The following is a 263569-nucleotide window of genomic DNA, read 5'->3' on the forward strand; positions in this document are numbered from 1 at the left end:
ATACTAACAAATTGAAGGGGAAAACCCATATGATCCTCTCAATAGACGCACAAAAAGCTTTTGACAAAATTCAACACCCATTTATAATAAAAACCCTCCAGAAAGTAGGCATAGAGGGAACTTACCTCAACATAATAAAGGCCATATATGACAAACCCACAGCCAACGTCATTCTCAATGGTGAAATACTGAAACCATTTCCTTTAAGATCAGGAACAAGACATGCTTGCCCACTCTCACCACTATTATTCAGCATACTTTTGGAAGTTTTAGCCACAGCAATCAGAGAAGAAAAAGAATTAAAAGGAATCCAAATCAGAAAAGAAGAAGTACAACTGTCACTGTTTGGTGATGACATGATACTATACATAGAGAATCCTAAAGATGCTACCAGGAAACTACTAGAGCTAATCAATGAATTTGGTAAAGTAGCAGGATACAAAATTAATGCACAGAAATCTCTTGCATTCCTATACACTAATCTTGAAAAATCTGAAAGAGAAATTATGGAAACACTCCCATTTATTATTGCAACAAAAAGAATAAAATACCTAGGAATAAACCTACCTAAGGAAACAAAAGACTTGTATGCAGAAAACTACAAGACACTGATGAAAGAAATTATAGATGATACAAACAGATGGAGGGATATACCATGATCTTGGATTGGAAGAATCAATATTGTGAAAATGACTATACTACCCAAAGCAATTTACAGATTCAATGCAATCCTTATCAAGCTACCAATGGCATTTTTCACAGAACTAGAACAAAAAAATTCACAACTTGTATGGAAACACAAAAGACCCCAAATAGCCAAAGCAATCTTGAGACAAAAAAATGCAGCTGGAGGAATCAGCTTCCCTGACTTCAGACTATACTTCAAAGTTACAGTAATCAAGACAGTATGGTACTGGCACAAAAACAGAAATATAGATCAATGGAACAGGATAGAAATCCTAGAGAAAAACCCACGCACATATGGTCACCTTATCTTTGATAAAGTAGGCAATAATATACAATGGATAAAAGGCAGCCTCTTCAATAAGTGATGCTGGGAAAACTGGACAACTACATGTAAAAGAATGAAATTAGAACACTCCTTAACACCATACACAAAAATAAACTCAAAATGGATTAAAGACCTATATGTAAAGCCAGACCCTATAAAACTCTTAGAGGGAAACATAGACAGAACACTCCATGACATAAATCACAGCAAGATCCTTTTTGGCTCACCTCCTAGAGAAATGGAAAAAAAATAAAAATAAACAGATGGGACCTAATGAAACTTAAAAGCTTCTGCACAGCAAAGGAAACTATAAACGAGATGAAAAGACAACACTCAGAATGGGAGAAAATATTTGCAAATGAAGCAACTGACAAAGGGTTAATCTCCAAAACTTACAAGCAGCTCATGCAGCTCAATATCAAAAAAACAACCCAATCAAAAAATGGGCAGAAGACCTAAATAGACATTTCTCCAAAGAGGATATACAGATTGCCAACAAACACATTAAAGAATGCTCAATTTCACTAATCATTAGAGAAATGCAAATCAAAAGTACAATGAAGTATCACCTTTCAGTGGTCAGAATGGCCATCATCAAAAAATCTACAAACAATAAGTGCTGGAGAGGGTGTGGAGAAAAGGAAACCCTCTTGCACTGTTGGTAGGAATGTAAGTTGATACAGCCACTATGGAGAAAAGTATCATGTTCCTTAAAAAACTAAAAATAAAACTACCATACGACCAAGCAATCACACTACTGGGCATATACCCTGAGAAAACCGTAATTCAAAAAGTACATGTACAACAATGTTCATTGCAGCACTATTTACAATAGCCAGGACATGGAAGGAACATAAGTGTCCATTAACAGATGAATGGATAAAGAAGATGTGGCACATATATACAATGGAATATTACTCAGCCATAAAAAGAAATGAAACTGAGTTATTTGTAGTGAGGTGAATGGACCTAGAGACTGTCATACAGAGTGAAGTAAGTCAGGAAGAGAAAAACAAATATTGTATGCTAACACATATATTTGGAATCTAAAAATAAATAAATAAATGGTTCTGAAGAACCTAGGTGCAGGACAGGAATAGAGACACAGATGTAGAGAATGGACTTGAGGAAACGGGGAGGGCGAAGTGTAAGCTGGGATGAAGTGAAAGAGTGGCATGGACATATATACACTTCCAAATGTAAAATAGATAGCTAGTGGGAAGCAGCTGCATAGCACAGGGAGATCAGCTCGGTGCTTTTTGTCGACCTAGAGGGGTGGGATAGTGAGGATGGGAGGGAGATGCAACATGGAGGAGCTATGGGGATATATGTATATGTATAGCTGATTCACTTTGTTATAAAGCAGAAACTAACACACCATTGTAAAGCAATTTTACTCCAATAAAGATGTTAAAAAATATATTTTAAAAAAAAGCAGTTGAGAAGAAAAGGGCAAAACTAACCAAAATGAGACTAATACAAAACTGTGTGTACATGAACATGCTTGTACCTATGTTACACATTTATAGAACCTGTGTATTTCCTTGTATCTGTGTGTGCAAAATGGCATCCTCAGGTCATTCATCACTGTGAATGATGTTGTTTGTTGTGGAAAAAAAAAGATTCCATAAACTTTAAATATACTTTTTTTCTGCCACTCAATGAAAAAGATCATGGACATAAATACATATTAGCTATTTGTTGTTTTATACCTTCCTCTCTCTCTCCTTCTGTAGTTCCACTTTCAGTAAATGACATCACTACTCACCATGTCACCAAAGCCAAAACCAAAGAGATATTCTATATGTCTTCCTTCCCGTCCCCAGTGAATTTTGTTCAGTGTAAATGTTTATGGTTCTAGCTCCTGTGTGTACATTTCTGAGTCATTGCAGCTTTCCATTCCCAGTGCCAAAGTTTCATTCATATACTCATCATCTCTTCCCCCGACTAGTAAAAGCTTTTTAACTGAACCTTTTCCTATGGCTACAGCCCTCCAATCCATTCTCCGCATTAGGTTAGATCTATCCTTCTAAATTATACATATGGTCATGTCACTCCACAGCTTAGAAGCCAGCAATGTCCCTCCAAAATCTACAATATAAAATGTGTCTTGAACTTATTTGGGCTTTGCTACCTGACATGTATATCCTTTTTCTGGTATTCATACCCAATTTCCTCCTGAAGGACCACCATCCTTTACATGATAAGTCTTTAAGCTTCTAAGTAGAATTAACTCATGCAGTTTGTAAATCTCAGGCCTGATCAATCAGACATAGCATTATGCTCACCAAAATAATTCATTCAGGTGACTCAAACAGAACCATGAGACTTTGCCGGTACGTCTGTAAAAGAGAATCTCATTCTTTCCCAGTGGACTTGAGCCTGTAAAACTCTAACACATCTTATGATAACAAAGCATAATACCATATGAGAATAGAACCACACACAGATGAAGTCGAAAAACAGATAAAGGGAGAAAAATAGCACTTGGAGTCATCACCTGGATCCTGATCTAGACATATCTATAATAGCCAGCTCTTCCTTTGGACTTTTCAGTTATGGCTGCCATTAAATGCCATTTTCACTTAAGCCCTTTTGAGGTGGGTATTCAGTCACTTGCAAAAGATGTTATCCTACCTAATATTAATGCAAGCAGCCTTTAGCTAGGCACATTAGACCCTTTGGGATCTAGCCTCTGCTGACTTTTATAGTCACATTTCCAAAAGTCACCCACATGTAACCTATAATTGAAGAAAATGCAGATAAATGAAGTCCCAGGATGCCTTGCTCTTACATGCCTCAGGACCTTTACACACAGTTTCATTTGCTCATAATGTCATTGCTGTCCTTCTCTGCCTGGCCAGGTCACCTTTCAAAGCTCAGCTCAACAGTTACTTCCTTTTCTCTAATCTTCCTCTTCCTCTTCCCCTGTGCACAAGGGGAATCACAGGTGACCTCATGTGTCTTCCTTACCATCTGGGAATTAGTGCATAGTCACAGTAGCAATAGTGGACACTTACTGAGCACTATTTCAAGTGTTTCACGTGTATCAACTCAGTCTTCACAACAATTATTCTCACCATTTTACAGATGAGAAAACAGAGATACAGAGAGGTTAAGAAATGTATAAGTGGCACAAGAAATAGTAAGTGGTACAGTAGGCCTAGGCAGTCTGGCTCCAGAGTCTACATTTTTAATCATCATGCTAGGTCCTTGTCCTATTTCACACTCATTTCACAGCAGTGCCATCACCATATAGCTGATCCTATATGATGTCTATTTCTACATCTGTCTATCTGATGGAGGTTTTGTCCTATCATCTTTACATTCCAGGACTGGACACAATGCCTGCCATAATATGTACTCAATAAAAAAATGGGATGAATTAATCAGTGACAAATTCTTTTCAAATACAATTTTTCATGTGGAGAGAAAGAGATCGCAACAGAAAAGCCTTATGATAGTCCTGTGCGTTAATCAAGACTCTTGTGATTACAACTGACAGAATCCAACTCAAACTGGCTCAAGAAGAGGGAATTCACTGAAGTCACTTAAAATTCTAGAGCCATATCTGGGTTCTCATTCATTATCACCAGGATTTCATCTCTCCCCATCTCACAGATCACCTCTCCCCAGTGCAGATTTCACTTTCAGGCAGGCACCTGCCATTGTGGCAAAGACAGCCACCAACAGCTCCAGGTTTGCATTTTGCAGCCTCAGCAGGGAAAATACATATATTTCTCTTTCTCAATAGTCCTAGCAAAAGACCTGGGGATGACAGCCCTTTAGTTCTGCTTGGTCCTGCTTGAGTCATGAGTATGCCCCATAATCAATGATCAGCTAAGGGGATGTGAAGTTTCCATTGGCCGGGCCATGTCATATGTCCATCCCCAGAGCTAACAACAGAATCAGTCCCACCTAAATCGTATGGAAAATAAAGGTGCAGATCTAGGAAAAGGGAGACTGTTGATGGTCAGTCAAAAGCAACAGGTGACCCCTGTAGGTTTATTTCATATAAAATCAAAATCACATTTATTTTGTCTGCATGATGCAAAATAAATCTGTTGCCAGAATGATTTCTCTCTGAGATAATCTAATTTTTTATAATATTTTGTCAGACTTGACTAAATATTGTATATTCTATGAACCTGGCATCTGTGATGATCTCTTGCTACAGGCTGTCTTAATGCTAGCTCCAAGTCAACACTTTTAATGAAAGAATGTATTATTCTCAATTGAAATCTTCTTCTCCCCCTCCAACCTTCAGATTTTTGACATCAACACCCTAAAATGTACAATAATCTATGAAGTTATCTTTGATAACTATAAAGAGGGGAGAAAGCATCCTTAGAGATTAGTCTCTTTGTAGAATTAAAAAATGGCCAGTAACTCCAATTCATTTCTTGGCCAACAAAATAACAGCACTGAAATGGGGGATTGAAATGTTATCCTAGCTTATCGACTGACTGTATCACTGTCCTCGTGTTTTCCTTCTTGTTTCTTGAAAGATCATCAATCGATGCCTAATGATACCAGCAGCTGTCATTTACTCTGTGTCTTCTTAGTAACCAGTACCATGCTGGGTCCTTTTAGCTTTGTACCTTATTTCATTCTCAGGAAAAACAGTGCCTCTCCCACCTCTCTCTCCCACTAGAAGGAGGAGTGTAGTGTGAACATGTCAGGACCCCCAATCCTGGGATGTTGCCTAAGAATGACAAAGGATGAGGTCAAAGTTGAGGCCACATACCACAGTCTCTATGGGTTCTTCTCTCCTGGGAACATGTCACTCAGCGTCCAAGAAGGGAGCAGCAGGACACACTCAAAAGGATTTCCCTATGGAGAGTTCAGTGGAATAACTGGATTCAGAAGTCAGAAGTGATTCAGCAGTCAGAAGTGCAGTCAAGGTTTAAAGAACCAAGTAGAGGTGTTGAGGTATTCAAGCACTAGCAACGGCAAGAACTATCACGACCCCGAGGTCTGAAGGGCAGAGGAGGCAAGACTCGTTGCTGAGTGCAGCAGAGAGCAGAAGACTCGGAAGAAGGCCCTCCTCCAGGAAGCACACCTGGAGAAGAGCCTGGCCACTGCTAGAACCAGGCAAAAGTGGAGAGGAAGCCAAGGCAGTAGATCTCTGACCATGCTCTCCTCTACCCTCCAGTCTCCTATCTGTCCTCCCCCGGCCAAACCCAACAGCTCCAGGAAGCAAGGGAGACTGGGTGATGCCACGCACAGAAAGGGGACTCTAACATAAAGAGCAGTACAAGGAAGGATAGAAAATTGATGGGGAGTCAAGAATTAGAGTGGGAGCAAGTGGAAATTAAACAGCACAGGGATCCTCTCTTTAATATCTTCCCTCTCTAAGGTGCACAGAAAAGGAAACCCTCCTCACTGCTGGTGGGAATGGAAATTTGTACAACCACTATGGAGAATAGTATGGATGTTCCTTAAAAAACTAAAAATAGAGTTACCAGGTGATCCATCAATCCCACTCCTGGGCTTATATCCAGAGAAAAACATAATTCAAAAAGATACATACACCCCAATGTTCATTGCAGCACTGTTTACAATAACCAGGACATGGAAACAACCTAAGTGTCCATCAACAGAGGGATGGGTAAGGAAGATATGCTGCATGTATGCAATGGAATATTACTCAGCCATAAAAAAGAACAAAATAATGCCATTTGCAGCAACATGGATGGAGCTAGAGACTGTCATACTAAGTGAAGTAAGTCAGACAAAGACAAATATCATATGATATAGCTTATATGTGGAATCTAAAAAAAAACAGTTCAAATGAACTTATCTACAAAACAGAAATAGAATTACAGATGTAGAAAACAAACATGGTTACCAGGGGGTAAGGGTGGGGAGGGATAAATTGGGAGATTGGAATTGACATATACACACTACTATATTAAAATAGATAACTAATAATAACCTGCTGTATAGCACAAGGAACTCTACTCAGTACTCTTTAATAGCCTATATGGGAAAAGAATCTAAAAAAGAGTGGATATATGTATATGTATAACTGATTCATTTTGCTATACATCTGAAACTAACACAACATTGTAAGTCAAATACACTCCAATAAAAAAAATTTTTTTAATCCCTTCCCTCTCTAGATTCTTTCCAAAACTCCATAGAGGGGGTGCAATAGAACTGGTGCCTCATCTTGTTAAGGGCAGAAGGGAAACCTTCTAGTGCTGCTTAGGGCTGCCTGTTAATTCATGCACAAGGAGCCCTCCAGTCTCAGAGTGGTCCAGCTCGACTTACAAGAAAATTACATTGGAGTTTGGGGCCAAAATTTGGCAGTTCTGAAGAGATGTTGATGAAGTGTCCCCTCCATAAATCCCTCTCCTAAACTTGCAAAGGCCACAGGCAGCTGGTTGTGCATTTAAGGGTTCAAGATTCTACCAAATAGCTTTCCAGCTAATCATGAGTTAACTGCTCCCCCTTCCCCATTAGAGATGAGAAAAGCAAGGCTCAGAGCCATTGAACAAGGAGACCAGAGTCAAGCCTTAATACACATGCGGTTCGAAGTCCTACCTACTCAGCTCCAACTCCCATGCTCTGTCATTGGCACACACACCTCACTCCCCACCTCTCAACTCTTCTTCTTTGAGACACTGTTTCATAGATAGATCATTGCACTATGAGGGAAAAGCTTCCTTCCTCAATCCTCTTCATTTGATGCTGGTAAATATCCTTTCCCTCCTACTTCAGCCGGGAACTAAGCTCGTTACTATCAGGACATGCTCAAGCACGACCAAGATATTCAGTGTGGCTAGATGAGGCAAATTTTAAGAAGCCAAAACTGCACCAACTTCCCTTGCTCTGCAAAAGGGACAAAGACTGGCCCTAAGAGATTGGTGCTGGGTCCGTGGGTCTGGTTTAGTTCTGCCAAGGAGAGCCCAGGCAATCTTTTAGCATCATCATTATATAACATGTTTAGAAAAATCAGGCAGCCTGAAAGCCTCAGTTTTCTTTGCAAGACAGTCTCTATAGTAAACACACACACACACACACACACACACACACGTTCTTGTCAAGATTAATCCAAAGAGAAGCCAGGAGCAAGCAAGACAACCCTTTTCACAGGCCTCATGTGTCCCTCAGTGTGGTTGTAGATCAAGTTTAAGATGTGCCAAATACACTGGGTAACTGGAGAATCCTTTGGAGAAGACAATTTTAAAAAAAATTGCCATGAGGATTGCTTAAATGCTGTGTCATGGTTTCCAAGAGACACAGTGACATTGACACCCCTTTTCTTTCTGTTCTACATCAGGGTTTCCCAACCTCAGTCATATTGACACTTGGGGACAGATGATACTTTGTTCTGTGGGTCTGTCCTGAGCATTCTAAGATGTGTAGCAGCATCCCTGGCCTCTATGCTGGAGGTGCCAAGAGCAACCCCCTCCAGTGGTGACAATCAACAATATCTCCAGACATTGCCAAATGTCCCCTGAGGTCAAAACTGTCCCCAGCTGAGAACCTCTGTTCAACATGTACATGGTGGCAGAATCTACTCAGTCCCCACAATCTATCTGTTTGCCAGCAATCATTTTCCAAATGACTTTTTTTTTTTTTTTTTTTACAGACATAACCACATGGCTGTTCACCATTTCAGGTAAGATATTTGCTCCCTTCTGAGAACCCCTAGTTGAACTGTACACTGTCCTGAAAGCACACAAGAAGCAGTCAGAAACTCTACCCTCACCCAAATCCCTCTCACTATAGTCAACATATTTCTTTTTTGTTTTGTCTAGGATAAAAAAATCACAAAGTCTCCAACTTCTAAGAATGTATTCCAAGAAAATAATTAACAATGTGTGCAAAGGTTTAATTACAAGAAAATCTTTGCAGCAAAGTTCATAATATAGAAAACTGGGAAATAGCCTAAGTGTCTGTTAAGAGAATAATGTTTAAATGAGCTGTGATACATTCATCCAATAGAATATATACAGTGGCATTAAAAGTGATGAAGATGGAAATGTATTGGCACAGTAAGATATTTATGAAATATTAACAAAACAAAGTAGATTACTAAAAACATTCTCAGTGATTATCTCATTTTAAAAATATCTTTTCATGTGTGTATAGAAAAAGTCTGGATAAAAATTAGTTATTGATAGAGGCTTTTAAATTTCTACATCTTGAATTTCAACTTTTATAATAAACATATTTTACATAAAACTTTTTTATATAAGCTCTTGGATATTCAGGGTAGTTGTACATTATTACACTCCCAAAGAATTATAGGAAAAAAAAAAGTCTAAGAGAAGAAAACAACCATAACACTGTAGGCTGAAGTATGCACCAAAATCATTCTTGAAGTTTTCTGGTGACATTTGCGAGTATATTCCAGAGGATTCTTCAAAGCAAGAATAAAACAAAATAACTCTAGTTTATATATATTTTAAATTATCCCACCCTAACATGAACAGGGAAGGAAATGAGACTTGAATTGACATCATTTTATTGAGTTTTTATTGAGTCAGGAACCATAAACTCAATGGGTTAAATACAGTATGAAGTCATTTAGAACCGATGCATTTCTTGGATAGCAAAGACGTTTATGAGCAGCCATATGAAGAAGACTGAATCGTGGCTTTGCTCCAGTGCCATCATGGAGGTGACAGGATTTATTGAAGTGAAGCCTCGCTCAACGTGGTCAGAATTCCAAGAAATGATCTGAAAACACTGAAAGTAGAAAAATCATAAATTCTAAGAGGTTGCAGAGATGCTCTTAAATTACAGTGCTATCTTTTACAAGATTGCTTGTGAGATGCTGCCTTGGCTGAAATAATAGGAAAAAGCTTTCTCTATAATCTCTCCTTACCACAACTTCAGATAACATTCTTTGCACTGCAGTGTGTCCCTGTTATTATTGAAATTACTCTGAAACAATGACAGGGAGTTGCAGGGATTTTCTACAGAAAACACTCAGGGCTTACTGTGCAGTCATCCCTCGGTATCCCCATTCTGCTTCTGAGGATACTGCAAGCTGACTGGAAGGGACTGGAGCATCCAGGGATTTTGGTATCCACGGGGAACCTGGAAACAACCCCATGTGGATACTGCAAACCAACTGTATTCAGAACTAAAATTAAAGTACAGCTGCCTGAAGTGTTCCAGTGGTCAGATTATTGGCAAAAAAAATAATCAGATAGTTGGTAGGCAAGACCGTCAGAACCCAGGATAGATATACATCGATATATAAAGATAGGCACACACACAAAAAGTTCTTATCCACGTGACTCCTCCTAGGCACAAAATTCAGATTAAATTCAGGATGTCAAATCAAATTGAATTTCACATAGCACAACAAATAATTATTTAGTATAAGGATGTCCCAAACATTTAACCAGGTGTCTTGTATTTTTAAGTGTTAAATCTGATAACTCTACACCCCCTAGAATTCTCCTGCAAAGGCATGATATGATTCCATGTGAACTTCAGAAGAACTATGCATTAATTTCTCCTATAAGAAGCAGCTTTTCTTATGAGAAGGGATCCTTAGCTTCCCAAAACAATGTCAAAGAGCCAAATTTAACTGAATCAGAAATCAGAAAGAGAGGATTGGTTCAAGATGGCAGAGTAGAAGGACGTGTGCTCACTCCCTCTTATGAGACCACTGAAATCACAGCTAACTGCTGAACAATCATCAACAGGAAGACACTGGAACTCACCAAAAAAAAAAAAAAATCCCCACATCCAAAGACCAAGGAGAAGCCACAAGGAGAAGATAGGAGGGGCACAAGCAAAATAAAGACAAATCCAATAACTGCTGGGTGGGTGACTCACAAAGTGGAGCACAATTATACCACAGAAGTCCACCCACTGGAGTGAAGGTTCTGAGCCCCACCTCAGGCTTCCCAACCTGGCGGTCTGGCAAGAGGAGGAGGAATTCCCAGAGAATCAGACTTTGAAGGCTAGAAGGATTTGATTGCAGGACTTCAACAGGACTGGTGGAAACAGAGACTCTACTCTTGGAGGGCACACACAAAGTAGTGTGCACATCAGGACCCAGGGGGGAGAAGCAGTGACACCATTGGAGACTGAAACAGTCATACTTGCTAATGTTGGAGGGTCTCCTGCAGAGGCAGAGGGTGGCTGTGGCTCACCACGGGGACAAAGACACTGTCAGTAGATGTTCTGGAAAGTACTCCTTGGCGTGAGCCCTCCCAGAGTCCACCATTAGCCCCACCAAAGAGCTGGGAAGGTTCCAGTGCCGAGTCACCACAGGCCAACCAACCAACAGGCAGGGAACCCAGCCCCACCCATCAGCAGACAAGCAGATCAAAGTTTTAAAGAGCTCTGCCCACCAGAGCAACACCAAGCTCTACCCACCACCAGTCCCTCCCATCAGGAAGCTTGCACAAGCTTCTTAGATAGCTTCATCCACCAGAGGTCAGATAGCAGAAGCAATAAGAACTACAATCCTGCAGCCTGTGGAACAAAAACAACATTCACAGAAAGATAGACAAAATGAAAAGGCAGAGGGCTATGTACCAGATGAAAGGACAAGATAAAACCCCAGAACAACAACTAAATGAAGTGGAGATAGGCAACATTCCAGAAAAAGAATTCAGAATAATGATAGTGAAGATGATCCAGGACCTCAAAAAAAGAATGGAGGCAAAGATCAAGAAGATGCAAGAAATGTTTAACAAAGGCCAAGAAGAATTGAAGAAAAATCACTGAGAATAATTAAAGAACAAAAAAATAGAGATGAACAATACAGTAACTGAAATGAAAAATACACTAGAAGGAATCAATAGCAGAATATCTGAGGCAGAAGAACAGAGAAATGACCAGAAGACAGAAGGGTGGAATTCACTGCCATGGAACAGAATAAAGAAAAAGAATGAAAAGAAATGAAGACAGAGTAAGAGACCTCTGGGACAACATTAAATGCACCAACATTCACATTATAGGGGTTTCAGAAGGAGGAGAGCAAGAAAGGACCTGAGAAAATATTTGAAGAGATTATAGTCAAAAACTTCCCTGACATGGGAAAGGAAATAGCCACCCAAATCCAGGAAGTGCCGAGAGCCCAAGGCAGGATAAACCCAAGGAGAAACACACCAAGACACATAGTAATCAAACTGACAAAAATTAAATACAGAGAAAAATTATTAAAAGTAACAAAGGAAAAATGACAAATAACATAAAAGGGAACTCTCATAAGGTTAAAAACTGATTTATCAGCAGAAACTCTACAAACCAGAAGGGAGTAACATGACATATTTAAAGTGATGAAAGGGAAGAACCTACAACCAAGATTACTCTACCCAACAAGGATCTCACTCAGATTCGACAGAAAAATCAAAAGCTTTACAGACGAGCAAAAGCTAAGAGAATTCAGCACCACCAAACCAGCTCTACAACAAATGTTAAAGGAAGTCCTCTAGGCAGGAAACACAAGAGAAGAAAAGGACCTTCAAAAACAAACCCAAAACAATTCAGAAAATGGTAATAGGAATGTACATATCAATAATTACCTTAAATGTGAATGGGTTAAATGCTCCAACCAAAAGACACAGGCTCGCTGAATGGATACAAAGACAAGACCCATATACATGCTGTCTACAAGAGACCCACTTCAGACCTAGGGACACATACAGACTGAAAGTGAAGGGATGGAAAAAGATATTCCATGCAAATGGAAATCAAAAGAAAGCTGGAGTACCTATACTCATATCAGATAAAATAGACTTTAAAATAAAGAATGTTACAAGGGAGAAGGAAAGACACTACATAATGATCAAGGGATCAATCCAAGGAGAATATATAACAATTCTAATTATATATGCACCCAACATAGGAGCACCTCAATACTTAAGGCAAATGCTAACATTTAAAAGAGGAAATCGACAGCAACACAATACTAGTGAGGGAGTTTAACACCTCACTTGCACCAATAGACAGATCATCCAGGCAGAAAATTAATAAGGAAACACAAACTTATTAAAAAATTTAATTAGTTTATTTTTTATACAGCAGGTTCTTATTAGTTACCTATTTTATACATATTAGTGTATATATGTCAATCCCAATCTTGCAAGGAAACACAAGCTTTAAATGACATAATAGATCAGATAGATTTAATTGATATTTATAGGACATTCCATCCAAAACCAGCAGATTACACTTTCTTCTCAAGTGCACATGGAACATTCTCCAGGATAGGGCACATCTTGGATCAAAATCAAGTCTCGGTAAATTTAAGAAAATTGAAATCATATCAAGCATCTTTTCCGACCACAGAGCTATGAGATTAGAAATAAATTACAGGGAAAAAAACATAAAAAAACACAAACACATGGAGGCTAAACAATACATTACTAAATAACCAAGAGTTCACTGAAGAACTCAAAGAGGAAATCAAAGAATACCTAGAGACAAATGACAATGAAAACACAACAATGCAAAACCTATGGTATGCAGCAAAAGCAGTTCTAAGAGGGAAGTGTATAGTAATACAATCCTACCTCAAGAAACAAGAAAAATCTCAAATAAACAATGTAAACTTACACCTAAAGGAACTAGGGAAAGAAAAACAAACAAAACCCAAAGTTAGCAAAAGGAAAGAAGTCATAAAGATCAGAGAAGAAATAAATGAAAAAGAAACAAAGAAAACAATAGCAAAGATCAATAAAACTAAAAACTGGTTCTTTGAGAAGATTAAAAAAAATTGATAAACCTTTAGCCAGACTCATCAAGCAAAAGAGGGAGAGGACTCAAATCAATAAAATTAGAAATGAAAAAGGATAACTTACAACAGAAACTGCAGAAATACAAAATATCCTAAGAGACTACTACAAGCAACTCTATGCTAATAAAATGGACAACCTGGATGAAATGGAAAAATTCTTAGAAAGGTATAACCTTCCAACACTGAACCAGGAAGAAATAGAAACTATGAACTGACCAATCACAAGTAATGAAATTGAAACTGTGATTTAAAATATTCCAACAGGGCATCCCTGGTGGCGAAGTAGTTGAGAGTTCGCCTGTCAAGGCAGGGGACACAGGTTCGTGCCCCAGTCTGGGAAGATCCCACATGTCATGGAGTGGCTGGGCCCGTGAGCCATAGCCACTGAGCCTGCATGTCTGGAGCCTGTACTCTGCAGTGGGAGAGGCCACAACAGTGAGAGGCCCGTGTACTGCAAACAAACAAACAAAAAATCTTCCAACAAACAAAAGTCCAGGACCAGATGGCTTCACAGGTGAATTCTATCAAACATTTAAAGAAGAGCTAACACCCATCCTTCTCAAGCTCTTCCAAAAAATTGCAGAGGAAGGAACACTCTCGAACTCATTCTATGAGGCCACCATCACCCTGATACCAAAACCAGACAATGATGCCACAGAAAAAGAAAACTACAGGCCAATATCACTGATGAACATAGATGCAAAAATCCTCATCAAAATACTAGCAAACAGAATCCAACAACACATGAAAAGGATCATATACCATGATCAAGTGGGGTTTATCCCAGGGATGCAATGATTCTTCAATATACACAAATCAATGTGATACACCATATTAACAAACTGAAGAATAAAAACCATATGATCATCTCAATAAATGCAGAAAAAGCTTTTGACAAAATTCACACCCATTTATGATAAAAACTCTCCAGAAGGTGGGTATAGAGGGAACATACCTCAACATAATAAAGGCCATATATGAGAAACCCATGGCAAATCAGGAACAAGACAAGGATGTCCACTCTAACCAATATTATTCAACATAGTTTTGGAAATCGTAGCCACGACAGTCAGAGAAGAAAAAGAAATAAAAGGAATCCAAATTGGAAAAGAAGCAGTAAAATTGTCACAGTTTGCAGATGACATGATACTATACATAGAGAATCCTAAAGATGCCACCAGAAAACTACTAGAGCTAATCAATGAATTTGGTAAAGTTGTAGGATACAAAATTAATGCACAGAAATCTCTTGCATTCCTATAAAGTAATGATGAAAAATCACAAAGAGAAATTAAGGAAACAATCCCATTCACCACTGCAACAAAAAGAATAAAATATCTAGATATACCTACCTAAGGAGGTAAAAGACCTATAGTCAGAAAACTATAAGACACTGATGAAAGAAACCAAAGATGACACAAACAGATGGAGAGATATAACATGCTCTTGGATTGGAAGAATCAACATTGTGAAAATGACTGTACTACCCAAAGCAATCTACAGATTCAACACAATCCCTATCAAATTACCAATGGCATTTTTTATAGAACTAGAACAAAAATTCTTAAAATTTGTATGGAGACACAAAAGACCCCAAATAGCCAAAGCAATCTTGAGGGAAAATACTGTACTGGAAGAATCAGACTCCCTGACTTCAGACTATACTATGAAGCTACAGTAATCAAGACAATACAGTATTGACCCAAAAACAGAAATATAGATCAATGGAACAGGATAGAAAGCCCAGAGATAAACCCACGCACCTATGGTCAACTAATCTATGACAAAGGAGGCAAAGATATACAGTGGAGAAAAGACAGCCTCTTCAATAAGTGGTGCTGGGAAAACTGGACAGCTACATGTAAAAGAATGAAATTAGAACACTCACTAACACCATACACAAAAATAAACCCCAAATGGATTAAAGACTGAAATGTAACACCAGACCCTATAAAACTCTTAGAGAAAAACATAGGAAGAACACTCTTTGACATAAATCACAGCAAGATTTTTTTTTTTTTAAAGAAAATGTTGGGGGTAGGACTTTATTAATTTATTTATTTATTTTTGCTGTGTTGGGTCTTTGTTTCTGTGCGAGGGCTTTCTCTAGTTGTGGCAAGGGGGGGCCACTCTTCATCGCGGTGTGCGGGCCTCTCACTATCACGGCCTCTCTTGTTGCGGAGCACAGGCTCCAGACGCGCAGGCTCAGTACTTGTGGCTCACGGGCCTAGTTGCTCTGTGGCATGTGGGATCCTCCCAGACCAGGGCTCAAACCCATGTTCCCTGCATTAGCAGGCAGATTCTCAACCACTGTGCCACCAGGGAAGCCCAGAAAGATGTTTTTTGACCCACCTCCTAGAGTAATGGAAATAAAAACAAAAATAAACAAATGGGACCTACTGAAACTTAAAAGCTTTTGCATAGCAAAGGAAACTACAAATAAGATGAAAAGACAACCCTCAGAATGGAGAAAATATTAGCAAATGAATCAACAGACAAAGGATTAATCTCCAAAATATATAGACAGCTCATGCAGCTCAATATTAAAAAACAAGTAACCCAATCAAAAAATGGGTAAAAGACTTAAATAGACATTTCTCCAAAGAAGACATACAGATGGCCAAGGGGCACATGAAAAGCTGCTCAACATCACTAATTAGTAGAGAAATTCAAATCAAAACTACAATGAGTTATCACCTCACACCTGTTAGAATGGGCATCATCAGAAAATCTACAAACAACAAATGATGGAGAGGGTGTGGAGAAAAGGGAACCCTCTTGCACTGTTGGTGGGAATATAAATTGATACAGCCACTATGGAGAACAGTATGAAGGTGCCTCAAAAAACTAAAAATAGAACTACCATATGACCCAGCAATCCCACTCCTGGGCATATACCCTGAGAAAACCATCAAAAAGACACATGCACCCCAATGTTCATTGCAGCACTATTTACAATAGCCAGGTCATGGAAGCAAACTAAATGTCCATTGACAGATGAATGGATAAAGAAGTGGTGTACATATATACAATGGAATATTCCTCAGCCATAAAAAGGATCATTGGGTCATTTGTAGAGACGTGGATGGACCTAGAGACTGTCATACAGAGTGAAATAAGTCAGAAAGAGAAAAACAAATATTGTATATTAACGCATATATGTAGAATCTAGAAAAATGGTACAGATCAACCAGTTTGCAAGGCAGAAATAGAGACACAGATGTAGAGAACCAATATATGGACACCATGGAGGGAAAGCTGGGGCAGGAGGGTGGGGGAATGAATTGGGAGATTGGGCTTGACATATATACACTAATAGGTATAAAATAGATAACTAATAAGAACCTGCTGTGTAAAAAATTAAATTTTAAAAATTGAGAAATCAGAAAAACATAAGAAAAGCTGGATGGAAAGTCAGAAGACAGAAGATCTAATCCTGGCAATTCTAGTAACCAGCTTTGTGTGACTTTTGGACAAGTCACCTAAATCCTGTAATTGTTTCTATATTACATCTGTAGTGGAAAATAAGCAGCTGCCTTCCTTTCTCTGAATTCACAGCAGACATTGCCAATTGATCACAGCATTCCTCCCCACTGTGCCCAGGTGCAGCCTCAGAATTCTCAGCAAAGTCTCCAGGGGGCCACCATCCATTGACAAGACTACACCATTGAGAAGAAATCTACTTATCTTCCTTGAATTAAATGAGCCAGCTCCAATGAAAGTTTTGAATACTTTGTGTTCCAAATTCAACCCTAAAAGGCAAGATCATACCTAGTTTCACACCTCAGTTAAAAGCAGAACATGACTGCCTTCTGAAGTAGATTTTTTTTTTAATTCAGAGCAGGAGAAATGGTCATGGAGTCCTGCTTTGACCAGACATTGTAGGAACTGTCCTCAAGGACCTCAGTGGAGGATGAGGCAGGTCCTGATTCCTGCCCTCAACATTTACCTTGATTCCACTCCTCTGCATGTCTGTTTCCTTCTGCACCCGTGGGCTTCTCATACTACCCCCTGGCTTCCTCACCTCTGTGTATCTCTTCTACTTCATGGATTCTGCTTTCTCATCATTTCCACCTCTCCTAGCCTCTCATGGTCCAGCGCAAGGTCATGATATATTTTTTGCTTCAGCTCCATTCGCCCAATCTCTGCCTGATTCTCTTCCCATTTCCCAGTTCAGATGCCCCAGAGGGAAGGTCTCACGTCTTAGCTGGCCCCTGTTTGCCAAGGGGCCAGTCTAAAGACTGGCTGCATGCTGAGTCAGAGCCCTCCATTGGTCCAATCAGCTAGGACTCTAAGTACCTGTATAAAACATGGTTGCCTGGGCAAAGCCCATTAGCAGAAGAAGTTAGTGGGTTGTTGTTTTGTTTGTTTGTTTGTTTTCTCTCTTTCTTTTCAAAAGGGTCTGAAGGGCAGGCACCATGATGTTCATAACTTCATAGGGTCTTTTCAAGGACCAAATGTGACCATGTATGTCAAAAGTGATGTTTTAGCTGGTTTCTTCCAAAAGCAGACCCTGAGACAGGGACCTGAGTGTAAGTAGTTTATTTGGGAGGTGCTGGAAACACCAAAAAAGTAGTGAGGAAGCGATCGAAGGAAAGGAAGACAACTCATAAGCATCTGTTACTAAGCAACTACCACAGTAGCTGACTGAAGCCTAACCCAGAGGGAAGTTAAGGGAAGTGGGAGAAAACATACCCCTCAGAATGAGCTCACTCCAAAAGTGTGGAAGCTGAACTATTTAAAGACCAACTCTTAATGGTCCTTGGTGGAGGACTACTCCTGGGGATGTTATTTCCCCAGTACTTTGGGCATACACTGGTGTTCCAGCACAGTGGCTTTCCAAGGTTCTGGGAAAAGGCCTCAGGCACAGAGAGGAAGATAAGACAGTTGGATATCTTCCAGTGCACCCTGAACTTGTTAATGTCTAAGAAGTAGAGGAGAGGCACTGACATCACCTACTGTAACACTCTGTCAACTCTCAAATCAATGTCAGCTTTATGAGGGAGGGGAAACAGTGCCTGGCACATAGCAGATGCTCAAGACATATTTAAGGGATAAATGAGCAAATGAATGAATTATAGAAAGTTCTATATAAATGAATGTAATGGTTATTATTGGGGTCATTGTTGTGGATCCTTATTTGTTTGCCTCCTTATGCCAATGAAAGAGTTAATATGATTGGAGAAGGGTAAAACGGAGCATTAAACAGGACAAAGGACCACCAGCTGGTACCAGATAAGGCCTGGCTTTTTTTTTTTTTTTTTTTGGCTGCACTGGGTCTTCGCTGCTGCACGTGGGCTTTTCTCTAGTTGTGGTGAGTGGGGGTTACTCTTTGTTTTGGTGCACAGGTTTCTCATTGCAGTGGAATGAGAGCATGGGCTCTAGGCACGTGGGCTTCAGTACTTGTGGCTTGTGGACTCTAGAGCACAGGCTCAGTAGTTGTAGCACACGGACTTAGTTGCTCCACAGCATGTGGTATCTTCCCGGACCAGAGCTCAAACCTGTGTCCCCTGCATTGGCAGGCAGATTCTTAACCACTGCACCTCCACGGAAGCCCAAGGCCTGGCTTTTAATACCAACTCTTTTTGCACCACTACCATGACTTGGATGAAGCCTAAGAAATATCTTCCCCCTACATACTCTTCAAGTTGTATTTTAATAACTTCTTTTCTACAATTTGTCCTTTATATTCATTTCAGTTTGATTTCAGCTTTATACAGTGATGATCAGTGGAGGAGGGCCATATTTGTCTTCTTTCCCCAGTCCTGTGTCCCCAAAGACAACCCTGAGCCCTACTCTTGCTTAAACCCCACCCTAATCAGGTCACAAAAAAGATTGCAATAATAAGCGTGAGGGGACAATATGAACCCACTTCCATTGATAGGATTTGAGAGATGCTTCCATGTTATCCAGCTTCCCTCCTCAGACAGCACTAAGCCAATTAAGAAATATACTCGTAAGTCAAAAATGGAACCAAACACTGGCTTTCCTACCTGTAGCACAAAATCAGAGAATGCAACTTGGATATGTGGCTGAAAAAACTTCCCAATGGTTTGTCTCTAGGTCCAGACCTTGGGGAGCATTTGCCCTGCAGATCAGAAACTTCTCTGGTCCTAAGAAAGGACCAAGGTCTGCCTCACCCTAAGTCAATTTCATAGAACCCCAGATTGGCCAGACCTGCAAGTGGCCCTTTAAACACAGCCCACTCCCAAGAGTGACATAAAGACCAGTGGTTTCTAGACTCTTGCCATCTCACCAGACAGAGAGATTACTCCTCCTCCCTCCCACCATTGGAAAGGGTCATTGAAAGATAGACATTGGCAATTTCAAGCCAGTAAGAGACTCAAAGTTCCTATTTTTCAAGGTGGCAGGAACTCAGGGAGAGGGAGAAAAATGATGCCTTCCCCATGCTTCTATGAGCTGAAAACCTATTTCCTATCAGGAGAGCTGATCTGAAAACCTATTTCCCCTTTAATTCTCAGTGAATGGATAAGAGCAAGGCCGCCAGTGGATATGCAGAGGGAATTGCTCTACAGAAGAGTCATTTTCCATTTCTCTTTCATCCTGTTACACATCACTGCATTTAGGTCTGTACAGAAACCATAAATGTTTCAATAAGTAGGGCTCTATATTCTGCTCATTCCATCTCTCACACTAGGATTGTTAGTAAACTCTGCAGTCAGCATTTAGCACAGGAGTTTAAAGATGTCAAGACCGAGGCTCTAATATGTCAAAAGTAAAACTGTTCTTTGGGAATGTTTCTTCCTTCCCAAAACAAGGGGAAAAAAATAGTAATTTTGCCTTTGATTCAGGGCTGACTTTGATGGCAGGAGGATGGAATGTAGTCACCTTACTTTTAAGGGACTGACCTCCAGTGGTCAGCAATGGTAATTCCTCTGCTAGAGAACAGATTTTCTGAGAAAATCCAAGAGTGAGCTTGGAGAGGCTTTAGAGTTCATCTTTCTCTGCCCACTTCATGATACAGAAGAGGAAACAAAGATCCATAAAAGATGAAAATTTGTCAGTGGTCACTAAGACAGGACTGGAGCCAAGATCTTCTGTCTTTCATTCGGTTCATCTCCTCCCATTGCCCAGCATGTACATAAAAGCTATCCTTCCATATATACTACAATTAATAAGCAGAGTTCCTAAAAAACTAAAAATAGAGTTACCATATGATCCAGCAATCCCACTCCTGGGCATATATCCAGAAAAGATGAAAACTCTAGTTCAAAAAGATAAATGCACTCAAATGTTTATAGCAGCATTATTCACAATAGCCAAGACTTGGAAGCAACCTAAGTGTCCATCAACAGATTAATGATAAAGAAGATGCTGTATATAAATATATATATATATATATATATATATATATTAGACTATTACTCAGCCATTAAAAAAGAATTAAATAATGCCATTTGCAGCAACATGGATGGACTTAGAGATTATCATACTAAGTGAAGTAAGTCAGACAGAGAAAGACAAATACCATATGATATCTCTTATATGTGGAATCTAAAAACATGATACAAATGAACTTATTTACAAAACAGGAATAGACTCACCGACATAGAAAACAAACTTATGGTTACCAAAGAGAAAGGGTGGGGGAGAGATAAATTAGGAATTTGGGATTAAAAGATATACACTACTATATATAAATTAGATTAACAACAAGGACCTATTGGATAGCACAGGGAACTATATTCAACATCTTGTAATAACCTGTAATGGAAAATAATCTGAAAAAGAATATATATATATATATATATATATATATATATATATATATATATATATACACACACATATATATATAAGTAAATCATTTTGCTGTACACCTGACACATTGTAAATCAACTGTACTTCAATAAAAAATAAATAAAATAGACAAATAGAATAACAACAACAAATTCCAATTTCAGACAACCCTTCTGTGACTTGCCACAAACTTGATTGGATAAGTGTGGATAGATATTTCAACCTCCCACTAGATGGTAAACAGTTAAAAGGTAAGAATTTGTTCTTAATTATCTTTACTCTCTGGTACTTTTCACCATACTTGCCACATGGCACATATTTAATAAATGTCAGATGGATGGGTAGATAGTTGGACAGATAAATTTGAACTTGAAATTAGACATCAACTAAAACTAAAAGCCTCTTGCTTCATTTTCCAATTAGCAAATGGCAGAACTAAGATTTGAGAGCAGCAGTTCAGTCTTACACTAAAAGCTACCATCTCAACCACTTGCCCTAGGGACCCCTGCTACTGAGGGTGGCCGTCCTAAATTTCACAGAAGCAGCCTTTCTGACTCTCTGAATTAGCACAACTGATTCAAGAGGAGACTGTGTTTTTCAGATGCTCAGGCAAAAGTTTTTGCCCTCAAATAATGGCCCAATAAAAACTTTCCTTCATGTGTTGATTTGTTTCTTCAATCATTCAACACATATTTATTGAGTGTTTACAATGTGCCATGAATTTCCCTTAGTAATGAGAACCCAGTGAGAAAGACAAAATGATGTCCCAACCACTATGCTAGTGATAAGTACTGGGAGGATAAAGAAAGAAGGAAGTCTCGATATTGGTGATAGATACTTCCCCAGTGTTAGCAGAGATGTGAATTAGGACATAGCCCTGAAGGTTTCAAGCATAGATCGAAATCTTGAAGAGTTCATGAGTAAACCTCAGCATCCCTTGGTAAAGTAAGCCAGTTTGGTAGTGAAGGGAGAGAACCTTCATATGGTAAGGGGCAAAACTCATGTCTCCTTTCCCCCAACTATTATTTCCAGAATTCACTTGGCTTTTGAGGATTTAGCATCTCTACTGATACCATCATACTGGCTCCAGAAATTATTCTTCTTCTCCTTACCCTTCCATCCCAAGCATGGATATAAGCCCTTTCTGTAATTCCCCACAGCACAGATGAGACCATGTTGGAACAATTACAAGATTTTACTGAAGGTTCAGAGAAAAGGGGGAGGAATTATAAGTTATTAAAAGATAGCAACTAGACATGATGACACTTAAGACCTACAGGCCACCCTCATGAGGTTGGCCAGATTCCTATAGGATTGCTTCCCTGTCTAGCTCTGGATAGACAGCATAAGACAGTGTCCAAATTTCCCTACTACCCCAGGAAACTCCGCAAGTGTGTCAAAGCCCCTCAGAGTCCAAGCCCAAGAGAGTAGAAAGGTGTGTGATGACAAGGGTCCCTTTTCCCTCTGCTCCAAATTCCATCTCTCACATTGTGAAAACACAAGCTGCTACCAATTTACAGATGGCTTTTACTCCAGAAATCTATTTACTAGACAGTGTTTTGGAACCTCCCATGCATTTCCAAAATATCAACAGTAATTTAAAACAGAGTCAAGTCCCAGAAAGATCTATGTATACCCTGGTCCATCTAAGGATGTAAGAAATACAGCTTCCCAATTTGGCAGAAATCAGGAAGCGAGTATAGATGCTCCTAGGCACTCTATACCCAAATATCATCTGACCAATATAAGGACCCAAATCCCTTACCAGATTCCTTACAATTCTGCTTCAGGAGACAAAGCATAATTGCCTCTATAGGGACCTGTGGCTGCAGAGACAAGATAATTGTGACCTGGAATCAGTAGAGAGATCATTCCTTAATTGAGTCTAGCAAACTGCCTGTTTCCCAAGTATCTTTATCATTTGGTGCATTTGAAGGAAATGCAGTACAATTTGTGGCATCACAGGACATGAGAAAATAACAGGTGGATCAGTGCAGACTGAAGCCAAATATAATATTTTTTTATCAAGATCTACTGTCAGTTGCTCCTCTATCTAGTGAGCCCAGCAAGTCTCCTTGGATAAGATCTTGTTTCAGTGAAGTGTCACTTGAGCACCTCTTCTTGATCATGCAAACGTAAGACAAGGGGACACCCACTACCCTGGGAAAGGGAGATATCACAGGATCTTCTGTGACATGACAGATGCTGCCCTTTCCAAGTGCCCCTTGCAGTCCTTGACATCAGCAAATAAATCTACAAAATGTCCTGGGGACAAAAGAGATTTATTTTTTATTTTATTTTTTTAACATCTTTATTGGAGTATAATTGCTTTACAATGGTGTGTTAGTTTCTGCTTTATAACAAAGTGAATCAGCTATACATATACATATATCCCTACATCTCCTCCCTCTTCCGTCTCCCTCCCACCCTCCCTACCCCACCCCTCTAGGTGGTCACAAAGCACCGAGCTGATCTCCCAGTGCTATGCGGATGCTTCCCACTAGCTATCTATTTTACATTTGTTAGTATATATAAGTCCATGCCACTCTCTCACTTCATCTCATTTTACCCTTCCCCCACCCTGTGTCCTCAAGTCCATTCTCTACATCTGCATCTTTATTCCTGTCCTGCCCCGAGGTTCTTCAGAGCTTTTTTTTTTTTGATTCCATATATCTTCATTCTTTTTTTTTCATATATCTTCACTCGTATGACAGTCTCTAGGTCCATCCACCTCACTACAAATAACTCAATTTCGTTTCTTTTTATGGCTGAGTAATATTTCATTGTACCTAAATAGATATTTCTCCAAAGAAGATCTACATATTGCCAACAAACACATGAAAGGATGCTCAACATCATTAATCATTAGAGAAATTCAAATCAAAACTACAATGAGGTATCACCTCACACCAGTCAGAATGGCCATCATCAAAAAATCTACAAACAATAAATGCTGGAGAAGGTGTGGAGAAAAAACAAGAGATTTAGATGCTGACCTCTTTCCTGCTGAATTTCAACAGCATTAAAACCTCTCTGATAAACTTGATGGTCCTAATTGAGTTGATTAGCCTGAAGGGATACTTAGCACCATGGGGCAGAATGCAACAGGAGTAGAGGGGGGTGTTGACTGGATTGGTGATAGTGGTTCCAATCAGAGCTCAGAAGGCCAAGAGTGGTGGGAGGAGAGGGGGAAGGATGAGGAAGGGGTGTTTGCTGATTTAGGCATAGCTGTGATTGAGGGCTAAAACCTCTCCAGAGTCTAGATAATATTGGTGTAAATCATATTGGAGAAACCAGTGTTCCTCAGCCTTAGTACTATTAAGATTTTGTGCCAGATCATTTTTCCACTGGGGAGGTGGGGGAGAGGGCTGTCCTGTGCATCGTAGGATATTTAGCAGCATCCCTGGCCTCTACTCACTAGATGCCAGTAACATCTTCCCCCAAGTTGTGACAACCAAAAATACCCCCAAACTTTGCCAAATGTTCCCTGGAATGGCAAAGTCAACACTGATTAAGAAGCACTGTTATGAACAGAAGAAGGTAACCTTGAAAAATCAAATGTGAGGAATCTGGGTAGGGTGTTCGGACCATCAGACACATCAATGCAGCTGAGGGCAAAAATGCTCAGACTTCCTGGGAGCCATTTCCCATGGTAACCAGCTAGCTAGATGCCTCTGTTCTCCCTCCTCTGGCATCTGGACATAGGACTACCATTTGAATCGAGTAAGCCCCTCAAGATTTATGAACAACTCCAAGTGAAAATGGGGCTTCAAGGATGTCCTGTTAATAAAAGCAGGAATTTTCAAGCAACAAATTAGAAAATGAGAGTGTCATGAAGATAATTGTTACCTTAAGCTGCTGACGCAGGTCATACCAGTGAGATGCACTTAAAGGAAATAGCTAGAGAGAATAGAATGTAAAAATTCTAGGAAAGTAACTTTTCAATGAGAGAAATATGAGAATTCGCTACTCATACTAGAGCAGCAGTTTTCTCTATGTAAGAGCTTCTCCAGTCATTTCAAATTATGACATGAGTCTCTAAATAAAATGAATCCTGGGCTTCCCTGGTGGCGCAGTGGTTGAGAGTCCGCCTGCCGATGCAGGGGACGTGGGTTTGTGCCCTGGTCCGGGAGGATCCCACATGCCGTGGAGCAGCTGGGCCCGTGAGCCATGGCTACTGAGCCTGCATGTCCGGAGCCTGTGCTCCACAACGGGAGAGGCCATAACAGTGAGAGGCCCGCGTACCACAAAAAAAAAAAAAAAAAAAAAAAAAAAATGAATCCTACATCATTTTATTCTCAGTAGCTCATACAGCTCTTTTAGGAGGTGAAAATGGTGTGAACTGAAGCAAACGAGAAGAAAGTGTTAAATTCAAAACAAGTTGAAAACCATAGCTCTGAAGGAAGAAAATTAAATGCTTTAATATCTATAAAATAAAAATAGGCTACACAACCGATACATCTGAGTCAATAAGTGTTTCTCTCAATTTACTATAGAAACAGGAGGTTCAAATTTACTGGAGTTCAAGTTTTATTTCAGGAGGAGATGTATATAATTCAATAAATTGGAAAATATAAATCAAATGAAGAACACGGTTTTATAAAATTTATGATTCAAAGGTGATTCTTCAGCTTCCAAGTTGAGCCTTATTTTAGTGATGCGTTTTCCCTTGTGAAACATTTTTCTTTCATGGAGAATAAATCAGCTACAATCAAAAATATTGTAAAATTCCAAGAGCCGAGTAAGAATGACACATTCATCTAAAGCTGAAATTGTGTTCCTCGTGTCCAGGTGTAAAAAGCATATTTTAGCCATTTATTGATGTAATAATGCACCAGAGCTGCCCTGGTGGCACAGTGATTGAGAGTCTGCCTGCCAATGCAGGGGACACGAGTTTGAGCCCTGGTCTGGGAGGATCCCACATGCCACAGAGCCACTAGGCCCATGAGCCACAACTACTGAGCCTGCAATCTAGAGCCTGTGAGCCACAACTACTGAGCCCGCGTGCTGCAACTGCTGAAGCCCGCATGCCTGGAGCCTGTGCTCTGCAATGGGAGGGCCACCACGGTGAGAAGCCCGCACACCACAGCAAAGGGTGGCCCCTGCTTGTCACAGCTGGAGAGAGCCCACGCACAGCAGTGAAGACCCAAAGCAGCCAAAAATAAACAAACAAACAAACAAACGAATAAATAAATAAATAATGCACCATTGCAGCTTTTCTCTATGTGCTTTCCTATACAGCATAATACTTTCATCTCAGGTGCTTTAATTTTTCCATGTTTATTCTAGTGTTCTAACCTCCCAAAGAGGCTTCAAATGCATCATGTTTAGTGACATTACCCTTGAAGTCATTGAATGCATTTGTCCATTTTTTTAGGTATACATTGTAAAAATTATGTGCCTTGGAGTCCCACGTAAAAAAATAATGACTTTATTTCATTTATCAATTCATTCATTCCTTCATCTATTTATTTACTTATTTAAAGATGTGACTGCTACAGTTATTATTGCTGTGTAACAAATGACCCCCAAAACACAGTGACTTAAAAGAATAATTTTATTATGTGCATGGATTTTGTGAGTCAGGAATTTAAACAGAGTAGAGCTGGTCAGTTAATCTCTACTCCATAAAGTCTGGGGTCTCAGCTAAGCAAACTTGAACTATGGGAAGTGACTCAGTGTTTAGGGGCTGGGATCATCCAAAGCCTTGTTCAGGTGCACATCTGGAACCTTGGCTATGATAACTCAGTCTAAGCCTGCCAAACAGAGTGTGTACACATGATCTTTACAGGTGGCCTGGGTCCCTCACAGCATGGTAGCCTCAGAGTAATCAAACTTCTTCAAGATTCTAAGCACAAAAGTTCTAGCAAACAACATAGAGACCACATCATTTTTTATGACTCAGCCTCAGAAGTCAGCCAGCAAGCCAGAAGCACTTCCACTATATTCTACTGGTCCATGCAGTTGTAAGGGGAGGGAAAATAGACACCACTTCTTGATGGAAGGAATATCAATGAATTTGGAGGTTTCATTTTAAAACCACTACAGGGCATGTCACAATAGGCCACAGGATGTTTATTTTGAGGAATAATAAAAGGAATATAACTATTTGTATATTAGAGTTTAAAATTAATAAGGAATATTTTGAAAAACCTTATGCCAATTAATTTAAAAACAAAGAACAAGGACAAGTTCATAAAATATATAATATACTAAGACAAGAAGAAATGTAAAACTTGAACAGGATTGTAAGCATTAAAGAAATTAAGTCAGTGGTCAAAAATCTAACTACAACCATCCCCCCACCAATACACACACACATACTTCTTCAAATAAGATGTACAAATGGCCAATAAATACAATGAATTATGGTACTCAACATCACTACTCATAGGGAAATACTAATTACACTAAGTCCCCTATGTACAAACCTTCAAGTTGCGAACTTTCAAAGATGTGAATGTGCATCTGGTTCCAGCAAGGAACCAGAACCTGTACCATCAACATCAGTCAGGCGTGAATGAAATTGCAACTTGCCCTCTGTCTCCTGTTGCTGAAGATCCCTCAGCTCTACCATCTCCCACCTTCTCTCCCTCGTCCAGTCAGTAACTCTTCTTGCCTGTTTACTCAATGCCAGCCCCTGTATGCCAGCTGTTGGACTGTACTACTGTACTTTTCAAGGTACTGTACTGTAAGATTAAAAATGCTTTCTTTATTTTTTGTGTTTGTTTTTTATGTATTCTTTGTGTGAAAAGTATTATAAACTTATTACAGTACAGTACTATACAGCCGACTGTGTTAGTTGGGTACCTAGGCTAACTTTGTTGGACTTGTGAACAAATTGGACTTACGAACGTACTCTCAGAATGGAAATTGTTTGTATATATGGGACTTACTGTAAAACCACATTTAGATACCACTTTACACCTACTAAGATAGCTATCATCAAAAAATGGAAAATAACAAGTGGTGGTGAGGATATCCAATAATTAGAACCCTTGTCCATGACTAATGGGAATGTAAAATGGTTCAGCTTCTTTGGAAAAGAGTTTGGCATCTCCTCAAAAAGTTAAACATAGGATTACTATGTGAACCGACAATCCACTCCTAGGTGTGAATAGATAGATAGATAGATAGATAGATAGATATAGATATAGATATATAGATATGCCCAAAAGAATTGAAAATGGGGACTCAAACAGATACATGTATGTGACTTTCATTGCAACATTATTCATACCAGCCAAAAGGTTGAAACAACCAAGTGTCTGTCTGCAGATTAATGGATAAGAAAAATGTAGTATATGTATACAATGGATTATTATTCATCCTTAAAAAGGAATGATGTATTGATACATGCTACAACACGGATGAACCTTGAAAATGTTATGCTAAATGAAAAGCCAAACACAAAAGGACAACTATTGTATGATTCCACTTAGCTGAAATATTTAGAATAGGCAAATGCATAGAGACAGAAAGTAGATTAGAGGCTACCAGGGGCTAGTGGAAGGGAGAAATGGAGATTTACTGTTTAAAGAGTAAAGAGTTTCTATTTGGGGTAATGAAGAAGTTTTTTAAATAGTGATGATAGTTGTACAACATTGTGAATGTAATTGATGACACTGAATTGTACACTTAAAAGTGGTTAAAATGGAAAACTTAATGTCATTTGTGTGTGTGTGTGTGTGTATAATAAAAACATCTCACCAGACCCAAAGTTTTATGGACAAGTTCATAAAACAAATACTGTGTGTGTGTGTGTGTGTGTGTGTGTGTTAAAGAGGTAGAAAGAGAGAAACAGAAACAGAGAGACAGAGGAAGACAGGGAGAGAGAGAAAGAAAAAGATTAGTCTTCTTTTTAGATATTAGAATATGCTTTATTCTCAAGAACAATACAGGAAAGGAAAAACAATAAGTCAAACACAGCAATGAACATTAAGGCAAAAATAATCTAAATATTAGTAACTAAATCCAACAATTAATTTCTAAAACATCTTTACCAAGTTTAGTGTATCCTAGGAATGCAAAAAAAGTTTGACATTGTCACTGAGATCCACAACATTAAGAGATGAAAAAAGAAAAGTCATATTTGATTACCTCAAAAGATGCAGGAAAAACAAACAAAGCTGTGATACAACACTCATTCATGATTAAAAACTCTTCAGCCACATAGGAACACTTAACCTAAAAGAATGAGATTTTTGCATTTTGATTTAAAACAAGTCTGCTAGATTCATTTATTTTGCTTGCATAAGAAATTTTGTAAGAAATGCCATATTTGAATGAGGCATTTTAATAATTTTAGAACGTAATGAGGAGATATATAATTCTTATGAACTGCTTTAGTTTAGTTAAATATTAAAAGAAAAGGAGAGGGGACCTTCAAGATGGCAAGGAGTAAAACGTGGAGATCACCTTCCTCCCCACAAATACATCAAAAATACATCTATATGTGGAACAACTCCTACAGAACACCTACTGAATGCTGGCAGAAGACCTCAGACTTCCCAAAAGGCAAGAAAGTAGGGCAAAAGAAAAAAGAAAAAACAGAGACAAAAGAATAGGGATGGGACCTCCACAAGTGGGAGGGAGCTGTGAAGGAGGAAAAGTTTCCACACACTAGGAAGCCCCTTCACTGGTAGAGATGGGGGGTGATGGGGGGGAAGCTTCAGAGCCACGGAGGAGAACACAGCAACAGGGAAGCAGAGAGCAGAGTGGAGAGATTCCCGCACAGAGGATAGGTGCCGACCAGCACTCACCAGCCTGAGAGGCTTTTCTGCTCACCCACTGGGTCGGGTGGGGGCTGGGAGAGGAGGCTCAGGCTATGGAGGTCAGATCCCAGGGAGAGGACTGGGGTTGGCTGCGTGAACACAGTCTGAAGGGGGCTAGTGTACCACAACTAGCTGGGAGGGAGTCAGGAAAAAGTCTGCAACTACCTAGGAGGCAAGAGACCATTCTTTTGGGGTGTGCAGGAGAGGGGGTTCAGAGCACTGCCTAAACAAGCTCCAGAGACAGGCGTGAGCCTCGGCTATCAGCAAGGACATCAGAGACCAGCATGAGATGCTAAGGCTGCTCCTGCAGCCACCAAGAATCCTGTGGGCAAGCACAGGTCACTATCCACACCTCTCCTCCTGGGAGCCTGTGCAGCCCACCACTGCCAGGGTCATGTGATCCAGGGACAACTTCCTCAGGAGAACACACAGCACACTACAGGCTGTTGCAACATCATACCGGCCTCTGCCGCCATAGGATCACCCTGCATTCCATACTCCTCCCTCCCACCAGCCTGAGTGACACAGAGCTTCCAAATCAGCCACTCCTTTAACCCTCTTCTGTTTGGGCAGGGAACAGACGCCCTTAGGCAAACTACAAACAGAGGCCAAAATTTAAATTTGGGGACAAATGCAAAGCTGAACCCCAGGAACTGTGTGAACAAAGAAGAGAAAAGGAAATTTCTCCCAACAGCCTCTGAAGCAGTGGATTAAATCTCCACAGTCAATTTGATGTACCCTGCATCTCTGGAATACCTGAATATATAACGAATCATCAAAAAATTGAGGCGGTGGATTTTGGGAGTGACTGTACACTTGGGGTTTGCTTTCTGCATCTAATTTGGTTCTGGTTTTAAGTTTATTTTAGTTTAGTATTTAGAGCTTATTATCTTTGGTAGATTTGTTTACTGATTTGGTTGCTCTCTTCCTTTATTTTTTCTTTATAAATTTATTTATTTATTTTTGGCTGTGTTGGGTCTTCATTTCTGTGTGAGGGCTTTCTCTAGTTGCTGCGAGCAGGAGCCACTCCTCATTGCGGTGCGTGGGCCTCTCACTATCGTGACCTCTCTTGTTGTGGAGCACAGGCTCCAGATGCACAGGCTCAGCAGTTGAAGTTCACAGGCCCAGTTGCTCCGCGGCACGTGGGATCTTCCCAAAACAGGGCTAGAACTCGTGTCCCCTGCATTGGCAGGCAGATTCTCAACCATTGTGCCACCAGGGAAGCCCCTCCTTTTTTTTTAATATATATTTTTTCCTTTTTCTCTTTTTGTGAGTGTGCATGTGTATGCTTCTTAGTGTGATATTGTCTGTACAGGTTTGTTTTTAACATTTGTCCTAGGGTTCTGTCTGTCCAATTTTTTGTTTTCTTGTATAGTTTTTAGCACATCTTATATTGGTGGATTTGTTTTTTGGTTTGGTTGTTCTTTCTTTCTTTTTTTTAGGACTTTTTAATATTTTTTATTTTTAATAATATTTTTTAATTTTGATTTTAAGCACTTTATTTTATTTTATTTTTTCTTTCTTTCTTTTGTTTTTTTCTTTTCTCTCTTTTCTTCTGAGCCAAGTGGCAGACAGGGTCTTGGTGCTCCAGCCAGTGTCAGCGCTGAGCCTCTGAGCAGGGAGAGCCAAGATCAGGACATTGGTCCACCAGAGACCTCCCAGCCCCATGTAATATCAAATGGTGAAAGATCTCACAGTGATCTCCATGTCAACGCTAAGACCCAGCTTCACTCAACAACCAGCAAGCTACAGTGCTGATAACCCTATGCCAAACAACTAGGAAGAAAGGAACACAACCCCACCCATTAACAGAGAGGCTGCCTAAAATCATAATAAGGTTATAGACACTGCTAAACGCACCACCAGAAGTGTTCCTGCCCACCAGAAAGACACAATCCAGCCTCATCCACCAGAACACAGGCACCAGTCCCCTACAACAGGAAGCCTACACAACCCACCGAACCAAATTTACCCACTGGAAGCACACACCAAAAACAATGGGAACTACAAACCTGCAGCTTGCAAAATGCAGACCCTAAACACAGTAAGTAAAGCAAAATGGGAAGACAGAGAAACACATAGCAGATGAAGGAGCAAGGTAAAAACCCACCAGCCCAAACAAATGAAGAGGAAATAGGCAGCCTACCTGAAAGAGAATTCAGACTAATGAATGAAGTAAATATGATCCAAAATCTTGGAAATAGAATGGAGAAAATACAAGAAATGTTTAACAAGGACCTAGAAGAACTAAAGAGCAAACAAACAATGATGAACAACACAATAAATGAAATTAAAACTTCTCTAGAAGGAATCAATAGCAGAATAACTGAGGCAGAAGAATGGATAAGCGACCTGGAAGATAAAATAGTGGAAATAACTACTGCACAGCAGACTAAAGAAAAAAGAATGAAAAGAACTGAGGACAGTCTCAGACCACTGGGACAACTTTAAACAAACCAAAAATCAAATAATAGGGGTCCCAGAAGAAGAAGAGAAAAAGAAAGAGACTGAGAAAATTTTTGAAGAGATTATAGCTGAAAACTTCCCTAATGTGGGTAAGGAAAGAGTCAATCAAGCCCAGGAAGTGCAGAGTCCCATACAGGATAAATCCAAGGAGAAAAACACCAAGACACATATTAATCAAACTATCAAAAATTAAATACAAAGAAAAAATATTAAAAGCAGCAAGGGAAAAACAACAAATAATATACAAGGGAATCCCCTAAGGGTAACAGCTGATCTTTCACCAGAAATGCTGGAAGCCAGAAGGGAGTGGCAGAAATATTGAAAGTGACAAAAGGGAAAAATCTACAACCAAGATTACTCTACCAGGCAAGGATCTCATTCAGATTTGACAGAGAAATTAAAAAATTTAAAGACAAACAAAAGCTAAGAGAATTCAGCACCACCAAACCAGCTTTACAACAAGTGCTAAAGGAACTTCTCTAGGCAGGAAACACAAGAGAAGGAAAAGATCTACAGTAAGAAATGCAAAACAATTAAGAAAATGATAACAGGAACATACATATCGATATCTACCTTAAATGTAGATGGATTAAATGCTCCGACCAAAATATATAGACTGCCTGAATGGCTACAAAAGCAAGAACCATACATACACTGTCTACAAGAGACCCACTTCAGACCTAGGGACACATACAGACTGAAAATAAGGAGAGGGAAAAAGATATTCCATGCAAATGGAAATCAAAAGAAAGCTGGAGTAGCAATACTCACGTCAAATAAAATAGACCTTAAAATAAAGAATGTTACAAGAGACAAGGAAGGACACTACATAATTATCAAGGGACCAATCCAAGAAGAAGATATAACAATTGTAAATATTTATGCACCCAACAGGGGAGCACCTCAATACATAAGGCAAATGCTAAACAGCCATAAAAGGAGAAATCAACAGTAACACAATAATAGTAGGGGACTTTAACACCCCACTTTCACCAATGGACAGATCATCCAAAATGAAAATAAATAAGGAAACACAAGCTTTAAATGATACATTAAACAAGGTGGACTTAATGACATTTATAGGACATTCCACCCCAAATCAGCAGATTACACTTTCTTCTCAAGCGCTCATGGAACATTCTCCAGGATAGATCATATCTTGGGTCACAAATAAAGCCTTTGTAAATTTAAGAAAACTGAAATCATATCAAGTATCTTTTCCGACCACAACACTATGAGACTAGCTATCAATTACAGAAAAAAAAATCTATAAAAAATACAAACACACAAGGCTAAACAATAAACTATGAAACAACCAAGAGATCACTGAAGAAATCAAAGAGGAAATCAAAAAATACCTAGAAACAGGGCTTCCCTGGTGGCGCAGTGGTTAAGAATCAGCCTGCCAGTGCAGGGGACACGGGTTCGAGCCCTGGTCTGGGAAGATCCCACATGCCGCGGAGCAACAAAGCCCACGTGCCACAATTACTGAGCCTGTGCTCTAGAGCCCACGAGCCATAACTACTGAAGCCTGCATGCCTGGAGCCCATGCTCCGCAACAAGAGAAGCCACCACAGTGAGAAACCTGTGCACCACAACAAAGAGTGGCCCCCACTTGCCGCAACTAGAGAAGGCCCGTGTGCAGCATCGGAGACCCAGTGCAGCCAAAAATAAATAAATTAAATAAATAAATTTTAAAAAATACCTAGAAACAAATGACAATGAAAACTCGATGACCCAAAACCTATGGGATGCTGCAAAAGTGGTTTTAAGATGGAAGTTTATAGCAATACAATCCTAAATCAAGAAACAAGAAATATCTCAAATAAACAACCTAACCTTACATTAAAGCAATAAAAAAGGAAGAACAAAAAAACCAAATTTAGCAGAAGGAAAGAAATCATAAAGATCAGATCAGAATTAAATGAAAAAGAAATGAAGGAAAAGTTAGCAAAGATCAATAAAACTAAAAGCTTGTTCTTTGAAAAGATAAACAAAATTGATAAGCCATTAGCCAGACTCATCAAGAAAAAAAGGGAGAAGACTCAAATCAATAGAATTAGAAATGAAAAAGGAGAAATAACAACTGACACTGCAGAAATACAAAGGATCATGAGAGATTACTACAAGCAACTATATACCAATAAAATGGACAACCTGGAAGAAATGGTCAAATTCTTAGAAAAGCACAAACTTCCAAGACTGAACCAGGAAGAAATAGAAAATATAAACAGACCCATCACAAGCACTGAAATTGAAACTGTGATTTAAAATCTTCCAACAAACAAAAGCCCAGGATCAGATGACATCACAGGTGAATTCTATCAAACATTTAGAGAAGAGCTAAAACCTATCCTTCTCAAACTCTTCCAAAATATAGCAGAGGAGGAACACTCTCAAACTTATTCTACAAAGCCACCATCACCCTGATACCAAAATCAGAAAAAGATGTCACAAAGAGGGCTTCCCTGGTGGCGCAGTGGTTGAGAGTCCACCTGCCGAGGCAGGGGACATGGGTTCATGCCCCAGTCCAGGAAGATCCCACATGCCATGGAGCAGATAGGCCCATGAGCCATGGCCGCTGAGCCTGCGCGTCTGGAGCCTGTACTCTGCAACAAGAGAGGCCACAGAGTGAGAGGCCCGTGTAACGCAAAAAAAAAATAAAAAGATGTCACAAAGAAAAAAACTACAGGCCAATATCACTAATGAACCTAGATGCAAAAATCCTCAACAAATACTAGCAAACAGAATCCAACAGCACATTAAAAGGATCGTACACCATGATCAAGTGAGGTTTATCCCAGGAATGCAAAAATTCTTCTATATATGCAAATCAATCAATGTGATATACCATATTAACAAATGAAGGGGATAAACTATATGTTCATATCAATAGATGCACAAGAATCTTTTGACAAAATTCAACACCCATTTGTGATAAAAACCCTCCAGAATGAAGGCAAAGAGGGAAATTACCTCAACAGAATAAATGCCATATATGACAAACCCACAAACATCATCATTCTCACCATTGTTCTCAATGGTGTAAAACTGAAAACATGTCCACTAAGATCAGGAACAAGACAAGGTTGTCCACACTCACCACTATTATTCAACATTGTTTTGGAAATTGTAGCCACAACAGTCAGAGAAGAAAAAGAAATAAATGAAATCCAAATCAGAAAAGAAGAAGTAAAGCTGTCACTGTTTGCAGATGACATGATAACTATACATAGAGTATCCTAAAGACACTACAAGAAAAGTACTAGAGCTAATCAGTGAATTTGGTAAAGTAGCAGGATACAAAATTAATGCACAGAAATCCCTTGCATTCCTATACACTAATCTTGAAAAATCTGAAAGAGAAATTATGGAAACACTCCCATTTATTATTGCAACAAAAAGAAAAAAAAATACCTAGGAATAAACCTACCTAAGGAGACAAAAGACCTGTATGCAGAAAACTATAAGACACAGATGAAAGAAATTATAGATGTTACAAACAGATTGAGAGATATACCATGTTCTTGGATTGGAAGAATCAACATTGTGAAAATGACTATACTACCCAAAACAATCTACAGATTCAATGCAATCCCTATCAAGCTACCAATGGCATTTTTCACAGCACTAGAACAAAAAAGTTTACAATTTGTATGGAAACACAAAAGACCCTGAATAGCCAAAGCAATCTTGAGAAAGAAAAATGCAGCTGGAGGAATCAGGCTCCTGGACTTCAGACTATACTACAAAACTAGAGTAATCAAGACAGTATGGTGCTGGCACCAAAACAGAAATATAGATCAATGGAACAGTATAGAAAGCACAGAGAAAAAACCACATACCTATGGTCAACTAATCTATGACAAAGGAGGCAAGGATATACAATGGAGAAAAGACACTCTCATCAATAAGTGGTGCTGGGAAAACTGGACAGCGACATGTAAAAGAATGAAATTAGAACACTCCCTAACACTATGCACAAAAATAAAGTCAAAATGGATTAAAGACCAAAATGTAAGACCAGACCCTATAAAACTCTTACAGGAAAACATAGGCAGAACACACTATGACATAAATCACAGCAATATCTTTTTTGACCCACCTCCTAGAGAAATGGAAGTAAAAACAAAAATAAACAAATGGGACCTAGTGAAACTTAAAAGCTTTTGCACAGCAAAGGAAACTATAAACAAGACAAAAAGGCAACCTTCAAAATGGGAGAAAATATTTACAAACAAATCAATGGACAAAGGATTAATCTCCAAAATATATAGAAAGCTCATGCAGCTAAATATTAAAAAAAAAAAACCCAATCAAAAAATGGGGGCTTCCCTGGTGGCGCAGTGTTTGAGAGTCTGCCTGCCGATGCAGGGGACACGGGTTTGTGCCCCAGTCCTGGAAGATCCCACATGTCATGGAGCGGCTGGGCCCGCGAGCCATGGTCGCTGAGCCTGTGCGTCCAGAGCCTGTGCTCTGCAACAGGAGAGGCCACAACAGTGAGAGGCCCGCGTACAGCAAAAAAAAAAAAAGGGCAGAAGACTTAAATAGACATTTCTCCAAAGAAGACATGCAGATGGCCATGAGACACATTAAAAGCTGCTCAACATCAATAATTAATAGAGAAATGCAAATCAAAACTACAATGAGGTATCACCTCATAGTAGTCAGAGTGGCCAGCATCAAAAAGTCTACAAACAATAAATGCTGGAGAGGGTGTGGAGAAAAGGGAACCCTCTTGCACTGTTGGTGGGAATATAAATTGATACAGCCACTATAGAGAACAGTATGGAGGTTCCTTAAAAAACCAAAAATAGAATTACCATACAACCCAGCAATCCAACTACTGGGCATATACCCCCAGAGAAAACCACAATTCAAAAAGACACATGCACCCCAGTGTTCATTGAAGCACTATTTACAATAACCAGGTCATGGAATCAACCTAAATGCCCATTGATACATGAATGGATAAAGAAGATGTGGCACATATATACAATGGAATATCACTCAGCCATAAAAAGAAACAAAATTGAGTTATTTGTAGTTAGGTGGATGGACATAGAGACTGTCATACCGAGTGAAGTAAGTCAGAAAGAGAAAAACAAATATCATATATTAATGCATATTTGTGGAACCTAGAAAAATGGTACAGATGAACCGGTTTGCAGAGCAGAAATTGAGACAAAGATGTAGAGAACAAACTTATGGACACCAAGGGGGGAAAGTGGCGGGGGTGGTGGTGGTGGTGGTGTGATGAATTGGGAGATTGGGACTGACATATATACACTAATATGTATATGATGGATAACTAATAAGAACCTGCTGTTAAAAAAAAGTAAATAAAAAAATCAAAAATTCAAAAAACAAGAAGAGTCATGTACCACAGTGTTCATTATAGCTTTGTTTACAATAGCCAGGTCAGGGAATCAACCTAAATGTCCACTGAAAGATGAATGGGTAAAGAAGACGTGGTACATATATACTCAGCCATAAAAAGAAACGAAATTGAGTTATTTGTAATAAGTTGGATGGATCTAGAGACTGTCATACAGAGTGAAGTAAGTCAGAAAGAGAAAAATGAATACTGTTTGCTAACATATATATATATGGAATCTAAGGGGGAAAAATGGTTCTGAAGAACCTACGGGCAGAACAGGAATAAAGATGCAGACATAGAGAATGGACTTGAGGACACAGCAAAGGGGAAGTGTAAGCTGGAATGAAGTGAGAGAGTGGTATGGACATATATACACTACCAAATGTAAAATAGATAGCTAGTGGGAAGCCCCTGCATAGCACAGGGAGATCAGCTCAGTGCTTTGTGTCCATCTAGATTGGTGGGAAAGGGAGGGTGGGAGGGAGATGCAAGAGGGAGGGGATATGGGGATATATGTATATGTATAGCTGATTCACTTTGTTATACAGCAGAAATAACACACCATTGTAAAGTAATTATACTCCAATAAAGATGTTAAAAATAAAAGATAAAAAAATTAAATTAATAAAAAGAAATCTCAAGACGGGAGAATATTGTCACAGAATCCATTTAACTTCACCCCAACTCTGATCCTAACTATTTTGTTTAGTCATATTTGGCTCTACTTAATAAAAGAATTTAACAAGTTTCCTCAAAAAAAAAAAGATAAGGGAGGTCATAATCAGAAGGTTAGCTCACAGACCGCCAACAAACACATGAAAGAATGCTCAACATCATTAATCATTAGAGAAATGCAAATCAAAACTACAATGAGATATCATCTAACACCAGTCAGAATGGCCATCATCAAGAAATCTAGAAACAATAAATGCTGGAGAGGCTGTGGAGAAAAGGGAACACTCTTGCACTGCTGGTGGGAATGCAAATTGGTACAGCCGCTATGGAGAACAGTATGGAGGTTCCTTAAAAAACTAAAAATAGAACTACCATATGACCCAGCAATCCCACTACTAGGCATATACCCTGAGAAAACCATAATTCAAAAAGAGACATGTATCAAAATGTTCATTGCAGCTCTCTTCACAATAGCCCGGAGATGGAAACAACCTAAGTGTCCATCATTGGATGAATGGATAAAGAAGATGTGGCACATATATACAATGGAATATTACTCAGCCATAAAAAGAAACAAAACTGAGCTATTTGTAATGAGGTGGATAGAACTAGAGTCTGTCATACAGAGTGAAGTAAGTCAGAAAGAGAGAGACAAATACCGTATGCTAACACATATATATGGAATTTAAGAAAAAAAATGTCATGAAGAACTTAGGGGTAAAACAGGAATAGAGACACAGACCTACTGTGGGTGGGCTTGGGGATATGGGGGGTGGGCTGTGACGGGGTGGGGGAGAGGCATGGACGTGTATACACTGCCGGGCGTGGGGTGGATGGACGGTGGGGGGTGGCCGCGTGGCACGGGGGGATCGGCTCGGTGCTTTGTGGCCGCCTGGAGGGGTGGGATGGGGAGGGTGGGAGGGAGGGAGACGCAGGAGGGAGGGGATGTGGGAACAGATGTATATGTATGACTGATTCACTTTGTTGTAAAGCAGAGACTAATAAAAAAAAGTCTTTAATATAAAAAAAAAGGTTAGCTCAAGCATAGCTAACAAATCCTACCTCTTATAAGAGTTGACCACTTGAAGTAGATGATCTCTCACTATAAACATCTACTACATTCCCCCAAAACTCATATGTTGACAGCTAACCCTCAATGTGATTGTGTTTGGAGATAGGGATTTTAGGAGGTAATTGAGGCTAAATGAGGTCTTAAGGGTGGGGCCCTAATTTGATAGGATTGGTGGCTTTATATGAAAAAGAAGAGGGAGTTCTCTCTCTCTAATCCGCAGACACCAAGGAAAGGCCATGTAAGGACACAGCAAGTATGCGGCCATCTACAAGCCAGGAAAAGAGCCCTTACCAAAAACTGAATCAACTGCCAAATTGATCTTGGAATTCCATCTTCCAGGCCTGTGAGAAAATAAATCTCTATGGTTTAAGCCACCCAGTCTATGGTATTTTGTTAAAGCAGCCAGAGCTAAGACAACATCCACATTTATTTTTCCATTAAACTTTACAGCATTTACTGAGTGCCAGGACTTGACAAATACTAACTTAATAAGCCTCGTCATGACCCTCTGGAGTAAGTACTATTATGAACTCATTTTACAAATGAGGACACTGAAACCTTGAGAAGTTAAGGAAGTTGACTAAGATCCCTCAACTCTAAGATCCAGTGTCCAATGTATCTCTCTTCTCTGCTCCTGGACTCCACTGGACATGGCAGACATGGTGGACCTTGTCAATCTCTCCTCCATGTCTTTCATCCACACTTTCCTATTTTCCATCTCTCTGTGCCACATTTGAATTTTTTAAATCTATCTTTTACATCACTCATTCTCTTTCCAGCTCTCTCATCCATCCTTTGCTTTAAAATAAAAAAATTCATGGATATATATATATATATATATATATACACACATACACATATATCTGATTCACTTTGCTGTACACCTGAAACTAACACAACATTGTAAATCAACTATGCTCCAATCAAAACTTTTTTAAGAATTCATGACTTTATTATTCATTTCTAAAAGCTCAAGCTGATTCTTTTTAACGTTTGCCTGACCTTTTTGACAATATCTCACTCTTCTTCCATATTTTCAAAGCCTCTTTTAAAGTTCTTTTACAGTCATTGTTTTTTTCTGATTCTCCATATGATCACTGCATTATCAGAAGTTCTTGGGTATCTAACTACACCCTCTAATTGCAGACTCTTGACTATTTCCTCCTGTGTGTCTAATTTTGTATTGTAAATTCATCTTCAGCAACATTTATCTGTAGCAATTCTGAATGGACTACTTGAAGGTGTGTACCTCCAGAAAAGTTTTGTATCTGCTCTTGCCCAGCACCCCACAGGGATACAGTAGCCTGAGACCACTAGTTAAAATGTGTCACTTAGGGAGTTCCTAAATGATGTAGGTAGCATGAATAAGGGAATTCAGCATCATGGTGCAAGTGGTGCAAGCCAATGGTTATGAATTCTCAGGAGATATTCTTCCTGCTACATGCAGATTTGGTGAACAGAGACAGACAAGTTTTCTCATGGTCCCCCTGCACCAGCACTAGGTAATAGTGCCTTTCAATCGAAAGACTTCTTTCAATTCTGAAAGTCTTCTTTGTATTACTTTTTTGATACATTCTACCTTTTCATTTTCTTGATTCTCTCTTTCTATATAACTACAAGTGTTGAATTTCTGTGATCCTCTCATTTCCTCTGTATTGCCTTTCTGTAAAGGCAATATGCTACTTCTTTCATTGGAAGAGCCAGAAATACCCATATCTGGGACCTGTTCTTTGTGACCACTCAGTTTTTCCAGAAAACAATATTCCATGTTTTCCGATTTGGTTCCAGCGAAGGTGGACAGAGGACCCAGGTATATGTGTGGGTGTCTCAGCTCTGTGAGAAAGGTGTGTCCTGCCCACCTCTCCATTTCAGACCCAGTTTTCAGCCCTGAGACACACACACCTTCTGCTGTACCTGAACTTGAGACCAGTGGCTCTGGTACAATTTCCCTGGAGAAGAAACACCCAGTTTCCTCAAGGTGGCGGAAGAAGAGGGGGCTGGGAAAGAAGGGTATTATTCCTCAGGCTTCCAGGGGTCGGGGAGGGTCCTGAGGACCTATCCCCTCTATACATAGATTTTCACATTTTCTTGCATTCTCAGCCCCAGAGCCTCCCCACTTTCCTTGGTACCTGACTGTATTCATTTCCTGGGGCTGTCATACAAAGTACCACAGGCAGGCTGGGTGGCTCAAAACAACAGAACTTTATTGCCTTGCCATTGAGGAGACTAGGATAAGAAATCAAGGTTTTGGAGGGTTGGTTTCCTCTGAGGGCTGTGAGGGAGAGTCAGTTCCAGGCCTCACTCCCAGCTTCTGGTGGCCTCACATTCCTCAGCTGATAGACTGTGTTCTCCCTGTGCCTTCACAGGTCTTCCCTCTGTGCATGACTGCCTGTGCCCAAATCCCCCCTTTTTAAAAGGACACGGTCCTATTGGATCAGGGCCCACCCTAATGACCTCATCTTAAATTGACTACCTCTTTAAAGACCTTATCTCCAAATAAGGTCACATTCTGAAGTACTAGGGGTTAGGACTTGAACATATCTTTCTGGGAGACACAACTCAGCCCATCACACTGCTGAGCCAAATCTGGAGCCCTCTCTGAAGTTCTGCAGAGCGGATCAGCTCATTTCCTCGTTTCCATGCCTACCTGACCACCCCACCCCACCCCAGACACACACAGGTACACACAGAGGCACACACACACATACACACACAGACAGAAATGCAAAGACACACACACACACACACACACATACACATACAGACAGAAATGCAAAGACACACACACAGACACACACAGATACATACACACAGACACACACAGGTACATACACACGTACATACACCAACTTAGATACACACACAGACACAGATTCACAGGCACACACACATGAGACACATACCCACACAGACAGACACACAGACAGACACACAAGCAGATATACAGATACACAGACACAAACACACACACAGGCACACACAGATCCACACAGATGCACACACAGGCACACATGCTAGTATACTTGGAGGGTGGCTTTTTTGGTCTGTTCATTCCATTACTCTGTCATCTTCTTTGCCTCTTTTCCCATTTCCTTTGCTTTCTGGGCCATAACAGTGATGTCCTCGTTCAGTAAGTTCAGTGGGATTCAGAGAATAAGCAGAGATTCCTCGGGTACATTCAATTTTCCACGTTTAACCAGAAAACGCTCCAGAGCAACCTCCAGGGAGCCTGTGCAGCAGATAAGTTAGACATCCTTGCCCTATAATGACGACCTTCGCTGACTCTAAGCCACCCACCTCTGAGCGTTGCCTGTCGTTGACCAGAAATGCCCAGCAAACAGATGCTATAAGGGAAGGGACAGCTCCGAAAGCTTGACCTCATTGCTGCCCAGCTCCCCCATGCTGATTCCCTTTGTGCTTCTCCTGTAAGCTGTGCACCTCAGCTCACCCCGTGCGTGTGTGTTCCTCTGCTAGAGTAACCTGTCACTTTAAAAGAAAAAAAAAAGCCACCTAGTGACCTTCCTTAGGAACTGGTTGCTAAGCGGGTGTTTTTGCTGAGACGTGGCTGCAGCTTCCCAGGGAGCAGCCCAGGGGCCACCCCAACGTTCAGCCTTTCCCTCTGGACTTTCTAGAAGATTCACCAGTGAGACACATTCCACGTTCCCTTCATTCCAGGAAGGAGAATCTGCAAAGTGCCTTGTAAAGTTCCTTAAGGTAAATCACTTCTTCCCGGGAGCTGGGTTGCAGCAGTGCAGTCCTGCTTTCAGCTACCAGGCTTGTAGTTCAGCCTCTCCCCTGGACACCCTGAGCCTAATGAATTGTAAATGTAGGGGTCCTCATCATTATTATTTACGTTTCACTTTCTGGAATGGAAAGGTACAGTATGACTTGGGCTGCTTTGATTTGAGCCACTGCCTGGTGTCTGGTTTGCAGGAAATTAAGTCTGGCTCATGACAGCCCCTGGGTGGAATTTCTCCCGAAGCTGTCTCTGCTTCCTTCCTAGGACGTCCATGCCATCCTGTTGCATTCTGGTCTCCCGGAAACACTGGCTGCCGGTTGCATTTCTGGGACTTTTAGTTCAAATTGGTTTGAGGGGCGAAATACTAGTTATTGCATGCTTCACTTTCCTTGGCATTAGACAGAGGAAGATCTGTTACAGACAGAGCCTGGCTGCTCTCGCCAAAAGACCACAAGGAAATCTACCGGCTGTGTTTAAACTGATTGTTTCCCTTTGTTGCAAAGAAGGGCTCTGAAAGGCTGATAAAGTCTAATGGGAATACATGTATGTTATTGGATTTTCATATAAGCAAGTAAATTCAGGACCAGAATGAAATCCTCTTTCGAAAGGATCTCCTAGAGCTCTTTTAAAGAGTCATTCATTCAAACATGTATTGATCATCAACAATGCACCAGGCTTCAGTAAGGTGCTGAAGTTTCGAGTGTGCAAAAATGAACAAGAGCAGGTCGGAAGCTCAGAGTTTACTGGGAAGACAGACCTATAAACAGATAATAACAGTACAATGAGCTAAGCACCATAAGAGATTTATGAAAGGGTTTGAGTGCTTAAAGCACAGCAGGATGACTCCCAGGGAGGATCTGGGAGCACTCAGTTCATCAGATAAATGCACTGGGTATATGTCACATCACACAGCTCAAATGTGGTATTTGTACTCTTTGAAGACACTATACATTATATGGAGCTGATGAAATGATTCTATAAAGCTATTTGTCCCTCACCTTTTACTACAGGAAGCTGTGGCTAGAATAACTTGGAGAATTAGGAAAGGAAATCAAACAGGGTGTGCATGGCACCTGCCCAGTGTTCCAGGATCTAACAGGATCAGACAGAAAATGCTAAATGTTGTGCACAGGGAGAAAATGCTCATAGGTGTGAGGACAGGGGATGGTTTCAGAAACACCATAAAAGGAAACAGAAAAAAAAACTGCCCTGGGTGCAGCTGCGGCATGGGAGAGAGGGCATATTGGTTATTGGTGCCACAAATTCAAAGTTGAGAACCAAAGAGGGTAATGGGGAATTTGACGTCACCTAAGGTCTTTCTTACTACTCTCATTCCTGTCCCCTAACTGCTTTTTCCCTCCTCATTCTTTTCTTCTACATTCCACCTCTACTGTCACCTTTTCTTAATAATAACACTTACTTCCCAGTATTGAGAGCCTGGTCCATGCTACGCATTTTACTACACATATTCTGTCATTTAACCCTGATAAAATAATTACTCATTGAGGTAGGAATTATGATCACAAGTTTACAGGTACAGAAATGTATCTCAGAGGGGTGAAGGTATTGCTCCAAGATCACACAGCTGATAAACAGAGCTGGAATTTGAATCCAGATTCACATAATTTTTTACAAAGGTCTCATTCTTTCTATAAACCCATGTCTTCACTGTTCTGGGGTAGGACGCATATACTGTATTATCTTCTAAGCAGCCAAGGTTGAAAAGCATTGCATACAATGCCTCCCTTTTCATATACTTTCATTTCTTTTTCTCTGCTTCTTTAGAATTTACCACAAGACCCTCTGGACAGGACTCTGATCCTCTGATGACCCTCAGAGATAATCCAGTTGTTTGGATGAAGGCGTCAGTACTTTCCTTGAAAAATATTTTTGGTTTTCTGCATTGAGTTAAACTAAATACATCATTGACCTAAAGTAGCCAAAGCCCTTTCCCACAGGGGCAATGCTCTGTGCTTTTCAACTGTAAATATTTCGAGAATAGTGGACTAACATAGAAGAGTTACTGATATTGCAAAACCAGAATAAAGGTTGAGACAGAGAGGTAGGGGGACATGGAGGAGGACTCTGGAATCACAGATTCTCCGGGCCAAGTTCTGATTGTGACATTTAATAACCATAATGGCAAAACATGGAACTTGTCAGAGGCTAACCTCAGGGGAAACCTCCATTTCCACATGCGCAAATTGAGGCATATGCTACTAAGCTGGAAGTGTTTTTGTGAGCCAGAGTGATAACGTATATCTAGAGAGAGAACAAAATTAATCTGCAGTAAATCACGGCTCTTATTTTGATGTTGCCAATAGGAATATATTAACAAACACTCAATGTACATGATGATGACAAGCTGCATATTAAAGTTGCAGAGTATTGATTTGTTTTCTTAGCAACAGTGCTCATAAAAAGATAAATTTTGATGTCATTTGATTTCCTTAGAAACTCATTCAAAGGTAATGATCAGGAAAAAATGAGGAGAAAAAAATCAACCCCATTACATTTTTCACTTTCTGCTTCTGTTTCTTTCCATGTAACATTTTTTAACTTGTTGAGAATCTTTTTTTTTTTTTAGTTATTAAAATATTTCACAGTTCTTTTTTTTTCCACTTCATAATTACCACTGTTTCAGGGAGCTCCCTTGCCCTGTAGAATTTTATTTTTATTATCTGCCCCCTGATTCTCTCTAGATTACCTCCTCACCCTTTTAATATCTTAGCTGCTTTCACCATTTCCTTTCCTCCATATTTTACAGCCTGGGAGGAGTTCTGGACTGGAGACAATAGAATTTCAGATGCTTTATTTCCCTTTAAGGTGCTAATTCTCCGTTAGGGTAAATGAAACCTTGAAGGCTTCAGATGAGCTGCTTACATGACGAAGTCCCAGTTAAGATTCAGATTCCATAGCTATTAGAAGGGCTTATGATTTGTCAGCTCTGCTGTTGCTCCCCATGTCTCTCATTTAATCTTCACAGCAGCCCAAGGAGGACGATGAAGCTTTGAAGGTCTTCAGAATGTGGCCAAGGAAGACACAGCCAATAAAGAGTAATTTAGTCATTCATTCAACAAAATTTATTGTGTCTACTGGGAGCCATAGTCCTAGGCTCTGGGGCTAAACAATGAGCAAATGTTCCTGCCCTCTTGTAGCTTATATTTTAATGAGAATGGGCAGACAGTAACAAATAAATATGTATGTTAACTGGTGATAAGTACTATGGAAAAAGAAATTGCTGTAAGGTGGTTATGGAGCTCCAGGAAGGTGAGGGTGCGAGATTATCATTGTACTGTGAGTGTTCAGGGAAGATCTCTCTGATAAAATGAAATCCGAGCAGTCCTGAAGGAAACGAAAAGAGAGAGAACAGGGTAGATGTCTTGGGAAAGAGAGTTCTAGGCAGAGCAACTGCAAAGGCCCTGAGGCAAGAAGATTCAAGGGCAGATCATGGAGGGGCTTGTAGGCCATTGAAGGATTTCGGATTTAACTCTGTTAAGAGGAGGAAGTCACTGGAGAATTTTGAGCAGAGGAAGGACATGATCTCACTTATATGTTAAACAATTCACTCTGGCTTCAATACAGAGAATGGATTGTAGGTAAGTGCGGTGGGAAGCAAAGACGTCAGAAGACTCTTACAAAAAACCCTGAGAGACAATGATACTGGACCAGGGTGGTAACAGTGAGCTGCTTAAAGGTGGTGGGATTGTCAATGTAATGTGAAGGTGAAGACGGCAGGGTTTCTGATGGATTGGATGTGGTGTGTCATGTGAGAGCCAGAGAGGATTCAAGAATGACTCCCAGGTTTCTGGCCTGGGAAAAACATAGAGTTCTGTGTATTGCAACAAGGAAGGTTGCAGGACAAGCAGATTCAGGGGTGATGACAAGGAGCTTCATTTGGGGCATGTTAAGCCAAGGGAAGGTGTCCATCAAGCGCTTGGATATTTGAGTCTGGAGTTCTGGGGAGACGTTTGGGCCCTGGGTGTAAATTAAGGGAGCATCAGTAGATTGACAGTATTTAAAGCCAAGAGACAGGACGATCTCACCAAGGGAATGAGGCAAGGCTGAGCCCCAGGCACTGTCACATGTGGTGCTCGGAAGATGAGAAGAAACCAGCCGAGGAATCTGAGGAGGAGAAGCAGTGGGTAGGGGGAGAACCAGGAGAGAGCATGTCTGAGAAGCCAAGTGAAGAAGATATTTCAAGAAAAAGAAAGCAACTGGTCACTTTCATTACTAAACGCCTCTGACAGGGCAACTAAGGTGAGGGCTGAGGACTGATCATAAGATGTGGTGATGCGGGGGTCCTTGGAGATGCTGGCAAGAGCAGTTCCAGGGAGCGCTAGGTTCAAAAAACTGATTTGGAAAGAGAGAGTTTGAGGATTTTTCTTTCAGAAGGTTGAACAACTGAGCAACAGCTAGAAAGAGATGTGAAGCCCAGAGAGAGTTTTTTAAGGAAGGGGCCTTTGTACATGGATAGGAATAAACCAAAAGAGCAGGAAGAAATGACTATGCAGGTGAAAGGGGGAAACTGTCCAGATCAAGGCCCTGGAGGGGGTGGGAGAAGTGCCCAGGCAGAAACCCTGGTCTAGATGGAAGCAGGGACAGACCACAGGAGCAAGTGGAAGCAGAGGGGGTGACATGACTCAGTGGGGTGAGACAGGGGGATGGGGATGGGGGAGGGTCCATCTCTGGCTTTATCTCTTTGCTCTTGAGATGAGAACAAAGGCCAAGGGTAGAGAATGAAGGGGGTTGGGAAGGTGAAGGTTTGAGTGGAGAGGAGAGGCTGTGAAATAGTCCTTCAGGAGTTGGATTCCTACCAGGGTCATCTGACACCAAGGGCAGAACCTTCTCCTGGCTTCCACCTCCTACACAGGAAAGCCAAGCTCTTTGACAGGCTCATGGGGACAGAGGGTCCAGCCTCCTTCCTTCCCCTCTGGGGCTCATGTCCACCAATCCTGGGGCCTAAGAATGCATTCCTTGTGGATGCAACATCTACTCAGTTCAAACACTTCACTAACCATCAAGGTCAGCTTCAGCTTTATCAGTAATAAGAAGAAAGACGTTTCACTGTGTTCAAAGGGTCTGACTTCTTCTTTGGTCTTTGCCTGTCAGGGAGGAGCCATCACAGCTAGAATGAAGCCCAAGGAGGAAAAAGTGAAAATAATTACAGAGGTGAGTGATGGCTCAGATGTCTCCAAGGGATGTATCTTTGTGTGTGCATGCTCATGTCACACGTGTTGGTGAGTGAGGAAGTTAGGCCAGCAATGAGCATTTATTGCACACCTACTGCATGCAGAAGGTGCTACCTTGGGCACACAGAGGAGAAGAGGGGTGCATGCAGCCCTGCAGGTGCTCCAGGATTGAGGGCTCTGAAGCTGCTTTGTCACCATTTCATGAATTCCAACAGACAGCAGTTCTGAGTTACCACCTAAAGGCTCCAGTTCTACTGAACCACATTGATGTCTTTTTTTTTTTTTTTTTGGATTATAGTTGATTTACAATGTTGTGTTAGTTTCAGGTATACAGCAAAGTGATTCACTTATACATATACATAGATTCATTCTTTTTCAGTAAAGCACATTGATTTCTAAAGAAATTCAAAATGAGGACAATAACTGTAGATTATAACCACTTATAAAATTCTCATGGAGTCCTGCAATTTCTAACTTATTTTGTGCAAAACATCATTAAACACTGCCTGGACCAGAGGAGCAAAGGCTTCTCCAGTTTGGAGACCAGAGACCTCCGAACAGAAGAGAAAGTATTCCTCTCAATCCTTGCTTCTCTCTTGGCTCTAGGGCTCAGTAACTTGAGACCCTAGAGGCAGAAATGGGGACAATATGCTATTTCCAATAGGAACTTCAAAAAGCCTGAAGGAACCCAGATGAAACCACACAGATTAACTTTAAGCAAGATATCAAGTACTGACAACTTACCTACATCTACCTGTGCTCATTCATTCACACAACAAATATTTATTGTGCCTCTGGTCCCTGGGAATAAAGAAGTGAAGAAAACTCTGAGCTCTCCTGGAGTTCACATTCAGTCTAATTTGAGGTCCTACTGGAGAGTTTTCCATTGACAGAGAATCAAAACATTATTGGAAAGCCAAAAAAAAAAAAAAAAGCTTGATGTATATTTCTCACAAGTCCATTCTAAGCCAATAAGAATTTAGACTTGAATTAAGAGCCACAGTTGCACACCTCAATATCATCATCTTATCTAAATCCTGATAGGCTCTGAAGAAGGAGGCCTGAGTGAGGGTGGGGCTTGCACCCAGAGGATGATTCAGAGTGATCAGGTCCCTTAGACAAAGAAAAAGCCCAAGCCACGCCCACACCCTGGTTGGGACCTCAGTTCCCTCCTCTGCAGCTGAAACTCAGGTCTTCCCTAAACAGATGGCCAAGGGCACTGATGAGTGGTTGAAGCCTAGCCCAGCAACCTGCATGCCATTTTTTTGAAATCTTATATGATGAAAACCCATGCTTTGTGTTCCAAGTTTGTTTCAGCATAAAAACAAAAATTTCCCAATTTTAGAAAAAAAAAAGTCTAATAAATCCGGTACACCAGAAGAGGTTCTGGATTTATCTTGCAACTTCTTTTATACCCCGAGGTACTTGTGCCCTGGTTTGTAAAACTCAAACTAGAAAACTTTAAAGCTTCAAACTTAAGAGGCTTCAGCTCTAACATTTTATGACTAAAACTTTAGAAAGCATAATATGGGAAAAGAAACGAAGTTGGCACTGTTAAAGGATTTCTTCCTTTTCAGGAACACTCCCACATTGTTGGTGGGAATGTAAATTGGTACAGCCACTATGGAAAACAGTATGGAGGTTCCTTAAAAAACTAAAAATAGTAATACCATATGACCCAGCAATCCCACTCCTAGGCATATACTCAGAAAAAATCTTAATTTGAAAAGATACATACACCCCAATGTTCATTGCAGGACTATTTACAATAGCCAGGACATGGAAGCAAACTAAATGTCCATCAACAGAGGAATGAATAAAGAAGATGTGGTAATATATACAATGAAATATTACTCAGCCATAAAAAAGAACAAAATAATGCCATTTGCAGCAACATGGATGGACCTAAAGATAGTCATACTGAGTGAAGTAAGTCAGACACAGAAAGACAAATCATATGATACTGCTTATATGTGGAATCTAAAAAAAAGGATACAAATGAACTTATTTACAAAACAGAAGTAGAGTTACCTATGTAGAAAACAAACTTATGGTTACCCGGGGATAAGGGAGGGGGAGAGGAATAAATTGGGAGACTGGGATAGACATACACATACTACTATATATAAAATAGATAACTAATAAGAACTTACCGTATAGCGCAGGGAGCTCTACTGAATACTCTGTAATGACCCATATGGGAAAAGAATCTGAAAAAAGAGTAGACATATGCATAACTGATTCACTTTCTGTACACCTGAAACTAACAAAACATTGTAAATCAACTATACTCCAAGAAAAATTTAAAACAGAACAAAACACAAAAAGGATTTCTCCCTTTTCAAAAAGACCTGAAAAAATTTGCATTAAATACAAACTTCCACAGTGATTTAACACGTATCCTCATTATTCTCTACCTGATAGTAAGGCTGGAGGGCAGAGAAGTCCAACCCTGGAAGCCCCTAGTGTGATTCTGATATCGTCCTGGGCCAGAGGCCTCCATCCGGGTCAGTACATCAGTCCTGGCAGATTCACTTGTTCGTGGCCTTCATTAGATTATGACTTTTGAGGGAAGTCACCTCCGGTACCTCTGTGTGCCCAAGGCCTGGAACACAGTCAGCAGTCCATAAATGCCCTAGGCATGAATGAGCACCTGGGTCGATGGAAGCTCCAACACCATATCATTGACCATCTTTCCATTTGGATACAACTTTTGAGAAGAGTAGATGGTGATGTCTGTCCACTGTCCCTTCGCTCACACTCAGCTTTAGTGGGTGGAGGCTCCAGGACAAGACAGTCATTTTAACACCTAGAAATCCCACTCCTCTTCCTCACTTATCATTTTTTCCCAATTTACACACACACACTAAGAGATAACTCTTCCTTTTGCATCTTAACAAAGGAGTTCATTGAAGACAGTGAGGATGCAGATGAGGGAAGACAGAAGAAGACCGCGAAGGTTCCAAGGCAAAAAGGAAAGAAGCAGGTAGGGAGTGACAGAAGCATTTGTCTGTCTACTGGGCTGTCAGTTAACAGCTCACTGCACCCCAAGAGGCCATACAGCCTCCTATGGGTACAAGCACTTGGCCTTCTCTAGGAGAGGCAGGGATGCCGGTGGATGGTCCAGGTGAAGGACCCTATGTGGGGCCTCACGGATGACCCTCACCATGAAGCCATGGGCAGTATTTGGAGCATGTTTCCTCCAAGGTTTTTCCCATCCCCTGAGAGAGAAGTTTAGAAATGCTGAAATGAGCCCCTTTAGTGCTGTCATCAGGCCATAAACTAAGACCAGCGGTAGATGGCAGTGCAGGATTACAAATCTCAGGGAACTTCCACTTTCCCAGCTCCAAGCCCAAATTCTGCCTCAGTCTGAACCGAGGCCAATCCCCATCTTCCGGGCCTGCTGGCAGTCCCTCCCCCGGCTCTGCCCTCTGCCGAAGTTGCCCTCCTTGGCCGTGAGCATCTCTATGCAAGGTCCACCTTCTCCAGGTAAATAGACGACCTGGGAAAGGAGGCCGGGAAGATTTTGCGGAGGGGCGATCGGCTTGGAATAATCCAGATGCCAGCAGGGGAGGGAGGAGGAAGGAGCGCCATTTTGAGCCGGCAGCCACGTGATGGGGCCGCCTGGAGAGGGGGGGCCGGGGCGGTGGGGAGGGCACCAGGGGAGCCGAAGTCAGGGGAGAAACCCCTTTTCAGCTCTCCCCTCGCCCAGCACAATCCCGTTGGGACAAGCTGGGCCAAGGAAACTCCTTCTCTGTAGCTGGGATGGAGTGGCCCAGGGGAGGGCCCAGGGCGGCTGGAGGTGCTACCTGGCATTGTGGCTGGGCCCTCCGGCCACTCAGGGACTTTAACCCCTTCCTGCAGGGTCAGCGGGGGGCTCTGCAGCCGGGGCCACGGGGCCCAACGAGGCGTCAGATGAGCCAGTACAAATGGAAAGAGCTCAAGTCCTTAGCTCCAAGGCCACAGGCACAGTAAGCAATGGTGACCAGTGCCAGGGGCGTGGAGCTTGGACTAACCGGGAGAAAGGAGCAGGGATGGAAAGGAGAAGGCACTTTCTGTGTCCTAGGTGTGGCGCTTTCCTGAGACATCATCTCATTCCTTGAACTGCACAAAGAGCCCTGATCAGAAAACGAGCATGCAGTCTTTGGAGCTTTGTGAGAAATCTGGATAGTGTTTCTTAACCCCTGCGGCACTTCAGAATCACTTGGGGATTTTTTTTTTTTAAGTCAAATGCCTCAGGTCCACTCCAGGCCATTTATTTAAGTCAGACTGTCTGTGCTTTACAAAGTGACTATACATAGCAGCATCTCAGTGAATGGGCTATTTTTATTTCCCTTCTTTTACGGGTGAGGAAGGAAGTTAGGAAGTTCAATAACTCGCTCGAGTCCCATGGTAAATCTGAGTTTGGAGGCAAGCCTTTGTCTGGCCCAAAGGCCATCACTCACCTGGGGCCTCCACTTCCACTTCTGCTCACCAGTCTGCCCTCCTCTGAGAGTTTGGGGAAGGAACCAGAGGCTGTTCTTTGCCCTGGATTAACCAGTGACACTTTGACAGCTATTTCCAAATGAGTTGGAGCTGGGATCAAATAGTTTGGTTGTGATTTTCCTGTTTCTCTTTTCCTCCAAACTTCTACAGAGCTCTACACATTAAACCTAGAAAAAGTGAAAATATTCATTTTTTTAAATTTATTTTTAAATTCATTTCTTTATTTTATTTTTTGGCTGCGTTGGGTCTTCGCTGCTGCTCACGGGCTTTCTCTAGTTGTGGTGAGTGGGGGGCCACTCCTTATTGCAGTGCGTGGGCTTCTCATTGCGGTGGCCTCTCTTGTTGTGGAGCATGGGTTCTAGGTGCACAGGCTCAGTAGTTGTGGCACATGGGCTTAGTTGCTCTGTGGCATGTGGGATCTTCCCAGACCAGGGCACGAACCTGCATCCCCTGCATTGGCAGGCGGACTCCTAACCACTGCGCCACCAGGGAAGTCACTGCGCCACCTGGGTCATCTCCCCAAGAAACCTCTTAGAGAAAATCAGGATCAACACTGCTTCCTGTGGGGATAGGTGATCATGACCGCAGTGACTCAGGTGACACAGACCACAGTTATCTAGATCTGAAGAGGATTAAGGCCTGTCCCCTTGCTAAGTGACCCACCTCATCCTGAGATAGCATCTGAGTCAACCGAAGCCCTGAGATTCACAACCTCTGACCATCTGCCCACAGCTATCGGTTGCTGGCCCCAAGGAAATGGTGTCTAAAAAATCCCATCCAGACGACCAGCAGGAGCCCGTGCAGGAGGGTTCTGACACTCACCTCCTGGGCATGACGAGCCGACGAGGCCCACGGAGTAAGTTCTGTCAACCATTATTAATTGCCTCCTGGGATCAGCACAGAGAATCGTGGGGATTTTGCATGGGTATTATTTTTTGTACACGTCCACCGCCCTCCACAGCATTTTACCCCAATTCTAGGCAATTTCTAAGTTCACCTCTCTCTGGGAGACAGGACACAACCCCAGGACATATTTACATAACCACAGAATTTTGAAGCATTCATTGAAATAGAAATGGTGCAAATAATCAAATAGGTAGACATTCCAGGGTGGGTGAAATAGGAAGGCATATTTATCAATGAAATAGTACTAGAATCAGATGTTGGAAAACCTGAGGATGTTTCTGAGGCTCTCGGAGATCCTGCCCCTCAAGGACCCCTTCTCTTATCCATCCCTCAGCCCACCCCCCAACACACACACACACACACACACACACACACACACACACACTCCCTTCCCCCTCCAGGAACTGTGGCCTGTATTTTACAGCATTACTTTTCCCCATCACAGTGACCATCATTCATTCTCTGCTCATTGTAGGGAAAATTATTACCCCTCACTTGTTGCTTCTCTTGAACAGTGGATTAGATCAGAGAAGAAGGCGTGTTACACTTTTCAATTGTTACATAATTATTACATAATTATTACTCTATTTTTCTGCAGCTGAGCTGGGGAATAAAGTAACTATTGGAAATTAGAGGGCTTTGGAAGCAAGTTCATCTGAAGTCCAACCCTAAGAAAAATGTGGTTCCCATCCAAGAGCAATAACACAGTAGAACTGTTACAAATTAGTAAAGTAGAACCAAACTTTATCCCATATAGTTGCTTCATTTTCTAAATGGGTAAAATTATTCATTATTGAAGATTACAGTTTGTCTTAGTGTGCTCAGGCTGCCGTAACAAAATATACCATAGACTGGGTGGCTCCAACAACAGACATTTATTTTCTCACAATTCTGGAGGCTGGAAGTCTAAGATCAGGGTGCCCGTGTGGTCACTTTCCAGTGAGTCCTCTCTTCCTGGCTTGTAGGCAGCTGGCATCTCCCTGTGTGCTCACTTTGGTGTCTCTTCCTATAAGAATGCTAATCCTATTATAATAGGGCCCCACCATATAACCTCGTTTAACCTTCATTACCTCCTTAGAGGCCCTGTCTCCAAATATAGTCACATTGAGGGTTAGGGCTTCAGTGTATGAATTTTGTGGAGACACAATTCCGTCCATAGCACAACTATTGAATATTTAAGTAGTTGTTTTAAAATCAAGAGAAAAAAAAATGTCAGAGAGCATGGCCAGTAATAAAGGCTCTGTAGCATAATGAAAAGTGAATTCTTTCCTTCTTCCTAAAATGGGGGAAATACTCTTCACTGTCACCATGGGGGTGATTGTAAAGATCAAATCAAGAAAAGGATGTGGAAATATTTTAAATAGTGTGCACAATTTTAAATATGTAAATAGTATGCACTAGTATTTTAAATAAATACACAGTAACTAAGGTGTGTTAGAGTGAGATAATAGACAATCTATGCATTAGCCCAAAAGGAAAAAATAAAAAACACAATTTATGATTTGAAGAAGGAAAGAACAGTACAAGGCTAAGATGTGCCTGCCTGAGCAAGGTCATGACCAGCCGGTCGCTGGGCAGCTCAGGGCAGAGCTGGAGGCTGTTGCTGATTTGGCAGCACTGGTGGACCAAGATGTAGAGAAAATCCCTGGGAGTGAGGTGGGGGCACCTGATGGATTAGAAGCCTGGGTAGACAGGCATCAGTTAGAAACGAGAGGTCAAGACCAGCAGAAAGTCAGCCATATGGTCAAGAGAGCAGAATAGGTCTCATTCAGTATGTCAGCACACGTTAGAGCGAGAGTGCAAGGAATGAGCAACACGAGGAGTCTCGACCTGAGACAGGAAGGGCCAGGTACAGAGCAGAAGTAATAGAGGATGTGCAGGTGTCTCCGTGGTAGAGTGTTGATGGGAGAGGACTCCAAACACAGGGCTCTAAAACACCCAAGTGTGTGCAGAAAATAGTGCGTCCAGGAGCAGCCGTGTCTTATAGGACCTTGCCTAGGAAATCACCCACCCACTTAGCAGGAAACTAAGTCCAGCCCATCTTCAGGGAGAGGGAAATTTGGCTCCACCTTTAAAGAGAGGTGTGTCAAAGAAATTTATGGGCATATATTTAAACCACCACATTCATCTTTCTTTAAAACTATACTCAGAAATCTGTAATGAGCATCACATAAAATCCACACTCTTATTTGTTCTGAGTTCTGAGACCCTATGTGATCTGGCCCTTTCCAATTCTACTCCCACTCTTCTCCAATATGCCTCCACCCTGGTTGACTGCTACTGGCCTCTGAATGCCTTGTGGCCACCTGGGCATTCCCAGGCTTTGGTGCCCACTCAGAAAGCTCTCCACCCATCTCTTTATTAAGCTTGTGACATAAAAGCAGTACAGTTGTATCCGTTAAGGCCTCGGTCTTTGGCGTCAGACGAGTGTGTGTACCAGTCTATACCTGTTACTTTCTTACTTGCTTGGGCAAGTTTCCCCACCTCCTTAAACTTCAGTTTCTTTATCTGCAAAGTAGGGACAAGAATAAAAGGCCTTAATACCCCCCACAGAGTTTATATTCCAGCTGGGGGGTTAGAGGGAAAAAGAGAAAGCAAATCAAAAAAAATATGATAAATATACAGTATGGCCAGAGGTGAGAAGTGCTACAGAGAAACATAAAGAATTGGCTGGACGGGACTACAGTGGAGGCGAGAGGAGTGTTGCTGTTTTATGAAAGGTCATCAGGGGAAGCCCTCTCCAGTGAGAAGATGTTTGTGCAGAGGCCTGAAGGAAATGTGAGACCCCTGAGGAAAGTGGCCTTAAAGCAAGAGTGTGCTTGGTGTGTTTAAGGAACAAGGATACCAGAGTGGTTGATAGACAGTGAGAAAGAGGAAGAAGAAGGAAATTAGATCCGAAGGGAACTGCAAATATTTTCTCCCATTCCACAGTTGGTCTTTGTATTCTATTGGTTGTGTCCTTTGGTGTGAAGAAGTTTTTAAGTCTGAGGTGGTCCCATTTGTCTGTGTTTGCCTTTGTTGCCTGTGCTTTTGGTGTCACATCCAAGAAGTCATTAACAAACTCAATGTCATGAAGATTTCCTCTGTGTTTTCTTCTAGGAGTTTTATAACTTTAGGTCTCACATTTAGGTCTTTAATCCTTTCTGAGTTTATTGTGTAAGGTAAGGGTCAACTTCATTCTTTTGCACATGGATAGCCAGTTTCTCAACACCATTTATTGAAGGTACTGTATTTTCCCCATTGAGTGGTCTTGGCATCCTTGTTGAAGATTATTTGACCACATACACATGGTTTTACTTCTGGGTTCTCTATTCTATCCCATTGGTCTATATGTCTGTCTTTATGCCAGTACCACACTGCTTTAATGGATGTAGCTTTATAATATGCTTTGAAATCAGGACACCTGAGCCTCCAATTCTGTTGTTTTTCAAAACTGGTTTGGCTATTTCAGGGAAACTTAATATTCTATGTGAGTTTTAGGATGAACTTTTCTTTTCATAAGAAAAATGCCATTAAGATTGTGATAGGGATTGCATTAAATCTGTTAATTGCCTTGGGTAGTATTGACATTTTAACAATATTAAGTTTTCCAATCTATGAACATGGAGTGACTTTCCATTTGTTTGTGTCTTCTTTAAATTTTTTCAACAGTTTTTTATAGTTTACAGCATACAAGTCTTTTGCCTCTTTGGTTAAGTTAATTCTTAAGTGTTTTACTCTTTTCATGCTATTGTAAATGGAATTGTTTTCTTAGCTTCCTTTTTAGATGTTTCACTGTTAGTGGATAGAAACACACCTGATTTTACATATTGATTTTCTGTGCTGGAACTTTGCTGAATTTGCTTATTCGTTTTAACATTTTTTGTGTGTGGGAGGGGACTCTTTAAGGTTTTCTCTACATAAGACAATGTCTTCTGCAAACAGAGATAATTTTACTTCTTCCTTCCCAATCTGGATACCTTTTGTAACTTTTTCTTACTGTCTTAGTCTGTTTGCTCTGTTAATATAAAACACTATAGACTGGGTGGCTTATAAGCAGCAGAAATTTTGTTTCTCATAGTTCTGGAGCCTGAAAAGTCAAAGATAAAGGCACCAGCAGATCTGGTGTCTGGTAAGGAGGGCCTGCTTTTCGGTTCATAAGTGGCTATCTTCTTGCTGTGTTCTCACATGGTAGAAGGGGCAGCGTAGAAGCTCTCTAGGGTCTTTTTTTTTTTTTTTTTTTTTTGTGGTACGTGGGCCTCTCACTGTTGTGGCCTCTCCCGTTGCGGAGCACAGGCTCCGGACACGCAGGCTCAGCGGCCATGGCTCACGGGCCCAGCCGCTCCGCGGCATGTGGGATCCTCCCGGTCCGGGGCACGAACCCGTGTCCCCTGCATCGGCAGGCGGACTCTCAACCACTGCGCCACCAGGGAAGCCCTAGGGTCTTTTTCATAAGGGAACTAGTCCCATTCATGAAAGTTCCACCCTTATGACCTAATCACCTCCCAAAGGCCCCATCTCCAAATAGCATCACACTGGGGCATAAACTTCAACATATGAATTCGGGGAGGACACAAACATTCTGTTTATAGCACTTGCTTAATTGCTCTGGCTTGGATTTCTAGTACTATGTTGAATAGAAGTAAAGTTGGGGGCGGGGGGACATCCCTGCCTTGTTTCTGATCTTAGAGGAGATGCTTTCAGTTTTTCACCACTGAGTATAATGTAAGTTGTGGGCTTTTCATATATGGCCTTTACCATGTTGAAGTAATTTCCTTCTATTCCTAGTTTGTCGAATGTTTTTTTATCATAAAAGAATGTTGAATTTTGTCAAATGCTTTTTCTGTATCAATTGAGATGATCATGTGGTGTTTGTCCTTTGTTCCGGTAATGAGGTGTATTACACTGATTGATTTTCATATGTGGAACCATCCTGGCACCTCCCACCCCCCCAACTTGGGCTAAGACTACTAAATGGTTCAAGAGGCTGTCTCTCATGCCCATTTTATAAATGCTACTTACCTACATTTTTCTAGGCAAAAACCTCAGATTCGGTGGTTTCCCTATCCCAAGCAAGAAAGTTTATGCTAAGAAAGCTGTGGAACTTTTTAAGCTCATATGATTTCATTGTATTTTTCTTCTCTAAGCACTTATTGGTTTACCTGAGGCATCCTCCTCTCCCTCAGAAAGAGAGAGAGAGAGAGAGAAAAGGAAGGAAGAAAGGGAGGGAGGGAGGGAGGGAGGAAGGGAGGAAGGAAGGAAGGAAGGAAGGGAGGGAGGGAGGGAGGAAGGAAGGAAGGAAGAAAGGGAGGGAGGGAGGGAGGAAGGAAGGAAGGAAGGAAGGAAGGAAGGGAGGGAGGGAGGGAGAAAACCAGATCATAAATCTGACAGCCTTGAACCCTGAGAGCTTAATACCATGTTCTGAGGCACACAGAAAGCTTTCTGATAAGATTTCCATCAAGATTCCTCATTCTCTTTCTTACTCATATCCCAGTACATTGCCCAAGATTAAGAGAAATAAACAACATTTCAAGTCAGCAAACATTCCTTGAAACCCATAGAAACTGAAATCAGACTCACTACTACTCATTACTACTTTCAGTCCTGGGACCTTGAGGAGCAGACCAGTCTCCCTCAGCCACAGGAGCCTCGTTTATATTGATAAAAACGAGGATCATAAAAGTCTTGGCTTCGTGCAGCTGTTATGACAGTGAAATCAGATGATACACAGAAAGCACCTCACAAAGGGTCTGGCACATACCTAGTCACCTTCTCCAGCTGGAAGAACTTGATGCTAAATAACTAACAAAAATAATTACCTCTTTTGAGTGTTATGATATGGCTGGCACCATGCTGAGGTCTTTACATGCATTACATTACTCAGAACAGTCCTGTCATCAGGCATTGTTTTATAATTTAGGAAACTAAGGTTCAGAGAGAACCAACAGCTAGAGGTGGTGGAGCCAGAACTCAAACTCCAGTCTACAGACCTCAGGAACCTGTGTTCTTTTTTTTTCTTTTTTTTAAATTTATTTCATTGAAGTACAGTTGATTTGCAATGTTGTGTTAATTTCTGCTATACAGCAAAGTGTTTGTTATATATATATATTCTTTTTCATATTCTTTTCCACTATGGTTTGATAAACCAGGATATTGAATATAGTTCCCTCAGATTATCATACTAAGTGAACCCGTGTTCTTAATTGCTGCACTACAGCATCATTCTATACCAGCAAATCTTAACTCTGATTGGTCTTTAAAGAGAATGGTTTACAGTTGCCCAGGGAAGGTACAGTGCTCTCTGTATTTTACTCACGGCCATGCTCTGGTTTCTGTATGCTCACTTACTACCCCCATACCACACCCACCACATCCTTCCAACCAAGTCTGCTCACCTGAATCCAAATCTTTGACTCCCTCTTGATGGTTCATTCCCCAAACCTCTCATGGGTTTGGCTTGTTGCTCAGTGCTACCACCCCCCAGCCTCTGCCCTTGAACCCATGACCCTCTCTATCCTATAGCATTCCTGCAGGGCTCCAAGTGTTGTCAAGTCCAGACTGTAGTTAGATGCTCAGACACCAGCACCCTAGAAGACATGGCCTCCCGCACTGCACCAGGCACACGCCCAGAGGGGCCATCTCCCTGATGAACAGCAGTGTAGATCCATGCACTGAAAGCTTTGACTTCTAATCTGCTTTTCAAACATATACATAGTCATGACTTTCCAAATACAGAAAGCATTTCACCGAATAGGGACATAGCTCCCAATCAAATAAACATCTAGGAAAAAAGTACACACATTTCCCCCACGATTCCAACTTGCACCATCTCTTAAGGGAGGAACTATTGAATGTTAAGCAGTTTCTTATGAACATAAGTTTCTTCATTATTGACATCTGTTTTCCATTCATTCCTGTTAGTTTCTCTGGTTAAAGCATCATTTCAGAGCCAATTTCTCAGTATTAGTTGAAGATAAAGTTCAGAATCCAGTGAAATTTGATGCAAATGAAAGGAAATAGATCACCTATTTTAGGCATACATTTTAAAAGTCACCAAGACCTGGAGAGACTGACCCAGGAAACAAATGTTATAAAGTTCAGTATAAGACAAGAGGAGAATGGCCCAAAGGAGTTGGTCTTGGGAGTTACCTTGGAGCCCAGCAGTAAAGAACATTCTAGTCAGAGGGTGCACACTGGGGAATGTAGGAAATATCAAAAGTTCACCAACACTGGAGTTTACTACCTCACGCGGTACTTGGGGGACTAAATTACAGTGCTAAGTAAAATATTTATCTAAGTAAAAATAAATTGTATGCTGTATTCAATACAATTTTTTTCTGGATATTATGATTTTTGACATCTTAAAAAAAAGCACCCAAACAAACAAACAAACAAAACAAAAAACAAAAACAAAAAAACCTTTCTGGTTGGGGAGACAGTAGCCAATTGTTAGAGATAGCAAAGAGCCAGGGCTGGAGCATGACTTTAATGCAAAATAACCAATCCAGAGCCCTACATGTCTGGCCAGTACTGAAACTGAGCGGAGGCCCTGTGGGATGCCTGGGCATGGAGGCCTTTTTTGTCCCCTGTTTCTTGTAGGCAAGACTCCAGCCTCCATGACCGTCCCTGAGTTCCAAAGTGTATATTCAAACTGTTGGTAATCAACGGAAGAGCAGCCAAGAAACCACCTGAGGGAAGACGTAAGGGACCAAAAAAGCTCAAGATTAGGAGACTGAGCACCTGAGATGAGATTAAGGGAGTGCAAGCCCTTCACACATCCTAATCTTGTCAACAACATCCCCCCTGAGCTATTGCTATAAAACTTCTCATCAGATCCTCTGGGGTTGGGACACATAGTTTTTTGAGGCAGGAGCCTGCTGTGGCCCCCTTTGCCTGGCAAAGCAATAAAGCTATCTTCTTCTACTTCACCCAAAACTCTGTCTCTCAGATTCGTTCTGGCACCAGTGCAGAGAACCTGAGCTTTCGGCATCAGTACAACCCCAGGAAGCAAAATTCCTCTGCCTGGATCATCCCAGGGCCAGGTACCAGGCAACTAGGGACCACCCCTATAGCTTAGAGCCCCCCCCAGAACCACTCAAACCCACCAACCCTAAACTGCTTACCTTGCCCTGCCTTGTCTTTCCCTCAGAAATCGCAAGAAAGGCCGTGAGCTGAGCTCTCAGCCCCTCCTATCTTCTGCTCCTGACCACGCTGGTGTCTTTGCATGTGCCCTGCGTGGCATGTCCTGCCCCTTGGCTGCAGAACCTGAGAGTTTATGATCAACTTTGTTTCCTGAGCCTCTCCTCTGTCTCCTCTTGTGCCCCACCTGACTGACCATCTCATAAACGAATACAAAGAATATAAAACAGACCCATCATTATTATTAGTTATAAGGAAAGACATTTTCCCAAAAATTCCTTTATAGCAAAATTCCTCCAGAGTCGTCTGTTCCCATCCTGGCTCCAATCTTGAACCTACTCCTCTAATTCACATCCCCCTCCCTGTCAAAATTCTCCTTGTTGAGGTCCCCACGAACCACACATTTGCTAAATTCTATAGTCAGTCCTTCATCTTTACCATCCTTGACTTTCAGTCGCGTTCCCTGCAGCTCACACTCTCTCCTCTTATGTACATGGCTCCCCGGACACCACTCTCCTGGTTTCCCTTCTCCCTTGCTGGCTGGACCTCTCCATCTCCTTGCTAGTTCTTACACCCCAGCCTCTAAATCTTGGAGCCCCCAAGCTCAGTGCTCAGTCCCCTTTTCTTTGTCAACACTCATTCTCTCAGTCATCTCAAGACTTTAAATTCTATCATATAGCTATCGTATGTATAACTGAGCAGTCCCCAACTTTTATCTCCAGTCTGGGCTTCTTTCAGACTAAATGTGCAACTACCAACTTAACACCCACTTTTGCATATCACATAAGACAGCTTGCATTTTTAATAGATTTATTGAAGTATAATTTGCATATCATAAAATTCACCCATTGTAAGTATACGATTCAATGATTTTTAGTAAATTTGTAGACCTGTGCAGCCATCGCCACCATCCAGTTTTAGAACATTTTCATCACCCCAAAAAGTTCCTTTATGCCTGTTTGCAGCCACTCCCACCCCCAGCCCTAGACAAACAGTGATTTGTTTTATATTCCTATAAATAGGCCTTTTCTAGACATTTCATGTGAATAGAACCATATAATATGTAGGGGTTTGTGTCTGACTTCTTTCACTTAGCATGTTTTTGAGATTTATAAGCATTGTAGCATATATCCACATTTTTTTCCTTTTTACTGCTGAATTATATTCCATCATATGGGTATACTACATTTTATTTATTCATCCACCTGTTGATGAATATTTGGATTATTTCCAGTTTGGGGATATTATAAATAATGCTTCTATGAACTGGGTCATATGATAAATGTATATTTAACTTTATAAGAAAGTGCTGATCTGTTTTATAAACTGGCTGTATCATTTTACTTTCCCACCAACAGTTTGTGAGAGTTCCAGTTTCTCACTTCCTTGCCAACAATTGATATTATCTGTCTTCAATTTTAGCCTTTATAATGTGTATACAGTGGTATTTCATTGTGCTTTTAACTTGTATTTCCCTAGTGATTAATGATATGGAGTATTTTTTCATATGCTTGTTAGCCTTTTGTATATCATCTTAGTAAAATGTCTGTTTAAATTTTTATACATTATTAATTGGATTTTTTGGGGTGGTAGCATTGAGCAGCAAGCCAAACCCATGAAGAAATTGACCAAAGAACTCCCTGCAGACCCTCAGCACAGGTGAGCTCTCAGCAGTGCTAGGGCTGGAACTCAGGGCAGAGCTTGCAGTTCTCAGCCTGTTTTGAACTCCATTTTGTGTAGTAAAATTTCCACAAATGATACTCATCCATTTAATGAAATTAGAAAATCTGGAGAAGGAAATAGGAGAAAATAATCACTCACATTCTTATACCCTAGGGACAACCACCACTGACCTCAGGCCCTTTTCTAATGCTGAGTTTTTCCTGCCTGACTGCTGAGGAAGTCATGTGTTGACAGAGGTTTGCTAAGGCTGAAAAGGTATCCCAAGCTCTTACATCCAAGTGAAGTAGGTTAGAAGTTGGGGACAGTCCAACTGATTGTCTCACTCATTACGTTTTTCCTCTCAAGGCTTTAAGATTGTTACCTCTGCTCCTCTCCAAGTTTTCCTACTGAAGTCAAGCTGGCTTCCATCCTATGCTCTCCTTACCCCTCAACTCCATATTTACATTCTATCCCTGGAATTTTACAACAGTGGGCAATTATTTATCATGGGAGGAGAGAGGCAAGAGTGAAAAGCCAGTTCAGGCCAGTGTACTCCCAACCCTTTTGTCCATGATCACTACAAGAATGATGCTTATATGTAACTTGCCATCAAGAGTCTTTATCATGCTTTTAAATATTTACAAAAGATTTTATTGATGTCATATTGTAAATATTAATGTTTTAAAATAAAACTCTTATGTCACTTTTAAAGCATCCAAAGGAATCTAAATGGCATATTGATTTGAGAACCACCATTATCTGTTTCAAAATAATAAACAAACTCTCCCTGAACAGTTAGAATTTCACATCATTCCCTTTTCTTCTCTAACTCCTTCATTCCATTTCCCCCACAGAATTTTAAATAATATATTACTATGTTAAAAAATCTTTTATTGAGATTGGTTCAAGATGGTGGAGTAGAAGGACGTGCACTCACTCCCTCTTGTGAGAGTGCCAGAATCACAACTAACTGCTGAACAGTCATCGACAGGAAGACACTAGAACTTACCAAAAAATATACCCCACATGCAAAGACAAAGGAGAAGCTACAATGAGATGGTAGGGGGTGGTGCAATCACAATAAAATCATATCCCATAACTACTGGATGGGTGACTCACAAAGTGGCGCACAATTATACCACAGAAGTCCACCCACTGGAGTGAAGGTTCTGAGCCCCACATTAGGCTTCCCAACCTCAGGGTCCAGCAACAGGAGGAGGAATTCCCAGAGAATCAGACTTTGAAGGCTAGCAGGATTTGATTTCAGGACTTCAACAGCACCAGGAGAAATAGAGACTCCACTCTTGGAGGGCACACATAAAGTAGTGTGTGCATTGGGACCCAGGGGAAGGAGCAGTGACCCCATAGGAGACTGAACCAGACCTACCTGCTAGTGTTGGAGGGTCTCCTGCAGAGGCAGAGGGTGGCTGTGGCTCACCATGAGGACAAGGACACGGGCAGCAGAAGTTCTGGGAAGTACTCCTTGGTGTGAGCCCTCCCAGAGTCCACCATTAGCCCCACCAAAGAGCCCAGGTAGACTCCAGTGTTGGGTCACCTCAGGACAAACAACCAACAGGGAGGGAACCCAGCCCCACCCATCAGCAGACAAGCAGATTAAAGTTTTACTGAGTTCTGCCCACCAGAGCAATACCCAGCTCTACCCACCACCAGTCCCTCCCATCAGGAAGTTTGCACAAGCCTCTTAGATAGCCTCATCCACCAGAGGGCAGACAACAGAAGCAAGAAGAACTACAATCCTGCAGCCTGTGGAGTGAAAACCACTTTCACAGAAAGATAGACAAAATGAAAGGGCAGAGGACTCTGTACCAGATGAAGGAACAAGATAAAACCCCAGAAAAACAACTAAATGAAGTGGAGATAGGCAACCTTCCAGAAAAAGAGTTTAGAATAATCATAGTGAAGATGGTCCAGGACCTCGGAAAAAGAATGGAGGCAAAGATCGAGAGGATGCAAGAAATGTTTAACACAGACCTAGAAGAATTAAAGAACAAACACCTAGAAGAATTAAAGAACAAACAAACAGAGATGAACAATACAATAACTGAAATGAAAAATACACTAGAAGGAATCAATACCAGAATAACTGAGGCAGAAGAATGGATAATTGCCCTAGAAGACAGAATGGTGGAATACACTGCTGCTGAACAGAATAAAGAAAAACGAATGAAAAGAAATGAAGACAGCTTAAGAGACATCTGGGATAACATTAAATGCACCAATTCACATTATAGGAGTCCCTGAAGGAGAAGAGAGAGAGAAAGGACCCAAGAAATTATTTGAAGAGATTAAAGTCGAAAACTCCCTAACATGGGAAAGGAAATAGCCACCCAAGTCCAAGAAGTGCAGAGAGTCCCAGGCAGGAGAAACATGCCGAGACATATAGTAATCTAACTGACAAAAATTAAGACAGAGAAAAATTATTAAAAGCAACAAGGGAAAAACAACAAATAACATACAAGGGAACTCCCTTATGGTTAACAGCTGATTTTTCAATGGAAACTCTACAAGCCAGAAGGGAGTGACACGATATATTTAAAGTGATGAAAGGGGGAAACTACAACCCAGATTACTCTACCCGGCAAGGATCTCATTCAGATTTGATGGACAAGTCAAAAGCTTTACAGATAAGCAAAAGCTAAGAGAATTCAGCACCACCAAACCAGCTCTACAACAAATGCTAAGGGAACTTCTCTAACTGGGAAACACAAGAAGAGAAAAGGACCTACAAAAACAAACTCAAAACAATTAATAAAATGGAAATAGGAACATACATATCTATAACTACCTTGAATGTGAACGGATTAAATGCTCCAACCAAAAGACACAGGCTTGCTGAAGGGATACAAAAACAAGACCCATATATATGCTGTCTGCAAGAGACCCACTTCAGGCCTAGGAACACATACAGACTGAAAGTGAGGGGATGGAAAAAGATACTCTATGAAATGGAAATCAAAAGAAAGCTGGAGTAGCAATACTCATGTCAGATAAAATAGACTTTAAAATAAAGAATGTTATAAGAAAGAAGAAAGGATACGACATAATGATCAAGGGTTCAACCCAAGAAGAAGATATAACAATTATAAATATATATGCACCCAACATAGGAGCACCTCAATACATACGGCAAATGCTAACAGCTATAAAAGAGGAAATCAATAGTAACACAGTAATAGTGAGGGACTTTAACTCCCCACTTACACCAATGGACAGGTCATCCAGACAGAAAATTAATAAGGAATCACAGCTTTAAATGACACAATAGACCAGATAGATTTAATATTTATAGGACATTCCATCTGAAAACAGCAGATTACACTTTCTTCTCAAGTGCACATGGAACATTCTCCGGGTTAGATTATATCTTGGGTCACGAATCAAGCCTTGGTAAATTTAAGAAAATTAAAATCATATCAAGCATCTTTTCTGACCACAACACTATGAGATTAGAAATAAATTACAGGGGAACATAACATAAACAACACAAGCACATGGAGGCTAAACAATATGTTACTAAATAACCAAGAGATCACTGAAGAACTCAAAGAAGAAATCAAAAAATATCTAGAGACAAAATGACAATGAAAACACGACAATCCAAAACCTATGGGATGCAGCAAAAACAGTTCTAAGAGGGAAGTTTATAGTAATATAATCCTACCTCAAGGAACAAGAAAAATCTCAAATAAACAATCTAAGCTTATGCCTAAAAGAAGTAGAGAAAGAAGAACAAACAAAACCCAAAGTTAGTAGAAGGAAAGAAATCATAAAGATCAGAGCAGAAATAAATGAAATAGAAACAAAGAAAACAATAGCAAAGATCAATAAAACTAAAAGCTGGTTCTTTGAGAAAATAAACAAAATTGATAAACCTTTAGCCAAGCTCATCAAGAAAAAGAGGGAGAGGACTCAAATCAATAAAATTAGAAATGAAAAAGAAGTTACAACAGACACCGCAGAAATACAAAGCATCCTAAGAGACTACTACAAGCAACTCTTTGCCAATAATATGGACAACCTGGAAGAAATGGACAAATTCTTAGAAATGCATAACCTTCCAAGACTGAACCAGGAAGAAATAGAAAATATGAACAGACCAATCACAAGTAATGAAATTGAAAATGTGATTAAAAATCTTCCAATAAACAAAAGTCCAGGACCAGATGGCTTCACAGGTGAATTCTATCAAACATTTAGAGAAGAGTTAACACCCATCCTTCTCAAATGCTTCCAAAAAATTGCAGAGGAAGGAACACTCCCACACTCATTCTATGAGGCCACCATCACACTCATATCAAAACCAGACAGAGATACTACAAAAAAAAGAAAATTACAGACCAGTATCAATGATGAATATAGATACAAAACTCCTCAACAAAATACTAGCAAACAGAATCCAAAAACACTTAAAAAGGATCATACGCCATGATTATGTAGGATTTGTCCCAGAGTTGCCAAGGATTCTTCATATACGCAAATCAATCAATGTGATACACCATATTAACAAACTGAAGAATAAAAACCGTATGATCATCTCAACAGATGCAGAAAAAGCTTTTGACAAAATTCAACACCAATTTATGATAAAAACTCTCCAGAGAGTGGGCATAGAGGGAACCCACTTCAACATAGTAAAGGCCATATATGACAAAACCACAGCAAAACATCATTCTCAATGGTGAAAAACTGAAAGCACTTCCTCTAAGATCTGTAACAAGACAAGGATGTCCACTCTTGCCACTATTATTCAACATAGTTCTGGAAGTCCTAGCCTCAGCAATCAGAGAAGAGAAAGAAATAAAAGGAATACAAATTGGAAAAGAAGTGAAACTGTCACTGTTTGCAGATGACATGATACTATACATAGAGAATCCTAAAGATGCCACCAGTAAACTACTAGAGCTAGTCAATGAATTTGGTAAATTTGCAGGATACAAAATTAATGCACAGAAATCTCTTGCATTCCTATACACTAACAATGAAAGATCAGAAAGAGAAATCAGGGAAATAATCCATTCACCACTGCAACAAAAAAATAAAATATCTTGGAATAAACCTACTTAAGGAGGTAAAAGACCTGTACTCAGAAAACTATAAGACACTGTTGAAAGCAATCAAAGATGACACAAACAGATGGAGAAATATACCATGTTCTTGGATTGGAAGAATCAATATTGTGAAAATGATTATATTACCCAAAGTAATCTACAGATTCAATGCAATCCCTATCAAATTACCAATGGCATTTTTTACAGAACTAGAAAAAATCTTAAAATCTGTATGGAGATAAAAATTACCCCAAATAGCCAAAGCAATCTTGAGGGAAAAAAACAGAGCTGGAGGAATCAGACTCCCTGACTTCAGACTATACTATAAGGCTACAGTACAATATGATACTGGCACAAAAACAGAAATATAGATCAATGGCACAGGATAGAAAGCACAGAGATAAACCCACGCACTGATGGTCAACTGATCTATGACAAAGGAGGCAAGGATATACAATGGAGAAAAGACAGTCTCTTCAATAAGTGGTGCTGGGAAAACTGGACAGCTACATGTAAAAGAATGAAATTAGAACACTCCCTAACACCATACACAAAAATAAATTCAAAATGGATTAAAAACCGAAATATAAGACTGGATTCTATAAAACTCTTAGAGGGAAACATAGGCAGAACACTCTATGACATAAATCACAGCAAGGTCTTTTTTGACCCACCTCCTAGAGTAATGGAAATAAAAACAAAAATAAACAAATGGGACCAAATGAAACTTAAAAGTTTTTGCACAGCAAAGGAAACTATAAACAAGACAAAAAGACAACCCTTAAAATGGGAGAAAATATTTGCCAACAAATCAATGGACAAAAGATTAATCTCCAAAATATATAAACAGCTCATGCAGCTCAATATTAAAAAAACAAACAACCCAATCCAAAAATGGGCAGAAGACCTAAATAGACATTTCTCCAAAGAAGACATGCAGATGGCCATGAGGCACATTAAAAGCTGCTCAACATCACTAATTAGTAGAGAAATGCAAATCAAAACTGCAATGAGTTATCACCTCACACTGATTAGAATGGGCATCATCAGAAAATCTACAAACAACAAATGCTGGAGAGGGTGTGGAGAAAAGGGAACCCTCTTGCACTGTTGGTGGGAATGTAAATTGATATAGCCGCTATGGAGAACAGTATGGAGGTTCCTTAAGAGACTAAAAATAGAATTACCATATGACCCAGCAACCCCACTACTGAGCCTATATCCCCAGAGAAAACCATAATTCAAAAAGATACATGCATCCCAGTGTTCATTGAAGAAGTATTTACAATAGCCAGGTCATGGAAGTAGCATAAATTCGTCTGCCCATCAACAGACGAATGGAAAAAGAAGATATGGTATATATATACAATGGAATATTCCTCAGCCATAAAAAGGAACGTAATTGGGTCATTTCTAGAGATGTGGATGGACCTAGAGACTGTCACACAGAGTGAAGTAAGTCAGAGAGAGAAAAACAAATATTGTATATTAAATGCATATATGTGGAATCTAGGAAAACAATACAGATGAACCAGTTTGCAAGGCAGAAATAGAGACGCAGATGTAGAGAACAAACATATGCACACCAAAGGGGGAAAGTGGTGGTGGTGGAATGAATTGGGAGATTGGGATTGACGTATATACACAAATATGTATAAAATAGATAACTGATAAAAAATAGCTTTTGGGGCTTCCCTGGTGGTGTAGTGGTTGGGGGTCCGCCCCCTGATGCGGGGGATGCAGGTTCGTGCCCCAGTCCGGGAGGATCCCACATGCCGCGGAGCGGCTGGGCCCATGAGCCATGGCCGCTGAGCCTGCGCGTCTGGAGCCTGTGCTCCGCAACGGGAGAGGCCACAGCACTGAGAGGCCCGCGTACCACAAAAAAAAAAAAAAAAAAAAAAAAATAGCCTTTAAAAAAGTCTTCACTGCTCACCATCTTAACAAATTGAATTTTTGATTGAGTTATTTATTATCAATATCAATAATGCACAACTGATGAAGACATAAAGGTACTGTGAAATTTCTTCAATATATATTAATCATAAGAAGTAAAATAAATAAATAAAAGCTTTTAGAAACATATTCTTTAACTAGAATAGAAAGGTAGAAGAGTGAGGTAATTAACCAAGAATCATAGGCACACTCACCTATTTGACAATCTGTGAATTCAGATAGTACCAACTCAAATCCAACCAACTTAGTCATTCCTCAGTATCCACAGGGATTGGTTCCAGGACCACTCCCTGTCCCACCCTGCCCTGTGGATATCAAAATCCATCGATACTCAGGTCCCTTATATAAAATGGCATAGAATTTGCATATAACCTACATACATCGTCCTGTATACTTTAAAAGATGTCTTGATTATTTATAATACCTAATACAATGTCAATGCTATGTAAATAGTTGCTGGTTTGCAGCAAATTCAAGTCTTGCTTTTTGGAACTTTCTGGAATTTTTTCCAAATATTTTCTATCCGTGCCTGGTTGAATCAGCAGATGCAGAACCCATGGACACAGAGGGCTGGCTGAACTGCATTTCAAATTTTATGTCAAGTCCTTGGAAAGTCCTTGTACACCCCAATATATACAGAGAGCTGTGGTCTGGGCAGTGTGATTCACAGAACAAATGGTCTATCAAGACATGTGGGAATGTCTGCAAAAGTAACGGAAAGAGGGGAGCACTTCCAGATGGTGGAGTGAAGACTTTGTTTTCTGAGGGGTCACATATAATGGAAGTGTTTTAAAGAAAAATGGAACATGTCCATCTTGTGACGCAGTCCATAAGGACAGAGAAATAGGGTGCAGTGAGTATGGGTGACAGGAAAAGGTGACAGCACGGACAAGATCTGGAAGCAACACGAGGCTAATGAAGCTTTGGGATTCACGGGTTTGCTGAGCAGCCATTGCAGTGTTGCTGAGTTTGTAATCCCTGCTGCCTCTGATGAAAAATACCACATGGCCAAGGAAATCCATATTTCATACTAATGGACATTATGTATATATTTTTAATGGAATGTCTTGAAATTCTCTCATTACCCATAAGTCCTTGCATGTCCTCAACTCAAATCTTTAATAATTTAAAAAATTATTTTCATTGCACTCTTGGATACTGTGGAAACTTTATGCATGCCAGGTTTTCTTAGCTGTGTCACAGAGCCTCTTTAGTAAATGTGAAATCACACCCTTTTTCAAGTTTGGCAAATCACTTCTTAGCCCCAGGGCAGGACAAATAGAGTCAGTGTGGAACCACATAGCTGATTAGTCATGTAGTGGAGTAACTGACAATAAGGCGGAAAAATGTCTTATGAGGATTGTCTTTGTGTTTCTAGCTGTTTAAAGACACTCTGTTTGCCATAGACTACCAACATAAAAATGAAAGTCCCTAAGCCCTATTAGTTATTATGTCAAAGGGAGTGAATCAGTACACTTGGTTTCCATGGTTATCATGGTAGTAATATTACCTTAAAAAGAAAAGAGTTGTCATCATCTGATTTCATCCAAATGAGGATTACATTTATTTTGTTTGAAATCCCTCTTTAAGTATAATATCTCTCACACCCTCATGGTTCCTTCATGTGTTTTCCTTCATTGATATAGTGCTACAAGGTGCCAGGTACAAAAATCACCAACATGGTCCTTGCCCTCAAGCAGGTCACATTCTAGCTGGGAAAATAACACCTCACCACCTAGTTGTACAGATCAGATTTGGAAATCTTTATGCCCTCCAAATGTCTTTCACTAACAGAGTTTTGAAAAAATCAGGCAAGAACTACTTTTTACCACTTCAGAATTTTTCAAGTTTTTTAAAACTAATACATACTAAAGAAGCCCCTTTGGTTTCTTTAGTCAGAAGAGATAGTGTTTAAATAAAATATCTTGTCTCTCTTTTAAAGAATAATTCATAAAATTATTCTAATGAGCTCCATGTACGCAATAGCTATTTTAAGTCAATTTGAAAAACTAGATCTCTTTTAAAAAAAGCGGGAGGAATGGGAGTAAATAAACAAGATTTTTTTTTCACGTTCAAAGGCATGCCTTGTTAACTATGAAAGGGCAGCTCTCTGGAGGCAGAAGCAAAGAGAGCAATCATCCAGAGAACAGGATGGGCAAGCCCCAGGGGGTCCAGTCTAGAAGCCCTTCTTTATCGGCCTAGGTGGTCCACACACACTTAGTGACACTTACCTGTGCCTGCCCTTTGTGGCTGAAAACCATAGAACCTGGGAGAGGAAGGAGGTACTAATCAAATAACCACACAAATATATAAATTCAAAATGTGACAAACGCGATACAGGAAAAGTCTTGGGACTTTGACATGGAGATATGATCTACCATGGGTAGATGATCTTTAAAATAGGAAATAATGACTTGATTTTTTACGTGAGTTGAAAAACAATGCCAAAGGCCTTTTTATCAAGCTAATGGAGATTCTTCTAAAGAACTTGAACCTCAATCCACACATGCAAGACTGTGATCTTCACTACAATGATTTCCTGCTTTCCTACAGGCATTGAGGAAACGGCATGATGGGTGCCTGATAAAGTAAGATTTTACATCTCTCTATCACACAGAAGGAAGGAAGCCCAGCCTCAGCACTGAGTCGCCAAGTTGCAGAAGTAGCTCTGAAGCCCAGGATCGCTTTTCTGCATAAGCGGAGGCCGAAGGGCCAGCACAGCGGCCTCCGCCCGTCATCACTTCCTCTCTCTGCCACGATTCCTTCCACCTGCTAATAAATCATCTTGCCTTCTCTTTTTCTTTGACCCAATGGCTACAGGGTCAGAAGCCTCCTCTCTCTGCACTCTTTCCTTTGGGAAAGGTTTTCTCAAAACGTTAACATCACCACAGTAGAAACGCTTCCTAAGTCTTCTTCTTGGGGCCTAGACCCCTTCCCGGAGCTCAGGTGCAGGACAAGCACACATTTCCATATCCTGCCAGCACCTCAGACTCATTCCAGCTGCAAAGTGATCCCCTTCAGTATCTCCCAGGCTGGCTTCCCTCCTCTTTTCTCTTTTTCAGGAACCCCAAACCCCTACTCACCTCAGTCAAAACCTCAGACACCTTCACCTTCTCTTTCTTGCTCTAAACCGGGGGTGCTCCAACTTGAGTGTGTCTTTAAATCACCCAGATGGTGGCTCCGCCTCCAGGTTCTGATTCACTGAGTCCGTCTGGGGCCTGGCCTGAGTGTTTGCCTGTCCACCAAGTGCCCAGAAGATGCTGCTACTGCTGGGAGAACTAGTGCCCTACCTCGCCGTCGTCACTAGGGACAACTGTATCATTTTTCTGGTGGCGTCTTCGCAATTATTCCCACAGACTCCCTCTTTATTATCTCACCAGGGTATCCCAGCTGGGGTCCCTGGTGCCTCCACCCCAACCATGCTGTACCTGCAGACCCAGGAATAGCTTCAGAAAATGCTGCTTCACTTCCTCCTCTCTCCACATCCTTCAAGACATCCCCACCGCATGGAGAATATATTCCAGACTCCTTCATGTGACATCAGAGGCTCCCCATGACTTGACCCCAAACTCCTTCTGCAATCTTATCTTCTACTTCATCCCAGTAGAGTCTCTCTGCTCCAAGCATAACATTCTGTTCCCCCAAATGCTTTGTTCTATTTCCACCTCTTTCATAATGGTGTAGAGCATTTGGGACCAAATCCCAAGCATTCCACTTCCTAGGTGTGCAATCGTCATGCCAGTCAGTTATCACAGAGGGCCTCAGAGTCTTCATCTTCAAGGTGCCAGGTGATCCCCCCTAGCAGGGATGGCATAAGATTGACGAGAAGTTGCATTCAACACATTATCACAGAGCCCTAGACAAAATAGCTGAACAACATTTCATGATATTTATGTATAGGTTTAATAATATGTACAAAATATGTGTTGTCTGTATGAGATAGCCCGGGGCTATAGAACTTCTCATAGAAAAGGTTTCTCTGACTGAAGTTATCAGTGCTGTTGAAAGTTGAACTCTGAAATCAATAGCCATCCATTCATCCTACAAGCCTGTTTCTCAAATCAACAAATTCGAGAACCTCTTCCCAATGGTAATTGAATTGGTAAGTGTGTCTGTGCCTTGAATAGTCAAATGTCATTTGTTTTATTCTTAGTTAAGTCGATGTAACAGCCTTGATAGGACTGAGGTTTTCACTGTCCGTCTTAAAGAAACCAAGACATGTCCTTATTACATCAAATGGACGGTTATCAGCATTATCTCATGATTGCTTATGTGAAGTTCTAAATTTGCAAAATAAAATTACATTCTTTTGCTATTTTTCAATCTAATCTTCCCTTTGGAAAAAAAAATGTTTTAAAGTAATTTTCTTGTATTGTTTTAGGCTTACCTCCAATTCCTTCAGCTTCCAGAACAGGCTTTGCAGAATTTTCCATGAGAGAACGCATGAGGGAGAAATTACAAGCTGCAAGGGTGAGAGAAACCACAGGAATATTTTGTTCGGTGCTGATTGCAATGCTTCTGGTCTTGTCTAGCTTGCTTTGTTTGCTCAAAACTGCACGGATTTGTATACCGTTAAATTTGTTTTTCATGTTCTAAATGTTAATGCAGTATTTAATATTGGCACAGATGAAAATTATACTTAAGAAGAATTTAACATCCTTTTTCTAAATCATTGTTCTTATCTCTTAAAGAAGTATAACGTGTATTTTTTACTGATTTATTTTCTCCTAAGATGGTGACCAAGATTTTCATAGCATCACTGACATGATGTAGCAATAATTTTCTGTTCGACTTTTTAGTCCAAAGCAGAAAGTGCGTTGCTGCAGGAAATTCCCACCCCTTGGCCCAGGCGCTTACGACGTCCCAGTGAGAAAGAACTGGAGACTGAATTTGGCACAGAGGTGAGAAATGGGCCATCCCTACTTTGCGATCAAGGGCAGTGAAGCGGAATATAAATTTTCCAGCAAAAGTTCTAGAACAGAGCTATGCACAAAGGAGGTGTTAAATGCTTATTATTAATAATAATAGCTACTATTTATAGAGTGCTACTCGGTGCCAGGCATTTTGCCAAGTCTGCCCCATGTTATCACATGCCCTTATCCCAACATGCCTATGAGGTGGGTACTATTATTTCCATTCACATTTGATATATGAGGTTCAGAGGGGCTACAAAGCTATCCCCAGGTCACAGAGCATGTACGTGGATGAGTCAGGATTTGACCCCAGCTCTATCTCATTCCCAGTCTGTCTCAAGGGTCAGTGTTGCTGGGTCCATGGATCTTGCTGGGAAACAGAGAAAGAGATGAGAATAGAATCTGATCGTGGGGACCTTGAGTGTTACACTAAGGAGCACTGACTGTTTTTCATAAGCAGTGGAAAGCAATTGACAATAGGATCGGGAGGTGGTTTGAATGCACTGGGTTGAGTTTTGTTTGAATCTGAGATGCTGGTGAGGCATCACAGCATGTATTCCTCTGGAGATGCACATAGAGGAAGGGACCTGGGCCTGGAGAAACAGAGTTTGGAAGCGTTTCTACTGTGGTCAGTTTTGAGAGTGCCTTTGCTTCCTGAGAGAAAGAAGACTGAAAGAAGACAGTCTTACACTTGGAGAAAAACTGACAGTAAAAGCCCATGAAGCAGAGTGGAAACCAGTAAAAGATAGAAAGACATAGCAGGGATGTTGCTGAAGGACAAGCATGTAAGAGGGTAAAAGAAGGAACAGAAAGGACAGAGCAAATGGCTCAATGAAGTGTTTGCAAGTCTAATCCAATGGTTTGTTGTTGATGATGATGGGTTTGGTTGTTTTCAAAGTCTGTGCTTTAGGGATATTTCTGAAACACAACCACTGATTTCTTAGATGATGCCTTTTCTTTTTCTATGATGAGATGCTACAAATTTTTACCTATATTCATCCCAAACAAGCCAGAGAGTGCATGATTACAAGGAAAGTCGCAGCCGTCCTCATAGGTTGTTGGAACACTCAGTCAGTCCCCTAAAAAGGCTTTATGACAATTTGCTACTCCATTCTACTGAGGACACATTTCTTGTTCTTTAATTCCAATTTATTTTCTTCCATAAGAGCCATAATTGTAAGAGCCATAATTCTAAAATATTGGAAAATAAAGAAAAAGTCCCTGAAATCCCATCATGATGACACAAACACTTTGATTGTTTCAGCAGGTGTGTGAGTCTCGGCTTCTGGTCAAGTGGGCTAAGTGATAGGAGGGTCTGGTCTCCTATATCCAGCCTTGTCTGTACCTTCTGATGGATAATCATTTCACACAGTCATGGTAGTTTTCACTTGTCCATGGGTCATGAATATGATATCCAAATCAAGTTGGAAGTTTTAGAGGTAAAAATGTACTCCCTTTGCCCATAGGGTATTTATTTCTCCTTGTGAGCAGGACCTTGACCTGTATGTCTGTCATAGTCTATCTCCCCTAAGAGCCATTCTGTGGATTTGAGGCAAACATCAACTGCCTTGCCCTTAGACCTGATCTCAGATTGCTAATGGAACATACCATTCACAAGCACATTTCTTCATGTATACGCCTCAACCCAGAAGGAATATCTAAAAAGTGGTCCATTTATATCCTATGGAGCAAAGAGCAAAGCACACGAAGAATCCAGATGCTGGACCTCAGCTGCCCAGCATTCAGTGCTGGCAATCTCACACACTAGCTGTGTGACATTGGACATGTAACTTATCTACTCTCTGGACCCCATGTTCCACCTCTGTAAAATAGGGATACTACTAGAACCCAATTCTTGGTATTGTTTTGAGGATTAAATGATCTCATACATGCTACAGCGTTTCAGACAGCACCTGGCACATGGTAAGCCCTCTCTCTGTAAGTGTTAGCTAGTGTTAGAGGCTGTAGGGTCAGAGTGAAAAGGAGAAACCAGTTGGTGGAGAATCCAAATTATCAACACAAACCTGTGCTTAACTCTTGTTTGCATTTCTGTTTACTTTATACTCAGCAGACTTGTGATAAGAGAACAAAGCCAAACACAAATCTCTAAGAACATGTCAACATCAAAGTGGAAATAACACAGAACTTTTGACTACTTGGTCTCCACTAGACACGAGCATAATGTCTTTATTTTCTGGGCCTGGTTCTCTGTTCCAGGAGACTCAAGTTCTGATCCCTTGACACACTCTACCTGTTGCCCAGCCAGCATCTACAGCAGACTCCTTCCTGCCAGGTGCCCACTGGGCTCTGAATACACAGGGATGTCAGTCACAGCCTACTCTCAAGGATCCCAGTAGGGATGACAGGCAGGTTATCAGACAATGGAAGTACAGGATGATTAAGTTCTGTGGTGGGTGCTATTAGGAGCTCATAGAAAGAGCACTTGGCTCCAGCCTTGGAGTCAGGTTATGTAAAATTTGAGGAGTCTTGGCTTAGGCAATGGTTTCTTATCTCTGACTCCAAAACACAAGTGGCAAAAGAATAAACAGATACACTGGACTTCATCAAAATTAAACATTTCTGAGCTTCAAAGAAACCATCAAGAAAGTGAAAAGACAACACACAGAATGGGAGAAATTATTTGGAAATCATATATCTTGATTAATATCATGACTGATATCAAGAATGTATAAAAATCTGAGGTATCTGCAAGACAATCCAGATTAGGATGTCTTTTAAGGAATTAAAAACATTGATTAGCAGTCTAGAAGAGAGATCAGGGCTAGAACTAGTATATTTTGTGATTATGGTATGGTAAAAGTAATGAGACTTGATATTGCCTAGTTCAAGCTAGAAGAGGGCCATAGAGCCTTCTTGGAGGATACAACAAATTCAAGGGTGAGAAAGAATTCCTAGCTGGACACATGCACATATCATGATAGGCATTCAAGTTGAAATTAAATGTCATTATTACTCTAAGCTTATATAAAGATATTATAGATAGTAGTTCTTTAAAATTTAATTCTGCACACTCAATCCTTTTAAATATATTTAATAGCTTTTAATATGCTAGTATAATTTACTTTTAAATATTTTTAGATTTTAATAAAAATTAAATTACAAGCTTTTTGATCAAGTCCATAAATATCATAATAAAACTGTCAATATTACAATAAAAGACACCAATGAATTTGTATTTTCGGAACTTAATAGCCTCTATGCCAAGCAAGTATAGAAAGGGATGGGAAGAAACAAAAAGAATAAAGTACTAATCTCCACATACACATATTTGCCACATGGAATTTAACCTACTTATTTCTTTTTCTAAACGGCTAGTGTTTCTGCCTGGTCTTGTGTTTTAGTATCATCATCTTTACAGTTCTCTAAAACCCAAGGCTTGCCTACACACAGAGTCAAGCTTCTCTTCTCTCTTATTGGTTGACCCCTTGGCTTGTTTTCACGCTGTCAAACATATCAGTCTCCCTCATGGGCTATCGGAGGTGGGGGATTCTGAGGCAGGCAGGAGCAGAATGGCATCCTCAGCAGTGAACAAGAAAGCTTTAGCCCTGTTTTATGAGAAGACTAAACTTGGAAGATCCTTAGAAAGTCTTCCTGATCCAGCACTGGAACCTGATCTTTAGTCTACGCTAATTTTTTCAGTTGTTTCTCCTTACACTAAGTAATACCCATCTGCTTCTTTCCTCATCTTCAAAAGCACCATTTAAAATTCTGGAATTTACCAAGACAAATAATAACTCTTGGCATTGCACTGTGAAATTTATTCATTAGCATGCCTTCAACTTCTATATAATTGAGTATTAGTACATAACTACTTAACCTTATACTGCAAAATGAGAAAATGGAGGAAAAGCGTAGAATTTTACATAAATTGGAAGTGTATGTATTCTCTTGCTAGTATGATAGATTATACCCAACTGATGTCCTCATTTTTATTCTGGCCATTGCTGGACATCTAGCTGCATTTAGGTGAAATTTTATAGCACCTTATCTTAGCTGTTCCAAGTATTTCTAGCTTTCATCACAGAGGTGTCTCTGGATAAATGCCTGAGGAGACTCAGTCAGCCATTCTGAGATTTACACAAAACTGAAAGGCCAGGGCCTGGGGCAGCCCTTGCCCACTTGGACTTATTTATAATCAAACATCATTGATACTTTTCATCATAGACTGTTTGGAAATGATGCTCTGTGAGCTGGATAATCTATTGATCTATAGGATGAAAGAACACTTTTCCTTTTCATGTTTATTGACTATAAAATTTTATATTTGTTTAGTCGTGAGAGAGACAGAGCTGAGTAAGAAAATATTCAGCCACGTTAACACTCAAATATATTTGAAATTTGTAAACATTTCATTCCTTAGAAATGGTGAGATGCATCAATGGTCCGAAGATAAGACTTTTGAAGGTTAATGCTTGTTTTAGAACATCCTTAGTTTCTTGATTTAAATGGTGTCTCTATCATTTTTTTCTACTCGTATAGCCAGGTAGAGAAGTACAAAGGACTCAACAAGAAGATGACTCCCAAGGTTTTTCAAGAGTAAAATTCCATGATTCTGTGCGAAAAATCAAGTCTAAACCCCTGGTGAGAAATCCTATCTTTTTAAATCATGTTTGTTTTAAATCATGCATTCTTTAAATCATGTATTTTGTTGATTTGTTTGTTTTTCAAAAATATTCAATGAGAAATGACTATACACACAAGCTGACTCCTATTGCATGGAGTATGCAAGAAAATGTATGAGAAATGATTCCTACTTTTGAAATCCTAGAATCATGTGGAGAGATTAGAATACTGCCTACTTCGGGGAAGGGAAATGCATGGAAGGGCAGGAAATGTTCATGATAAGACTACTTGTTCAGCCATGAAGTTGCACCAGCTTTTACTATGGGGAAAAAGGGGGATACTAACTCAAGAAGAATGAAAACAAACTCCCCAAAATGACCTTTTTTTATATAAAAATGTTTAACAAACGCTGTATTGCTCAAAATTAAAAGTATCTCAGCATTGGCCTATAAAACATTGAATCCACTTTTTTGCATTTTAATCATCTTTTCTAAAGCATTTACTGATATAAATAATGTATTTATGTGCTTGTAGGAAGGTAAATAATTGCTGATTTATAAAAAAAGTAACCATTAAAGTTACTTAACTAAGGAGGCCTGTTGCATCTGTTAAAGTTCACACTACCTTCAACAAAGGTAATATGCTTAGGAGGCCTAGAATGTGCCTGATGCTCTTAGCATCCAGCCAGCTGTCAGTGAACCGTGCAGAGCTTATCTCAGTTTAGATAACCCCAAATTTTATTGCTTGCTGCTTCTCTGTAGGTTCCGCCTGGCTTCCCTTCTGCTGAGGAAGCTTATAACTTCTTTACTTTCAACTTTGATCCCGAACCAGAGGAATCAGAGGAAAAACCAAAAGCAAAAAGTAGAGATGGAACTAATCAAGAGGAGGAGGAAGGAGAGGAAGAAGAGTCACCTGTGCAAGAAGGAGTAAACAAAATGGTATTTAGTATCAGGATGGTAATGAGGAGAGGGATGATGATGATGATGATGATGGTGATGATGGTATTGGTGATGATGGGGATGATGGTATTGGTGATGATGGGGATGATCGTGACGATGGTGATGGTGATGATGATGGTGACGATGATGGTGACAATGATTGTGATGATACCCTAGCCAGGAAGAAAGTGGCTGGGAACAAACTCACCACCACCACACAGAACAACTCATCCATGTCCTATCTGAAAGCAATAAGAATACCAGATTCACATTACTTTCTTAGCCCTTGATTTTACCCCATAATCTGGGGACTAAGAACCTTAATTAAATCTGTCCATCTTTCTCTTGTGGGAAAAAAAAAGCGTAGCAACATGGTTTACAGATTTTTCTTGCTAGACTCCACACAAGGATTAGTATTCATTTCATATACAAAATGTTTACCTCTCCAAGGCAAATGAAACCTATCTCTCTCTCTCTCCCCACAACCTTACAGGTTTTTGAGCAGGTTTTTGTGCCCCATGCCACACCCAAGCTACAACTCAGACTCTGTAATTGTGGGTGGGATGTCTGAAATCAAAGAAAACATTCTATTAAAAATGGGCAGAGGACTCGAATAGCCATGTCTCCAAGGAAGATATACAAAGGGCCAATAAGTACATGAAAAGATGCTTAACAGCACTAATCATTAGGGAAACTCAAATCAAAAGCACAATAATATACCACTTTACACAGATTAGAGTGACTATTATAAGATAGATGATAGATAGATAGATAGATGATAGATAGATAGATAGATAAAGGAAGGAAGGGAGGGAAGGAGGGAGGCAGGCAGGAAGGAAAAGTGCTGGCAAGTATGTGGAGAAACTTGTGCATTGCTGATGGTGATGCAAAGTGGAACAGCTGCTGTGGAAAAAGCCTATTTCTGAGGTTCCTCAGAAATTGAAACATAGAACTAACTACCATACAATCCAGCAATACCCAAAAGAACTGAAAGTGGACACTCAAACAGATATTTGTACACTCGTGTTGATAGAAGCATTATTTACAATAGCCAGAAAGGAAGGAAATTCTGACATATGCTAAACATGGATGAACCTTGAAGACATTATGCTAAGTGAAATAAGCTGGTTACAAAAGGACAAATATTGTGTGATTTCACTTTCGTGAGGTACCTAGAGTTGTCAAGTTCATCGAGAAAGACAGTACAATGGTGGTTTCCAGGGACTGGAGGAGGGGGAAACGGGGAGATATTGTTTAATGGGGACAGAGTTTCAGTTGGGGAAGATGAAAAAGTTCTGGAGATGGATGGTGACGTTGGTTGTACGACAATGTAAATATACTTAATGCCACAGAACTGTACATTTAAATGTGGTTAATATGATAAATTTTATGTTACTTATATTTCACCACATTAAAAAACAGAAAGGAAAACACACGAGAATGTTTCAGCATTTGCACAGTTGGCCTATTTCTGTGCTTAACTTTTAGTCACCTCCCTTGAAAAATGACTCCCAGAAATGGAATTTCTTACCTAGGTCTATGATAGCTTGGGAATACTTCAGCGTGCTCTATAATAATTGTTTTACAAATCTATATTCAGCTAGTTCTGGCTCAGGATGTCTCATGAGGTTTCAGACAAGGTGGCCAAGGCTGCATTCATCTGAAGGCTTGACTAAGTTGGGAGGGTTTGCTTCCAAGGTGGTTCACCCATCTGCCCAGCAAGTGCTGGTTGTTGGCAGGAGACCTCAGTTCAGACCTTCCTGTAAAGCTGCCTGAGTGTCCTCATGACATGACAGCTGGTTTCCCAAAGCAAGTGATCCCAGAGGAAGCAAGGAGGAAGCCAGGATGCCTTTTATGACCTAGTATCAGACTCTACATAACCGAACTCATATTCTACTCACAGAAGCAAGTCACTAAGTACGGCCCACATAGAAAGGGAGGAGTATCAGACTCCACTTTTGGAAGGCAGGACTGTGAACAAATCTGTGGGCTTCTTAAATCAGGACACCTCTCTCCAAAAGCCACTTCTCCTTCCTTTTGCATTTTTTTCTCCATGGAATTTCTGTTTCTAAAACTGCCCTTTTGAATCATGCATACTTTGAAGCTCCTCCCCTGTAGCCTGTAGTCCAGGCTCTGGTCTGCCCAGACACTTTTTTAGTATTTTCATACTCAGAGTGGGTTTAGTCTTTCTGGTGGAGGTTTTGGACCATCTGCAGGCCCCATCACTTGCTTCCCTCTTCTGTCTTCTCTGCAGTTTTCTCAGCCTGTATTTGCCCAAAGCAGAGATGGGGCACGAGCAAGAAAGACCACATACTATTATTATCGGATATTTCTCTTTTCACTTTGTTGAAGTTTTTGACGTTCTCTGTCTTCAATTTATGCTGAGAGCTTGGTTACCATGTAGATTTACTTTACCCTTATTATTGTTTTGCATATTTGTGGAGGAAATAGTAGGAGGCAGGAAGCTAGGCTACTGCCATTGTCTTCAGCTACCTGACAGCCTCCACAGGATTTTTTTTGCAGATTCAGTTCCCTGACCAGGGATTGAATCAAACCCATGCCACCTGCAGTGGAAGCGCAGAGTCCTACCTACTGGACCGCCAGGGAATTCCCTCTCCACGGGATTTTATGTTCCTCATAAATGGATGTCAAGTTTAAACTTTAAAAAGAAGAACAGAAGGAAAAAGAAAAGAAGGAGGGGGAAAAAGAGAGAAAAGGAGAAGAAGGAGGAGGAAAAAGAAAAGGAAAAAAAATTGGAAAATATTCAAACTAAATTAACATACTTCAGCTGACAATTTGTAATTACAGGTCCTGTGCTTAGAATTTTTACATGCATTATTTAGTTTTATTCTCACAAAACCCTAAGAGGTAAAATCTATTAATACCCCAGTCTTACAACTGAGAAAACTGAGGATCAGAAGGGGAGGTAAGTTCCCCACAGTCACCCAGGCAGCATGGGGTGAAGCTGAGATTCAAGCCCAGGCAGTCTAAGCAGAGTGTGTGGACCCCATGCTTGGTGCATTTGCCCTGGGGTCAGTGCTAGATGGAAGGTTAAAAAGCTGCATAACTCATGAACCCAAGCTCTTTGAGTAACTGTGGAAGAGCAGGCACCCTCAAAGGAGGCCACAGTCATTGAGATTTCACTTGCTTTGCTTTGCACATCTCTTCTGACCTCAGTGCATTCTTATTTTTCCAAGTATGTGGAATAGCGAAAAAAACAAAGCTTATTAAATAGGAAAGGCCATATAGTTTTATGCTTTCATTTAGAAAAAGATAAAAGGAAAAGGTAACTTTATTGTAGGATAAGTTGTTTGGTGCATTTAATATCACTGATTATTTTTGCAAGTAAATTAATTATTTTTGCCTGATTGTTTCTTGCTGTGTTTTTGTTGTTGTTGTTGTTTTTGCGGTACGCGGGCCTCTCACTGTTGTGGCCTCTCCCGCTGCAGAGCACAGGCTCCGGACGCACAGGCTCAGCGGCCATGACTCATGGGCCCAGCCGCTCTGCGGCACATGGGATCTTCCCGGACCGGGGCGCGAACCCGTGTCCCCTGCATCGGCAGGCGGACTCTCAACCGCTGCGCCACCAGGGAATCCCTCTTGCTGTTTTTTAATGATATGCAGGACGAGGAAGAGCTGCTCGATGGCGGGGATGCTGAGCACCTCCTACTAGGCTTAGATCACGCGGCTGAAGATTTTGTGGCAGTCAGACCTGCGGATTATGAAAGTGTCCACATTCGTCTGCAGATGGAAAAAGAACTCCTGTTCATACCCAGCACGTTGACAGGTACTTGCTCTCTTTATCGCCCTGCTCAACTTAGGCATCTTCGTTTTCCTTCACATGAAATGTGGCTGCTGTATAAGGATGCCTGATTTCCACAACTGATCCCAATTTCTAATCTGATTTCATAATCAAGAAATATGTTCAGGGCCTCCCTGGTGGCGCAGTGGTTGAGAGTCCGCCTGCCGATGCAGGGGATACGGGTTCGTGCCCCGGTCTGGGAGGATCCCATATGCCGCGGAGCGGCTGGGCCCGTGAGCCATGGCCGCTGGGCCTGCGCGTCCGGAGCCTGTGCTCCGCAACGGGGGAGGCCACAACAGTGAGAGGCCCGCATACCGCAAAAAAAAAAAAAAAAAAAAAAGAAATATGTTCAGACAAAAAAATATAGAACATGGGAAAATATCCATTCAACAACACTTATCAATAGACTAGCAAAAGAAATACGAGGATGCTATGGGAACCCCTCCACCAAATCCATGACCAGTTCTGGGGCTGAGAGTGTGTGAGACTCTGAGATTCAGGCTATGAAAAGGAAAAACTCAGTTGTGCCCTCTACTTACACTCAACACTTCTAGAACAATTCAGTGACCAGATGTGTGGGTTTCTTCCCACAGCAACCAATTGTCCAACACCAGCTAGGTGTCCTACAATTGAATTCTGACAGCATCTACCTGGGGTTAGCACAGAACCCACAGATTTAGGGCTCAGTCCCACAAGACTTCCCCCTACCTCCCATGCCAACCCTAGGTATTGGGTCACCAGGTTACCCCACAGCTCTATTTGACTCTACTACAATGAGATGGTTCCATGCCACCATCTTCAGGTTGAATAATTTGCTACAACAGCATGTAGAACTCAAGGAAACATTTACTTATATTTACTGGTCTATTATACACTAAAGAAAATGATAGAGGATGCAGATGAAGAGATGCTAGGGCGAGGTATGAGGGAAAGCTTCCATGCCCTCTCCAGGCACACAACCTCCCAGCACCTCCATGCATTCACCAACCAGGAGGCTCTCTAAACCCCTTCAGTGAGGATTGTTACGGAGGCTTCAATTATGTAGGCATGATTGATTACATCATGGCCACTGGTGATGGATTCTCTCTCTAGACCCTCTCCTGTCCCGGAGGTAGGGATAGAGGGAGGCAGATGCTGAAAGCCCCAGCCCTCTGCTCACATGCTTGGTTTCCCTGGCCACCAGCACCCATCCTGACAGGAGCCCCAGCCACCTGTCATCTCATTAGCATACAGGAGACCATTACCACTCCAGAGATTGCAGGGGTTTGAAGATCTGTGTGCCAGGAAGCTGGCTGGCCAAGCTTCCTCCTTCATGGGGAAATGGCCAGGCTACTGAAGCCGGGACCATCTGACTGATTCCCACGTACATCTCCTTTCTTCCTCTCTTTCCTGGGTCTCTCTTTGCTCTTTTTTCCCCCTGGAATTTCCTTTCCTCCTGAGAGTTCCTGAGGGATCCCCCCAGTTCCAGTGAGTCCTGCAGGAGCGCACCCCTCAGGCTGGGAAGGAGGCCTGAGCTTATCTTACTTGGAAGTTGGATTTCTTTTCATTTGTCCTGTCCTATTTAAGTTCCAATTAAATACTGAGCCAAAAACAAATTATTGTTTCTTTTTGAGAGGTCATTTTGAATCAACTATGTTCAAAGTATCATAATTTGTTGGACATCCCAAGTTTCTTTTTCAAGTAGGTAGCTGGCAAAAGTAACCAAGGGTTTTAACTTTGCAATAATAATTATAGTAATAATAATAGTGAATTCATTCTGTGCATTGATTCCACCTGGTACTTTTCCAAATGCTTGATGTGTATCAACGAACGTGCCTCACCCACCCACCAGGGCTGGAGAAGTGACTTTTTGTCATGCCCATTTTACAGATGAAGAAGTAGAAGCTCAGAGGAGTTAGGGATCTGGCCCAAGACCATGAAGCTAGTAAAGCAAGGCAGGTTTCCGATCTAGGTGACCTGCTCCAGAGGCCACCCACGTGCACATGCATCCTGATGCTTCTTCGGGGAGAGAGGCATTGCAGCAGCGTCAGCCAAGGAGGAGCTTTGTCACTTGGGTTTTTGCTCAGAGGACTCACTGTTAGGCCTCTCCCTGGATCCCACCTGAGTTGGGGATGGAGGTTAGACCCCAGGGGCTGTCTCAGACCGGGCCGACCGGGCCAGAAACTGGGAGTCGGTAGAGGCAGTGGAGGAGGCTTAGGGAATCCTGGTTGCACTGCGCTTGCTCTGAGCAGGGAATCAGGGCCTCCATTCCGTGGAGGTGACCCCACGACCAAGCACACAGACCCAGCTCTTCCTTCCTGAGGTATGACCTTGAGCATGTTCCTCTATTCTCAGGTGCCTCACCTGAAGACAGGAGACAATGAAACTATCCTGTAAGGTGACTCTGGGCATTTATTTTTATTTTGAGCATTGAGGAAATAATATGAGTGAAGTGCCTATGTTGCGACTAGCACTTAGCAGGGGATCAAAAATAAGAACTTCTATTACTGTTGCTGTTTTCTTGTTACTGTTTAGAGAATGGTCTCCAAAGCAGAGCGTGTTCATCCCAGGAGTATAGGAAGAAAACATCAAGACTTCTACTTACATTTACTTATTTACTTATTTATTTATTTACTTACTTATTTATTTATTTATTTATTTATTTTTTGCGGTACTCAGGCCTCTCACTGTTGTGGCCTCTCCCGTTGCAGAGCACAGGCTCCGGACGCGCAGGCTCAGCGGCCACAGCTCACGGGCCCAGCCGCTCCGCGGCATGCGGGATCCTCCCGGACCGGGGCACAAACCCGTGTCCCCTGCATCGGCAGGCAGACCCTCAACCACTGTGCCACCAGGGAACCCTTACATTTATTTTTAATCTCATCCTTTCCTAATTTAATTTTGTTTGTGCCGTAGTGCATACATAGTAAATAAACATACATATAATGAGCAAGTGCCCAAAAATGTTTCGATGAAAAGTTTTGAAGACCATTGGACTAGTGGTGGACTGATGTTTAGACTTGTGGCTAGATGAAGTGGGGGACAGAAAAAAAGATAAAACAATAGTTTGCTCCACATTTTCTAAGGACCCAGAGATAGGTTTTCCTAGGAATACTGGTATTAGTTGTTTTTTGTGGACGGGTTTGGGATGCAGAGTGTCCAAATGGCCACATGCTGGAAAATTAGCAGATTCAGGGATTTGGGGTGTTTTAGAGTGAGATAATTATCAAACAAAAACAAGTCTCCACCTTTCATTGTTCATTGCCAAATTACATCCTGACCTTTATGTCAGCATCTGCCAGTTTCTACTCTAGCCCACTCTGCTGAAAAAGCAGGCCCAGATGTCTTTTTGGAATTGTGGATCTGCTCAGTCACTCCCTGGCACAAGGTCTTCAGTGATCCCACCCCCTTGACCAGAACACAAGCTCCTCTGAGACGTGCAGGCCTCTCCTGGCTCTCCCTCCTGCCCTCTGCTGACATTATCTCCAGGCACTGCTCCTGCCCTCGGCACCACTGCATTCTGGGTGTTTCTGTTTCCCACCCAGCAAAGGCTGTTTCCTTGGACAGACACACTTGCCCGTCCCATCACCAGCTCTTTCCTTCTCAATCTTCAGGCGTCAGTGCAAATGGAAAAGCCTTTTTTCACCACTCCATCTCAAGCCTATCCCCTTCCCGCCCTGCATTATGATCACAGGTGTTCTTTTCTTCATCATTCTCTGAAATCATCTTGTTCCATCCTTTGTTGGCTCTTGCTGCCTGTTGCTCCCACTGACCCCACAGAGCCTCCTGAGCACGGGGCACAGGGAAGCTGTCAGCAAAGATCTGATCTATGAGCAGATCAAAGAGTGAGGGAGTAAATGAAGTCACGTTGACTCAAGTGAACTTTTTAATTTACAAAGCACTTCCTCATACTTTACTTCATTTAATTCTCCCAAGACCCCCAAGAAATAGATATTATAATCACTTTTGTATGGAAGGAAAGAGTTCAAAGAAGCATCTGGTCCAAAGTCACTCCACTGATGAGCCCAGGAGCAGCTCCTCTGATTTGGGTACCACAGTCCTCGCAGTGTGTGAGGCCACGTGGGCGAGTTAGGTGTAGAATTATTTCATGATTCTCCAGCATGATACTGCGGGTAAACACATTCATCTTTCCCTTGGTCCTGCTTCTAGAAATCAGTTTGGAGCATTTGCAGTTTCCAAGAACATAAATAAAATCTCCGGTGGTGGTTTTCATTCACCAGATTGCGGTTTGAAACATTCAGGTTGGCACTAATGAGGCTCTTACTTATTTATGAACTGTCTAGTGCCTACGTATAAAAAGCTTCCTGAGAATGTGCAGCCCAGGTACCTGGAAGACGAAGGCCTTTACATCGGGGCAAGACTGGAGGTGCCGAGAACCAACCAGAACATCATGGAGAACAGGTTGCTGATTCAGGAGCCCGTAAGCTCTCAGCCCTGCTGCCTCATTGTAGCCCAGGAGGGATTCATGGATGCTCTTTATCCTATGGGCCATCACTGCAGCGTGGTACTCATTCCCTCCTGAGAGCGTCTGCACAGTGGTTCATTCATTTTTTTTTTTTTTTAATTTGTCCTCAATATGTTCAGTGGCCCTCAAACATCACACCCTCTCCTCTGCTCAAATCCCATCTTCTGCAAGCTGGAGTCAGGCTCCTCCTGTTAAATCTGATATTGGCAACCTTTTCCCAATTCACAGAAATTTTTAATTGTCCAAAGATAGAATGTTCTCAATTGTTTTTCTCCTTGGTTGCCTTTCTTAAATTTCTGACGAATAAAAAATACATTTTTCTTAAACAATCCTTTAATTTTTTTCTTAAACTGTTTTTGAGGAGAGAAGGTTGAAAACTATATCTTAAATTAATTCTGGGGCATTAGTGAAAACTCAATTTCTAATGGAAACAGAGATTTTAAAATATTTACCGGGCAGGGGGAAGGTGCATGAAATATGTATGTTGACAGAGAATTTCCCTGCAAACGCTGTTTATTTTGTAAACCATTTTCTGTCCCTCTGCTTGATCCCCAGGGGAGGAGATGGTTTGGAGATGATGGAAGAATCTTAGCGCTGCCAAACCCCATCAAGCCATTTCCTTCAAGACCACCCATGCTGACACAGGAGCAAGACATTAAGGCAGAACTCAAAACACTGTATAAAAAGGTAAACCTCCCTCCCCATTTTTAATACATAAATTTGCTTGAACGTGCTTTGCTTTTTGAATAGCTTGGGATGATGAATTTGCAACATTCTATTTTGACTTTTTTTTAATAATTCACTATCTTACACATGCAAAGCAAACAGCAGGCATATTATATAAGAGTGAGTCTCCTGCCCTCACCAAATCCCTTCTTAAACAAGGAATGAGTTTCCCAGGTAGGAATGGCTAGGTCAGCGTCTTTATTCACATATCCAGGTTAGCTGCCCTGATTTTTTTTCTTTTCTCTCTGTCATCTCACATATACTGCAGGATTATTTCCCCCTCATTTTCTCTTTATTATATAACTGGAGATTTTCTATCCTCGCAAATCCTTTTTATGGTATGTTCCTCAGCTCTGGTACCACGCTGCCTGATTTGAGTCCTGGCCCTGTCACTCACTGGGCGAACTTGGCTCTCCCCATCTCTGTGCTGCGATTTCTCCATCTATAAAATGGGAGTAATAATAGCATCTGCCTCCTAGGATAGCTGTGCAGATGGTTAAGATAATACATAAAAGTGCTTCAAACAGAGCTCAGTGAGGGCTGGCTGGTGTTGAATAGACAGTTGCCTGCTTTCAAATTTAATAACATTGCTCTTGCTTTCCTGAAATGTCCAGCAAGGTTCACCTCCTTCAGAAACTCGTGTAATTATTTCAATACTGCTAGTGTGAAAGAGAATAAGGGGATATAAGATCATTCTATATAGTTATAAAGAGGCGTGTTCAACAAGGAAGACACAGGCCCAAGTCAGAGAATCTGAGCAGTTGGGTGTCCTACTGGGTTGTGCTTCGGGAAGCTCCCTTGAACACTCTGGAGCTGTTTCCTTAATTGAAAAATCTTCATCATCTCTACCTCATACGATTTTTGTGAGTATTGAGGTGATGTATCTGTTTGCACTTTTTTTTAAATGAATTCCTATAAAATATTGCTATTACAGACAAATAGTAATGAGTGACTACTTTGTGCAGAAATGTGACCCTGGGAGTAGGTTTACAAAACAAACATAAACCGAAGTCCTAGTCCATGTGGGATTTATCATCTATTTGCTTATATGACAAAGATACGTCATATAATTAGTGATCCAGACAATACTGTCTTATGCATGCGTAATAATCCATCACCTTATCTCTTCATCCATCCAACCATTTCAGCAAGAAACACTGATATAATGAAGCAAAACATTATGGGTTAAAATTAGAAAATAGAAGAGTAATTACTATGGAGAGTAGGATCTTGAGGGAGCCAATTAAGATTAATCTTATATGTCTCCTTTAGAAGTTCTGAGCTAATTGGGAAATGCACAGGAATCAGAGAGGGATGCAGATTTCAGTTGCAACTAAGGATAAAGCTGGACAGCAGAATGCTGCTTGGACACAAGACCAATTGGGCTTCCGGCTCCATCTCCCAAGAGTTCTGTCCCCCCATCTAGAGAAGGGCCCCAATGATTTCACCACATGGACTGCCATGGAGAACCCACGGGGCCAGTGAGCAGGCTCTCGGGAGAGAGTTGAGAAGGGACAGCTAGAGGCCACTGGTTACTCTGCCCAGCAAAGAATTTGGACCAAGGGATCCTGGGCTCCAGTTGACTCACTAATCAAACAGTCTTCCTTCTCTTTTGGGAAGGAGCCAGTGGGGATGCGCGAGTGGGGAGAGCACAGAGAGTTTCCTCCCAATACTTTTGGGAGGGGAGACCTTCCTATCTTGTGAGCAGAAACAGGACAGTAGAGGAAGATAATAGTTCCTCTACGAGAGGCTGGTCATCCTGCATCACAGAGCAAAAGATAGAGAAGGGAGAAATCTAAAGGGGCTGAAGTCTTCCAAGGTCATTTCATAGAAAGTTAGGCTTCAAACATAGCAAAGCATAGAGACTCTGCCAGCGTGCCTAAGAAAGAAGCAAAGGTTATATTAAAGGTTATAAAGAGGTAGGAATAACCTCTTTGTTTCTCCTTCCTCTTTGTTTCCTACCTCTTTGTTACTCCTACCTCTTTGTTTCTACATAACAGGCTGCCTATTAATTTCACTGTTGATTTGTATACGTCTTTTTTTTGTTTAATGTGTTTATGGAACTTTCTAGTAATTCAAAAAACAATGCATTTCTTTCAGAGTTAATTTTTTACAGTTCTATTGATTTACTAACTTTTACCTTTTCTTACATTTATTCAGGTCTGTCTGATGCCAAAATCCATTTTTTCTCCCCTCTGTTCCATGTAATAGGCTTGCCTTTAAGAAGCAGTGTTAAATGCATATGGCCTATATTTTCAGTCTAATGTCCAAACATAGCTTATATCTGGGAGTTTTGACACAATGCAGGAGCAGAGAAATAGATAAACAGGCAGTGATTGTTTTATTCATAGATCGTTAATCTATCTTCTCTCTCCTTCCTCCACTACCCTGAGAGTAAGAAGAGCAAATACTGTTTTATTCCTCTTCTAACCCTTGCACTTGGCAGGAAGCCTGGCATGTAGGAATGCCTCAGTAAAAGTGTGAATTGAATATCATTTAAAAGACTTAGTTGAGCTGAATGGATCTCGAAGAAATTCCTTGTTTTCTACTCCTCTCCTTAATTCGGCTGTCTCTCCTATAAAACAGTAGCCCTCTTAGGGCCTGGCTTCATCCTGGCAACCAAATGATGGAAAACCAAGTCAGTGTGCTAGATCAGGAATTGGCAATTCCTTGAGCCGTTAATGGAGCTTGATGAATGTACACTTCAGAGCTCTCAGGTCTGATGCTAACCCAGCAGGACTGACCAAACCCATCCTGGATGGGAGTCAAGCCTGGCTCTTCTTTGATTAGACTGCCAATTCAAATGAGGGAGTGTATGTCCTCCTATTAGATAAATTAGGAGGTTTATTTAGAAGGGAGTTGGTATTCAGCCCTCCTTCTTTGAACATTTTCCTTAATTACAGAGGGAAAAGAAGTGGTTTTTAAAAGTGAAATATTCTGCAGCTCCTAAATTGAGATTCTTTTTTAGAAACCATTAAGGATAGAGAAATGCAAAAAGAGATTAGATATTGTGCAGAGAACAAAGTTAAACCTCAAATGAGAAAGATTGCAATTTAATACCTCGTAAGAAGTAACTAACCCAAAACTAAAAAACAAAAATTCCAAATGAGACATTGCAGGTAAAACATAAACAATATTATGCAGTTTGCCTAAGCATAATAGCAAAGTAAGTTTAGGGTTGCTGAAAGCTGTTCCAACAGCCTCCATCCTTCCTTCCTTCCTTCCTTCCTTCCTTCCTTCCTTCCTTCCTCCCTCCTGCCTTCCATCCTCCTGCCTTTCTTCTTTTCTTTTTAATTATTTCCATCCTCAACTGAGTCTACTATATTCTTAGTTGTGCTAAATTCTGGAAACTCAGAGGTAGCAACATTCAAACTTGGCCTTAGAGAGACTTTGTGCCTAGTGGAGGGAGACAGAAATGTCATGAAGTGTTAAAGGCACAGTGATTAGTAGTCAACATGGCATTCCCAGGGACATATGTGTAGCTGCCTCCTCTTTTTTCAAAACTGCACACTAATCTGAGGAATTTGGCATAATTCCAACCTCCTTGTTAATCACGACTTGATAAAACTATCACTTTCCCCTTCCACTATTCTCAGCCATTTTTCACAGAAGCATTGGTCCCCTACTGTGTAATGAGCACTGCAATAGTCAGCACTCTTTGGGTTGCAAGTGACAGAAACCCATTGCAAACTAGCTTAAGCAAAGAGAGAACTTGGTGGCTTACAAAACTGGGAAGGATCTGGAGATAAATCACAAAATGAAGGAGGGGCTTTAGGAACTAGGAAACTGGGACCGGGAACTCTGTGCCAGCAGGTCTCTCTCTCTCTGCCTCTCTTTCTTCTGGTTCTCCTTGAATGTTGACTGGTCTCATTCTCTCCTGTTGTAGGCAGGCCAGAATTCCCCATGTGTTAGGACCCTTGATAACCTAAGCTTAGAAACTCCAGAGGAAAGGGATCATATCTTTCCCCAAGTTTCACATTATCAACACCAAGGACAAATTAGTCAGTTTTAAGTGACTACTTTTAAGTGACTAGTCAGTTTTAAGTGACTACATATGCCCCCCCACCAACCTCATGTCCTAGAGATACACCCAGAAGATGGAGAATGAGAAAGCTTCCCAGAGAAGACCAGAACAACATTTATAGAATCTACTGCAGGCTCTGGGCTGGATTCAGGTTCTGTTGCTATTATTTTCCCAGGACAAATATAGAAACTTTTATTTTAATTCCACCAATGATTGTTCTTTTTCTGTCCAACCTTAAAAATTCTGTCTCTGGGCTTCCCTGGTGGTGCAGTGGTTGAGAGTCCGCCTGCCAATGCAGGGGACACGGGTTAGTGCCCTGGTCCGGGAAGATCCCACATGCTGCGGAGCGGCTGGGCCCGTGAGCCATGGCCACTGAGCCTGCGCGTTCGGAGCCTGTGCTCCGCAACGGGAGAGGCCACAGCAGTGAGAGGCCCACATACCACACACACACACACACACACACACACACACACACACACACACACACACACACATTCTGTCTCCATCGGAAAGCAACTCTGAACACACTGAGAACATCAGCAGATAATCCATGTGCATCACCTCTGATAGTTTGCGTTTTCAGTTTTCCACTGAAGACTGAAGAATCAAATCAATTTCAAAATTAAAATAATATACCCTATAAATATTATTTATTTTTAGGAGAAATTTTTTGTACTGTTTTCATGATAGTTTCAGAAAAGAAAACAGATACAACAGAAAGAAAGACAAGAGACTAGGGGTCTTTCTCCCTAAGAGGAAGAGAGTTGGGGGTCTTTTGAGCAGTCTAACCCCATGCCCACCAGGAGTCCTGGAAGCTTTTTCACTTGGTTGAGCTGAGCTGAAGGCAGAGACCAGCAGCAATCATTTAAACATGGGCTAATGAAGATTTGGGGGAGGAGACACAAAGTACAGCTGACCTAGGTAACATTAGGACCATACTACCTACCTTACTTACTCATACTAAGAAGAGTACAAGATGGAACCTGAGGGCCACACCCTGAGCGACTTCAGAACTCTGCAACCCATAGTAAGAGGAACAGCAAAGCAAGGACCAGCAGGAGCCAGACAATTGGAGAGGAATTTTCCATTAGGTCTGTGGACTGATGTTTAGTGGTACACATCTTTGTGAGGTGGGAATTTTTTAATTCATCCAGGTGGTCAGTGTGACAGTAAGACACAGAGTCACTACATGCAGATTAAAAGCCTCTAACATGAATGCAGGTTATAACTGGATACTTTTGCTTGAATGAAAGAAAAGAGATGGGCCTCCATTGTTGCAGTGTGAAGTGTAAGGATATTAATGTCAAAATTAGGACTTCCGTAAGGTACAAAATATTGGAATATGACCCCAGTAGGGACAGGCTTTCCTCCCTGTAAATCCAAATGGAAGTTCAATTCAGCATATTTTGGAAGGTACTGAGGTATAGTCAGTGCATTCTTATTCAAGCATAGCATATTTGTAAGCACATCCCAGTTTTACAAGAACATTTTTAAAAAATAAAAAATCTATAGGTCTTCTCATCAAAGACAGACTTAATGTTATTTTATAGAAAAAACTTGTTCTTTTATGAAACATAGTGTACACTGTACAGGCATCCTGTAGGAAATCATAAGTTCTAAATATACATTAATTGTCTACTAATTTGGGGGAAAATAAGTATGAAATTGAATGGCTAAAAGGAAATATACTCATATATCCTTACTCATGAATACTGGTACAAAGCAGGCAACAAGACAGCCCAACAACAAATTTACTGGTAAATGAAGTCTCATGTGTATATGCTTTACTGTAAGTGCAAATATTGGTACTATTTCAATGACTAATAGTAACTGAAAAGCAGACCACACTATATAACAAATGTGAATACATTTTTGGACATGTATACATGTACATACACACAGTGTGACCTCTGTTTTCCATACTTAGTCTGATGGGGAGAATGTTAGGATCTTGTGATGTAGGATTCTAACTCTGGAGCCCCCTCTTCCAGTTTCCATCCCTCCCTCTGCACATCTCAGACTTCAACCTTCCTGCCCCAAGTTATAAAGGTCACACCCCATTTTCCCCCTTTCAATCTATTGTTGCTCGCAGACAGGACTCACTACGTTGTAGGCAACCAAAAATCACTATGGAATTGTTGCAGGAAGGGGGACCCCTTCCAGGGCCCAAGCGTGGGCTCTTGTCTAATGACCAGCAGTTCCCTAACAGAATGAACCAGGTGATATGTGTGAAGTGCTTTATATGATGCCTAGTGACCTACAAAATGCCAACTGGATGTTTTTCCTCAGCCTCCCATTTGTACGATAAAGAGATAGAGGCATGGAGATGTGTAGTGACTTGCCCAAGATTCCAGAGCAAGTTAGAGGTGGAGCCACAGCTAGAATCCAAGGCTTCTGACCCCAGTTCAGCATCTTTACATAACACCATGAAGACGAATTAAATGGAGATTCCTGAACACGTTACCCACAATTAACATCGGGTAAATGCTTCACTTCTGACTAGAATATTTGCAGCTTCCAATTTACCTCATAACTTATAAATAATACATTTGGGCCACATAATCTTTTCTCGATAACATAAATAGCTTCCAAAATCTCCTCTCTGCAAAGGGGAGGATCGAGTGAAGTGTGTCAAACCCCACATCCTGACTGTAGTCAATGTCTATGACAAGGAGAGAACATGAAGACACAAAATCAAAAAGGTGTCCTCCCCACCTTGGAGCTCTGCAACCTCCAAAACTAGATTCACCTACAAGCAGCAGTGATCAACATAGAATATCTTGATGAGTTTAAGGAAGAAAAACAGAGATTTATCTGACACACTGTACACCAAGTGATCCAGGAAAGTCCCAGTGGAAATTTCCACTCCTGTTTTCTACACACTCAGCTGCCCCAACTATCTCTTCCTCTGTTATTTTGCAGACTGACTTTCTTCTTCCCAGGAAAACTAGGTGCCAGCCTGAAGCTCGGTTCAGTATGTTAGTCTCTGGCTGTTGTCTACAAACTAAAAACTTCTCCACGTGGAGAGTATATCTATGATCCAAATAATGATCACTTTGGATTAGAATCTATGCTTCTCTCATTAAAAGAATTTCAAGGTCACCAGCTGCAAAACCCAAGATTTCCAGGAAATGGGATAGTCTCATGACAAAGATTAGGGCTATGACTCAGTAGAGATAATCCCTAAAAGACCTAGGAAAGCAAGATTGAAATTATTTCTTTTCTCATTCCTTGCCCTTCATTTTACTTTTCAAGTGTTCAGAAAAGGGCAGGCCCCTAAAACCCCAGGGAAAAGGGAATGGAGCAAGGTTCTCCTGGCTTGATTAGGGTAGGAAATATTTTGCATCTGACTTTTCCCATTACACATCAGATCAGTATCTAGGAAGTGTTTTAACTGTGTTCCCCCTACACTCTGCTCTCTTTGGCAGGCAGTAAAATACATCCACAGGAGTCAGCATTTGATTGGATCTGGAGACCCTCCTGGAAATTTCCAACTGGACATTGATATTTTGGGGTTAATCTTCACACATCATCCCTGTTTTAGCCGAGAGCATGTTTTGGCAGCCAAACTGGCCCAGTTATATGACCAGTACCTTGCAAGACGCCAGAGACACAAGGCACAATTTCTTACTGACAAGGTACCCGTGATCACTTCCATGCCAATTGTTGAGGGGGTTGGTTCTCCTGAGGAGCCCAAACAACAAAAATACCTTCTAGCAGCAAATGCTCATGTGCTTCCTTCATGTTCCCTCTGTCTAGGATGTGATGTGTTGACCTACCTAGAGGCAAAAGAAAGGATACGACCATGTACATTTAATGTGTGCAAATTCAGTGGCACACACTTGGTTGAAAGAACGATTCCTGCAAACAGAGCAAGGGATCTCACCCACCGGCAGTGGGTAGCTGTGTCTTGCTTACGTGATCTCATATGATGAGACCATTCATGGCCTGAGAATCTCTGTGTCCTTAGAGACATTCTCATTGTTATATGTAATTTACCCTAACATGGTACTTAAACAAAAGTCAGTTGTTTCAACTGATGCGTAAGGAAATGTCTAGCCATTTTGGATTTACTTCTAATGTGACACTGTCCTGTGGAATCTCCATGGGTAGTTTTGACTATAGACAATTTTTGCCCTGACTTTAAAACCTTACTACCCAAATAAGAGATAACTCCACAATATCTCCTCCTATAGGTCTATAATTTTATGCTCTCTTTATATCACAAGAATGTCATTATATGTCCAGGCCCCAGAAAGACACCCCCCAACCTTGAAAGAAAACTTGTTTCTGAGACAGTAGAGTAAAAGTAGCATCTGTCATGAGCAGCTGGATCTGGGCCACAGAACAAGGATGGACACACACAGTTCTTTATTATTCCTTTTTTTTTTTTTTAAATAGAAGCAATAGCTCTCTGTCAAAATTCACTTCGGTGAAAGCATGGAGACGGCTGGATGCTTGCACATCCCTTCACAGGTTGCTGACATCATTTTGCCCTGGAGAAGTGGGTGGGTCCAAGCACATCACTTGTAGTAAGGAGTAGAGCTTCTAACTCAGATCTTGTATCCATATCTTTTCTAGCTCCAAGCTCTAAGAAATGCTGTTCACATGGGCCTTAATCCAGCAAAAACTCCTAAGTCTCTTGAAACAACCCAAAAAACCATCAATGAGTATAAATCTGAAATTCGGTGAGTAAAATCTATCATTATAACTACTGCTTTTTTTTCCCTCTACTTATTGAGAGTTTATATTTTCAGAGTTTTTTCTGAATGCACTGAATACATTAAGCCAAATGAAATAATGAGATATGTCGATTGTATTAACACCAAATTTGAAGTCAAAAAAATGAATGAAGATGGGAGGGCGCACAGGGGGAATAGGGTAATTGCACACTCTGCTAGTGTAAACAAATATTGCTACAGCCACCACTTCAGAGAGCAGCTTGTCCAGAGACGAGCAAGGAGTTGAAAATGCCAGCAGAGGACCCGGCAATTCTGCTTCAGACACATGTACTCCAAGGAGCTGTGTGCGCACGTGCACCGGACGTGTGTGCAAGCATTCCACAGCATCACTTACAAGAGTAAGAAGCTAGAGATAACCCCACACCAGAATGAAACCATCTGCTTTAATCTTATAATGAACCTCCCTCCCACAGTTAGAAGGACCGAATTAGATCTGCATATATCATGGATAAAATAGTGTTGAATAAAAAAATCCAGTTGTGGGCTTCCCTGGTGGCACAGTGGTTGAGAGTACGCCTGCTGATGTGGGGGACACGGGTTCGTGCCCTGGTCCGGGAGGATCCCACGTGCCGTGGAGCCGCTGGGCCCATGAGCCATGGCCGTTGGGCCTGCGCGTCTGGAGCCTGTGCTCTGCAGCAGGAGAGACCACAGTGGTGAGAGGCCCACATACCACAAAAAAAAAAAAAAAAAAAAAAATCCAGTTGTAAGAGGAGACTCGCTGTGTGATACAGGTCACAGCCCTAAAGAGCATGTGGAACAATACTAATGTGTTCCAGGTATGCACATGTGTGTTACATACAGACGGAAAAGACACACATGCCAGTTTCTTCCTCCAGGGAGGGAGAGAAGGGGATGGAATGGAGAGGTCTTCAAATGGAACTCTAACATTGCCAAACAAACAAACAAACATAAATTCTGAGTAAATGTGAAAAAATGTTAGTAAGTGTCATATTATTTATTATATGTGCTCTTCTATATCTTGAAATTTTTCATAATTAAAATTCAAAAATTAAAACCCTGATCATTGCCAAACAATAAGGAAACATACAACGTAGAATGTGAACATTTATTCTAGAGTCCTATTTCTCAGGGAAAATCATGGGTAACAGTTTTTTGCTAGTTCTTCCACATATAAATACATGTGTGTATACATATATATACACAGATGGGTTTATGTGTATATATTTTACTTTTTTAAAGAATCACATTGCATTTACCACCTTGCAACTTGCTTTTTTATGTAAAATGTATCTGAGACCTTTTCCTATAATAGTACATCTAGGTCTATATCATTGTTTAAGAGCTGACATTATATAGATTTTACATTCCCCATTAATAGGTGTTTGTATTATTCCTATTTTTTATTACTTTAAATTGTACTCTAACACTCCTATATGTATATATTTGTGTACCTGTATAAGTATTTCCACAGAATAAATCCTTAGAACAGGAATTAATAAATCATGGGGTTTATCTTTTTTCATTTTTATTGGAGTATTGTTGATTTACAATGTCATGTTATTTTCTGCTGTACAGCAAAGTGAATCAGTTACACATATACATATATCCACTCTTTTTCAGAGTGTTTTCCCATATAGATCATTACGGAGTATTAAGTAGAGTTCCCTGTGCTATCCAGTAGGTCCTTATTAGTTATCTATTCAAGGAATTTAAATGTATACTTTTCTCTTTACAATCTACCCTTGAGTTGGAAATTCTCCTACCAAAGTGAAAATTAGTGATGTTTGTACACTGTAGTTGTAAAAGTATGCAGAGTATGTTTAAAAATGAAAATTCGTATTTATGTTAAAAGAAAAGCACATTGCCTCCTCCTCGTGAAAGTAATTTTTGTTTTAGTATACACTGAGTAAGAAAAAGTGACAAAAAGCTACTCTGGATACAATGAAGGTTTGATGTGGGATTGCATTTATTAATCAGTATTTGAGAAACAGTAGCAGAATTGTGTGTGAGTCCTACAGACCATACCAGGTGGAGCCATGGATCGCAGACACATTGCAAACATCCTGCCACCCCTGGAGATGGAAACCACTGAGATTCAGCATTTCTGATGCAGTGAAAGAGTTGATTTTAGTCCTTTACTGACTTTTCACATGGTGGAAAAGCAAATTCTAAGCAGATGGCCTGTTCCTGGATACCTCATGAAGCGGACCTGTTCCCTGAAGCCCCCTGGGAGCTGCTGATGAGCCAGCTGCCTTGGAGCCCACCCCTAGGTATCTGATAGGTCCCAGGTTGGGGCAGCTAACCTCAGCCAGTGACGTATTTTCCATCTTATTTTCTGTAAGTGGCATCATGACCACATTGCTCGTCGTCTGCACTGGAACCAGGCTGTATTAAGAAAGGAAACACGGGTGTTCGTGCAATACAGGGGAACACTTTATTTAACCCTCTCCTGCATCTTCACCCTCACATATGCTCAATCTTGAACAAATAAAAAGTCTAGGATCTCAGATCCCCATCCAGCTACCACTTTATCCCTGTCTTTCCCTTCACAGCCAAACTTCTGGCAAGTATTTACTAATAAGTATTTTAAATGTAAATTTGCTAAGTACTGCTATCTCTACTCCCTCCCCTCCTTCACTGTCCAGTCTAGCCTCTTTTCTGCGCCCGCCTTTGCCCTGAGTCTGATCTTGCCACAATCCTGGGGAACCTCCGTGTTGCTAAGCAGAAGGGGACCTCTCAGCCCCCCTGGTACTTGGCATTGGGCACTGTCCCCACAGGGTGCCTGTTGAGACATTCTCTTCCCTTTACATCCACACACCACCCTCTCTCAGATGCCCTCACCCCTCTTCGGCCACCTGTCCTTCCCACTATCCTTTGCCTAATCTTCCTTCTTTGCCCAGCTTCTAAATGTTCAGAGTTCCTCCCAGGATTTTTTTTCTTTTTTAATCTTTTGTTAATCTGCATTTTCTCCTTAGGTGAATCCAGTCCTGTGGTTTTAAATATCATCTAGGGCCTCCCTGGTGGCGCAGTGGTTGAGAGTCCGCCTGCCGATGCAGGGGATACGGGTTCGTGCCCCGGTCTGGGAGGATCCCATATGCCGCGGAGCGGCTGGGCCCGTGAGCCATGGCCGCTGGGCCTGCGCATCCGGAGCCTGTGCTCCGCAACGGGAGAGGCCACAACAGTGAGAGGCCCGCATACCGCAAAAAGGAAAAAAAAAAAAAAAAAAAAAAAAAATCATCTAGATGCCACTGTGGCTCCCAAGGTTTCACCTCTGGGCTGGACTCCTTTCCACACTCCAGACCCCATCTACATCAGGCTTCAGAAAAGTGTTACCCGGCTCCCTAATCACAGTTGCCTTTTCCTCTTCCTCCATAGTCTGGCAACAATCTGTAATTAAATATTCTTTTGTGATTCTTTGCTTCTCTAGCTCATAGGTCAAATTTTACTTGCTAAGCGTTTTTTTTAGCATTTCTGAGAAACTATCTTGTCAGGGACTAAAAAAAGGAAGTGGAAAATATATCAGAAAGACTTAAGGTGTCATATAACTCAGTAAAATAATTTTATATTGCAGTTTTTTTTAAAGGAGGCAGGGGAAATAGCTGCTAAAGGCATGAGAGAAGAACAGACCACTAGGTAATGACAGATAATATTTGTGGACCACTTACCAGATGTCAGACATGGTTCTAGTATTAATTAACTCATTTACTCCTGCCAACAACCCTGTGAAATAAATTCTGTTATCATCTCTACTTTACAGATAAGGCATGGAGAAGTAAAATAGTTTGCCCAAGCTCGGCTAGAAGCAGGATTTAAATCTGGGTATCTTGGTTCCCACATCTGTGCCCTTAACCAGAATGCTTTACTGCTCCTGAAGAAGAGTGTTTCTTAGTCTAGTTCATTGCCTCCTAGCTTTTCTAAGGTCTTCCGAGAGTCCCAAACCTTGGCTACCCAACCACTAACTGGCCATCAGCTTCTACCAGCTTCCTTTTCCATGACACCAATTGAATGATCAGAAACCTAGACCTCTGTGTTTCTCTGCACCATCTCCAGACTAAGTCATCACAAGTACAACCAACTTCCAGACACAGGCCTTCCTTCTGGGTTCAGGAGGTGATGATTCATGAAACACTGTGGCTATGGTTTCCTAGGGCACTCTGTCAGTCATTTATCTATGTGTCTGTCTCCTGAGCTAAGCTATAAACTCCCTGAGAACAGAGACATCTACTATCTCCTAGGACCCACTTCTGAATCCCCTGGAATGACACCTGATACTTGTCCAAGAAAAAAAAATTTAATTAATTAACTAACTAATGGCATAATAGAGTACATTTGGGTTCTGGACTTGGCTATTATTTGTAGAGGGGGCTTAAAGTAAGGCATTAAATAAATTCCAAACACTTTAAATAATATCAATCACAATGAAAGCATTTTCAAATGAAGCCTCTTCAAAGCAAGCCAAAAATATCGCTAATCTAGTCAGCACTGAAAACTCACCAAGGCATGTAGTAATATTACTTCATCTCCTAAATGGTGATTAATGTTAACACAAGCAGACTTTAATATACTTGTTAACTGGGACAGCAACATACTTTCCTGTTTATCATAGTTTAGTCCATGAGAACTGCGTTTACTGGGCCCCTTATTTTCATAACTTCAAAAGTGGCTGTTTAAGATTGCGCAGTCAGATTCTACTAGAGAAAACAAAATCAAATAACCTATAAAAACAGACCAGCATCCTATTGACTTCAAATTTGCATTCATATTTTTGGTTTTCCAGTACTTAAGAAATATTGTAGCTGTGAAATTAACTATACAATCACTATAGCATTATTAGTTTCTTTTCCTAATTTGCAAACACACCTAAATAACTTTTAAATATATATCCATGTATTATATCTTGTAGGCAAACAAGAAAACTGCGTGATGCTGAACAAGAAAAAGATCGAACACTGCTTAAGACCATCATAAAAGTCTGGAAAGAGATGAAATCCCTTCGAGAGTTCCAGAGGTTTACAAATACACCCTTGAAACTTGTTTTGAGAAAGTAGGCTTTTTTCAAAAATTGTTTTATTGGGTTATATCATGCATAGGGGGAAATGTATTAAACATAGATATAATTTTAAAAATAATAATTACAAATGAATAACCATGTGCAACTCCCCAAGTTAAGAACTAGAACATTACTAGTATCTGAGCATCCCCTTTGTTCCTAACCCCAATTACATCTCCTCCGTCCCAGAAGTAACCATTTTCTGGACTTTTATGATCAATGTTTCCTTGCTTTTAGTTAATAGCTTTGCCATCTATGTGTAATCTCTAACACTTAGTCTAATATTGCCTGTATCTGACTTTTCCATAAGTGAAAGTATATTGTGTGTATGCTTTAGTGAACACACACCTGTTTCTTTTCTTCAATACTACTGGAGATTCATCTCCTTTTCAGCACACAGTTGTAGTTAATTCTCTTTGCTTTATAACACTCCATTATATAAATATAACAAAATTTGTCTGTTTTACTGTTGATGGACATTTGAGTTGATTCCATTTTTCAGCTGTTATAGACAGCACTTCTTTTTTTTTTTACATTTTAAAAGAATGAATTTTATTTCTCAAAATTGTTATAAAAATGTTACTCAGTTTTCAAGTACAATTCATCATTTCTTAAGTGCCCACTCTGTCATGCATTGTGCTAGACTCTTGGGCTACACTGATGAAGGAGATAAACATCATCTCTTTCCTCCCAGAGCTTCCAGTTTGGGAGTGAAGGGGACACAGACAATAAAATCAGACAGCACTTCTATAGACGTTTTTGTATGTGTCTTTTTAGGGTACATGTGCCTAAGTTTTCCAGAAATATACCTTGAAGTGGAATTGTCGAGTCTCAGGGGATGTGCTTCTCCAAATACTTATATGCTGGTTGCAGACACTTTTCCACAGTGTTTGTGCTGACTTTCAGTTTGACCAGTGTTCCCATGGGTCCATGTCACCCATATCAGCCATATCACCTGATGTTGTCAAACATTAACATTTTGCCAATCTGATGGCGTGTTTTAATTTATATTTCTTATGCATGAATTGGCCATTTTGAATTCCTCTTTTTCAAAGTGTCTGTTCAAGACTTTTGCCAATTTTTGAACTGGATTGTTTGTCCTTTTATCTTTTCCATAATTTGTAGAAGTTTGGTATATATCCTGAACATGAGACCTTTGTCGATGTGTGTTGCAGAAATCTTCGGTAGTTTTCTTTTTAGTAGTTTGCTGCTTTTTGAAGAATAGTAATTCTTAATTTTAAAGAGATAGAATATATTAGTCTTTTCTTTTCTGATCAGTGCTTTTTGTTTGAAGAAATCCTTCCCCTGAATCAAGTAGATACACTACTATATTGTATCCTGTATTCTTCATATTAATGAAGATTAATCTTTCAAATTCACCTTTAATCTATTTGGAATTGATCTTTGTGTGTAGTGTGGAGAAAGTATGCTTTGATAATATTTATGCAGCTGAACTGACTAGACTTTGGTACATAATTAAGAGTACAGTTATCACAACAAAACCATCTTCTGCATATTAATTCAAGAGCATCTCTGCTTCTGGTTTTGGTCCCTTCCTGTTTGTTTCATCTGTATAAGTGATGTGCCCATACATCTACATGAAAAGTGACACATGAGGGCAATTATCTGATACTGTGCTTTGAAAGCAGTCAGTTTTTAGCCAAAGATAGCTGCAAATTGTGATGCTGGGGGGTTGTAATTATCGTAAAACTGAGAAAACATTCTGCAGTTTCCAGGACAAACACAAGCCTGTGCTTTATGAGGGCAGGGATCTTGTCACCACTGGATATCTGGTCCCAGACAGCACACCTGCCATGTAGTATCTGCTCAATTAATATAAAATATATAATATAATATAAAAACAAATTCAGATAGTCTGTCCCATAGAACTCGTGGATGTCTTCCAGAAATCCCAGTGTTTTGGTTTCCATATTCCATCTTCCAGGCCATCCCTTCCATCCAGAAGCAGAACATAAGTAGTTACAAGATTGTTTTCTCCTTCCTTCCTTAAGTTTAGGATAAACAAAAATTTATAGGAAATTTACCGTTAAGGTCACTTCTAGGTTACAAACTTCCTTTTTGTGATACTTCACATCCCTTCCACCCATAAGTAGCTGTGTCCTAAATTCTTTTGGAGTGCCCTTTCTTCACATTCTTGATTCATCTAGCTACCTTATGATACAGCATTATTTCTTCCTGCAAAACTATTTAAAATTCAACTAGTTTATTCATGCCTCTGATTAACAAGGAGAAAAGCAAATGAATATATATCAGAGATGGAACATAACGGGGGCCAAATTTCTCTGACGTTTATAAATGTCAGGTGTTTCCCAAGTGATTTCTTCAGTAGTAGCTTTGTAAGAGTCTGTGCCTTGGGAGCCTGTTAACTGCTAACCCACCAGGCCACACGTGTACATACACAAACGTTGGTCAGCTCTAGGCACTTGACTAGGTTTCTCTAAAAAGGAGCTGGAACTTTAGGAGAGGAGAACCTGCAGGCCAGACCATACTGATCACATTAGGAAATAAGCACAGGGGATGGGTTGAAACAACTCTGAAGTGCTGGATGGGATGTGCTGGATGCCATGCTTGCCCTCCCCCACCCTCCTCGGGAGTCACACTGCCCATCCACATGTAAAGGTCTCTGTAAAGCCCTTTACAAAGCAACATGGAAACTTCACATTTGTTCAATCTTGTGTTGATTTGGCCACAGCACCCTTTTTTTTTTAGGGCACCTCATAGAACCAGCACTCTATAGAACACACTGTGGGAAGCACTGCTCTAGGTCAGGCTGAACATTAATGCACTGTCAGCAGAATAATCAAAGAAAAATTCAAATTGTCAATCCAAAGTCAAAAAAGTAGGTTCAGGGCTTCCCTGGTGGCGCAGTGTTTGAGAGTCCGCCTGACGATGCAGAGGACACAGGTTCATGCCCCGGTCTGGGAAAATCCCACATGCGGTGGAGCAGCTGGGCCCATAAGCCATGGCCGCTGAGCCTGTGCGTCCGGAGCCTGTGCTCCACAACGGGAGAGGCCACAACAGTGAGAGGCCCACAAACAGCAAAAAAAAAAAAAAAAAAGAAGTAGCTTCAGGGATTTGGTAGCAGCATAATGAAGTGGTTCCTCAGAGACTTGAAGAATTAACAAAATAACTACAATGAAACTGCTGCCTCTGTCAGCTGAGAATTTGCAGGCACTGTGTCAGGGTGCCATCTGGATCATCTAACAGCGTGGCTTTGTTGCTTAGTGTAAATAGATTGGGTTCATATTCCAGCTCTTCCATTCACCAGCTGTGTGTTCTTGGGAAAGTTACTTAACCTCTCTGTGCTGCAGTCTTCTAGTGTATAAAATGCTGAAGGTAACAGTATCTGCCTCACACGGTTGTGAGCTCACCTGTGCAAAGCTTTGAGGAGAGGAGCTGCCACAGAGCAAGCCCAATACAGGTATTTGCTGCTATTATTACTCTATCACTTAATTTCAAGAAATAACTAAGGCGCTATAAATTATTTTAAAGGGAAAAAGTTGACCAGAAAGCTGATGAAGAAGCATATGAAGCAGAAATTCAGGCCGAGATAAATGAATTGTTGGAAGAGCACATGGAAGAGTACGAACAGAAGATGGAGGAATACAGAAGTGCACAGCAGCAGTGGAAAGCCTGGAAGAAAGCCCAGGTTTGTAAACAGCCTTGAACAGAGCTGACCTGGGGGACAGGAAGGGTCTGGGTAGAGGCACCTGGAGACAGGAGGAGGGAAACTGGGCAGGCAGACTGGGGTCCCCTGCCTGCTGTGCTCTGTCTCCCTCCCAGCCCCCTCGCTATGGGACAAAAGGATGAGAGAATGAACTGATTAATGCACTTGTTGAAAAAGACACCCAGCCTGCTGATACCAGAGGAAGTTTTTCCCAAAAACAGTTCTCTGTATCATCCTGTGGCTGTTTGAATGAACCAGCAATAACCTGGTAATCGCTCATGTGCCTGTCAAGCTCTGTGATACCTATTTTACTATTTTACATGGCTTACCCTATCTAATGTGGGGTATTGGTGCTTCTGGACTTCCCCCAGAAAATTATATAACTTTATACATATGACCTTGCAAAACTGGAACAATAAGTAGTAAGTAATCCAGGGATAATAAGCAATAGATCAGGGTGACCTGCAGTGTCAGTTGTATTCACAAGCCTTACTTTAATTTCAAGATGTATCCTTGGGACTTCCCTGGTGGTCCAGTGGTTAAGACTCTGCGCTTCCACTGTAGGGGACACAGGTTCCACTCCTGGTTGGGGAACTCCCGCATGCTGCATGTGCAGCCAAAAAGAGATGTATCCTTGGTCTTTAGAACCAATACTAATGAACAGATGAATAGTTAAATTTTTTAAGCTCTCTCTAAGGACGAGGCATGTGATAAGTTCTTTCCAGACATTACCTCATTTCAAGAGACCTGGAAAAAGTTTCCTATAATTGTTCCCACTTTGTAGACGAGAAAACTGAGGCATGGAGAGGTCAAATGGCTTAGTGAGCTGCCTGAGTGCACACAGCTGGTTGAGGTGGAGCTGGGTTTGCATCCACGTCTATCTGATTCTGAAGACTGTGCTTTTCAAAGAAGTTCCAAAATTCCTGTCTGACATAAGGTTGCCTCTTACCCAACAGAGGGCCAAAAAGAAGAAAAACAAACAAGCAGTCGAAGAACATCCTGATGAGATGAAGGAGCCAGATCCTGGGGAGGAGCCTGTGAAACCCGTCCCTCCAGAGCCCACAGATCAGGCTGTGATAGAGCAACAGGTGAGGGAGAGAGCAGCCCAGAGCCGGAGGAGGCCCGGGGAGCCCACGCTGGTCCCAGAGTTGAGCCTTGCGGGGAATGTGACACCCAACGACCAGTGTCCCAGGTGAGCAGATGCTCCAAACATGAATGAGGTTGACGTGTGACACACACACTGCACCATTTGGAGTGTACATCTCCTGACTGACATGGAATGATCAGGAGAATTATGAAGTCTCTGTAGATATTTATTAGGTTGGACGATATAAAATTGCAGGTATTTGTCCAGATTTTGGTGATTTCATATGGTTCACCCACCCAGCGCATTGCCATTGGCCACTCAGGAGCTCATTACCGGAAGCTGCCTGTAGGGGACACTCTGCACAGTGCCTGCCTGCATGGCTTCTGGTTTGGAGCCTTTATCTGTAACCTCAGTGTGTCTTTTTTGTCCACTGCTGGCACATCCCCTGTCCCTGGCACAGAAACCCAGATCTCTCCTTGGCCCTTGATTTCAGCTGCTCCTAGGCCAGCTGCTCTCTTTGAAGGCCTCACAGAGCCTCCCAAAGGAATTGTGGGTATTCCCTGTAGTTTGAGATAAAGTCAAGGCCATCTGAGGCACACCCTCCAGATCTGGTAGAATTACATCTCTAGTCATTCGTATGTGATCCCTAAAAGTTATATAACGTTTATAAATCTATACATATAATAAGTTCATAAACACACATATATATGTTTGTCCTTTTTTTAGAAATTTATAATTTAATAAAAATATTTTAGGGCTTCCCTGGTGGCGCAGTGGTTGAGTCCACCTGCCAATGCAGGGGACCGGGTTCGTGCCCCGGTCCGGGAAGGTCCCACATGCCACGGAGTGGCTGGGCCCGTGAGCCATGGCCGCTGAGCCTGTGTGTCTGGAGCCTGTGCTCCACAACGGGAGAGGCCACAACAGTGAGAGGCCCACGTACCGAAAAAAAAAAAAAAAAAAAAAAAAATATATATATATATATATATATATATATATATGTATATATATATTAAGTTTGCTGTTTATTTCTTTCCTATACTTTACAGAGATGGGTCTCAAAGTGTAACCCCAGGACCAACACCATCAGCATCCCTGGAGAATTTGTTGGAAATTTTCAGGTTCTACTGAGACCTGCTGAATCAGAAATTCTGAGTTAGGGCCCAGAAAACTGTGTTTTCACAAGGTTTCCAGGTGATTCTGATGCATGTTAAGCCATACTGTTATCTATTAAAGGAAATATATTGAAATAATTATTACCACCAGATCCCAGGCCTAATACTCCAGTACTCAGAAGACCTATCATGAACACAGGGAATATCTCAGACTTGAATCTTCAATACTCCACCATAGAAAGTGAGAAGTCAGCATCAGAGACATTAGGATGCAGGGGTTAACCAGGATGTCTTTATAAGACCCCACAATCTTCTTAGTTTCAAACTTCTATTAATATGTTAATAACTTACTTTTACATTGTAGCTTCCTGTGCATTTTCTTTCTTTTTTTTTTTTTACATCTTTATTGGAGTATAATTGCTTTACAATGGTGTGTTAGTTTCTGCTCTATAACAAAGTGAATCAGCTATACATATACATATGTTCCCACATCTCCTCCCTCTTGCGTCTCCCTCCCTCCCACCCTCCCTATCCCACCCCTCCAGGTAGTCACAAAGCACCTAGCTGATCTCCCTGTGCTATGCGGCTGCTTCCCACTGTGCATTTTCATGTGTTCTCTCAACTTCGTAACATTCAGATGCTATACATAAGTAAACTGTTCCCCAGCACTAAATTAGCTACTTTCAGGCCACAAATACCATACCGTATAACTTTGTTATGAACATTCAAAATATGTGATTTTGAGCATGTTTTTTAAAGGGAAAATTTAGGCTTGATTTTACAATCCTTTATGGTGAGTCCCATTTTGACCAAGAATGTAAGAAACCAAGAAACCAAGAAGTTTCTGAGTTTTCACTAGGCTTAGGGACTATAAACCAGATTGCCCCAAGCCAGTGATTATAAGCCACCCTCTTCATTAAGCCATCAGGTCAAATGAGGCCATGCAGAAGACAGAGGTGTTTTAGGTCTGTTGGTGGCATGAGGTTGCAGTATTGGGAATAAGCCTTTAAAAAACCCTGAGTGAAGTCTTTGGGGGTCTTGGATATTTCTAAAGATTTGTTGTTAAATGTGTTTTATAGAAAAAAAAATTCAAGTCAACTGAGCAATTTCATGCCTGGGATGGGCCTAACTTATGGAGAGGTAAAAGCTTAAAACTACCCACTCAATTTAATGAGTACAGAATTTCTATTTGGGATGATGAAAACATTCTAGAGAAGGATAGTGGTGTTGGTTGCACAACATTGTGAATGTACTTAATGCCACTGAATGGTATACTTAAAAATAGCTACATTGATAAGTGTTATGTTGTGTCTATACATCATAAAAAAAAAAAAAAAAACTACCACCCAAAAAACCCTGAGTGTGTTTTAGATTTTTATGTTCTAACCTTTTAATTTCCTTAACAAACTTGAGTTGCTATTGGCTTAACCAATAAATGGAATTTGTAGTGGGCATCTCTGCAAATACGTACAATAAAATTAAAGACTGCTCCTGAAGGTTTTGATTTTTTATAACTTCGTGGCTATAAGAATGATATGCTTGGAGAGACCTTCAAGATGGCAGAGGAGTAAAACGTGGAGATCACCTTCCTCCCCACAAATACATCAGAAATACATCTACATGTGGAACAACTCCTACAGAACACCTACTGAACGCTGGCAGAAGACCTCAGACCTCCCAAAAGGCAAGAAACTCCACACATACCTGGGTAGGGCAAAAGAAAAAAGAAAAAACACAGATAAAAGAACAGGGATGGGACCTGCACCTCTGGGAGGGAGCTGTGAAGGAGGAAACGTTTCCACACACTAGGAAACCCCTTCACTGGTAGAGACAGGGTGACAGAGGGGAAGCTTTGGAGCCACAGAGGAGAGCGCAGCAACGGGGTGCGGAGGGCAAAGCGGAGAGATTCCCGCACAGAAGATCGGTGCCGACCAGCACTCACCAGCCTGAGAGGCTTGTCTGCTCACCCACTGGGGCAGGTGGGGGCTGGGAGCTGAGGCTCGAGCTTCGGAGGTCAGATCCCAGGGACAGGACTGGGGTTGGCTGCCTGAACACAGCCTGAAGGGGGCTAGTGCACCACATCTAGCCGGAAGGGAGTCCGGGAAAAACTCTGGAACTGCCTAAGAGGCAAGAGACCATTGTTTCAGGGTGCGCGAGGAGAGGGGATTCAGAGCACCGCCTAAACAAGCTCCAGAGATGGGCGCAAGCCATGGCTATCAGCGTGGACACCAGAGACAGGCATGAGACACTAAGGCTGCTGCTGCAGCCACCAAGAAGCCTGTGTATGAGCACATGTCACTATCTACACCTCCCCTCCCGGGAGCCTGTGCAGCCCGCCACTGCCAGGGTCCTGTGATCCAGGGACAACTTCCCCAGGAGAACACAGGGCGCGCCTCAGGCTGCTGCAACATCACGCCGGCCTCTGCCACTGCAGGCTCACCTCACATACGTACCCCTCTCTCCCCTGGCCTGAGTGAGCAAGAGCTTCCAAATCAGCCACTCCTTTAACCCCTTCCTGTGTGGGTGAAGAACAGATGCCCTCAGGCGACCTATAAGCAAAGGCCAAAATTTAAATTTGGGGCCAAATGCAAAGCTGAACCCCAGGAGCTCTGTGAACAAAGAAGAGAAAGGGAAATTTCTCCCAACAGCCTCAGAGCAGCAGCTTAAATCTCCACAGTCAACCTGATGTACCCCGCATCTCTGGAATACCTGAAGAGATAATGAATCATTGCAAAATTGAGACGGTGGACTTTGGGAGCAGCTGTAGACTTGGGGTTTGCGTTCTGCATCTAATTTCTTTCTGGTTTTATGTTTATTTTAGTTTAGTATTTAGAGCTTATTTTCACTGGTAGATTTGTTTACTGATTTGGTTGCTCTCTTCCTTTTTTTTTAATATATATATTTTTTCCTTTTTCTCTTTTTGTAACTGTGCATGTGTATGCTTCTTTGTGTGATATTGTCTGTATAAGTTTGTTTTTACCATTTGTCCTAGGGTTCTGTCTGTCCTTTTTTATTTTTTTAGTATAGTTTTTATCACTTGTTATCATTGGTGGATTTGTTTTTTGGTTTGGTTGCTCTGTTTTTTCTTTCTTTCATTTTCTTTTTTTCTTTTTTATTACTTTTTTATTTTTTACTTTAATAACTTTTTATTTTATTTTACATTATTTATTTCTTTCATTCCTTGTTTCTTCTTTTTTTCCATTTACTTCTAAGCTGTGTGGCTGACAGGGTCTTGGTGCTCCAGCCGGGTGACAGGCCTGTGCCTCTGAGTTGGGAGAGCCGAGTTCAGGACATTGGTCCACCAAAGAACTCCTGGCTCCACGTAATATCAAATGGCAAAAGCTCTCCCAGAGATCACCATCTCAACGCTAAGATCCAGCTCCACTCAATGACCAGCAAGCTACAGTGCTTGACACCCTATGCCAGACAACTAGCAAGACAGGAACACAACCCCCCCCCATTAGCAGAGAGGTTGCCTAAAAGCATAATAAGGTCACAGACACCCCAAAACAAACCACCAGATGCAGTTCTGCCCACCAGAAAGACAAGATGCAGCTCATCCACCAGAACACAGGCACCAGCCACCTCCACCAGGAAGCCTACACAACCCACTGAACCAACCTTAGCCACTGGGAGCAGACACCAAAAACAATGGGAACTATGACCTGCAGCCTGTGAATAGGTGACCCCAAACACAGTAAGTTAAGCAAAATGAGAAGACAGAGAAAAACACAGCAGATGAAGGAGCCAGGTAAAAGCCCACCAGACCAAAATAATGAAGAGGAAATAAGCAGTCTACCTGAAAAAGAATTCAGAGTAATGATAGTAAAGATGAGCCAAAATCTTGTAAATAGAAAGGAGAAAATACAAGAAACATTTAACAAGGGCCTACAAGAACTGAAGAGCAAACAAACAATGATGAACAACACAATAAATGAAATTAACAATTCTCTAGAAGGAATCAATAGAAGAATAACTGAGGCAGAAGAAAGAATAAGTGACCTGGAAGATAAAATACTGGAAATAACTACCACAGAGCAGGATAAAGAAAAAAGAATGAAAAGAATTGAGGACAATCTCAGAGACCTCTGGGACAACATTAAACACACCAACATTCGAATTATAGAGGTCCCAGAAGAAGAAGAGAAAAAGAAAGGGACTGAGAAAATATTTGAAGAGATTATAGTTGAAAACTTCCCTAATATGGGAAAGGAAATAGTCAATCAAGTCCGGGAAGCACAGAGAGTCCCATACAGGACAAATCCAAGGAGAAACACACAAAGACACATATTAATTAAACTATCAAAAATTAAATACAAAGAAAAAATATTAAAAGCAACAAGGGAAAAACAACAAACAACATACAAGGGAATCCCCATAAGGTTAACAGCTGATCTTTCAGCAGAAACTCTGCAAGCCAGAAGGGAGTGGCAGGACATATTTAAAGAGATGAAAGGGAAAAACCTACAACTAAGATTATTCTACTCTATCTCATTCAGATTTGACAGACAAATTAAAACCTTTACAGATAAGCAAAAGCTAAAGAGAATTCAGCACCACCAAACCAGCTTTACAACAAATGCTAAAGGAACTTCTTTAGGCAGGAAACACAAGAGAAGGAAAAAACCTACAATAACAAAACAAAAACAATTAAGAAAATGGTAACAGGAACATACATTTTGATAACTACCTTAAATGTAAGTGGATTAAATGCTCCAAACAAAAGACATAGGCTGGTTGAATGGATACAAAACCAAGACACGTATATATGCTGTCTACAAGACACCCATTTTGACCTAGGGACACGTACAGACTGAAAGTGAGGGGATGGAAAAAGATATTCTATGCAAATGGAAATCAGACAAAAGCTGGAGTAGCAATTCTCATATCATACAAAATAGACTTTAAAATAAAGACAATTACAAGAGACAAAGAAGGACACTACATAATGATCAAGGGATCAATCCAAGAAGAAGATATAACAATTGTAAATATCTATGCACCCAACATAGGAGCAACTCAATACATAAGACAAATGCTAACAGCCATAAAAGGGGAAATCAACAGTATCACATTCATAGTAGGGGACTTTAAAACCCAACTTTCACCAATGGACAGGTCATCAAAAATGAAAATAAATAAGGAAACACAAGCTTTAAATGATACATTAAACAAGACGGACTTAATTGATATTTTCAGGACATTCCATCCAAAAACAACAGAATACACTTTCTTCTCAAGTGCTCATGGAACATTCTCCAGGATAGATCATATCTTTGGTCACAAATCAAGCCTTGGTAAATTTAAGAAAATTGAAATCATACCAAGTATATTTTCTGACCAAAATGCTATGAGACTAGATATCAATTACAGGAAAAAATCTGTAAAAAATACAAACACATGGAGGCTAAACAATACACTACTAAATAACCAAGATATCACTGAAGAAATCAAAGAGGAAATCAGAAAACACCTAGAAACAAATGACAATGAAAACACGATGACCCAAAACCTATGGGACCTGGCAAAAGCAGTTCTAAGAGGGAAGTTTACAGCAATACAATCCTACATCAAGAAACAAGAAACATCTCAAATAAACAACCTAACCTTACACCTAAAGCAGAGAAAGAAGAATTAAAAAAAAAAACACCCAAAGTTAGCAGAAGAAAAGAAATCATAAAGATCAGATCAGAAATAAATGAAAAAGAAATGAAGGAAACAATAGTAAAGATCAATAAATCTAAAAGCTGGATCTTTGAGAAGATAAACAAAATTGATAAACCATTAGCCAGACTCATCAAGAAAAAAAGGGAGAAGATTCAAATCAATAGAATAAGAAGTGAAAAAGGATAAGTGACAACTGACACTGCAGAAATACATAGGATCATGAGAGATTACTACAAGCAACTATATGCCAATAAAATGGACAACCTGGAAGAAATGGACAAATTCTTAGAAAAGTACAACTTTCTGAGACTGAAACAAGAAGAAACAGAAAATATAAACAGACCAATCACAAGCAACGGAATTCAGACTGTGATTAAAAATCTTCCAACGAACAAAAGCCCAGGACCAGATGGCTTCACAGGTGAATTTTATCAAACATTTAGAGAAGAGCAAACACCTGTCCTTTTCAAACTCTTCTAAAATATAGCAGAGGAAGGAACACTCCCAAACTCATTCTACGAGGCCACCATCACCCTGATACCAAAACCAGACAAAGATGTCACAAAGAAAGAAAACTACAGGCCATTATCACTGATGAACATAGATGCAAAAATCCTCAACAAAATACTAGCAAACAGAATCCAACAGCACATTAAAAGGATCATACAGCATGATCAAGTGGGGTTTATCCCAGGGATGCAAGGATTCTTCAATATACACGAATCAATCAATATGATAAACCATATTAACAAATTGAAGGAGTAAAACCATGTGATCACCTCAATAGATGCAGAAAAAGCTTTTGACAAAATTCAATACCCATTTATGATAAAAACTCTCCAGAAAGTAGGCATAGAGGGAACTTACCTCAACATAATAAAGACCATATATGACGAACCCACAGGCAACATTGTTCTCAATGGTGACAAACTGAAACCATTTCCACTAAGATCAGGAACAAGACAAGGTTGCCCACTCTCACCACTATTATTCAACATAGATTTGGAAGTTTTAGCCACAGCAATCAGACAAGAAAAAGAAATAAAAGGAATGCAAATCGGAAAAGAAGAAGTAAAGCTTTCACTGTTTGCAGAAGATGACATGATACCATACATAGAAAATCCTAAAGAGGCTACCAGAAAACTACTAGAGCTAATCAATGAATTTGGTGAAGTTGCAGGATACAAAATTAATGCACAGAAATCTCTTGCATTCCTATACACTAATGATGAAAAATCTGAAAGAGGAATTAAGGAAACACTCCCATTTACCATTGCAACAAAGAGAATAAACTACCCAGGAATAAACCTACCTAAGGAAACAAAAGACCAGTATGCAGAAAACTATAAGACACTGATGAAAGAAATTAAAGATGTTACAAACAGATGGAGACATACACCATGCTCTTTCTTGGATTGGAAGAATCAACATTGTGAAAATGACTATACACCCAAAGCAATCTACAGATTCAGTGCAATCCCTATGAAACTACCAATGACATTTTTCACAGAACTAGAACAAAAAATTTCACAATTTGTATGGAAACACAAAAGACCCTGAACAGCCAAAGGAATCTTGAGAAAGAAAAATGGAGCTGCAGGAATCAGGCTCCTGGACTTCAGACTACACTACAAAGCTACGTTAATCAAGACAATATGGTACTGGCACAAAAACAGAAATATTGATCAATGGAACAGGATAGAAAGCCCGGAGATAAACCCATGCACATATGGTCACCTTATTTTTGATAAAGGAGACAAGAATGTACAATGGAGAAAAGACAGCCTCTTCAATAAGTGGTGCTGGGAAAATTGGACAGCTACATTTAAAAGAATGAAATTAGACCACTGCCTAACACCATACACAAAAATAAACTCAGAATGGATTAAAGACCTAAATGTAAGGCCAGACACTATAAAACTCTTAGAGGAAAGCATCGGCAGAACACTCCATGACATAAATCACAGCAAGATCCTTTTTGACCCACCTCCTAGGGAAATGGAAATTAAAACAAAAATAAACAAGTGGAACATAATGAATCTTAAAACTTTTGCACAGCAAAGGAAACCATAAGCAAGATGAAAAGACAACCCTCAGAATGGCAGAAAATATTTGCAAATGAATCAACTGACAAAGGAGTAATCTCCAAAATTTACAAGAAGCTCATGCAGCTCAATACCAAATAAACAAACAACACAATCCAAAAATGGGCAGAAGATCTAGATAGATATTTCTCCAAAGAAGATATATAGATTGCTAACAAACACATGAAAGAATGCTAAACATCACTAATCATTGGAGAAATGCAAATCAAAACTACAATGAGGTATCACTTCACACCAGTCAGAATGGCCATCATCAAACAATGTACAAACAGTAAATGCTGGAGAGATTGTGGAGAAAAGGGAACCCTCTTGCACTGTTGGTGGGAATGTAAATCGATACAGCCAGTATGGAGAACAGTATGGCAGTTCCTTAAAAAACTAAAAATAGAACTACCATATGACCCAGCAATCTCACTACTGGGCATATCCCCTGAGAAAGCCATAATTCAAAAAGAGACGTGCCACAATGTTCATTGCAGCAATATTTACAATTGCCAGGGCATGGAAGCAATCTAAGTGTCCATTGACAGATGAATGGATAAAGAAGATGTGGCACATATATACAGTGGAATATTACTCAGCCATAAAAAGAAAAGAAATTGAGTTATTGAGGTGGATGGACCTAGAGTCTCTCATACAGAGCGAAGTAAGTCAGAAAGAGAAAAATACCGGATGCTAACACATATATATGGAATCAAAAAAAAAATGGTTCTGAGGAACCTAGGGGCAGGACAGGAATAAAGTTGCAGCCGTAGAGAATGGACTTGAGGACACGGGGAGGGGGAAGGGTAAGCTGGGATGAAGTAAGAGAGTGGCATGGACATATATACACTACCATATGTAAAATAGATAGCTAGTGGGAAGCAGCCACATAGCACAGGGAGATCAGCTCGCTGCTTTGTGACTACCTAGAGGTGTCAGATAGAGAGGGTGGGAGGGCGAAAGAGGGAGGAGATATGGGGATATATGTATATGTATAGCTGATTCACTTTGTTATAAAGCAGAAACTAACACACCATTGTAAAGCAATTATACTCTAATATAGATGTTAAAAAAAAAAAAGAATGATATGCTTGCCTGGATACCTCCTATCTTCTATTGGGATTCAAATGACCTTTAACAATAAGGAACATTTCTTAATCCCCTGCAGCCAGTGAGCAGTGACTCACCGTCCGAAAATGTTAAGAAAAAGCTTGGGTCTTGGAAAAGCAGAGTTGACCCAACTGCTACAATATGCTATTATATTTTTAGGTTAAAACATCCTCCCCAAACATAAATCACTACTAGCCTTTATGGTCTGAACTCACTCCATTTAACAAATAATATAATTCTGTTTACTTTAAACTTTGGGATACAAATGTAAGGGTTGTTTGAAATAATTAAGGAGACCGTAGCACAGTGATGCTTTAGAACAGTTCTAAATCCCCTCTGGCCTTTTCAGGGCCTCTTATTTCATATCACACATACTATGATATTAAGCTCTGCAAGACCTATGGCTGCCTTGGTTCAATGAAGGCTAAAGTGACTGAAGCTCCAGCTCCAGTGTATCTTATTCTGGTCCGTGCCCATTTGTCAAACACTCCAGTTACACTTAGTAAATGAATACTGACCCACCAGTGAACTGTCTCACTCTGCAGGGTGGAGGTCTTGCGAAGGGAGGATGTCAAGAGGCGCTCGCTGTATTTAAAGGTGACCTTCAACAACAAGGAAGTGTCCAGGACTGACAGTCGGCCACTTGGGGCTGACTTCCGTGTTCACTTTGGACAGATTTTCAACTTGCAAATATTCAACTGGCCAGAGAGTTTAACACTTCAGGTACATATTTTAATTATAGTCACTGTTCCAAGAATTTTTGGTCATCACAGGTGCGAGATGGTTTTAAATCATCCATTGGCTATGCTGGTGTCCTGATAGACTCTCAAGGGTAACAAAAGGTCAGCTCTTCCTGGGCATGTCTTAAGGTCTTGGCAGAAAAGATCGGTTACCCCATTTGGCTCCTAGAAATGCTGGCAGTAACTGGCCACAGTGCTCATGTGTGTGTCTCTAGATGAGGTGGGGGGGATGAGGGAGGATGGGGGATGGTAGAGAGGTCTCTGGCTCATTCATCGGAGAACTTCAACGTCACGCTCTACCAAGATCCTAGCATAATATACCAGAGAAACCAACTTCTATAATCACAGGTGGTTATAATGGAGGGTTGGGGTACAGGTGCTAGGATCCCCCCAAATAAATAAAGCTCCCACTAGCCTAAATGCCACCATTAGCAATATATTTATTTGTGTCTGTTTTAGTTTCCTAAGGCTGCCATAATGAAGCACCACAAACTTGGTGACTTAAGACAACAGCCATTTATTCTCTCACCGTTCTGGAGGCCCTAAAGTCTGAAATCAAGGTGTCAGTGGGGCTGTGCTCCCTCCAAAAGCTCTAGAAAAGAACCCTTCCTGCCTCTTCAGCTCCTGGTGACTCCAGGTGTTCCTTGGCTTGTGGTAGCATCACTCCCATCTCTGCTTCCATCTACACATGGCCTTCTCATGTCTGTGTGTCCTTTTTGGTCTCTTACAAGGACACTCTCGTTAGACTTAGGACCCACCCTAATCCAGTATACGCTCATCTGGATCTTTAACTAATTACACCTGGAAACACCCTATTTCCTAATAAGGTCACATTCTGTGGTTCCAGGTAGACATGAATTTTTAGAGGACACTATTCAATCTACTACAGTGTCTTAGGCTTGCTGTTCTTATGGCGAAACCTCTCTTATGATGCTGACAGATTCTCTTTTATGATACTAATAGGCATGTTACTTAGGCTTGCAAATATGTGGCACAGGTGTCTTTGTTTGCCATCTACCACCCATGCAGAAATCACTAATCCTCATCCACCACTTGTCAGAAATTTCTCATTCTTATCCACCACCCTTGCCAGAAATGACCATTGATCATGCCTATTTTCCCCCACTGAGCCTGGATATAACTTCATAACAGTTCTCAACACTGTACTCCAGGCTGCCACTACCTACTGATTGTAATTGACATTAAGTCTGCAGATACAATTACAGTTATGTAATTACTAAAATATTTAAATACTTCTCTACTGAATAGCAAAGAGTTTCCATCCTGGACCCCCAAAATGCCACCCTGGCCACATAGACCCCACTTCCAAGACCCTCTGGACCTTCTTACAATGGACCAGTTAAAGGGTATGTCTGAACAAGGTTAATGCCTCCAGGACCCTGTTCCCTTGTACAGTAACAGCTCTTGTGATTGGTTAGCACTTGGCTGTGAGTACTGTTCAATGTTTTGAATATCAACCCCTGTCTAGACTCAGGTAGTTGAAAACCTTCTAAAACTGGTAGAGGAAGTTTGAAACAGCTAAGATAGGGGGTTATTTTGACAGTGGGAAGGAAGCACAGCAGAAATGCTCAGAATGAAGTAGGGATGCCAAGAAATGAGATGGTGACCCTGACTGGGTCAGCACTGGGCACCCAAGGTCAACCAACTGGGTTTGGGGCTTTCCAGAGACTGGCAATTTTATCCTTCTCCTTTCATCCCTGATCTGGGGGTGGTGAGGGCTGAGGGTGATCCTCATGTACAAAGCACCTAGCATCATGACTCAGGCCAAATTCCTTTGCTGTGCTGATAACAGCATTGATAGCTACAAAATTGAAAAATGTTTTTCTGGAAAGTTTAGTGCTAGGTTTAGTCCAGTCACTCATATAATTCTGCAAAAACCCATCTGATTTTTAAGAAAATGTCTATGTATTTGGAAACTTAAGAAAAACAGAACGAACTTACTTTGCTGCTCAACTTAATATAGGTGAGAGGAGAAAGTAAGGAGATTTTGTTAAAGTAAAGAATGATATGAGAAAGGGGATTGAATGCAGAGGTTTGGTGAAAATGTGAGTTTTTCTTAAGCCTGAAAATTCCCTATGAATATCCGTGGGAAAATAATCTCTACATTTCTGCATGATGGGGTGATGGTGCCTGAAGGTGAGAGCAGAGAGTCACCCAGCTCTGCACTGGGAAGGGAAGCTGAGGGCACCTCCAGGTGGATGGTTGGTGGGCTTGCCTGGTGCTAACAACCCTGCCCATGGTGCCAGGTCCACGCCGACTATCCATCCCCGCTCCTCTGGAGCCCCTGCTGAGCTTGACTGCCTACGTGGAGGGCTCCTCTTCCTCCGTCCTCTTAGAAAAGTTGTGTCTGAGGGGCTCTGAGATCCTGCTGACTGGGTTTCATCCCATCATCTGTCCCTGTGAGAGGCACCATTATTTGAGTCACTTAACTACGAGGCACCATGGATCCAAAGACACAATCCCATTTCAGATTTGTTGAAATTAGAAAATCTGGTATTCTTTGTACCACTAACACCTGATTAAGAGAGGCCTTTCTTAGCCGGAGATTCTCTGCCGTGCAGAGCCTGAAGGCACTGTCTTTCTGTTTGCATGGCGAAGGGCTTTGGAACATTTAAAATCCAAATGCCTTTGGGCGGAGGGTCACACCCTGCTGGTTCTGAAGCCCCACATCTTTACTGCTTCCCGCATAAACCCTCCCGCCCTGGCCCTGCACACTTGCGTGTGCTTAAGCTACAGTTTAAAGCAAGACTTAACTGCACAGGGAAAACTGTCTAAGTGAAGAATAAAACTTGATGGAGAAAGTAAATAAACACAAACTCCAAAAGCCAGCTCGATGCTTTGCTGTCACCTTCTCTTCACCATGTGAGGTTGCTGGGGGCGCTTAAGAGTCTTACCTGTCCCGCATCCACAGAATAGCAAAGATTTCGGCTATGCAGAGTTTGCTGCCTTGTTTGAGATTCATCCTTGACTCCTCCTCCCCTTCCTCCCCTGCAGAGGAAAACCTGATGTTGAGCAAGACGCAGATTCACGTGAGAAGATCAGATAGAGAGCTAGAGGGAAGCCAGGGAGAGCAGCAGACAGAACATGGCAGGTAGGAAGGACTGGGGGCCTCGGAAGAGACCCTCCCACACTGAAGCTAGTGCGAAGGACAGGAGAGAAGGCCCTGGCATCCGGGTGTCTGGCCTGCATCCCTGTTGGTTGGTGAGAGCTCAGACCAACTGGCCAGTCTGTGAAACCCTCTCCCACTCTAGGCCATCCTAAATGTTCTGAATTACCATGTAGGAAAGACATCCTCCACCTTCCACTAATGTACCAAGACTTTATTTCACATATATTCTAATACATAAAGGAAGCCTCCTATACTATCTCCCATTGACTCTCTTGAATATTAACTTGATATGGATGTTATAATCAAAACAATTTTTTAAAGTAATGTGAAAAGGCTATTCTCTAAAATATTATGAATTTTTAAATAAAAAAACAAAACTTTATCCTACAATATTAAGAATATACTTGTAAGCTATTATCTTGGCCTTAAGAGCTGAATCATATCATCTTTAAAAAATTACAAATTAAAGGAGTCTTTGGTAAGTTCTTAAACTATGCATAAAGATTTGATAACTGATCAAATTACATATCATAATGGCTCAATGGCTTAATTTTTTATAATTGAGTAGTGGTTATAGATGAAATTAATTTAGAGGATATTGTATTTTGACTGTCTAGGAATAGTACTGTGCCATTTGGAAATTTTCCATATAACTGCAAGTTTTGAATTAGGGAAGGTTCAAGGATTATTGGCAACTTCAGGAGGATAAGAAAAATCACCTTAAATGCATCTGTTTCTGCCAGTGCTATCAGATTTCTTTAGAGGGTAATGTGTTTCAGAAAATGTTCCAAGATTGTCAGAACTATAGTGCATCAGTTGATGACTCAACAACCAAGCCCTGAATGTTGCTTAATTGTTGAGAGCCAGCTGAGGGTCTGATGCTGAGCCAGGAGTGTAGTGGAGCATTGGAAGCCATGTATAAAGGGAGGTATACATGGCCCTGTCTCAGGGATCTTTAAATCCAGCTAGGAGATGAGAGAGAGACAACTACAAAGAAGCAATGCTCAGCGCAGTACGATACACAGGACTGTTGAAGGGAACAGTGTTGATTTTGATGTTTGACTTCTTGCATGTTTTGAACCACAAGGCTCAGTGTTTCCTAGCCAGGCTTGAGATAGGAATGCCAGGGCAGCCTTACAAAGCAGAAGATAAGTCCACAGGCTGGCCCAGAAAGCCAAGAGTGAGGGGATGGGGTTGGGCCTCACAGTGGAAATGGGAGGAAGGAATTAATTAGAGCAACACTGCAGCCTTGAAAGAAGGATTGACAGGACTTGATGATGGTTTGACTAGACGGAGTAAAAAGAAAAGGACTCAAAGTTGGCCCCAAGGGCAGGGTGAGATGGGACTTCACAGGATGGGAGCTGGAATGGGACCAGAGCCCTCCCAGAAAGGTCTTGAAAAGGTCTGGCTTCTGAGGTCATTCCAAAATAAATGCTTGGTGTTTCACAAAAATGAAGTTTGATTTAGAAATTAAAAAGCTTTGTGATAATGACCTTCACTTCCTTATCATTCACATCTATAATATCACCCCATATTCATCTTCTTGACTCCCCAAAACTAACAGCTGTTGCGTAATACTGCTGGGTGGCTTTGAAATATCTTAGCATTATTATTTTTTCCTTATGAAGCAATCCTGTTGAGCTTTCATATTCCTGGCATGCGGATTGAGATAGGGAACTTTTCCTTTTAACCAAGTTGGCAATAACTCGAGTTTCCCTTCCCAGAGCCTCTCCTGATTTCTCTGGCTCTTCTGCAGAATTGCACTCTCCAAGTGGGAAAACCAATCCTATTTGGAGAAGTGTCCTTGATAACCCTCCTGTAGTTCACTGGGACAGGGGGAGAGAAAATAAAGATACCAAAAGGAGACTTCCGCCCAGAAGCTTGGCAGGGAAAGGAAGGAGGGAAATGGATCAGGAGTCTGAAAGGGGACCATGGTTTACTTTAGGGTGTAGTTGACTGGAGCACATTTGTCAGCTGTGGGAAAAGCAGCCAGTCCAGAAAAGATTGATGACTTGGAAAATATAAAGGAAAGTTGTAGGGGGAGTGGGTGGGAGAAAGGAAGGAAAGAGGGTGGGAGTGTTGAGGGAAGGAATGTCACAGGATACTGGGAAGGGTGGGATCAAGACAGAATAGCATGGTCCTTTGAGTCAAGAGTGATGACACAAGGGAGGGGGTGGAGGGCTGGCCATAAGGGGGTTCACCTCCAATGCCCACAGCCTTTTCAGTGAAGGAAGGGAGTCTGTGGGCACAAGAGTAAGGACGGTTTGATCCAACACTGAAGGGAAATGGGGACATCAACCAAGAGACAATTAACAGACTGGACGATAACATCACCGGTGGCTGAGATTACAGGGCAGCCACTTATACCAAATCCAACACCACCATGCGCAAAATATGAAACTGCTGTGTTTTGTTTTGCTTTGTTTTGTTTAGGTTTTAAAATAAGAGAAACATGATTTAAGACCATGCAGTATAAACTACTTCACGATGGATTCTTTTTTATCTAAACTTAATGCCCCTACATTTCTAAGGTTTGTCTTATCTATACAGTTCTAAATACTGTTAGCAGGTAAATTTGCACCAGAGTGTTGAGTTAAAGCAAACACCATTCCAAATGCAGGAGATGTTAATAAGAATCACATAAATAGTTCCAATTTGGTAGCAGTTGATCTAATTGCTATTCTGAATTCAGTGCTGCCTTGCTTTATACAACAGGAATTTTTGAACAGTTGAACATAAATTATATTTCCTGTCTTGTTTCTTCATTAACATTCCACCTTCAAACACACACACACAAACACTCATTTTGCTTAGAGCAGTGCTTCTCAATGGAGATTATGTTGCCCCCCCCCGGGGGGGGTGCCTTTTGGCAATGTCTGGAGACATTTTAATGATCACAAGTGCTGAGGAGCTACTGGCACCTCTAATAAGTCGAGGCCAGGGATGCTGCTAAACATCTTACAATGTACAGGACAGTATACTGCAACAAAGAATTGTTCAGCCCCAAATGTCAACAGTGCTGAGGTTGAGAACCCCTGACTTAGAAAGAAAATGAAAATTAAACTTAATTATACAAAAAGTAATTTGCAAATACCTATAAAGCCCAAAGTGCCCATTTTCTGATTTTTTTTTTTTTTCGGTACGCGGGCCTCTCACTGTAGCAGCCTCTCCCGTTGCGGAGCACAGGCTCCAGACGCGCAGGCCCAGCAGCCATGGCTCACGGGCCCAGCCGCTCCGCGGCATGTGGGATCCTCCCGGACCGGGGCACAAACCCGTGTCCCCTGCATTGGCAGGCGGACTCTCAACCACTGCATCACCAGGGAAGCCCTCATTTTCTGATTTTTAAAAATAGCATTTCATCCTAGCATTAAATAGAACTGCTATTTAAAAAATTAGGGTGTCTTGCAAAGACAGATCTTACCTGTTAAAGTTTAATTTAAATAAAAGAAATTCTTATTTTACAAAGCTTACTAACATCAACTGGCTACCTTAAAAAAGTAGGGTAAAACGTTTAGGAAATTTTTGGATTTTTTTTTTTTTTTTTTGGCTTTGTGGGATGGTATCCATTTTTCCTTATTTAAACAAAAAAAAAAAAGTTGATAACTACCTTCTGAGACAGTAGTCCCAATCAGCAAACCCTCCATTCCCCCAGAGTTTGTAGTTGCCTCTGTCATACAGGCTCAGCACCAAGACTCTCCAATTCATTTCCTCTCTGACATTAGACAGGAATGTGTTTCTGGAGACAGGGAAACAGACCCTTCCACTGACATCTACCAGAAATGCCCTTTATGTAGTAACTGCATGTTTTATTGGCCATCATTAACCGTGGTGACCAGCACAGGCACATCCACAAGGAATTAAAAATCAAAACAGAAGCTCAGAGGCATCTCTTATGGTTCTTCCACAATAAAATACTTATAAACTATTAAAGTCCAGCAGGGATGTTTTTGCAAAGCCACTGGAGTCAGATAATATAGAAACTTTGTCCTGTGCAGCTGAGTAAACAAACACTGAATTCTATTATGGAAGGGGATATAAGTAATCTGAAAAATATTTGGATTTGTTTTTATTTTTAGATGTGTTTCACACCCTGATTTAGTTGCCCTGGGTGTTGGGTTGTTTGGGAACTCATTAGTCATAGGAGTGGTTAAGAGAGACACAAAGTCAGGCAAGATTTAACTAAATACTAAATACCACATTTATGTCATCTTGTAAAGCATTTTACCAGCATAAATGGTATTTTCTGACTGTTGGTATGGTTTCTGTTGCCTTAACTTGAAGGGTTTTATTAGTTCCTGATTTTTTTTAAAGCATTTAGGGCTTAATGTAGTTTGTTTTTCACCTCCTTGCCTTTGGGTTCCCAGAAATATAGATGATTTAATTATAAATATGGAATATGCCATAAAATTCCTATAAGGCCTCAGAAACTTAATGTCTTCCTTGAAAAAAAATAGTGTGTCTTGAAAAGACATTCTTACAAGTTAAAATTTAAGTTAAATAAAAGAAATTCTTTTGTCATAAAGCTGAATAAAATCAATTGGCCAACAAGATTTAATGAGATATTTGGGAAGTGTAATCACGTTTATGAAAGACCTTTGTAAACTTCAAAGTATTATAAAAATGCACATGCTTGTTGTCAATTTTATGTCCAAACAAAGAAGGAAAAAACATTTATTGAGCTCAAACAGAGGGAAAGAGGCTTTTCATCCATCTCAGCTAAACTGCACCACTGCTTTCCTGCTGAGCTTTGGGTAACATCCTCATTTTACAATGAGAGCAAAAGTGAGGGGAATGTCATGCACAAGGTCACACAGCACAGCTAGTAAGTTGCAATGTCAGGATTCAGTCCCAGACCAGTTGAACCACAAGGCTGCCCTGTCCTGCCCACCACACTGCCCTCCGCAGGCTGTGGGAGGAGCTGACAGTCATGTGGGGAGTAAAACAAGTCAGGTAAAAAAAATCTGAGAGCCATACTACACCCAAGTCTACCAGCTGTTCAGAGAAGAAAACAATTCCAGTCCACGGATTTATCATCTAGCAACTTACTTCTATTAACAGTTCTATGTTTAACCTTTTGAGGAACTGCCAGATTGCTTTCCAAAGTGACTGCATTATTTTACATTCCCACCAGCAGTGTGTGAGTTTCCATTTTCTCCTCATCCTTGCCAACACTTGTTATCATTTGCCTTTTTGATTGCAGCCCTCCTTGTGGGTGTGAAATAGTATCTCAGTGTGGTTTTGCTTTGCATTTCCTTTATGGATAATGATGGTGATCGTTCATACAAACATTATTCATAATAGTCAAAAAGTGGAAACAACCCAAATACCCATCAAGTAAAATGTGACATAGCCATACAATGGAATATTATTTGGCAATAAAAAAAGAACAAAGTACTGATACATGGTACAACATGGCTGATTCTTTAAAGCATTAAGAATGAAAGCTAAGTGAAAGAAGTGAGTTACAAAGAATCACAAGGTGTATGAGTCCATTTACTTAAAATGTCCAGAATAGGCAGATCTATAGAGACAGAGAATATTTGTGGTTGCCTAGGGCTGTCAGGAACGGGAGGTGAAAAGGGAAATAATTGCTAGCGGGTATGAGAGTTTTTTCAGGGTGATGAAATGTTCTAAAATTGATTGTAGTGTTATTTTTCTGGATTTTGTGAGTTTATAGCATTTGTCAGCTTTTTAAAATTTATACTTTGTTGTGATTTGTTCTCATTCTAAATTAATAGTCTCTTCTGTAAAAATAAATAAATAAATAAATTTTGTCCACAAAATCAGAAAAAAAATAAAATAAAATAAATGGGAGTTAACCTGCTCCCGTCTAAATATATTAATTCACAGATGGTAGGTAATGAGCAGTCAAAGGGAAATCAAACAAGATCCCTACTCTCAGGAATCTCACCATCCAGTAAGACAAATGATGCATAAACAACGAATTTCAATAGAGGGAATAAGCATTCCCACAGGGAAATCACAGGGAAAGGTGGTGGCACCTAAGTAAGTATGTGTGGGCATGTGGCAGGTCTCACTCAGTGTCCAGTACAGCAGGGGCACCTTCCAGGGAGGTAAAGCCCCTGCACGAAGTGGGCAGTGCACCCTCGCCTTGCTGAGAGACCAAGCAAGCCTCTTGAGAGTCTGAGAGGAAGTCAGAGACAGGAAGAGTTCGGTGGTCTTTTGATCACGATGGCCCATGGTGATCCTTTAACCTTTGATTGTAGCCATTGTTTTTATAGCACTTCCATGTTTTGTGGTTCTTTCATTCAGATTTTAAATTATCTTTCAGTCATTATTTCTCACCAATCTATCTAAAGTAATTATACCTTATGGATCATGGTTATGGCTTTAAAAGGTTTCTTAATTGTTTAATCACCTTCCTGATTTTCCTTGACCAATGAGGAAGATGTAAGAAAAAGTGTACGAGTTTTGAAGTGAAACAGTTGTAGATTCAAATCGCAGCTTTGTGACTTAAGAGATGAGGGACTAGGGGAAGTTTCTCCCCTTTGTCGAGCCACACACACATCCATAATCTAGAATTGCTGTCTATTATTGCGTTTAATCTTTACCACAAACCGTCCTTCATAGGATTGTGGTTAAGATTAAACGAAATAACAGACGGCTTCATACAAAGGAATGTCTCAGTGAATTAAAATTTGGGGGGAAGTACAAAAAATTTTAAAGAAAAACCCACCATTTTCTCAGACTGAAACTTGATGCCAGTGAGTCCATAACTGAATAGGTCAAACCAAGGTCTCCTGTGCAATAAACAACAACCTGCTACATGTTCTTTAAGGTCTGTGATATTATAAAACTGGCAGGCTCTTATAAGAGGTTGAGGTAAGCAAAAAAAAATGGCCCTCCTTTCTCCATCAGAGTTCTGAGCCAATAAAAATATAGAGAAAAAGTTAAAAAATGTAAAAAGAGAGGGGGATCACCTATAAATTAATAGAGCCTTGAGGGACATACCAAGCAATTGCAATGTATGGAATAAATTGTGATGTTAATTCAAAGTAATTTTTTGAGACTCTAAAGAGCATTTGAAACTTACTGATATTTGACATTATTAAGGAATTACTGTGATAATAGTATTGTAATTATGCCTTTTTATATCCTTCTCTTTTAGAGACACATATTGAAACATTTACAGTAAAATGATGTCTGAGTTCAAAATACTGGTGGAGAGTCAAATGGTTGAGAGTGTAGATAAAACCAGATTGGCCATAAGTTAATGGTAATTGAAGCTAGGTAGGTGATGGGTTCATGGTATATTATTCTTCTAAGATTACATACATTTGAAATTTTCCCTAAAAGATCTTTTTAATAAGGAAAAAAAATCACATATCTACTGATAAAGATGAATTTGGAGAGCGTGGCTTAAATGTGCCACTCATGGGCTTCCTGCTGAGCCCCTGAATTAGGCAGAGGTAAGCCCTGAACAATCACAGGTTTCTTGGTGCATCCAGCCTGTTAGAATACCTCACAGTGATACTAAGTCTGGGGTTTTGAATTCAGTTCCTATGCAGTCTCTGCTTTGTCTTTGCCCCAGTAGCCCCTCAAAGCTCAATCAGCCATCTTGTAAATGTGAGCTGGTAGATACCAGGGAGATGAAGCCATGATATCAGCCCAGTACAAATCCATCCTCATCCTTATCCTTGGAAAAGAATTCATATCACGTGCCGTGATACAGGGAGGGTAGGCAGAGAGGCTCCGTAGTGTCATTTTTGTGCATGCAGGTGGTAAATGGAAAGTATTAATCAGAGGGAACTCTATTGCATAAGAAGAAAAACAGAAGTACTTAATTTGTAGAAATAAAAGAGTAAAATATGCATTTTAGAGAAATGTGTACCAGCCAGAGAGGCCTCATGGGAAGAAAGAATAAAATATAGAAAGGAAGCCAGCAGAGCTGTGAGATATTTTATCTTTTACCACAAAAGAAATGACCCAAGAATACAGGGAAGCAGAGGGTCCTACTGAGACTGTATTGTATATTCATAATCTGTGGTTGCCCTGGCAATGGGTCCTTCATCTCATGGTGATGGCATTACAGTAAGACACACCACAGTAATTAGTATCAGAGCTACAGGTGGTCAAGTTAGCTCCATTTTGGGAGAAGGCCTGAGAAGAAGCTGGATAGGATTTCAGCAACTAACAAATAAAATGAGGTCTTGAAAGAAAGGACTTTGAGAGATTTACCAAATAACAGATTTGAACCTGATACCCTAGAGTACTTCTAGGTATGGTGCGTTTCCTATTGACTTTGAGATTGGTACAGATAATAAACCATCTAGTGGCATGTCCATATTGTCCCACCTTTCAACCTGATGGCGTTTCTCTCTGAAATAATCTGAACCAGGAGAAAGAGGAAGCCCATTCTCCAAACTACTGTGTATTAGTTTGACATAGAAACAATTGCAGTCGCCTGATCATTTGATTAACCTCTCTACCCCAGGAGATTAGGCCAGGCAAGAGGACAGGGTGCCAACAACGTGACCATAAATAGGGTATAACCTGGTCTCCATGGAGACCATAGCAACACAACTCAACTTTCCACTCTGAGATGGGTGCTCTTGACTAGAACAGTGACCAGCACAGAAAAATGTACTCATGATCTGGGAGTGAGCACCCTTTATTGCTGTTTTTATTTGGCTGTTTCCCTTCCTCAATTTCAGGTATATGAAACAGTTGGACACAGTGGTACCACCTTGCTAGCAGAAGTGTTTCTGCCTATTCCTGAAACTACTGTTGTCACTGGAAGAGCTCCCACGGAAGAAGTGGAGTTTAGCAGTAACCAGCATGTGACACTGGACCACGAGGGAGTTGGCAGTGGTATGGAAAGCCTCAATGGCTAACGGATTCATGGTCAAATTTGAACATATCTTTTTTTTTCACTTATCAGACAAGCAGACAATTATAAAATTGCTATCAGAAAAATTAAAACAATAATCATATACAATTTTTGGCAAAGTCATTTTTATATACTATGGGTGGCCAGAAAATGCATATAACTATGCAAGTGTAAAGTAGTTTTACTGTGTGAATTAAGGGCCTTTAGATTGCCTTTGACACCTTAATTCAACTTCTAGGAATCTTTCCTAAGAAAACAATTTGAAATGAAGGCAAAACTTTGTGCATAAAAAAAATGTACCTCACAGTGTTATTTGTAAGGCTGAAAAGTTTGAAATAAATAAGAGGGAGATTAATAAATAATATTCTCTCTTATCTCCTTCTACAATTCTGATTAAATATATGATGGACCGTCTCACTCTGTCCACCATGTTTTTTAACCTGTCTTTAATATACTTGACATCTCTTTTTTTCACTTTTATATTCTGTGCAATTTCTTTAAGTCAGTCTTCCAAATCATGAATTCACTTTTTGGCTATGTCCAGTAATTGTAACTCATCACTGCATTTCTTGTTTCAATGATTATATTCTTCACCTCTAGAAATTCTATTCAGTTTTTTACAATCAGTTCTGACAACTTTTTGTCCTTTTCTGACACTCTCAATCATTTCTTTTATTCATTAATTCATTCATTTATTCTTTAAAACACATTAAAATATTTTTCAATATTCTGTATCTGATCATTCCAACACCTATCTGCTTATTGTTCTGATTCTGATTCTGTTTCCTCACGTGCCTGGTGATTTTTTATTATGAGAGCATATCTGGAACTTTATCTTCAAGAATTCTTTGAGTCTCTAAACTGATCACCAGTCTAAAAGTCTGGAGGCTTAAGCTTTTAGTTCCAGCTCTGCTACTGACAAGTAATCATGTAACCTCTTTGAATATCATCTTCCTCATTCATAAAATGGATCTAATAATAACACCCTTAATGCCATATAGGGTTATTTTGAAGATCAAGATGGAGTGTTCAGTATGAAGGAAAGATCTTTGAAAAACACAAAGATGCTGTTATAGGGTTAACAGTGATATTGTTTCTGTGTTAATAATATTAACTGGAACTCCCCAAAGCATGAAGTTGCTCTATTTCATGCTTGAAAATCTTTACTTCCTTTACTTTATTAAATGCCCTGCCCTGAGACTTTTTTTTATCACTAATGTCCAATCAGTGAGGGCCAAATCAGTGAGGCTTTACTGTCGCTACAATAGCTGAGCAGTAGCATCTGTGGGGTGGTCTGCGTTTGCCAGGCATGTCTGAGTCTTTGCAAGTTTTACCTCACTTAACATGCTGTTCCTCACTCCAGGCACACTCTGACCTTAGGGCCTTTACCTTTGTTCCTTCTTCCAAGAAGGCTCTTTCGCAAGATACCTACATGCCTCACTTGAGCTTTCTTCAGGTCTTTATTCAAAAGTGACTTCTCATGGGCCCTTCCTGGCCACCCCGTCTGAAAGTTCAACCCCTGCCTCCTCCAAACACACATTTTCTATACACCTTCCCTAATTTGTTTCTCTTTTGCATTTATCACTCTCTAACATACTGCCCATGTCTCTTACTTATCTTGCTTATAACCTGTCTCTCCTACTTGAATGTAAACTCCATGAGAACAGGGATTCCTATCAGTTTTGTTTCTTTACTGCTATCTTTGTGACCAGAATAGTGCCAGCATGAAGTAGGAGCTCAAAGAAGTATCTACTGAATGAATGAATAAATGAATGTCTTCACAGTAATCCATAAAAGGGTGTACTATTATGTTCCCTATTTTATACACAATGAAACCAAGGTTCAGAGAAGTTAAGTAATTTGTCCACACAGCTGTTAAGTGTCAGAACCAGAATATACATGTAGTTGGTCCCACTCCAAAGTGCATCGTTTATTATAATGCCTACACTCTGCTGTCAAGAGATAGAGCCAAGTGGCTGATGGTGAGCTTCATTCCCTGAAGAAGTTCAGTGATGTTGATTTGAATTGTGTTCCATCCCCACCACTCCCACCCACTCTGTTCCATTTGTCTACTTTCTGCTTTCTTACTAGTACTGGGCTCACACCCTCTTTCTAAACAACATCCTATTTAATCTGCTGTTTCTCCAGGAGTACCCTTCTCATTTGAAGCTGATGGTAGTAATCAACTGATTCTAATGACCTCGGGGAAAGTGTCCAACAGTGTGGCATGGGCCATTGGAGAAAATGGGATTCCTTTGATTCCTCCATTGTCACAGCAGAATATTGGATTTAGAAGGTAATGTATGGCTAGAATAAGCTGATGAGCAATGTCAGCATTGGCATGAACAATATCCAGTGGGACAAAAGCTTGCAATATCACATTCTTTCCTTTTATTGTTATGTGCCAGTATTTTCAGATTATTTTTTTGTCAGTAAAGCACTTTACCTTATTTAATCTTCACCAATTAACTGTGAAGTATTCTTTTCCCAATTTCACAAATGGGGAAAGTGCATAGCACATAGCTGTATATATCAATACTTGGCCCTCAGTAAAAGTTCATTGTAAATGATGATTGGTGTAGAACCTTCTGATTATATGAAAGTCCCTATTCTCAGCCCCCTTCCTTGATTGCTAGCCCTAGGTTTCTACTCAGAACAGCAGAAATGGACTCTGGGCCTCACTAGTTCACTCCAGATGGACAGACCCTCTCTCCTTGTGGTTGATGCCTGTCCAGGCAGCCTGGACTGTGTCTTGCTTCTGTCCTTCCCCAACAGATGTGTCTTGAGTGGATCATCTTACCACTGATGTCTCAGTTGCCTCCGTAAAATAAAAAGACTTATCTTGATCACCAAGAAGACATTTCCCAAGTCAAAGGCTGTCATTTTCAATGTGTGGAAAAACAGACTAGGGCTGGTTTTGTTCCCTTTACACCCTCTCCATCCAGTGCAAATGCTTGTATCCATGCAATAAAAACAACAAAGCCTTTCTCAGCCAGGACCCTGGCAGCATTTCCAGTGGAGGCTCCTTTAGCCTTTGAATATAAGCCCTTTGTATTTGGCTCATTGAGTTTTATGCTGGAGAAAGTTCCTGGGGATGAAAGCTCCAGCTCCTCAGGAGAGGAGGTAAAACACTGTGAGTGATGAGAGTTGCAGTCCTGTTAATAAAGCCCCAACTCGTAGAGCGAACCTACCTCAACATAATAAAGGCCATATACAACAAACCCACAGCAAACATCATTCTTTTTTTTATTTTTATTTTGATTTTTGATTTTTTGTGGTACACGGGCCTCTCACTGTTGTGGCCTCTCCCATTGCGGAGCACAGGCTCTGGACGTGCAGGCTCAGCGACCATTGCTCACCGGCCCAGCCGCTCCGCGGCATGTGGGATCTTCCCGGACCAGGGCACGAACCCGTGTCCCCTGCATCGGCAGGCGGACTCTCAACCACTGCGCCACGAGGGAAGCCCCAAACATCATTCTTAATGGTGAAAAACTGAAAGCATTTCCTCTAAGATCAGGAACAAGACAAGGATGTCCACTCTCACCACTATTATTCAACATAGTTTTGGAAGTCCTAGCCATGGCAAACAGAAGAAAAAGAAATAAAAGGATTACAAATTGGAAAAGAAGAAGTAAAACTGTCACTGTTTGAAGATGACATGATACTATACATAGAGAATCCTAAAGATGCCACCAGAAAACTACTAGAGCTAACCAATGAATCTGGTAAATTTGCAGGATACAAAATTAATGCACAGAAATCTCTTGCATTCCTATACACTAATGATGAAAGATCTGAAAGAGAAATTAAGGAAACACTTCCATTGACCACTGCAACAAAAAGAATAAAATACCTAGGAATAAACCTACCTAGGGAGACAAAAGACCTGTATGCAGAAAACTATAAGACATTGATGAAAGAAATTAAAGATCATACCAACAGATGGAGAGATATACCATGTTCTTGGATTGGAAGAATAAATATTGTGAAAATGACTATACTACCCAAAGCAATCTACAGATTCAATGCAATCCCTATCAAATTACCAATGGCATTTTTTATGGAACTAGAACAAAAAATTTTTAAATTTGTATGGAGACACAAAAGACCCTGAATAGCCAAAGTAGTCTTGAGGGGAAAAAACGGAGCTAGAGAAATCAGACTCCCTGACTTCAGACTATACTACAAAGCTAAAGTAATCAAGACAATATGATACTGGCACAAAAACAGAAATACAGATCAATGGAACAGGATAGAAAGCTCAGAGATAAACCCACGCACCTATGGTCAACTAATCTATGACAAAGGCAGCAAGGATATACAATGGAGAAAAGACAGTCTCTTCAATAAGTGGTGCTGGGAAAACTGGACAGCTACATGTAAAAGAATGAAATTAGAACACTCCCTAACACCATACACAAAAATAAACTGAAAATGGATTACAGACTAAATGTAAGACTGGACCCTATAAAACTCTTAGAGGAAAACATAGGAAGAACACTCTTTGACATAAATCCCAGCAAGATCTTTTTTGATCCACCTCCTAGAGTAATGGAAATAAAAACAAAAATAAACAAATGGGACCAAATGAAACTTAAAAGCTTTTGCACAGCAAAGGAAACCATAAACAAGATGAAAAGACAACCCTTAAAATGGGAGAAAATATTTGCAAACAAATCAACAAAGGATTAATCTCCAAAATATATAAACAGCTCATGCAGCTCAATATTAAAGAAACAAACAACCCAATCCAAAAATGGGCAGAAGACCTAAATAGACATTTCTCCAAAGAAGACATACAGATGGCCAAGAAGCACATGCAAAGCTGCTCAACATCACTAATTATTAGAGAAATGCAAGTCAAAACTACAATGAGGTATCACCTCACACCAGTTAGAATGGGCATCATTGGAAAATCTACAAGCAACAAATGCTGGAGAGGGTGTGGAGAATAGGAAACCCTCTTGCACTGTTGGTGGGAATGTAAATTGATACAGCCGCTATGGAGAACAGTGTGGAGGTTCCTTAAAAAACTAAAAATAGAATTACTATGTGACCCATCAACCCCACTACTGGGCATATATCCAGAGAAAACCATAATTCAAAAAGACACATGCATCCCAATGTTCATTGCAGCACTATTTACAATAGCCAGGACATGGAAGCAACCTAAATGCCCATCAACAGACGAATGAATAAAGAAGACGTGGTACATAGATACAATGGAATATTACTCAGCCATAAAAAGGAACGAAATTGGGTCATTTGTACAGACGTGGATGGATCTAGAGACTGTCATACAGAGTGAAGTAAGACAGAAAGAGAAAAACAAATATCGTACATTATTGCATATATGTGGAACCTAGAAAAATGGTACAGATGACTGGGCAGGGCAGAAATAGAGACACAGATGTAGAGAACGAACATATGGACACCAAGGGGGGAAAGTGGCAGGGGGTGGGGATGATGGTGTGATGAATTGGGAGATTGGGATTGACAGGTTTACACTGATGTGTACAAAATGGATGACTAATAAGGACCTGCTGTATACAAAAATAAATAAAATTAAGTTCAAAAAAAAAATAAAGCCCCAACTCAACCAAGGTGACCACACTGGCCCCCTTGGAGCTCAGTCATGTCCAAAGTTGGTGCTTATGTTGGTTGCATAAGTGTTTATTATTTCTCTTTTATTTTAGCTACAAGTGGTCCCCAGTTATCTGGGAGATGAGGCCTTCTGGGCATCCTGCACCGGATACAGAGGCACCTGTCACTAGTCTGGATCCAGGGACTCAGGACAAGTTAATGCACTGGGCAGAGTTGTAGGAATGCAGGGTCACAGTTGCATTCCTTCTATTTATACTTCTTTTCTCCCCCAGTTTTACTGAGATATAACTGACATATAGCACTGTATAAGTTTAAGACGTACAACATAATGATTCAGTATTTGTACATACTGCAAAATGATTATCACAATAAGTTTAGGTAACACATCCATTACCACACAGTTATAATTTTTTCCTGTGATGAGAAATTTCAAGATCTGCTATCTTAGCAATTTCCAAGTATACAATAGAGTATTATTAACTATAGTCACCATGCTGTACATTAGATTTCCAGAACTTATTCATCTTATAACTGGAAGTCTGTACTCTGGAGTTCCTTCATCCATTTCTCCATCCCCCTCACCTCTGGCGCCACCAATCTATTCTCTGTTTCTATGAGTTTGTGTTTTTTAGATTCCACGAAGAAGTGAGATCATCTCACTTAGCATAATGCCCTCAAGGTCCATCCAGTTGTTTCAAGTGACAGGATTTCTTTCTTTTACAGCTGAATAATATTCTATATATGATACATATATTATATATATGTATCATATTTTATTTATCCATTCATCCATTGATGGACACTTAGGTTGTTTCCATGTCTTAGTTATTGTAAATAATGTTGCAATAAACATGGGAGTGCAGATATCTCTTCGGGATACTGATTTTGTTTACTTTGGATATATCCCCAGATGTGGGATTGCTGGATTATATGGTTGTTCTACTTTTCATTTCTTGAGGAGCTTCCATACTGTTTTTCATAGTGGCTGCACCAATTTCCATTCCCACCAATAATGCACAAGGGACTACCTTTTTTTTCATATCCTTGCCAACACTTGTTTTCACTTGTCTTTTTGATTATAGCCATTCTGACAGGTGTGAGGTGATATTTCATTATAGTTTTGATTTGCATTTCCCTGATGATTAGCGATGTTGAGCATCTTTTCATGTGTCTGTTGGCCACTTGTACGTCTTCTTTGGAAAAATGTCAGTTCAGATCCTTTGCCCATTTTAATTAGATAATTTGTTTTCTTGCTACTGAGTTGTATGAGTTCCTTATATTTTTTGGATATTAACCCCTTATTAGATGTGTGCTTTGAAAATACTTTCTCCCACCATTCAGACTTCTTTATTATGCTTATAACATATTTAATAGTAATCATCAAGTTAAGAAAAATGTCAAAAGTCCTTCCTTATGATCAGATTTTCTCTCATAGGGAATAGCCTCCTTAAGTAGTGCTGTCCCTGGGATTTTGTGGTCTTAATGCAAACTGCTCTGTGATAAAGTCGGTCTCATGGAATCAACTTTCATTTTCAGTGCTTTGAAGAGAGCAGATGCCATCTCATCTATTGGCACGTCAGGACTGACAGACATGAAAAAGTTGGCCAAGTGGGCAGCAGAGTCCAAGCTTGACCCCAATGACCCCAGCAATGCCCCTTTGATGCAGCTCATCTCGGTAATGTGGCAGGAGATCTGGACACGCTCCACTTCTCCACTTGGTGTGATAATAACAGAAATGGCTGGGCCTTGACACACATTTTCTTTCCCATATGTTCTCCTGCGCAATAGTGTTTAAGAGCATGAAGCCTGGGTTGAATGACAGGTTTAACTTTTAGCTCTGTACCTACTGGCTGTGTGGTGAAGGCAAGCACTCATGCCTCTAAGCCCTATGATGCCCTCACAGTGTTGTCAGGAGGAAATGAGCTGCTGCAGATCAACATCTAGCTGGGCACACGGTGAGTGTGCAGTCAACATCAGCTGCTGCTGTTGTTGTTACTCTTACCTCTAACCTCTGTAAAACCCCTAAAGAAAGGTTTCAATTTGCCCGTTCTGTGGAGAGACACTGAACCCAGACACTCAGGGTTCCTTGCTCCACATCCCACAGATGGTAAGGACACGGCTCCAAGTTGATGTGATTTCAGGCCCTGTGCTCTTTCCATCATATTTTGAAGGGCTGATGGGGCATTTTCAGAAATGATGGTTTTGTTTGTTTTCTTGTTGGATGATTAATTAGATTACCTTTTAGGTTTCATTGAAGTGTTTTTGATATAAATTGCTTGTATCTATCATAACATTCAAAATTCTTTCTTCAGTGAATTTGTAAATCAAATGGAACATTAGTCAGTAAATGATTTCTCTTGGTAACAAATACAATTGCTTTTACTCCCAAGTTCATAATTCCCACGAAACCTAATAAACAAGTAGATGATCCAGAAAGTGGCCATAGCAACACATTCCATGATCACGTTTCTTAGTTTGAGTCCATCAGTAGGGTAACTATAACCAGGATGAAAACTTTCACTTCTCCTCTAGCGATTCTAAGGTAAGTCCCAAAGCAAGCTTTGGTTTATTCTGACTTTTATCTTCATAAAATCTCCTTCCAACATGATACTTAGTGCATGCTGATACTTAGAGAACTATTAGGAAGAATAAATTATCTTATTTAACCAAAACATTTCTTGCATAATTGGTGAATGAGTGAAGTCCCAATATATGTCTTCATTGTTTCATTTTTGTTGTATTAATTAAAATGAAAATATCCAGCTTAAAAAAAAAAAGAAAGCATAGGCCATATTACCTGAAGTGTAGCTTATTCCATATAAAGCTTTCAAATGCTTGATATGTTTCAATGACTAGCTTTAAATTGACAATAATATAGTGCATATGTCCCCTTCATTTTTTTTTCTTTTTAACTATTTGCTTCCCATAGAAGGACAAAACACAGAGTTTGCCTTCCTGACTGGCCTCATTTTTATGAACCAGGATTTTCACAGCAGTATCACCTTTCCCATCGCAAAGCTCCATCAGATCTCTGCTCCCTGAGGAGAAGCAGAGATCTGCCCAGGAGGAGGTTGCAGCTGGCAAAGCACCCACCAGAGGAACAAGCAGACACCTGGGCAGAGTGCAGCCCACACCTGCTAGTCTCTCAGTGGTGCTGAAGCTGCACTTTCTGTACCAGGGTACAGGAGCATCGGAGGCTGGTGCTTGGGTCCATCTCTGGTTCACTTTTCTCAGTGACCAAGGCCATGAGGTGCTGTGCAGGGACAGGAGAGCATGGCTGTGGAGCCAAGTGAAGCTGATCAGCCGACTCTAGGGCCTTTATCTACATTTGTGCATAAATAAAGTCCAAAAGTTATATTTTAAAAATATTTTTAAATGTATTTAAAATGTTAAAGTGTAAAAGTATTTAAATATTTAAAAAATACATTTAAAGTACATATACTTTATATACACTATGTATATGAATAGTCTTATTTGCAGTAGGCACTTGGTAATATACTGATATAAATCTCATATTTTTCAGTCTGTATATTTTCGTGACAACTGTTAGAGGAGCGTGCATACCAAAAATGAACCTTTTAACTTTTATTTCTCTGGAAAAATGATTCATGATACTTTTTATAGCTACTAAATGAATATTAGTAGCTATAAAAGGCAGAGTAGCATCTGCCTCATTACCATTATATTTTAGTGTATTTTCTCTTTAAATGAAATGATGGATGTTTCAAGTTTCTCTGTCTAAAACTGTTAAAACGTCATTCCCAAAAGCTCAGTGCCAAGTTTCTTTGGATGAAATCTGCCTGTTACCTAGAGTTTTGTATTTCTTGGTTTTTATAGGTTGCTACCAGTGGTGAATCCTACATCCCTGATTTCTTTCGACTGGAACAACTACAACAGGAATTTAACTTTGTTTCAGATGAGGAATTAAACAGATCCAAACGATTCAGGCTTCTTGGTCTTAGAAGCCAAGAGGTGCCAGAATTCCGAAATTATAAACAAATTCCAATGTATGACCGAGAAATTATGGAAAAGGTATTCCAGGTGAGAAATTGGCTTATTTTACTATTAATAAAATAATAAAATATCTGCTGTGCCATTTGGTATACTATTATGTATGTATTTTGTTGTTGCTATGTTCTCAGTAGCAATATTTGTTCCTCTTTTGTAGTACTTTACATAACCTTCCCATTATTTTTCTTGAATCCAATGTTTAAATAATATCTTTGTCTTAGTATAATGACATCTAAACTAGGAAAAATTAGAGTTGTAGGGTTGAAGAGTCTCTTAAGTGTTAATGTGGCAAAGGATTGTGCCTTAGTCAGGAATTCAATGCCATTTTAATCCAGTAAGTATTCACTAAGCACAAAGCACGGTGGTAAGCACTGCAGGGAAAATAGGTGGGTAGGATTTGAGCAGCCTTGGGGCAGGGGGCCTGGAAGGAAGTGGGGAACAGTTCTAGGCACCCTAGACAGGCAGCAGGATGCACAAAGGCTTGGCAGAGGAGGGAACATGGCGGGTGTGGGAGCAGGGAGCCTTTGAGGAGTTACAGGTAATAGGCTTGTGTATATGGGGCAAGCCAGTGAAAGCCAGACAAGTCTGTGTTTGATGAGGTAAAGGGAGAGCCATTAGAAGTTAATACCAGGACTGTATGATTTTTCATGCAGAAATTATTCTGGGAGAATATTTTTGGTTATTTGGTTCTTTATATTAGTTTGGACTTGTGATTATGTGATAAAAACCCAATTTGAACTAGCTTATGAATGAAGGGGAGTTTATTAGATAATGAAATCACAAAATAGAGTTAAACATCTAAAACATGTGAATGACAGGAGTTCATCTGCGTCTCAAAGACACCCAACTATTGCCAGGCCCCTTCGCCATCCTGTCTGGGCTTTCCTTGGTATGGTGACTTCATTTTCCCCCATTGTAGACAGATTTCCCTATTTGATCACTTGGTCACCAATATCATCAAGTTCACATCTAGTAGCCTCAGCCAGGAGGGAGAGGTGTGTCCTCTTGTCCCGAGTTTAAAAATCTTGGGGACAACTTTTGAGCCACCCAGCCTGGGTTAGGGGCCACCCTGGGCATTCAGCTGTGACCAGGGAAGGAGTGAAGGGGAACATGACAGCTCCCTGGGGGCCCCATGGAATTTTATTGATAGAAAAAAGAGAAAAGTGCAGTGGCCTAAGAAGACAAAGCCAAAGGCAGCCATTCCTCTCCTTCAAGTAGGTGATGCAAGTCAGCTGCAGCCAGACATTATTTACTATTTCTGTAATTGCTTTACTTGAAATATAAAAGGCAAAAATTAAGCAGGGGCTTTGGCCCTTCTTAATTGTTTGGGTGAGCTTATCTTCTTGAACTACAGCAACTCTACTATCTCTATTTCTTTCTGCATGAACACTGTAACTTGTAATTACAGATTTCTCTTCTACTTATGAGGCAGTTCAGTCAACTAACTCCAAATCCTGGATACTGCATCAAAGATCAATTCTGAACCAAAAGTTCAGAAGGAACCAGAAGGAACATTTAGAACCATAATTTGTGACTTAAACCACATGTGATAAATAATTCTCTAATCTCAAAAAGGGCGTGAGAGAGTACTAGTATTTTAAAATCATAAAAGTATGGCTTCCTTTTACTTTTAGGACTATGAGAAACGGTTACGAGACAGAAATGTAATTGAAACCAAAGACCACATAGATACCCACAGGGCCATAGTAGCCAAGTACCTCCAGCAGGTAAGGAAAACCATTTTAAACAGTCCTCATAGGGGAAAAATAGACAACATCCTACGGTTGGAGGAGGGAGGTCTCTATTCTTAACCCCTGTAGGCTTATTTTCTCATAATTACAGATAAAAATTGATTAACAGCTATCTTCAACTTTGGAACATGGTTACTTGGTTCTCCTTTGTATTACTTTGGACTCATGATTATAAGTGGTAAAAATCCAATCTGAACTAGCTCAGGAACCAAGAGGAGTGTATTCGATGAGGAAACGCTGAAAACACTAGGATGTGTCTCCGTTTATTATCAGTGGTTATCTTAAGAGGGGGTATGATTACAAGGGACTTAACTTTCTAAGTCATGTTTTTTTTTTAATATTTGAATTTTTGCATCTTATTACCTTTGTAATAAAAAAAGAAGTTTTATAAACGACATACTAACTGCCCTTCTGCACTAGAAAGTCAAAATATCCTTTTGTCCTTCCTTCCTTTAATTTAACTTATAAGAAACGCCCTAGTGGCTAGAGTACATTTTTCTCATCTGGTTGATCTACCCTGTAGCTCATGTATGAAAAAAAAAAGAATATTTATGACATTTAAGAGGTCCTCTATTTAAAGAATAATTAGGTAGCAAGTCAGTTTGAATAGGGGAAGAACTTTAGAATCAGTTCTGAAGTGTGTGTGCTTTGAGACGGGTTCTACTTTTTGTAGTTGTTCATTCATTCATTCAGCTAAATTTTATGATCTTATCTGCCAGGAATTTTCCCAGGTCCTGAGAATACAGCAGAGAACAAAATAGAATCCCTCTGCCTTAGGGAGCTTAATGCTAGTGAGGAAAGCTGGATGATTTACAATAGGAAGAGGTCAGAGCTGTGGAGAAAAGTAAACGTGGTCTGGAAAGCTGCACTGAGGTGACATTAGAGCAGTGAAGTGTGCGTTCATAGAACAAGAACATTTTAAATAAAACATATTTCTTTCCTCAGGTTAGAGAATCAGTGATAAATCGTTTTCTAATTGCAAAACACCATTTTCTTCTTTCGGATTTGGTAGTAGAAGAAGAAGTTCCCAATATCAGGTAAAAAAACAAAAAAGAGAGACCTTTTTGTTATTTCTTTTAAAATTATTTATATTGTATTATATTAAAAATTTCATGTAAATATAAGATTTTTATCAGTGTATGGTGTGCATTTGGGCCCCTAATAATACTGGAAACTGGTAAAGCATGCTTAATGCCTAATGTTACACACTATTTGGGGTGTTTCTGTTAGAACAAGTCACACGAGATCCTCTCCATCACATCCAGTGGACCCCATCTCACCTCCCAGCACCTCCAAGTGAACTTCACCAGCCTTGGCTATCTTCTCATTCCAGTCACATGAAGTTTTGACAGCATTCCCTCCAGCACATCATCCTCCTGCTTTCCTCACCTCCCTATGCCAGGGTCTCCTTTATTCTCCCATCACAGGGCAGTGGGGGTGGCTGAGAACTTGCCCACTGAGATTCTGGGTGGCATGGAGAGGTCTGGTTCCAGCACCACAGCTGGGAGACACAGAGCTGCCATGTGTTTGGTGAGGGGCAAGGGCAGCAGGGAAAAATGGATATTTACATAGAAGTTGGGAATTGACTGTGTTTGTTTGCTTGATTGTCTCCCTATCATTTAGAATAATCCTCAAATGGTCTCAACTTGAGGTGGATGCATGAAAGATGAAAGAGAACTTTCTATACTGGTGGGCTTGCACAGTCTATTAACTTCATGACCCCCCCTGTGATTAAATCTCTTGGTCTCCTGAAAAGGTCATTTCCTATGCATGTACTTCCTCTCCACCATCAAGTTGGCAAGGAGACAAAAAACTGTGCAATCCATGGCAGCCCCTTCTTTTGGCTTTGCCTCCATCCTTGTACAGAAGGGAGGCTGTGCCCACATAAATTCATGCAAACCCTCTCTCTTTTTTCCAGGCCCAGAGTCCAGTCATTGAATGTTTGTTTGTTTGTTTCAGTCATGAAAATTACACTTTAGAATAGATGATGATTTTTCATGCTGTTTTTCCATTTCTTTTCTTTCTTTTTCTTTTTTCTGCTTTACTTTCTGCATTAAGTTCTGAAGGCTCAGGGTATGTTCTTCCTTCTTTTAATTCTGGTTTGTTCTTGGCTTTAAATTTAAATGTTTCTGTATATAATGGTCCCAGCCACCAAGATGCTCTCAAGCTGACTGTTAGGGAGGCAGCAAAGTCTCATGATAGGAGGCATCTCTCTGAGAGGGAGAAAGTATTGAGAAAAGAAGGGATGTGCCATGTCACGACCCTCAGCAAAGGTTTCTCTCTGAGGTCCCAAAGTTTGGGTTAGGTAGCTGTCCTGGCAGAGGGGTTAAGAAGATGGGCTGTAATTTGTAACAACATGGATGGACCTAGAGGGCATTATGTTAAATGAGATGAGTCAGACAGAGAAAGACAAATACTATATGATTCTCGCTTATACGTGGAATCTAAAAAAACCAAACTAATAAAAACTGAGACTAGAATGTTGGTCAGTAGGTGTTGGGGGTGGGGGAAACTGGGGAGATGTTTAAGGGCACAAACCTGTAACCAGTAGATAAATCAGTCCTGGAGATCTAATGCACAGCATAGTGATTATAGGCAGCAATACTGATTATAAACTTCAGAGTTACTAAGAGACTAGATCTTAATAGTTCTCATCACAAAAAAAGAAATAATAATGATGTGAAGTGATAGATAGAGGTGTTGGTTAATGCTACAGTGGTAACATATTGCCATATATAAATGTATCAAACCAACACATTGTACACTTTAAACGTATACAGTGTTATATGTCAATTATATCTCAATTAAAATAAAAAATAAATTAAAACATACAATAAGTCAAAAAAAGAGATTTGCAAAAATGTAAAACAGTGTCACTCTCCTCGCACTCTTTGTTTTGGAAAGGATAGTTATTTTTCATAATTTTATATCATGTTAACATGTAATGGGCTTATTCTTGTCTTAAATGAGTTAATGAATAAATATATGTAAATATTAAAAGAAGAAGAAGCTGGGCTGTGTAGTCAGGGTGATCTGATTTTGAACCCCAGCTCCCTCTCCTCCTATTTAGCAAATTCTATCACCTCTTGGAGCCTCCAGTTTCTTCATATGAAAACTGGGATAAATATACTTGTAAGGATTAGAAATATTATACGTAAGGCACCTAGCACTCTGCTTGAACCAGAGAAGTGCTGGTAAATGGTGGCTCCTCTGCGCTCTGTGGGACGGAAGACCTTGGGAAGCAACTGGGAACAACAGCCCCCGGAAGCCCCTTGGAGCCATCATCTCCCCGGCTGCCATGTGTCTCTTGGAAAGATGACTCCAGTCCAGCAGGCCGCCTGGCCAGCTCTGATACCCACAGGAAAGCAGAGCAGCATGAGCATTGCCAGCCCGAGGCCAGCTCTGCACCGCTGGCTTTGTTCTGTGGCTCTTGGGCATAGTCATTAACGTCAGCTTCCTGATACGCAGTCACAGTTGTGTTTCTGTTTAGTCTCTGGGGCAGAATTAAGTTATTTTCTCCGTGGCCCTTTCTCCCCCATGATTCACTGCGTTGCTTTCATCTTCCAGGAAGTGTTAATGGAGGTCATCTCAGTGAGAGGTAGAGAGATGTGAGAGAAGGATCCCCCTGCTCCGCCTCCCCCTCCCTTCCTCCTGTCTCCATCCCCTCCTTTCTCCAACATAATCACTGGCATCATAATCATTGTCATCGTCCCAACAGTCACTATGTTAGGGCCTCTAATGCTAGACCAGTGCCAGGGTGCTCTGTATACACCTCCTCACAAAATCCTCTCAACAACCCCATTTTACAGATGATGAAACAGAGACTTCAAGAGGTGAAATAATTTGCCCAAGGTGAGCAGGAGTCACACCTTGTTTTGCCTAACTCCAGAGAGTGAGGTATCCCTGGAAGGGCCTGAGAAGGCTGCAAACATCAGCTGCCATGTGAATGCGGCAGGCTAAGGAGTGCTCCAGGAGCCCAGGAGAGGGAGCCCCTCTTCGGGCTGATGCGGCTGGGCCTCTGGGGAAGGGGAAATACTGGCCCTGAAAAGTGGTAAAACTGCAGCCGTGTGGGTGGATGAGGAGGAAGGTGGAAGGTGGCATTCAGTGTGCAGGATTGGTATGAGTGAAAACAGACAGTAGGAGAGCACAGGCCACATCTGAGGGGCTGGTGGATAAGCAAGGCAGAGAGCAAGCAGGAAGTGCAGGGAGGGACCAGGCATGAGTTTCATCCTCTGATTGGTAGCAGTTAAAATGAATGTTAATAATCTACAGAGTGGGCTCTCCCCCATCTTGGGAGAACTTCTTGACAATTTCCACCCTCCTTAAAAAGACAAGTTTTTCAGGGGCTTGTGAGGGACCTTGGGGCAGCGTTTGGGAAGTTGTCTCAAGACTTTCCAGATCTTTCTTTTCCCTGGCATCCTAATCTTGTTCTGTAATCATTAGCATTTTGGGCCTGAGCCTTTTCAAGCTGGCAGAACAAAAACGACCACTGAGGCCAAGGAGAAAAGGTCGGAAGAAGGTGACAGCCCAAAACCTGTCCGATGGAGACATAAAGCTGCTGGTGAACATTATCCGGGCTTATGACATTCCAGTGAGGAAGCCAACGACAAGGTGAGAGCCCTCCGAACAGCCCTGGGATAGAATGTGCAGGATCCAACCTCTTTAGAGCATGTTCACTCTCATTTTTAACATAGTTGTTACTCTGGGGGTGCCGAGGGCAGGGATGGCGGGGAGGAAGAGGGTTCTTGATGAAGTCAGGGCCCTATTGGTTGCAAGTAACAGAACCAAATCAGTCAGTTTAGGGTAAAGAGGGGATTTATTGGGAATATCTCATAGAACTCAAGAACAAGAGATACAGCCAAACTACATGGTAGACAGTAAAGATTAAAATGGGCTTCTTCAGAGGCCCCTTTGTTTCTCTTGCTTGCTTCCCTCTGTGGGTTTGCTTTATTATTCTCCATGTGATGGAAGTGGTCCATCCTGTCAGGGTACCACCCACCAGGTGTCAGCTTCCCAGGGGTGAATCTGAAGGTCCTAACTTGGGTCAGGTGTTGATCCATGTCTAGTCACCTACAGTCAGAGTGGCAGGTCACAAGGACCTGTCCTGAAGATGGGGGACAGTTCTCAGAGAAGTGGGTGAGAGCTGGGCAGATACCCAAAAGGTGTATATTCTAGATTCTGAAACATGTGTTTGAGCACAAAACTGTGACTTCTCTTTTATCTGCTCAGAGAAGTGAATTATGTCTACTGTATTTCACTACATCGGGGCAATGGGGAACCCCTCACCATAGGTAAGGTGAGCCAAAGTTTCTTATCCCCTTAGAGAACAGAGATGGAAGGACCAAGAATTACTTCTCTTTGCTGGTGCCCTTGTCAATGTCATGAGGGAAACTATAATTTAGTGTACCTTCACCGTGTTCTAGGCACTATGCTAGTCACTTTCATTTATATTATTTCACTTACTTCTCACTACTATTACTGTCTCCATTTTACAAAAGGGAAAATGGAAATGAAGGGAGTGTAGGTGGCTTGCCCAAGGTCATCCAGCTCTCTGATCACAGAAGCACACCCTGCTAGCCTCTGGCATCTTTTGTCCCTAGGGTCTTCCCTTTAAATTATCCACCCCCTATTATTTTGCCCTACTTTATTTTTCTGCTGACTAACTCTTCCACCCATTACAGAACATCTGATCATCACCAGCTATTCTCAGTGTTTTGCTATATGTAAATGTCCATTTAAGCTCTTGAATCTGTGCCATAACATTGCTTCCTTAAGCCACACAGCCCAACATTCATCTTGACTGCATTAAAGTTTAACTGTGGGGTGAAAAGCTGTTTTTTTAAAAAAAGATATGTAGGTGTTTCTCTTATTTTTGGTTTCCATGAAATTTTTTAAGAGTTAAACCATTTCATTCAGACAATTACAGGGAAGCATAGTTGATCCTATATGTTATACATTTCAGTGAAAACTCATCAAGTCAGTTCAAATATCAACTCTTGCACTAAACCCACGCAAATCTTAACCTTCTGCCCTTGCAACTAAACTAAACAGGATTTTTCAACTCCTTCTCTGCACTCTTATGGCCCATGCCCACCCCTCTAGTCTAACATATATCCCACTATATTGTGATTATTTGTTTATCTAGTTTGAGCCGAAGTTTATCTTATTTGCCTTTGCAGCCCCAGTGTCTAACACAGGGCCTAAAGTATAGTAGGTACTTAACAAGTGTTTGTATAATAATGTAATTGACAGTGTTCCACACAGGAAAAGGTTTTCTCTGGCAGCTGTTGTGTTAAATGTTCTACTTTCATCGCCTCATAGTTTGTCTGAAACCCTTTCTGTGAAAAGGTAAAACAGTCTGGTGGAAAAAGACGATTTGTACTTTGCTAAGCAGGTGAATGTGAAATACTTGGCAAACCATAAAATTCAAAACAAATAGGCAGGGGCTTCCCAGGTGGCACAGTGGTTAAGAATCTGCCTGCCAATGCAGGGGACACGGGTTCGAGCCCTAGTCCCAGAAGATTACACATGCCGCAGAGCAACTAAGCCCGTGCGCCACAACTACTGAGCCTGCGCTCTAGAGCCCATGAGCCACAACTACTGAAGCCCGCGCGCCCAGAGCCCATGCTCTGTAATTAGAGAAGCCTCTGCAATGAGAAGCCCGTGCACTGCAACAAAGAGTAGCCCCCGCGCCCTGCAACTAGAGAAAGCCCACACTCAGCAACAAAGACCCAATGCAGCTAAAAATAAATAAATAAAATAAATTTATTTTAAAAAAAAAAGAAAAACAAATATGCAAGTGGGTTGTTGGGATGAGGGGGAAGGTATCTGGGAGAGAATCTCTGGACATGATGTTCATTTCTCCCTTTAAGAATGGCAGCTCAGGGCCTCCCTGGTGGCGCAGTGGTTGAGAGTCCGCCTGCCGATGCAGGGGATACGGGTTCGTGCCCCGGTCTGGGAGGATCCCATATGCCGCGGAGCGGCTGGGCCCGTGAGCCATGGCCGCTGGGCCTGCGCATCCGGAGCCTGTGCTCCGCAACGGGGGAGGCCACAACAGTGAGAGGCCCGCATACCGCAAAAAAAAAAAAAAAAAGAATGGCAGCTCAAAAGGGAAAGAGGGCAAGACTCATAGATCCTAACTCAAGCTAGGAATCCCTGACCACCTTTCCCATTGATGCCTGGCAGGCCCAGAGAGAGATGTCTTACCTGGGATATATAGCTCATGTTTACTGGAGAGTGCATGTTCAAAGAAAATACAGTGGGAAAGGACCAGAATTGGATGGAGGCAGGGCAGGCTGGTTAGGAAGCTCAGGATTCTGCTACCTGACAGTGATTGAGGTTCTCAATTACAGGGGAAAAGGCACCCATGAGAGAGCAGAGAGAAGAGGTCCCTTTCCTCTATTCCAACCAGACATGCAGGCCTATGGATGAAAGTTGGGAAGGCTCTCGTAGTCACTAGGTGACTGAGGAGGACCAGAGCATGCAAAAAGACTTCTGAAGCATCAACAAGCTTAGAGAGTATGTCTGTCACCATAGCCACCAATACCATACATCTTTGGAGAAACCGTCTGCAAAGTATATAATTAGACTTTCCATGTCATTTATTTCTTTCATACATTTTCTCTCCTAGCAAATTCCAGCAGCCATCGAGATCTTCAAGGACTTTCAGCGAAAAGCATGCTGCTTCCCCAACCACACAAAGCCCAACCCACAGTGCTGACTACCCCCTCGGCCAGGTGAAATACCCCAGTGCTGGATCCCCACTTAGAATCTTGCCCCTTCTATTTTTAAGACTTGCCTAGAAAGTTCATAGTCTGTTTTCTGCCTTGTTTTCTTTGGAAACACACCATTTAGAAATGTATTTTACCTCTGTTAGGATCAAAATAATTCTACGGTTACAGACTCTTTGCTCTTGATTTTAAGGTTTTAGTACGTCCTTTTGTAGAAGTTTCATTTCAGCGAACAATTTGCCATACAACTACAGCTGAAGGTCCAAACCCCAGCTGGAATGAGGAACTCGAACTTCCACTTAGGTAAGCATACTTTCCTCATTCTACAAGTGACTCCAATCAAGAATAAAATGGGAAAATATCCAACTTCTGAAACTTGGGTTCATTGCTGGGACACCTCACTCCTCTCCAGGCTCTGGCTTCTTACAGCCCAAGCTTCCCAGTCCCTCAATCCCACAGCCCCAACACTGTTTTTCTTTTCTTCCCCATCTCCCCAATTCTAGAAGCTTTAAGTAATTTTGAAGCTCCCTAGTTCCCATAAATTAAGCTTTCTCCCTCGTCAGAAATACACAGGCATTTAAATTTTTTGATTAAATGATTTTACCTATTTAAAAGACTCATTATTTCAGATCTTGAATCAACCCAGAAATTATCTAGTCTAGTGCTCTACTTTTATAGAAAATAAACTAAAACCTAAAGATGAAAGGTGACTTGCTTAATGCCAAATAGTAAATTAGAGACTGAGCAAGGGTTAGAACCAGTTAAGTCAGAAGGGAGAAACAGATACCACTCTTAGACATAGTACAAGCAAAAAGAATGAGAAAAGTTAAAGGTGAATGCTCAGCACAATAGATGCAGTAGCCTGGTCTTGAGCCATGCCATGGAGAGGCCTGCTTGGGCCAGGCTTGGCTGGACTCAAAGCAGGTGATGTTATAGGAGATGAACCTCACCCCTACCTTGCTTTACTTACCTGTGGGGAAAGTGAGTGGGAAGCAGGGACCATCCAACCAGCCACGTAACAATAGGAGGTTTATGACCAGGGAATGGTCTGACAGAGAAGCACCTTCCAGAGCCCAGTTGCTTAGAAAGTCCACATACCAGCACCAATATCAGCTGGAGACCTTGTATGTAGCCAGCTGGCTCCTTGCAAAGCTCACCATGGTTGGGAGATGATGTGAGACTCACCAGGACAAGCCAGCAAAAGGGTTTGTCTCTCTGCACGGAGCCTGCAGTCTACTGCCTTGCCATTTGAGTATAGGTACCACCTTATAGGGTCTCTGTGCTAGAGAAATCCTTTAAATGAGACAACTGCCATTAGTCCTCCTATCTATGCTCATATTCAGGTATTTTTCCAGTTTGGACATTTGAGTACTCACTATTTCTCTTTTGCTCTTTTCATGCTCCCTGATCATGGGTGCCCATTTGCAGGGCCCCCAATGGGGATTACAGCACCACCAGTTTGCAGTCAGTGAAAGATGACGTGTTCATCAACATTTTTGATGAAGTTCTATATGATGCCTTAGAGGTAAGTTCACGTTTTTGAGAAAGATGTCTGTATTCATTTTCTATCCTCTACCCATTGTGTAAGTCCTGTCAGGGAGAAGAAAATTTCCCCTTACGCTTGTGTGTTCTTTTGGCTGGTCTAATAATTAAATTGACACAAGACAGATTAACAGGGGAAAAATAAACAACTTTTAATTTTGTATGTACAAAGGTCTCATAGATGTACGATCTAGGAAGTGACCAAACAGACAACTTTTATACCTTTTAGACAAAGAAACAATAAATTTGTGAAGAATTGACAAGACATAGATGTTTGGTTTTGGGTAAATTAGTAAAGAAATAACAAGGTTTGTTTGTACAGCCTCCTCAGCCCTGGATTCCCCGTCTCTGGTGATAAGGATGTCTCTCTACCCCCAGGTGCAGGGAGGGCACCTTTCACACAGGAGATTTATTTCCTGCTTTCTGCAGACAAAGGAGGGTCAGAGTGTTCTTGCACCAGCTGCTTTTCAAGTAACTTGAATTCAAATTAATCCATATGCCACTTTGGCATATTTGGGGGCAGCCTGCCCTGAGCCCCATCAATCCCAAAATTTGGAATGTTTGAAACCTGACATGTATAAATGGGGAAAGAAAGAAGGGAGGAAAAGAACCAGTTTTTTTTTTTTTATTTTCAACTTGACTGTCTGCTATGATCCAGGAATTGTACTAGGGGCTTTTTATACATTGTCTTAATTTTAAAATACTCCTACAAAGTAGATTGTTAAATTCTCAATTTATTGATGAGGAAACTGAGGTTCAGAGAAGTTAAATGACTTTCCTAGGGCCACAGAACTATTAAGTGTCTTAACCAGAATGTGACTTAGATCTGTTTAACCTAAACCTACCGCGCTTTCAGCTAAAATCCTGCTGCTTTCCCACTTCCTATCCGGAGTTGTTAAACAATTATCACTTCCCACCCCTCCTTTAGGATGACCGTGAAAGAGGAAGTGGAATCCACACCCGTATTGAGAGACATTGGTTGGGATGTGTGAAAATTCCATTTAGCACGATATATTTCCAGGCAAGGGTAAGCATCAAAAGTAAGAATTTCACAGGAATAGGGCTCTATCCATTTTTCCTGTTAAAGGTTTTTTTTGTGGAAGTATACCCTTAACACTGAGAGAACCTATGTGCAAGGCCACTATTGGAAAGATAAAAATCACTATATAAAGCCATTGATCTTCTGTCATATTTGCATGACTTATTAAAACATCTATCTTCCTTACAGTTAGTAGTTAATGTACAACTTTGCCAACCTGAGAATTTTTTAACTTTTAAATGAAAGTGAAGAAGGTAGGACAAAGTAGAAACTTGTCAAAAATGACAAAAGTGGAGTGGATAGATGCCTGAAAATAACTTGAAGAAAACAACCAGGCCAGTTGATGGCCCATTTTAATCAAGTGCTTTAATGTTTCCAGAGTCCTCACTATTTCAAAAATGAAAAATGTTTGGTAGCGACTTGCTCAACTAAAATACCATTCTTCAGAGTTTAACAATTTTGCTTAAGGGGATCCATTAGGTTAACAATTCTTGAATGGCATAGTAGCTCTAATCTGAGACAGTTAAAGATTCTGAAATGGCTTTAATATCCCAGTATTAAATCCATAGCAACAGGAGGCTTTGAGCCAAAGACTGTGTTAATCTCACACAGCTACAGAGGAAACAGTTTAAATCCACATGTGATGACCACATAGAGCAAATGCTGCCTGGGTCACAGACTCAAGCAAGGCCAAGAACAAAACTGAAGTGTGAGAGGCTTCGATCGGTTGGAATTTCAAGAATCATTTGGAATTGCAACCCTTCTAGACCAAAGGGACTGTCTACAGGTGATGCTGCAGCTATATGCATGCCAAAAATGTTACATTTCCCTCTTCGAAGAGATTTGAAATGAAAAAAATTTTAAAGAGCACATCATTTTGCAAATCAAACTGCCCATGTTATTTGACATCACATTTGGAAGGGTACTCAGAAGTAATTACTCCAAACCCCTTCTTGATAAATGAATCTCCTTTACTATATCCTAGTAATACCCATACTCTCTAGAAGTAGGGACCTTACTACGTCATAAGGTAGCTTGCTCTCTTTTCAATATCTCTGTCATAAATTTCTTCTTTAAACTGTGCCATAAGCTAAATTCCTCCCTGGGACTCCCATTCATAGGTCCTGCTTTGGAGCTACCCAAAACAAGGAGACTCCTAACTTGGTAATAATAATAGGAATAACTATGTTTATCAGGTGCCTATTATTGATATATACCATTTCTAGCTAGTTTATATGTCACCTTAATTAAACCTCACAACAGCTCAATAGACATTATTATCCCCATTTTATAGATGAAAAAACGGAAGCCTAGAAAGGTAAGTAACTACTCAAATCCCAAAGTTTACAGCAGATCTGGGATTCAACTTTTACCAACTTCCAACATTTTACATTGGCTTATCCTTTAAGAATGAGATTGGTGGGGCCTCCCTGGTGGCGCAGTGGTTGGGAGTCCGCCTGCCGATGCAGGGGATACGGGTTCGTGCCCCGGTCTGGGAGGATCCCATATGCCGCGGAGCGGCTGGGCCCGTGAGCCATGGCCGCTGGGCCTGCGCGTCCGGAGCCTGTGCTCCGCAACGGGAGAGGCCACAACAGTGAGAGGCCCGCGTACGGAAAAAAAAAAAAAAGAATGAGATTGGTAAAAGTAAAGAGACCTATTCAACTTCTGAGTTTATACATCTCAATATTGCTTTTGAGAATGATTTTATCACATTTGTCATTTTTAAAGTTTTGTCTGATTCTAAAGCTCATGCTCTTAAATGAACCGACAGGGCACATTTGACAATATCTGGAGACATTTTTTGGTTGTTGTAACTAGTAGGGGTGCAACTGGTATCTAGTGTATTGAGGCAGGAATGCTGCAAACACCCTACAATGCACAGGACAGCCCTCCATAACAAAGAGTTCTCCGGCCCCAAACATCAACAGTGCCCAGGGTGAGAGACTCTGTCTTAAATTCTTACACTTCAACTATTTGGAGACAGTGTCTATTCCCTCCTGGCTCATCTATCTATTCTACAGACCAGATGTGCCCACTTATTTCAGCTGTACTTTATACGGCGCTGTATTTATACTCTTCTTCTCCTTGTATCCTCTCATCTGCGTGGGTACAGGCTTTAGGGGAACTCCACCAATGTAAAGAGGAAAATAAATAAGAGCTTCCTTCATTCCTCTCTAGAGGGCATATTCACTGAAATAAAAATTGGATTCTCTGAAAATCTGTGAATTTCAAACCTGAGTAGTTTTGTAGTACTAGACAGTCTTCCATAAACGTAGTGTTGCTTTGACTACAAAGGAGTAAAAACTTCTGCCTTTTTGAACCTCTACATAATTTAGGTCATTTTATGTAAGAGGCTTGTAATTCGTTCAGCCTACATTTATTGAGCACCTCCTGTGTATAGAAAACACTGTCACATATTGAAGACAGATGATACAAAAAAGAGCACAACATAGATTCTATTTGCATAGAACAATTATCTAATAAATATGCACACAACAGTAAAGTCTGGCAGAATGTGTCAATGCAATAAATGAAAGAAGCAAGTTGTATGTAAGGCTGGTGGAGATAAAACAAATCACGAAGGAGACAGCATCTGACCTGAGCCTTGAAAAATGATTAAAATTCTAAAAGGTGGAGATGGGAAGCTGAGGCATCCCAGAAAAGGGGACTGGCTGCCAGCTAACACTTATTGAGCACTTATCACAGGACAGGCATTTTTCTTAGTGTTTTACATCTATTAATCCATTCAGCATACATAATTACCCTACAAAGTAGATACTATTATTATCTCCTTTTTACAAATGCACAAGCTGAGTCACTTTGAGTTTAATCCAGGATTTGAACACAGGCAACCTAGTGTTGGAATCAACTTGCACAACTAACACATGTTCCGCTGAACCAAGCAAAGAAGGCAGGGAAAGAGAGAACTCTTGCTGTGACAGCTTGAGGAGATAAGCCTGGAGAGAAGGGGTGGGCCCTGAATACAGTCTGAGCAGTTTTTACTGAATTCATCAGATGATGAGGAGTTGACACTTACCTTTGAACTTCTGTTGGAAAATCACCAGGATGTTTACAGAACTGTATTTTCTTCACAGATTGATGGGACATTTAAAATCAATATTCCCCCAGTTCTTCTGGGCTACAGTAAGGAGCGAAGTGTGATTATGGAGCGGGGTTTTGACGCCGTCCGAAGCCTGAGCGAAGGCTCCTACATCACCCTGTTCATTACCTTGGAGCCTCAGCTGGTTCCTGGGGAGTCGGTTCGAGAAAAGGTAACTGCGTGCTCTCTGGAATCGCATGTCTGACGCGGACGAAACCTGAGGAATGCTTGCTAGGCCATGCTTTTTAAAAATTGTACTGAATGGCACAAGCAGAGGTTTCCTTACTTCAGTATCCATTTATTACTCTTTCGGTTTGGACAGAATGAAGGTTAGAGAACAGCTGTGTGGGTTTGTACTTCATTTGAGTCAATAATTAGGTCAATCAGCAATTTAAACTTTTAGCAAAGCAAAACAAATATAAGCAGGCTCTACTTTTAGAAGAATTTTCTCATTGGGTAGAAAATGAAATATGAAAGTAGAAAAGCAGATTGCTTTATTATCTTGACACGTACTGGCAAGCGTGCTGAAATGAATTTCTAAATCTGACCTCAAGTCCCTGGTCATGTTGTATATTGAATCAATTCATAGGATCATAAAACCAGGTGACCTTCAGGGGTCACCACAGTTTATTTCAGTGCCTTTGGACAGAAACAAGTAAGTATATGCACAAGTACTCTAATTTTGCACAGCCCTAGAGAAAAAGAATTTCTAGAACTACTTGTTAGCAACTGTTTCCCAACCTTCAGAATTGGGAGATACTTTCTTAATGTAACATACTTGTGCAGCATTGATGCATACTGCCCTTATCAGACTTGGGAGAAAGATTGATCATGACCTCTTATTATAAACTAATACAATAATGACAACCACCACCACCAACAACATGTGCTGAGTTGTCACTCTGTCCTGAGCACTCTGTCAGACATTGACATGTGTCCTCTCTCTGAATACTCACAGTTGTCTTGTATGGTGGGTCTTCAACTATGAGATGAGAAAAAATGGGGCTGAACTGTCCAAGTTCACCCCAGGGAAGTAAATGGCAGTGCTAACAATTAAACATCTGTCTGACTTTAAATCATATATATTCAACGAATATTTACTGAGCATCTTCTGTGTGACAGGCATTTTTTAGGCACTGGGAATATAGCTGCCTAAAAAAGCAAATAAAAATTCCAAATTGTTAACTACTAAGCTATACTGCCCAAATTATTATGCTGACTCTTTATCCACTGTAATTAAGACTCAGACAGAGATGAAAAAAAAAATGAGCACATTCCTCTGTTTCTTTTTCACTATTACAGTTTGGGTCACAGAGAAAAATACTACCACTATTTCCTATTTGCAAGGCATTTACAGGAAAACATGAAGGATTGTTGGAAAAACAAATCCATGAAATCCAAATTAACCTTATATGCTAGCCTTTGTCACTAAAGCTGTGACAAATATGTTCTCCAAAAAACATGTTAGAATATATACATTTCAAAATATTTCTAAGAAGGGAAACATGTTCGGAATGCTTTTCTTCATGAACAAATTCAAGAGAAAGTCAAAAAGCATGTTTACACAGAAAAATGCTCCCAGAGAAAAGATGATTTTGCTAGTTCTATGTATTCTTAACAGAAGCAAAAGCGGTCAGTTAGTACTCCACCTGGAGGTGAGCTTCCAAACCACGAGAGAGCAGTCTGTGACTGGGGCTGAAAAGCTGAAAAGCTGAAAACCAGAGGTGCCTTTGCACTTGGCCTTCTTCCCAGGCACTGACCTCCTACTGCAGAAGTTTTAAGGGTCCTATGGCCTTCCTTCCTTAAAATGAGATATCTAGGCTGTCAGCTGTTGCTTTTGGTGGCTTTTCACTGCCCCGCTGTGGCTGTATGTGGCATTTCTCTCAGACCTCCAAAATGAGGGTGTAAGAAAAACTCCTCTGGAAGGCAGACTCTGCTGCTCCTTGACAAGGAAGACTTGTGCACTGACAGGATCCTGGCGTCCTAAACACAAAGTGGCAGAAAGGAGAGAGAAGCTCTTGCCCTAAATAGTAGGGACCACAACCTGGAATTGTTTTTTTCACTTAACAGCAACTGCCAGGATTAGCCCATTAGAGTCTTCCCTCCACCATCATCCCATGCTGAACCATTCCATATGATTTTTAAAAGATATTTACTCATGGAACTGTCTAAAAAATCAGTAGCAACTCCTGAAACTCTTAACATCCCCTACTTTACTCTGTCTCGATAAAAACAAAAGTTTTTTTAAAAATAGATTGTCTGTTAATGAAGTCTCCCTCTTATTCCTTCTTTTTTTCTTTCTTGCTTCTGATAGATGAGTGACATGCTTAAAAAGGTACCAAGCATTTTGTTTTACTATTCATCAGCGAATAGTTATTAGGCTTTAATTACCTGCTTCTGTCCTCTGCCACCTTATGGAAGCTGTTGGGTTCTAATGTATGTGTGATCCCTTGGCAATGAACTACAGATGTCTGCAGTTCATGAAGAATAACTACCTTTGTCTTTTGGCCCATTTAGTTTTGTCAGAAAGTTTCTTATTTAGCTCTGAATCAGGAAGTCACATGTCTGAATGTCACCTGCATACTGGGAGCTACCTCCACTGTTTCCACGTCCGTAAAATCCATGAGCTGCTTCTTACAGAAACAGTGTGGCTGGGACAATTATTTCTGGTCAGTGGAGCTGCCACAGTGTAGGTATTCAAAGGGAAAATAAATCCATTCAGTTTTCTATAACTATTTACATTAACCTAGAAGTTAAATAATTGAGCCAGTTAAGAATCTTCCAAATTTCATGTTGAATCAAATTGTGAATTTGTCAGTTCCGCCTTTGTTTCATAATAAATGACCCAAATCCTTTTAATATTTAGCTTTTGCTTGGCACTTCTTAGATTACCAACATGGCATACTACCCTTAAATTACTGTTTCAATCCATTAAATGGCATCCTTGTGGTCTAAACAAGTATTAATGACCATTAATAGATACCTATTAAATGCTTACATTATGCATGCTCAGTGCAGAGAAGAACACAAAATGATTGAAACATGGGCCCTGCTCCCAAGAAGCACTAACTACAGAGTCAAAATACACAGCAGAACAGCCAGGTCCGAGTGGCAAAAAAAGTTTTATACATACTTTTTTCAACTTGGAAGTAGTCAGTACTGATTCAAGATTTTTACTGTTCTTTCTGGACACTGCCTATAGCTGCCTCTCTTTAATGCTTCCATAGCATATGGTGTCTATCTCTATAGGATCTCTGGTCAAGTGTTTCAAGCACCTGATTGCTTATTAATGTTCTCCTCCAGACTAGAAGTTTCTTGAGGGGTCTGTTTCATATACATTTATCCAGACTGCCTAGAACCCTTTAGACTTTCAGCAAACGTTTTTCAAATAATTGGATGCATACGTAAATTAATGAGTTTAAAGGAAACAGGGATGAATTCAAAAGAGTGCTTTTCTTCACACCACCCTTGTTTCATAATTCTCAGTCTTTCTAAAGTTACAATTATTTATACCCTAGAGTCTGTATACATCCATACCAAAGTCTTGTAAGCTCACCTTTTTCATTTATTTATGTCTTCGTCATAACACCTATTTGGTAGCTACCGTGTCTGGGCACTGTGCTGAGTAGGTGGTTATAACGACGATGATGATGATGATGTTAGGATTCAGATGTCAGGGCACATCCCATGAAGAATATACAGGAGGCTTTTGGAAATGCCTCCATCCTATCTATCCGCCACAACCGCTACCTCAATTTCTTAGGATACAGCAATCAAATTAGAAACAGGAGCCACAGTCCAGCTCCAATATAAGGTGATTTGTGACCACCTAGAGGGGTGGGATAGGGAGGGTGGGAGGGAGGGAGACGAAAGAGGGAGGAAATATAGGAACATATGTATATGTATAGATGATTCACTTTGTTATAAAGCAGAAACTAACACACCATTGTAAAGCAATTATACTCCAATAAAGATGTTAAAAACAGGGGCTTCCTTGGTGGCGCAGTGGTTGAGAGTCCCCCTGCCGATGCAGGGGACACGGGTTCATGCCCCGGTCCGGGAAGATCCTACATGCCGCAGAGCGGCTGGGCCTGTGAGGCATGGCCGCTGAGCCTGCGTGTCCGGAGCCTGTGCTCCGCAATGGGAGAGGCCACAACAGGGAGAGGCCTGCGTACCGCAAAAAAAAAAAAAAAAAAAAAAAAGTGTTAAAAATAAAACAAAACAAGTCTGGGAATTGGCTCATCTTGGATCAGAGAACCACTTAAAGAAAACTACTATACATTTGATGTTTCGAGTTCTGCTTCCTTTTACCTTGAGACCCATTACTATTATTTAGTATGTTAGTTATGGATTTAAAACTTTTTAATACATACATATATACTTGTAAATTTGTGGTCCTTTTAACGTGAGTTGCTTTACCTTTGCATTTGAGGTGTTTGATTTCTGAGCCCTCTCCCCTCTAAAACCAACATCAAAATACACATAAAACTATTGCTTGGTCTCATCAATCAGAAGTAGTACATAATAGTTTAATTTTTTTTTCTTTGCTGTACGTGGGCCTCTCACTGCTGTGGCCTCTCCCATTGCAGAGCACGGGCTCCAGACGCGCAGGCTCAGCGGCCATGGCTCACAGGCCCAGCCGCTCTGTAGCATGTGGGATCTTCCTGGACCGGGGCACGAACCCGTGTTCCCTGCATCGGCAGGCGGACTCTCAACCACTGTGCCACCAGGGAAGCCCTAGTTTAATTTTTATATGTTGCTTTATTAATCCAATAATTTCCATATGGCTGCTTGCCTGTTGACTACTTTCTTTCAATGCTGGTGAATATATTTTAAGTGTTTAATGAATCCATCTAATTTTTAAATTATAAATATAATTAAATAAATCTTCAGGAGCACTGGAGCCTGACAATTTTGTAGGGGGGTCACTAAATCACACTTCCTGAAGCACACATTGAGTTCATGTTGACTGTGGGATTTGAACAGGTTCTACTGTATCTCCTGTAATGATATACAAACTCCATGGAGTCTTTATTTTTGAAGTTTGATTCTCAGGAAGATGAGAAATTGCTTCAAGCAACTGAGAAGTTTCAAGCTGAATGTGCCTTAAAGTTTCCAAATCGTCAGTGCCTTACAAGAGTGGTTGACATTAGTGGGAAAACCGTCTTCATTACTCGTTATCTCAAGCCTTTAAATCCTCCTCAGGAGCTCCTTAACACTCACCCCAACAATCCCCAGGCAACAGCAGTAAGTATTTCACAGCCAATTGGTGTTGGCGCTAAAAAGGTTTTAAAGTTTCAGTATATTGCCCTCTTAATTACCACATTTCATAGTACCTAGGATAGTAACTAGATCAAGATCATTAATGATTAAAGTAATGATTAAAACTCCTTTAGTACCATGAGGCTTACTTTCTTTAGAAAAGTCTGAAGGTACCAGTGAGGATAATAATCCTTAGTCCATTCTTTCAGGGAACAATTAATTATTGAGTGCTTACTGTGTCCCTGACATTACATTGGGTGCTGGAAAACTAAAATTTGGAAGATGCTCTACACTTTCACAATGTCTTATACAAACATGCTTTCATTATGTATTCTTTATAACTCTGCTAGAATTTGAACCTAGGCCTCTGACGTAGAACTCGTGCACGTTCTATTATACCAAGATAACTACTCAGTATTATATTTAATGCTATAAGCATCATTAAATTCAAATTAAGCAAAAATTATTTCCAAGCTTTAAGTATGTACAGTATGTAGGCCATCCTTGTAAAGCACATCTATACCAGGCCATTAAATACTCATGCATCATTCTCTGCCTGCAAAGCACCATACCCGTCGCAATCTCACACGAACAGAACTGTACGCTGAATGGGCTATTCTTAAGTGGACAAAGTAACCCATAACTGTCTTTGGCGAGTGGATAGTATAGAGAGTAATTGCTGCTAATAAGTCATTAATTTAGTAATTTAGGAACAGGGTAATGATATGCCTATTTGCAGATATAGATATATATTAAAAAAAAACAAATAAACATTGTGTTCTACATTACATTTACTTTTATTAATCAATTTTTATTAAAAACCTTAACAGGGACTTCTATTCTCTCTAGCAGAGTAGATATGCAGAAAACTTCTCCCAGTAGAGAACACTTAAGAGTGATAAATAAAATATTTAAAACATGTTTTAAATCATGACTGAAATGGAAATAAGATGAGGAGGAAAACCCAGAGACAGGAAACTACAGGAAAGCAAGACTCCACCAGGGTGAGGGCTTGAAACAGTGTTTGCTCTGGGGTCACCTGTAATTCCTAATGCCAAGAGATGGGTTTCAGTGGGCCTCAAGGTTGCTGGAGATGGGAGGTAATGCACGGTGCTGGAGCATTGGGTTAGAGACTCAGCCACGGAGCTGGGACCCTTGAAGTGTAAACTCACTGGTAGGTAAACTAGGAAATACCCTGCCCTGCAGAAGAAAATCTGCCTGTCTCAGCCTTGACTCTGGATGGAAGAGGAAAAAAAAAAAGTCTCTTCTAAGAATTCCTAATCACTAAGCTGTACTTATTCACACTTGGGACTGAAATTTACACTACCTGTAGGACCCCAAAAAACTTCAATCGAAATTTAATTTCAAGAATTCCCTGTTGGTAGTGCCCCTAAGTCCCTGTCAAAGCAAACCCAAATTCTTCTAGGAGAACATCCTTTAAATGCAGCTTCAAAAAAATTCCACAGAAAAAGTTCCAAGCAACATGAACATATAAAAGATCATCAATGAAGAAATAAGTCAATATGAAGAAGGTAAGTTAGCAGAAACAACATTCTGCAGAATCGGGACACAAATTACCAGATTCAGAATATAAAATAGGTATGTTTAATAAGTTTAAGAAATCTAGGGAATTGAAAATATAACAAAAGGACAATAGACTATTAGAACTGACATACAGCGTGTTAAAAGTACTACATGGAACTTGTAGAAATAAAGAATAGTTAAAATTAGAAACTGAACAAACAGTTTAAACCTAACATCAAATATAGTTGAATACAGAGTTAAATTAAATACAGTTAAATACAGAGATAATTCATGAATATACAGGCAAAGAAACTTCTTGGAGTATAGCACAGAGACAGAAAAAAATGGAAGACATAAAGGAATGGTTAAGAGACATGGAGGATAGAGGGAGGAGGACCAAACTGTGTTTAAAAGAAGAAAAGCAATATTCAAAGAGATAGAGCTGAGAATTTTCAAGATTTGATGAAAGACAACGATTCAGGAAGCCCAATGAATCCCACACAAAATAAATAAAATGAAATTAAACTCCAGGTGTATAATAGGGAACAAAAAAAACAAAGATGATCTTTAAAGCAGCTAGAGAGAAAGTGCAGATTATCTAAAAAGGAACAGTAATTAAACTAACAGGTTTTTTAGCTGCACAAATGAAAGCCAGAAATGGAATGACATCTTCAAAAGGCTAAAAGAAAACAGTCATCAAACTAGTAATTTATATCCAGTGAAACTATCTTTCACACAAACATTGGGAGAATTTACAAGGATTCTCACTTAAGGAATTTCTAAAAAATATAGAGAAGGAAGGTTCTCAGAAAATCCTAAATGCAACACATAATGATAGGTAAAGAAAATGGGAAATTAGTGAATAAATCAACAAGCATTGTCTTCACAGTAACAATAAAAGCAATGTGGTTGAAAAATCAAGATAAAACAAAAATCCTGAAAAAAAATTTATACATGTCAGGACAGGATCTATGAGAGTATTTTAATGCCCTTGTATTTTCCAAGATGAGGGCAAAGATATTTATTAACTTTAGAGTTTTAAGTTAAATATTCATATTGAAACTTCTAGATTAACAACTTAAAAGAATGTTAAAAAGTGAGTATAACTTCCAAACCAGCAGGAGATAAAATAACAAAATGGGGTAAAGAGAGTGGGGAGGGGAAAAAACATAGAAAAAATTGTAGAAAAATAAATAAAAAGCACAGAATAAGGTAGTAGAAATAGTCTAAATATTTACCAATAATCACAATCAAAGTGAAGGGATTAAACTTTCCAGTTAAAAGACAAAGACTATAAAACTAGATTTTTAAAACAGTTTGTAGTGGAACTTGGCAAGCTGATTCTAATATTTATGCAGCAGTGCAAAGGGCAAAAAAATAGCAAAGACGATCCTGAAGATAAAGAAGAACTCAGTGGGAAGATCTGCCATGTCATATCCAGATACTTATGAGACTGTAGTAATTAAGGTAAAATGGTATTGAACACAAATAACAAAGAGAAAAATGGAAGAGAATTAAAAAATCCAGAATAAGGGCTTCCCTGGTGGCGCAGTGGTTGAGAATCTGCCTGCCAATGCAGGGGACACGGGTTCGAGCCCTGGTCTGGGAAGATCCCACATGCCGCAGAGCAACTGGGCCTGTGAGCCACAATTACTAAGCCTGCGCGTCTGGAGCCTGTGCTCTGCAACGGGAGAGGCCGCGATAGTGAGAGGCCCGCGCACCGCAATGAAGAGTGGCCCCCACTTGCCACAATGAGAGAAAGCCCTCGCACAGAAATGAAGACCCAACACAGCCATAAATAAATAAATAAATAAAGCAAACTGTCAACAAGTAAAAGTAAACACTATTATATTAAATAATAATAATAATAAAAATCCAGAATAAGTCTACTCAAATATTAACCCACTCAAACCTGATATATGACAAAGCTGGCATTGGAAATTAGTAAAAATTGACTATTACATAAATTGTATTGGGATCATTGATTTTACACATGGAAAAAAAATAGATTCCTGCTTCACACCATTCAATAGATAGATTGAGGACTTAAATATGAGAGGCATTTTTATCTTTATGACCTGAGGTAGGAAGTTCCTTAAACAAGCCAGAAAAAAAGCACTACAGTAAGTCCACTACATACGAACCTTCAAGTTGCAAACTTTCAAAGGTGTGAACGTGCATCTGGTTCCAGCAAGGAACCAGAACCTGTGTCATCAGCATCAGGCGTGAGTGAAATTGCAGCTTGCCCTCCATCTCCTATTGCTGACGATCCTTCAGCTCTACGATCTCCCACCTCCTCTCCCTCCTCCAGTCAGTAACTCTTCTTGCCTGTTCATTTGGTGCCAGCCCCTGTAGGCCAGCTGCTGGACTGTACTACTGTACTTTTCAAAGTACTGTACTGTAAGATTTAAAATGTTTTCTTTATTTTTTGTGGGTTTTTTTTATGTATTATGTGTGAAAAGTATTATAAACCTATTACAGTACAGTACTATACAGGCAATTGTGTTAGTTGGGTCCCTAGGCTAACTTTGTCGGACTTACGAAGAAATTGGACTTACGAACTCGCTCTCAGAATGGAACTCGTTCGTATGTAGGGGACTTACTGTAACTATAACGAGAAAGAATAAATTTGACCATATTAAAACTGAGAACTTGAGTTAACAAAAAACAGCACAAAGGAAAAGACAAGGCACAATCAGGAGAGGACATTTACAACATATGTAATAGACAAAGGAATAGTAACTAGAATATATTTTTTTAAAACTACAAATCAATTTAAAAATGTACAAAATACTTGAATACAAGTTCACAGAAGTGGAAACAGGAAAGGCCAATAAGCATATAAAAAGATGTTCAACCTCCTGAGCAATTACAGAAATAATGAGTTACAACCACAGTGATGCACCCATCTTGGTTTCTAAATACTATTGCCCTCTAAAAGGAACCAGGACTTCTTAGAGAAATGGCTGCTTTCAGGACTGGGCTAGAGAAAATACAAGATGATCTTGGAGAGTCTTGTTATAAGGGGGGATGGGGGGGCGGGAAGAAGATGAGAACATTTCAAAGAGAGCCAAGAGCCATTTTCTTCATCTGTAATAGATGGATAATAGCAATAATCTTCCTCAGGATGTTTGGAGAGGATTAAATGAGATAATATTAACACAACACTTAGTAAGCACTTGTGAGCATTCGTTTCATTTTGTTCACATAAATGTTTGTGATATATGAAACTTTCTTCCAAGAAATGAGGTAGACGATCCAACTTTCTATTTTATTAGAAAAATGATTACAGCTAATTTTGTTTAAACAGGAACTGGTGGCTCGATATGTGTCTTTGATTCCTTTCTTGCCTGACACTGTTTCATTTGCTGGTATCTGTGACCTGTGGAGCACATCTGATGTAAGTAGTTCTCCCTCACAGACTTACTAGTTTGAGCTGATTTCACAGAACATTAGTAAATGGCTTGCATAATTTTAAATTGCAACACTCATTAGTCATTATAAAAATCTACACGGCCATCTGTTTAGCAGGATCAGCTAAATTCTGAAGTACTTTTTTCTTCCTGGTTCAATTTGCCCAAAGTTCAGAAATTAAACAAAAAAATTAATTATTTGCACACACACACACTCACACCCACACACAGAAAACCACTTCAGATGTCTTAATGCTAATTTATTCTCCCAATGTTACCTTAACATCCCAATTTTATTCATAAAATAATCAAAATCACATTCTCTATTACATTTGGGAATTGCATATTCCTTAATGCGTGGGCTTTGGAAATTGCATATTCCTTAATTTATGGGCTTCTAAAGGCATGTCATTATTCAGTATGTATTTCTTGGTCACCTATCACATGTCAGACACTGTACTTAGTTCTGGCTATGAGCAAAATAAAATAGCCTCTGACCTCATGGAACTTATAATCAATGTATGCTACATAAACTTCCAAATGAGTCTTCAGTAGTATGAAACAAACATGTATTATCACTGGTATTCATTCTGCTTCTGGATCTCATGTTGTACTGTGTTTGCATAAAATTGAAATGTGGTATACAACTCCCTTTGAAGGATAGCTCTAAAAGGAAGAAGCTGAAGTACATTTTAAATTGCTTGCTCCCCTGGGCTTCCCTGGTGGCGCAGTGGTTGAGAGTCCTCCTGCCGATGCAGGGAACATGGTTTCGTGCCCCGGTCTGGGAAGATCCCACATGCCGCGGAGTGGCTGGGCCTGTGAGCCATGGCCGCTGAGCCTGCGCGTCTGGAGCCTGTGCAACGGGAGAGGCCACAACAGTGAGAGGCCTGCGTACCGCAAAAATTCTTGCTCCCCAATATATTTTGGCAACATAATGTTGACAATTTTAGAGATAAAATTTCCACAACCTCAAGATATCTATAAGATAGATATAGAATATAGTTCATGTGCTCTAGAGCCAGAATGGCTTTTCCACTTCCTAGGTATTGCCTCGTCTCCCTTTGCCTCCACTTCCTCATCTGTAAAGTGGGAACATGAGAGTATCGCCCTCAAAGGTTTGTTCCAGGATCAAATGAACTGATGCATACACTGCGCTTAAAACAGTGTGGTGGCCAGGGTGGGAGGACAGGATATGAACAGGCAGAGCACAGAGGACTTCTAGGGCAGTGAAAACACACTGCATGATACTGTAATGACAGGCTTGTCAAAACCCACAGAATGTACACCACCAGGAGTGAACCCTATGTATAAACTATGGACTTTGAGTGATCATGGTGCGTCAGGGTAGGTTTGTCAGTTGTAAACCCACGTGCCGCCTGGCGGGGGATGTTGATGGTGGAGGAGCCTGTACCTGTGGGGGGGGGGCAAGAAAGTGCGGGGAATCTCTGTGCCTTCCTGCCAGCTTTGCTGTGAACCTAAAACTGCTCTAGAAAATAAGGTCTTCACAAAGAAAAAGTGTTTCGTACACAGGGAGCTACCATATGTAAGTTCAAAATAAAACGTGGAACTTTGAAATTTGTCTCCACCTCACCCCATAATTGATTCTAGAAATCATGTCATCGATGACAGAGAAAATACCATGTCCGACTAAAAGTGTTGTGGTATTTTTTTTATTTTAATGAATTAACAACACAGTACCAACGTTTGGAAAAATCTTTTTTAAATAGATCTCATCCTTGAAGGTACTAATTTTAACAATGACTTTTTAAAATCCTATACAGCCAATCTAGAATGAAGCGGTCAGTCAATGCAACATAATTTTTTGTTTTTAATTTTGGTCAGCAATTTCTTGATCTCCTGGCAGGAGACGAAGAAGAGCATGCAGTATTACTTTGTAATTACTTCCTCTCCCTGGGTAAGAAGGCCTGGCTGGTGATAGGCAATGCTATTCCTGAGGTAAGACCACGTAGGTTGGCTCTAACAAAGTGTCCTTGGCTAACATGGATGGCTGTCTTATGTTCCAAATCATGGACAGCACTTATTTTCATAACAATTCTTTGAGTTGCAAGGAAAGTAGCCCAGAGATTCCACAACAGGAAGAGAGAACCAGCGATAAAACGTGAAGTGGCTTTCAGGGTACTCGGACCCTGCACAATGCTTCAGGGTGTTTTTGGCAAATCGGAGCCCTTTACCACCCACAGCCCCCACCTAGCTCTGTCCTTTTAGCAAGAGCCCCCTCCCACCCACGCTACTAAGAATTCTGATTCCCTTAGTGATCTAGTGTTATTCATGCCAAGGATCGAAGGGGATCTGAAGAAGTGCGGCAAGGACAGAGAGTCTTTCACGCCTGCTTCATCCACAGGCATCTGCTGTTAACCTGGCAGGCAAAGGGCAACAAGGCAGATAACCACAGGGACAAAGAAAAGAATGTCCACAGCTATATTTTGGTATCACCATTGTTATGTTTATTAGACTGGAGATAGCGACTACTAAAATTTGTTTCCCCAGCCCACTGCAAATATCCCGTGATTTGGGGCATGTTTTGGGGGTAATTTTGGGAACAAACTTAGAAAAGTCATATGGATTGAAACAGCTTATCCAAAGAGTGTTTCAAAAAGAGGGGCTCTAGGAATCCTCAGGAATTAGCGCAGGTTGCTACTAGACAAGCAGCATCATATCTGAATCCTAATTCATGCTCCATCATTATCTTCCAGATAGCCTGGTACAAGGAACAAAATAATGGGCTAGGAAGTCACAAGGCCTGCCTGGGTTCAAGGCTATGCCCACTCCTCATGAGCTGTGTGACTTTAAGCAAGTCACTTCACAACTCTGAGCCTTATAATGAAAGTGGGAGAGTAAGTTTTGCCCTGCCTTCCCCAGAAGCCTATAGTGAGCATCAAATGAAATCATACATGAGAAATAAATGAATGAATAAATGTTCATTGTAAAAAGAGAATCTAATAATACATAAGTATTCTGAATTAAAAGTTAAAGTCCCTCTTCAGGCTCTAACTCCCAATCCCACCCCCTCCTTGGGTGTACTCATTGTCAAGAGTTTAGTAAGTATCCTCTCAAATTATCTTCTATTCATTTACATAATTATAAATGTATATCAAATATTAATTACTGTATTAGAAATAGAAGTAGTATTCAGATATAATCAGCCTTCTAAATACTTAAAAGGCAATCTTAACTAACTCTAAAAAGAAAATGCAGTGACTACTTATTTCCATCAATAATCATTCTTCAGCCAAATCATAAGATATCTTGCCATTTGCAATAACATGGATAGACCTAGAGGGTATTATGCTAAGTGAAGTAAGTCAGAGAAAGGCAAATACTGTATGTGGAATCTAAAAAACAAATGAACAAACATAATGAAGCAGAAACAGTCAAAGAGGGCTTCCCTAGTGGTGCAGTGGTTAAGAATCCACCTGCCAATGCAGGGAACATGGGTTCAAGCCCTGGTCCGGGAAGATCCCACAAGCCACGGAGCAACTAAGCCCGCGTGCCACAACTACTGAGCCTGTGCTCTAGAGCCCGCGACCCACAACTACTGAAGCCCACGTGCCTAGAGCCCGTGCTCCACAACAAGAGAAGCCACTGCAGTGAGTAGCCCCAGCTCGCTGCAACTAGAGAAAACCTGTGCACAGCAATGAAGACCCAATGCAGCCAAAAATAAATTATTTTTTTAAAAAAATGAAAAAAAAGAAACAGTCATAGATACAGCAAAAAACACAGGTGGTTGCCAGAGTGGGGAAGGGGGGGAGTGGTGGGGGAGGGGGGAGGGGGGTGGAGGGGGGAATGGGGGGGAGGAGGGGGGAATGGGGGGAGGAATGAGGGGGGAGGAGAGAAATAGGTGAGGAAGATTAAGTACAAACTTCTAGTTACAAAATAAATGTTACAGATATGAAATATACAGTGTGGGGAATATAGTCAGTAATTATGTAATATCCTTGTATGGTGACAGATGATAACTAGAATTTTCATGATGATCAGTTTGAAATGTATAGACATTATCAAATAAGTATGTTGTGTACCAGAAACTAACATAGTGTTGTAGGTCAATTATACTTCAAAAACAAATTCATACAAAAGAGATCAGATTTGTGGCTATCAGAGGCAGGGGATGGGGGGGGGAATTAGATAAGGTAGTCAAAAGGTACAAAACTCCAGTTATAAGATATATAAGCTCTAGGGATGCAATATACAACATAATAAATATAATTAACACTGCTGTATGTTATAAATGAAAGTCATTAAGAGAGTAATCCTAAGAATTCTCATCACAAGAAAAAAATTTTTTTTTTCCTATTTCTTTTAATATATCTGTATGAGATGATGGGTGTTCATTAAACCTACTGTGGTCATCATTTCATGATGTATGGAAGTCAAATCATTATGTTGTACACCTTAAACTTATACAGTGTTGTACATCAATTATATTTCAGTAAAACTGAAAAAAAACCCCACAACCTATTCCATTTAACTTAAAAAAAAAAAAAAGATATGTTGGTTGAGTAACATGACCACCATTCCTATTTGGTCACTATATCACACTAGTTGCAGATGCAAGAATTTTGCAAAAATAAACTTGATTTTATTAATTCAGCATAATCTAGAACTGCAAAATAATTTTCACCATTAGCCATGGGGTTTAGAAATTAGGGGTCCAACTAAAATAATGAACTGTCTATACAAACTACTCTTGACCCTAATAGCATAATTAATTGGAAACTTGTTTAATGGCTATTTTCCTTCAGGGTCCAACTGCCTATGTGCTAACTCGGGAGCAAAGTCACTATTTAATATGGAATCCCTGCAGTGGACATTGTTATGGACAATTTGATACATTCTGCCCCTTAAAAAGTGTGGGCTGTTTAATAGGTCCCGATAATGTAAGTATTACCATTTCCTCTTAAATGTGGTTGACTATTGCTTTTTTTTAATTGATCTACTGATTTTAATAATATTTTGTGTCAAAAAAATTTACATAAACATATATAATACCAATTAAAGAAACGCAGTGTCAAGCACAGTGGCAGAACTGTTCTAAATAAAAACTTTTGGTTGAATTAGTCACCTGATCTTCGAGAAGCAGAATGAGGTTAAAGAAAGAATTTAGGATTTGGATTCAGACAACCTGAGTTTGTATCCTGGCTTGTCCTGTTTTCCCTTCCAAAGTAAGAGTTTACGATGCAGAACTCATAGTGTTTTTGTTTTGTTTTGTTTTGTTTTTTTGTTTTGCAACTTTATTGGAGTATAATTGCTTCACAATGGTGTATTAGCCTCTGCTCCACAACAAAGCGAATCAGCCATACATATACATCTGCTCCTATATCCCTTCCCTCTTGCGTCTCCCTCCCTCCCACCCTCCCTATCCCACCCCTCCAGTGGGTAACAAGGCACTGAGCTGATCTCCCTGTGCTATGTGGCTGCTTCCCACTAGCTATCTGCATAGTGTTTTGAGAACTAAATGAGCCAAATTTATCACCTGAAAAGATTGTCTTTCTTTTCTTCCTTTTCTTTTTCTAAGAGATTCCCAGGTTCCATCAGGTGATTCTGCTTGCACCCAGTTTGGGGGGCCATTTAACTATGAAGAGTACTATATAAGGCACTGGTTAAAAACATGAGTTATGGGATCACACTGCCTGAGTTTAAATTCCAACATCATCATTTACTAGTTATGTAAGCTTAGGAAAGTTTCTTAATCTTATACAGCATCAGTTTCTTCATTGGTAAAATGAAGGTATTTGTTAGTAATTACTTTACAGAGCAGTTGTGAGAAGTAAATAAGATAATCAAGGCAAAGCAGCTAACATACAGTAGCAACCCTGTGTTGGCTACTGTGACTTTTTTTATAATCATTATCTATCTGAGTGTTCTCTGAACTTTATCTGTTTGAAAAATCATTTGAGCATATATCCCCAATATATGTATTTTTATTTATAAATTATATATGTATTTACTTATGTATCAATATATTATATTACACACAGAAGAAACTCTTAAAATAAAAAGAAATAATTAGAAGATCTAATATTTCTTCTATTATGTCTGTGATGTGCACCCTACCTTGAAGACCACTGGTCTATGGGTTACTACTATAATTAGAGATAACATATGCCAAGCACCCAGCAAAGTACCTGTCTTTCATAGGTATTCAGCAAATGTTAAAAGAGCAGTGTAGTGTACAATTTGCATGTTATTATTTTTAATTAAAAGCATTATCATAATCATAAATGATCTGCTAAGCTCCATCTATTAATACATGTAGAGAACCATCTTAAGGTCATATTGGTTATCAGGCAGAGTCAACAGGCACTGAAAAAGCCTACAGAGAACTCCATTCTTTGTCAAAATTATTAGTTCTCAAAACAATTACTGTATGGTTGACTAATTCACATAAAGCCCAAGTTTTGTGAGGAAGAAAGACCCCCTTTCCTCCTCTTCTAACAAGACAGGTAGCAGTGGCTCATGATGCCGGCCATCCCACACGGCAGCTGCTCTGAACCTGCTCTAAGCCTCGGCCACCCTCAGGAGAGGACCTCAGGCTCGCTTTGCCGGCCTGGCACTCTGAAACCTCAACTGCCCCTGCTCTACCACACCACCTCTTTGGACTGTCAGCCTTTTTCCTCCTTCACTCCTTTGCCAAGTAAGTCTCCCCTTTCCACCCATGTTTGTTTTTCCACTCCTGTTCCAACACTTGACTCCACTAACTGTCCCAACTTGGCCTCTATATGTTTTCTCTCTCCTTCTCCATCAATAGGCTCAGAAGTCCAACAATTCTAAAATATGCTTCTCCCAACCCGGTTACAGCCTAAACTACCATTGCCCCTCCTTCCTTTCCTTCCAAAATTCTTTAAATACTCATTATATGCCCTGCTTCCACTTCCTCAGTACATTCAGACTTTAATCGCCTATAATCTAGTCCTCTTCCCTGACCATTCTACAGAAATAACCTCTGAGAAGTACCAGTGTCTTGCTAATGGATAAATAAATCCAATGGTTTACTCCCATTCCTCACTCTCCTGTCCTTTTCTATGGCATCTGACACAACTAATCACCTCTTCATGGAAAAAACACTTTCTCATCCTCGGTTTACTGATAAAGGACTGTTGATTTTCATTTCTCTGCAATAGTTCCCTAGGTTTCTTCCACTGGCTTTTCTTTCCACACCTTAAAAGTAGATTTTCCTGAAAATTCTACATTTAGATTTCTTGCAGAACCACACATTATTTATTATAGCTCTATCTAGTTTATCCTGGCAAAAAAAGTCATAATTCTGTCACTAGCCCCAGAATCTTTGGGTCCTGAACTTTCAACTGTTTGCTAGACACCCAGATGCTTTATCAAAATCACAAACTCAGGCCATCCACAACTCGCATCATTTCTCCTTTATCTCTAAAAAGAGCTCCTCCTCCTGGCCTTCCTACTTCTGTGGATGTCAGTTACCCAGATTCAAACCCCAGAACTGTCCTTGATTTTCCCCCTCCCTCACTTCCTCCTTCAATCCTTTTGATACTAACTCATATAGATTCTGCCTCTTCTGTTTCCAGGTCATATCATTACTGTTTCATCCTGCATTACTATAAGTAGCCAACTAAATAATCTGTCTCCAATTCAATTATTTGGTACACTGATACCTGATTGTTTCTGAATTTCAGCTTTCATCATTCAATGGCTCAAAAAGTACTGAGGGTACCTCACTGTATACAGATTTAAAAATGTCTCACCTTGGATTTGAAAGCCCTATGTAATCTGACTTCTTTTTTTCCAGTGCTATTTCCCACTACTTTCTGCACACTCCCACCCTACAGCCAAATTGTAATTCTTAAAGACCTTGCCTTCTTTAAACGACTTGCCCCTACCCCCTTCTGTCTAATCTCAAAAGAGCAAGGAATATTCCTGTTAAAATAGAAGGAAATTATGTCACTCATCTGCATAAAATACTCCAGTGGCTTCTTGGCTCACTCAAGAGTCAAAGCCTCAGTCTTTAAAATGGCCCACAAGGCCTTCTATGATCTGACAGCTGCCCTGCCCCCATCATCTTCTGCTCATCTCTTTCTTGCTCTAATTTGCTCACTCCTCTGAAGTCACTTTGTCTTCTTTGCTGTCCCTCAGACACATCAAACACACTGTGCATTTGCTATTTCCTCTGCATAGATGACCCTTCCCCTGACCAGATATCTTCATTAATTTCTCCCTCACTCCTTCATGCTCTTTCCAGTGAAAATGTCTCTGCCTACCCTAAAATTTCACCTCTTCTGCATAGTTTTCTCCATAGCCCTTGTAAGGTTAGCTTTTGCCACAACAAAATACCAAAAACCTATCCCCAGAAGAAATGGCTTCAGACAATTATTCTCATGGATCTGAGTCAGCTGGGACGGTTCTGCTGGCCTAGGCTGGGAGAGCCCTGCTTCATGCATTTTTATTCTGGAACTCAGGGCAATGACAATTGGCAGAGGCACAAGAGGGCAAGCAGGAACACACAGAGCTGCTTAAGCTTGGACACAGAAGTCACACAATGACACTGCTATCCCATTCTACTGACCAAAAGTCAAGAGGCAAGGAAATACATCTCTGCCCTTTTAGTGGGAGTAACTGCCAAGTAACAGGGCAAAGGCTGTGGGTACAGGAAGGGGTGAAGAACTGGGGCCAGGGATGCAATCTACCACATCTTGTATCATCCGATATCCCATGTATTTGTTTGTTTGCACTGTCTTCTCATTAGCTACTGCATGCTGGTAGAAACTATGTTTCATTCACAACTTTATCCACAGTGATTAGAACTGAGACTAAATATAAGGTACTTAATTATGTTGAATGGACAAATTCACCACTCATGCACACACTCAATATGCCTACCACATGCCAACCAGGAGCTGTGCTGGATGCTAATGATACAATGGTGAGTAAAGCACGTGGCAAATGTCCTCAAGGCAACATCTAATAGTCTAGTGAGATAAACAACTAAAAATAATGATAAATACTAACAATAGTAATAAAATAGCTAACAATTATTGAGTACTTACTATGTACCAGGAATTTTCCTAAGAGGTATAAATGAATCAACTCATTTAATGTTATCGTCATCCTTATGAGGTTAAGTACTATCATCCCACTTTTATACAGGAGGAAACTGAGGCATACGGTAATTAAATAAACTGTGCAAAGTCACACAGTTAGTAAATGTTGGAGCCAGAATTCAAATGCAAGTGGTCTGGTTCCAGAATTAATATGCTACAGTGCCTCAGTAAGACAGGTGCTATCTCAGAGGTTACAGAGTGCTGTGGAGGCAAAGAGATGGACACCTACCACAATTAGGAGGCTGGGAAGAGCAAGGTTGAGAAAGGCTAGCCCGAGAAGGGAGTAGCCTTGTCTGTCTTCTTCCAAAAGATTCTAAGTGTCTTATCACCAGGAACTACCTTATTTCATCAACCTACAATTAATTGTAAGGTGCACCTCAACTGCAGGTATAAAAAATGTTAAAAAAAAAAAAAAATGGCCGGTGACAACTATATGATGCCACTGATCATAAAGTGCTTATCAGTCTTAAAAATCAAAATGACAAAAAATGTGCAAGCTACATGTTCCCTCTTTCTGCTGTCTCTCTTTATATAACATACATACACACACGTATACACATACATCTGCTACCATATATGCTAATGTAGTCTTGTCTTTTTTAGATTTGGTTTAATATTCAACAATACGATTCCCCATTAAGGATGAATTTTGATGTCACCAAGCCCAAGCTATGGAAATCTTTCTTTTCAAGAAGACTTCCATATCCTGGCCTTTCCAGTGTTCAGGTATAATTTTTTTATTAACAATTAAATGTAGATATAGAAAGTGAGGAATGTGATATCATTATATTGGGTAGCCAGATATATTTTGACCCTTAATTCCACTCCTAGATATTCAGTCTAGAATATTTCATTTTCAAAGTTAGTGAAGCCCAATAAGAAAGACCATCTTATCAGGAACCAGTACACAAATACGTATAAGAGTAAGTTTTGATACAGAGTCCCATGACCCAAAAGAATACCACAAAATATATTTCATTTAATTTTTTCAATGCTGGTCTCAATTCACTAATTTCATCACTGCTATTGAAACATGAAATCAAACTGCAGGGCATGATCCAGGAGGGGCTCATAACATTAATTTAGAGGGTCCTGGACAGTAATAGATTATAAAGAGTAAGCATAAGAACTGTTTACTAAAACTTTAAATGTGATAGCTATAGATATATAGATACTGTGTGTGTAATATAAACTGTATTTTTTACTGTGGATCAAACCTTTCCAAAAGAAGTTTTAAGAAAAATCACCCTAGAGAAATTCTCCCATGTATACAAGGTAACATAACAATTTTCATAGAAGCACTGTTTGCAAAAGCCTAAAATTGGAACAACAGAAGACATAAATTATGGTATATAGTAGAATATTTTATAGTAGTTACACAAATGAATTAATATTCATGAATATTAGTAAGCACACTGAAAATATACATCTGCTATTCTAAATATGTTAAGGGAGAAAAGATTGCATGTTTACAGTATAAAATTATTACATAAAGTTCAAAAAACATGCAGTACAATATATTGTTTAGGGATACATACATCTGTAGTTAAATCATAAATACATTTCACTAATTTGCCTGTCTCCACTGACTATAATGTAAACACCATGAGAGCAGGGATTTTATTCACAGCTCTATCCCCTTCACTTGTGTAAGTGCCTGGCACACAGTAGGTATTCACTATATGTTGAATGAAAGAGTGCTAAAAAACAAATTCAGATCATGGTTACTTCTGTGACAGAAAAGGGTGATAAAATTGAGAAAGAACCACAAAGCATTATAATTCGTGATGCTTTACTTAAAGTAGGCCTTGGGTATATTTGCATCTGTTACATTATCCTCGATGTCTAACTAACTGAATGTCTGAGAGTTCATAATTTAAAAAAAAAAATTTAGAAAAGGATGTATAGCTATTGAAATTAAGTGTAACTGATTTCTAAAATTCCTGAACTATTTTTTCTTTTATAGCCAGAAGAGCTAATTTACCAGCACACCAACAAAGTGGCTACAGCTGAACTACAAGACAGGTCACTTGATATCCATAAATGCATATGCAGTCTGTCACTAGGAGTGTTAATATCCAACTAAACAATCCTCAGCCTGGATCAATGTGAAATAATTTGGGCAATTAAACTTTAATTCATGTTTATAGATGCAAAGTACAAATGTGATCTCTAAATCCCAAGGCTCAAAAGAAGGCTTTAGCATCAGCACGGTGTGAGACATACAGCAGTGAAATCCAGCAATAATAGGTAGTTCTCCAAAAACTCTACCTCAGATTATAGTTCAACGTCATTTTATGGGTCTTGTTCAGACAATACCATAACCCTCAGCTTAAATATGCCTATTTTGTCCAATTAGTGCTTAAGTGAACTTCAGCTATTTTAAAAACCTAACACATGTAGAAAGCTAGTAAGAGCCTATTTGAGCCCCAATAATCCTTATAATGCTGTAAAATAGAACTTATTTCGCCAGTTTCACATGTGTGGAAACTGAGGCTCAGAGAGGTCCACATACTTGTCAAGTGTTAAAGGGGGCTTCTGAGCCCAGCCAGACCTTTCTTGTTTCAAAGCCTGTGTGTCCTTTCCACTGTCTCAAGCTGTGTGAAGAGCAGCATGTCAAACTGCACAAGATTAAATGTGATCCTTTTTAAGGTATTATTGCTAAAAAATACCAATTTACTCTCAACTGCAAATTTCAAATACAGCCTTATTTGGGATCCTAAGAACAACAAATTCCCAAAAAAATCTTGTTTCTTCTAATAGTTTCAGAATACTATTTTTTATTTTTGTTTACAAGGGAAAAGTCAAGTCACCAAAAAATGGAGCTTATTTTTTATAAACAGGATTGAAAAAATACTAAAAGAAAAAATCATGGACTGGAGGCCTCGCCATCTGACTCGGTGGAATAGATACTGTACCTCTACTCTGCGTCACTTCTTGCCTCTATTAGAAAGAAATCATGGAGAAGATGTGGAAGACGACCACAGAGCAGAACTGCTGAAACAGCTAGGAGACTACAGAGTAAGTAGTTCATTTCAAATTGGAAATTGCTCAGTACTATGGGTTTTTGGAATCAAAATGCCTAAATTACTCCCCAAAGTACATAGATGAAGCAGCACAGACTAAAAAAATGTGATTAGAAGTTCAAATCTCCAGAACGAACCTACCATTAAAGAGCAAAATGCCTCTATAAAACCAAAACACCACCTTTTTTTGTAGGAGGGTCCTATGAAAAATAATGTCTTTTATAAAATTACAAGAGTATTAAATAAAATGAAAATATCTGGCTAAATCATGTTAGACTCAACTGAGCATAAAGACAAAACCGACCATTCTTGGTCAGATTTTTTTTAAAGGATATTTTATACTAATTGCTTTTCATTGCTAAGAAAAACTCTCATTAATAGGCTTTCTTTACTGACTGTCAGTAGTGCTGTGTGTTCACATCCTTTATCTGGATCCTAAAACCTAGAAAGTAGTCTCAAACTAAAACAGTAAGCCTCATTGGCTAAACAGTATGAAATCAAGTTGTACATTTAATTCTACTCACTGACTAAAAATTACCTTTACCTTATAAGGCTCATTTTTCAGCTGGGATGTTTTCAATTCAAGTAACAGAAAACTTACTTCAAACAAGCTTGAACATTATCAACTTATGGGCTTATTTAGGTAAAAGTTAGGGGTGAGTAGCTATCAGGGCTATACCACGTCTGCAAGTCTTCCCACTCTGCCCTCCTCCATGTGGTGGCATCACCCACAGAATGGTTTTTCTTGTGGTAGCAAATGGCTGGAATAGTTCCCGGCAGGACTCACATCTGCACACATATTGCTCTGAGCATGACAGAGCATCTGCATGCCACTATCCCTTTCAAGTTTCCTAGATTATACATTCTTTCCTGTAGATCAACAGGGGCCAAGGGGATAGAAGGTATTAACTTAACCTAGGTCCCTGGAATTGCACGGGTTTCTATGCAAACTTTGGGCTATTAGGAAGAAAGAAGTAAACAGTGGAGAGTGGCTGGGTGACTAGCAGGTGTCTTAAACACCAAGTCAGTATGTTAGCAACTAAAACAAAAAATGACATTTAGCCTCTCTCCATTTTCTATATTGCTAATATATAGCTGGACAGAAAAACAAAACTAAATAAATGACTTTAAGATCCAAAAGGAAGACTTCCTATTATGAATATTAAGAACTGTACATACTTACTTAGGGAAAAAATATAGTGAAAACTTCACATTCACTAATGACTAAAAATTTTGTTTTGCTTTCCTTCAGTTCTCTGGATTTCCCCTTCACATGCCATACTCTGAAGTGAAGCCTTTAATTGAAGCTGTGTATAGCACTGGAGTACATAATATTGATGCACCTAATGTTGAATTTGCTTTAGCTGTATATATCCACCCATATCCCAAAAATGTTTTGTCTGTTTGGATCTATGTTGCCTCCCTTATACGCAACAGATAATTTTTTCATTGTATGTTTTATATCATGTAAAAATGATAATTAAGATATGAGAATATTTTTAAGTGCTCTTGATCAATCAAAGGGAAGAAAATACAAATAATGAAATAAAATTATCATTATTTTCAAAATATGCAAAATAAGTTTTTATTTAGTAGTCTACCTTGTCTCTGCCACTTTGACCCTAAATTCAACTGTGACAACTCAAGAGTTCCCGCTTACGCTATGAGCTTTATTCCTCTATGCTCTTGTACCTGCTCACCTCCTATTTAGAATGCTCTTCTTCTTTGCCAGTAAGACATCCCATGCTCTTAGACTGGAAGAATATTGTTAAAATGGCCATACTACCCAAAGCAATCTATGGATTTAATGTGATCCCTATCAAATTAGCCATGACATTTTTCATAGAACTAGAACAAATAATCCTAAAATTTATATGGAACCACAAAAGATCCAGAATTGCCAAAGCAATCCTGAGGAAACTGAGCAAAGCAGGAGGTGTAATCCTCCCAGACTTCAGAAAATACTACAAAGCTACAGTAATCAAAACGGCGTGGTATTGGCACAAAAACAAGACACATAGATAGAATAGAGAGACCAGAAATAAACCCATACACCTATGGTCAATTGATCTTTGAAAAAGGAGACAAAAATGTACAATGGAGAATAGACAGTCTCTTCAGCAAGTGGATGCTGGGAAAGCTGGACAGCCACATGTAAATCAACGAAGTTAAAACCCTCCCTCACACCATACACAAAAATAAACTCAAAATGGCTTAGAGACTTAAATGTAAGTCGTGATACCACAAAACTCCTGGAAGAGAACACAGGCAAAACATTCTCTGATATAAATCGCAATTTTTTCTTAGATCAGTCGCCCAAGGCAAAAGAAATAAAATAAACAATAAACAAATGGGGCCTAATCAAACTTATAAGATTCTGCAAAGGAACATAAACAAAATAACTACCTATGGACTGTAAGAAAACATCTGCAAATGGTGCAACCAACAAGGTTGTATTAATTTCCAAAATATACAAACAGCTCATACAACTCAATATCAAAAAAAAACACAATCAAAAAATGCGCAGAAGACCTAAATAGACATTTCTCCAAAGACATGCAGATGGCCAACAGGCACACAAGATGCTCAACATCACTGATTATTAGAGAAATGCAAATCGAAACTACAGTGAGATATCACCTCGCACTGGTCAGAATGGCCATCATCAAAAAGTCTACCAATAAATGCTGGAGAGGGTGTGGAGAAAATGGAACCCTCCTACACTGTTGGTGGGACTGTAAATTGGTGCAGCCACTACGGAAAACAGTCGGGAGGTTCCTTAAAAAACTAAAAATAGAGTTACAATATGATCCAGCAATCCCACTCAATCCCCTGGGCATACACCCAGAAGAGACGAAAACTCGTAATTCGGAAAGATACATGCACACCAATGTTCACAGCAGCACTATTTCCAATAGCCAAGACATGGAAGCAGCCTAAGTGTCCACCAACAGAGGAATGGATAAAGATGATGTGGTATATATACATATACAATGGAATAATTACTCAGCCATAAAGGAGAATGAAATATTGTCATTTGCAACAACATAGATTGACCTAGAGATTATCATACTAAGTCAAAGACAAATATTATATATCACCTACATGTGCAATCTTAAAATTAATACAAATGAATTTATTTACAAAACAGAAACAGGCTCACAGAAACCAAACTTATGGTTACCGAAGGGGAAGGTGGGGGAGGGATAAATTAGGAGTATGGGATTAACAGATATACACTACTGTATATAAAACTGATGAAGAACAAAGACCTACTGTATAGCACAAGGAACTATATTCAGTATCTTGTAATAACCTATAATGTACTGTATTGTAATGTACCTGAAACTAACATAATATTGTAAATCAACTATATTTCAATTTAAAAAAGAGAGATGGACCTCTCTGGTGGTGCAGTGGTTAAGAATATGCCTTCTAATGCAGGGGATGTGGGGTTCGATCCCTGGTCATGGAACTAGATCCCACATGCATGCCGCTACAAAGAGTTTGCATGCCACAACTAAGGAGCCCACGAGCTGCAACTAAGGAGCCCACTGGCCGCAACTAAGAAGCCCACTGGCTGCAACCAAGGAGCACACGTGCTGCAACTAAAGGAGCTGGTGAGCCGTGACTAAGGAGCCCACAAGCCACAACTAGGGAATTTGCCTGCAGCAACTAAGACCTGGCGCAACCAAAAAAAAATTTTTTTTAAAGTGAGAGACATAGGTAATTAGGGAGTTAATTAGATCATAAGGATAAAGCCCTCAAGATGGGATTTAGTGCTCTTTAAGGAAAGACAGCAGAGAGCTTACTTCCCCTCTATGCCATGCATGGATACAATGAGAAGATGGCTGTCTACAAGCCAGAAAGAGTCTTCATTAGACAGTGGATCTGCCGAAACCTTGACTCTGGACTTACCAGCCTCCAGAACTGTGAGAAATAAATTTTTGTTGTTTAAGCCATCCAGCTTATGGTACTCTGTTACAACAGCCCAAACTGATGAAGCCAAAGTCAGATAATACTAAAAGGAATTAAAGGTACGTACAGACATGGAAAGATGTACACAAAATAGAAATATGTAAAACGGGATTTCTCAGTAGCGGCACTATTGACATTCTGGGCTAAGTAATTATTTGTTGTGAAGGGCTTTGTAGGATGTTTAACAGCATCCTTGGCACCTACCCACTAGCTGCCAGTTGCATTCTTCCCCTCTGCCAAGTTGTGACAACCAAGAATGTTTCCAGTCATTGCCAAATGTCTTCTATGGGATAAACTGCCTCCAGCTGAGAACCACTGATGTAGCTGGAATACAGTCTCACTTAAAAGCAAAACAAAACAAAAAACATAAAGACAGAAGAACCAAGTTAAGGAAATTTTTTTACCTTTATTCCCTTATGCCTTTCCCTATCAAATTATGATTATGTGTTTACATGCCTCTGATATTTATACTATGAACCCTTCAAAGGAGAATTCAAGGTCTAACCCGTAATAGTCATTACCAATATAGCAATATAGAGACAGGATAGTTGAGTGGTTAAGAGCATGAGCTTTGGAGAAATACTAGTTCTGCCACTTACTAGCTGGGTAATCCATGGGCAAGTTACTTAACCTCTCTGTTACTTAACTTTCCCCATATATAAGATTGGGATGATCACATTACCAACTTCATCATATTGTACTGATTTTAAAAGTTGGTATATTTAAAGTACTTAAAACACTACCCAGTACGTGGCACTTGATGTATGTCAGGTAACACAAGGCATTTTACTTAATTGTTGCCTCTTATTCTAAAAACAGTTTCAATATTTCATAAAATCCATCACAAAACTCAATATAAATTTAAACCAAGTGTATATATTGTTTCATTAACCATTAACTATCCACAGAGGTGTGGCCAAGATGGTGGAATAGGAAGACACTGAGCTTACCTCCTGTCACAGGCTCAGGAAAATTACAACTATTTACAGAGCAATCATCTATGAGAACAACTGGCAGAAAGATTTTCCACAACTAAAGATATAACGAAGAACCACAATGAGATGGCTAAGGGGGTCAGAGACACAGTAGGGTCAAGACCCACACCCCTGGGTAGATGACCCACAAATGGAAAGATAATCTCAATTACAGAGGTTCTCCTCAAGGAGCAAGGGGTCCAAGCCCCACATTGGGCTCCCCAGCCCAGGGCTCCCACACCTGGAAGACGAGCTCCTAGAATGTCTGGGTTTGAAGGCCAGTGGGGTTTGCATATGTGAGAGACAAGTGGGCTCCACTCTTAAAGGGTACACACAAAATCTCAATCACTCCAAGTCCCAATGAAGAAGCAGTAATTTGAAAGACATCTCGGTCAGACAAACTTGCTGACCCTGGAGAGACTCCCTGAGAGGTAGGAGGGAATTGGGGCTCCCCACACAGACATAAACACTGGGGGTGCCATTTTGGGGAGCTCATCCTACCATTAGGACACTGGTGCTGGTAAGCACCATTCTGGAGTACTCTCTCTAGTCTATTAGTTCAGGGGGCTTAACAGCACACCTGGTATTGGACCAACACCAACACCAGGTACCCCCAGCCCCTGCAGCCAGCACCAGCCCCAGGACCCCCTGGGACATGCAGCTTGCCATTATAGACTTTGCCACAACAACCAGTGAGCCAGCAGCCACCACACAAGGCAAGGCCCAGCAGCCAACTGGGCCAGAGGCCAGCCCCACCTACCACACGCCCAAAGTAGTCAGCCCCACCACAACAGAAGGGCCCACACAGCCCACAAAGAGGACACCCCCTAGAACATATAGCACTAGTGAGCAGAGGGGAGGGTGCTGCTGGGCCCCATTAAATGTCTCTGACAGAAGGCCACTTCTCCAAGATCATGAAAGCTAAGTGACCTACTAGTTACACAGAAATAAACAGAGAATTAGGCAAAATGAAGAGACAGAGGAATATGTTCCGAATGAAGAAAAAAGACAAAACCCCAGAAGAAGGACAAACCAAAGTGGAAATAAGCAATCTAACCCATAAAGAATTCAAGATAATGATCATAAGATGCTCGACGAACTCAGGAGAAGAATAGATGAACACAGTGAGAAGTTTAACAGAGTTAGAAACTATAGAGAAAAAATACAGAGGTGAAGAATACAATAAAAATAAAAAATACACTAGAAGGAATCATCAGTAGATTAAATACAGAGAACAGTCAGTAAACTGGAAGACAGGGTAGTGGAAATACCAAAGCTGAAAAAAAAAAAGAATTTAAAAAAATGAGAAAGTTTAAGAACCTTTGAGACAACGTCAAGTGCACTAACATTCACATTATAGGGGATCCAGGAGAAGAGAAAGGGGCAGAGAACCTATTTGAAGAAATAATAGCTGACAGCTTTCCTAACCTGGGAAAAGAAACAGACATTCAGTTCCAGGAAACAGAGAGTCTCAAAGAATATGAACTCAAAAAGGTCCACACCAAGACACATTATAATTAAAATGGCAAAAAATTAAAGATAGAGAGAATATTAAAAGCAGTAAGAGAAAAACAACTAGATACATACAAGGGACCTCCCATAAGACTATGAGCTGACTTTTCAGCAGAAACCCTGTAGGTCAGAAGGGAGAAAACTGATGAAAAAAAAAAAAAACAAAACTTTAAACCAAGAATATTCTATCTGACAAGACTATCCTTCAGATTTGAAGGAGAGATAAAGAACTTTACAGATAAGCAAAAACTAGAAGACTTCAGTACCACTACAACAGCTTTACAAGAAATGTTAAAAGGACTTCCCTAAGTGGAAAAAAAAAAAAAAAAGGCCACAAGTAGAAATATGAAAATTACAAAAGCAAAAGTCTCATCAATAAAAGCAAACATACCATAAGGTAGTATATCAACCACTTATAAAGCTAGTAGTAAAATTAAAAAACAAAAGTAGTAAAATTATCTATATCCACAATAAGTAGTCAAAAAATACATAAAACAAAAATGTAAAATATGATATCAAAACATTAAATGTGGAGAGGGAGGTAAAAATGCAGGGTTGTTAGAATGCATTCAAACTAAAAAAGATCAACATTAAACAATCACATATACCTATCTATGTATCTTCCTACCTACTTCATGGTAACCTAAAACCAAAAACCTATAATCAATACACACAATAAGAGAAAGGAATCCAAACATAACACTAAAGATAGTCATCAAGTCACAAGGGAAGAAGACAAAAGAAAAAAAGGAACGAAACAAACTACCAAAACAACCAGAAAACAATTAACAAAATGGCAAAAAGTACATTACCTATCAACAATTACTTTAAATGTAAATGGACCAAATACTCCAGTCAAAAGACTTAGAGTGGCTGAACAGATTTTTTAAAATAAACAAACAAAAAAGTAACCATATATATGCTGCCTGTAAGAGACTTATTTCAGACCTAAATACACACACAGACTGAAAGTGAGTGGACGTAAAAAGGTACTCCATGTGAATGGAAATGAAAAGACAGGGTAGCAACACTTATATCAGACAAAATAGACTTTAAAACAAAGACTATAATAAGAAACAAAGAAGGATATTACCCAATGATAAAAGGGGTCAATCCAACAAGAAGACATAACACCTATAAATATCTATGTACCCAACAAAGGAGCACCTAACAAGGTGAAGCAAATATTAACAAACATAAAGGGAGAATCTGACAGTAACACAGTAATAGAAGGAACCTTTAACACCCCACTCACATCAATGAACAGATCATCAAGACAGAAAAGCAATAAGGAAACACTGGCCTTAAATGATACATTACACTAGATGGATTTTAAATATATAGAGAACATACTATCCAAATGCAGCACGACACACTTCTTTTCAAGTGCACATGGAACATTCTCCAGGATAGATCATGTGCTAGGCCACAAAACAAGTTTCAGTAAATTTAAGAAGACTGAAATCATATCAAGCATCTTTTCCAACTACAGTGCTGTAAGACTAAAAATCAACTACCTAAAAAATAACCCGAAACAACCCACACACAAGCACATGGAGGCTAAACAATATGCTACGAAACATCCAATGGATCACTGAAGAAATCAAAAAAGAAATTAAAAAAATACCTGGAGACAAATGAAAATGGAAACACAATGATCCAGTGTCTATGGAACTCAGCAAAAGCAGTTCTAAGAGGCAAGTTTATAGCAATACAAGCCCACCTCAGGAAACAAGAAAAATCTCAAATAAAAATTTAACTTTATATCCAAAGAAACTAGAAAAAGAAGAACAAACAAAACCCAAAGTTAGCAGAAAGGAAGAAATAATAAAGATCAGAGGAAAATAAATGAGATAGAGACTAAAAAACAATAGAAAAGATCAATGAAACTAAGAATTGGTTCTTTGAAAGATAAACAAAATTGATAAACCTTTAGCCAGACTCATCAACATAAAAAGAGAGTCCAAATAAAATAAAAAATGAAAGAAGAGAAGTTATAGCTAACACCACAGGAACACAAAGAATCATAAGAGATTATATTGAGAACAATTATATGCCAATAAAATGGACAACCTAGAAGAAATGGAATAAATTCCTAGAAATGTACAATCTCCCATGACTAAATTAGGAAGAAACAGATAATATGAACAGACCCATTACCAGTAATGAAATTGAATCAGTAACCAAAAAAACTCCCAGCAAACAGAAGTCCAGGACCAGATGGCTTCACTGGTGAATTCCACCAAAAACTTAAAGAGGAGTTAACATCCATCCTTCTCAAACTATTCCAAACAACTGCAGAGGAGAAAAATGCTTCCGAACTCATTCTACAAGGACAGCATCACCCTGATACCAAAACCAAAGACAACAAATGCAAAATGACAGGCCAATGTCACTGATGAACATAGATGCAAAAATCCTCAAGAAAGTATTAGCAAATCAAATTCAACAATATCTTAAAAGAATCGTACACCATGATCAAATGGAATTTATCCCAGGGATTGCAATGATGATTCAATATCTGCAAATCAATGAATGCGATAACCTTAAGAAACTGAATAATAAAAATCATATGATCACCTCAAGAGATGCAGAAAAAGTTTTTGACAAAATTCAACATCCATTTAAGGTGGGTATAGCTTGGAAAACTATAAGACACTGATGAAAGAAACTGAAGAAAACACAAATAGAAAGATATACCACACTCATGAATTGGAGGAATTAATATTGTTAAAATGACCCTACTACATTCAATGCTATCTCTCTCTGTCAAAATACCAATAGCATTTGTCACAAAACTAAACAAATAATCCTAAATTTGAATGGAAACACAAAAGACCTTGAACAGCCAAAATAATCATGAGAAAGAAGAACAAAGCTGGAGGTATCAGGCTTCCTGACTTCAAACCATACTACAAATCCACAGTAATCAAAACAGTATGGTGCTGGCATGAAAAAACACACACACATGGGGCTTCCTTGGTGGTGCAGTGGTTGAGAGTCCGCCTGCTGATGCAGGGGACACGGGTTCATGCCCCGGTCCAGGAAGATCCCACATGCTACAGAGCGGCTGGGCCTGTGAGCCATGGCCGCTGAGCCTGCACATCCGGAGCCTGTGCTCCACAACGGGAGAGGCCACAACAGTGAGAGGCCCGTGTACCGCAAAAAAAAAAACAACAAAAAAACCACACATACAGATCAATGGAACAGAATAGAATCCAGAAGTAAATTCACACTTACATGATCAATTAATCTATGACAAAGGAGGCAAGAATATAAATGGGAAAAAGACATCCTCTTCAATAAACAGTATTGGGAAAACTGGAGAGCTACATTAAAAAAGAATCAAACTGGACTACTTTCTCACAACAAATACAAAAATAAACTCAAAATGAATTAAAGACTTAAATGTAAGGACCCGAAACCATAAAACTCCCAGAAGAAAACACAGGCAGTATGCTCTTTGACACTGGTCTTACCAATAGCTTGGATATGTCTCCTCAGGCAAGGGCAATAAAAGCAAAAATAAGCAAATGGGGCTACATCAAACTAAAGAGCTTTTGCATGCAAAAAAACAAAAAGAACTCTCAACAAAACAAAAATGCAGCCTGCTGAATGGGAGAAGATATTTGCAAATGATATATTTGACAAAGGGTTAATACCCAAAATATACAAAGAACTCATACAACTTGACATCAAAAACACCACCAGATTAAAAAATGTGCAGCAGACCTCAATAGACATTTTTTCCAAAGAAGACATACCGATGGACAACAGACACATAAAAATATATGCTCAATAGCATTAATTACCAGGGAAATGCAAATCAAAACCACAATGAGATACCACCTCACACCTGTCAGAATGGCTGCCAACAAAAAGACAACAAATAACAAGTGTTGGTAAAGATGTGGAGAAAAGTGAACCCTCATGCACTACTGGTGGGACTGCAAATTGGTGCAGCCCCTATGGAGAACAGTATGGAGAATCCTCAAAAAATTAAAAATAGAACTGTCAGCAATTTTACTTCTGAGTATTTATCCAAAGAAAACAAAAACACTAATTCAAAAAGTTATATGCACTCCAGTCTTCACTGATGCATTATTTATATTATTATAAATAATATAAATTTTAATATAAATATAATTACCATTAATTTTATAATTATATCTATTATAAAATTAGCATAATTATTTATAATTACTAATTATATAATTGTTATTATATTGATTGTATATTTATAATTTAATACGTTATAAATAATATAAAATTTTGCATTATTTATAATAGCCACAAGATGGAAGCAACCTGAGAGTCCATGGAAAGATAAATGGATAAAGAAGATACATACATATATATATATATATACATGTATATATATTACTCAGCCATTAAAAAAGAATCTTGTCACTTGAGACAACATGGATGGATCTAGAGGATACTAAGTGAAATAAGTCAGAGAAAGACAAATATGACATGATTTTACTTATATGTGGAATCTAAAAAACAAAACAAAAACAGTCTCATAGATACAGAAAACAAACCAGTGGTTGCAAGAAGGGAGGAGGGTAGGGGAAATAGGTGAAGGAGATTAAAAGGTACAAACCCTGTTATATGTCATGGGGATGTAATATACAGCAGAAGGAATATGGTCAATAATACAGTAATAACTTTATATAAGTAGAGATGGTTACCAGACTTACCACAGTGATCATTTCATAATGTATGCAAGTGTCAGGTCATTACACAGTACACTTGAAACTAACATAATATTGTACATCAACTGTATTTCAATGAAAAATAAATTTAGAAGAAATTTTAAAGCATTAACTATCCTTAATAATGGAACAGCAGTAATACTTAAAAATTAAATGCAGATTATGCCATCTCCCCATGAAATGGGTGGGGGTAGTGGGGGTGGTAGAAAAACAGTGAGTTTCCACATGCAATGTGCTCACATGTTGAAGTCAGTTTGATTCAAGACTGCCAAGTCCTATTTAATGGTTTTCTAACATCAAGTAGCACAGGACAAGGCAAAAGGGGGGCACCTCAATTGCCTGGAACCCCTGGGAAATTAGCTGCTCAAATTAATTAATTTATGAAGAATAACATTTAAGCCAAGTCCCAAAATATCATTTAATCATGATTTTTTCCGTTAAGTATTATCAAAAATTTTACTCCCCAAATATTACACTGTTTTCTGATTACATGGGTATAAACTTGAGTACTCACTTGATGACTTGGGACCTGGTTATAGATGACTAATTTTACCATGCAGTTGGATAGGAGTCACTCCAGAAGACTTATTTTAGTTTGTTTTCTTTAAATAGTCCCTGATGTCAACTTTTCAAGTAAACTTTATTAAACACTTAAGGAAATAAAAGTACAGTAACGACAAAACAGTCAACCTACAAAATAAAACTTCTGACCCTGTAACTGTTCACTAAACTCAGATTTCCTCTCAAGTTCTCTAAGGGAATCCAGAACGTTTTTTCCTTTGTGCTTAGGCCAGACTTTTAAAGGAGGCAGCTAGGCGCAGTAGTGCCACAAGAGGCATGAGGACTTAAGCTAAGAGACACAAACTTAAAGGGTAAGATGGTCTGCTTCTACAGCTGCCCTATCCTCCATACAAGAAACTTGAGGGGTTCCATCTTATATTTCACAAATGTTAACAGCAATGGAATCAAAATGAGAGAACTCTTAGAGAAAAGTGAAATTTCAGAGTCATTAGATGTCCTTCCTTAGAGGTGATCTTCCCTCACAATATATAGTTCAAATGTTAGTTAAATTTAAAAGCAGAGTGACTTCTCATTTATTTTCTCATCAAATGTTTCTTCCTTCATCTTTAGACAACTCTGTGTAAAATAGTTTTCTCTTAGCCTGAACTGAAATCTGTCTATCTATAGTTTATATCTTTCCTACTCTTCCTCTTCCTCAATAAAACAAACAAACAAAAAATACCTGGGACCACAAAGAACATAATTGCAAGATTACCTCCTCTTCCACAGCCTTACAGATATTTATAAAAATAGATGGCATGCTGCTGACTATTCTCTTTTTTATGACATAAATTATACATAGCATGACATAAAATTGACTCAATATGTGCCTTTCTGAACAGGTCTCCATTCTAATTATTATTTCGAACAGCAATGAAGATAAGCTTACAAATTCAAATTCTGACTACTGCACAATAAATTTCAAAAAGACAACTCAGCTCAATAAAATCAGGTATCTGTCTAGAACTATTCATTTGTCAGAGTCATGATTTCATGGGAGTTCAAAAGACCTATTTCGTCCTATTTCACAGTAAAGTAACCCTGGATTGAGATTTACAACAAAATCAAAACACAAAAGACATTACTTGGTAAAGTCCTCAAAGTAGATTTTATTTATACATTTCTTCAAATGACTGTGGAACTTTTAAAAACCCCTCCCCCAAATGTGACAATTTATGGACAGTGGTGGGAACCAGGGGTCTTTGAAGAAAGCGAATACAAAGACATTGGTGCTGTGCCAGCTCCCTGAGCTAACACCAAGAAGCCAATTTATTTTATAATCTTAAAGAATCTTATATGTGGATATGTTTGAATTGGCCCTCTGAGAATTGTTCAAATAAAGGAAACATTATGGAAAAGAGACTGGTTTCCAAAATTTGCAGTCTCTGAAAATAAAACTTCAAAAATGTATGTCTGAAAAGATCTGCAAGGCTTGGTACAGTGTTTATCTATGAAGAGAACCAATAACCCATTGACTTCAGAACTCAAAATAATCTAAAAAATACTTTAAATGGCATGGCATTAGTGACATTTTTTTCAAAATATTTAGTTTAAAAGAAATCTGATAAAATTGTTCTCACCCTATGAAAAGACCTAATCCCTTTCTAAAACAAAAATAGGATTTGCAAGAGAAACAACACTGTACAATTCACTGGTAAATTAAGATTTCCGAGGCTGTAAGAAATGGGGCCAAAACAAGTCACACTCAAAAAGGGATGATTAACACAAGAAATGTGCTATAAGTAAAGTGCATGAAAGGAAGCCTGCTCAGCTAAATGAAGTAGACAAAGGTCAGAAGTCAAGGGTCATTCGCCAGAGCGGCAGCAGGCTCGAAAACCACACTGCAAATTCTGGCATCCACTGGCGGTGTCAGCATGAGGACCTGTATGAAAACAGAAAGGTGTGAAAGGAGGAATTTCTTATCACACAAAAATAATCTTGCTAATGAAAGAAGTAAAACACTTATTTTTTTTAGCTAGTAATATATTTGTAACATATAAGTAAAATCCCATGAGTGTATAAAATTATTCAGCACAAAAATCGCCAACAGCAGTTTGACTTTAACTAATATAGGTAAATGAAAAAGAAGAATAAAAAGAAGTAATTTTTTGGCAACAATCTTACAAAATAAAAAATCCAAGAAGAAAAGAGATAACCCACAGAAGCAAGACTGCCAGGATAACTTCACAATGGATTTCTTGTATCATGAACATCTTTCCTAGAAATATAATTAAGGCAAAAACAACCTTATCTGTAATAGATAAGCTAAAGAATCCAGTATTGAGCAATTATAATAAATATTATATTCAAAACTTTTGTTAAAAATAAACTATGTAGATACAGCCTTAACATATTTGCCATATTGTTATTTAACATCTGTACCCAAAATAAGTCATGTGATAGGGTTAGATGAAATTATCTTCCAGAATCAAATATGTAATGAATGAATCATTAAAAACATATCTAAGACATAATAAAAATTATGATCCAATTACAAAGAAAAGTAATAATACATTTGTGGAATAACTGACATTTTATTCCAATCACATTATGCTACCCAGACACTAGATTAAAAGATCCATTAGGAAACATAGCTGAGAATTAGAAAGTATCAAAGAGATATCATGGCGCATATTCAAATGTCAAGTACTCTGAATGAATCACAGTTTTCATAAAGGCGAGCAAATGTGGAAAAAGACATTTTAACTATATTGAAGCCTTTCAGTATGTCTGCACCATGAACAAAGTTAATTAGTTCTTTCATCAATTAGAACCAAAATACTTGCATTTTTGATATGCAAGGACCATAAAAGTGCATGAAATATATTTTTATTATAGAAAATAATATTTATTTTATCAAATGGATTATAATTGAAAAATCATAGTACCCTGGAATGATATCAAGACTTTAACTTAGAAAAATATGTTAAATTAGCTTTGTTTGTCTTTTGAAGTAGCAATCCATTGCAAAAGAAGGCAATTATGCTAATACCAACATAAGAAAATAACTACTTGCAAATAAACACATAGAACACACTTATTTACCAGAATTTAACTTTTTTTTGTATTCCTGAAATGGCAATATACAAAATACAAAGGACTAATTTCTTAGGGTATATAATCAATGAAGTATAGCATTCATATATTTCACTAATGGAAATAATAATGTATCTTTAAGTAAGAAAAGAAACTAATGAACTTTACAAGCATAGCGGAACTGCAATAGCTTACGATTTCATTTATTTTCAAATGCTTATGCTTAACTTTTAAAGTAATATAATGCCTGGGATACAGGGAGCAGGTATGAGAATGGGCAATAGTATATCAAAAAAGATTGACCACAGGTTTATAACTGCTGAAGGCAATGATCCATAAAACTTCTTTATATTATGTTTAAATATTTAAAATGTTCCATAATAAAAGTTAAGTCATTTCAAATATAAAATTGAATTACCACAAGCTTATTTTTTATTTAATCAAAATTAAAATCTATTCTATTTTGAAAATGAAAAGTTAAATGTGTCAAATACTTAAAATTCATAAAGTAGCATTTTTGTTAAGACTAGTTTCTCTTAAGACACAATGCTAGTCATCTTAATCAAAGAGTCAAAATGAAATTTCTTAGTACATATTATCAGATATTTATTAGAAATGCTCTAGTGGTTTGAAAATCTTCTCGCACTGACAACCTTTGACCTGGTTCTCCCTTTGAATACATTTTCAGCTTTAACTGATATTCCCCACCTTCCCTTCTTAGCTTGCCTTTCCTCACCCCTTGCACTGGTTACTGCTTTGCCTGCCAATCACCTAGTAGAGCCTTTCTCCAAGAGCCAATCTCCTACCTCACTATCATTGCCCTGCCCTGACACAGTCCCTGTGATGAAACGCTTTAAACTGGTGGCTTTTGCAAAAACATATCTATCATTTTCTCAGTATATAATTCTATTCTAACTTTTTTGGAAGGGAGAAGTATGAGGAAAGAGACATGGAGACTTGGGTACAATATTCCAAACTGAAACTCCCTACAATACTTCAAAATGTCTATACTCCTATTTTTAAAAGGACAGAAAGGTAAGGAAGAAATTTTATACTGAAATCAGTGGCCTAGGGAAAAATCATAAGCGATGGCTGAAAGCAATCAAAGTAAGTATGCTACTGGTTTTCAAGAGAGAAAATTAAATGTGAGCCTCAAAGGAGCCAACTGGATCAAGGAATCTAATCAAAAGATTCATATTTTTCCAAACACAGGCATACTTCATTTAATTGTGCTTCACTTTATTGCACTTTGCAGATACTGCATTTTTTACAAGCTAAAGGTGTGTGGCAACCTTGCACTGAGCAAGTCTATTGGCACCATTTTTCCAAGAGCATTTGCTCACTTCTTGTCTCTCTGGCACATTTTGGTAATTCTCACAATATTTCAAGCGTTTTCATTATTATTATATTTGTTATGGTCATCTGTGATCAGTGATCTTTGATGTTACTACTATGACTCACTGAAGGCTCAGATGATGGTTAAAATTTTTTAGCAAAAAAGTATTTTTAAATTAAAGTATGTACATTGCTTTTCTTAGACAATGCTTTTGTACTTAATAGACTACAGTACAGTGCAAACATAACTTTTATGTACACTGGGAAACCAAAATATTCACGTGGCTCACTTTATTGCAATATTCACTTTATTATGGTGGTCAGGAACCAAACTCACAATATCTCCGAGGTATGCCTGTACCACACAGTTTTTCACCAATCTCCCCAAAAAACAGAGGCCCAAGATCCTCAGTCTCCACTCTGGTGACCTGAGTCACTTTTTGCTCTCAGAGTCTAAGGGATGGAAGTAGGGATAATATGAGAAGAAAAATGTAGGAATAAAAATATGTGTCCTATATTAGGTAGAAAGTAACCCTATCCTGATATCTGTCAGCATCTCCTTATTCATCACAAAACAAAGTTTACGCTCATATTGCTATAAAATGTGCTCCCTTTCTCAGATACACACCAGAATATCTTAGTTTCAATGGAAATCTAAGGGCATAAATTGTACTTAACCAACAACTGTAATACTAACTACCTCAAAACTACAATCCCATCATAAGGTGAATGACATTCCAGGTGACTGATCCTAAAAATCCATAAAAGTGATATCATCCATGAATGGGTTTTATTTTGTTGAAGGCCTAGGGCAAAGCAAAAGTGAAGACAACCGCTGTTTGTAAGTTAGTTTCATACTGTAGAAAACAGGGGAGAAAGCAATTTCCAAAGCATGGAAATCATAAGCAATGTTAACAGTTAAGACCCTTAAGCATCACAGAAGGACTATTTAGAAAAGGGAATAAATGGACAACAGAATAAACAGGCAACAGAAAAAGTGAGGTAGAATTGGAAAGAAACATGACTAAGATATGTTGGGTTGCCAAGTATCTCAAGTAGACGGTTGTGCTTCCACAGACATGGAATTTCAAAGGTAAACATTTGACTTATCACCAGTAAATGTCGATCTTGATATGAGATAATAAACCCAATGGTTATAATAGATGAGGGCTAAATTACGGTAAAGGATAATAAAACAGAAAAATAACATTTGCATAATCATTAAATAAAATCTTTAAACGCATGGTAAAAATAAATTTTGTAAGAAAGCATTTTTTAAAATATTAATTAAGAAGAGCTATAATGGTAGCTATTGTTATTTTCCCAAATTTTTATTACTGGTTTGATTTTCCTAGATTTTAAGCATATTACTTATGCCGTATATCTGCACTTACCTTCACTTACCTTTAATTCCTCTTTAACTTAAATTAGAAACATAAGAGAGCAAATCATCTGAAACTGTGTCACCTGCTATGATCTAATCTATCTTAATTCATAAATTAAACATACATTGAAATGCAAATCAGTACAAGTTTATTTGCTATCATTGTTCAAATGTTCTTCAGAGCTCTCAAACTAGGCAATTCCACCTAACACTTCCTAAATGACAAGGAATTTTTTAAATGTTATGGCTAAGGAGCCTTTTTTTATACTTAAATCTTAACTTTATCAATCAAATAACAAATTTAAGTGTCATGAAGAATCATTAAGAAGAATAAAAATGGCATTTTATGTTAATGCTTAGTACAGTATCTTGCTCACAGCAGACACTGTTTGAATATCTGATTACTAATTTATCTTCTCCAAAATCTCTGTTAATGTTCAGGAAATAGAAAATTTTGTTTTACTTATCACTTTTTAGTTAATGAATATTATTTATCAGCATTTACTTCTTTTAGTTAGTAACCTGGTAGTTAACTATGTAAACTCTCTTTCGACAAAATACATTTTTAGTTAAGGTGTTACTCTCAAATGTTAAAATATAATGTGTCACCTAAATATGCTCCCTATTAGTTTAAGAACATGTATAAAAATATTGACTACTTTCAGAAATAATAAAAATAATAATAAAAAGGGAGCTAAATATTTACAGTCACTAAGTATTTATTGTACAAGTTGAATTGTAATAAAAGATACTGGATGAATCCCGTGTCATCTTGCAAAACTGGATACAATGCAACTTTATTCTAACACTTTCTAGTGTCCATATGGCCTTTTAAGGAAAAGATTGTATCAGGGCATTGGTTTAAGAGCAACTGGCTGGAACTCTGGAACATAAGTTCACATGACAAGTCACCCTGTAAACTTTAAAGGATTTCCATTTCCCCCAAATCATGCTTTAAGAAGCTGTAAAAGGAGACTTGGTATTGGATTATACAAGCACGGTCAATTTATTTTCAAACATTTTAAAGTCAGATATATTCATTAAAATTCATTTATTGAAAATTACCACTCATTTATCAAAAAAATCTTAACATTCAACAAAAAGAATGTAGCAGCTCCTTTGGAACACTTTAATATTTATATATTCAAAACCAGTCAAGATGAAAGGAATTCTAACATACTAACAAAGTGCAAAAGTTTTTAAGTATTTAACTTTATCCCAACACCTAAATTATTTCAAGAAGGTTTTTTAAAAACACACACACACACACAAAAGTAGTAGGCAGATGGTAAAAATGAAGTGAAACCCAATCCCCCCACCAATCCAAAAACATCTATATACCCCAAAATAAGTATAACAAATTAGGTTCTGAGATTTATTCCCACCAGCATAACTTATGCTGAAATCAGTGTAGACAATTCAAATGCAACCTACCAATAAGGTGTTTTTCTTACAAAAAATAATTGCTTACTGATTACTTTTCATAGTATATCCTATAAGCCTTAGTAAGTACAACAGTGAACCTACAATGACATAACCGTGTATTAAAAATATATATATATATATCTTCATTGCATCCCCAAAAGAAGCAAGGGCTGCACTGTAGCACTCACACTTTCTTTTGTACACTTAGCAGGTTACAACTAAAATGACATTAATTTTCCCCATTCCTTCTTATACACTAAAGGCAACAGAGAGCAAAGAAATGCTTGAAGTTAGTGTTGCTATTTCAAGAACATGGGAGGTCATCTCCTGCATCACCAATGTGATTCAAGAAACAAAAGAGCTGCCATCTCCTGTCTCTTCATATGCATTTTAAGAAAAATCTAATCTCTGAGAAACAGCAGATTTGCTAACTTCTCTGCCTACAGGTATGTCGTTAAAGAAGATACTATTCCTCTAGTCTTGCTGACGTCTGTCAATTTTTCTGCCTGAGAGACTCCGTTTATCTTCCCATGATCTTAAGATGAACTGGACTCTCAAAAATAACAATACATAATGTAAAAAGACACAGTAGAATCTGAACCATGTAAATTTTTTCCAATTATAAATACATGAGGTTGACTTGCTTACTAATAATTGAGGAGCGGCTTTTTATGCTTCAGGACTTCAGTCTCTACCAGTGATTATCAAATGCCCAACAGGGCACTGAAGGTACTTTGAAAAAGCACATTAAACAGTCCCATTGCAGGGCAGGAATAGGCTTAAAAAATAAAACAAAACAAAAAAATCAAGAAATGCTTACCTGATGATTGTTAAAAGTAGGTTCAGGGCTCAATCTCCATAATACTATAGGAATTTTAATCACATTTAAAGCACCTCAGACTCTTCCCAATACCACACTCACCATCCTCCTCAATCTTCCAAGAGATTTATTTGGAACCAGATTCAGGGTCCCTGAGGAGTACACATTACCAAAGTCCTCCTTTTTCTACTACATTATGAAGTTTTCTTGTCCTACAAGAAAACTGACTCTATCATCCCTAAGAATTAGGTGTATCTAGAACAGCAATACTCTGTATTGTTAATGAGTGCTCTTTCACTCTAGAGGAATTTCCCAAAATTTTATAAGAATTTTAGTAATTCTATAAAAACTTGTCACTTTGGATTGATTAAACTATGACATATTTCTAAAATCTGGCAGAATGGATAGTTGAGATATCTCTCCAAAAGAAAACTTATCTTTAGAAAGATAAGAAAGCTTATCTTTCAGACTAAACCTGAAAGTAAAAATGTTTGGTAATTAGAAATCTAGAAAACAAAATAGAAACCCTAAGAATTTTCAGAACTGTTAAAAAATTTTAAATCAACTCCTCCAAAATTATCCCATTGTTAAAAGGCATTACCGTTAATGTTGTCACAGTAGTAAAAGTATTCATCATTTAGAGAAGGACATGCTGAAACCAAATCCTGCAGGCCTGCACCAGTTACAGTAAGACAACCAGAGAGATTAAGGTGCTCCAAATAAGGTAGCCCTCCTCCCAGAGTCAAAACCCTGTAAGAGAAGCAATTCAACAATTAGAATATATTAACAATTAAAATGTATTGTAAAATCTATGAAAACTTAGGTATGCCTATGGCCCAATGGACTATTAACAGACCTTTCAATTTGGCAATGAAAAATTAAAGTATCTCTACAAAACATGAAAACTAACTTCATCCTTAGGCAGGATACATTGAACAGAGACATTTCTGAAGACATTCAATAAACAAGTCTATGAAATGTTCTTTATAAGAACATTACAGTAACTCAGTTCTTACAGGAAGGAAGTAATGAATCCTGGAATTGTAATCTTCACTCACCTACTAAACTGTCTAAGTAAAAATTATCAAGAAAATTACTAAAGTTTGGCAGTTCCTCAAAGAGTTAAGGAATCAGCATATACCCAAGAGAAGTGAAAACATATGTTCACAGAAAAACTTGCAAACAAATGTTCACAGCAGGATTATTCATAATATCCAAAAAGTGGAAACAATCCAAATGTCCACTAACCAATGAGTGGATAAACAAAATTTAGTATAAATATCATGTAGCCATAAAGAACTGATACATGTTACAGCATGCATGAACCTTGAAAACACTGCTAAGTGAAAAAAATCATACACAAAAGACCACATACTATGTAATTCTACTTATATGAAATGTCCAAAATAAGCAGAATAGACAGACAAAGTAAATTAGTGGCTACCAGGGGCTAGGGGCAAAGAGGAATGAAGAATGACTGCTAATGAGTATATGGTTTCTTTTTGGTTTAATGAAAATGTTTCTAATTTGATAGTGGTAATGGTTGCCAACCTTGTAAGTATACTAAAACCACTGATTTGTACCCTTTAAAAGAATGAATTTAATGTGAATTTCATTTTAGTAAAAATGAAAACATTGCTTTTCATGGCATACCCTAGAAGAATTTTAAAAAACAATTTATATAAGCAGAATAAAATGAGAAATTGACTGAAATGACAATGGCAGAGCTGAAAAATATCAAGAGCAAAACTGAGAACATCAATTTTCTCTATAGAGCAGCAAAAACTGGGAACACTAGAGACAGTCTATCTTGACAGCACTATCCAAAAACTAATACAATAAATTTTGTAAAAAAACAAATAGAATGATTATGCAGATACACGGAAATTAGGAAGTAAAGGTAAGTAAAAGTATGTAAACTACTGAGATTAGAATAAACTATGGAAATATTTATATATTCAGTGAGAGGCACTGATGGACAAAGATTAGTACATACATTTTAATGTTTTGTCATTGCATGTTTAAAAGAAAAACCTGGTCTATCAAAAAGAGCTTATCAAGACCCTAATACACGTGACAGATTTAAATGCATATTTCTCCTTATATTTTGACTGAAAAAGACTGACTTTTTCTTAAATCATAGATTCCCTGATCCACTCCCACAGTTTAAATTAATAACAGTGGCAGTTCAGAACTTCAGTGGCTTGACTGGGCCACAGTAATTACAAATAGACATCTTTAAAGGAAGACTATTGTTTAAAGTTTATTGATTCTTTTTTTCCTATAAAGTTGAATAGCTCAGAATAAAAAATAAAACAGCTTCTAAAAAGTGGTCTAAAAGATCTCAGAAGATATCTCAATGCAGAAACTGCTTCATGTTCTAAAACTTAAAAATGTTCAGTACACTGAGGACAGACTTCATGGAATATAAAACTTCGTATCACAGATACACTTGAGTAAACTGTATATGCATTCACTGGCCTCACTGAGTCTAGTGGGGTATCAAACAAGACAAAAGTAAACAAGCAGTTATAATATCATATGATGAATGCTCTCCTGGGAACGCATTTAAGGGCCTTGGTGGAGGGAGGGGGACAGGGGTCACAAAAGGTTTCCCTTAAAAAGTGACATTTAAACTGGAATGGAGGTAGAAACGAACAGAAGTTAGCCAATAAACGTTTGTCAGAGAGAGAGCAAATGCAAATGTATGAAGACAGAGAAATACACTACAGGCATACCTCAGAGATATTGCAGGTTGAGTTCCAGACCACCACAATAAAGCGAATATCACAATAAAGCAAGCCACACAAATTTTTTGGTTTTCTAGTGCATATAAAAAAGTTATGTTTACATTATACTGTAGTCTATTAAGTATGCAATAGCAGTATGTCTAAAAAACTATATGCATACCTTAATTAAAAACTTTATTTTATTGCTAATTGCTAAAAATACTTATTGTATCATCTGAGCCTTCAGCAGCAAGTCATAATCTTTTTGCTGGTGGAGGGTCTTGCCTCCATGTTGACGGCTGCTGACTGATCGAGGTGGTGGTTGAAGGCTGGGGTGGCCGTGGCAGTTTCATATAATAAGACAACAATGAAGTTTTTTTTGCTACATTGACTGACTCTTCCTTCCACGAATGATTTCTCTGTAGCATTTTACCCTACTTCTGTCAAAATTGGAGTCAATTACTTTCAAACCCTGACACTGCTTTAACAATTAAGTTTATGTAATATTCTAAATCTTTTGTTGCCACTTCAACAGTCTTCACAGCATTTTCACCAGGAGTAGATTCCATCGGAAGAAACCACTTTCTTTGTTCAACCATATGAAACAACTCCTTATCCATTAAAGTTTTATCACAGATGTAATTCAGTCACATTTTCATACTCTACGTTGAATTCTAGTTTTCTTGCTATTTCTAATCTGCAGTTACTTCCTCCAGTGAAGTCTTGAACCCCTCAAAGTCATTCATGAGGGTTGTAATCAATTTCTTCTAAAATCCTGTTAATGTTGATATTTTGATATGTTCCCAGGAATCACAAATGTTCTTCATCGCATCTACAATGGTGAATTCTTTCAAGAAGGTTTTCAATTTACTTTGCCCAGCTGCCTCAGAGGAATCACTACCTAAGGCAGCTACATAGCCTTACAAAATGTATTTCTTAAATAGTAAAACTTGAAAGTTGAAATGCCTCCTGGATCAATGGGCTGCAGAATGGATGTTGTGTTAGCAGGCATGAAAACAACATTAATCTCAGGGACTTCCCTGGTGGCGCAGTGGTTAAGAATTGCCTGCCAATGCAGGGGACACGGGTTCGATCCCTGGTCCGGGAAGATCCCACATGTCATGAAGCAAGTAAGCCCGTGCACCACAACTACTGAGCCTGCACTCTAGAGCCCACGAGCCACAACTACTGAGCCCATCTGCCCCAACTACTGAAGCCCGCATGCCTAGAGCCTGTGCTCTGCAACAAGAGAAGCCACTGAAATGAAAAGCCCGCGCACTGCAACAAAGAGTAGCCCCTGCTCACCACAACTACAGAAAGCCCGTGCACAGCAACAAAGACCCAACACAGCAAAAAATAAATAAATAAATTTATAAAACAAACAACAACAAAAAACATTAATCTCATGGTACATCTCCATCAGAGCTCTTGGGTGACCAGGTACATTATCTCTGAGCAGTACTTTGAAAGGAACCTTTTTCTCCCTAAGCAGTAGGTCTCAACAGTGGGCTTAAAAAGTCAGTAAATCGGGCTTCCCTGGTGGCGCAGTGGTTCAGAGTCCGCCTGCCGATGCAGGGGACAGGGGTTCGTGCCCCGGTCCGGGAAGATCCCACATGCCACGGAGTGGCTAGGCCCGTGAGCCATGGCCGCTGAGACTGTGCGTCCAGAGCCTGTGCTCCACAACGGGAGAGGCCACAACAGTGAGAGGCCCGCGTACCGCAAAAAAAAAAAAAAGTCAGTAAATCATGTTGTAAACAGATGTGCTGCCATCCAGGCTTTGTGGTTTCATTTACAGAGCACAAGCAGAGTAGGTTTAGCATCATTCTTAAGGGCCCTAGGATTTTCAGAATGGTAAATAAGCACTGGCTTCAACAAAGTCACCAGCTGCATTAACCCCTAACAAAAGAGTCAGCCTGTCCTTTGAAGCCAGGCACTGACTTCTCCTCTGTACTCACCTTGCACTTTTATGATATGGCTTCTTTCCTTAAATCTCATGAACCAACCTCTGCTCGCTTCCAACTTTTCTTCTGCAGCTTCCTCACCTCAGCCTTCACAGAACTGAAGAGAGTTATTAGGGTCTTGCTGTGAATTAGGCTTTGGCTTAAAAGAATACTGTGGCTAGTTTGATCTTCTATCCAGACCACTAAAACTTTCTCCTTATCAGTAAAAAGGCTGTTTTGCTTTCTTATCATTCATGTGTTCAGTGGAGTAGCACTTTTAATTTCCTTCAAGAACTTATCCTTTGCTTTTACAACCTGGCTAACTGTTTGGTGCAAAAGACCTAGCTTTCAGCCTATCTTGCTTGGCTTTTGACGTGCCTTCCTCACTAAGCTTAATCATTTCTAGATTTTGATTTAAAGTGAGAGATGTGTGACTCATTTTCCTTGAATATTTAGAGGCCACTGTAGGGTTATTAATTGGCCTAATTTCAATACTGTTGTGTCTCAGGAAATAGGGTGGCAGGAGAAGATGGAGAGAGATGGGAGAATAGCCAGTTGAAGCAGTCAGAACACACACAGTATTTATCGATTAAGTTTGCCATCTTATATGGTTTGTGGCACTCCAAAACAATTACAGTAGTATCATCAGAGATCATTGATCACAGATCACCATTACAAATATAATAATAATGGAAGTTTGAAATATTGAAGAATTAAAGTGTGACACAAAGACGTGAAGCAAGCAAATACCGTTAGAAAAATGACACTGACAGACCTGCTCAATACAAGGTTGCCACAAACCTTCAATTTGTATAAAACGCGATTATCTGCAAAGCACAATAAAGCAAAGTACAATGAAACAAAGTATGCCTGTATACCTGGAGGAAATGAAAATAGCTGAGTATGGTTAAAGAAAGGATGGTTTTGTGTGTTTGTGTGTTATGTTTATGTTTACCTACTTGCTATCTCTTTTTTTGGCAGAGGTGAAGATGTGAGGAAGTAAAAGGAAGAGATTTAAAGAAGGTAACAAGATATAAACTACAGAGGCAAGCAAGGGCCAAAAATCTGAACTTTAACCAAAGGGCAGTAAGACTCACTGAAACGCTTAAAGGAGTAATAACAAGTAATAAGAAATGCATACTAGAAAGATCACTCTAGTCTACTTTTTATCACCAATACCCAAGTATGTCAGGCACAGGCCTACACAGTAAAATGCAAAATACATTCTCTGCCCTCAAAGAAAGAAAGAAACACTTAAACAAAGTATTAATAATGCATGCAATAAGAAAAAAAGTTTTAGAAATATATACAAGTTACAGAAATAATACAGACCAGGGAGTGATTCAAAGCAGTAATCTTTAAAAGACTAGAACAAAATCCAGAATTCAACAATGTATAATTCACATTATCTGGTATCCAATCAAAAACTACTAAACACTCAAAGAATCAGAAAAAAAAATCAATAGAAACAGACCAATAAATGATAAAGATGATGAAATTAGTAGATAATGACTTTAAAACAGATTTCATATTTTAAATATGCTCAAGGATTTAAAAGAAAATATGAACATAATGAAACAAAAAACATGTCTATATATTAGTATGTTTTTATGTTTTAATATATTTACATACATTATTAATGTGCTTATATGTGTGTGTATATGTATATATCAGGGAGGATCATGAGTGTACCAAATGAAACTTCTAGAGATGAAAAATACAATATCTGAAATAAAAAATACACTGAATGAGATTAGCAGTGATTAGACATTGCAAAAATTAGTGGACTTGAAGAACAACCAGATTAACCAAAATGAAGCACCAAGAGAAAAAAGAACAAAAACAGTAAGGAAAAAAAAAGCTCTGGTGTTATGGTTTGAATTGTGTCCCCTCCCTCCCCCATCAAAAAAAGATACGTTGAAGTCTTAACCCTCAGTATCATAAATGTGACTTTAGTTGGAAATACGGTCTTTGCAGATTTAATGAAGTTAAGATCAGGTCATTAGGGTGGGCCTTAATCCAATATGACTGATGTCCTCATAAGAAGAGGGATATTTAGACACACACATACACACACACACACACGGATAATGCCATGTGAAGACTCATAGATATACAGACACAAAAAGGAGATGGCCGTGTGAAGACTGAGGCAGAGATTGGGGTTATAGTGCCACAAGCCAAGCAACACCTGGGTCTATGAGAGGTTTTAAGAGTTAAGAAAGGATGCTCCCTTAAAGGTTTCAGAGGGAACATGGTTTGGCCAACACCTTGATTATAGAACTCTAATCTCCAGAACTCTAAGAGAATAAATTTCTATCATTCTAACCACCTAGCTTGTGGTACTTTGTCATCACAGTCCAGGGAACTATTACACTAAAGTGACCTATAGTACAGTACCAAGAAGTCTGACATACATGGAAGTCCCAGCAAGAAGCAGGGGTAAGAGAATAGGGAGGAGAGAAAAAGTACTTGAGGAAATAATGGCTGAATTTTGTTTTTCAATTTTATGAAAGCTAGGAATAACATATCCAAGAATCTCAATAAACCCCAAGCAAGATAACAATGAAGATAACCACACCAAGGCATACCATATGCAAACTCATTAAAAGCAGAAATAAAATTTTAAAACAGCTAAAGAAAAAACACATAATATATGGAAGAACAAAGATAAAAATGTAATACAATTCTCACAAATGATGCAAGCTGAAAGACAATGTAACATCTTAAAAGTGCTAAAACAAAACTACCAACTTAGAATTCTATACACAGTGAAAATCTTTCTAAAATGAAGGTGAAATAAAGAGTTTCTCAGACAAGAGCTCAAAGTTTACTGACAAAAGACTTAACAGTACAAAAAACTACAGAGTACTCTGCAGGCAAAAGAAAAACAATACCAAATGGAAACATGAAACTGCACAAAAGAATGAAGAATGGCAAAAAAGGTGCAATAAGAGTTCTTTGTTAATTTTTTTCTAAAGACAATTGTTTGGGACTTCCCTGGTAGTCCAGTGGTTAAGACTTCACCTTCTAACACAGGGGGTGCGGGTTCAATCCCTGGTCAGGGAGTTAAGATCCCACATACCTCGTGGCCAAAAAAAAGACAATTGTTTAAAGAAAAAATACTAGCAATGTATTATGGGGTTTAAAACATATATAGAAATAAAATATATAACAAAAACAGCACAAAGAATGGGGAGGGGAACAGGCAATTACTGTTTTAAGATTCTTACATTCTATGTTAAGTGATATAATACTGTTTGAAGGTAGAAAGCAATTAGTTAATAATGCATATACAAAAGCATAAAACAGTAATTATAAATCCACGTTAAAGGGCACACAATGTATAAAGATGTAACCTGTACCAATAACAATATAAAGGAGATGAGACAGAGATGTCAAGAGTAGAGTATTTGTACATGATTGAAACTAAGCTGGTTGTCAAACTAGGGTGTTTTAAGTTCAAGATGTTAATTGTATCCCTAAGGTAGCAACTAAAAAAATAACTTTAAAAAACAAAGAAAATGGAGAAAAAAGGAATCAAATGGTATATTACAACAAAACAAAACATAAAAAGAGGAAGTCACTGAGAAAATGAGGAACAAAAGCATGTAAAACATAAGGAAAAGAAATAGATAAATGGCATAAGTAAAGTCTCCTTTATCAGTAACTACTTTAAAAATGAATCCATCAAATTCTCCTCCTGAAAAGCAGAGATTAACAGACTATATTAAAAATTTTTTAACTTCAGAATTTTAAAAACATGATCCATCTATATACTCTTTCTTAGAGACCTCACTTTAGATGCAAAAACACTAAGAGGTTAAAAGTAAAAGCATGAGAAAAGATACTCCAAGCAAAAAGTAACCAAAAGGGGGGAGTTCCCTGGCAGTCAAGTGGTTAAGACTCCATGCTTCCACTGCAGGGGGCACAGGTTCAATCCCTGGTCAGGGAACTAAGATTGTGCATGCCACACAGTGAGGCCAAAAAAACAAGGTAACAAAAACAGAGCAAGAGTGGCTATAATACTGCGAAACAAAAAAGACTTTAAATTTTTAAATGTTTACAAAAGGCAAAGGGTATTAGGATATTATATATTGGTAAAAGGTGTACCCCACCAAGATTAAAAAAAAACTGAGAACATATACACACTTAACAACAGAGCCCCAAAATATATAATACAAAATTGATAGAACTAAAGGGAAAAATGAAAAGTCCTACAAAAATAGTCAGAAATACAATACCCCAATTTCAATAATGGATAGAACAAGTGGACAGAAGATCAAGAGGGAAATAGAGAACTTGAACTACACTATTAACAGATTAGTCCTACCAAACATATAGAGAACATTCCGGTTAAAAACAGCAGAATACACATTCTTCTCAAGTGCACATGGAATACTCAGACCACGTTTGGCCACAAAAAAAAGACTTAATAAATTTTAAAAGGTTGAACTCATAGAAAGTAACTTTGTTTCTTGGAAAAGATCATCAAAAACTGACAAACATTTAGTTAGTATAACTAAGAAAAAAAGAGGACTCAAATTACCAATGTAAGAAATGAACATTAGGGGACTTCCCTGGTTGTGCAGTGGTTAAGAATCCGCCTGCCAAAGCAGGGGACACGGGTTCAAGCCCTGGTCTGGGAAGATCTCACATGCTGCAGAGCAACTAAGCCTGTGCACCGCAACTACTGAAGCCCATGCTCTGCAACAAGAAATGCCACTACAGTGAGAAGCCTGCGCAATGCAACGAAGAGTAGCCTCTGCTCCCCACAACTAGACAAAGCCCACGTGCAGCAACGAAGACCCAACACAGCCAAAAATACATAAATTAATTTTTTAAAAATCAGTTTTATTTCTATATGCTAGCAATGAACAATCTGAGAAAGAAATTAAGAAAATTCCATTTAAAATAGCATCAAAAAAATTAAAATACTTAAGAATTAACTAAGGCAAAAGACTTGTACACTGAAAACTGCAAAACACTGCTAAAGAAATTAAAGAAAAAATGACAACAAGGACTCAAATACTTGTATGCCAATATTCACAGCAGCATTATTCACAACAGCTAAAAGGGAGAACAATCCAAGTGCCTATCGATGATGACATCAATGACAAACGGATAAACAAAATGTGGTACATAAATACAGAATATTATTCAGCTATAATAAGGAATGAACTTCTGATACATTCTACATCATGAATGAACCTTGAATACATTATGCTAAGTGAAATAAGCCAGACAGAGAGGACAAGTATTGTATGTTTCCCCTTACATGACGTATCTATGTTGTATAAATAATGCAAATACATAGAGACAGAAAGTAAAACAGTAGGGAGCCCGGGAGGGTTGGAAGAGTAAGCAGTTACTGCTTGATAGTTACACTTTCTGTTGTGAGTGCTGAAAAAGTTTTGGAAATGTTTGCATGTTATACAACACTGTGAACTCAAGAGTGCCACTGAGCTGTACACTTAAAAGTCGTTAAAATGGGAGGACTGGTTCAAGATGGCAGAATAGAAGGACATGCTCTCACTCCCCCTCGCGAGAGCACCGGAATCACAACTAACTGCTGAAAACAACTGACAGGAAGACACTGGAACTCACCAAAAAAGATATCCCACATCCAAAGACAAAGGAGAAGCCACAGTGAGATGGTAGGAGGGTTGCAATCACAATAAAATCAAATCCCGTAACTGCTGGGTGGGTGACTCACAAACTGGAGAATACTTATACCACAGAAGTCCACCCACTGGAGTGAAGGTTCTGAGCCCCAAGTCACGCTTCCCAACCTCGGGGTCCAGCAACAGGAGGAGGAATTCCCAGAGAACCAGCCTTTGAAGGCTAGCAGGATTTGACTGCAGGACTTCAACAGCAACAGGGGAAAGAGACCCCACTCTTGGAGGCCACACACAAAATAGTGTGCGTATCGGGACCCAGGGGAAGGAGCAGTGACCCCATAGGAGACTGAACTAGACCTACCTGCTAGTGTTGGAGGGTCTCCTGCAGAGGCGGGGGGTGGCTGTGTCTCACCATGAGGACAAGGACACTGGCAGCAGTTCTGGGAAGTACTCCTTGGCATGAGCCCTCCCAGAGTCTGCCTTCAGACCCAGCAAATAGCCTGGGTAGGCTCCAGTGTTGGGTCGCCTCAGGCCAAACAACCAACAGGGAGGGAACCCAGCCCCTCCCATCAGCAGACAACTGGATTAAAGTTTTACTGAGCTCTCCCCACCACAGCAACAGCCAGCTCTACCCACCACCAGTTCCTCCCATCAGGAAACTTGCAAAACCCTCTAAGATAGCCTCATCCACCAGAGGGCAGACAGCAGAAGCAAGAAGAACTACAATCCTGCAGCCTGTGGAACAAAAACCACATTCACAGAAAGACAGACAAGATGAAAAGGCAGAGAGCTACGTACCAGATGAAGGAACAAGATAAAACTCCAGAAAAACAACTAAATGAAGTGCAGATAGGTAACCTTCCTGAAAAGAATTCAGAATAATGATAGTGAAGATGATCCAGGACCTCGGAAAAAGAATGGAGGCAAAGATCGAGAGGATGCAAGAAATGTTTAACAAAGACGTAGAAGAATTAAAGAACAAACAGATATAAACAATACAATAACTGAAATGAAAAAGGAACTAGAAACAACCAATACCAGAATAACTGAGGCAGGAGAACGGATAAGTGACCTGGAAGACAGAATGGTGGAATTCACTGCCACGGAACAGAAGAAAGAAAAAAGAATGAAAAGAAATGAAAACAGCCTAAGAGACCACTGGGGCAACATTAATAAATGCAATAACATTCACATTATAGGGGTCCCAGAAGGAGAAGAGAGAGAGAAAGGACCCGAGAAAATATATGAAGAGATTATAGTCGAAAACTTCCCTAACATGGGAAAGGAACTAGCCACCCAAGTCCAGGAAGCACAGAGACTCCCAGGCAGGATAAACCCAAGGAGAAACATGATGAGACACATAGTAAACAAATTGGCAAAAATTAAAGACACAGAAAAATTACTGACAGCAGCAAGGGAAAAATGACAAATAACATACAAGGGAACTCCCATAAGGTTAACAGCTGATTTCTCAGCAGAAACTCTACAAGCCAGAAGGGAGTGTCATGATATACTTAAAGTGATGAAAGGAAAGAACCTACAGCCAAGATTACTCTACCTGGCAAAGAAAGAAAATTACAGAAATATATCACTGATGAATATAGATGCAAAAATCCTCAACAAAATACTAGCAAACAGAATCCAACAACACATTAAAAGGATCATACACCATGATCAAGTGGGATTTATCCCAGTTCTGCAAGGATTCTTCAATATACGCAAGTCAATCCATGTGATACACCATATTAACAAACTGAAGAAGAAAAAGCATATGATCATCTCAATAGATGCAGAAAAAGCTTTTAACAAAATTCAACACCCATTTATGATCAAAACTCTCCAGAAAGTGGGCATAGAGGGAACTTACCTTAACATAATAAAGGCCATATATGACACACCCATAGCAAACATTGTTCTCAATGGTGAAAAACTGAAAGCACTTCCTCTAAGATCAGGAACAAGACAAGGATGTCCACTCTCACCAGTATTATTCAACATAGCTTTGGAAGTGCTAGCCAGGGCAATCAGAGAAGAAAAAGAAATAAAAGGAATACAAATTGGAAAAGAAGAAGTAAAACTGTCACTGTTTGCAGATGTCACGATACCATACATAGAGAATCCTAAAAAGGCTACCAGAAAACTACTAGAGCTAATCAATGAATCGGGTAAAGTTGCAGGATACAAAATTAATGCACAGAAATCTCTTGCATTCCTATACACTAATGATGAAAGATCTGAAAGAGAAACTAAGGAAACACTTCCATTTACCACTGCAACAGAAAGAATAAGATACCTAGGAATAAACCTACCTAGGGAGACAAAAGACCTGTATGCAGAAAACTATAAGACACTGATGAAAGAAATTAAATATCATACCAACAGATAGAGAGATATACCATGTTCTTGGATTGGAAGAATAAATATTGTGAAAATGACTATACTACCCAAAGCAATCTACAGATTCAATGCAATCCCTATCAAATTACCAATGGCGTTTTTTATGGAACTAGAACAAAAAATTTTTAAATTTGTATGGAGACACAAAAGACCCTGAATAGCCAAAGTAGTCTTGAGAGAAAAAAACAGAGCTGGAGGAATCAGACTCCCTGACTTCAGACTATACTACAAAGCTAAAGTAATCAGGACAATATGATACCGGCACAAAAACAGAAATACAGATCAATGGAACAAGATAGAAAGCCCAGAGATAAACCCACACACCTATGGTCAACTAATCTAATGACAAAGGCAGCAAGGATATACAATGGAGAAAAGACAGTCTCTTCAATAAGTGGTGCTGGCAAAACTGGACAGCTACATGTAAAAGAATGAAATTAGGGGCTACCCTGGTGGCGTGGTGGTTGAGCGTTCGCCTGCCAATGCAGGGGACGCGGGTTCGTGCCCTGGTCTGGGAGGATCCCACATGCCGCGGAGCGGCTGGGCCCGTGGACAGTGGCCGCTGGGCCTGCGTGTCCAGAGCCTGTGCTCTGCAACGAGAGAGGCCAAAACAGTGAGAGGCCCACGTACCGCAAAAAAAAAAAAAAAAAAAAAAAAAAAGAATGAAATCAGAACACTCCCTAACACCATACACAAAAATAAACTCAAAATGGATTAGAGACCAAAATGTAAGACCAGACACTATAAAACTCTTAGAGGAAAACACAGGAAGAACACACTTTGACATAAATCACAGCAAGATCTTTTTTTGATCCACCTCCTAGAGTAATGGAAATAAAAACAAAAATAAACAAATGGGATCTAGATGAAACTTAAAAGCTTTTGCAAAGCAAAGGAAACTACAAACAAGATGAAAAGGCAACCCTCAGAATGGGAGAAAATATTAGCAAACGAATCAACAGACAAAGGATTAATCTCCAAAATATATAAACAGCTCTGCAGCTCAATATTAAACAAACAAACAACCCAATCCAAAAATGGGCAAAGACCTAAATAGACATTTCTCCAAAGAAGACATACAGATGGCCAAGAAGCACATGAAAAGCTGCTCAACATCACTAATTATTAGAGAAATGCAAATCAAAACTACAATGAGGTATCACCTCACACCAGTTAGAATGGGCATCATCAGAAAATCTAAAAACATCAAATGCTGGAGAGGGTGTGGAGAAAAGGGAACCCTCTTGCACTGTTGGTAGGAATGTAAATTGATACAGCCACTATGGAGAACGGTATGGAGGTTCCTTAAAAAACTAAAAATAGAATTACCATACGACCCAGCAATCCCACTCCTGGGCATATACCCAAGAGAAAACCATAATTCAGAAAGAGTCATGTACCACAATGTTCACTGCAGCACTATTTACAATAGCCAGGACACGGAAGCAACCTAAATGCCAATCGAGACACCAATGGATAAAGAAGATGTGGTATATATATACAATGGAATATTACTCAGCCATCAAAAGGAATGAAACTGAGTCATTTGTAGAGATGTGGATGGATCTAGACTGTCATACAGAGTGAAGTAAGTCAGCAAGAGAAAAACAATTATATATTAACGCGTATACGTGGAACCTAGAAAAATGGTACAGATGAACCGGTTTTCAGGGCAGAAATAGAGACACACATGCAGAGAACAAACATAGACACCAAGGGGGGAAAGTGGCGTGGGGGGTGGTGGTGGGATGAACTGGGAGATTGGGAGTGACACAGATACACTAATATGTATAAAATGGATAACCAGTAAGAACCTGCTGTTTAGAAAAATAAAATAAAATTTAAGAAAAAATCGTTAATATGGTAACCTTTGTGGTTTGTACATTTTACCAAAATTTTATTTACAAGGTACATACAAACCCTAAAGCAAACACTAAATGATATACTAAACAAGAGTAGAGATAAAACAGATACTAAAAAGTACTGGGTTGGCCAAAAAGTTCGTTCTTTTTTCCCGTAAGATGGCTTTAGTTGGGCTTAGTTGTATTTAAGTTCATTTAAAACAATTTTGTTAGACTGTTTTGTGACAGCTGTCATATCAGTGTGCATGTAAAAAAAACTTATCAAAACTAGTGAATTTTTGTGTAGCCACTTAAAAATTGAAGATGGAAGAAAAAGCAACATTTTCGACATATTATGCTTTCTTATTTCAAGAAAGGAGAAAACGCAACTGAAACACGAAAAAAAGATTTGTGCAGTGTATGGAGATGGTGCTGTGACTGATCGAAAGTGTAAGTGGTTTGCGAAGTTTCATGCTGGAATTTCTTGCTGGATGATGCTCCACAGTCAAGTAGACCAGTTGAGGTTGATAGCTACCAAATGAAGACATTCACTGAGAACAATCAACATTATACCATGCAGGAGATAGCCGACATACTCAAAATATCCAAATCAAGCACTGAAAATCATTTGCACCAGCTTGGTTATGTTAATCGCTCTGATGTTTGGCTTCCACATAAGTTAAGTGAAGAAAACCTTCTTGACTGTATTTCCACATGCAATTCTCTAGTGAAACGTAACAAAAACGTTCCATTTTGAAACAAATTGTGACAGACGATGAAAAGTGGATACTGTACAATAATGTGGAGTGGAAGAGATCGTGGGGCAAGCAAAATGAACTGCCACCAACCACAACAAAGGCCGGTCTTCACCCAAAGAAGGTGATGTTGTGTATATGGTGGGACTGGAACAGAGTCCTCTACTATGAACTCCTTCCAGAAACCAAAAGGTAATTCTAACAAGTACTGCTCCCAATTAGACCAACCGAAAGCAGCACTCAACAAAAAGCGTCGGGAATTAGTCAACAGAAAATGCATAATCTTCCATCAGGGTAACACAAGACCGCATGTTTCTTTGATGCCCAAGCAAAAACTGTTACAGCTTGGCTGGGAAGTTCTGATTCATCTGCTGTATTCACCAGACATTGCACCTTCGGATTTCCATTTATTTTGTTCGGTCTTTACAAAATTCTCTCAATGGAAAAAATTTCAATTCCCTGGAAGACTGTAAAAGGCACCTGGAACAGTTCTTTGCTCAAAAAGATAAAAAGTTTTGGGAAGATGGAATTATGAAGTTGCCTCAAAAATGGCAGAAGGTGGTGGAACAAAACAGTGAATATGTTGTTCCATAACATTCTTGGTGAAAATGAAAAATGTATTTTATTTTTACTTAAAAACCAAAGGAAATTTTTGGCCAACCCATACTTAATAAATCCAAAACAAGTCAGGAAAACACAAAACAAGAATAAAGAAAAGAGAAACAGGGGGAAAACAAACAGTAAGATGGTAGGCATAAATTTAACCTATCAGTAATTACATTAAATGCTTATTGTGAAACCGAAAGATTAAATGACAGAATGTTTGACTGTAAGACCCAACGATACATGCTATCTGCAAAAGATTCAAGAGCAGTTGCCTTGGATTCAAGGAGAAAAGGAACAGTTTGTACCGAAACAATAATGGCAACGTGAGGGGGCCAAAGAAGGCTGAAAATTTAAACAGGCTATTTCTACTCAATGACAGCCAAAATTTATTTTATTTCATTCCTATGAAAACCAGATAATGCTGCATGAAGACTACACACTACACTATATGTTCCCTATGACTTCAATCTAGTTTAAAACTTTGATTTTCAACCTACATTTTTACAGTGAATGCTCTTTTAACAAGCCCATAACCAACTTGCCAAAATTCATGCTACCCATCCCTGAATAAAACATGACTATTACAGAAGGATACACAGAATACTCCCAACTAGCAACTCTGTTCCCCCAAGTTGAGGTGAATGCTTGCACAAGTTGTATTTGTTCTCAAACCTGAACACCAGCTGAACTTAAGTTAACTGAAATACTTTTTAAACCAACAGAATAAATGCAAGAAGAAAGCGGTTTCTAAAAATCAAATTTGTAGTTTCGATTTCCTTAGCTTCTCTCCCAGGAAATGCACACAAAATTCACTAACTTCATCCCAATCTCTACTCAAAAAAATGCTTCTTTTCAAGGCCTTTCCTGTCCATCAAATGTGAAGGAGCATTCTCTGTATTCTGTACCCCATAAACATATTTCACTTTTCTTCAGAACATCCAGTCTGATATTACATCTTTGTTGTCTTATTTCTACCATTAGATTATAAACTCTATGAGAGCAGGAAATTTGAGTCATTTTTTCTGGATCCCTAGCATTTAGAAGAGGGCAAGTCACACAACAGATGCTCAATAAATATTTAAATGATTAAGAAAGACTCCTTCAAGATAATCTGATTAAAAGGAGTTGCACTTTTAAAATCTGAGCTGCACTCAGACTGCAGCTTTTTTGATAAGCTACCAGTCCAAATAATATCAAGTAAGATAGTTCCTGTGTTCCCCATTCCCCAAATAAATTCTTCCCTGAATTCAAACTCTGTCATAGCCTTATTCCCCACTATTCCCCAATACACATCTTTCTCTACAACCAAATGGGAATACTCCTCTGAACATCCCCCACTGAGTTCAATTTAATCTGCTAAAGATCACACTTAAAAGACAAGAGGGGGTAATAGGCTTTATGTTGGATGAATTTTCGTTGTTTAACATGCCTGACACCCCATTATTAAGGAGCCCTAGTAAAATTCAAGTCTATTACAGGGTAAAAGAGAAAACATAAAATCAATTTCTGAAGGCTCATGTCATAGATAATCAAACATTAACGCTGAGAACAACCATAACAACAAAATACCCTAACAACAGTTAAACAGTGCTTTACTGTGGGCTCAAATGATCCCTACTGCTTGGAATGGTCTCTTCTCCCTCTGCCACCTATCAAAATCCTTCATCTATCTTCAAGGTTCAATTAAGGGCTACCTCTTCATTACATTTTATCTTTTTTTTTTTTTAAAGATTAAAAAAATTTTTTTTGATGTGGACAATTTTTAAAGTCTTTATTGAATTTGTTACAATATTGCTTCTGTTTTACGTTTAGGTTTTTCGGCCACGAGGCATGTGGGATCTTAGCTCCCCGAACAGAGATCGAACCCACACCCCCTGCATCAGAAGGCGAAGTCTTAACCACTGGACCGCCAGGGAAGCCCCTCTTCATAACATTTTCTGATCATTTGCTGCAATTGGATGAGAAGTCTCTCTCTCTCTCCTTTGATCCCCATAGAATCTTTAATTCAATATCCCTTAAAGGATGTACACAAATAATACACAGAATATAGTATACATATTTTCTTCTCTGTTACAAGTCCTAGAGGGTAAAAACTGTATCTTATTCATCTTTACATCCACTAAAGCACCTTAGAAAATGTGTTGCATGTATTTATTGTAAGTATTTATTAAACTTTTAAATTTATGTTCTTCCACATTACAAAGGAATTGAACTGACTGAAACTTCATGCTGAAGTTGTATCGTTCCAAAATTTTGAAGTAGGACAACTCTTTGAAGTGGTTAACTCTTTCGGTTAAATAAATCAGCTGAAAGGAATGACTTAGATTCAAAATTTTCCACTCCATTTGAGAATGAAAACATGTCCATTTCCTAATACTCTGCAACAGATTACTTACCTGAGACCATGGTCTGTGATCTGATAACATCCAGACAGACTGAGAAACAGAAGTACACGCCCAGTCTCTTGATCAGTTTTTTCACTCCCAGAGTAAATTAAGTCTGTTCCCCTAAGCAATCTAGTCCTTGATGCTTTTCTACACAATGCAGAAGACTCCGGGAGTGCTGACATAGTTCTTAAAGCTGTTCCTGTACAACAAAATGAATGACCACAATATGCGAAGGCTGGAGAAGCACAATGCTGCTGCCAACAGACACTAGTCCTTAGTCCAACAATATCCTTACTGTAACAACCGGAGGAGGAACAACTAAAGTTGGATGCTGTTTCCATTACACAAAGACTTTCAACATTTCTATGTCTCCATTCTACAGCATCTTCAATGTCAGCCAAATCTTCAGCATCTAACATCCACACATAAGGAGAAGTGAAATTTTCAGAAGAAATAGGTTTAGTCCAGGGGTGTTCATTATCTATTTCTTCTCCGAGGCCCTTGTTAGTTGTATCGTGCAAACAAGCATACTGCTTGGTGGACTGCACGGTAATGTCTTTATTTTTCCAGGTAGTCGAAGTAATTTTGCTTGTTGAAGTTTTCAAAGGGCCACTCTGATGAGACGTCAAAATTCCAAGAGCTCTAGAAATCTTCTCTAGAGCCACATCTGTGATTTTTTCACATCCAGATAGATCAAGATGCCGAAGACTCTGGCAGCAACCAAGCCAAGACCAACTATAATTAAGAGGTAACAAGACTATTAGTGGATATTGTTAAATTCTTCAAAAGCATTTGATTATACATAAGTAAATGGAAACTACAAGAAAGATTTTAAATCTAATATAATCAATCATTTACTGAATATCTGTTGTTAGGCACTACTTTAAATGCTAGGAATATGAAAAGACAATAAGAGTAATTAGGAACTAAGAGTATTGCTAACCCAAAAGAAGAGCAGGAAAGGAGAAGGGTATGGAAGGGAGAGACTGTTTTTCATCCTGAAAAATAACCAATAGAGGAAAGGCTGTACACACATGAAAGAAAGAAAATAATAATTAGAGGAGAAAGATCCAGAAGAACAAGCTCTAGGAATTGGTAGAGAATTAGCCTTAGCCAGAGAAGAATACATTTCTCCCTCTGAAATTGGAAAAGAGGTGCTGATATAAATGCTAGGGTGGGAAACAGCAGGGCAAGGTAGAATAAGAAGGAAAGTAGCAGCATCCAAAGAAATAAAATCTGCGGGTTGCTTGAAGAAAGTGTTAGAATTTTAGAATAACTATGAAGAGGGAGCTTTGCCAAATGGTACTGGGAGCCCAGGTGAAAATGAAAACTTCTTTAAAACACAGTACCAAGCTACATGGTTACACAGCAAGGCTCAAAAGCCTAGACACAGTACAAGATTATAAAGGTGACAGGATGATACATATATAAGTTTTGAATCAGCTGGGACCTAAGGACAAGAGCAAAGAATTGGAGGGTGCTATTACCATAACATGACCAAAATCTGATAGTAGAAAGTAATAGTATGATTAAACTGCAATTATGTTAATGAAAAACTACAGAACAGTTCTACTGATTCATAGTTAAGAAATCATTAAATTTATATATTCAAAAATAACTAACCTGTCAAATGCAGAATCTGAAATGTCAGTTTGGGTAAGATCCAAATGCTCCAAGTTAGGACAAAGCTCTAAAATCTGCCTAACCTAAGAGGGAAAAAAAAGTCACTGTGAAGATCTGCAGAATTTAGTTAGGTTAGAGACATGACTTTTACTAAGTAATATATAACTTTTAGTAAGTAATATATCCAGTGGTTCTCACACTTTTCTGCATGTAAAAATCACTTTAATTCTGCCTTACAAATATATATTGTGATGAAATCCCAGAAAATCTGTTTTAGTAATTCTAAGATTAGACCCAGGAAATTTACATTCTTAAGGAATACCCAAGGAGATTCTAATGTAGGATATCAAAAGATAGTCTTTTATAAAACCGTGATTTAATTTCACCTGCCCGTCTTACCATGCCTTACACATTATAAAGAATCATATAAAACTGGGCTTGATCACTTAACATCTGTGAAACTAAATAAACTGTTTAATCTCTCAGTCTATGTTTCCTTTTCTATAATGTGAAGACAATGATATCTATGTACAAAGATTACTATGAGAACTGAAATGAAAAAAGATGAAAATTAGCAGTGTATGCCTACCCATGGGAAGGTACACTCATGGGTAAACTGTTATTTTTTTTTTAATTAAACTCAGGAATAAGCAAACAAAATGTAGATCATTGCTACTTTTTCTTAATACCCAAACTAGTGCTAATTTATACATACCATTTTGCTGGAAACTGCACAGCTGTACGCTAATACTAAAGTTTTTACAGAAGTACCAACATACGGTAGAACATTATGAATTAAGCCATGGAGTAAACGTTTTTCCATTTGTGCAATGCTGATGGCAATCGATTCCTCTGCAGACTCTTCTGTAAAATGAATTCAAAAGTCTAAGAACTTGATACACTAATTATGATCAGGCTACTCAAGGAATCACCAAATCATTAAATATGAAATACTTTTTGCTCTCCTTTTAACCTCCCCTATATATGCAAATTAAATGGACAAGTTCTCATTCGCCAGGACTTAATATTTATATTAACAGGTCTGACATCAACTAAAAAGAGACAAAAGAAAAAGAAAAAAGGTTTAAATGGGAATGAAAGGAAGAATTTTTTAACATGCTTCAAGGTTGAAGGTAATTTTCTTCTCAAGCTAATTATCAGAGGGAAGATAAAAATAACTCCAGTTTCAGGCACCAAAAAAATTTGGGAAAAAACTTTGACTACTTGAAGAATAGTATAAGTTCTTCAAGAGAATACAGGATATCAAGAGGAAAATGAACCATAATAAAAATAATAAAAAGTGTCAATTCATTATTTTACATAAATATCAATAAAACGGACACAGAGCTAGAAGAGATTTGAAACAATTAAGTTAGGCTGGTCATAACGAATCAAGCAAAGAAAAGTACCTTAGAATTTTTAAGAAATTAAAAATGATTATGGCTTTTGTTTTCTGCTTAATAACTTCTATAGAGTTTAGATGTGTATAACAGGATGCACTACTGTAACAAGTAAAAAAAAAAAAAAAACCCTACAAACTCCAATTTGATATAAGAAAAAAAAACACACTACACCAAAAAGAATGAACTAATAATTTTATCCCTTTCTCAGGATCCTATTGCTTTTTTGCTTACCTGAAGACCTAACTCAAATGTGTCCAAACATAAAACAGTTTAACAGGATAAGCTGAGGAAGTCTCATTTAAAACAAAACTGAGTGTAGCTGACAAAAGGAATATAAATAGAAACAATAATTCTGACTTTTTGACTGTTCCCATGTTTACAGATATTATTCTAAATTCCTCCTTTAGTTAGACATATATGTGAAATACAGGGATAAAAGTGACTTTTAGTGAACCCTATTTATTCTACTACAATTTTATTTCCAAATGATTCTTTTGTTTCTGTGGCTCTCTCTATCTAAATGTGTACTGTTTACTGTGAAATCCTAAAAAAAAGAAAACTAAACATCCTATGAAGAATAATAACTTCTCTACAAGACTAGTAAAGACAGCTAAGCTGAAAAAGCACTAACATAGATGACAGATCCAAAGTTTACTCTTAGATACACTAAACAGCTAAACAGATATATTACCTTAGAAAGGCTCCATCATTATAACCTTAACCTTTCCCTCTCAATATGAAAGAAAACAACAGCAGCCGTCTCTTTGTCTATCTTTAAGTGCTGAGATAAACACATTATAAGTTTGATAAAGCCTTTAAAACTCAACACAGGTATTATGAATTGATTTTTTACAATGGATAAATCAAGTCTTCCCTAAGGTGACATCTGAGTAAAGGCTTAACTCCTTGAGGTCTTTGCTCAAATTTCTCAAGGGACCTTAACTACTCAATCTATTGAAAATGGTAACTTCTTTCCTCTCTTCCTGGCACGCTTTTCCTTTATTATTCTCCACAGCACTTAACACTATCTAATACAGTATATATTTTGCCTGTCTTTACTGTCTGCCTCCCCCTCCAAATTTTAAGCTAAACAAAGCCAAGGATTTTTTTTTTTCCATTTTGTTCACTATTAACCTCATGCCCAGAAAATGCCTGCCACAGGATAAGCAAATCACCAAGTCTAACTGGAATAGACCTCCTCCTTATATGACACCTTCCAAACATTTAAAACTATATCAAGGTGTTTTGCACCTTCATTTCATAAAAACTAAACTTGCTGCTAAAACAATAATCTTTGTATTTATATTCCTTACTTTCCACAAGTTTAGTTCTTTTGCCAGACCAGCTTACTATAAGTGGGCAACTTATAAATAAAAAATTCCTACAGGTTCAGTTTTACGAAGCAGAAGAATATCTTATTAATTTTTTTTTTTACTATTTTCATCATCTTTTAATAATGATTCTCTAAAGTAACATCTAAGGTAGAATTTGTGTCTTTCTCCTCCATATTCCCAAACAGCATCTTTCTGCACCTCTATTACAGCATTTTCCAATACGTTACCTTGATTAAGAATCATGTATTCTAAATTCTTCCGTTTGTGAGTTCTTTGAGGGTAGGGATAGTCTTCATCACCCTTGAATTCTCCCACGGTGCTTAATGAATGGCTACACTAGCTTATATAATCCCTTACCATTTACAAAGAATTTTCATATATATTACTTCTTAATTCTATAACCACCATGTGAGGCAAGTGGCATGACTGTGTACAAATTAATAAACAGGTTCAACAGCTTTATGCTCCTTCCTCTGGGCCACAGACGACTCAATATATACTACTGAGCTGATCAAATGAAGTGGCCCTAAAAACACACTGTAAACTGAATAGCACTATAATGAATGAATATTATTTCAATAAGGAAAACAGCCATCATTTTCTGATTTTTTAAAGCATTTAAATAAATATAAAAACATATGGGAGGGCTTCCCTGGTGGTGCAGTGGTTAAGAATCCGCCTGCCAATGCAGGGGACACGGGTTCGAGCCCTGGTCCAGGAAGATCCCACATGCCGTGGAGCAACTAAGCCCGTGTGCCACAACTACTTAGCCTGCGCTCTAGAGCCCATGAGCCACAACTACTGAGCCCACGCACCACAACTATTGAAGCCCGCACACCTAGAGCCCATGCTCCGCAACAAGAGAGGCCACCGCAGTGAGAAGCCCGTGCACCGCAACGAAGAGCAGCCCCCGCTCGCTGCAACTAGAGAAAGCCCGCGGGCAGCAACGAAGACCCAACGCAGCCAAAAATAAAAACAAACAAACAAATAAATAAATAAATCTATTAAAAAAAACATATGGGAAACAAGCTACACACATTTAAAAATTACTTTAAACAGAATTTTAAATACGCTTACTATTCCGTGAAAGTTTAAAAAGTAGTAGGCTTAAAAACACCAGTTTTTTTAGAAAACACAAAATACATAAATCCTAGCACCTAAGTACTTGTTAAATGTAACAGTAATTATTAAAGCACCATGTAACAATTTTAATCCCAGACACAGCTTACCAGATTCATCTATATCGGCATCTTCATCCCACTCCTGAAAAGCACGACTTTCATCTTTTCTATTTTTCACCCATTCCTCATCAGGTTCAGTATCAAGTTCAGTTGCAGGACCACTATACCAGTCACCTACTCAACAAATAAACAAAAGGAACAAAATAAGATTAGATCGGCTACCATTACAAAAAAATAACCTATTTATAACAAAAATGTCTGCACACAAAAAATATGTGAGCCATACACAATGAGCCACCTATTGTTAGAAACAATTGTGGTTTAAAAAATTACATTTAAATAAGCACAGAATTCATTTTCAGACATACCAAAAAACTATGAAAAATAATTATCAACAGTCTTAAGAAATTTCAGAAATCACTGAAAACAACCTAACCTTTTTCCCTACTGTGGCTTCACACTGGCTCCAGCAATACCCCCATTAAGACAATTGCTAATAAACAAAAGGAAGCAAGACTTTCTGCTCAGTAGTGAATTAGCAATTCAGAAGTAGGTGGGAACAGAAAAAGGGAAAGATTAAGGTAAAGCTAAACCATAAATTTAAAGATCCTGGAGAATATGCTGCGATTAAATTACATGATTGTGAAGTGCAAGACAATGCAGAATTAATTTATTGAATTCCTAACATTACATCTAAGTGAGGGCTCCTCAACCTTAACACCATTGATATTCGGGGCTGGGTAATTCTTTGTTGTGGAGTGCTTCCCTGTGCATTGCAGGGTGTTTAGCAGTAACCCTGGCCTCTACCCCCTGGATGCCAGTGCAATACTCCAAGATGGGACAAAAATGCCTCCACGGGCATTTCAAAACATCCCCTGCAGGGGGTCAAATCAATTGTGATCAAGAATCACAGGAAACAAATACCATAAATAAATTAAATTACAACCATTTTTATTGGAACTTTTTGTTTAAGCATATTAAAAACAGAAAAAAAAGCAGCATATTTAATATCTGGTTAACTTCACAGAATCTAGCATAGCATTATCATATTTCATCTTTATATCAAACAGAACCTAATTATGTATTACTACCTAATAAGTAATTCTTCATAATCAAAAAAATACAGCTAATAAAAAAGTATGTGATATATCCATACTTGCCTTATCTGACTTTTCACTTAATATATTATCCTACAATAAGAAAAATTATTCCATATAAAAATAATAATTCTAATCATTTGGATCATATACGTCTACCCAATACTCCAAATAGCTTCATGAAAAAAATATTATATATCTAACAAAAGCTTATTTAAAAGTGCTACATATTGATATAAAAAATAAAACTATTTTTAAATCAGACTCACACTTTATGTAAAAAATATATATTTCCATGTCAAAGTGACAAATTATAAAAAACTAAAAAAAATTAATGTGAAATTTGAGGTACTCACCTAGAAAAACTGTTTTAATTCAGTGACAGAAGAACATATGCCATATTAGTTGTATTTATTTTATGACTGCATTATATGCTCAGGAAAGCAAAATTTTCTTTAACTGTTCACATGTAAAACTAACTTACCACAATGAAATTAACTAATATGAAATTGTAATTTATAGAATGAGGCATTACTAATCACAAAAAAATATGCTAAAGACAAAAATACATTCAGTTATCTTGAGCTACTATCAAAAGGGAAACATAACAGTACCTCATCTTTAAATTTTATAGAATTTATTTTATATTTTTAAAATACTCATCTAATTATTTAAAGCTCTTCTGACAACCTATTAATTTTATTTTTAATGTTTTCTTATGGAAAATTACAAATATAGTCAAAAGTAGGAATAAGCAGCATTAAACAAGTAGCATAATGAACCCCTATGTACTCATCACCTATCTTCACTATTATCGGGGCTTCCCTGGTGGCACAGTGGTTAAGAATCTGCTTGCCAATGCAGGGGACACAGGTTCAAGCCCTGGTCTGGGAAGATCCCACATGCTGCAGAGCAACTAAGCCCGTGTGCCACAACTACTGAGCCTGCACTCTAGAGCCCGCAAGCCACAACTACTGAAGCCCGTGCGCCTAGAGCCCGTGCTCCACAACAGAAGCCACTGCAATGAGAAGCCCATGCACCACAATGAAGAGTAGCCCATTTGCCACAACTAGAGAAAGCCCGCAAACAGCAACGAAGACCCAACGCAGCCAAAAATAAATAAAATAAAATAAATTTATTAAGAAAAAACAATTATCAACATTTTGCCAATTATTTTTCGTTCCATCCCCAACTATTTTTTCCTAATTATTTGAAAGGAAATTGCACACATCACGTAATTCACTCATGAATACTTCAGAATTGTTAGCTTTTAAAAAATGTATACAAAGACATATAATCTAACTATGAAACCTATTTTTAGTCAACCTTTCAGAGTTTCCCTCCCTGGCCTTACTTATTAATGTCTATGAGTATATACTTAAAAAAAAATAGATTGAAATATTTTTAAAACAAACTAAGCATCCCATTTACCTACCTCTGGCCCAATGAACAGGGTAAAGATGTTTCCAAAGTGATCCAGTTTTTGCCAGCTGAGACCATTTAGTGCTTACTTGACTGCATCGACATAATTCTTGAGGATTAAGATAACTGAAAATTGACAGCATTACCTCAGGAGGAAGATGAGTTATACCTGTGGATTGTTCTGACACTTCCGCTTCTGAAATAAAAAAGAAAACCTTTAACATTAAAGGCTATAAGAGCAAATGCAGTTAAGAAATTACAATCACATTTCTATAAATAAAATCCAGTGCCTAAAGTCCACTCCTTCCTGCTTGCAAGATGTGAAAAGGAAATAACATGGATTAGAGGTAACATGGAGATGTTAAACTTGTTAAGAACCTGTAGGGTTAAACTATCGTGGTCCAAATCACACTTCATCAGTGGGAGCTACAATAATGAACACAGGATTTACTTCCTCTTACAAAGGCGTTGCAGAAAAAACAATACTCACTTTGTAGCGTAAGAAGCATCATTTGAAAAAGGAACCCAACAGGTTATACAGCTTTAAGTCAGCAAGTGTAGAGTCGGTCAAATAATGAGAAATCCAGGGCATTTTTAATGATGCACACAAATCTCACAACGTTTTCCATTCATGCATTACAACTCCTGTCAGCAGCTTCCTTGTGTTACCTCTTTGATTTTCACGTTTCATGTAAGAACTCTGAAATCTGACCTCTATAACATTTATGTGCCTCAACCTTATCCTATTTATGAGCCAGTTGAAACAATATAAATATTTCTAATGTTGGTATACATTTATCAGGAATCTTTTGTCAGCAGCTATTATAGAAAACAGTCATTGGATATCCAATTTCCTATAATGGGTTATTTCAGTAGCAACTTTACAAAGGAAAACTGCAAATGAGGTGTACAATAAAGAATATAAAATATAAAAGTTTCATCATTAATGTACTAAGAAGAATCTGAGTACCTTATATATTTTTCTTCACAAAGCAACTTAAATATAGAAATGCTATGATCCAATTACTTTAACCTAACCCTTTACAAATGGCAGATATTTTAAACATAATGCAGCTATAATTTACTTTGAAGGAGTGGGAAAATTCAATATAGTAAGTGTGACGCTTTTAAGTCCCATGTTATAATTAAAATTAAACCAGATACAACAGGTCCTGACTTGATGTCTAAAGCACAAGCTGCATTTCAGAGTGAAGCACACAAGCTTTACGAGTTTAATTATAGCTTAACCTATAAAAACAATTTTGTTCCAACATGCATCTCACCTACTTTATTAAATAAAAATAAGAAAAAAGGACCAATTTCAAACACTTTCAAACAATTTTAACAGGAATGTCATTGCTATTTCTCATCTAGCAAAAGCAAAGGAATTTTTACTAGCCTCAGGATGCCAATAATTTTATTTAACGATATTTTAAAAGGCAAAGCTGGGGCTTCCTTGGTGGCGCAGTGGTTGAGAGTCCGCCTGCCGATGCAGGGGACACGGGTTCGTGCCCCGGTCTGGGAAGATCCCACATGCTGCGGAGCGGCTGGGCCCGTGAGCCATGGCCACTGAGCCTGAGCGTCCGGAGCCTGTGCTCCGCAACGGAAGAGGACACAACAGTGAGAGGCCCGCATACCGCAAAAAAAAAAAAAAAAAAAAAAAAAAAAAGGCAAAGCTATCAAACAAAAGAAAGAATAAAGATGAGGAAGTAGTCTATGAATAAAAAAAGCAGAGATATTTTATTTACATTTGTCATTTGTTTTCTCAAAGTGACTATACGTAGAAAAACTATGCCTCTCATACTCACTCCCCTGTGTATTCCTGGATATAAGCCAAGAGAATGAGAAAGTACCCTAAACTATAAAACTAAAAACTATAAGCTATAAACTATAGATAAAACTATAGATAAAACTATAAGCATTAAATGATTTTGAAAACTGATTTTTTAAAAAAAAGAAAAAAACAAGGAAGGATAAAAACAGCCACTATGGTCAGTGGAGCTCAGAAAATTGGATGACACTGCAAAAGTGCTCTGTATATGGTAGTTTTCAATAATTTTGATTGGCCAAAATAATAATTGTTAATAATAAAATATTATTATTAAATTATCATTATATATTTATATATAAATAATATTGATAGTTATTCTCACTAATCAAAGTTATTATTATATATATAAACTCCTTCAAGAAACACTATACTGCACATGGCCCAAGTATATGAGCTGTTATATTATCATAGACAATACTAAATTCTAAGATAGAAACTACTGTCCTCAATTAAATTTACTATACTTGAAAACAAATGGCCTAAATTATTCTTCGAACAAAATATAAAGGTCATATCAACAAGAAGTAAATGGCCTTGGAACGAATAAATTGCTAGCTAGCTATCTAAGCATATGACTCTCACCTTTATCTGACTTTTCATCCACAGAATATTTAAAAAACTTCTGCCGCTCCTCAGCTTGATTCCATAGGCTAAGACCTCTAAGGAGTTCTGCAGTATCCTTCTGAGAGCAGTGTTGTGCAATCACTTTCTTTTTAATATCCTTAAGCTCTTCATAGGTAAAATATTCCATTAACATGGGCTGAAAAACCTAAATTAAACAAAATACTCATAAGGAAACATGCTTAATTAGTTTTGTTTTACTCTACATCTTTTAAAGTATTAATGGCTCAAGTGTAGTATTATGACCACATATTTGGAAAACATGAAAATTTAGTTGTTACCACCAAGTTAGTTTACCCAAAAATTGCAAAGAATACCACCACCAAGATCCTTCTTTCTATGGCTTCTCCACTCAATCTCGAAACAATTTAAAAGCATCCAAACCAGAAGGTCCTCCTGTACAGAGCTTATCATACACTCTAAATCACTCTCCTATGGTGAGACATTTAGGTCAGGTAACTGCTTTCTGCTACTACAACAACTGACCTCTAACCAAACAGGGCCTCTAAATCATATGAGAACCGTACCCCGTGTACTGCCAACCATAAAAGTCAGAGCTCTACTGATACCTTCAACTATTCAATATTATCTAGGAGATTTCTTCTTTGAAACAGTTGCTTAGTCCCAACCTCCAACTGACAGAATTAGAATCTTTAGAGGTGGAGCCAAGGGATTTTTTTTTTGTTCCACAGATAATTTTGATGTGCATCACAGGTTAAGAAACACTGCTCTAGTAACTCAGTGGTTTCAATGTTGGTTGCATATTTGCATATTACAATGACTTGGGGAACCTTTAAAATATATCCATGTCAATATCTATCTCCCACCTGATTTAACTGGTCTGGAAAGGGCTTAAAAGTAGATTTTTTTAAAATGGCCATCTGATTATAAGGTGAAGCCTTTTTATAGTGAGAATCACTATAATAACTGATTTACAGCTGAACAAGAATCTAGTTCCTCATAAAATATTTTCCCTATTCCTTATCCTGATACTCATCCCACTTCAGAGAAAGAAGAGAATGAGAAAATGTTTTGCTCATCCATTCAGGGATATCCTAATACATGTGCACTAGGTATAAGACTGATAAGTTTAACACCACCGTTTAATTACTAAAATCCACTACTAAAAAAAGAACACTAAAAATTCTTTAAACTTAGAATGGAAATACAGAAAACATTAAAAAGTTTAAAGGATCTTCTAAAGGTTCAGAAAAGACATTAGGGTAGCATAAAAAGTTAACATTCAATACAGTGCCATACACATAATAAGAGAATAAATATTTTTTGAGTAAATGAATTAAATCAATCACTCAGTCAATGAAAAGCAACAAACTCTAAGGAAACAAAATTAATGCTTTTTTCCCTTGGGTTTTTCTTCATTTTCTAAAATGATCTAGAGGTTCAACTTCCTATGTATTATTTTGAAGACTCAAAGGAAAAATAACATTTCTCCAATTTTATAAAGTAAAATCACGAAGAGGAAAAATTATGCTTACCTCCTCTTCCTCTTTCATGTGAGGAAGAAAATCTCTTGTAAAAGCCTCCAGTCTCTCTTTCAGCTGTTTTGCATAATTTAACTGCTCATATTCATTCTAGAAACAAACAAAAAAACTGTATTCTATAAAAATTTTGCTTCATAATTTATACTGTATCTGATCCTAGAAAGTCAGTGTGAAATGTAACTTGAAACGTCAGGGTAAAAAATTAGACTAACAAATAGCAAAATGGTTTCTGTACTTTTCTAAGTATAAAAGATGGCCTCAAAACATCTCTTAAAAGAACCTTGCATTCCTTTAGTAATGTGATCTCATACTTCCTTTTAAAAATGTCACAGGGTTTCCCTGGTGGCTCAGTGGTTGGGAGTCCGCCTGCCGATGCAGGGGATGTGGGTTCGTGCCCCGGTCCGGGAAGATCCCACATGCCGCAGAGCGGCTGGGCCCGTGAGCCATGGCCATGGGGCCTGCGCGTCCGGAGCCTGTGCTCTGCGACAGGAGAGGCCACAACAGTGAGAGGCCCGCGTACCGCAAAAAATAAATAAATAAATAAAAATGTCATAAAAAGTCTAAAAATAGCAAGTATTTGCTCAAAACTTCTACTGATTTCTAATGCATACATTTATACAATTTCAATGTGTCCGTTTTCCTAATAATATACCTCTGGGCAGTTCACAAGCGCCTACTGGACTATATCATTACAGAATCCCTTTAAGGTCATCTAGTGTATCCTCTACTAAACAATTCAGAATACCTGTTACATTACCCTGAAGAAGACCATATACACTTCTAAAGGCAAGGAGCTCACTGTACCTTGAGGTAAATCATTCTAACTCTGCACAACAGCTAAAAAGTTCTTCCCCATATGAACTATGGTCACATCTCCCTGTAACTTATCCATCACTTCTGCATCAGCCCTCTCAACTTAGTACATGTGGAAAATTCACAAAATAATGAAACTTTTAAAATGTGGGAATATCTTAACCCTCCTGAGTCCTCTCTAGTCTCCTCCTTTTTGAACTAATTTATTAAACTGCTTCCCAATAGTCTATCCAATGTCCTATTCTCTTAGGATGTTACACATTTTCCTTAGGCATGCCCAAGTGGCTTCCATTTCTACTTACATGCTGATAATTATCAAATTTGCTTTTCCAAACCAAATTACCCTTCCAACCTTGAAGCCCAACTAATGCCGCCTCCTACTTATAAATGCCCACCTGGACTGCACAAGCAGTTCAAACCCAACCTGCCCATAATGGATCTTTTTAGCCTCTTCTATATTCCCTAGAAAGTCAAGGTCAATTCTCACTCTTATTTCCTTTCTCTTTCTCCTTTCCTCCTTCCTGTATATGCAAGCACTACCTTCTATCAATTTTATGTCCTACATTACTCTCAAGTCTGTCCCTTCCCTTCTGTCTCCACTAGTCACTACTTCAGTTCTGATCTTAATCATTTTATTGAATAGGTAATACATGAACATGATATAAAATTCAAACAGTACAAAGGAGTATTCAATAAAAAAATAAATCTTCCTATACCATCTTCCCTCCCAGTACCCTATCCCTACCCAATCTCCTACCTCCCCACCAAATAGCTGTGTATTCTTCTAGAGACTATTACAATAATTTTTTATAACAATCTTCCTGCTTGAGTCTTTTTTCCCCTTCAATCCATCCTCTTCCCTGCTTAAGAACAGTCTTTCTAGAACACAAATCTATCAATGAAAGGTGCATGGTAGTTTGACAGTTACAACTTAAGTCTATGTTTCACCAAGCCAAAAGGGGGACAAATGAAGACCAAATTTCCTATAATACATAAATATAATTAATAGGGAAATTTCTCTACACCATTATCCTAAACTACACCCAAAAATATCTTTAATTTTACATCATACAATTAAAAATTATTCTTTGTAACCACCCCTATGGCCCTGTTCATTCTAAGTAACAATTCTACCTTTAGTCACCAATAACTGTGTTTACTACAGATTTCTTTTAAGAGTTCAGCAAATGTTAACAGAAAGTAAAATTTTTACAGTAATTGAAATTTCAACTTACAAAAACACCTTTAAGATTTGGAGAGCAGTATTCATGATAGAATTTTACATATAGTAACAAAGAGGTAACTGATAAAGATTCTCATCAAACCTGAGTCAGGATCCACTGAGTCTTCTCAGCCAGGCCCTGACCTTGAGCTCTGTCCTTGGCCCACTTAGTCCAGTTTTACCAAAATCATCCTGAATCAGTCTATCAACCCCACCACTACCACCCTTGGCATTTGATAACCCTCAATATCTATCCACCCTCAATATCTTGTCACCTTGGTATGCCTTCAGCAAAAGGAAGCAAGAGTCAGTCTAGCAAGAATCTCCCAGCCTTGATGTATCCTCTTAGTAATTTTCCTGACCCTCACCCCTGCTCCCTGGCTATAAGAATTCAACCCAATCTCTCTCCCCCTACTGCAAAACCCCATTGCAGTAATCCCTTGAATAAAGTCTTCCTTACCATCTTTAACAAGTGTCAGAGTAATTTTTTTTCTTTAACATACATTTACTATACTATAGTAACATCATTTACTATAAAATGCTAACAAGTTTTGCCAATGACATATCAGAAGATGGTACAAGCTGTGATAAATATCCATTTTTGCAACTCACCTTAACATTCTTCAGACCCTTTTCAAAGAGGCTAAGCATCTCAGAGAGTTTATTGTCAGAATGCACATTATAAATGGTCTGGCTGCGTTGCTGAAGCAAACCAATAATGTATTCGTTTTCAATCTGCTCATGCATTTTGAACTCCTTAAAAGTAGCATACAGAGACTGCAGAAGAGCACGGAAATCATTGTTGTTGGAAAAGTTGGTTTTAGAAAGCTGAATAAAAATTTAAAAAGAAAGGCATAATAAATACATGCAAATATGCACCAATAGGAAATACTCAAATGCATTCCTATTTAGTTTTGTACATATCAAAATACCTCCCTTATATTTTGTTAAAGTAGGAAAGGAAATTCATAAAAAACAAGTTATAATGGTATAATAAAAAGTGCCCCAGGCCAGGAAGATGTTGGTTTGAATTCTGAAGGGAAGGATGTACGCACCAACAAAACACAGTTTCTTTAAATAAAAGAGATAAAACCAGACTCCCTCGAAACCTAAAATTCCATTACTCTGTGCACATACTAAATACAGATACTCCATAAAGTTACATATAACATTAAAAGAGCTGTTAGGATAACGTGATGAACTTTTTTCTTTGTTCAAATGTTCTTTATGCTATTATACTACTTTTACAATGTAAAAAATTCAAAAACTTTCTATTATAATTTGTTTAAACTTTAATATCAAGATGAGTCTGATCTGTTCAGAAAACACTGACTGAGCTATTAGAACATTATCAGATAATTTTAGAAGAATTTTTTTGGGGCGGGGAAACACTTAGCAGTTTATTCAAGGATCATGTACTTCTTAGAGTGGAAGCACTGCAATAGTACAATGTGAAAAACTTGTACATCGGGGCATGAGAAAGTAAATGCGCTTGAAGGAAAGATAAAAATCAATGAAAATATAAAGAAATATATACACTGTCATTTTCTTTAATTCTACTATTCAACAAGAGAAAATGACTTTTCTGATATAATTTTATTTTTTTACATTTAATGTCAAGTTACATTCTCATGTTCAAAGCATATACATTATCAAAAAACTCGATTCAAGATGAAGTTCAAAGTAATATTCAAACCTTCTATTACCTCCACTGTCATATTAAATCTATCTTCTATTATGTCAATTCCAGTTTCAAAATTCATTTTAAGAGGGAAAATCTGATTAGGTTAAAAACAACAGACAGTAAATGGAGAAAAAGAAGCTACAAACACCATACTTCCTAAACTTGTTCTGTAAAGTCTGATCTAGTATTCCTAAAATGGAGAAGAGTCTAAGGTGTCTTAATTGCCTATTCTGGGCAGGAACAGTCAGCTCATGACAAGGCATCAGAAAAGACAACAAACTCCTAAAGCAAGACTATTCCACTATATAATTTAACCAATGATCTACTGTAAAAGGCAGGTGGACTGGGTATAAGAGTCATTTACAGAAAACCAGACCTAGAGACAGATTCTCTAGTAGGCTCCAGTCCTACCATTTATTTAGCTGTGTAACCCTGGGTAAGCTACTTTTCTCCTTCAATGTCTTAGTTTCTTCTTGGTGTTAAATGGGAATAATAAAACCGCCTGTACTTCATATGGTTGCTGTGAGATTTAAATGAACTGGTGCTAAATAAATATTAGCTAGCATTACTTTGAAAATTAATCATTCATTTTTATAAATTCATGGGATTTTTTTTACCCTATTCAAATATTTAATGAGCAGTTATTATAAACCAGGCACTGTTTCTGGTACTTGGGATACCTCAGTGAACAAAACAGACATCTCTGCCTCTACAGAGTTTACAATCTAGTGAAATAAGACAACAAACAGTAACCACAATAAATAAATTATTTATGGTTTGGCCAAAAAGTTTGTTCCGGTTTTTCTGTAAGATGTTATGGAAAAACCCAAACAAATTTTTTGGCCAACCCAATACAACAGGGGTTAGCAACTTTTCCTGTAAAGGGTCAGATATATTAAGTTTTGTGAGGTATACTGTCTGTAACAACTATTTAATTCAGTTGTTGTAGCACAAAAGTAGTCATATGAATGACTGTGGCCGTATTCCAATAAATTTTATTTATAGACACTAAAATTTAAATTTTATGTAACCTTCACATGTCAAAAAATATTATTCTTTTTACTTTTTCCAACTACTTAAAAATGTAAAAACCATTCTTAGCTCCTGAGCCATACAAAAATAACAGACAGGATGGATTTGGTTAAACCAAGGTTGTAGATTTTATCCTAAGAAATGCCACACAAAATCACAACAAAATCCACTAGTGGCTAATCTCAGCAAATACTATCATGTGCCATTATATTAAAAAAAAACTAAAACTAAGTAAGTAGAAATAAGAGGTAAATTAAGCATTAATAATGGCTATAAAATTTTTTAAAAACAAAAAGGATGCAAAAACTAAATAATGTCCTCATGTGAGTTATGGAAAATAACATCGTAAAAGACATCCAGGAAATTTTGCATATAGTCTCACTGGACTATTAGAAAATCCTTTGGATTTAATAACAAGCTAAGGTAAAGACCAGGTTCATGCTACAGACTGAGAACCAAATTAGACAAAAGGACTCTCCATTACGCATAGAGTTAATCCCGCAGAGTGGTTAAAAGTGCTGACTCTGGAGCCATACTGCTTAGGTGTGAATCCATCTCTGTCATCAAGTCACTAAGTTGCTATGTACCTCACTCAATTTCTTCATCTGTAAAATAAGGCTAATAATATTAACTACCTAATAGGGTTCTTGTGATGATTTAATAAGTTAATATATTTAAAGAACACGGAATATAACATATATAAGCCTACTTAGGTTTTTCTGTTATTCCTATATTTAACCCAAACAAAACTATCATTAGAAGTCCTTATCCTACCCAAGTCAGTTTTTCTCCACTTGAAAAGAGCAACTGTTTTTAATCTGGTACCTAAAGTCAGTAAATTTAGCAGTGAAAAGAATAACCTGAGCATATACAGTTTAACTTTTAAAAAAATTGTGTATATGAATCATTTTTTTAAATTGTTTACCTCTAGAAAGTTATTCAATCATAGAGACTTGATTAAGAAAAAAAATAAACCTAGACCCTAATAATATCTGGGACATACTGAGGCCTACAGCGTGCTAGGTACTATACTAAATATTTTTAGATATTATTTAATCCTTAACAACAATCCTAGGAAGTAGATGTTATAATTCCCATTTTATAGGTGAAAACCCTGAAGCTCAGAGAAAATAACTTACCCAAAACCATACAACTGGTAGACAACAAAACAGAGGTCAAGTCTCTATAACTATAAAACCTACTTACCTTCCACAAGATGCAATGTTAGTCCTAATCATAAAGCTATCTCTTCAGAGTAAATTGTCAGAAAGAATGTTTGCTCTAAAATATTAGTTCTCTCCAGGGGTTCGATTTTGCCCCCCAGGAACTAATGGACAAGGTTTAGAGACTGCAGAAGCACTACTGCCATCTTAGCAGGTAAATGGCAGGGATGGACTAAACATTCTACAACGCCCGGGACAGCAGCCCCTACAACAAAGAACCGTCTGGCCCAAAATGTCAACAGTGTTGCAGTTGAGAAATGCTGCCCCGAAGAAGTTTTTTTTCAAACATGTTTAACCATGACCTTTAGTATGAAATACAGCACAATCCAGACAGACACATCACAAACACTTCAAACAAATTTCAGGAAACAATATTTCCCTCCCTAATCTGTGATGTACTCTATCATTTACTTTTTCACTTTTTTTTTTTTGCTGCACCACTCGGCTTGTGGGATCTTAGTTCCCCGACCAGGGACTGAACCCAGGTCCACGGCAGCGAAAGCCCGTGTCTTAACCACTGGACCACCAGGGAAGTCCCCTCATTTTTTTAATGTTATTTCTGACCCACAAAATCGATTCCATGACCCACTAATGGGTCACAGAACACACTTTGAAAAACACTGTTCTACAGTAGGATTATAAAAGTTCGTAAGTGACCTATAAGTGTGTATCGTCTGATGCGTAGCAGATTCAACAAGGAACCTACATAGAACAGGATACACATAATCAACAAATAGTAACAATCAGTAACATGGTATCTCCCATATTTTAAAAGAATTTATAACTGACTTTTTGGGACTTCCCTGGTGGCACAGTGGTTAGGAATCCACCTGCCAATGCAGGGGTCACCGGTTCGAGCTCTGGTCCAGGAAGATCCCACATGCAGTGGAGCAACTGAGCCTGTGCACTACAACTAGTGAGCCTGCGCTCTACAGCCCTTGCTCTGCAACAAGAGAAGCCACCACTTGCCTCAACTAGAGAAAGCCCGCACGCAGCAATGAAGACCCAACGCAGCCAAAAATAAATAAATAAAATTATAAAAAAAGAAAAAAAGAGTATCATGTAAACAATTTTTAAAAAACTGATTTTCTGCCTCAGACATTCTACAACTTAAAATCATACTTACAGCCTGGCTTCAAACTGATTTGAAGTTGTGTGTCACTTAAAGACTAGATATTAAGTTTAGAAGCAGATATCAAAAACAGCATAACAAAAACTCAAATACTATTACCCCAAATAAGTTTTTACTTTTTCTCTCCTTGGCCAGACAGTGCTTTCATTTAAGCGAGGGAGATTTACACTCAGTGAAGAAACCTTAATAACTATCTGCTCAAACTAACTTACAGATAGAAAAACCTATGATCCACAGGTGAAACGTTCTGCATAAAATCATATAACTAGGGCTTCCCTGGTGGCGCAGTGGTTGAGAGTCCGCCTGCCGATGCAGGGGACACGGGTTCGTGCCCTGGTCTGGGAAGATCCCACATGCTGCGGAGCGGCAAAAATCATATAGCTAGTAGTAAATAGCAGAACCAGTAAGGTAATGCAAAAACATGGGCTTCAGAAAGGAAACAAATTCTAAATGTTAAAAATTCGGGCTCCCCTAATTACTAGTTGAGTGAGTTGGGTAAATTACTTAACCACTAAGTCTGTTTCCTCATCTTTAAATAAGGGATAATACTTGTCTCACAGGGCTCTTGTGAGGATTAAAAGTAAGTAAGCATGTAGTAAGAACTCATTAAATTCCCTTTTCCTTCCTCTCCTTAGCTCTCAATTCAAAACGTATTCTCTGCAATAACCCAATGTCAGTCAATAACAGGTTTTACAGATATGCAGAGAAACAGAAAATAGAGGAAAACTAAATGAATTCTTCATAAAGCTATACTCATTCAATTTTTAAAAAATAATCTATTCGAATTATTCTGAGCTTATTTTCTCCCTATGGCTTTGCTCACTAAATGTCCTATCTTTATAAAATGATAAAGTAGGTGGCCCTTCAGGTAATATCCTTACCTGAAAAACTTGGGCACTCCATAAAGCCTCCATTACTTGAATTTTTTATAGCTGGTTTATTGTAAAGTCTGGAAAGCTCTGTACTATGCACATCTTTACAACCATCACCTACCTTGTTCTCAGAAATCAGTTCAAAGAGACTATAAGCCCACTCCTGACACTTTAATGTAGAGCTGATCAAATACCTCCCTTTGCTCCCACTATCGGGCATTTGGATTTCCATCCTAGCACAAATGTTAGACTGTAATCTCCTAAAGAATAGGAACTGCATCTCACATGGCCAATACAAGTTACTACAGGGCCAAGTGACAGTAGAAACTCCATGCTCACTGGCAGAATTAATGTTGTCAAGTTTTGAGGATTAGAGGAAAAACTGAGGAATTGGAATAAACTGGAAAAAAGGATGTGATCCAATGTAAATATTGCCTAAAATCATCCTAATTTGGAAGGTCAGTGAATTAGCAGAAAGATTTCATAATAGACTGTCACCAGAAAATTTTTTCAGAAACTACTCTGGTTTTATATGAAGAAAATTAAACTAGGAATCATGATCCTGACTTGGGTTTCCACCTGGATCTATCACTAACTGCTTATGTAAACTCGGTCTAACTAATCTAGCTCTACAAATCCCCAGCTATAAAACAGAAATATCTCTGCCTTTACGTACCCAAAAGGACTGCTGTCTGGATAACAGCAGTGAAAACTCTTTCCATAAAACCTTTTATAAATGTAAAAGGAAACCCATGAGCGAGGTATTAAATTAGATATAATACAGCAATATTTAAAATGGCCCACAACTTCATGGGCTTCCCTGGTGGCGCAGTGGTTGAGAATCTGCCTGCTAATGCAGGGGACACGGGTTCGAGCCCTGGTCTGGGAGGATCCCACATGCCGCGGAGCAACTAGGCCCGTGAGCTACAACTACTGAGCCTGCACGTCTGGAGCCTGTGCTCCGCAACAAGAGAGGCCACGATAGTGAGAGGCCCGCGCACCGCGATGAAGAGTGGCCCCCGCTTGCCACAACTAGAGAAAGCCCTCGCACAGAAACGAAGACCCAACACAGCAAAAATAAATAAATTAATAAACTCCTACCCCCAACATCTTCTCAAAAAAAAAAAAAAAAAAATGGCCCACAACTTCAGAATATTCTAAATAAACTAGTCTAAGCACATAAATAATTGTTGTTGCTAATAAATAAATGGATGCTTTTAAAATATATTGTACTTGAAAAGTCAGTATTCAAAATAAAACTGACTTCTTTATAATTACTGGGCATTCAGAGTCAACATAAAGAATACGATGAATAATCTTTTTCGTTTAAGTACAAAAACTAGTTCTCATTTTGTAAAGTTTTACTATATGCTGTTTGGGCTGGATACCCATGGTCTGTACAGGCAAAACATGGTAAAGGCAAAAATTGAGGGCTTCCCTGGTGGTGCAGTGGTTAAGAATCCGCCTGCCAATGCAGGGGACACGGGTTCGAGCCCTGGTCCAGGAAAATCCCACATTCCGTGGAGCAACTTAGCCCATGCACCACAACTACTAAGCCTGCGCTCTAGAGCCCACGAACCACAACTACTGAGCCCACGTACCACAACTATTGAAGCCCACATGCCTAGAGCCCATGCTCCGCAACGAGAGAAGCCACTGCAATGAGAAGCCTGCGCACCACAACGAAGAGTAGCCCCTGCTCGCGGCAACTAGAGAAAGCCCGCGTGCAGCAATGAAGACCCAACGCAGCCAAAAATAAATTAAATAAAATAATTTTTAAAAAATGTTGAGATGCCTAATGAATAAAAACATATACTCCTTTAGGACAATTTAGCCATTATAAAATACATTTTTCCCCTTTAGCTCCCAAAGGGAATCCTAGGAGAGATTCCAATTAACTATCAGTATCAAGAAGAAATCCGGATGTATAATTCCTATGCAGTTTTTTTTTTTCCCTAAATCACCTTGGTCTCTGATCCACAGTTCAGAAAATTGGAATTTTTAATCTTCCTGATGAATTTATACAACAATCTCATTAACTACATCTAATTAACTCAAAATTAGTGATAATTTTAACTTCTGCTATGTCAAATTGAAAATGCTTTCCTAGTTATTTCAAAAGGGGACATTTAACTAACAAAAAGAATCTTATTTGACTCAAATATTGTTTTTAAAACGGGCACTGTATTTTCAAATTTTGTTCTAACGTTCTCAATCACCAGGTAATGACACACAACATTAGTGACTGACTTCAATTTTTTAAATACGCTGGTTAGTCTAGCACGTAGCTAGATAAAGCTGTGATTCTTAACCATTTTGGGAGGGTCACAATCATTTGGAAACATGATGAAAGCCACAAACCTCCTAGAAAAATGTACACATGTACCAAAATTTCCATAACAATTTCAGGTGGTCCTGGACTACCTCTCCCCAGTCTAGAGAGAAGACCTCAAATTCTATTACTCCTCATCAACTTTCCCTTTTTGGTTTTGAGAAAGTAAAAAAACCTCCCCATTTTTTTCTTTCCTGCAATTAAAGGATGCTGTCAGAATAACTAAGTTCAAAAGCCAGAGCAGGTAAAAACACTACAGTAAGCTAACTCAAAAATCTAGGACTTCCCTGGTGGCACAGTGGTTAGTAATCTGCCCACCAATGAGGGGTACACAGGTTCGAGCCCTGGTCAGGGAGGATCCCACATGTCGCGGAGCAGCTGGGTCCATGCGCCACAACTACTGAGCCTGCACTCTAGAGCCCGCGAGCCACAACTACTGAGCCCGTGTGCTACAACTACTGAAGCCCGCACGCCTAGAGCCCACACTCCGTGACAAGAGAAGCCACCGCAATGAGAAGCCTGGCCGCCGCAACAAAGAGTAGCTCCCGCTTGCAGCAACCAGAGAAAGCCCGCGTGCAGCAAAAAGACCCAATGCAGCCAAAACTAAATAAATTAAATAATTTTTTTTAATTCCATAGTTACACAGCTTAACTAACGGCTTACCCATTCATTATGTTTCTCCTGGATAAGTGTTCTCACCCTTGGCTTCACACTGGACTCACCTGGAGAGCTTTAAATTATACTTGATGCCTGGGTCCCAGCCTCAGAGATGCTGATTTTAGTGACTTGAGAACAGCTTTAGGGTGATTCTATTGAGCAAACAATGTTGAGAACCACTGTCCTAGACTGCCGTGGTATTTAAACCTGTATCTAAATCGGGTATTTTTAATTTTCAAAATGGAGGAAGGGAAAAGATGGTTGTGGGTGCTTTTTAAGTGTGGCCTGGCACTGAACACGAGGCATCCTCCAACCACCTCATGGGCTATAAGAACACCTCTTTTCTCGCAACAGCGGTTCTGCTTAGTGCTATGTAATTTCTGAAAGTTCATCAAAGTTGATTTCCATGCTTAAGCAATAGGTCTTTAAATGCTTTTTGTTTGGTTCATTTCTACATGAAGCAGGATTGCCTGAAGTTCTCAGAATATCCGTATGTGGACTCTCCCCAACATAAATTTTTGACAAAAATGTGGACTCAAAAAAGCATTAGCAAACAGCCCTGAACTATCTCCACAAAAGTGTTTTTTCAGCTTATGCTGCACCAATTAAGAGTGCAAAAAGGTTCTCGCAGTTAAATCAACTTGTTCCGAAGCCCTTTTATTCGAGCCCACGTAAAGAATTCCAACAGAGAATAGCTGTCTTATAACAAAATCGACATCTAGTAAACGCTCCGGACAATAAAAGTTGCAGGGAAAAAGATGACCACAAAAGAAGAGTGAAGGTTCTCTGGTTCGTAAGCCACGAAACCTGAGTTTTCTCCCAAATCAAACCAGAGAAAAGCTGGGGCGTAAAATGAGCAGGGAGGAGTTGGGAGAAGGTGTTCGTTGAGCCAAAAAGCGGGCCAGAGGTTCAGAAGAAGAATGGATGGATGTTCCTAAGCAGAATTAGGGGAGGCCCAACACAGGCCGGGGATAGAGCGGGGGGCAGTATTGATGGGGGAGGTGGCGAACAACTACAGAAACAGCCTGCGCCAGGGGGAGAGGAAGCCACCGCAGGTGGCCGGCCCGGGGTCCCCAGAGGTCGGTAGGGGCGCACGGGCCCCCTCCCTCAGGGGGCAGGGGCGGGAGGCCTGGCGCGGCCGCGGGGAGCCCGCCCCGAGGGCGGCGGGTGGCCAGGCCCTCGGCCGGGAAGGGGCCGCGCCACGAGCTCCGAGGGCACATCCGAGGCCGCCAGCCGTGCGGGGCGTGGACCCCCCGCGGAAGGTGCGGGGCAGCGAGCACGACGCTGACAGCTGCGCAGGCTGCAATTCGCCAGGCGCGGCCCCCGGGGGCTGAGGGCGCCGCGCAGGCCCGGCCGCCCAGGGATCCGGCCCGCTCCTCCCCTCCGCCCGCGCCGCCCAGAGCCAGAGGCCCCGCACACCGTTACCTTGTCGCAGTAGAGCCCCACCAGCTGCTTCATCCGCCAGTGTGGGGCGGTGAAGACGTCCACTTCTTCGGGGAAGGGCGCCATCGCCACCGCCTCAGCCTCCGCCTCAGCAGGCGCGGCCGCCGCCTCTCCATAGACACCCTCGCCGCGGGGCAGAGGCGGCGCCCCCCCATGCGCATGCGCCCGCCCCGTCGGAGCGCGCGCCCGGGCTGCCGGGCCGGCCGGGACGCGGGGGCGCGCGGGTCGCCGCCATGCGGTCCCTGCGGCACCACGTGACCGGGCGCGCGGTGGAGGCTCGCGCTTTCACCTCCTTGCTCAACTCTCGTTCCTCGTCCTCCTTCTGCACCAGAAAAAGAAACCAAGTCGTTTCCCTGTTTGTCTGTTATGTTTCGCAACAGAAAACACATGATCTGAGAGGAGGGGGTGTCGTTTTAGGGTGCTGTCAGCGCCTTTTGCCGCTATGCCCACCAGGTCTTGAGGCCGAGGCAACCGAGTACAATGGCCGCGGTCGGCCCGACCGCCCGGTCCGCCTGGTCCGCCTGGGCGACTGCGCTGTGCGCGCCCCGGCCCTCCTGAGCCGCCCTTCGCCTCCCTGCCCATGCCGATGCCGGCCCGGCCGCCGGCCCGAGCGCCTACCTCCCTGACCGCTGGTCAGAGGTCCCAGAGATAGGGGGAACCAGGACTGGGGGCTCCCAAAACTTGCGTCCCATGAGGAAAACGGGGACGTGGGGCAGAACCGGACAAGGGCGGCCCGTGGGCTCGGGGCGGGCTCGGAGCCTGGGTCTGGAGGCTGGGCGGGGACCATGCATCTCCTCCGGGGCGGGCGAAAGGGAAGGGCCGCGTGGAATTCCGGAGACCCCACGGGGGGAAAATGTCTCCTGGGGATCAAGGAGGTAGGAATGTACCTCAAGCACAGGGACGCCGGGTCAGGGATGTCAGAAAGGCCTTGGGTGCTGGGGAGGAGGGTAAATAATCAGAGAAAGTTAGTGCGGAAAAGAAGTTCGAGACACATTCCTCCATTTTAACCCGAGGCTCAGAGAGAAAGAAGAGACACACCAGGTCACTGCCAAGAAAAGGGTCAGTCTGGCTTTTCCGGACAGGTCACCTCATCCCAGCCCCAGCCCTCCAGGAGACCTAGAAGACCCTATTACGGGCTTTGCTCATCCAGATCAACCCTGGACTGGCTGGCTGGAGGATTAATAGACACAGAGAAATGGGAGAAAACAGGGAAGGCTGAGAACCTGGGAAGGGTTATGTTATTTGCTTAATGACAAGAAACTCCAGGAGAGCAAGAACCGGATGTTCTGTTCACCCCTTGTATCTGTATTATCTATCACAGTTCCATGACAATATAAGGGCTTGATAAATATTCAATAAATGATGGAGTAGAAGGTTGTAAGAAAGAACTTTGCAGAAGAATGCGTTTGTCTCTAATCTTACTATGTGCCATTTATTGAGAGGCAATATGAGCAGTGTTTAAAAGCACAGATTGGAGATGAAGTTGGATTCCTCGTTTGCCATATACTACATGTATGACCTTGAGCAAGCTACCGTGACTTCTCTGTGCCTCAGTCTCCTCGTATATAAAATGGGGTTAATACAGCCATGAACTCAGTGCTTGTGCCTGCCTCAAATTCAAATGTGGAAACCCTACCCCTCATGTGGTGTTATTAGGAGGTGGACCTTTGGGAGATAATAGGATTAGATGACGTCATGAAGGTAAAACCCTAATAATGAGTCCCCTAGAGAGCTTGCTTCCCTTCTCTGCTCTTCCCCATGTGAGAACACAGGGAGAAATCAGCAGTCTGGCCCTCACCATGCTGACACCCTGGTCTTGGACTTCCAACCTCTAGGACCAGGACAAACAAATTTCAGCTGTTTATAAGCCACCCAATCTATGGTATTTTTTTATAACAGTCTGAGCTAAGACAAATACCTACCTCATAGGATTGTTATGAGAATTAAGAGAGTTCATACATTTGAATTGTTTATAATAGTACTTAGCACATAGTAAGTACTGTCTGTAAGCTATCATTATTAAATAAAACAAATCTGTGAGGTAGTACTGTAGGAAACTAAGTATTGAAAGCATTCTGGTAATTACCTAGCATCCCACAAATTAGCGAGTAATCCGGACATATAAATCTAGGCCCAATAACACCGCCCCAGGCACCCTGTTAGTTGTGTGAGATACAGAGATGACGGCTTATACAGAGTCTGTCCTAGAAACAGGAATAACACCTAAGTACTAGAATATAGATAAGGTCCTTGATATCTCTCTCATTTTCTCCCATCCTCTCCCCTTCTCCTTTCTTTTAAAATTCTACTCTTTCACTATGGCTTTGCCTCTATATTTTTTAATATGCCCCAGAAGACATTTTCTTATTTTCCATTTATTTCTTTACTTCATTCTGATCTGTCGTTCTAGCTATCTTGGAATGTAGACCCAGACCTCAGGTCAACCAGTTATATAGAGCAATGAGCTCCATGAGAATATGCACATAGTTTTATCCTCAGCACTTAGAACAATGCCTATCTTACATACACTTAGTACTCAATAGTTGAATAAAGAAAGAAGGAATGAGGGAAGTTCATGGCATTCTGTAATTTCCTCATTTTAACTAGCTTTTAATACACCATGTTTTATTTCCCAATACCTGTTTGTGTCTGTTGTTCACCAGTGTACCCCTAGAACCAGGCACATTAAATATGTGTTTAACAACAAAAAAGTCTATCCACCCACAGTTTCACTGTAACCTAGAATTTGAAGCTGTGTAGTTAGCTAAACTACAGCCACGTTGGACTGGCCATTTCAGGGAATTTAAGATGACAAAATGAAAGAAATAAAGTAATATAAAAAAATAAGTCCTGTGGGCCTCCCTGGTGGCGCAGTGGTTGAGAGTCCGCCTGCCGATGCAGGGGATACGGGTTCGTGCCCCGGTCTGGGAGGATCCCATATGCCGCGGAGCGGCTGGGCCCGTGAGCCATGGCCGCTGGGCCTGCGCATCCAGAGCCTGTGCTCCGCAACGGGAGAGGCCACAACAGTGAGAGGCCCGCATACCGCAAAAAGAAAAAAAAAAAAAAAAAAAAAAATAAGTCCTGTGGGTCATTCTTCCCTTCAGAAGAAGTTATTAATATTTGCTCCATATGCTGAGTAAGATAATAATTAATCACCTAATATATCCAGAACAAATGATTGATTTAAACTGTAGCCCCCAAAAGAAAACATTGATCAGTGTAGTATCGTTTTTATAGGTTCCTACAACTACATCAGATCAGGAAATGTTATTAAGGCTAAGGTTGTCGATTTAATCATGCCTTTATGATTTCTTCTGGTGAATGAAAACGAAGGAATTCTAATAGACCATCTAGCTGTGGGTAACAAGAAAACTAGATAAGGCATATGAACAGAGCAGTGAAGATGCAAAGTGTATAGTGCCTGGTGGATTGGTAATTCGTTCTTTCCTTCTCTCATTCTCTCTGAAAACAGCATGCTACAGGGGAAGAAAATGCCAAATCATTCCCTGGTGACCTAAATGTATGATGACATGAGGCCTCTTCACTGGTATTTTCCAACCCTGGTTTTGAGGGCCCTGGAGAGGGTTACTGGTCAGGGAAAGTCAGTTCTAAGGCATTTATATTTAACTCCATTTAGCTGAGTACGTGACAGCACTTTACCCTGCAGTGGGTTACTTGTGAAAGCAAGCAATGAAAAGCTGTTGCTATCCTCAACAGCTGGAATCCCTGTCCTAACTCAGTACCAGAGTTGATGCTTACTGTCAGTCGGAATAGCCAATCAACAATTGCTGCAGCATGCTAAGTTGATTTGGGAGTAAAGCTCTTAGCAGGGATGAGGGCATTATTAAAAGAAAAGATAGCCACTGAGTTGGAATGTGAGGCCAGATGCTACGGTTTGTTTTGGTTTTGGGGTGGTTTTTTTTTTTTTTCATTTTCCTTTCAGATACTTTATATGCACATGGACCTCAGAAAATGAAATATACATAAGCCTGCATTTTGCCCCAAACTTTTACTTTCTTTCTTTAAACTTAAATAGTGAGTGCTATTTCCCCATTGGTTTTCACTATATACAGATGAGTGCCTGTGTGTATTCGTTTGCTGGGGCTGTCATAACAAAATATCACAGACTTAAACAACAGAAATTTCTCTACTTGCAGTTCTGGAAGTCCAACACTGAAGAGTTAGCAGGTTTGATTTCTTCCATGTCCTCTCTCCTTGGCTTGCAAATGGCCACCTTCTCACAATGTCCTCACGTGGCCTTTGCTCTGTGCTTGTGTATGTCTGGTGTCTATGTCCTAATCTCCTTCTCAAATAAGGACACCAGGAAGATTGCATTAGGGCCCACCCTACCCACTTCATTTTAACTTAATCACATCTTTAAAGGCCCTATCTCCAAATACAGTCACATTCTGACATACTGAGGATTAGGGCTTCAATATATGAATTTGGGAGGAACACAATTCAGCCCATAACACTATGGAAAGAAAAGCTTGTCACAAAAGATATAATAAAATCTTTTGCACAATGACAAAAATAATTGGAAACAACTAGCTGTCTATCAACTGGCTATTAGACACATAAATTATAGTACATTCATTCAATGGACAAATAGGCATCTGTTAAAAAGTATAAGGTAGATCTATGTTTGCTGATATGGAATGAAGCCAAGATATTCGAAGTTAAGAAGAAAAACAATGTAGAGAACACTTTGTAAAATATGTTCTCTTTTGTGTTTAAAAAAAAAAGTATAGTATGTGTTTCTAGGATAAGACAGCAGAAATTTGTGAGCAGGGCTTCTAGGATGGAAAACAGTTAAATGCCTTTTAAATACATACCCTTTGATACAGTTTTAATATTTTACTGTGTTCGCCTATTGTTCTTACAGTTATAAAAATTGTTAATAATAATGCATTTTAAAAGACTTTTAAATCTTTAAAAATACTAAAATGTCCGATTATATATAATCAGTAGCAACTGGGCTAAATGCAGGTAGAGCCATTTTATGTTTATCCCAAAATTGTATCTAATCTGCTCTGCCTCTGGTTACTCTGCTTATGACGCCCTTGGGTCCAAATCAATATTTCTGGTAGGACTGGAAGCATCTTTGAGGGTAGGGATAGTGTTTTTAATGACCTTGGGGAAACAGGTATGATATAAGGTTAACTGAAAAAAGCAGAATCAAAATTGCACATAATTCACAACAAGCTTACAAAAATGCATAAAAAGGATGGCATAAATGACACAAAGCCTTAATGTCTCCTCTGATTGACAAAAGTTATAGATGAGTCCCTCCTTCCCTTATATTTTTCTATTCTTTCCAATGTTTTAAATGAGCATGTTTACTTTTAATGTCAGAATACAGAAATGAATATAATACAAACAACCTTATGGCAACTGTATTTTATAAATGCATTTGAAAGGGAATAAAAGGAAATATAACAAAATGTTGACAGTGGCTGTCTTTTGGTGGTGGGACTGTGGCTGATTTGTATTTGAAAAACAAAACTAAGTTTTTTTTAAGATTTCAGTTTAATTAATATCAATCACCATTAGATCCATCATTTCAGAGCTATATCCAGTCTCTCGGAAGCCTCAGCCTACTGCACAGACATATAGAGTCCTGGAATGCTTCCTGTACCTGTGTCAGGAGAGTTGCGCCTTCATCTCCTGCCACGCGGTCCCTTCCTTCTGACATGGGCCTTTCCCAGCTTGTCAGTAGGAAGCCATTCCAGTGAGTTCTAGCTGACTTCTCTTCTTTAGACCACCAAGCCCCTGTTGCACTTCCTATAGGACATACATACAGGACGGTCTTCACTTTGGCTAGGCCGCCCTAGCTGCCAGATCTTTTTAAAGTCCAAATAGTTGCTAGAAAGTTGGGGTGGGGGGGATCTACCACATTGGGCCTTTTCCTGTTCCGTGGGCCCTTGTTCTCACAGTGAGTCTGTGTCCATTCCCAGAACTTTAAGTTTGCATTTTTGGAGCATGTTCATCACTAAAAGAATAAGGCATCAGGGACTTCCCTGGTGGTCCAGTGGTAAAGAATCCGCTTTACAATGCAGGGGACGCGGACTTGATCCCTGGTCAGGGAACTAAGATCCCACATGCCACGGGGCAACTGGGCCGGCATGCCACAACTAGAGAAGAGAAAACCCGCACTCCACAACTAGAGCGAAGCCCGCACGCCGCAATAAAGAGCCTGCGCGCCACAACAAAAGATCCTGCATGCCTCAACGAAGATCCTGCATGCCACAACTGAGACCCAACTCAGCCAAAAATAAATTAAATAAATAAGAATAAGTCATCAGATTGGAATACGGGTGCTACTTACTGTGCCCTTTTTTTCAAGGTGTGGAGCTCTCTCCCCTAGAGGTGATTCACTGATGCCTCATACATGAAAAAAAGAAATGCTTGGACATATACAAAGGCATAGGATAACAGAAGAGCTGAGAAGAGGAAGGGGCATAAAAGAAAAAGGGACAGATAGGACAGAAATTAAAAGATGAGGAAAAGCAGAGTGGGGGAAGGATTAAAGGAAAGAGAAAAGATACAAGTGGAGGTAAACAGAAGAAAACAATAATTAAGATGTATTGAGGTCTTAACATGTATTATAAGTGCTTTACGTGAATTGTCATGTGTAATCCTCACAACTACCATATGTGGAAGGTTCTACAGTTTTTCCCACTTGACGGGAAAAGGAAAATAATGTTTAGAGTTATTGACTTGTCCAAGGTCATAGAGCTAGTGAGTGGAAAATCAGGGATATAAATCTATGTCTTCCTCATCCTACAACCTGTACTTAACCTTACACTGCAAGACATCTCTCTGTCATCAGTTTATGGCAACAAACTAAATGCCTAATATGTGCTATTGACCTCTGAACAGGAGCGAAAGGTGACAAAGAAGAATGTAGGCCACTCCACAAACTATATGTGTCCAAATATAGAGTACTTCAGTTCCTTAGATTATCTTTGGAAAAGAAACAGTTTAGGTAATGCGAAGACCATAATTTACTCCAGTGGAAATGTGGAGATAAGATGTACACAGTGGTCCGTAATGTTTCTTTGCAAAAGTTCCAGACAGTTAAGAGCCTTCCATTTCCTACACATACCTGTGTATCACTTACCTGTTCTTAATAAATATTGCCAAGTCAACACCAACTCCAATCAAAGGCTCTATTATGAGCTAACTTGCTGAATGGTGCAGTGAACACGGCCCAAGGGAAAGGTGTCGACTACTATCACAGACAACTTGACTTAGCTGTTTGCAACATGTAGTGAGGGAAAGTATCACAAGTTTCTGGAATGGAAAGGAACAATAAGTTTCCTGTAAATTGTCAGGCTTACATGCATTGTAATGATGAAATCAGGCCGGTGATTGCTTAATCTCTGCCTACAGAGAAGGGAAAAAAAGTATTTAGGGAAGTATCAGTTCTGTTTCCTTCCTTCCTCATAAACCCAGAACACAGTACAAAAAATATCCCCAGGTACATAAGGCAACTCCCAGGAATTTTTAAAATGTTAAGAGCTATGTAGGCAGAAAGAAACAAGAGTGTCATATATACCTCTGATTTCCATTAATTGACTAATAGCTGGGTTTGGAGGGAACAACTTGTTTAATACATAAAACATTGGCCTGAGTTCTAATTCCATCTCTGCCACTAACTACCTTTCCATGGGACCTTAGGCAAATCAATGGCCCACTCTGGGGCTTCAGTTTTCTCATCTGTACAGACACTTTTGAGAGTGATAAGGAGTGATAAATAATTAATACATATTGATTAATCTATGACACATGTAAAAAGGACTCTGCCAGGCAAGTGCTTCTCTATTATGGGAAATCAGTCACCAACAACACAGATCAAGAGTTAATTAACCTTGGGGCTTCCCTGGTGGCGCAGTGGTTGAGAGTCCGCCTGCCGATGCAGGGGACACAGGTTCGTGCCCCGCTCCGGGAAGACGCCACATGCCGCGGAGCGGCTGGGCCCGTGAGCCATGGCCGCTGAGCCTGCGCGTCCGGAGCCGGAGCCTGTGCTCCGCAACGGGAGAGGCCACAACAGTGAGAGGTCCGCGTACCACAAAAAAAAAAAAAAAAAAAAAAAAGAGTTAATTAACCTTTAACCAATCATTATTTTCTTTATAACTAGTTTGTGATTCGTTCCAGTCACTTTTCCTAAAACGTCTCTAGCAAGATGATTCTTTGGATGACTACAGATTTTTTCCTTTATGTGCAAGATTGTAATAAAACATTGGCATATGCTTGTGATAGAACTGTTTGAAAGTATTCTTTAACAATAGAGAGACAGTAAGGCAAAGTGTGTAGGAGTGCGGATCCAGTTTCCTCACCTGTAAAATAGGACAGTGAGTCTCTACCTCACAGTATATCCTGAGAATTACATGTTATATAAAACTTAGCAAAGAGCCTGGCATAGGAAACACTAAATATTAGCTGTTACTTTCACCTATAAAATGAAGAGATTGGACAAGATGCTTTCTTTGGTCTCCTACAGTTCTCAGTCTCTGGGACTCCAGAAATAGCACCTTGAAAGACTTTTTTTTGTTTTTTGCGGTACACGGGCCTCTCATTGTTGTGGCCTCTCCCGTTGCGGAGCACAGCCTCCGGACGCGCAGGCTCAGCAGCCATGGCTCATAGGCCCAGCCTCTCCGCGGCATGTGGGATCTTCCAGGACCGGGGCACGAACCGGTGTCCCCTGCATCGGCAGGCGGACTCTGAACCACTGCGCCACCAGGGAAGCCCAAAAGACTTTTTTTTTTTTAGGTTAATTCTACAAATTAATTTAACAGGAGAAAGGAGGGACTCAGATTTGGCTGTTAAGTGACAGAATATACAAAACGACAGTGGCTGAAACAAGATAGAGGTTTTCTCTTTGTCTCATGGTATTAGTTATCTATTGCTGTATAACAGAGTATCCCAAAAGTTAGTGGCTTGAAACATTTGTTTCACAGTTTCTGAGGATCAAGCATCCCAGAGTGGCTTAGCACGTCATTCTAGCTCAGGTTCTTTCATGAGGATACAGTGAAGCTGACAGTCTAGCCACAAGAAATAAAATAGTCATATTGACCGAGTCTGCAGGGAAATAATAAGTAAGAGATGGTTGTGAAATACTTACCAAATGTAAATGTCCAATTTCAGTCAGCTTTAGGATGGGTCGAAATAAAAGGAATGCTATTATTCATGAAGAATCATAGACTTACACATGTTTAATCTTGCCTGTCTCTAACTGAACATTCCTGAAAAATGATATCCCTTTTTTTTTTTTTTACACACAACTTAATACTTGTATGATCTTCCTCTCCAAACATAGGGGTAAATTACACATTGATGATAGCCATCAGTCATTGAAAGACTAACTGTATACCAGGCACCACATTATCTGACAACATTGTGAATTAGGTTCTGCCAACCCAGTTTTACCGACGAGGGAATCAAAGCTCAGAGGTACAAGTTGAATTTGAAGCCAGATCTCTCATTTTCACTGTACTGTGATGCTCTTTCCCTCTTCTACAGCATCACACTTCACTTTCTGTTAAACACAAGTCCTACCATATAGCCTGCCTAGAGCTTCATCAGTGAAAAGGGGTGCAGACAGTGGGAAATAATATGTGGCAGAACAGGAGACAGAATACGTACTGCTTCAAGGTTCTTAGCTAAATGCTTGCTCTCAGCTAAATTAATGAGAGAAGCTCTGAAGTAATACTTAAGAGTTAATAAACTGTATGGTGCTGACAATGCAAGTACAATAAGACTTCAACCAGAGAGCTCAGATGCCAAGGGTACGTGAACTAGCCCCATCCCTTCCAGTGTTATTCAGAATATAGTCCTCTGGGAACCTGATTAAGAACACATCCCATCCTTTTAAAGATCTGATTTCTGAGACTCACCCTTGGAAATTTGATTCAATACATGTGGGGCAAGGTCTCAGACCCTATACATAATTCCTATGTAACTAAAGTTTGAAAAATACTATCCCAGTTTTTAACTACACATCCATAATTAAAACTGATTCTCAAACTTCATAAGGTGGTTGTAGAATTCATGGAACTCATGGTATCATTTGGAAAACACAATGACATGATACACTAAATGTAATATAGCTAAATTTGCACGATAGATTACTACATGAATGATACAGAAATGAAACAGACTTCAGGAATAAACAGAGAGGAGCTCAAATCTTTCCATAATTATGCAACTATGGGCAAGTTCCTGAACATTTCTGAGCCTTAGTCTCCACTGCAGTAAAATATCGATTATAATATCTTGACAGGTTATTGTGGAGATTGAAGATTGAAGATTATACATATAATGCTTGGCATATAGTAGCCATTCACTTAATGACAGGTATTTTTATTATTAAACATTTAACACTAAGTAAAATAGGACACTGTTTCTTAATAGACTCTAGTGTTAAGAGATATTAGAAGCCAGAGGTTCAAAATGGTTTGAGCCTTTATAGTGGCTCAGCATACCAGCGTGGGAATCAGATTTTCTGGGTCCAATCCCAGCTGATCTACTTTCTCACTTACTACTAGCAGAGTAAATCACAACTTTCTTTGCCTTCTGGGAATGAGGTTTTTGTGGGGTTTTTAAAATAAATAAATTTATTTATTTATTTATTTATTTATGGCTGTGTTGGGTCTTGGTTGCTATGCGCGGGCTTTCTCTAGTTGCAGAGAGCGGGGGCTACTCTTTGTTGCAGTGCGTGGGCTTCTCATTGCGGTGGCTTCTCTTGCTGCAGAGCACGGGCTCTAGGCGCACGGGCTTCAGTAGTTGTGGCACGCGGGCTCAGTAGTTGTGGCTCACAGGCTCTAGAGCGCAGGCTCAGTAGTTGTGGCGCACAGGCTTAGTTGCTCTGCGGCACGCGGGATCTTACCGGACCAGGATTGAACCCATGTCGCCTGCACAGGGGGATTCTTAACCGTTGCGCCACCAGGGAAGCCCCGAGGTTTTTGTTAATATTGTTAAGACACAAGCCTGTTTACTCTTTTGCTAAATAAACTATAAAATGGAAATAATACAAATTATCTGACAGCATTGTGTGAGAATTAAATGGGATTATACAGGTAAAGAGTTTATAACAGTGCCTGGCATATAACCAAAGTTCTTTAAAAAACAAAACCCCACTCATTTCTATTGTTATTCAATAAACACTGTGTGTCAGAAATTCCAGACTCAGTATATCCAAAAGTGATCTCACCATTTTCTGTCCTCTGAGCCTGCCAAGTCTTTGTATTCTCATCTTCCTGACTTTTATCACTGTTCATCTAGTCACCCCAGCTACAACAACAATATCAAACAAACTTGAGTACAAGGCCCTCTGCTAAGGACTTACAGTATTAAATTATATCTTTTCACAGAATGGCTGTATGGAGTGTAGGTACTATTATCCTCCCTACTTTACAGATGAATAGACTGAGATGGAAGAGCTACATAATTTGCCCAAGGCTATCCCATTAATAGCAGAGCCAAGATTCGAATGTAGGCAGTCTAGCACCAGAATCTGTATCTTTTAATGTATGATACAGTCTCTAGAGATTTTAGAGTTATTTTAAAAGCTCTCTCTATCACTTGAATATCTAATAAAATACACAGTCCTCTTAAACATCTCTAATCCAACCCCTTCTCTACTCACATTGATATGGACCTAGTTTAGGCCCTACTTACCTTTTGCTTGAACTACCAGTCTCCCTGATTGTAGCTTCTTCTCATTCAATCCTTCTGCCAAACCAGCTAGTCAGAAACGTTTCTAATGTAGATCTGATAACTCTCCCTTAATTAAAAACATTTAATGGTGCCCCAAGTTCTACAGAATAGGATGCAAATACTCATATGTGTCATTCAATAAGGTACCTGGTGTAGTACATCACTTACAATATTGAATATATTGCATTTTACTTTTATCCATATGACCATGTCTTTTTCCCCACTAAAGTGGGCCCTTTTTGAAGGTAGGGACACTGTTTTTTCATCTTTATATAACCCATATTACCCCAGGCCCCAGCAGCCCACAGGTACAGATGAGGTCACAATACCATTAATATGTGAATCTAAATGATTCACTGCCTCACCTGCAAGTGCAGAATTTGCAGCTTCAGGAGAACCTCCCCATCATTACTAAGAAGTGCTCTGAATCCCCAGGGATGTTTCTCACAGGCCCAGTAACAAATTCACTCCCTTTATAGCGATATGGCTACCCCAGATGACAAGTGAGTCACTGTGTCTCTTCCTTTCTTCCCCTGAGCCCTCTATTCTCATATTATCACGAGCTTAGGTGCCAAGGTAGTAAAAGAATGGCTTTCTTCTTTGTGACATACTGTTAAAGAGGTCCCAAAGGAAGGTTACTTGAGCATCACGTATTTAGTGAAGTAGCTTTCAACTGTATTCACTTAGCGCCCTCTAGCTCCCTGGGCATCAGATATGCTCTTGGAAGTCTGAACCAGGGCAAATTTGAGGTGCAGCCATACCATCACATTCAAAATCCCTCCTTCACTCCAACAATGGTTTTAGTATTGGTCCAGCTCATTTCTTTTTCCCTTAAGATGATCTGCCTTGCATAAGTTACCTCAGTAAATTTCGTAAAACTTTTCTGGGACCACCCTACCAGTATGCCAGATGTACCTAAAGTTATCTGAATCCGAGTGCCCACAGGGAATGCCCAAAGTATGCACTCTAAGCTACATTTGTCTCACCCCTTCCCATGCCCCTCACCAACTCCACTGCCTAGAATGGAGCTTTGTGCATACCAGAGCCTCAATCAGTGTATTAAAACATGTAATAACAATTGAAATTTTATACCACTTGAGCAGAGCTAAAATTTATCTGAGGAAAGGAACACAAACTTAGAATGAGACTACCTGACCTTCAGTCAAAACTACACAGAAATCCTGACATTAAGGAAAAAACCAAAACTAAACCAAAAAATGAAAACAAAAACCATGGGCTCTCAGCTGACATGGATTTAGCTGTTGCTAAGACTCTGATGATTACAGTATACGACTACAGTATACATGCACTTATGTTCTCTAGAGGAGTCCTTCAAAGAAATCTGGGTCACAAGTTAGTTGTTCAAGACCACATGCCACACTCTTGGGCTGAAGTAAGAGGAAGTTGATTCACTTTCCTTGTGGCCGATTGCAAACAGAATTGCATCAAGTTCCTATTGACACACTTTTTTAAAAAGACCATTTAGTTAGCTTGTTCCTGTAATGCAAATCTTTTAGGCTGATTTAACTTTTCAGATTTTAGATATATGAGATTTGTTGTTGTTGTTGCTCTGATGACAATGCAGCCTCTTAGGCCATGTGGTATTAATGGAGAAAATTCACCCAATTGCTAACTAGATTAGGGTTTTAAACACTGGTAGTGTTTTCAGCTTATTAAATAAGCTTCATTTTAAAAGAAATTTCTAGATGTTGAATACTTCCTGGTTTAATGTGAAAATTTAAACCATAATAGTACTGTTAAAAATTGCAGCTATTAATTGTGAAAATCTCATTCCACTCTTAATGATTAGAATCATGGTATAGTGCAAAGGACACTTGAATGCATGTCACAGTACTTTGGTTCTACTCTTTGGCTCTTTCACTAAACAACCACATGATCATGGACAAGCTCTATAACCTTTATGGCAATCTATGAGAAAGCAAATGTAAAAGTGCCTAGCATCACACTTGGCATACTGTATAGGCGTTCAATATTTGTTAAAGTGAAAGTTTCAACACATATTAAACAACTTATACTACTCATGAATTACATACTAAGTATGTATTTGACCCTCCTATTTGACATGTAGATATGGAAAGACTCAGCATAACATTCAAATGAGACTAAGCAAAGTCTCATATTGCCTCTAAATGCAAATCAAATGGCGTAATATAGTGCTTTGAAAAACAACAGGTCACAAGCTAATTGTGGACTGAAATCAGCAAATCTTTTTCATAGAAAATGCCAGAGCAACTTACTCAAAGTGTGAGCAAGGACTGTGCCTACTGCCACAAATACCATGCTCAGCAGTGGCAACTGTTACAAGGAACAATTAATGGAGAGAATGTGATAAATAAAACATGAATTGGTTTCTGTCTTCTCATTTGATTTGAAAGATGGTCAGGAAACATCTAGTGTGATATTTTTGAACTTGTGAATTGTAACATTTTAATAAAACTAATACAAATTGCACTTAAACCATATTTTTTAAGCAAAAAGAATAAAAAATGATGAATTGAAAACTGTTCAAGTTCAACTGCTGGATCTGGGGTGTAAAATAGTGGCAATAAGGAGAAAAATATTTATTTTAAACAGCAAATTTTGATTTCATGCAAGCCACATTCTACAGCGAAAAAAAAGAAAGTACACGAGATTATGAAGATAATTTAATATGTGGGTTTACTAAACTGCCAATAGTATTTTTTAAATAAAAGCTTAAAATCTTCAAAATTAAATCTCCTAGGAAACAACCTGCTGAATTTGTTGATAAAGAAAGGGGGAAAATACATTCAAGTTTCCAGTCTAATTTCTTAGTCTTTCCACCATTGTTAGTGATAAAATCTTACTATCATCACTGAAGCATATTGAGAGACAGAAAACGCTTCACATATTTTCTTACAGCATGTTTGGATATGGTGTGTATAAATTTATATCTAATTAATAAAAAAATATGCAGAGTACCAGCACAGTAGCTCATTTGTTTTACTGCTGCAGAACATTTAGAAGCAATACTCATCACAAGTCTATAAAGATTTCAAAATCCAATTTGATGATAATAAGCTGCATAGCTTTTAGTTTCTTGGATATATGTAGCAAGATCAGTTCACACAGGATACGTTATGTTGTTTATATGTAACTTCACACAAAACTGAATTAGATATATTTAGAGTAGATAATATATTGCTGGGTAATATATGTTTTAAAATGTCTTATGATGAAAAATTTCAAACTAAAATAAGAGTAGAGACAATGGTATAATGAACATCACCATGCACCCAATACCAGCTTCAGTAATTATCAACTAATGTACAATATAAGAAAATTCTGTTATCCAAAGACATTCTGGTGATTTCACTGAGGTATTGAAAAACACAGTGAAAGTTTATTTTTATTAAATATTTAGTACTACTTGGTCAACTATTTTTTTTCCTAGTTGAAAAGCAATTGCTATTTGTGAAATAGTTCCAAAGACAATATCTAAGTAATAACATGACATACTTAACTGATATTTTCAGCATTCTTGATGAACTATCTTAACTACAGGGATTTATTTCAACATTCAAACACATCTGAAAGTTCCAAAAGGCATTGCTGTCATGGCAGTAATCACCCTAGCTATTACATGCTCCCCAGGTTTTCACAACATATGAAAAACATTAAGATATTCTGAAAGAAATAAGGATAGTGTACATTTAACTTTTCTGGCACAAACTTTTGTAAAAGCTTTATGGAGGTATAACTGACATACAGTGAACCACACATATTTAAAATGTACAATTTGATCTTTTATAAACACAAGAAGCTTTCACCTGAATCAGGATAATGAATATCCCCACCATCCCCAAGTTTCATGGTATCCTGGGTAAGCCCTCCTTCCTGCTCTCCCCCACCCCTGCCTTTCTGCAGCAATTACTGATCTTCTGCCTCCATGTAGTTAGTTTGCATTTTATAGAATTTTATATAAATGGAATCATTTGTTTGACTTCTTTCACTCAGCATAATTGTTTTTTAAACTCATCAATGTTGTGGTATATATCAATAGTTCATTCCTTTTTTATTGCTGTATAGTATTCCATTGTATGTTTTTGATTGTATACCAGTTTACTCACTTGTTGATGGACACTTTGGTTATTTCTAATTTTGGTTATTACAAAATGATAGCGCTACTATGAACATTTATGTAAAAGTCTTTGCATGGACAAATATTTCCTTTTCTCTTGGGTAAATATCTAAGAATAGAATGGCTGGATCATATGGATGCATGTTTAACTTTACAAGAAACTGACAAAGTATTTTCCAAAGTGGTTGTATCATTTTACATTCTTCACACCTGGCAGTATTCTTTGTTCTGAAATCTACTTTGTCTAATAACAATAGTCACTCTAGCTTTCTTTTGATTGGTGTTACCATCACATTTCTTTTTGCATTTTTTTGTTTTTAACGTATTTGTGTCTTATAAGCAGCATATAATTGGGTCTTGCTCTTTTATCCAATCCAACAATCTCTGCATTTTAACTGGGGTATATAGAGCCAGTAGTTCTCAACTGGAGGCGGTTTTGCACCCTAAGAAGCATTTGACAATCTCTGGAGATATTTTTAAACGACATTTTAAAAATGTAAACACTATTCTTAGATTGCAGGCAGTAAACTAACAAGGTTGCAGACTATAGTTTGCCAGTCTCTAGTGTATTTCTTTCTGCCTGAAAGACTGGACTTGCTTTAACATTTCTTGCATTACAGATCTGCTAGTGATGAATTCTTTCAGCTTTGGTCTGAAAAATTATTTTGCCTGTTTTTGAAATATTTTCTCTGGGCATAAAATTTTAGATTGACAGGGTTCTTTCTAATACATTAAATAAGTTTGTCTATTGCTGTCTCAATTGAATATTTTCTAAAAGAAATCTGATGTCATTCTCATCTTGGAAACAATGCCTTTTTTCCTTTGGTGTTTTTTAAGATTTTATCTTTATCACTGGTTTTAAGCAATTTGATTATGATGTGCTTTAATGTAGTTGTTTTCATGCTTCTTGTGCTTGGGGTTCATTGACCTCCTTAGATCGGTGGGTTTACAGTTTCTGTAATTTAAAAAAACTTTTAAGCTATTTCCTTAAATAAATGCTTCAGATTTCTTTCCCCATCTCTTAGTCTCCTATTACAGGCGCATTAGAAAGTTGTGCACAGCTTACTCATTGTCTTGTTTCTGTGCTTGATTTTGGATAGTTTCTATTGACACGTCTTCAAACTCATAAATCTTTTCTTCTGCAATGTTAAATCTGCCATTAATCCCACCCAGTGTTTTATATTCCACACATTGTAGTATTCACCTCTAGAAGTTTGGTCTATCTTCCATGTCTCTACTTAACTTTTTGTATGGAAGAGTTACAATATAATGTCTGCAAATTTTAACATCTGGATCAGTTTCAATGGATTTGTCTCCTTAGTATGGGTCCTATTTTCCCACTTATTTGCATCTTTGGTAATTTTTGATTGGATGCCAGACAATGAAAGATTTACCTTTCTAGGTACTGGATATTTTTGTATTCCTGGAGGTCTTTGTTCTGGCACAGTTACTGGGAAACAATTTGATGTTTTCAGATATTGCTTTAAATACAAGACAAAACAGAACAGTGCTCAGCCTAGGGCTAATTATTCCCCACAGTTGAGGCAAGACCCTTCTATGTACTCTATCCACTGCTCTGTGAATGATGCTTTTCCAGTATGTCTTGGGGGAACAGCCATTATTTCCAGCCCTCTTTGAGCTGGGGTCTCTTACCTCTAATATTTTTAGGTGGTCCTTTTCTTGGCCTCAGGTAATTTCCTCACCTGCATGCACTGATCAGTACTCACCTGAAAACTCAAGGGAGATTCTTTCCAGATTTCTAGAGTTCTCTTTCTGTGCAGCTCTCTCCTCTCTAGTACTCTGTGCTGCAAATTCTAGCCACTTTGGTTTCACCAGGCTCTCAGCTCTATCTTATCGAACGAGGGACCCCATCAGGCTCTTCCTGTGGTCCCCATGGCTGTGCTGAGGCCTGGAAATTCTCTCAAGGCAGTAAGCTGGAGTCATCACAGAATTCACCTTGTTTGTTTCCTCTCACTCAGGATTCATGTCCTTTATTGCCTGTTCTTCACTGACAGATGTCCAGTGTCTTTAAAAACATTGTTTCATATATTTTGTCTATTTTTTTTTTTTTTTTTTTTTTCTTTTTGCGGTATGCGGGCCTCTCACTGTTGTGGCCTCTCCCATTGCGGAGCACAGGCTCCGGACGCGCAGGCCCAGCGGCCATGGCTCACGGGCCCAGCCGCTCCGCGGCATATGGGATCCTCCCAGACCGGGGCACGAACCCGCATCCCCTGCATCGGCAGGCGGACTCTCAACCACTGCGCCACCAGGGAGGCCCTATTTTGTCTATTTTTTACTGTTTCCAGCCTGTCTCAAACTTTTAACCATTATAGCCCAGAAAAAAAAATTGATGCATTCAAGAAAAAAAATCTGGTTAGATTCACTAGCTTTCTAAGACCCTGAATCAAAAATTGAGTTATACACACTTGGTAATTAAAGAATATGAAATATTACAGCTTACTTTTCATAAACACTAAAGAATGATTATGAGACATTAAATTTATCATCCTCTTGGATGAAATAAGACTGTCCACTGAAAAGCAGAATTAGCGTAGTACTACTCACTAGTGCTTTAATAGTTAATCCAATTAAAAACAAAGGAAAGAAACAGGGTTAATCGGATATGTGAGAACTGCCCTTGTGTATCTCAGACTGGAATGAACAGACAGCATACTAATCACATTAAATAAAATGTTCCCGATTTTTACTTGTATTGTGTTTTTTTGGGATTATTTCTCTGTTGCATTTAAACATTAGTGAAATTGTATGTAATAACGTTTTTCCCTTACAAAGTAAAGGTATTATTTCATGAAACTTTTATTTTAGTCATAAATCTTCCTTTCTCCATATCAGCTCATTTCTATTGTATTAACAAATGATCAAGGTAATGGCTTTAAATGATAAATTTATTTGTCATATACCTACAATCACTGCTTTTGCAGATTCCCGTCAGTTCACTAAAAGGAAAGCAGTGAGCCTGCCACTACTGTCTACTTTTACACATCAAAAGATGAAGCAACTCAAGATATTTCTGTGAAGTATAACCAGTTTTCTAGAAGATTTTTCACATCACTGATTTCACAGCATCTGTTCAGTTAGGTAAGCTGTAGAGGAATGTAACTTCCCTCTAGTTTTCACTTCCTATATTTTGTTACATTAATTCATTTTCTTCAAATTAGTATGAACTTACAGCTAATATTTATAAGACAAGTAAAAACTAAAATGGGAAACAAAGCATACCAATACAAAAAGAAATGAAGGGGCTTCCCTGGTGGTGCAGTGGTTAAGAATCTCCCTGCCAATGCAGGGGACACAGGTTCAAGACCTGGTCTGGGAAGATCCCACATGCCGCAGAGCAACTAAGCCCGTGCACCACAACTACTGAGCCTGCTCTCTAGAGCCCACGAGCCACAACTACTGAGCCCACATGCCACAGCTACTGAGGCCCGCGTGCCTAGAGCCTGTGCTCTGTGACAAGAGAAGCCACGGCAGTGAGAAGCCCACACACCACAAGGAAGAGTAGCCCCCACTCGCCGCAAGGGGGGAAAGCCCATGCGCATCAATAAAGACCCAACACAACCAAAAATAAATAAATAAATTTAATTAAATTTAAAAATAATAATTAAAAAAAAAGAAATGAGGGCTTCCCTGGTGGCACAGTGGTTAAGAATCTGCCTGCCAATGCAGGGCACAAGGGTTCAAGCCTTGGTCCAAGAAGATCCCACATGCCGCGAAGCAACTAAGCCCGTGTGCCACAACTACTGAGCCTGTGCTCTAGAGCCAGTGAGGCACAACTACTGAGCCCATGCACCACAACTACTGAAGCCCACACGCCTAGAGCCCGTGCTCTGCAACAAGAGAAGCCACCGCAATGAGAAGCCTGCGCATCGCAATGAAGAGTAGCCCCCGCTCGCCGTAACTAGAGAAAGCCTGCACATAGCAACGGAGACCCAATGCAGGCAAAAATAAATAAATAAAACAAATAAATTTATTTTAAAAAAAAAGATATGAGGTGAACAATTCTACACACACAAAAAAATTATGTAGGACCAAATAACCAAATACTATTGTAGCCTATAAAGATTTTCTTGCATTCTTCCTATCCTGGATTTACCAAGCTTCAGGCTTAGGTCCTGTCTAAGGCCCCTCTGACTATTACTTTCAAACTCAAGTCTTAGCTATCACACTGGCAATGCAAAAACAGAACCACTCAAGGGAGTGGTTTACTAGTGTGTAAACTTTACACAGTTACACATGTACTGCGTCTTACCTTCTCAGTCACAAAAACTCTAGTTGGAACAGGCAGAAATGCCATCCTGACCACCTCTGACATTTTTCTGATGCATGAAAACCTTCAGACGAAGGAATACACAACTGAAGCAAAATTTTGAAAGGAGTATTAGGTGGAAAAAAGCCCTACTTCTATTAAGTTAGCTAGTTGGTCTTTGGCAAATATTTAACTCTCTAGGCCTTAGTTTTCCCATCTGTAAAAACAGGAAGATTAGAGATGAAAAGACTACAGAACACATTTATAATCCTTAATCATGTATATTAGGACACTGTTTAAAAAATATTATTGAAGACTTTCACCTCCTGATATGAATGCAATAAAATGTTTATAAGCTACCACATAAGTATTTTGCCCCACTTCCTGGAAAAAAAGTCAAGCTTTAATCTAGTCAATGATCTACCATTAAATAGCAGTTTATGGGAAATACACATGATAGAACAGATTGAGTGATAGTATGAAGATGAAATTAGCCAAATCCAGAATATGGGAAATTCAACTAGACAAATGACCCAATCTCTATAACAAATAAATGTCAAGGAAAGAGAGGAGAAGAGAGCTTGTTGAATATTAAAAGAGACATAAGAAATATCAAATGAAATGTATAGATATAGTTTAGATCCCAATTCAAAGAAACAAGCATGAAAAATAATTTTTTTGAGAAAATTAGAAAAATCTGAACACTGGATATTAGATGATGTGACAGCTAAAATTTGCTTTAAAATAATTCTGGCTGAGAGTGGGATGGGGTGTGTGAACTGTGTTCATGTGGCCTGGGTATGAGGAGGGGGAAGGAAGAGAAACAAAACTGGCCAAATATTCATAATGGTTGAAGTTAGGTGTTGGGTTGTTGGATTCATTTTACTGTATTCTCTTTGAAAAATTTCATAACAGTAAAAAGTATGACCTTCAAATCTATTAACTTTATGTACATTTACCTGATATATCATTAGGCCTTGCTGAAGAAATGGAATTCTCTGAGTACAAAATCTTAAGAAAACAAAAAGACAAAAGAAGTAATCATTAAAGGCCCAATATAATTATCTAACAAGTGATACATTCTATATTTATTAAGAAACCACTGAAACCTATAAAACTAATATACCCAACTAGCCTCAACAACTATCAACTCAGGGACCACCTTTTTCCACCTAAAACCCAATCCATAATACCCCAAAAACCCTGGTCTCATATTAGAAATGGCTGTTTTAAAGGCTCACTGGTTTGATTTTGAGTTGCCTTGAAAAGAAGTTTTTTAGTCTTTGGAGCAAAGACCATTTCCTATGCTTAAACACACCTAGCTCTATTCTCCACATTTGAAAGGTTCAAGATCATACACATATCAATTGTTAAATAAATAAATATACATATATATATATATATATATATAAAATTTAAAACAAAAAAATCCACTTACTACCAGATATTAAGATTTATTATAAAACCATAGTAATTAAGACAATGTGATGCTGGTCTAGAGGTAGACAAAAATCATAATTAGAGACCAGAAAGGCAGACGTGATGTATAACAGAGCTGCCAAAGACTATTCAATAAATAGGACTAGGACAACTGCTATTAGCATGGGAAAAAAATGAAACTATATATCTACCTCAAACCAAACTTTAAAAAAAATCAATTCCAGGTACATTAAGGATTCAAATGTAAAACATTCAGAAAAAAAATGAGAGAATATATTCTTTTACTCTGGAGGTTGGGAAGAATTTCTTAAATAAGACATAAAAGAAGACAGGTTATTAAAGGATAAATCTTAACTTTCATTAAAATTAACTCCTACCCATCAGTAATAAAAAACAAATAACATAACAGTGGATGAAGATATAACAGGCATTTTATTGATATAGAAACAAGAAACACATGAAGATATTCAACTCTCCTTAATTATCAGGAAAATGCAATTAATATGACAATAAGATTCCATTCCTTTCCAACAGACTGGAGAAAGTAAAGTCTGACAATATCAGGTTTGGGTGAGGATGTAGAACAAGAATTCTCATACATGCCAGTAGGATTGTAAATCGGTCCAAGTACTTTAAAAAATATTGGCGTTACTAACTAAACTGAACTTGTGCATAATCCTACCATCTAGCAATTCTAACTGTATTTGTTTGCTAGGGTTGCCATAACAAAAATACTAGAGACTGGGTGGATTAGACACCAATTTATTTTCTGAGTTTTGGAGGCTAGAAGTCCAAGAATAAAGTGTGGTTTCTTCCCAGGCATTGCAG

The 263569-nt window shown here is 39.5% G+C and overlaps 2 protein-coding genes across 4 annotated transcripts; one reads left to right on the forward strand and one right to left on the reverse strand.

Moving 5' to 3' along the window:
• The first annotated feature begins 43496 nt into the window (after positions 1–43496).
• CC2D2A (coiled-coil and C2 domain containing 2A) lies at positions 43497–180272 on the forward strand. Of its 3 annotated transcripts, none has more exons than XM_082629876.1 (37): positions 43497–43575; positions 48713–48772; positions 51695–51778; positions 54010–54133; positions 75367–75455; positions 75785–75886; positions 80399–80500; positions 81244–81420; positions 85045–85207; positions 89503–89639; positions 90240–90371; positions 97863–98072; positions 99016–99122; positions 104041–104181; positions 107701–107857; positions 108832–109067; positions 119484–119661; positions 131484–131640; positions 133808–133955; positions 138800–138938; positions 141101–141304; positions 142909–143001; positions 143971–144062; positions 147469–147636; positions 150656–150761; positions 150949–151058; positions 152184–152280; positions 153226–153324; positions 156432–156608; positions 161480–161683; positions 166533–166622; positions 168478–168591; positions 171399–171533; positions 176328–176450; positions 177691–177749; positions 178568–178745; positions 180003–180272. In XM_082629876.1, the coding sequence occupies exons 2-37, from the start codon at positions 48734–48736 to the stop codon at positions 180189–180191; spliced, it is 4860 nt and encodes a 1619-aa protein (XP_082486002.1). In that variant the 5' UTR covers positions 43497–43575; positions 48713–48733; the 3' UTR covers positions 180192–180272. The 3 variants fall into 3 exon arrangements, with proteins under 3 accessions (XP_082486002.1, XP_082486003.1, XP_082486004.1); XM_082629877.1 differs by lacking the exon at positions 43497–43575 and adding an exon at positions 46637–46656; XM_082629878.1 differs by lacking the exons at positions 43497–43575; positions 48713–48772; positions 51695–51778 and adding an exon at positions 52176–52281.
• Positions 180273–191582: 11310 nt separating this feature from the next.
• FBXL5 (F-box and leucine rich repeat protein 5) lies at positions 191583–241340 on the reverse strand. Its single transcript, XM_082633151.1, has 11 exons — positions 241176–241340; positions 231431–231646; positions 228778–228873; positions 227243–227429; positions 224843–225025; positions 222359–222484; positions 219108–219256; positions 218393–218475; positions 216779–217504; positions 199095–199243; positions 191583–192375 (listed from the first exon to the last, which is right to left on the reverse strand). The coding sequence occupies exons 1-11, from the start codon at positions 241257–241259 to the stop codon at positions 192299–192301; spliced, it is 2076 nt and encodes a 691-aa protein (XP_082489277.1). The 5' UTR covers positions 241260–241340; the 3' UTR covers positions 191583–192298.
• Between the last annotated feature and the right edge of the window lie 22229 nt (positions 241341–263569).

The sequence above is a fragment of the Mesoplodon mirus genome, assembly GCF_964341445.2.
Source record: "Mesoplodon mirus genome assembly, chromosome: 2".
Lineage (NCBI taxonomy): Eukaryota > Metazoa > Chordata > Mammalia > Artiodactyla > Ziphiidae > Mesoplodon > Mesoplodon mirus.

Excerpts from the sequence above, each read along its gene's own strand:
- CC2D2A (XM_082629876.1), top strand. The coding sequence starts at position 48,734 with ATGAAGCCCAAGGAGGAAAAAGTGAAAATAATTACAGAG. Across the intron at positions 48,773-51,694 it reads AAGTGAAAATAATTACAGAG|GAGTTCATTGAAGACAGTGA; the intron begins GTGAGTGATGGC and ends ATCTTAACAAAG. Across the intron at positions 80,501-81,243 it reads AAATCAAGTCTAAACCCCTG|GTTCCGCCTGGCTTCCCTTC; the intron begins GTGAGAAATCCT and ends GCTTCTCTGTAG.
- FBXL5 (XM_082633151.1), bottom strand. The coding sequence starts at position 241,259 with ATGGCGCCCTTCCCCGAAGAAGTGGACGTCTTCACCGCCCCACACTGG. Across the intron at positions 199,244-216,778 it reads ATCACAGACCATGGTCTCAG|GGTTTTGACTCTGGGAGGAG; the intron begins GTAAGTAATCTG and ends CTTCTCTTACAG. Across the intron at positions 192,376-199,094 it reads CTACTGTGACAACATTAACG|GTCCTCATGCTGACACCGCC; the intron begins GTAATGCCTTTT and ends GTTTTCATACAG.